The 288358-nt window shown below is 39.4% G+C and overlaps 5 protein-coding genes across 7 annotated transcripts; 3 read left to right on the top strand and 2 right to left on the bottom strand.

The window, feature by feature from the left end:
- Window positions 1-25285: 25285 nt before the first annotated feature.
- On the bottom strand, window positions 25286-52244 carry LOC118854628 (secretory immunoglobulin A-binding protein EsiB-like). Its single transcript, XM_036764954.1, has 5 exons — window positions 52122-52244; window positions 34559-34700; window positions 34356-34401; window positions 27902-27988; window positions 25286-25418 (listed from the first exon to the last, which is right to left on the bottom strand). Exons 1-5 carry the CDS (start codon window positions 52242-52244, stop codon window positions 25286-25288), a joined length of 531 nt encoding a protein of 176 aa, XP_036620849.1.
- A 43026-nt stretch (window positions 52245-95270) lies between these two features.
- On the top strand, window positions 95271-97925 carry LOC118854500 (histone H2A.Z). Of its 2 annotated transcripts, XM_036764867.1 has the most exons (5): window positions 95271-95761; window positions 96303-96380; window positions 96643-96756; window positions 96955-97084; window positions 97483-97925. In XM_036764867.1, the coding sequence occupies exons 1-5, from the start codon at window positions 95759-95761 to the stop codon at window positions 97542-97544; spliced, it is 387 nt and encodes a 128-aa protein (XP_036620762.1). In that variant the 5' UTR covers window positions 95271-95758; the 3' UTR covers window positions 97545-97925. The 2 variants fall into 2 exon arrangements, with proteins under 2 accessions (XP_036620762.1, XP_036620761.1); XM_036764866.1 differs by lacking the exon at window positions 95271-95761 and having other exon boundaries at window positions 96100-96380.
- A 2138-nt stretch (window positions 97926-100063) lies between these two features.
- DNAJB14 (DnaJ heat shock protein family (Hsp40) member B14) lies at window positions 100064-210254 on the top strand. Of its 2 annotated transcripts, XM_036762939.1 has the most exons (8): window positions 100064-100216; window positions 148146-148317; window positions 173311-173456; window positions 191028-191213; window positions 193792-193886; window positions 198848-198957; window positions 199826-199998; window positions 202544-210254. In XM_036762939.1, exons 1-8 carry the CDS (start codon window positions 100084-100086, stop codon window positions 202666-202668), a joined length of 1140 nt encoding a protein of 379 aa, XP_036618834.1. In that variant the 5' UTR covers window positions 100064-100083; the 3' UTR covers window positions 202669-210254. The 2 variants fall into 2 exon arrangements, with proteins under 2 accessions (XP_036618834.1, XP_036618835.1); XM_036762940.1 differs by lacking the exons at window positions 199826-199998; window positions 202544-210254 and adding an exon at window positions 195658-195732 and having other exon boundaries at window positions 100065-100216; window positions 198848-198911.
- A 6901-nt stretch (window positions 210255-217155) lies between these two features.
- LAMTOR3 (late endosomal/lysosomal adaptor, MAPK and MTOR activator 3) lies at window positions 217156-230786 on the top strand. Its single transcript, XM_036763156.1, has 7 exons — window positions 217156-217251; window positions 217363-217408; window positions 219157-219191; window positions 224162-224220; window positions 225469-225602; window positions 226538-226601; window positions 228615-230786. Exons 2-7 carry the CDS (start codon window positions 217400-217402, stop codon window positions 228686-228688), a joined length of 375 nt encoding a protein of 124 aa, XP_036619051.1. The 5' UTR covers window positions 217156-217251; window positions 217363-217399; the 3' UTR covers window positions 228689-230786.
- Window positions 230787-231005: 219 nt separating this feature from the next.
- DAPP1 (dual adaptor of phosphotyrosine and 3-phosphoinositides 1) lies at window positions 231006-284209 on the bottom strand. Its single transcript, XM_036763155.1, has 9 exons — window positions 284013-284209; window positions 261868-261990; window positions 258940-259073; window positions 241715-241845; window positions 240121-240168; window positions 238119-238181; window positions 236198-236283; window positions 234700-234787; window positions 231006-233353 (listed from the first exon to the last, which is right to left on the bottom strand). The coding sequence occupies exons 1-9, from the start codon at window positions 284093-284095 to the stop codon at window positions 233267-233269; spliced, it is 843 nt and encodes a 280-aa protein (XP_036619050.1). The 5' UTR covers window positions 284096-284209; the 3' UTR covers window positions 231006-233266.
- Between the last annotated feature and the right edge of the window lie 4149 nt (window positions 284210-288358).

The raw sequence follows: 288358 nt of genomic DNA, 5'->3' as shown, positions 1-288358 counted from the left end.
ACACTACTTTATTATTCTTTTGTTTGGGGTTTTCTTTTTTTTTTTATTCTGAATACAACAAATACCAAATAAAATGGGATATGCATATATATGTATGAAAGTATATTTATATTTATATACACATGCATATACATACACATAGATACGCATATGTACATAGCATGATAGGATAAGAAGATTGAATATGAAACTACAGGCCTCTACTGTAGGCAGTTTGCGTTCCTTTTAAACACATAAAAACTCAACATGCAACTTTCAAAGCTATCCTAATTGTCTCTGACTATTTCTGGCATTCATTCTGTGCATTTTTTAAAGATGTTTCAATGATTCACTTTTCTTTCTTTTTCTTTTTCTTACCCTGTCTTATTCCCCACCCCTCTCTCCCAACCCACACTCAAATGGAAAAAAAAAGAACAAAACCCTTGTAACATAAGTGAATCGTCAAGCTAACCAAACTCTTATAGTGGCCATGTATGAAAATGGATCTTTTTTTCTACATCTTGGATCTATCACCCCTTAGTTGATAGATAGCTTACGTCAATTAGCAGTCCTCTGAAATTAAAGTTGGTCAGAAATGATCAGCTTTTAGTCGTGGAAAAAAATAGTAGCTACAAAATATAGCTCCACCCACCCTCCATCAACCTGGGGGAAACTCTCCCTCAAATATACCCAACATCCCTGGAAAACATTGGCCCGAACTCTGAATATCCATGTAAGATACTCCCAACTCCTAGTTCCATGTTTATCACTACATAGAGCCATCACATACACCCACCATGGGTATATCATCTCAACTGTGTTGTGCTCCGCTGGGCTCCCAGGGTCAGCTCCTCTCCAGAACACAATTCTCAATTGTGAAAGCTAGCTTTTTCTTGAGTCCACAACTGGCTCCCTTCTCTGTGGCAAAACTCTTACTCCTGGAAGCTGCTTCCTCCTTTGAACTATCACTTCTTTGTACAAAAGAAATATCTCCTACATGTCGAGCACCTCCATTTCAAAATGATAGGACCCACACCATCCAGTGCAGAAATATCCAGGGCTTTCCCTACAAGAGTCTCCCACACAGGTAGATCATAGAGCATGGGCCCAAACCACCAAATTCATCCAAGGCTTAGTTATTTAAAGTCATGCAAAGGAAATTATGTTTGTCCAATGAAGTTGCTCCCCTTAATTCATTCAATGGACCTGTTTCAACCTCATAAGGGTATCATTGTTTATCATATTTTTACTGTAAGTTTAATACCTCAATAACACCTAATGATTACATTATGGACTTGGTGGTTGCTCTCCCTCCCTCATCCCTCCCATCCCTTTATACAATGTCACTTGGGAGCTCACAATTTAAACTTAAATCATTTCTAGCTTCACTTGTCAGTGAAACTTCTAAAATATGAAAATATGTAGACAAGTCACTTTGACTCTGAACTCCACTTTCTTTATCTGTAAAATGATCAGTTCTGACTAGAAGAGATCTAAGTTCCAGGTTAGCTCTGAATCTTAGGATCCTGTTGTCTGAAGTCTATCTAAATTGGAGGGCCAAGATAACCTAATACTCTTAGATGATTTTTTTTTAAAAACCCACATTTTCTTTAAGAATATATTGTGCTCTGACTTTCAAAGAGAAAAATGAAATGGCCACAGGATGGCAGTAAACAGCAACAGATAAGAATGGATTAAGCATTTATTAACCCTTACGAGTGTTTTAAAATATATGAAAATTTTCCATGAGTATATGATGACAGCTTTTTATCATTTTTTTCAAAACAGATATGAAACCAAAGGTCATTCAAAGCCTGGCATTAATTGGGCCACAGTTTGTAGAGGTGAAGTCTTATCGAGTTAAGGATATCAGTAGTGATATACTGGTAAATGTTTAACAACTGGCTCTCCAAAGATTCATGACATACTTGTAAGCTTAATCTGCTTTATTAAATGTTCTCCATTACTTCCTTAAGTCTAGACAATCAACAAAACAATAAATCAAACAGCGATTTATAGCTTGTTTGCTGATTTCCAGAGTGTAAATGCACACATGAAAATTTATCAATCCACTCCAGTGAGCCAGTCTGAGCTGGTTCCAAGCATACCCTTGAATATCAATCTCCTGATGTTGTGCTGTGTTCTGATATCATTGTTGTTAGGTAGATTTTCTTTTCTTTTCATAAAACACTGTGAAAATGCAATACCAACACAACTCAAACCCCATATGTACATTGGGAAAACAGCAATGTTTTGTACCAGAGCTCTATTTCCTTTTACATTTGGATCTCCAAAAATAATTTCAAAGTATTTTGTTAGTCAAAACCATGGGTTTGTTTTTATTAACAAGGCAGAGGACACATTAGCTAAAAGAAAAATTCAAAAAAAATATAACCAAATAGCAGAGCAAATAAATTCCTCAATATACACATTGGATACGACTCTCCCTAAGGCTGCCATACCACTAGAAGAGAAGAACACACAGCAGAGACAACACTTAACCAGGGAACACACATGGAGGTACATTTGAGAAAATATATGTGGTCAAACAGAGCATAAGTGGATTCAGGGTAATTCATACCTCAAATGCCATAGAGTTGTGAATGTCTCTGGTAACCTCATTACCTTTTCCTCTGTTGCTCTCTGATGATCTTCATGTTTCTACTCTCCCTTGCACTTTCTCCTAGTTATATCTACTTATTTCATGGTCACCAAGCCATTCTCTTTTACCATCTGCTGGATTTCAGCTCTTCACCACCCACTATTGTTCTCTTTTCCTGTCTTTTGAAGTACAATGGCTATAAAGCCTCTCCCCGACTAACACAGGTTGACTTTCTTTTACTGCATAGAAGTAAGGCTTTGAGTCGCTATGCCAAACTAAGTAGACATTTAACAAAATTCAGCTGAATACCCCAGACTAAGAATAAATCTTTTTTTTAATCATTCTTTGTCTGGTATTAATTCAAGATCCATGGTCCCAGAGAACTATCTGATCTAAAGTTAGTAAATTCCCTATGTAACTTGTGTTTGTCTGGATTTTTCTTCTTCTTCTTCATTTTCCTGCTATCTATAGGCTCAACAAAAAAAGAGGGAAGTGTGGGGGTGAATATAAGAATACCAGAAGACAACGAAAAGTCCACAAAGGCTTTCCTCTGCATTGGTTGCATGCAGCCCAGCAATAATGTGTTCGCTTCTACCAATTCCTCCCCATACACATGGTGGAGACTAGACAAGATACAAATGCATTTGTTCAACATAAGTGAGCAACACCACTGTAAGATCCCACTCCTAACATCTTTAAACATCAGCAATTACCTTCTACATAAGGTGTGGTATCCACTTCAGCATGAAGAGGAAGAGATCAGTGCCCAGCATCATAACGGTACAAAATAGTATGGGGAAGAAGGTAGAAAGTGGCAGGAATGGATAGAGAAGAGTGTCAAACCTCCGCTGGCTCAAGCCCATTATCTCTAAGGCCTCTGTATAGTCCCCTCATGACCTAAATAGCACTAAGTTTTCAAAAGCAATTAATTAAAATAGAAAGCTGCCATAGGACCCACAGTGATGAACTTCTTACTCCTCACCTCCAAAATGCAGAACTCTTAAAGCATAACCTCCTGCCAGTGTCCAAAAGTTTCCATTTCCTCCACATAAGGCACTTTCCCCCCTCCAAAAAAAAAAAATAGGACACTTTGTTTTACTCTTGCCTCATGGGCAAAAAGTCCTGGAAATGGCTCCAACTCCACATTATATCTTTGGAGAGAACTAATACAGCATTAATTTTTCTTACTTGCCTCAGCCTCCACTTTTTCCCACCGAAAGAATAAAACCCAAAGCTTATCTGTTCTTTAAAGTTTGTTTACCTTTACGGTTAGCTAATTTTAAAGCTAGCTGGCTAAAGAAATGGCTGATCTCAATCATAGGGAATCATGAAAGAATGTAAACCATTGGAAGGCAGATGATAGAAAATAAAAATAAAGAGGTTGGAACCTCCGTTTCTTTAAAATCATCAATATTGTATTTTCGCTGGAGAATCTGGATATAAATGAGAGAGAATCTTACTGACACTGATTTCTTTTACATTTTGTATCAACATCCCAAAAAAGAATACACATTGCAACCCGCTTTGCCATAGGTTTTAACCCTTAAGTCAAAAGCAAGCCAGTTGACATTACTGATGGCAGAAGGCTAGATGCTACTGGGTCACACTGCCTCCTCCTTTGTTTTCTCTCTCTACCCCCAACCCACTCCTGTGCAAAGAAATTTCTTTGTAGGCATGGAGCTGAGGGTTGTGACTGGAGAGTACTTGGTAGGAGGGAAAAGAAGTGTGACTGGAAAGTCTGGTGAGAACAGCATTCCAGGGGTGGAGACAAGTAGTTGGCTTTTCTCTCCCCCTTATACAGCCAACTCTCCTACAAACACCTGACTACTCCGGGACACAGCTCATCCAGGACTGCCCACTTGTACTTAAAGGTAGCTGGGTATTATCTTATCATCTCTTCATCAATCTTGGGTTTGTAGCTGTTGCCAAACATTTCTGTTATAGTCTCCTCAATCAAAAAATTGTTTTCCTTGATAGAAAAAAAGAAATGTAAGAATTCAATAGTTCTGTGTTAATTCTAGTATATCTCTGTCTCAAATTGCCATCTCATCTACACTGAGCAACAGGCCTAGCCTCAGTTTGAGCTTCCTCTTGCTCTCCTTGCTGGCCTTAGCATTCATCTCTCACTTCAGCTCCTTCTGAATTTTTATAGTCCAAACACCAATTTCTTTTTTTTGGAAACAATTGAGGTTAAGTGACTTGCCCAGGGTCATGCAGCTAGTAAGTGTCAAGAGGCTGGATTTAAACTCAGGTCCTCCTGACTCCAGAACAGTGCTCTATCTACTGTACCACCTGGTTGCCCCCCTTAACACTATTCTTACAGGACCATGTCATACTTTTATGTTCATCCTCAATCATCTTCCTTTATTTCCTTTAAATTCAACTTTTTTTTCTTTTCTCGTTTTGGACATTTATTGTTTAGACATTAAATATTGTTAAAGGAACATTTTCTTCTATTGTTTAGATATTGGATACTGTTAGAGATAAATGCTTAAAAAAATCTTTATTATCTTAAATATCCCTACTTATCCTGCTTTTCACCCTTGATTCAGCCTGCCTGAGAACCTACTTCACACCTTTCCCCTTATGAGGTGCCCAGTTACCTTCCTGCTCTTTCCTTCACTCCCCTCCCTCCCAATCCACCCCCATCCCACCATCAAAATCTGCTCTTAGAACTTTTATTTTCATTGGGAAATATATAACTGAAGACAACTTAAAATATTCACCTTCCTTGGCGATTTTTGCATTTTGATAAATATCAGGGCAGAAACCTAGCCTGTATGGACACCATAGTCCAATTGAACAATGTAGTTTTCTTTTGGAATCCTGTTGTCAGTGGACAGTATAGTTTTTATTTCAAATGCATCCATTTCGTCTCAAGGATTTCCAAGGTACATAGCATGTGCCCTTTGTTTTTTCATTTGGGTTAAATGCTACAGCACACCAAGTAATCGTCATGAGGCCAGGTATTTTCCTGTCCCAGGGATCAGTCTTCATGGAGGAGCTAAGAAGCTACAAGATTTGCCTCCAAACTTCACATTCAGCTGGTCAATAATTCTATACTGTCCACCATTATCACCGTTTTAAGAAAAAAAATGTACCGGTGCAAAGGGGAAAAAAAAGCAAATCATTATCTCTCTGTTCCAGGACTTCATCCTGTAGTATGAGCCCATCAATGACTCCCAGCAAAACCACTGGGAGCTCCAGGCCCAGGAGGCCTTTAGGCTCTGATCCTGAGCATTGAAAAGTTCAAGTGGAATAGCTTAGTCACTATGGTTACAGAGTTCTGTGTGTAATTTCCATCCCTCACTAGGAACAGCTAAGTGACTAACAGGGAATCCAAACCTCAGCTCAGTCTCCATTTCTGGGCTGATTATAGTAGGTAGTCTCACATGTGACTTGTGCTATCTTAGACCTGGTATTTCTGCACAAATATCATATCTGGAAGGAAATAGTTACATTTAAGCTGTTGTGTTTTTTAAGGTCTAATTTCTCTGTCTACATACAAATTAGCTAAAATGCAGTGTCAGACTAAGACTAGAATGAAAAGAGTAAGGTAATAGCAAATTGTATGTCATGGGATCAATTCAATTCAGCAAGCATTTTTCTAAATGTTTTCTTTAATGTCTTTTGCTTTTACTTCACATTTCTGGATATATACTTATAGATAGTGTCATAGAAACAACAAACATGAATTTAGACAGACTTCAAGAGGTAGTGGAGGATAGAAGGGCCTGGCATGCTATGGTCCATGGGGTCATGAAGAGTCAGATACAACTGAATGATTGAACAATAATATCTTCTGCCTTCCCCACTTCCATTGAGACTTAAAGAAAGGAAGGGAGGGAGTGAGGAAGGAAGGAAGGAAGGAAGGAAGGAAGGAAGGAAAGGAGGAAAGGAAGAAAGAACAAAAGAAAGAAGGAAAGAAAGAACAGAAGGAAGAAAAGAAGGAAGAAAGAAGGAATGAAGGAACAAAGAAGAAGGAAGGAAAAGAGGGAACAAAGAAAGGAAAGGAAAGAAAGAACAAAAGAAGGAAAGGAAGGAAGAGAGAAAAGAAAAAAGAAATCTTTAAGCAAAGCAATGGTCCCAATGACCATATCTAGTAGTATATGCAATATGTTTTCCCCACAGTCATTAACTCTACCAAAAGGTAGGAGTTACATTTGATCATCTCAGCAGATTTTGATCATTATTTACCTACTATATGCAAATCATTGTACTAGTAGTTGGGAACATAAAAAAAAAAAAACACAGTTCCTGCTTTCAGTGAGCTCATTTTCAACTGAGGGAATGCTACAGGAACACAAATAAGCAAATAGAATGTCATTTGAATAATGAGACTGTACTAAAATCTAAGGAGATCATTAAAAGCTTCCAATGAGATGAAAAACTGGAGGTGATCCTTGAGGGACACTAATGCTCCTACAAGACGAAAAATGCTTCCCAAGGGAAATGATAAGCGTACACCAAAACATGGAAGGAGGAGTTAGATCGACAGGTTTTAGTGATAACAAGTAGGCCAATTTAGCTGGAATGTAGAAGGTATGAAGGGGAGTCATGTGACATAAGGTTGGAAAGGTTAGAGGGAATGAGACTGTGTAGGATTTTAAAAGCCAATGTAAGGAGTTTGAATTTTATCCTAAGAACAACTGAGAGACACTAGAGATTCTTGAATAAAGAAATGAGACTTGTACTTCATACAAGTGTTTTTGGTAAAAATACGGAACATGATTTGGAGAGGGGGAAGACTGGGTTCTGGGAGACCAAATACAAGGCTGGTGCATATTTGAGTGGTTTGGAGCAATGGTGGTACCCTCAAAAGAAATTAAAAATTAAAAAAGAAGTTAAAAAGGGTCCTGATTTTAAGGGAGAAATAATAAGCTAAAAGGGACTTTAGTGATCATAAAGAGACTTTAATGCCAGGATAGGAGTTTAGACTTTATTGGGTAAGCAACAGAATTCCTCCAGGGTTTTCAGATGTGTACATAAGAAGCATGAATATGGTGGCTTTTAGAAGGATGGGGTAAAAGGTGAGGAAAATGGAGGTAGAAAGCCTGGATAAAGGGCTGTTGCAACATCTCCCAAGAAAGACGTGGGGTGTGCTGGCATAGAGTGGTGCCACTTGAAATGAAAAGGAGGGGATGTTTACAAGAGATGGCCCCAGAGGTAGAGATGACTAGGCTTGACAACTGATTGGATAGTCTCCAGCTCTCTTGCCTGCCTAGGGATAAGCCCACTCGAAGATCTGCTCTCTGATTGGTGAGTCACCATTTTTGGAGGAGCTCCAGCCATACTGTTCACTTCACTTCCAGCTCAACTCACTCCTCTGTCTGCTCCAACTTCCCCCACCAGCTGCCTTTCCCTGGCACAGGTGCCATGTCTGCCCTCTTCCTCTCCAGATCCCTTTGTTTTGTCTTCTTCTAGTAGAGTGTTAACTCCAGGAAGGTGGTGGTTGTTTTGTTTTCTTGTATTTGTATCTCCGGCACTTAGCACAGTACCTGTTTCTATCTGTCATCTATCTATCTATCTCTATTATCTATGTCCATCAATCCATCTACCTACCATCTATCAATATATCTATCACCTATCTATCATCCATCTATTGATCATCTATGATCCATCTACCTAGCATCATCCATCTATTAATCAATCTATCATCCATCTTTCTATCTCTTCATCTATCTGTCGTCTATCGTTTAGCTATCTATCCATCATGTAGCTAGCTATCTTCCTCTCTCTCTGTCTGTCTATCCATATGGATGGCAGAGTGAAAAGAGTGCTGGGCCTGGAGTCAGGAAGACTTGAGTTCCAAACACTAGCAGTATCACCTTGGGTAAGTCACTTAATTTGTTTGCTTCAGTTTCCTCATCTATAAAACTGGGATAATAATGGCACCTATCTCCCAGGGCTGTTGTGAGATAGTAATTGTAACACACTTAGCACAGTGCCTGGCACATAGTAAGTATTGTTGTGATTGTGATTTTTATTTTTACTATGGAACAGTGGATAAAGTGCTAGGCCTGGAATCAAGAAGACCTGTATTCAAATTCTGCCTCATACGTTCACTACCGTGTGATGTACAACCTCTCTGCGTTTCAGTTCCTTCATTTGTAAAGTGGGAATGATCATAGCACCCACTAGGCTGTTGTGAGCCAAATGAGACAGCATGTATAAGCACGCTCTGTGAACTCTATGCACTATAGAAATGCTAGCTATTATTGGTACTACCTAGGAGATGTGACTCTGAGTGACGTTTGGCCATTTTCAAAAATCAATTCTACCCTTAAGAAGAAATTTCTGCAACCACTGAGGATGTACAGAATAAAATCTCTGAAGACAGAAAAGAGAGAAAGATGTAACAAGAGAATGGGGGGGGGAGGAAGAGAAAAAGGGAGAGAAGAGAGAGGGGGAAGAGAGATAGAGAGAGACAGAGAGGGACAGACAGATACAGAGAGAGAGACAGACAGACAGACAGACAGACAGACAGACACAGAGACAGAGAGAGAGAGACAAAGACAGAGACAGAGAGACAGAGAAGGAAGGAGAGAGAGACAGAGAGAGGGAGAGGCAGAGGGGAGAGAGAGAGAGAGACAGAGACAGAGAGAAAGAGAAGGAAGAGAGAGGGAGAGAGATCTAAATATGTTTGTAGCAATATCAGAATCTTTGGAATGACCACACTTGGAAACTTTGAATGAGAAAACATTCATTTGGCGTTATCCTTTCTAGAACATTTGATTTTTAAAATCAGTCCTATTACTTCATGGTCATGTTACCACCTCTCATCTGTTTGCTTTTAAACAGGGTCACATTGCTATTCAGCTGTAATAAAGTACATCCCTTAAATCCTTGGTGCTGCCTTTGGCATGGGATGTGCTTATTAGGAGTGAATAAGAAGTCTTTCTATCTGGTCTCCCCCTCATCTCACATAGTCTGAACAAAAGCAGGGACGCAGGAGTGTAGTCCTTTGTGTATGGTCTCTGTTTACAAACCAGGCAAGTCATCACTGCTTTGCATATGGAAGATTCAGATTATAGCTTAGAGTTTGAAAGAGAAAAAAAACCTCAAATCTACTACTATATGCAACTTGTACGATGTAATTAATACCTTCTCATGTAATCAATTCTACCTAAAACTTTAATGAGCTGATCAGCATGGAGGCTATTAATATAAATAACAAACTCTGTATATGTAAGATTATTGGTATAAGCAGTTTGCATCATGAAAGATCAATGTAGTCTGAACCCCATCACCACTACTCCCAAAATCTTCAATAAATTCTTACAATGCTGTTTTAGATCATCTTAGCTTGAGCCAATACTCCATAAACATCCTTTATTGATGTATACACGATCCGTGACCAATCCCTAAATATGGCAGATTAGCCCCCCAAAATTTGACATGACCCCCCCTACTCAAGTTCTGAGGCCTTAGCTACCTACAGATTCACTGTGAGATACCTTACATTACCTACTGCACAAATCACAGCTTGGATTCCCATCTAGCTCAACCCTGTACTTACAGACCATGCAAGAACAGCAAATGAAGTAGCAAAGTAATTAATTAAGTCATAACTAAATGGACATCAGAATAATTCTCAGCAACTCCATACATGGCAGCTCAGTGGATAAAGCACTAGGCCTGGAATCAGAAAGTTCTGAATTCAAATCCAGTCTCAGACACTAGCTACGTGACTCTGGGCAAGTCACTTTATCCCCTGGAGAAAGAAATGGCAAATTACTCTAGTATCTCTGCCAAGAAAACCCCATGGACAATATGGCCCATGGAGTTGTAAAGAGTCAGACACAAATGGATAACAACAACTCCATAAACAAATGGCAGCAGCTTCCTCCACTCTCAGGGAGTAGTGAACTAGTCACTTCCCTGGAACTTGGATTTTGATCTTAGCACAGAAATCTATCTTACTCACTAGGACTGTATTCCTCCAAGTGAAAAAGGGCTCTTTTAGCCTAAAACACAAAGAGTTAAGCTAGATGTCCGTTAGGAAAGCAGGAATCCTTATACATCCAGTCATTCAACTAATGAAAAATTGTAATATGCTCTTGTTCCCCATCAGGAGTCTTTCAGTCTTCTGAACACAGGCTATGAGAGGTTTTTCTCTTCAAAAGGATTATCCTAACCCCAGGCACCAAGACTTTAGAACACAGAACAGCAACCAAAGAATGGCTACAGATAATGTGTCTTTTTTAACCTCAACTTCTGGCTCATCAAAGGCAGTGTCTCTATTCAAAGGCCCTGTCTGACTTTGGCTTTAAAAGTCCCTGTAATTCCTACTTAATGTCCAATTGCCAAACCACAGGCTAAGATGATGCCATTCAGCATTATCTTAAAGCCTGTCCTTCCTTCAAACAACCAAGATATGTCTGGGGCTGAGGCCTCCTTGCTGGTCTCAATCTTAGGGTGTTTTTTTGTTTCCCAAGCAAATGAATGGAATGGGGAAGAAAGACCACCAAAATAAACTGTGGGTGGAGAAATTCTGAGGCACTGTTCTTCCCTCCAATCCTTTGTTTCAAATTCCCAGAGGAGAAAAAGCAGAAGTCAGGAGAACTGATTTCAAATCTTGTCTCTAATGCTTACTGCTCCAGTGATCTTAGACATTTGGCTTAACTGTTTAAGGCCCCAGTGTTTTTTTTTTTCTTTCATCTGTAAAATGAGGAAAATTAGATTATATTATTTCTGAGGTACCATCCAGCTCTAAATCTATGTCCATTTATTAATTGTACCCCTGACTTCTATTGGGAGTTTCAAGCTGAAGTTGTTATCACTAAAGCAAGGTAGCCCTTCTCATTTGGTCACAGAAACCTAGCCACTGAATAGGTTATAGAAGTAGGTGCTACAATTTATACCATAAGAAATGAGGAGAGGGATTGTTTTGGAGTAACCTGAGGTTTATATGAACTGATACAGAGTGAAGTGAGCAGAACCAGCAGAATAGTGTATACAATAACTATGACATAACAAAGAAATACAACTTAGAAAGACTTGAGAACTCTGAGCAATGTTAATGACCAGCCAAAATTCTAGAGTACTAATTACTGACGAAACGTGTGAGAAACTCGGTTTTGGGGATCACTGGACTTCCTAGGCAGGGCCAAAGTCCTGAGGAAGAACCCCGTGATAATCCCTAAGGAAGGCTGTGCAGACCACAGGACTTCCAGAGGAAGGCCAAGTAGTAGCCCTTTCTTAATCTGTGGGGATCACAGGGCTCCTAGGGGTCAGACCCCAAGGAGGACCCAAGTGATGGCCCCTTAGAACGGTTGTGGGGAATCACAGGATTTCCTAGGGTTGGACCCTGAGAAAGAGCCACGTGATGACCCCTAAGGAAGGCTGTGCAGACCACAGGACTCCCAGAGGAAGACCAAGTGGTAGCCCCCCCTTAATCTGTGGGGATCACAGGGCTCCTAGGGGTCAGACCCTAAGGAAGACCCAAGTGATGGCCCCTTAGAACGGCGGTAAGATCACAAGGCTCCCGAGACAGAGCTGGAAGACCCAAGGGATGTCCCTTTAAGAAGGCTGTGCAGACCACAGGGTTCCCCAGGGAAATCCCTAGTGGTAGCCCCCTTAACACTGCAGTGGGGATCACAGGACTCCCCAAGGCAGGGTCAGGAAATTAGCCCAAGACATGTTTCTGCAGCTCATTGCTTTCCTGGTAGCATGACCTTGGGAAGATCCATGTGATTTGCCCATTCTCACCCAAAGAACTCAGGACCAGAATGGGCAGAGGAAGGCATTTATTATGCTCCTCAAGAGAGCAGATGTAGTGTTCATGGGAACACTCACACTGATACAGCTGCAGGAGTAAGGGTAACCATTACCTCCACTCCTGCTAGAGTTATGGTTAGTTTACATTCTTTACTTTTTACATAGTTTTCCTGTTATACAGTTTGTATAGGTAGGATAATAAGGATACAGAAGCAGAAGCGAAGTTAATTAGATCTTCCTTGTTTGAATTTAGGATTAATCTATATTCTTTATTTCCCCTACCTTCCCTCTTTAACATACATAAATTATGCAAATCAGTAGGCCTGGACCCTCGACCAAGACTAGACCTTGGATAAGCTTGAACTGGTTCAACCGGCTTGGCCTCTCTAGTTCCCCTGACTGCCTACATCATGCCCTTCTCAAATGTCTCGTTTAAGCATGCGTACAAGCCTCTGACCTTTCACCTGACCAGCCTGAGGCCTGGTTTCTGCTAAAGCTGGAATGGGAGGGCGGGGAAGTACACCTTCAGTTCTGTGGAAACAAAACTCCTCCTCCCATTTCTTACACATGCTATCCACCTCTTGACAGAGAAGTTATAGATTCAAAACACAAAAGGAAACATACATTTTTGGACATGGCCAATGTGGGAATTTGTTTCATTTGACTATGCACAGTTGTTACAAAGGCCTTGTTTTTATTTTATTTTTATAATGGAGTAAGGAAGTGTAATGGTAAACAGTGTAGGGCTTTTTGCTGTTCTTCTATTAAGTGCCTTTAATGATTCTGGTCTTCGTTTGAATGGGGCAGGTATGGTGGGATCTTTTGCCTTGGAATGTTTCTCAGCACTAAGACAACCAAGAGTCATTGAATTGTATATGATGTGGTGCTGGTAGTTGGAGCTTTCCCACACTCTAAATGGTGAGCCTCAAGTGACCCAGGGCTCTGAGACAGGTACATAAGATCCCAGGTTGGCATTTGACTTTTGGGGGACTCTGGGAAAGCCATTGAACCCACCCCTCCCCGGCTTTGTAACCCAGATAGATGTTGGTGCTTCTCTGGTAACTATGAATTGTGATTTGAATCAGACAAGGTCTGTCTGTTGATGTTTGTAATTTCTATTTGTATTTGCCTTGAAGTTCAGGGGGCTGATCTTTTCCTCCTGAACTAAGTGAATGATATATGTATGTTTGATTAAACTGACATTGTTAACCCCTTAAAGTTGCTTTCCTTAGAAAAGCAGATCAAAGAACCTGTGTTAACAGCCTTCTGTGTGATGGTTGTTGTTGGTCTTACACAGCCACGGTAGCTGCTACCCACATCGTTGCTACAGGAGGGAGAGAAGGAATAGAAAAAAAAATGAAAGATAAAAAATTTTTTAAAGAAATAAAAGTAGGTTGGTGAAGCATCTTTTAAAAATGCGCAGAAGAGAATGGGAAGAAAACAAAAAAAACACAGATAAGTAGGACACTTTTGAAAGATATAGGCTAAATTTATTATATTAAAAAAGAAAGCTGTATATAATAGAAAAAAGAATTATTTTCTGGAAACATCCTTCATCAAAATGACTGGAATACAATTGTCATATAGAATCCACTGTCCAGAACAGCAGGATACATGATAGCATCAATCCTTACTGTCACTGCGGTATGGGCTCTAAGACTCAGGAAATGTTAGTGCAGCAGGGATTAATTAGCTTGAGAGATCATGCAGTAAGGGGAGATAGATACAAGGAGCTTCTTCCTTCTCTGAAGCCACATGGCCCCCAAGAAATTGGCCTTAGTCCTTGGCCTTTTTATTTATTCTTTTTATGTTTTAGGCAAAAGGAGTGGAGTCTCCAACCTTGAGAGCTTCAAAGGCTGCAAGAGGAAGTCATGAGAATCCAGGGGTCAGAATCCAGGTCAGGTTTGCAACCAGTAAATGCAAAAGCAGTGATGTTTTGAAAACCAAGGAGTGACCTTTGCAAATGACCTTCAAGACCTATGCCAGCAAGAGCTAAAATGAACCAAATGGGCCAATGGACCAATTACGTTATATGGCTACATTGGTCCAATAGGACCAATAGTATGTGGGAACTGAGCTAAGTTGTGAGCCTACTCCCCCAGAAACTGACATGACATGAAGAGAGGTTGGGGAAGAGTGAGGAATGGAGGGACAATGTGCATGTTTTTTCTTGCTATCTTTTTAGAATAAATTTGTTGTTGTTCAGTCATTTCAGTCATGTCCAACTCTTTGTGACCTCATTTTTTAATAACATTTTTCCCAATTACATGTAAAAACGCTTTTTATCATTTTCTTGAATTTTGAGTTCCAAATTCTCTCCCTTCCTCTAATCCCTCCCCTCTCCCAGAGATGGTAAGCAATTTGATACAGGTTATACATGTGCAATCACGCAAAACATTTCCATATTAGTCATGTTGTGAACTAAAAAATGAAAAAAAAGAAAAAAGTGAAAAATATTATTCTTTGATCTGCATTCAGATTCCATCAATTCTTTCTCTGGAGGTGGATAGCATTTTTTATCATGAGCCCTTTGGAATTGTCTTAGATCATAATATTAGTCAGAATAGCTCAGTCATTCACAGCTGATCATCATACAATATTTCTATGTATTATGTTCTCCTGGTTCTTCTCACTTCACTTTGCATCAGTTTATGTAAGTCTTTCCAGGATTTTCTGAAATCATCCTGCTTGTCATTCATTATAGCCTAGTAGTTTCCCATCACAATCATATACCACAAGTTGTTCAGCCATTGCCCAATTGATGGACATCCCCTCAATTTCCAATTCTTGCCACCACAAAAAGAGCTGCTATAAATATTTTTGTACAAATAGGTCTCTTTCCCTTTTTAAAAAATCTCTTTGGGATGTGGACCTAGTAGTGATAATGCTGGATCAAAGAGAATGCACAGTTCTATACCCTTTGGACATAGTTTCAAATCGCTCTCCAGAATAGTTGGATAAATTACATTTGGAGTTTTCTTGGCAAAGACATTGAAATGGTTTGCCATTTCCTTCTCCAGCTGATTTTACAGATGAGGAAACTGAGGCAAACAAGGTTAAGTGACTTGCTCAAGGTCGTACAGCTAGTGTCTGAGGCCAGATTTGAACTCATGAAGTGGAGTCTTCCTGACTCCAGGCCTGGCACTCTGTCCACTGCCATCTAGCTGCCTTTTGTAAAATCTAATTGACATTCAGCAATTAAATAAAACTGTAATGCCAGTCATAAACCCCTAACATTACAGTTGATGGTGACTGGAACCAATGGCTCTAGAGAAGAGACACCCACAAACCTCTCAGGGCACCCTGGAATCCTGAGAAGCACCAGACCCAATCCCATTACAATGGAATAAGGCAGATCCAAGTTTATCTCACTTCAACCTCTTTTGCTGAACGTTAGTTTCACTTCCCACTTCTTCAGCAGGAGAATCATTGGCATTGCCAAGATTCTGTCCTTGATCATCCCTCATTGATATGTACACCTCAAGAACTCATCACATATTAATTCACTCCCCACATAGTTGGTCTGGCTTCATCCATCTTGGTCAGAGACAGTGCTTCTTTGACTACCAGTCTGTAGGGGATCCATTCCAAACTTGCCATGAAATCAAGGACCATCTCCCTCTTATGGTGATGGCAAGAGTGTGCTGGTAAATGTTTAACAACCAGGTTTTGACACACTTTCTAGTTTAATCTGCATTGTTTACATTGCATTGTGTACATTATATTTACATGACCTGCATTGTTTTCTCCATACCCTTTTTGGGTCTAGACAACCAACAAAACAATAAATCCAGCCCTGATTTGTAGTATTTGCTAATTGCTGAGGTATAAATGCTCACATTGAAAATTTAACAATCAGCTCTTGAAAGGCAATACAGGCTGGGTCCAGCACCTCACTGCTAATAGGCATTAATGAACTAGATATAGACATCCTCCACACCCTCTGCACCACAAATTATCCATCTAGCTTCTGCAAGAACACAAGTACTGTGATATTAGGTTTTAAAAGACAAGACTAGTCAAAAACCAGTCCCCAGAGACTGCCCATTAGCTATCTCCATGCTCCATGCTTCTCCTACATTAGTTAATGCATTGATTAGGCAGCGAGATGTCACAGTAGATGGAGCCCAGGCCTGGGATCAGGAAGATCTGAGTTCAAATCCAGCCTCAGACCCTTACTAGCTGTATGACCCTGGGCAAGTCACTTAACCCTGTTTACCTCAGTTTCTTCATCTGTAAAATGAGCTGGACAAGGAAATGGTAAACCACTCCAGTATCTTTGCCAAGAAAACCCCCAATGGGCTCATGGAACATCAAACACAACTAAAAGTAATCAACAACAACGACAAATTTTCTGGTCACCAGTTCTGTGTCTCTATCAGTAACTTTACTCTAGCTCAAGGCAGAAGTTACTTATGGCTCTGTGCTTAATTTAACTAGCAAAAGCAATCTGCATTTGAGTTCCCCAATTGGTCAATACATGCTCCCATGCAGATGAGTGGAAGGCAAGATGCAGAAGAATGTTCAGGAGGTAAGGCCTCTGTGAAAAGGGATTTGTTTGGACCTCTATTTTATTCCAATCAATTTTAATCAGTTTGAGATTTTACATAAATCATGTAGGGATAATTATATAAGAAAGGTTCTTATTTATAGTGGGCCTCAAACTTTAATCTAATGTTCACAACTTGTTTACCAATTATGAAGCTCACTTGCACAGCCACAAGAATGCTGATAAAGATACCAGATACCTCCATCCTGTTTTGCTCAAACTCCGTGTCCAAGCCTAGCATGGGTGACATGATACGAAAGTCCCCCAATTTGTTTTTACACTTCCAGACCACCCTCTCTTGTCCAACATGAGCAGGTGACCATTTTATGACAATTTAGTCAGTGGAGATGACCCCTGCCTTGCCCATCTTGTGACCACCCATGCTGGGCATCACTCGACCCTCCTGGAGGGATGAAATCAACCAATGAGATTCTATACTTTACTATGCCTCTTTTGCACATGTGGGTATCAAACCCTATAAAGGTAAGACCCTATGGAGAGGAGGTATCTCAGATCATGAGGAAGATCTGAGGTCTACTTCATTAGAGGGGGCCAAGGACCCTTTAATAAAGTGCTATTGGCTTGGAGCTCTGCCCCAGGGGTTTTTCTTGCAGATTGGACAATTTTGGACCATACACTAACTCTTAGCAAAGACTTTTTAGGCTTGCTCCCTCCCCCTCTCTCTGTCTCTGTCTCTCTCTCTCTCCCTCCCTTTCTCTCTCTCTCTCTCTCTCTCTCTCTCTCTCTCTCTCACAGACACACGCACACACATTATACACTACATATATAGTAAAATATACAGATAACTGCATATAGTAAAATACATAGAATGATATATATAGATATATATATACCCACCTATCATATGCTCATTACTAAATAAAAATAGATGCCTCATAAGTAGGACACAGTGATAAGAATGCAGGGTTTGTTTGGGTTTTTTTTTTCTTTAATTCTTGCATCAATAATCTTCTATCCGAGATAACACCTTTTCCTAAGGATAAAGAAGTCCCCACGCTATCATACAAACCAGAAATGCATAAAGAATAATGAGGAATTATGCTCATTTAGAAAAGAGAAATAGCATACTCCAGAAGGGAGAGGGGGAGAAATGTTAACAGATAACAAAAGGGAAACAAACAAGCTGAAATGGGGGTTGTTCATGGTGTTCCCTGGGTAACAGCAACTATTTCCTACCTTCCTCCTCCTCAACCACCACCAAACAATATGACAAGTCACGAGTACCATGCAGCTTTGAATTGTAACTATGTTCAACATGGATTCATCTAATGCCAGTGTTCCTAAAAGTGATGGTAGTTCTCCAGAAGGTGAAAGAAATCATAATAATAGAGTCAACAAATGGCCCTCCACCAATTATCCCTCGGATAACTTTATAATCAAAGGATGGAAGAAGCAGTGAGGAGAAATTCTATTCTAGAAATGGATTCATACCAACAAATGGGAACTACTTGCTGGTGTAGAAATGATGGGAAACTTTGGAGATGGTGACCACAAGCATCTGGAAGACAAACCATCCCTTTGAACTCTGTGATCGTTTGCCTTCGTAATAGTAGCAAATACCTTTAGCAAACAAATATCTTCCTGTGCTATGCCTTGTTTAATAATAGCAAAAATTAAGTTATGTATATTATTACATCTTTCAAAGAGTCTTTTGTGATTTTGACACTGAGGGGAGAAATCTTGTTGAAGGAGAATTTTAAGCAGGAGTATTTTATTCTTGTAAGTTGTATGTCCAAAGCTTGAATAGGGTTGAGGCAGACCATATATAGATATTAAAGAAAGGAATTTGGCTAGTCAGAAAAAAGATGAGAAACTTAGCCACTGAGCTTATTTTGTTTCGTTGACCTCTCTCTATTCTATTCATTTTGTTGAAGAAAAAAATATTAATACTAGACTGTGTTTTAGGCACAAATCTGTCAAAAAATATTTTTATTAAATTAATGATAATCTAAATCCAAATATTTCTAGTTTAGAGAAAGGACCAAACTTATAAAACCCCTTCACCCCTCACCCAGACCCCAGACCCAGACATTTCTACCACCCAAGACAGTATGAGTTAACATTTATAGGAATCTTGCAAAACATCACAATATGTTACAATCCAGTTTGGGGTTACCATTTTATTCCATCCAATAAAACAATGGTTGGTTAATATCTTTTCAGTTCCTTCCTTGACCACGTAACCCTTCAAGTGTTCTCCTGGAGTAATCCAAGGAGACCTTCCTAGGATCAATACTCCTAAAAGAATAGGAAAGACAATTATCTTAAATAGAGAAGAGATAGTTTTTGTTCTGTTTGGTTACCATCAATCCACTTTCCACATCTCTACTAAAGGCTTTTAGATTTTTGTTCTTTATCTCCTACACATTTTCCTAAAGGGGAAAATTTAGGAAGGATCTTAAGCTGGAGAAATATTTATTTTTTTAATATTAACAACTGAACTAAAAAAAGGAGACTTTTAACATCCTCCCACAATCTGCATGGGAGAACAAAAGTCCTGGGGATGAGAAAACTGGAAGGCTCCTTAGGTATATTAACTCTTTCTCCTGATAATGAGTATATCTATAGGAGAGTGTGCCCCATTTGTTATTGGCATGTTTTATTGTTACTTTTCTTACTATTTAATTTTATTCAATGACTTTGCTTTGAACAAATTTTATTTTCTGACTCCCTAGTAGATTTAAGTGGTTGTGGACTTGACAGAGAGCCTAGAATCCAGGGTAACCACCCAGTATGAAGGACCTACGTGAAAGTTGAAGGACACCTCCAGGTGCTACATTCTCATGAAACAGATGTTTTTATATATCCGATAAACAATGACACAGCGCTATATTGCATTCTCTATACATTTCCATCAACTATATCCTCAACACCTTTCTATGGCTGTATAGATCTGTTTCACTGGAATATTGTTTCTGAAAACTCATCTTCTCAAGCCTTCATCAATGATGTTCTCAGTAAATTTGTAAATTAAACTTTAAAAAATTTCCATGACTAAAGGAAGTATTCTTAATTAAACAAAGAATAGAGATGATCATAAAAGATGAAATAGATAATTTTGATCACATAAAATTGGGGGGAAAAGTAGTTTTTTCGTGAGCAAAATCAATGCAACAATAATTTGAATTGGAGAAAATACTTTCAAAAACTATTTCTGAGAAGTTCTGATATTAAAGATATACAAACATAAGAATAAAAACCATTCCCAAATAAATAAGTGGTCAATGGAAATGCACAGGCAATTTTTAAAAAGAAGAAATTCAAGCTATCAACAACTATATTAGAGATAACTCCAAATCACTAATAAAAAGAGAAATGTAAATTTAAATTCCCCCTGAAGCTTTACCTTGAATCCTACTAGGGACTATACTAGCTCTAGGCCAGTATCTGCTGGCTCATCTCAGAGATGCAAGACATCCCAACATATGGCATATCTAACAAAAACCTAGTGAATGGGCACCTCTTCACTGTATCTAAGGTATCCTTGAGAATATGAGAAATGATTTGGGTAAGTTGAGGTAAATCAGAAATTTAAACTATGAATAGACTTTGGCTCTTTTGTTCTTTGTAGGAACTCGTGACTGCCCGTGTGCAGGAAAATCCCTTGTATGTCCAGCTAAGACAAGCTCTTGCCTCTGATCGCAGTCCCAGAGTCAACCATGGGATACCAGATTCTCTACCCACTTCCTTCTCTCTATCTTTTGCCCCATCAAACAACAACTATACTCAAAAATTCCAAAGCATAGCTCTGAAATTGGCAGATAAGTGGTAACACCTTAAATAATCACCACCCTGGCATTTCCCAAAGGTGAGGGAGTGGGTACTAAGTAAATACTTGGTTACTGTTGAGTACCTGACTCATTGACTAGTAAAGTATGCCTCCTGTCCTTTATCAGAGAGGTGGTAGATGGTAAGGATGAATGAGGGATATGATGTCAGATATGGCCACTGTGATGGCTTATTTTTACTTTATTATTAGCAGAGCTAGGAAGCATGACATAGAGGGCAGGTAATAAATGGACTTGGAATCAGGAAGACCAGGGCTCAAATCCCACCCAGTCACTTACTTTAACCTTTCTGTGCCTCAATTTCCTCATCTGTAAAATGAAAAGGTTAGTCTTGATGGCCTCCTTCCAGCTCTAAATCTATGAACCTATAACCTTATTTGTGACAAGGAATGGTTCTATTAGTAGAAGATGAGATGAATCACTAGGAAGTGACAATGATAAAATAAATACAAAAGGGCTTTTAAAAACTTTTTTTTTAAGTTTTCCTGCCTTTAAAAAGTTTTTCCCCCTTCTGTTATTGTTGCTCCTGTTGTAGCACCCCTTCTGGGTTACTCCACAACTTGCTTACATTTGGGCATTTGGTTCCCCAGAAGGAAGTTCTAGGAATGACTATGTGGGTCTGTGCTACTTACCAGCTTGTGAGCCCCCATCAGTATGTCTCCCACTAATAATCTGTCAGAGAACTTAGTTAACTCTTGTAAGGGAGCTGCTGAGGCATTGGGGCAAGTCTCCAATTTTCACCAGCTGTTGAGTCTGCCATACTCCTAAATCTTTTGGGGTGCCAGGACTCCTAGGAGCTTTTGGCTTCATTCTTAAAAAGTTAGCAAAACTCAATCCACAATATAGCTGCAAAGTTTTGCTCAAGGGCAGGGGTTCTTAACCATACCTGTATCGTAGACCACTTTGGCACAGTTTGGGGAAGTCTATGGATCCTTTCTCAGAACGATGCTTTTAAATGCATGAAATAAAATACATAGGATTATAAAGGAAACATGGACCACCAGTTAAAAGGGGCAGCTAGGTGGCACAGGGGATAGAGTGCAGGGCCTGGAGTCAGGAAGATTCATCTTTGTGAGTTCAAATCTGGCCTGACAACTTATGAGCTATGTGACCCTGAACAAGTCATTTATCCCGGTTGCCTCAATTTCCTCATCTGTAAAATGAGCTGGAGAAGGAAATAGCAAATCATCCCCCAAAAAACCCAAATGGGGTCATGAAAAGTTGGACACAACTGAACCACAACAAGTTAAGAACCCCTGGAAGAGTCTTTATTCAATGATAACTATCAGAGTACCCGCCATTCTATCTCTGATTTCTTTTTTTTTAATTTATTTATTTAATATATTTAGTTTTCAGCATTGATTTTCACAAGAGTTTGAATTACAAATTTTCTCCCCATTTCTACCCTCCCGCCCACTCCAAGACGGCATATATTCTGGTTGCCCTGTTCCCCAGTCAGCCCTCCCTTCTGTCAACCCACTCCCCTGCCATCCCTTTTTCCCTTACTTTCTTGTAAAGAAAGATAAATTTCTATGCCCCATTGCCTGTGTATCTTATTTCCTAGTTGCATGCAAAAGCTTTTTTTTTGAACATCTGTTTTTAAAACTTTGAGTTCCAAATTCTCTCCTCTCTTCCCTCCCCACCCACCCTCCCTAAGAAGGCAAGCAATTCAACATAGGCCACATGCGTATCATTATGTAAAACCCTTCCACAATACTCTCTATCTCTGATTTTGATACCTTCTCATTGGCCTTCCACCAGGACTAAAATGCTCTCTCCTTACTTTTACCTGTCACAATCACTGGCTTCCATCAAGAAATGTCACTGATTGCCATCAAGAAATGTCACCTTCTACATGGGGCTTTTCCTGACTCATTCCAGCTACAACGCCCTCTCCCACAAGTTCATTTTGTATCTGCTTTGCATGTGTTTTGTGTATAACTATATATGTGTATGCTGCCTCCCTCGAGGGAATGCAAGCCTCTGGAAGGCCGAGGCAGTTTTAGTTTTGTCTTTGTATCCCCCTCTCCTAGCCCAGTGCCTGCCCATGGTCAGCACTTTATTATTACTTTTCGATTGATTGATTGATTGATTGGTCAGAGTTGTCCTTAGTTCAACTTATATATCTATCAATAATGACTTCTAAATGATAAAAATAAAATCCTTAACAATAATCCAAAAAATATATAAGGCATACGGTGATTCCTATAAAGAGGATGTCATTGTTTTATCCCTCCTAAGTCCAGCTGGGTCTTCTAAGACTGGACCCATATGGTCCTGAAAGAGAAAAAGAAGGAGGAGGAGGAGGAGGAGGAAGAGAAGGAAGAGAAAGAGAGAGAGAGAGAGAGAGAGAGAGAGAGAGAGAAAGAGAGAGAGAGAGAGAGAGAGAGAGAGAGCAACTGTGACAAAGCTAGGCCATTGCCCCTCAGCTCAGTCCCAAGTCAAAGCAGAAGCAAGTGGACAAGCAAGACCAGGAAGGAAGCATGGACTTCAATTCAGCCACCAGAAGAAGAGGGAAGATAGAGTATCCCCTCTGGAAACTACAAACAGAGAACAAAAGTAAGGCAAAACCATTGACTCTTCCTCCCATAACCGCCCTCCACCAGGAAGAGAGAAGTGTAAGAGGGAGCTTCCAGGTTCCTTCTCCCTTGGTGGCAGGTCCAAAAGAGGAAAAATAGGAAGAAAAACAACAAATAAGTTTCTGTTTCTTTAGGTGACCACCAAGCAAAAAAAAATTTTTTAATTCAAATAAGCCCACACACAAGAAAGGAAAAGTAGAAACCTATCTACCAGATTCCTACTCCTTTCTCACCTAAAAGGCAAGAGGGTAACAAGAGGGAAGCCCAAGGGCCCAAGACCAAACCAGACCCCATGTTTAGTCTCACACCTCCCCTCAGCCACGCCTCCTTGGGAGTGATGCAATGGCTAGTCACACTGACAGATCTGCCGGTAGAAATTGGTTTGGAAGGGAGTCTGATTCCCAGCAAGGGAACAAAAATTCATCTTGTTCCTCAGAATTCACAGTCAGTCAATCAACAAGCATTTATTAAGTGCCTATTATGTGCCAGCAAAAGACAGCCCTTGCTCTCAGAAACTTACAGTCTAAAGGGGGAGATAACATATAAACAGCTATATATGAACAGGATACTAATATATGTGTGTATGTATGCATATATACATGTATATATATATATATATATATAATATGTGTGTACTGAAAGAGATAATCTTAGCATGAATGCACTAAGATTAAGGAGACTAAGGAATGGCTTCTTGTAGGTCAGACTTTAGCTAAAACTTGAAGGAAGTCAGGCATTAAGAGTGCACTGCTCATGTCTAAGATAAGAAGCTGCCCCTCAGTCTATGACCCACTGGGGATATTTCTATCCTAGCAGAAGCCAGGTCGGGGAGGAGCAGGCTGTGCCCCTGCTTGCTCACCATTCAAATGACTGGAAGGTGTTAGGAGTTAACCATGACACTGCAGGGAACAGTGGAGCTAGGGCCAACTCATAACCCTCAGTTGGACCAGATGGCCACAGAAACCACTTCCAACTCTCAGGACCGGGATAAAATCGGTAGCTTTTGTTCTTGTTGCTATCCATCAAAAGCCCATGGAATGAATCCCCAAGAATGGAAATTCTTGAGATAAAATATAAAAGAAGGAGGTGTGAAAAGGTATTTATTTTAAGCAGGATATAACACTGAATTCTGGACCAATAATGAATTTACCTTGTCTAATGTGGGTACAAAAATAACACACAAAAAGGAAAATCATTAGCAGTAGGGCTTTTGCATCCTTAGGGCTGGATCTGTATTCTATTACTATAAAGAATTCCCAGATAAGGAAAGTTCCTCTACCAATTCAGGCTAGCACCTTCTCTGCATCTTATATTCTGAAAGGCTAGGAATACCGAGTTATTAAGTGGTTTGCCCAAGATCACCTAGACCATATGTGTCAGAGGCAGGCTTGATCCCAGGTTTCCCTGACTCTAAAGCTGGCTCTCAATTCACTACATCATGATGTCTCTCCCTCCACCACCACCTCCACTCCATAAAAAGCTCACTATTTTAAGACCTATCCCACCTCTCAGGTCCATGTAGCAATTTAATCCAAATATAGTATTTCTATATCTAGAATGATTAACATTTGGGCTCCAGAAAACTTTGTAGTCTTCAAGTTGGGATGGAGCTTCAAAACATGTAGTTGGGTCTTCTCAGACACAGAGAAGGTGAAGAATCTTACTTGATATCATCGATAAATCAATATTTATTACCAATCAATAAACATTTATTAAGTGCCTACTCTGTGCCAGGCACTATGTTAAGTGCTGAGGATACAAAAAAGAGAAGAAAGACAGTCCTTGCTCTCAAAGAGCTTACAATCTAAGAAAGTAGCTGAGTCTTGATTCAAACACAGGTCACCAGATTCCAAATCCAGGGTTTCCTACTACCCCAATGCTCTGAGATCACTTTTCATGATAGTTTCTAGTCATTTGTGAAAGCCAACAGAGAAGACAGTATCAATGCAACTACAGCTGAAAGACTACTTCTCTTAGACATTTTACATAAATTCACTCTAGGAAAATGAAAGTTTCATCTTTCCAGTTGGAGTATTTAGAACCTAGGCTATGGCCTATGAGAACCCCCAGTGCTCTCTCTGGGTAATAATTTGTTTCTTCTTTGGATAAGGTTCTCCAACAGTTCCTGGGCCTCTGGAAGCCCCTGACCTGCAGCCACACCAAGAAGCATCTCTACTTCCCTAGGAGAGAAAGAAAGTGTCATTTAGATATTCAGAGAAACAGGAAAAAGCCATCTTCCCATCCCCTTCAATTTGAAATAAAAGTGCCAGCATGCACCTCATTAGCGTAATGGAAGACTAGACAATGACCCCAGCCCTTATGAGCAGGAATCAGCATAATCTGCTGGTGCATTTCCCGCAGGTAGAAGAGGTCTCATTCAGCAGCCATGCTGCATTTGGATGTGAAACTGGCAGCACTGATGCTCTGTAGAAACTGCATTAAGCCTGAAACCATTCTCTCCAGGGATGGAAGGGGTGTAGGGTCAAGAACATGCCCTCAAGTGGTTTCAGGAAAATGTACTTCTCTTTTTGCTATGTCTTCGAAGTAAATATTCCTTTGCAAAAACTAATTGATATTTTTTTTAAAGTTAATTGATGTTAAGTGCTGACTGTAACTTGAGCGCTGATACTATTACCACAAAAACAACTGTAATAAATATTTTGGAAGACTGTATACTTCTAGTATAACTGAGCCAGGAGCCATAGCTAACAGCAAAATGGTAGCAATTTTTCATTCGCTGTGAATGCCTGCCCTAGGATTTAAAGGCATAGCCATGTGTCTGAAGGGGTTTGGTTATTAAACAGTCCTGCCCACAAGAAGGAAGGGGGAATGAGTTGTCTGAACATGCTCAAGGAGTCCATTGACTAAGCAGATGACTGATGGCTTGGGCAGTCTTGCTCCCCAATGTCTTCTGGGAATTATATGTAAAACCAGGAAGGGCACCTGGTTGTGGTAGTGGTAATATCCTGACCTAACAAACATCTCTCCTTCATGCAAGTTAGGCTGGTTTTTCCCTAAAAGGTATTGAAACCATCCTCAAGTCTTGGTTGGCTCAGGGACTAAGGACTCACATCACTTCTTCATTGCTGGAGTATAAAGCAGGATAAGCAGCTTAAGTAAGGGAGTTTCACTAAGCTCAATCAACTTGAGGTGTCCTCGATGCCTGTCCTACTATGATGATGTCAATCTCTCTTTGTTACTTTTGAATGACCTACAAGTGCCCCATTTTGTTCCACAACCAAATCTAAACTAAAAGGGGACTGGCCTGAGTCAAGCCCAGCCCAAAATAATACTCCTCCCCCATACTAAAATCTATGATCTTATGAAATATTCTTTTAAAACAGTGATCCTCAAACTTTCTAGCCTCAGGACCTCTTTACACTCAAAGATTATTGGGGACCCTCCCCCAAAGAGTTTTTATTTATGTGCATTTTATATATAATATATATACATACATATACATATATACATAGACATTACTATACTAGAAATTAAAACATATTAACATTATTATAAAAATAGTTTTGACTTTGGAAACCCCCTGAAAGGGTCTCAGGGACTCCTAGGTGTCACAGAACCATATTTTGAGAATGGCTTTAAAACATTCGAAGCCCAACTATTTTGCTATAGAGGGAGTGTTTCCCAGCCAAAATCCTTAGCACAAGGATAAAAGCCCATTCCCCACAATGGTTATGAGTGCACATATATGTTTTTTGTGACCCCCAACTAGAAAGAGACAATTAAAAAAGTCCAACATGTGAAGAGGATAAGAACAATTTGTTTCAATGGCCACGAAGGCCACTGAAGCAGGCACTGTAAAATGCTTAGAGCTTGGTCAGACATTGAAGACACCAAGGCTATCCACTGTATCCTGGGCCATCCACAGCCATCTTGACTTTTGTCCTGCCATTGGCCTTCAACAACTCAGGAACAGAGACTGAGGTTGATGACTTTGAGCAACTCTGCTTCACTTAAATCCAATTCACAAGCAAGTCAAGACTTGATGACATTGGCCCTCTTTGAAAAATGAAGGATGAATAGCAATGAAAGGTCCTCTTTAACATACAGCTACTCTAGTTAGCCACACAAGAAATAGCTAACAAAGAAAAGTTGTAAGCCACAAACCCGCTCAAAAGCCAAGATGGGGATGAATGGCACCATATATTATTTTGAGATAAGTAAGGAACACATCCCCTAAGAGATAGGGACTAAGGAGAGAGGGAAGGACAAAGGAGAATGCTTATTATCCTCTTCTTACCTAGAAAATCCCATCTGTACAAGATTATGTTGAAATGTGGTCTCTTCAGAGAAATTTCCCGCCCAATCCCAACTCCTTACGGAAAAGTTACAAATTTAGGTGAGATGTACAGGATCCTGTTCTACCCTCATCTTTGAGCTCAGGTTCACAGATTCTCACCTCCTCATTCCTCCTTTCATTAACATAAAGTTAGTTTTCAAGAATTGTAGACATTTAAGGATACACCATATATTCAGACATTCATCAGAACTTATCCCAATGGAAAAAAAAAAAGATGGGATAGGGACTGAGTTACATGTTGCCTGTGTATTACCTTACTTCCCAACAGTCATCAATAACAAGTGAGTGCAAGTTCAGAAGAAATGAAATTTCAGTTGGACAGAAAAGGACGAGTAATTTGATTACCCTTCTTCAATTGCCAGAGTTCTGTTTTTTAGCTTCCCAACTGCCAGGTTAAAGGAAGAATGAGGGTGACCCTGCTGGGAGGCTTGTCTGAAAGAGAAAGGAAACAGATAAAGGAGCTAGTAACTAGAAGAAAATAAAGAAGAAAAACCAAACCACCAAAGGAAATAGCCGGGGGAAATCTTTAAAGCAGAATTACTCAAAATATGTACCAATAAGTGATAATATCTTTACTAGAGACATCATTCACAGAAATACACAGGTTATTTTTATCAAAGCCCCAAAGTTGTACATTTTAGTCTTTTAAACTGTTAACCACATACATCCATCAATATTTTAAATGAGTTAGGGAAGGGGGGAATTTAAGAAGTAAGTTTCTTATTGTACTATGTTATAGAAATGCTTGTTTTATTCCATAAATTAAAAATAAAACAATTTTTAATCCTAAAAATTAAAAAAAGAAAGCTTCTAAATCTAGAACAAATATCAACTGAGATAGGAAAAATGTACCTAACTCCTAAAAAAAGCTGTCGATAGTACTTGCCTCCACTTTCTCACTGCCACTTATTTCTCAGCCCCTTATAATCTGGCTTCTCTCTTCACCACTACTCAACTGAAACTGCTCTCTCTCTAAGACTATTAATAATTTTTACTGATAAATCCAATTGACTTTTCTCGATCTTCAGCCTTCTTGACCCTTTGGTACAATCAGCCCCAGTTGGCTACCCTCACCCCTTGGACTCTCATTCCTCTCTACACTGTGTTACTGATTCTTTGGTCCTTTGCAGGTTCATCCTCTCTGTCCTGCCTTCTTTACAGAGCCAAAGGCTCTACTCTTGGCCCTTCTCTCTCTCTCTCTCTCTCTCTCTCTCTCTCTCTCTCTCTCTATCTCCCTCCCTCCTTCTTTACTTGGTGATCTTGGCAGTTTCAATAGGTTTACCTAGTTTACCTCCAGACTTAGAACTTTCATGACTGAAAGGGTGGTGTTATCCTTGGTGGAAATGGAGAAGTTGGGCAGAGGGGTGGGTTTGGAGGAGTACTATATACTACATACTTCTGTAGGTATTTTATGTCTCCATCAATGGAATTTAAGTTCCTTGACAGAAGGATTCTTTCTCCCTCCCTCCTCCTCCTCTCTCTCTCTCTCTCTCCCTCTCTGCCTCTCTCCCCCCCTTTTTTTGTATCTGTATCTCCAGTGCTTAGCACAGGGTCGGGCACATAGGAAGCATTTAATTAATGCTTGGTTGGTTCATTAGAAATGTCCAGTGGTCACAGGTTGTCCAATTTTAGTTTACATTAGATTAGATAAGACTAGAAATGTCCAATGATCCTAGGCTGCATCTCAGGAGAGAGGCTGGGACTAGACAGATAGATCTGGGAGTCATCTATATCAGAGGTATCAAACACAGCCCACAACAATTCAAGCATGGCCTGAATCAGATTAAAACACAACTAGAAAATATTTAACAAAATAAATAATAACGAAATAGAACATAGATAATGTTAATGTACGTGTTTTTTTTTTAAATCAATATGTGACTCATGGGGATCCAGTTACATGAAATAATGGCCCCTGTTGATGCCACTAATCTACACAGAGATGATTATTAGAACCCATGGGAGCTCAATAGGTCACCAGAAGAGAAGCTATGGAGAAAAAAGAAGGGGACCCAGAACAGAGCCTTGGGAGACACCCACAGTGGAAAGGATGATGATGCAGCTAAGGAGAGGGAGGGACCAAGGAAGTAAGTAAATGGCAGCTATTTTCAAAGGAAGGAAGCTGGCTTTAACTTTGATAATACAGCTGTCTTTTGGGTTTGCACCAAGTTTACTGCTGTGCTCATTTCCTACAGTGCAGTCACTGTGTGTTATTGTTCAGAAGACTTAAAAGCAGCTCCTGAGTTCAGGTCTTTCTGCCCTCTAGCCCCCACACCACCCTGCCTCTGGCAGAGCATTCCGTGGTACATAGATACCATTTTTGTTCTGCCACTCCCCAGTTACTGGTCATGCATCTTAATTCTAGAGTCTTTTAATGAGTAATTCATAATGCGGTTCTGACTATTTTTGTACACATAGGTATAATCTGAGGAAGCATATCTCTGAGTCAAAGACTATAAACCACATAGCCTTTCTTGCATACTTAAGAAGTATGCATACCAGAAGAGCTGGATTAATTCATAGCTCTACTATCAGTGAATTCATGTTCTGGTCCATTAGTTGTTTCCCTTTGCATTCAACCCCCCCAAAAAAACCACCTACTTGTTTGTAAAATCAGGAGATTATTATTTAAATCCCAAATCACCAGCTTCTTCAGACAGGAACATAAGTACTTTCTCCTTTGGTGAGGCAGCAAGGTAGCACAGTGGATAGAGTTCTGGGTCTGAAGTCAAGAAGACTTGAGTTCAAATCCAGTCTTGTATACTTATTAGCTCTATGACCCTGGGCAAGTCAATTAACCTCAAATTTCTTTAACTGTAAAATAAGGGAGGTTATTGTACCTACCTTCCAGGGTTGTTATGACGATCATAAAATGATATTTCTAAAGTGCCTGATACATAGTAGGTGCTTAATAGCTTCTTATTCCCTTCCTTCCTTTACAGAACCAAATGATTATAGAATTAGCACTAGATGGGACCGTAAAGGTCACTTAGTTCCACTCCCCCCATTATATATATGCCGTTTTTGCTCAAGGTGATCTTGGGCAATTACCTGAAGGACAGTCCTGTGATTCTGCGTACTCTGTGTGTGTGTGTGAGTTTGTGTGTGTGAGTGTGTGTGCGAGTGTGTGTGCATGTAAGTGAGAGTGTGCGTGTGTATGCGTATGTGAAGGGAGAAGTAATTTATTTTATTCCATAAATTTTTAAATGATTTTTTAGAAAACAGAAATAACTTGAGGGGAACCATACAAGCCCAAAGTGAGGAAGGGATGTTCCATACAAATGAGGAAATTAAAGCACAGGGTTCAAATAATGTGACCCAAGACACACAGGTAGTAAGTAATAAAAGCAAAAATTGAACCCAGATTCTCTTGTCTCCAAAGGCAGCATTCTTTCCACTGTATGATGCTGCCCTTCCATATTGCAAAGCTGCACAGAAAACCATGTAGAATCTGTGGCCATCTGGGCACATGAACTCAGTGATGTTTAAATAGAAAATTAATTCACAGAACCACAAATGTCACATTCTATAATGAACTTGTTCTTCTACCATTTTTCCCTAGGAAACACAACAGAGAATACAATAGGAAAGGAGGTGTAAACCCTATCACAAGAGTCTTCTTCAAGCTTCTAGTCAACTTCTAGCTTCCAAAGTAAAGACAGAAGAGGCCCACTTTACTTCAGGTTGCTGAAAGAAAAGATTCTGGGAAGACGTGAGAGTACCTGGCAGTCTCCGTCATGTCCCAATCCCACAACTTGCTAAGCTAGAGACTGCAGAATTTCACCGTGAGTAAGATCCAGGACCCTCTCCCTTGGTTAAGCTTAATTATCTCAATAATTCCTTTTCAATGTGTTGTCTGGTATGTATTCTCCTGTGCATACCTTCTCTTATTCCTGTTTTGCGATGTTTTGGATAAATGGGTTTCTTTGCTATTTGCTATGTGTGTTCATTTTGGTACTGATATTAGGTGGGAAAAGAGTCAAGCCTTGGCTATAGAGTTTGGAGGTCCCCTTTCCCCCTCAAAAATGACAAAGAGATTAAAGTAAGCTTGAACATGATCATATCCTCTAGACTAATATTGTTCAAGGGAGCAGGCAGATATACTTCTAGTCCTGTGTCTCCCCTCTCTATGGCCTCAGGCCCCAACTTCCTGCTGCCCTCCTATCAGGAATGAAAATCTCCCTTGGAGAAGTTTGGGACAGAAAAGAGGCTAGAAATGTCTATATCTATGATGCCTCCCTTCAAGACACACAAGAACTCACTATACTTGGTTCCCCAGCCACTGGGGGGCTCCCTACACATGGGGCTCATTCTCTCTATCCCTACAGAGGTAACCGTGCAACAGGAATTTTTCACAAGGGACAGCTCCTATCTGTTTTGACATCATCTTCATTTCCTCATATCTCTCCCCCTTTTCCCATAGAACAAGCCAACCCTCATAACAAAGATTTTTTAAATGAAAGGGGACAAAATCAGATTAATAAAACCAACAAACGAGTTAACTTTGCCTGATGGCACATCATACCCATAGACAGTTCACTTCTGCCAAGAAGGGAAGCAGCTACTTTTCTCAATTCTTCTCCAGGGCCCACAACTCCCTTCTTAAAATAGAAGTAGCCATGTTGAAATGGAGGTCCCTTTAACAGGGCAAATGAAAGTCCCATTTCTGCCTGGTTTGCTAAATGCCCCAGATGCATATAAGTGCCTTGATTCCACTTTTCTGCAAGCTAGTGTTCACCTCTCCTTTCTTAAACAGTCAAGCTCCATCAGAAAGGAGCCAGAGTGATCAACCATAATTGACTTAGCTCTTCTCAGCAATACAATGACCCAACAATTCCAAAAGACTCATGATGAAAAATGCTATCCACATTCAGAGAAAGAACTGATGAAGTATGAATAAAGATCAAAGCATACTACTTTCACTTTATTTTTTTCATAAGTTTTTTTTTCCTTTTGTTCTTTCTTCTATCACAACATGACTGATATGGAATTATGTTTTATATGATTGTACATAGACAACCTGTATAGAATTGTTTACTGCCATAGAGACAAAGGAGGGGAAGGAAAGAGGAAGGAAACTGGAAACTCAAAATTTTATTTTAAAGATGAATGTTAAAAATTTTCTTTATATGTGATTAGAAAAAATAAAATAATATTTAAAAGAAAAAGAAAAAAAGAGCCAGAGACCCTCATAGCAAACTGTGCAAAAGCAGAATGATATCATGGAAAAAGCAATGGATTTAAAGTCAGAAGAGTGGAATAATAAGATTTGGGAGTCAATCCTGTCTCTACCATTTATGAATTATGTTACTTTGGGCCAGTCTCCAATTAGAACTCCCAGGAAAATGAGCAGTCAGAACTAGATGATCTCAAAAGTCTTTTTCAGTTCTAAAATCTTATGATCCTATGGTGAAAGAAATTTTAAAATTCCAAGCCTTCAAATAAAAGAATTCACCCTGTAAACTAGAGTTTGGAAATGGGCTTCTTGATTTATTTGGAGTTTTTTTCCCTGATGATTTTTTTTTTCCAGCAAACCACTCACTAAAAATGAGAACATCTGAGTAAGATTAGAGGGCTCCCCCTTCTGAAAAGCCACAGGTGTAAACAGTTTGCTCTAAGTTGCCCAAATTCATTTCAAGATCTAGAAGAATCTGACTCCTTGAAGCTGAGGAATCTTCCATAATCATTGAACGGCGACCCTTAAAACTCAAAGTGATAGAAACATTACAGCATTTGGGACTTCGAGCATCTAGCAAATGTGGACCATTATGCAGCAGATGTCCATTCTCTGTTAAATGGGTCTGGACAGCCCTTAAGCAGTCCTTAAGTATGGCTATTTTTGTTGCGTGCCCACATACCCTAAATTCTATTTGTTCCCCACCACCTGTCTCTATGCTGGCAGTGTGCCTGGCATCTTCAAAGCTACTTTATTTCCATCCACTACCCTCCCAGAGAAGCATGAAAAGGGAGCATCCATGAGCCAGGTATGTGTCTCCAAAGTTATTCTCAGCTTTTTATATATAATGACTCTCCTAAAACAAGCTGTTGTTTTTGTTCAAGAGAACCCCAAAGACCAGGGCTAGACAGCCAAAGCAGAGAGCTGTGTAGAATCAGAATTGTGAAGACAGGTATTTGGTTTATTGGACAATATATATTTGAATCATCAAGAGGCTTCATCTGGGTTTTTCCATTAGAATGAAAATGTACAATTTACAAATAACTGTTCATGGTATTAACAGGTTCAAGTCTGCCGACCCAACAGAACCAGTGTTGCTGAGTTCTTGATTGTTCTGCTGTTTCACTAGAATCATACATGTTATAATAGCCCTGTAATGCTCCAGCCCTTACCATTCAACCCTAAGCAAGTTACTTAACATCCACTGGTCTAAATTTCCTCATCTGCAGAATAGTAACACGATATTTTCAATACTTATTTTGCAGAGCTGTTGTGAGGAAGCTGCTTAATAAATCTTAAGTGGTAGGTAGATATAAGTGTGTTAGGTTTGTTAGCTGTTGTTTGCTTTAATTATCTGAACCTGTCTAGATTTTCTCAAATACAAAGGATAACTAACTACACAGCCCTCTGCTTGCTTTATGTCGCCTATTTTGAAATGGACTTTTTATTTTTCCTCAAGAAGGATAAAAAGGGAAACCAAGACTATAAGAAAAGCAGTAGCCTAGACTCATTCAAGGATGAGGGAGGTCTTACTGCTTCCTAAAATGCCCTCAAGAGAGTTTAATGTTCTTTAAAAAATAATCCCTTGAATTCCAATGTTGTAACAAATGTAGAGTTTCTTACCTAAACCAGTGCATTGCCATCTCTTCATTCTTGACTACGCCGGCTCCTGAAGAAAAAAGCAAAACAAATTACAGAGAGGAAGACAAATTAAATAAATTGCTTGTCACTCAAATCTTCATCCTTAGTTATAGATTTGCAGCCAACTCCTAATCAAGGTGCCCTCCCCCAAACAGACTGTGCTCTAGCTGGGCACAGGGGTTTACCTTTCAGGTATCTCTGTCCTAAGATGTGCTGGGCATTGGGGTACCCCAGACGGGCATACATGTGGACCACCTGGAAATGGAAGTTGTCATGATACTGCCAGATGTAAAGCAGGAAGACCAGGGAGCCCATTACGAACAATACCTACAAAAAAAGAGAAGGAGGAAAGCAATAAAAGAATCAGATGGAGAAGGAAATGGCGAACCACTCCACTAAATCTGCCAAGAAAACCCCAGATGGGGTAACAACGAGTGGGACACAACTGAAACAACTCGACAACAGCAAGAAGAGAATCAGAAATGCTTGGATGTGAAAAATCAGATTTTATATTCTGGAGGACATAAAAAGAACACAGAATCACAGCATCTCAGAGTTGAAAAGGACCTCAGAGGCCATCTAGAACAAATCATCCCTGAGAAAGAAACCCCTTTACAAAATACGCAACTAATAATCATCTAGCCTTTACTTGAAGTCATCCAGGATAGGGGCACCCACTATCTCCTTTAGCAGCTCGTGCCACTTACAGAGAGCTGTAATTGTTAGGAAGTTTTTCTTTATATCAAACCTAAATTTGCCTTCTTACAACACCTTCCTGTTGCTGCGGATTCTGCCCATTGAGGCCAAACAAGTGGAATACTGCTTTCACATCACAGCCCTTCACATTTTTAATATATTTTTTATTTATTTCATTAAATATTGCTCAATTACAGATAAAAAGAATTTTTGACATTCTTTTTTTTTTATTTTGAGTTCCAAATCCTTTCCCTCCTTCTTCCCCCTGCTTCAGAAGGCAAGCAATTTGATATAGATTATACATGTGAAGTCATGCAAAACATATTTCCATGTTAGCCATGCTGCTAAAGAAAACAACCCCCTCCCAAAAAAGAAAAATTTAAAAGTATTCTTCAACTTGCAACTTGATCTGATCAGTTCTTTCTCTGAAGGTAGATAGCATTTTTCTATATAAGTCCTAAATTGTCTTGGATCACTGTATTGATCAGAATAGCTAAGTCATTCACATTTAATCATTGTACAATATTGTAGTTTCTGTGTACAATGTTCTTCTGGTTCTGCTCACTTCATTTTGCATCAGTTCATGTAAGTCTTTGGGGTTTTTCTGAAACCATCCTACTCATCATTTCTTATAGTACAATAGTACTCCATCACAATCATAAACCACACCTTGTTCAGCCATTCCCCAATTGATGGATATTCCCTCAATTTCCAATTCTTTGCCACCACAAAAAGAGCTGCTATAAATATTTTAGTACAAATAGGTCCTTTTCCCCTTTTTGATGTCTTTGAGATTCAAACTTAGTAATGGTATTGCTGGATCAAAGGGTATGTTCGTTTTTATAGCCATTTAGGCGTAGATTCAAATTGCTCTCCAGAATGGTTCACAACTCCACCAAGAGTGATGAGTGTCCCATAAGCTCCCCTTTTGAGAGAGTGAGTCAATGAAAAAATTGTTATTAAGGATTTTACTATGTGCAAAGTACTGTGTTAAGTCACAAGGTATGGTTGAATAAATCTCCAGAGACAAGAGTGGATAGGAAGGAAAGGCTGGTGATAACCCAATGATGCAAGTGACACCACGAGATGGTCTCTTCAGCTCACATTTCTAATTAGAGACAATACATAGTGGGGTTCCACTGCAGTGGAACAAGGCCCCGTGGTCCTTATGGGACAGCAGTAAGACAGATGGTCCTGCATTTTCATTGATAAAACCTTATCCTTTTCCTTTATAATATCCACACTGCCTGCTTTTCATGATTGTTGTGAAGATGAAATATGCTAATATACATAGAAGATTTTATTATCAGTTACAGTTCTATATAAATCATTATTATTTATGCCCATTGGCTTGCAAAATTAATAAAGTACTATATAAATGCCAGCTATTAAGGTTTCCAAGGCATTTGACTTAGTTTACCTTATCTGATCCTTGAAACAACCATGTGAAGTAGATGCTATTATTGTTCCCATTTTTCAGATGAGAAAACTGAGATTAGGTAGCTTACCTCTAGTCATGCAACTGGTGAGTAATAAAAACAGAGCTTGAACCTGTCACCCCATCATAAGCCTAGCACTAGTTTCTTTGCATCATATGACTGCCTCTCTAATGCCCTCTAATGACAAGTTGAAGAAGAAAAAAGAAAAGGCACAAATAATATTCTTTTGAGTGAACACAGTATCTTAGACCGAGAAAAAGGAGGTTTTTATAATGACTTTGTTTTCCTTAATTTTCTTTAGCCTGGAAAATTCCCCACCATCTGAGGGACCAAGAAAAACCCTCTTCTCTCTTGGTTCCACTCCTGACTACTTCAACTTTTCCACCTCCTTCCCTTGCATATGACCCCTTCCTCTTTCCTATTGGCGAGTTCCTCTCCAGAACCTTAATTCAGGAATGCGTCCAGTCCGGCCATGACTTACTTCTCTCCAAGCCCCACTCCAGACTCTCAGAACCTTTCCATCTTACTTCACCACTACAACCTACCTTGGCTTCCTTTTCTACCACCCAACCCTGCTTTTCAGCTCCCTTTTATGTGTATCTTTTCCCTCTTATATTCCCTTTATATTAAAATATAAGATCCTTGAGGGTAGGGACTGTCTTTTTGCTTGTACTTGTATTGCCATTGCCTGTCTTATAGTAAATGCTTAATAAATGTTTATTGATTGACCTACTAAGACTGACAGTCATTAAGCATTTATTAAGCACCTACTATTATTAATTGTTAATTAAACATCTATTAAATTAATGTGCCAAGCACTGTGCTAAGCACAAAGAAAGGCAACCAGTAGCCCCTGTGGTGGTGAGGGGAGCTCACAAGCTAACTGTGCATTAGTGTTTTGTCCAGCTGTAGAGCAGAGGAGTTCATTTATTCTTCGTTTTCAAGATGAGGAAGCGATCAACATTCCCAGTGTCCACCCCTTTCCCTCACACTAGGCTATTTCCATGGTATAGGCCTGTGTTACCTAAAGGAGACTATCGTAATAGTTTCCTACTTAATGTCTCTGCCTTAAGTCTCTCCCCTCTCCACTTCATCCTACCAAACTGATTCTCCTAAGCATATCTCTGACCTTATCACTCCCTTGTCCAAGAAGATCTAGTGAATTCATATTGCCTCTAGGAAAAAATATAAACTTCTCTCTGAAACTGGAAGCCCTTCACCACCTGTCAGCTGGCTACTTTTCCAGGGTTATTATACATCATTTCCCTACATGTACTCTATCTGCGGGCAGACCAAATTGGCTTCCTTGCTGTCCCTCATACAAGACACCAACCTCCACACCTTGATGGAGACTAATCCCCAAGTATGGAACACACTTTCTCCTCGTGCCAGCCTTTTAGTCCCCATTTTCAGACAAAGATTTGAACTCAGGTTCTCCTGATTCGAGGGCTGGTGCTGCCACTGCACCGGGTATGTGTCTCATCAATGGCTACCTCCTACATGAGGCCATTCCTGATCCCCCTCACCCCAGCAACTATTTATTTCCCTTACATTATCTTGTATTTACTTTGTAAAAATTTTTGTGTCATTTGTATGTGTACATATTATCCACTCTCCTCTCTCCTTCCCTCCTTCAACTCAAGTTAAGCTTCTAGAAAGGACGATGGTTTCTTTGTCTTTGTACCCCCCACAATGCCTGACACACAATAAATGCTTCATAAAAGCTCATTGATTGATTAAGCCACCCTTTTGGAGGAGGACAAGCTCCTAAAATAGATCTTGGGCAAGTAAATGGATTGATGTAGTGGTTTCCTTAAAATTCCACACTGAGAATAAACTTTTTATCAAACGTGCTTCTCGTTTTTATTTCAAACCACTCTGAAATGAAGAGGGGAGAACCTTTGGCTTTTCCTGGTTTTAGCTGGAGAAAAATCAATGCCATCTAAAATGAAGCAATGACTACAACAGAAGGGGATAGTGACAGTAAGATATTTTAAAGCTAAGGCTACAGAGTCCCAGAATAATCTTTGTTAAGTTAGGAAACCTTTGTAATACTACAGATTCTCTAGGGATGTATCTTTTTTTTTTTTGGAGGCAATCAAGGTTAAGTGACTTGCCCAGGGTCACACAGCTAGTAAGTGTCTGAGGTCAGATTTGAACTCAGGTTCTCCTGATTCGAGGGCTGGTGCTGCCACTGCACCGGGTATGTGTCTCATCGTCTTGAAATCGGGAAACATATTTTATACATCAATAACACCTTCAATAAAGAGAATAACAATAGATATTTCACCTGTGATGTCAGTGATATGAGGAATTCCCAGATGAAGAAATTCCATCCACCAGTGTGGCTCACCTATCCTGCTAATCTTATATTGCCCCCAGGATAGTGAGAGGTTAGATGATATGTCCAGGGTCACATTGAAGACTTGAAAGCAGACTTTCCTGGGTGGCTCTCTAACCACTACACATACGTGCTGTCTCTCTTCAACAATAATGAGTGTAAATTAATGGTTGTTACTATCAGGAAAAAAATGATAATGACTACCATGTTTATATGGGCTGATATGTTTGGAAAGACAATCAACCAGTCAACCTTAATGACTCAGAATGTCAAAAACTCACTGGCAACTAGAACAGCCAAATTAAAACAGCCAGAGGCTCCAAAGCATCAACTCAAGTTGTCAAAAATCAACCACTCAACATGGAACGTGTATATATTAAGCATGACCTACTTTATCTGTCTTATATCATTAGATTGTGAGCTCCTTGAGGGCAGGGACTGTCTTTTCCCTTTGTACTCCCAGCCCTTAGCACAGTGCCTGGCACATAGTGAGTGTTTAATAAATATTTATTGACTATTTATTAAATGACCTTCCTTGTGCCTAACATAATGGTGATATAAATACCAAAATGATATAGTCCTTGCCTTCAGGAAGCTTATGTTCATTTAATGAAGTAGCTAAAAAAATTGGTTCAAAACTGGAAAGAAATTTGGTTTTCCCCTCTACTTTTGGAAATGCAAACCAGATTCAAAAATCTGGCGGATGAAAACTTATTCTAAGGCTTTTTTTTTTTTGGCAAATTGATGCAAAGATATTGGGATAGGGGAGGGGAAAGGAGATTCCTTCTTTCTTCTAACGCTAGCACTGCCTTGGTACCAGTCAGCATCACCTCACACCTGCTGGTTGGTCTGCCTGCCATCTCCACTCCAGGCTATCCTTCACTCAGCTACCAAGGTGACTTTCTGAAATCTGAGGCCTGAGCCTGTCCCCAACCCCTCCTCCATAAACTCCAGTGGCTCCCTAGCACCTTCAGGATCAAATGTAAATAAATAGAATAAATACAACAAATCAAATAAATACAAACTCCTTTTTGACTTTTAAAGCCCTTCATAAACCAGCCTCTTCCTACCTTTCCAGTTTTCTTACACCTTACTCCCCACCATGTACTCTGCAATCCAGTGACACAGGATTGCCATTCCTCAAATTGGATACCAGCTAGGTAGAGAAGCAGATAGTGCTGGGTCTAGAGTCAGGGAAGACCAGAGTTCAAATCCACTCTCAAGCACTGTGTGACCCTGGACAAGTCACTAAACCTCTGTCAGCCTCGGGTTCCTAAAATATAAAGCAGTGATGATAATAGCACCACAAACCAGAGTTGTTGTAAGGATTAAATGAGATAATATTTGTAAAATGCTTAGCACAGTGCCTGGCACGTAGTAGGTACTATATAATGTTAACTATTATTATTATCAAATGAGATAATATTTATAAGGTGCTTAGCACAGTGCCTGGCACCTAGTAAGTGCTGTATAAATGTTAACAATTATTGTTATCCAATGAGATCATTATAAAGCACTACCTGGCACATAGTAGGTAAGGAATAAATACTTGTTTCCTTTCCCCTTCTCCCACTCCAGGAGTTTTCACTGGCTTTCCCCCATTCCTAGAACCCTCTCCTCCTTATTGCCGCCTCCTGCAATAAACCTTTCCCAGGCCTCCTAAATCTTTAGTGCCTTCCCTCTGAGATTACCCCCAATATATTCTGCATATATCTTGTTTGTACATAGTGGTTTGCCTGTTTTCTCCCTCTTTAAGAGCAGGGGCTGTATTTTACCTTTCTTTGTGTTATCAGCGTTTACCATAGTGCAGGGCACATAGTCTGCACTTACTAAATATTTGTTGATTCGGCTTGACTTTTTTTGCGAATATAATTTTGCTTCTCCCTTCTGTAAGACTCAAACTACTTTGCCAATCCAGAATGCTTTTGATTCAGTCTGTGTGGGTAAGTGACTAGATACTCATAGAACACACACAATTCAGGTGCAGTTAGCACTCAGTAAAATTGGTGTCTCTGCTTCTAAATAATGAGCGGCTCCCTTTCAAAACTCACACAAATAAAGGTTATTTCCTACCTCCATCCCCAATCAAACAAAAGACTTTAGTTTCTAATTGGAATTCCGGATCTTGATGGCTGTCATTAAATGTCTATTGTTCTTGTGGAACTGGGCTGGCTAGCAAGTAGGTGTAACTGCTGGTTGCCAGAGCCTCTTCTCAGAATCCCAGCTATAAACAGACTCCTGAGATATCACTACTGTCTAATTATGGCTCTAAAAACCAAGTTAAACCCCAAGCTTGCAGAAAACATAGAGCCTTCCAAGATCAAGCCAGTCTTGACAAACCAGAACAATGATGACCTGATCTGAACCACTGTCAACTACCAGAATATATCTGTCATTCATATCTATGGATGCTTCTATACAGATGATGCTGTGAATCACAACCGTGGGATGTAAGAGCTATACCTTAGAATTCACAGTTCATTTTATAGATAAGGAAACTGAAGATCAGAGAGGAAATGACTTGATGTGAAGGTCACCCAGAAAGTTAACAGTAGATCTGGGAGTCTCCTGACTTTGGTCTCCATCGCTAAATAAATTCCAGTGGCTTCCTCCAGGTAATTACCTCCAGGATCAAATATAAAATGCTCTGTTTGGCATTCAAAGCCCAAACCTAGCACCCTCCTACCTTTGCAGTCTTCTTACACTTTAGTCCCAGACAGGTACTCTTCGAATCAGTGACACTGGTCTCATGGCTGTTCCACAAACAAAACGCTCCATCCCTCCGCTCCAGGCATTTTCTCTGGCTTTCTCCCTGGAACACCCTCCTCCTCCACTCCAACTACTGACCTCTCTGGCTACCTTTATGTCCCAACTAAAATCCTGTCTTCTACAGGACCTCTCTCAATTCCGATACCTTCCCTCTGTTAATTATTTCCTACTTCTCATATATATAACTTGCTTTGTAAATATTTGTTTGTGCATTGTCTCCCCCATTAGGAGAAGAAAGTGAAACTAGTGACTTTGCATAGCTCTTTCCCTCACTTAAATCCAATTCACTTTCATGTTGTGAGAAACATGGTTTTGGCGATCACTGGACTTTCTAGGCAGGGCCAAAGTCCTGAAGAAGAACCCTGTGATAATCCCTAGGGAAGGCTGTACAGACCACAGGACTCCCAGAGGAAGACCAAGTGGTAGCCATCCCTTAATCTGTGGGGATCACAGGGCCTCCTAGGGGTCAGACCCTAAGGAGGACCCAAGTGATGGCCCCTTAGGATGGCAGTAAGATTACAAGGCTCCCGAGACAGGGCCGGAAGTCCCATGTGACATCCCCTTAAGAAGGCCATGCAGACCACAGGGTTCCCCAAGGGAATCCAGGGTGGTAGCCCTCTTAACACCGCAGTGGGGATCACAGGACACCCCCAGACAAGATCCAGGAGTAAGCCTGGCGAGCTTCCGCTGCCTGTTGCTTCCCTTCACTTGACCTTAGGAAAATCCATGTGATTTGCCCATTCACACCCAAAGAATTCAGGACTAGAGTGGGCAGAGGAAGGCATTTTATTACGCTCCCCGGGAGAGCGGGTGTAGTGCTCGCGGGAACACTCACACAGATACAGCTGCAGGAGCAGGGGTAACCATTCCCTCCACTCCTGCTAGAGTCATGGTTAGTTTACAATCTTTGTTTTTTACATAGTTTTCCTAGGTTATATAGTTTATATAAATAGGGTAATAAGGATACAGAAGCAAAAGTGAAGTTAATTAGATTTTCCTTGTCTTAGTTTAGGATTAAACTATATTCTTTTACTTCCCCTACTTTCCCTCTTTAACATATGCAAATTATGCAAATCAGTAGGCCTGGATTCTTGACCAAGACCAGACCCTAGATAAGCTTGAACTGGTTCAAGTGGGTTTGGCCTCTCTAATTCCCCAGACTGCCTTCTCAAAAAGTATGCACATCCATACAAGCCTCTGACCTCTCACCTGACTGACCTTGAGGCCTGGTCTCTGCTAAAGCTGGGGTGGGGGAGGGTGGGGAAGCACACCTTTAGTTCTGTGGAAACAAAACTCCTTCTCCCATTTCTTACAATGTCAAGGCATCACCTCCCTGATGTCATGGTCATCTTCCAGGAATGAAGGACAAACAACAACAAAAAACAGTTTCTTGAAGACAAGAACTGGGTTTTTGCTTTTTGTTGTTTGCTTGAGGGTTCTTTTGTTGGGTATTTTTTTGGGGGGGAGGGGGAGGTGTTTGGGTTTTTGCCTCTTTTTGTATCCCCAGCAATTAGCACAGTGCCTGGCTCATAGTGGTGTTTATGGATTGATACTCTAATAGAAATAGAATTCCTCCCTTTTTTGATAGAAGCTGAGTCAGGAGGAGACCATAGCAGTCTACTTGCTAATCCAGTACATGAATACGAAAGCAATTTATTTTTTTCCCTGATGGGTACCTTTTAAGCTGTGCTAGAGCATGCAATCCTTATGGGCTCTGTTTATGAGCTCAGGTGGGAGAGAAACCAAAGGACACAAGGTTTAGGTCAAGCCCTTTAGAACCTGTCTGGGTATCAGTTAGAGAAATGGTGAGTCTGTCCCCTTGGGATATGGGGCCCCGGGTCTTAGCCCTCATTCTCTATGCTCTCTAAGAGGAATCTTGGGCAGCAGAGGCAACTGTTAGGGTTTCAGACCCATTTTTCCAGGGTTTATAAGCTATGGTGTCCTGACCAGTGTTAGAGGTCAGGCATGTTAAGGGGAATCCCTGGAAGCTGAAAAAAAAAACAGTTGTCAAAAAATGGGTAAAGCCAGGTTTCTTCAGCATATACTCCCAACCAGAAATAGTTCAGGCAGGGGAAGAGATAGCAAGTGGACAGTCAGCCTCAGCTATAAGTGGCACCAGAGATTTGTCCATATAGAAGAACTTAGCCATCAGGGCTAAAATGGGATCACAGTAGTACCCTTTTTCCCTGAAACTTAGTCAAGGGGGATAGGCATGGCCAGGGCTCAATGCAAAGTCAGCCTCTCAGAGGCTGGGGTACTGGGTACATAGCTTAAAGATGACTGGCTCTGAGTTTTGGTTCTGATTGCTATTTAGTCATCCTGAGGTGGAGGGAGGTAGTGAAAGGCCTAGGCCTATTCGATCACCCCAGAGAGTTAATTACCATATGAAGCAGCCCATTCTAATGATGAACTGTGCTAATTGAAGTCAGTCAACAAGCATTTTTTAAGTGCTTAAGATGTGAGTAGCACTGAGTTAAGAGTGAAAGGTATGAATAAGGAAAAGAAGCGCTTAAGGAGTTTACATTCTAATGGAGGAGAAAAAGAAGTAAAAGGGGAGCTGAAAAGTGAAAGGGGGGATATCTGGACAATCAAGAATGGCTGTTCTGTACTATTGTCCATTAGAAATGATGAGCAGGGAGCAGCTAGGTGGCGCAGTGAGTAGAGCACCGGCCCTGGAGTCAGGAGTACCTGAGTTCAAATCCGACCTCGGACACTTGACACATGTACTAGCTGTGTGACCTTGGGCAAGTCACGTAACCCCAATTGTCCTGCCAACAAACAAAAAAAGAAATGATGAGCAAGCAGATTTCAGAAAAACCTGGAAAGACTTACATGAACTGATGCTGAGTGAAGTGAGCAGAACCAGAACATTGTACCACAGTGACAGCAACATTGTGCAATGACCAACTTTGATAGACTTAGCTTTTTTCGGCAAAACAAAAATCTAAGACAATTCCAAAAGACTCATGATGGAAAATGCTACCCATATGCAGAGAAAGAACTACGGGGTCCGAATGAAGATTAAAGTATATACTATTTTCCCTTTTTTTTTCTTTCTTGTGTGTTTTTTCCCTTTTGTTCTGGTTCTTCCTTCACAACATGACTAATGTGGAAATAACTTTAATACAATTTTACATGTATAGCCTATATCAGATTGCTTGCCATCTTGAGGAGGGGAGGGATGGAAGGAGGAAAAAAAAATAGGAACTCAAAATCTTATAAAAGTGAATGTTGGAAACTATCTTTACATGTAATTGGAAAAAATAAAATACTATTAAGTGGGGGGAGGGAGGAGAGAGGAAGAATGGCTGTTTCGAGGTCTTTTCCAGAATGGAGTTTCTGAGAAGAGCTCACCAACGGGAAACGGGGCCCTCATGAATAGAGCCAGGAGGTAGTTAAGGCATAGAGGCTAAATCTGGTGATACAATGGAAAGAGTTCATCCCTTTCTTACTTTCTCCTCAACTTTATCCCTACTTCTTCTTGTCCTCCTCCACCCCACTGGTGGCTCAGTGGATGGAGGGCCAAGCATGAGTCAGAAAGACTCATCTTTCAGACAATTACTAGTTTTATGACCCTGGGCAAGTCACTTAACCCTGTTTGCTTCAATTTCCCCATCTGTCAAACGAGCTGGAGAAGAAAATGTCAAACCACTCCAGGATCTTTGCTAAGAAAACCCTAAATGTGGTCGCAAAGAGTCGGACAGGACTGAACAAAAAACAAGCAAAAACAAAAACAAAAAAAACCCACTGTCCTCCTAGGAAATCTCTACCCTAAGTCTTGTCTCCTCATTGGTGATTCCCTCCTCAGAACCCCATTTTAGGAAGGACTCCAGAAAGCTTCATCTCACTTTTGACTGTCTCCAGGCTTAATTTTTTCCACTAAACATTCAAGTCAATAATAAAGCTTTCTCCTCAGACCTCACATAACATGTTTGTGTTTGGTGAGATTTCATCTTATTTTTCTTGGGGTGCTAACCCCCATACTACCTCCCTGCTATCTCTTCTCCAAGGTATTGATAGAGTAGCCTGCCTAAGTGGAGTTCTGGTAAATGTTTAATAACTGATTCTCCAAAGGAATTTTTAAAAAAGACTATACCCAGTATTATTAATACTTTCTCTATCACTCGAATAATTATAATAATAATAGCTAAAATTTACATAGTACTTACTAGGTCCTGGACACTATACTAAGCACTTATTTCATTTGATCCTCACAACAACCTTGGGAGATAGGTACCATTATTATCTTCATTTTACAGTTCAGGAAACTGAGGCAGACAGAGGTTAAGGGACCTGCCTAGGGTCACACAGCTAGTAAGTGTCTGTGACCAGATTTGAACTCAGGTCTTCCTGACTCCCTGTGGTACTCTATCCACTGGTCTACCCAGCTGCCCAGTCTAGACAATTAAGAAAACAACCAATTAAGCCCTGATTTGTAGCATTTACTGATTTCTAAAGGGTAAATGCTCACACGGAAAATTTAATTATTGGCTCTTAATAACCACTAGAGCTGGGTCCAACATACCCTGCTCCCCTTCTTTCCAACTACCCTCTTGTGTTGGCTTCCCCTTTTAGAATGTAAGTGCTTTAGGGGCAAAGATTACCTTGCTTGCTTTTATCTGCATCCTTTGTGTGCCTGGCACACAAAAAGTGCTCAATAAATGCTCTATCCTCCTATTTACTATGGAGTCAGAATCTCACTCTCACCAACTGCTGCTTTCTACCTCTGTGATCTGTAATAAGTCTCTTCATGACCCTGAGTTTTGGTTTCCTCATCTGTAAAACAAGAATCCTGAAACATAGAGCCTCTAAGGTCCTGTCCAGATTCTAGATCTATTAAGTATGAAATTTCTTTCTGATATTAACCCCAAATCCGTCTCCTTATAACTCCTACCCATTGGCCCTAATTCTGCCTCCTGTACCAAATGCATAAACGAAACATCATCTGTTTTTAAATATTTGAAGACAGTTTTATTTCTCCCCTTGTCTGCCTCTTCTCTGGGTTAAACGACCTCAATGCCATCAATAATTCCTCACTTTGCATAATTTCTCAATTCTTTTACTATTTTGGATGGACCCCTGCTTATCAGCGTACTTTCCTAGTGGGGATGCTTTCCTGGTAAATTCGAAAATGTTAGCAATTGCCAAGATTATAGCGATGCTGCTTAAACACTCTTGGACCACAAGTGATCTATTATAGCTGAATTATGACTGATAAGGGCTCCGTTGCAGACAAGTTACTCATACACCTTTATCAGTACTTTGCACAGACTGGAAGGTGGGGACCTATCAGCTCAATCTGCTTTTATCCATGTTTTTTCACTTGACTGGACCATTTACTCAAAGTACAAATGAAGCCTTAAATGTGACAATGAAAACAATGAGTCAGGACAATTGCCTTTTACAGAGAAACTTAACCCATAGGAGTCAGCCTTTAAAGTGAAAATACAAGTAGTTTCATTTATTTGTTTTCAACCACAGTTAGCAGAAAGATAATGAGTTCATGGAATATTGCCCATTAAGGAAGAACAGTTTCCTCTGAGTTAGTAATCATTCAAAATCAGTAGTGTCCCAAATACAATCTTGATGCTTCTTTGGTCAAGGTATGGAGAAAGGGAAACTCTGTGTGACCCATGCTAGCTAGGTAGTTCTCAACCATTCAGATGCTTCAGGATTGAATTAAAGGTTACCAGATAATCATCTTGCACCTAAAAGGCATAGCTCAGTCTTAATTAGTTATGTTCTCTCGTTCTTTTGTTTGTTTTTTTTTTTTGGGGGGGGGGCACACACTTTCAAGTTCATTGATGTCTTTTGTTTTCACATTGTATCTATTTACAGATCACTCCCACATTGTGGGCCTCTAGTACCAAAGTTATTACAGTTAAATAAACAACAGTTAAATAAAACCCAGGGACCTCATCTGAAAGTGTATGCAGCATTTGACATCTGTGGCATACACACACACACCCCAAAATCTCTATATTTTTTAATGAACAGAAATCTATTTTCTCTCCTTTTTTACCCTCACCTCATTGTGGAAAATAAAGAAAAGAAAAAGAAAACAAATTTCTTATAACAAATATGCATGCTCAAGGAAAGTAAATTCTCCCAATGGAACTACATACATATACATACATATACATCGATATTGTTCGGTTGTGTCCAACTCTTCATGACCCCATTTGGGGTTTTCTTGGCAAAGATATTGGAGTAGTTTGCTATTTTCTTCTCCAGCTCATTTTACAGATAAAGAAACTGAGGCAAACAGGGTTAAGTGACTTGCCTAGGGTCACATAGCTAGTAAGTTGAGGCTAGATTTGAACTCAGGTCTTCCTGACTCCAGGCCCAGGGTTCTGTCCACTAAATGACCTAACTGATATATATGTGTATATGTATATACATATGTATATATTCTATACATCAATTCATTATTTTCAGGCCTTGAGAACTCTAGGGAAAAGGATAACTATCTTCATTTTTTCTGAGATTTCAAGTAACCCAGAAAAGCAAATCTCACGTTCCCAAGCTTTACTCTAAGAATATCATAGAATCATAATTTGTGTCTAAAGTAAAGAGGGTCTTCTTAGATGTTCTCTGGTCCTAGAAGTGGTAAGCAAAACTAGGATTAGAACCCAGGTCCTCTGACTCCAAATTCAATATTCTTTAAATCAAATCAAGCTTAAAAAAAAGTTTTAAGTGCCCACTATGTGTCCCGTATCTATATAAAATGAGGGTTGGACTAGATATCTCTAAGTTTTCTTCTATCTCTAAAATTGCACATGTGTATATGTGAGAGACAAAGAAGTTAGGAATTTAAATGGTGTCATCAGGAAATGTAAATGTCATCATCAAATATAAATTATATAATTGATATCATTAAAGAATCTGAATCTGAATTTCCCTCTACATGAAATGATTTATTCCTTTCCATCTTTTGATTAATAACACTTCCTTCATTTTGCCCTCAAAAATTAATTCAAGAAGAAATTACTTGGTGTTCTCTATTTGTCTATTTTGGGTGCAGCTAGATGGTGGAGCAGATAGAGCACTAGGCTTAGCATCAGGAAGATTCTCCTCCTCCTTGCGAGTTCAAATCCAGCCTCAGACACTTAACAGCTGTGTAACCCTGGTGAGTCACTTAGCCCTGTCTGCCTCAGCTTCCTCATCTGTAAGATGAGCTGAAGAAAGAAATGGGAAACCAGTCCGATATCTTTTCCAAGGAAATCTCAAATGGAATCAGGAAGAGTTGGACACAACTGAAAACAACTCCACAACATTAATCCATTCAAGTGACCCACCCTATAAAGACCTTTGGTTAGTTGTTTGTTTTTAATCAGACCTGTGCTTTCAATGATATAGGTAATTCCCAGTGAGAAAATTCCCTTTACTAATGCAGATCAGTATCTGCTTCTCTACAATTTAGTCTTATGAGAGTTGCCCAGGCCACTGAATGGTTAAGTGACTTCCCAGGGTCTCACAGCATTTGATGTCAGGGTCTGGACTTGAACCCAGATAGTCCAAACCCTGAGGTTGGCTTTTTGTTCACTGTACCCCATTACCTCAGCAGTTCAAATCTGAGCAAACTTGGACAATTTCTAAACAGCCTTCTGCAAGAAGCCTTTCCTAATTCCCCACCCCCAAATACTAGTGCAACCACTCCCAAAACTACTGACCAACGGATAAAAAGGTCAAGCCAGAGAAAGAGCTGCTATAAGGCAGGTAGGTTGTGCAGTAGATAGATTGCTGTGCCTGCAGTCAGGAAGACTCATCTTTCTGAGTTTGAATCTTGCTTCAGAAACTTACTAGCTGAGTGACCCTGGTTAAGTCACTTAACCCTGTTTGCCTCAGTTTCCTCATCTGTAAAATGAGCTGGAGAAAGACATAGCAAAACATTCCAGTATCTCTGCCCGGGAAACCCCAAATGGGGACATGAAGAGTTAGATATGACTGAACAACAATAACAACGAGAAAGAGCAATAACCCTCAGAGGAACAGGTATATGTCATGTACCGACTCTGAAAGCAGGATTTTAATATCCTGTTCATTAAATGAATATTTAATGAGTGGCTATCATGGACAAAGGCACTGTATGTCCTTCGTATATTCTTCATCTATACAGATATGCATGTTGTCTTCCCCCTTTGGAATACAGCCACATCTCATTTTATTGTGCTTCATTTTAATGCATTTCCCAGATATTGCATTTTTTACGATTTGAAGGTTTGTGGCATCCCTGAGTCTAGCAAGTCTGGTGGCACCATTTTTCCAACAGTTTGTGCTCACATCGTGTCTCTGTGGCACATTTTGGTAATTCTTGCAATATTTCAAACTTTTTCATTACAATTATATCTGTTACAGTGACCTGTGATCAGTGATCTATGCTGTTCCTATAGTAATTATTTGGGGGAACCAGGAACCAGAGACACAACAATATTGAAATTAGGACAATTAATAACCCTACAATGGCCTCTAAGTGTTCAAGTGAAAGAAAGAGTCAATCTATCAGGCAAACTTCATTTTATGTCTTGTCTTATTTTAAGAAATTGTCACTGCCACCCCAGCCTTTAGCAACCACCACACTGATCAGTCAGCAGCCATCAACATTGAGGCAAGACTCACCACCAGCAAAAAGATTAAAACTCACTGAAGGATCAGAAGATGATTAGCTTTTTTTTAATTAATGTATGTACATCATTTTTTAGACATGATGCTGTTGTACACCTAATAGACTACAGTACAGCATAAACATAACTTTTATATTCAGGGAAGCCAAAACATCTGTGACTTGCTTTATTGCAATATTTGCTTTACTGTGGTGGCCTGGAACTGAACCCCGTGATACCTCCAATGTATACCTGTATAACATCTTTGAGGCAAATCACTTTTGCCTTTGAATCTTCAGCTTTATCACAATACCTAGATGGTAGGTGCTTATTAATCGATTGATCATTTTCCTTTACTCACATACAACTCTTCTGATACCTCAGGGATCTGTAATTCTGTCATTTCACTGTTGGACCCTCCCTCTGAGAACAAAAATTATAACCACTCCACAGCTCAGGAAATCATCTTTGAGATTCATCGTGTGGGGTGGGGGGAAATTATCATTATCACCCTAGTGATGAGCCAGCTATTCTCCAAACCTAACTAAGGTGATCTTCAAAAAGGAACACACTGTCCGTCAGTGTACTTGGAGCTTCTCCATCTGGGTAAAACCCACTGGATTATGTGCCTCGCAGGCATAGCCAGTATACATAGGCCTATATGTTATGAACCTCGAATACCAAATATAATATAATGCAAGATGTATTTTCACTAAGTATGATGTCTGTGCTGGAGTTTAACAGCTGAGTTTTGAACACCTCAGGAAGGCTCTGACTACCTAAGTTTCATGCAACCAGCCAAAACGTGGCTTATTTCATCAAAACGGTTTATGTTGGTGCAGACAGAAGAAATGCAATTATTTGACTTATTTGTATCTACTATTTTTTCTGAACCATCAAACCAGTTTGTATGTGTGAACAAAAACCTTAGAAAAGTTGATATTTTGAATACTACATTTTAATGATGATAATAATAAAAATTAGCTTTCATTTACTGTTTTTGCAAAATGTTTCACAAACATCATCTCATTTTATCTTCACAACTCTGGGAGGTGGGTGCTATTATCATTCCCATTTTACAGATGAGCAAATTGGGAAGGAGAGGGAGGGTAAATTGGTAAGTGAGTCCGAGCTGAGATTTGAAGTCAGGTCTTCCTAAATCCACGGCAAAACGCTCTATCTATTGTCAAACCTGGCTGACTGTAAAAATCTAGAATGCTTTCTCCATGCTATGCAGCAACTCTTGCTGCATCTTATTCTATATTCTGGAGCATTATGAGAACATGATGCAGTATACACATTTTTGTCAGTCAACAATGAGCCGGGCATTGTGCTAAGCACTGGAAAGGCCAGCTCTACCACTAAGAAGACCCGTAGTCTTTGTTGAAAACTAAAAATAAATAACTTAAAAAAAAAAGAACCAGATCTAACAATTCTGAAAATAAAAAATAAAGTAAAATGTTATTTTTATTATTAAATATATTATTATATTTTTAATTTAATATTATTAAATATTTTAAAAATAATTAATTTAATAATAATTTTAAAATATTAAAATAAAAAACCATAGTCTTACCCTCAAAAATCATACATTCTAACAAGGAAGACAATATATAAATAATACACAATAAAGATGATTCACAGTTAGACCCCTACCTCTCTGAGGTTCTCAGTCTGCTGAGAATTATAGGCCTATAGAGTACTGGGCCACAAGTCAGGAAGGCCTGAGTTCAAATCCAGCCTCAGACCCTTATCTGTATGATCTTGGGCATCACTTAGCCACTATTGCCTCAGTTTCTTCAACTGTAAAATAAAGATAATGATAGCACCTACCTATCAGGGTATACTGTAATGATATGCTTATAATCCTATATAGTTGTATATATAATTGTAAACTTACCTCGCATTTACTCCTTGGGACAGGAGCCTGTTTCTTGGTCTCCTGTGATATCCATGCTCTGAAGGATTCACTGTTCCTTGCCTGGGACCTTCCTTTTCGTTTCTGAAGTAGGGAGGGCGCCATATTTCTTCCTTACTCGTTTCCTCAGTTCCTTGCCTTTCTGCTAACACACTGACTTTGAATGACTTTTTCTTAGCCTTTCATGACAGGGGTCTGCTTCCCTTCTCCCTCCCCCCTCCATTTCAACCTATTCTCATTTTACCTTTCAGCCTCAGCCAATACCTGGTCACCAAATTTCCTTCCATTAGCATCATTTGGCAAGGTTTTTGTCTTCTGATTTATGACAGAGATTATCCAGCTGCTCTCTTAGATAAGAGGCCCTGGCATGAAGTATCTGACAGTCAGTCTCCTCCTTCTTCCTGGCTCTCATTTCTTTGTAGAATCAAAGAGGAAAAATAGTCTTTCCCCAAAATAGCTCTGACATCAACCTTTTATCAACCCTTAATATGCTGAATTTCCTAAACAATTCCCAAGGCCACCTCTGCTCTTCCCTCTGCTCAGAAACACAAGTATGATAATTATACAGCATTTAGTGAAACTATTTGAAGTTAAGAAAGAAGTATGGTTCCTACCCATGATATAGGAAAGCAATATGAGATGCTTGGCAGCTAGTTGGAGTCATTTATATGCAACAACATGTACAATTGCTATTTCCTGAGTAAGAAGAGTTATGTGGACCAAAAAAAAAAAAATATATATATATATATATGAAAGGTCAAGTCAGAGAAATGAACCACCAGGGAACAGGAAGGTGGTGGTGGAGACTCCAAAAGTAGGATTTTAATATCTTGTTCATTAAATATTTAATGAGCCTCTACTATGGATAAGGTGCTGTGCTCTATATACACTGTGAGGAATGCAGAGAATGTAAGACATAATCTTCACCACCCTCACCTCCCCACACATCTCTATCCCATCCCACCCCCACCCCCCAAGAAACTTGGATGTCAAAGATGTCAGTCAACAAGCATTTATTAAACACTTCCCATGTGCCAGGTGCTTTCCTGAATGTTAGGGATATAAGAGAAGGCAAAAAACAGGCCCTGCCTTCAAGGAGCATACATTCTAATGGGGAAAAATAACAGGTAAATATGTAAATACGCAAAAGATATATACAGAGTTATAAAAGTAATCCAAACAAGAAAGGCATCAGCAGTTGGGGGGACCAGGAAAGGCCTCATGAAAAAGGGAATATTTGAGGTGAGTCTTGAATGAAGCCAGGGAAACCAAAGTTGAGGTAAGGGGGCAGAGCATTCCAGGCCTGGGGAACAGCCAGGGCAAAGGGCCAGAGTTGGCAAAAGGAGCATCTTGTTAAGAAACAAAAGTCAGGTCAGTATAGCTGACTCAGACTTTGTGGTAGAAGATAATTTAAGAAGGAAGTAAAGTGAGAAAGGGGCCAGGTAACAAAGAACTTTCAATGCCAAACAGAGGAGCTTATCTTTCATTCTGGAGGTGAGAGAGTCCCCAGAACTCATTGAGCAGAACACTGATGGTTATATCTACATGTAAGAAAGATAATCTTCACAGCTTAGTGGAAGGTGGATTGGAATTCGGAGATACCGGAGGCAGGGAGATCAGTTAGAAGGCTATTGCAGTAGGATTGGTTGCATGAGCGGAGAGAATAGAATGTATAGGAGAAATGTTATAAAGGTTATATAAAGGTAAGAAGAAGCCCTAGAAAGTGCTGGATATGGAGTCAAAAGACCTGAGGCTGAATTCCATTTCTGCTATTTACTATCTGTGTAACCTAAAACAAGTCACTATAACTTTATGTGCCTGGGAGGGTTGGAATAGATAATCCCTAAGGCCCTCTCTAGCTCTAAAGCTATGATCCCATGAGGAACTGTTACCAGTTTGTTTGTTTGTATTTTGGTCTTTTTTGCCAATTTGCAGGGGAAAAAGTGAAACCTCAGAATTGTCTTAATATGCATTGATCTTATAATTGGTGATTTGGAGCGTGTTTTCAAATGATCGTTAAAGTCTTGCGGTATCTTCATTTGAAAAAAAATTTCTTCTGACTATCTGTTGAGGATTAAGGATATCTTGGACATCAGCAACATAGGATGCAAATATTTTTTCCCTATTGGACAGTTTCATTCTATTTTGACTTGGGACTCATTTTTAATTTCATGCAATTGAACTTGTGCATTTTATCTGCTATCTCCCCCTCTATCCCTCTACCCCTTGTGTGGGTGAATAATAAATAACAATAATAATATTTCTGCAGTGCCTATTTTGTGGCCTGCACCATGCTACGCACTTTACCAATATCATCTCATTTGGTCCTCACAACAACCTTGATAGGTAAGTGCTATTATTAACTCCATTTTATTGTTGAAAAAACTGAGGCAAACAGAGGCTGAGTGATGCTCAAGATCACACAGATAAGAGTCGGAGGCTGGATTTAAACTGAGATCTTCCTGACCCCAGGTCCAATGCTCTATATCCTGCATCCCCTAACTGGATGTGGGGGAGGATCACTACAACCAACCCCACTAACTTAAAAATAATTCAATGTGGTGTCATCTACATTTACGAAGGGTTAGCGGTATCACTGTCACATGTGAACAACATCACATTGTCATTCGAATACAAAATAACACAAAGCACAAACATGATTTAGACCTGCAATGACAAACCTAACTACAAAATGCATACAACACTGTTCCTAATCCATCCTTCCCTTCCTCCCCTACAAGAACTGTTACTGGACTTTTTCCAAAGACAAAGTACATGTTGTTTTCCCCTGCACAGTAAGAAATGTCTTAACACAAAGAGCCAATCTAAAGGAGACTAATCCTTTTCAAGGAAAGTAGCCACTGCCTCTGTATAATTTAATCCTCACTTTCAGCAAGACTCTGGAACCTGAAAAGGGGGGGAAAAAAGGAAGCATTACATTGGTTAAAATAATAAAAAGGAACTATAGTCCCACGTACAGCAACATCTCTAACCTCTGGACAAGAATGCTGTTTTAGAATTCTCAACTCTGGGAAAGTGGCCAAAGATACAGACATTTCCATTATCAATAATATTTTATTATTCTGTTATATTATTATTGATATTTCCCATCAACAAACATTTATTAAGCCCTACACTCCAGCCAAAGTAGGATTTTTCTGTTCCTTGTATAGGACATTCCATCTCCTATCTCCAGATCTTTGAATAGAATAGCCCTCAAGGCTGGAATTCTATCCCTAATCACCTCTACCTCTGGGGAACTCCCCCATCCTCTCTTTAAGCCTCAGTTCAAGGGGAAATCTGTCAAAAGACTTTTCTTAATTCTCCCACTTTCTACTATCTCCCAATTCACTGTATATGTATATACACATGTGTGTATATGTGTGTATATATATATTATGTATGTATACATATATTAATATATTATATATGTATTTATATATAATATATTATATAGAGATGTACATTATTCATAAATATATTTAAATATAAAGTATAGACATATACATGTATACACACATACACCTAGAGATACGTATTATTAACATACACATATTATATCAATATATATGCATATGAGAGATCTTGTAAATGTACAAATGTATAAATGTATAAATGTATAAAATGTATAAAACCCTAGAAAGATTTGGAGTCAAAGGATATGGAATTGAATCCCAGCTCTGCTACTTATTATCTGTGTGACTTGTAGTAAGTCAACCTTTATGGGTCTCAGTTTATACACATATGTATACCATAACAATATGCATACATATTGTTATGGTAATTAGGGTGAGACTTTGTTTTCTCTTTTAGAATGCTAAGGTAATCAAGTACCTTTGATGAGTCTTGCCTTTCAAATGTAATGGCGAGCAAAGTGGACTTTTTGTTGTCTTTTATTTCTTTGATTGAATCAAGTCTTTAACCTGCTTAAGAAACAAGAAAGCCTAGTTCACATAGGTTTGAGTCCCATGGTTGTGAAGCCCTTTGACCCTGAGAAGAGTATATAAGATCTGAGGTTGACGTTTTATTTTGGGGCTCTCACTCACTGGAAGAGTGTCGTGTGATTTGACCAGATAAGACTCTGGATTGCTGTTGTTAAGAGCCCCACTGGCTTTAAAAACCCAGCTGTTAGTGCTTCTCTTTTTGGTAACTATGTATGTCACGTCTTGATCAGGCAAAGCCTGTCTGGTGATCTGTTTGTAGTTTCTGTTTGTATTTGCTCTGAAGTTCAGGGTGCTTACTTTTTCCCCTGAACTGAGTGAATGGTATATGTATGGTTAATTAAACTGAGATTGTTAACCCCTTAAAGTTGCTTTCCTTAGAAAAGCAGATCAAAGAACCTGTGCTAGGAGCCTTCCTGTGTGCTCTTGTTGTTAGTTTTTCACCTCCACAGCAGCTGCTAGCAACATTGTTGTTGCACATATATACACACATACATAAATGTGTGTATGTATGTAAGTATATGTATTTATATATATGTGTGTGTGTATACATATATATACACATATGCATATACGTAGATACACACAGGGGTAAGTTTATTGTGTGAGTATATTGTAAAATAGATATAAAACCTTCATTTGATACATCCATTCTCCTTAACTATTATTCTGTATTTTAACTCTCATTGTGGGGGGGAGGGGCATCTCCAGTCATCCTGATCTGTATCTTGCCACTGGACTCCAATGACTCTAGAGGGGAGAGTGAGGCTAATGACTTTGCCCAGCCCTGCCTCACTTAAATCCAATTCACTTGCAGGTCAAGACATCACCTTCATGATGTCATCAATCCTCTTCCAGTGTGAAGGACAAACAACAATCCCCTTCATTGCTAAACTCCTTGAGAAGCCATCTACAAACCATATCTCTACTTCCTTTCCTCTCCCTTATTAACTTTCCACAGCCTGGCTTCTAACCTCACCATCCAACTGAAATTGCTCTCTCCAAAGCTACCCCTGATATCTTAATTCCCATATTTAATGGCCTTTTCTCCATCCTCCTCCTTCTTGACCTTCCCATAGCTTTTGACACTATTGATAACACTTATCCCTTCCTTTATCTTTCTGTTTTCAAGATATCATTCTTTCCCTGGTTCTTACCTGTTTGTTGGCTCCTTTTCAGTCTCTTTTACTGAATCTTTATTCAGGTCACAACCACTTATTTAAGTCACACACCAACACTCGACATGCAGGAGGGATGGTGAGAGAGCATTGGGAGCAATGGATGACACCTTGGTTGTAAGCTGGGTGACTGGAAGGTGGTGCCAGTGATGGTTGTGGGGAAATTAGGAAGAGGGATGGATTTGGGGAGAAAGATGAGTTCAGTGTTGGACATGATGAATTTGAGGTGCCTATGAGGCATCCAGTTTGGGGTGTCCACTAGGCAGTTGGAGATGTGATACTAGGGGTTAGAAGAGATTTTAGGGGTGTATAAATAGTTTGGAGAATAATCTGCATAGAGATGATAATTAAATCCATGGTAGCTGATGTCACCAAGGGAAATAATATTGTAAGAGAAGAGAAGGACCAAGATAGGGCTATAGGAGACATATAGGGGGCTCAATTATCATTTCTATACAGATGAGTCTCAGAACTATCCAACTCTAACCCTTTCCTGACTTCTAGTCTCAAAAAAGTGTGTGTGTGTGTGTGTGTGTAGACAGATATTTAAGGATATCAGGGGATATTATCACTTTAATTGGGTGGGGTAACTTGATCATTTACTCAATCAATCTCACCCTTACACTTACATAACATCTATCTCATCAGAACCCATACCACTTAACTCATTATTAGTTCAGGCCCTTATCACCTCTTTCCTGGGCTGTGATAATAGCCTCCTAATTGGTTTCTCTGTTCTATGTACCTGCTGCCACTGAGGCATCTCCTGATCATTGAGGTCCTAAATTTCTCACCAAACCAAGTTTAACACATAGAGAAGGTTAGAAAATTTATCCAGGACTAAGCAGTGGTTGACTTACCACAGTTTCCTTGTCTATAATCAGTTCTTTCCTTTTCGGCTGGTATTTTTTAAAAATATGGTGTTGGGGTTTTTTTCTGCCTCTGCTCTCCCACTCACAAATAAAGCAGCAATACTTGGTAGATCCATGTTGTAATCTTGATAAAAGAGCATTCATTTTTCAGTTCCCCACAGATATGCCAAGAATATTATTCATAATGTAATGCTTCTCAAGAGAATTTTCATGTTTAAACATATTTTGATGCCCTCTTGTTAGTCTAAATTAGAAGCTAAAAGTTCAGCTGGATTTTGGGATAGTTTAAAGTCACAAACAATATTATTTAGATACATTCAGGTTTCTAAACAAGCCTCTGAGGATGGAAAATAGGGAATTATTACCTTATTGGTCACCTACCTGGTGACATTTATCTTTATTCTTATAATCTGAATCATTAGGGTCATCTTCTTCACACAAACCCCAATTTTCTGGTGGTTTTGGCATAGGTACTTCTTTACCATGTAAAATAGGTCTTAAACTAGTGGAAGATTTGCACCTTATGTACAATATGTTTAAACATAGAGACCAATTTGTTAGGTGAAAATGTCGATCTGTCAAACAGCCTTTTTGTTCTCTCCAAATCACAGGAACTAAAAAACACATGTGACAAGATCCACCTAGCCAGCCAGCTAGCATCTAATCCAACGATGGATATTTATTAAGCATTTTAGCATAGGTGATAAATGGCACACATGTGGGGGGCCCAAATTTTATCTTGAACACATATTTTACAACCCGAATAGAGTTCATAGGGTTCATAAGCTTTCATCTCTAAGTTTAAACATAGCAAAGAGAAAATTATTCAGATCACTGACACATTTATGAAGCAGACTTAATACAGTACACTAATACCTACATAATACAAAACATGATTAAAAACAATAATGTGTTTACTAAATTATATATGCAGATGATAGGCCGATGCATAACTTACAGGAGATTTCATGCAGGACCGAACATGTGTGAACATATCCTGCTACACAGCTCATAAACTGGGACTTCACATAGCATGCAAGAAAAAGTCAGTTACTGACTTTTTGCTGTCTTTGTGATGGGGGAGGCTTTCCACACTCTTTCCTCCTTTGTTCTAATCCAGACCTAACTAAAGCTAGTATAGTGGTTCAAGCTCAGAGTTGGAAATGAATTAGATACTCATAATGATTGTAGACCATCTATTGCTAGGCAATCACATGGAAAGGATATTCAGGAAGAATATAGCATTAATTCAGTTTCAGTGTAGCTTTTCTGTCTCCACACTTGCCATGGTGGCCCGCTAGTCAGAAGCATGTGTCAAGGCTAAGGGAAAAGTCTCTGATTCTTCCAGAGCTATTTTTTGTACTTAAAGCTATGGAGAAACTATATTAATGACTTGAGACTTTAGACTCCAGACCAGGTAAGGACAGTATCAGTGCCTTAAAAAATAATAATAATAATAAATTTATCCATTTATTTTTACATACACTTACTGCCTCATTTCTCCCTTTACCTTTGAACCAAAAGAAAAATAAAAGAGAGAAATGCTTTAACATAACATGGATGCAAAACAAATTCCCACTTTAAGCATGCTCAAAAATGTATTTCTCCATTTTAAGTTTATTACCTTTTGGGTAGGAGGTAAATGACGTGTTTCACCTTCAGGTTTCTAGATTTAAGATTTATCATTTCATTTATCAGAGTTCTAAAATTTTTCACAATTTCTTCTCTTTATAAAGGTGTTGTCATTGTATAAGTAGTTCTAGGTCTACTCATCTCATTCTGCATCAGCCCATAGTTATCTTCTCAGTTTCCTCTAAAACTGTGCATTCCATGATTTCTTATAGCACAATAATATTCTATTATATTCATGTAGCATAATTTAAATATCCATTCCTCAATAGGAGACACTTTCTTTTTTAAGAGTCCTTTATTAAAATTGTATTATTAAATATAATTCATATTATATTATGGTCAGTAAAAGACATGTTTAGTAGCTCTGCTTTTCTATTTTTTTAGAGAGGTCTTTATGTACCTAACTATGGTCAATTTGTAAAGGTGCCATATTTATTTGAGTAGTATAAAATTCCTTTCTATTGCCACTCATTAATTGCTAGAGACCTATCATCTCTAATTTTTCTAAAGTTCTATTTAGATTCTTAATGTCTTTCTTATTTCTCTTTTGATTAGACTTGTCTAGATCAGAGAGGAGTACATTAAATTCCCCCATGATTATAGTTTTACTATTTCTCTCCTCTCCCCCATTCAATTAACTTTTCCTTTAAGTATTTATATTCTATGCTAACAGGTGAATATATATTGAGTATTGATATTGATTAATTATCTATAGTGCCTTTAGGCATAATGTAATTCACCTGCTTATCTCTTTTTATCATATTTATATTTACTGTAGCTTGATTGATATCCTTGCTTTTTTTAGCTCAGCTTAAGCATAATAGATATTGATCCAGCCCTTCATTGTAATTCTATGTGAATCCTTGTGTTTGAAGTGTGTTTCCTGTAAACAGCACATTATCAAATTCTATTTTATAAACTATTCTACTATTATTTTCCATTTTTGTGGATGTATTCATAACATTTACATTCAGCATTGTAACAGTTAAAGGTGTACTTCTTTTCACCTTGTCCTTTTGTCCTTTTTCCTCTCTTTGCTCTCAAATTCCCCCCTTATGAAAAACAAGGTGATAAAAGAGAGAGTTTGATGATTTATAAATGAAATGGTCTCCTTGCTCTCTGCTGTGGCTCTTCTCTTTTCCTTGCCTCACCCTTGGTCCCAGGTCTTTGTTCTTCTTTCCTTTCTATTTAATTTCCCTTCACTTTACTCTCTTCAGCATTCAGAATTGTTTTTCTTATGACTATTCCCTTACCTCCTGCCTTCTTGCTTAGATTCCTCTCTCTCCCTACCTTGTCCCTGTCTCTTCTTGTTTCTTTTATGAGTATAATGTATTTCTGTGATAAAATCTAGGTGGGAAGAGGAGAGAGGAGAGGGGATTTTGCATAATCTTTCTTTATGTGTTTCAGATGGAAAGAAAATTCATTGGTTGCCTATCCCCCACCCCTCACTCCTTCATCCATGTTTATATCCTTTTTTTAAAAAACATCTGGGACTCCCTATCTCATCCAGGTTGGAAGTACAAAGGCTACTCAGGGGCCTGATCCCACAAATTATTAGTATAGGAGCTTTGACCTCTACAATTTCTCATCGAAGCTAACTCTTCCTCTCTTTAGGCAACCTGGTGATTCCCTAATCCTGGAGGCTCTCCATATTAGTGCTTAAATTAGAGGAGACAACCAATCATCATAACCCACTGCAACTAAGAGTTTCTACACTCGTGAAATACACCAGACTCAGTGTCCCAAGCTGCTGGGATTTCAAGAATTTCTCATCATGCCCAGACACGATTATATACTCTTAATTTTCTGCACTTCTATTATGTGATAGTGACTTCTCCCCCCTTTTCCCTTCTTTCTTCTCTAGTATGGTATTTGTAGTTCCATTTCTAAATATCTGTTTGATTTCTTGACTTTTCATCAAGAATGCTTGAAAATCCTCCATTCCACTAAAGATCCATTTTTGCCTCAAAAAGATTATACTTAGTTTTTTCAGATGGCTTACTCTTGGTTGTAAGCCTTTATTTTTCCCTTAGGAAATATTATATTCCATATTCTCCTTTCCTTTACAGTGGTAGCTGCCAAATTTTCTGTAATCCTTACTGTGGCTCCTTAACACTTGAACTTTTTTGGGGGGTGGGGAGGAAGAGCAAGGGTCTGCTTATATTTTTTTTTTCCTTGATCTGATAGTTCCAGAGTTGGGCTATGATAATCCTGAGGTTTCATTTTGAAGTTTTTCTCAGGACGTAACCAGTGGATTCTTTCTATTTTCACTTTGCCCTCTGGTTCTAAAAGTTCTAGGTAGTTTTCATTTACATTTTCCTGAAATATGCCACCCAGACTTTTATCCATACTCTCGAACATATTATCAAAAAACAGTTATTTCCACTTGATAAGAATGTATGTTTAACCAAGCAGAAGGTATAACAGCCCCTCTTGGAGTTGTGGTCAATGGCCTTGGCACTCATGTAGGTTGGATGCCCAGAGGGGTAACTATTACCATAAGCTTCTAGGGACATCCACACATTTGGCTACTCCTAATATCACTAATAAACCTCAATAACACTAATAAAACCTCCCCTCTCCCCATTGCAAAAATAAAAAACAAAGAACAACCTGTAGTGTACTTTGCTACAAATATAAATAATATCCTTGGGTAGCATAGTACAATGGCAATGAGGCATAAGGGTAGGATACCCAAAAGGCAAAGAGTAACTCACAACTCCTGGTACTGGAAGTCTGTTCTATGTTGAATCTTCCCTCAGATCCCTCTGGATGAAAGTCTCCCTTGGGGAGCCAGATCAGCTAAGCTGCCGAGGTTGGCTCCGTTCTTGACTTCTTGAGGCAGTTGGGTGACTTGCCGAAGAGAGCACCGGAACTGGAGTCAGGAAGACTTGAGTTCAAATCCAGCCTCTGAGAGCACTGCAGGATATAAAATGGATAATTTTGATGACATTAAATTAAAAGGGTTTTGTACAAAATAAAAACCAAGACAGCCAAGATTAGAAGGAAAGCAAAAATTTGGAAAGGGAGGGAATTTATAGTCAGTTTCTTGGATAGAGGCCTCATATCTTAAATATGTGGAGAACTGATTCAAATTGGTGAGAATAAGAATCATTCCCCAATTAATAAACGATCAAAGGATGTGAACAGGCAGTTTTTGGAAGAAGAAATCAAAACTATATATAGTCACTTAAAAATGCTCTAAATCATTATTGATTAGAGAAATGCAAATTAAAACCACTCTGAGGTACCATCTCATACCTATCAAATTGGCTAAAATGATAGAAGTGAAAAATAGAAAATGTTGGCGGGGATGTGGAAAAATTGGAACATTAATATACTCTTGATGTAAAAAAAATTATTTAAAAAGTTATAAAACAGTATATACCCTTTGACCCAGCAATACCACTATAAGGTCTATTTCCCAAAGTGATCAGAGAAAAAGAAAAACAATCTATATGTTCTGAAATATTTATAGCAGCTCTTTTTCTGCTGGCAAAGAACTAGAAGGTTGAGGGGATGCCTATCAATGGAGGAATGGCTAAGTAAGAAAACCAATGTCTTCATAGAACCCCACTATCTTTAAACATTATATAAACATACAATTTTGATGGAATATTTTTGTCCTGTAAGAAATGACAAGCAGGTTGATTTTAGAAAAGCATGGAAAGACTTGCATGAACTAATGCAGAGTGAAAAGAACAGAACCAAGAGAACACTAGATACAGTAGCAGCAATATTATTGAAGAGTAGCTATCAAGTAAGCTATTCTGAGTCATACAATCATTCAAATCAATCACGAAGGACTCATGAATGAAAATCCTATCTACCTCCAGAGAAAGAACTGATATACGGAAGCGTATATTGTATGATTCCATATATATGTCTATATCCAATGTTGGCCTTCTCTAATGCAGGTTTGAGAAGGAAGGAAGGAGGGAGATTACTCAGAATTCAAAGTGTAACCAAAAAATGAATCAAATTAACAAACATGACCATCAACTAGTTGTGTGATCTTGGACAAGTCACTTCACCTTTGCCCCATTTTTTCTCATCTGCAAAATGTATATAATAATAGCACCTACCTCCTGGAATTGTCATGAGGATCAAATGAGATGATATTTGCAGTATTGTTGTTTATTATTATTACTAGCCAGCACACAAGGAGTCATGCTACTTGAAGCTGCCTCCTCCCTTGGGTGACTGTCTCTCCTATCTCTCTCTGTATGCCATGTGTCCAGTCCCTAACTGGATGCGCTGCCTTCTGCTGGTACAGTAGCTCAGACGACATAGTCAGTGGAGGCTGGGGGAAAGGCAAGGTCCCTTCTTGTTCCACAAGGTATATCATGAAGGAAGAATTCACGATTTCAAAGAAAGTCATAATATGCCTGAATGGTTCAGAACCTCAGGATATAGGAATTCTCTAAGTAGAAGGCAGAGGAATTAAAGCATTTATTCAAGCTCCAAAGTAGCAGACCCACAGACCAGTGTCCCCAATTCGATATTCTGGCCAAAGGCTGGCCCAATAAGTCCGCCTCACAAATGTAACCAGGAGGTTACAGAAAAACATTATGACAGTAAGCCAAATCATATTCGTGCTTCCCCCCAATGCTAGGGCCCTCCAGTAAGAAGATTGCCCACTAGCCTCAAGCCCTTGCTCAACGCTCCCCACGAGGGTCAGTCCTGCTCTCAGCTTCTCCTGCTGCTGCTGCTTCTCCCACCTTCACCACGTCTCCATCTCCAAGCTCTGTTCTCTCTTTTTATACAGTCATTAGACATCATCCAATCGACTAGAGCATCATCTGAGCGACCATAACTTAGGTGGCTACTATTGGCTCTGGAGTTAGCACCTCCGCAAAGGACCTTGAGGGCTTCATGCCCACATCGACTTAGCACCTAATAGCTAGGGGTTTTGGGCCTACTTTGGAGCCAAGATATAATCAGACCTCCCTTCTTGGGTCCCACCCGGAGCCCCACCTTAAGCCTATTCAAATGGGGGGGAAAGATCTTCTCATTTACTGATTGCCTTGACGCAAGGGGGTCTGCCTCTATAAAGCATTCCCCTAACCTGGAATCCTATTAACTTCAGAACTGACTACTTGACGTGGTTTGCTGCTTTAACGAACTAGACCAAGAACTAAAACTAATTCTCTCAGCCAATCACACGATTCCTTTCTTAACCCAAGTAGAGAGGGATCAAGGTTTAGACAATCTGATTTACCCATTAAAACCTAATCTTGTATTGTGGTAAGGTGTAGGAAAATTCCATAATGCTTTCTTTTTATACTTTTAAAATTACATCCTGAGCTTCTTGGTTGATTGAATTAACTGAAGATGGTGGGGGATGGAGTGGGGTGGGGCAGGGAACCTTCTCCTTTAAAGATATCTTTAAGCCAGAGTTTCTCCTTTTTGTGTTCTGGGCCCCTTTGGAAATCTAGTGAGGCCTAGGAAACCTTTTAAAAACAATATCTTTAAATGCATAAAATAAAATGCAAAGGATTACAAAGAAAATTAATTATATTAAAATATAGTTATCAAATTTTAAAAACAATTTAAGTTCATAGGCCACCATGGTAAGAAATCCTGCTTTAAGTAGAGCCAAGATATTGTACAAAAGATATCTTAAAGTGGATAACCTGAGGTCCATTTCAGTTCTTTTGTTCACTGATTCAGCTATAGGTAAATGAAAATCTTTTTATTCTTTTAATATGCTGCCATCATGTGGCTGTTCCTTTTTGTCTCATTCAAATCTCCCCAAATTGTTTAACTTTTAAAGTTTTGGGCTATCATTTTATTTAATATTCGATCAAAGCTATTGTTAACATCTTATTTGGAAACACACTGTTCTTGTATACCCTTCCCAGTATTACACTGGACTCATTCATAGCTGTCTCACAGCAAATCAAAAAGCAAAGTTCAAATTCTTTACTCCTAGGTGTATGTTTAATCTACTGTGAAATTTTGAAAGTGCCCCTCCAGTTTCTGTAATTTGGCATGCAATATTTATTATAACCAAAGAAAATGTCAGAAGAAATTACTATGATAAAACTGTATCGGAATCATAGATGTGCAGAGACGTTGCAGCACATCCTATTCTATGATTGCAGAATTCAGTGATCAGTATAATTAAATTATAGAATATAATATAGAAAAAGTCTCTTTTTAGGATAGTTTTAGTACCAAGGTATAATCAGGTGCAGGGAGGGTTCCACCGGATGAGTTCCTACAATGACAAAGCCATGGGCCATAACCAATAGCAAAGAGCCTTCCACAAGTGGCAGAGGGTCAGTGGGGCAGAAAAGAGCCAAGGAACCATGAAAGAATCCTGAGAGCCCACAAGTCCCGAGGGCACATTCCTCCTCCATATTAATACTTCTAATTTCCCCTGAAGGAAGAGAGAAAATGGTGATTAGTAAGGCATAGGGTGAGGAATGTATATATTTTGCCTTTTTTCACCTTAAATGCAGTCACTTTAGTGAACTTTCACTGACTACAAACGTTCATTTCTTTCCTCCTTAACATCATTTGCTCCCCAGAATCTATTAGGCTTAAGAATTCAAACTATGACAACAATGATTTCCAGGTACCACTGATTCTGTTAATACTTATAAAGATAAAACTTTAAAGTAGCAGCTTTCTATTGCAATATATTACCCACGGGATGAATGTCGAAATCTCCAAATTAGTTTTGAAGGGTTTACATAACTTTCCCTTCCTTACCTTCCTTAAATACACACATACAAACACACACACACACACACACACACACACACACACACACACACACACACACACACACACACACACACACCCTTCTCAACATGAACTCTTACTCCTTGCCCACAACAGTTCATCTGAATTCCTGCTTTTGTCCAGTTTTGTTCCCCTCCCCTGGAAGGCCTCCTCCTTCTCTGTCTTCTCTGACTACCAATTCTATTTTTCTGACCTCTTAAAACTGAAAGCATATCTGAATCCTCTGAATTCCCACTGTAGCTACTATTGGTTCCACTCATATTTTAGTGCTTCTCACTACTGGTCTTATTTTTTAATTTATGCATGTATTAGACTGGAAGCTCTTTGGAAGAGAGGTCCACATTCCATACTTTTTATATACTCTCCATAACTTCTAGCTCAAGAATCAGCATACAGTCAATATGCTCAATAAATATACCCTGAATTAAATATTTTTAAAGAATTCTTTCCAAGATGCATTAGAGATTTTTACATCTGTAATCCTGTGTCACAATGAATTTATATTCTGAGCTCAAGGTAGTCTATGAAAATTGAATCTTCTTCCTTCCCTTCTGTACCAACATTTCCCTGTTCTCATCACAGACTCTCCAGAAAAACTACCTTAAGCAGAAATATACCAAAGTATAAATTTGATCCTTCTCCCTGTCCCAGACTCTAACAAATAACTTGTTTGATCTAAAACGTAAAAAGTTGTACATAATGTATTACTAGGATGTGGACAATTTGACAAAAACCACTAGTAGAACAAAAAAAAAAAACAGAAATTAAGTTTAGAGCAACATCTCATACCATATACCAAGAAAAACCCCAAATGGATACATGACTTAATTATAACTGGTCACATCATAAACATATTAGAAGAGAAAAGGAGGAAATAATTTTTGTGACTCTGGATAGGGAGAGTTCCTGACCAAATAGAGAATTGTTATTCAGTCATTATTCAGTCATTTCAGTCACATCTGTTGCTTCATAACCACACTTCTGTTATTCTTGGCAAAATTCCTGGAGTGTTTTGCCATTTCATTCTCCAGCTCATTTTACAGAAGAGGAACTGAGGCAAACAGGCCCAGGGTCACATAGCTAATAAATATATGAGACTGGGTTTGAACTCATGTCTTCCTGGCTCCACTGTACCACCTAGCTTTCCTAAACAGGGAAAAGAGACCACGGAAGATAAACTGACAATTTCTATTAAATAAAATTAAATAGTTTTGCACAAACAAAGCAAATGTAGTTAAAATTAGAAGGGAAGGAGTTAACCAGGAAATAAATCTTTGCAGGAAATTTCTTGGATAAAGGTCACATATCCAATATGTATAGGAACTGAGTCAAAGATATAAGAACAAAAGCCATTCCCCAGTAGATAAATGGTCAAAAAACATGAAGGAAGTGATTGATAACATATGGGGGGAAAATGCCAGAAATCATTAGTAAAGAAATATACATTTAAATACTACTTCAAACCCATCAGCTTGAAAAAGATGACAAAAATGAACACTTTTTGGAAGGGCTATGGGAAAATAGGCCCACCAATACACTTTTGTAATTTGGAAAGCAATTTGGAGCTATGTATTCTGTCTTCCTCCCATCAAACACCTGCCCTGAAAGTCCTCGGCTCTCACCTCATTTGGCACCATTCCATGCTTTCCAGACATTCCCAAGCCACATTACTAGGCTTGTGCTCTCCTATTCCCTTTCTACCCTACTTTTTACCTCTAATCCTCTTTATGTATGGTCTTCTTCTATTATAATATAAGCTCCTTGAGGTTATGGACTGTCTTGTTTTGTTTTGTTTTTGTATCCTCAACATTTTTCACAATGCATGGAACATAAGTGTTTAACAAACTAAGAAATTAATTATTAATGAATTAATGAATATTTAACAAATGAAGCATTAATAAATGCTTTTTCATTCATTTATTCATTCATGCCCCAAAAGTCACTAAACAGTGATCTAGCAATACCACTACTTAATCTGTACTCTCAAGAAATCAAAAAAAGAGGGAGAAGACCTACATGAATGAAAATATTTGTAGCAGCTCTTTTTAAATTACCAAAGAACTGAGAGTTTTGAAGATGCTCGTCAAGTGGGAAATGGCTAAACAAATTATGGCATATGAATATAATGGAATAGTATTTTGATGTAAGAAATTACCATAATGATAATTTCAGAGAAACCTGGGAAGATTTGTACAAACTGATGTAGAGTGAAGTAAACAGAACCAGAACAGCTTTTACCATAAGTTACATTATAAAGAAAAACAACTTTGAAATACTTAATAAAGTCTGACTAAAGGAATAATGTTTCCAAAAGACCAGTGATAAAGTGCACTACCCACCACCTAATGACTGGGAGATGAAGAATAAAATACATGTTTTTAGATCTGGCCAAGGTTTTGCTTGACTATGCTTTCTTTTTTTCCTTTTTTGACACCACATATTTCTTAATAAGGGCAGTTAGATGGCACAGTGGATAGAGTACCAGGCCTAAAGTCAGGAAGATAGGAGTTTAATTCTAGCCTCAGACACTTACTTAGCCATGTGACCTTGGGCAAGTCACTTAACTCTGTTTGCTTCAGTTTCCTCATCTATAAATTGAGCTGTAGTATCTTTGCTAAGAAAGCCCCAATTGGGGTCATGAAGAGTTAGACATAACTGAAAGGTATGAACAGCAATTTTTTTTTAATACAACCTAGAATAGCATTAGCTATCTTTTGACATGTTACACCGTTGTCTCCAATCAAGCTTGTTGTCCACTAAAATTACTTTATCTTTATTCATAAGAACTATCGTCTAGCCACGTCTCCTCCTTATATTTGTGAAGCTGTTTTGTTTTGTCATCCAAGGACATAATTTTACCCTCATCCCTATCAATTTTCATCTTATTCACCTTATTCCAGCTTGCTGTGATCCACTGGGGCCTCCAGACTCTCACTTTTGTCTTTTTATCCCTAGCACAGAGACACACATATAGGAAGGTCTTAGTAAAGGTTTGAATTGCATTAAATTGAGCTCATTATAACTGCATTCCAGTTCCTGTCATCCACACACTCTGATGAGCATGCCATCTGTGTCGAAGTCTCTGAGTCAGTAAAAATGCTAAATAGTACAAGGCCAGGAACAGATCCCTGGGACAATTCAATAGAGACTACTTTCCAAGTTGACATCGTTCTATTAATCACTCCACTTTGGGTCTGGTCATTCATCCCTTTGCCAAATGCACTTACCCCTGTGAACCGCTAGCCTGATAACTCTTGATCTTATACATGGGGATAGTAGGATCATCTCTGTCAAATTACACTGAAGAAACCACAAAATGTCCACCTGTCCTACCCCATTTCCCACAAGTTCCTATTTAACAAGAAAAAAGGTGTTTCTGTGATCACATTTAATGTGCTATAAATACTAATTTTTTTTTCAAATGAAGCAGACTTTCTCTTTGAATGAAGAGGCTAACCACTAGCTCTAAGACATATGCAAAAGGTTGGAAAATTAATGGTCTTGATATTATAAAGACTTCCTTGTTTTGTTTTAATCAGTATATAATTTATTTTGATGGCCCAAAGTCATCATCATTGTACATAAAGTATTAGAAATAAAATCTAGATATCAGCACCAAAGCCAGACAGATTTGTGACCTCTAAATTCATTGTTAGTAATGAGAATAAGTGTACTTTCAAATCACATTATTGAAAAAAACAAGCCATGATGTTTATTTTTTTCTTCATTTATCACATGAAACAGGTTTGACATTGTTGGTTTTATACTTAAAAATAAAACAAGAGTTGACATTGTTAGTTGTATACTTAAAAATGCCACTTCTTTTAGGGAGCAGCTGTTGCTGGGTTATTCACAGTAATATTAATCTCAGTGGGTCAACAAGCAATTTTTGTTTTTTCAACAAGCATTTATGAGTTACCAACTATATGCCAGCCACTGTACTAAGTGTTGGGGATACACAGAAAGCAGAAGACAGTATTTGTCTTCAAGAAGCTCACAGTATAATGGAAGAGACATGAAAACAATTATATATAAAACAAGATATGAAGAGGCTACATGAAGACCAAAGTTTCTAAGATCATCTGAAAATGTTTTCTAAAGATTATTTTTTCAGTCTTCTAAATTTTATTTTGCTTGCCAACAACATGAGAACCTCAGGAGTGGCCGAAACAGAAAAAAGTGGCTGTTTTTATCCAGAACACACCAAAGATGACAAGCTCCTTCCAAAGGCACTAAGCAGTCTCTGCCCCCAGGAAGAGTTGCCAGGCTCAGGAAAAGTTGAACTCATTCCAGTCCACCTTGCCTGTTTTCATGTCAAAGCAACTGATACAGATCCTCTCCTCTGGGATGTGGATGTGCTTGGTCAACACCTCACAGAGCTTTTTGCTGTAGGTCTTGTCTTGTTCTAGCGCCTGATGATCTCACAGATGCTGTGCAGTCTGCGGAGCACCCTCAGGTCCAAGGAAACCCCCTGAGAGCCATTAGCTGCTCTGGGAAGAGGAGCATCTCGATGAGGAGCAGACTTGCTTACGGCCAGTACCAGCGGCTTCGTGGGTTTACCCAGCAGGGATTCAGGGTAGCGCTGTTGTTCTGGACCACAAAGGTGGTTTTCTAAGTGGCAGGAGCTAAACCTGTGTAATATGGGAAGGATTAGGGTAGGCTCTGTCTGACTATCTAAAGATTATCACCTACACCATGTTCTATCCATATTCCCAAAGACATGAGATAACTAAATTTTTAAAAACTATATGTTTCCAAAACAGGTTACACATGTAACAGAGTATACACATAACTACACCATTCTTTTCTCTTTTTCAATAAGGAACATTAATGTAAGTCATGTCAAAACATTTTAATTTACTCATCTGTACACAACAAAAATTTTTATAATTGTTATTTCATTTGATATTTTTTATATATAACCTCATATCTTTTAGATATAACCTTGATGGTTCTTTGTGGTAGGAGCAACATCTACCTGACACAGACTGAACTAAGGTAATTTTCCCCTAAAAGACAATGAAACCATCCTCAAGCGTTAAACATACATATAACTCCATGAGTTGTTGTTGCTGTTCAGTTGTTCAGTCATGTCCAACTCTACATGACCCCACGGACAAAGATGCTGGAGTAGTTTCCTATTTCCTTCTCCACCGTGTCTTCATTTTACAGAGTAAGAACTGATGCAAATAGGGCTTAAGTGACTTGTCCAGGGTCACACAACTAGTAAGTGTCTGAGACTGGATTTGAACTCACATCTTCACTCCAAGCTCAGTGCTCCATCCACTGCACTGCCTAATTGCCCCTAGCCTCAAGAATATTTATTTATAAAAATCCAGGGCATGGGGCAGTGAGGTGGTGCAATGAGTAGAGCACCGGCCCTGGAGTCAGGGGGACCTGAGTTCAAATCTAGCCTCAGACACTTGACATACTAGCTGTGTGACCTTGGGCAAGTCACTTAACCCCAATTGCCCTGCCTTCCCACCTCCAAAAAAAAATCCAGGGCATGATGAGGTAAGAACTCGGAATGGTTGATGGCAATGGTAATGGCAAATGGAGCGGTATAGGCAACTGTGCCCCTGCTATAACCTCAGTTGGGTGGTAAAATGGATAGAGTGCTGGGCCTGAAATTCAAATTCAGCCTCAGACGCCTACTAGCTGTGGAACTGTAATGGCAAGCAAAGTGGGACTTTTTGCTTTTGTTTTTTATTTTAGAGTGCTTCTTAGCACTAAGGCAATCGAGTGCCTTTGAATGAGTCTTGCCTTTGTTTGAATCAAGAGTCTTCGATTAAATCAAGAGTCCATGATCGGAAATAGTATATGCACTCTGAGGTTGGCATTTTGCTTTGGGGGCTTATTCACTGGAAAAGTGTTCGTGTGATTTGGCCAGACGAGACTCTGAGTAGCCGTTTAGGAGCCCCCTGGTTTTGAAAACCCAGATGTTGCTGCTTCTCTCTCTGGTAACTATGTATGTATTGCTATGGTCAGACAGTTAGAAGCCTGTCTGCTGATTTGTGTTATTTGCTCTGTTTATATGATTTCTGCTTGTAATTTCTGTTTGTATTTGCTCTGAAGTTCAGAGTGCTGGCTTTTCCCCTTGAACTAAGTGAATGATATGAGATTGTGAATCCTTAAAGTTGCTTTCCTTAGAAAAGCAGATCAAAGAACCTGTGCTAGCAGCCCTCCTGTGTGCTGGTATTATCAGCCTTAAAAGGCCACAGCAGCTGCAAGTAACATTGTTACAGGGACCCTGGGCAAGTCACTTAACCTCTGTTTGCCTCAGCTTTCTGAACTATAAAATAGGGGTGATAGTAATAGCAACTATCTACTAGGGTCATTGTAAGGATCAAATGAGATGATGATTGTAAAGCGCTTGGCACAGTGCCTTCCTTTTATTTAAAAAACTTATTTAAAACAAAAACTTCCTTTTGTTAAATGTTAAATGATATAAAAGAGTGTCATTATTTTCCAATCTCAAGCCTGAACAACCAGGCTGGCCAAAGTTAGAGCTGATCCAAAACCATTCTTATTTCTGGGACAAACCTTATAGGAAGGTAGTGTGGTGAGATGAAAAGTCAACTAGATTTGGAGCTGAAAGACTGAGTTCAAATTACAGCTCTAGAAGGAGAAATGCTGAATTTTGAGTGAGAAGACCTGGTTTCAAATCCTTGCTCTGCCCCTTACTACCTACGCGACTTTGGGCAAGTCATTCCTCTGGAGTTGTTTTCTCATTTATAAAATGAAGGCATTAAACAAAATGTCCTTTGTGATCCTACTGGCTGTGTCATCTTGATAGTTTCATCTGCTAAATCAGGGTCATAGTAAGAGTTGTATTCACCTCACAGGATTATTGTGAAAATGTAAGTGGGGTATTTTGTTAACATTAATCCCTCTATAAGATATCATGAAGTAAAACTTATTACTGAGTTGTGTGAGGGTACATACAATATACAATATACACAATATATATAATAGAGCTTGAGAATTCCAAACAAGTAATTTTACTAAATCTTGTCCACAATGTTTAACTAACAAAATAATTAGTGCTGTGTTGTGCTGATGATGGATTATTGCATACAGCACAACTAGAGAAGAATAAGCAAGTAGTTTATTTTGTTCAGATTGTATTAAAATTGTCATCATCACAGTAGGATTTGATTTCACATTCAACCTTGATGGCTTTTATTTCTAGTAATGACAGCCTATCATTATATACAATCCCAGCTCTCCCCTATGATTCCAAGAAGCTGTAGCAAGCACAGCAGCCATACTCCAGTAAAACAGAGGGGTGTCTACCCCAAGCATGTGAAGACTTCCCCCATGGAATGGGCAGATGAGAGCAATTTGTTCCAATGTCCATGAAGGCAGCTGAAGCAGGCGTTGTGGAGCACTTAAAGCTTGCTCAAACATCAAAGACCCCAAGGTCATCCACTGCATCCAAACCATGGCCAGTTGTCCTGACTTTTGTCTTGCAACTGGATTTTGTGGACTCTGGAAGAGAGAGTGAGGCTGGTGGCTTTAAATCCAATTCACGTGCAAGTCAAGACATCATTGAATGCTGTCATTGGTCCTCTGGGAAAATGAAGGATGAACGACAATATACGACACTTTTTTTCCATATTCCCTCCCATAGAAATTCTTAATTTTACTTTTGAAAAGATTTTGAAAAACTACTTGTTTACTCTTCTCTAGTTGTGCTATGTGCAATGATCCACCATCAGTACAACACAGCACTAATTATTTTGTTGGTTAAATCCAGGGTCCCAATGTAACATCTTCTCAGTAAAGTTACTGACAAGTTCCAAGTCCCATACTAAACTAAAAATAGCTCCTAGCTCTATAGACCATTTCTTGTTTCCTTGCCAACTGGAAAGAGCATAATAGGGTTTTTAAAAATTATGGTAGGTCACCATGACATTATTCAGATTGGAATACAAATATAATGAGCAACCGATTTCTCTTTAAAATTAAACAGAAATTAGTAAAGAATATTTATAAAAATAGAAGAAATGTTTGTAATAAAGTTGATAAACATCATTTACCTATACTTCCATATATAATTCTGTATATGTTTACTTTTGTGATAAAAGAAAAATTACAATAGCCCTTGTTTTTAGCTGAACGACTGTGCTCTACTGCTGTGTTCAACTAAACAAATAACCTGTACAGTGTAACTAAAAACGCCCAAATACTAATAACCATGTCAGAAATTAAATACTAATAACCATATCAGATATTAAATACTAATAACCAAATACTAATAACCTCATGTTAGATATTAAACACTAATAACCATAATACTTATAGCCAAATGCTAATAACCTTATGTCAGAAAATCAAAGGCAGCAAATGCTACTATGTATAAGGAGGTGAGAGCCTTTCCCATAGAGGCTGATCCTCTCTGGTATTTCTAGCTCCACCTTGAGATAATGGTGAGAGGAGAAGGAGAGGGAAGAGAGGAGGAGGAGGAAGAGGTAAATTCAAAGGGTATATTCACCACCTCGGAACAAAGGCACTGACTGTCCAGGGGACATCTAGTCTGCATCTACGGATTGGAAGAGAGGAATGGAATTCAACCTCCTAACTCAGCCAAGAGTGAGACCTGAAAAAGCTTTCACTGAGAAAGGCAACTCTGAAGTCTTTGAGTTTGCGCCACTGGTCCTCTATTGCATCCCAGACAAGGCAGAACAGTGAAGCTGGTTAATATGCAAACGAGGAATGTGTTGATTACATCAGAGGCGTGTTTACCTGGGTAGTCTCACTCTAACCCAGTGTTGACGCTTTCCCAAAGTGACAGTGACAGGCATAGCAAGGCAAGACAGCCCAGGGTGAAACGCCAGCCCATAGTAACAGAGAGAGAGGTCTACTGGAGAGCAAGGAGAGAGATTCAGCAGACAGCCGTGGCAGCAAGTCAGCCCAGCCAGGAGATGGAAATGGTTCTCCCAGGTGCAATACAAAGCCGACAGCAGCGAGACCAGCCCACCAGAGTACGGCGAACTTTTCTTGCTTCAATGACTGATTTTTCCAGAACTATTTATTCCCCTTCCCCAACAAAATATGAGTCTGGGAGATGAGATCATTTACTGACGCTGCTGCATAATTTGTCCTGCTCTTTACTTTGCCCTTTTATTTTAATTCAATACTTTGATTTATGGTTCTTGATTCATCTGTTAGTAGCGTAGCTCCTGGAGACAGGCTCAGGCTATGTTTCTCCTTGATATTCAACTAGAATAATGTATAATTCCAAAGCTCATACGTATTGGGGAGATCCATTACATATGTGCATATAACTTTACAGGGTTAATTCAATATTTATTGAGCATCTACTATGGGCAAAGTACTTTGCTGTCACAGAATGCAAAAAGTTAATAAATGCCTATCTTTGCACAGCGTTAAAATAGTTTCTATGAAGGAAACAAGATATGGAAGGAAAAAATCCTTGCCCTCCACACGTTTGCAAAGTAGTTGGGGAAACAAAATAAATACTTGCACAGCTTCTAGCTGGTAGGGAGCATTGAATCATAGATATGAGAGCTGGAAGACATTTTTTTAAGAATTGGAAGAGACTTTTAGTCAAGTGTGAGACAGGTTGGCAGTGAAGTAGATGGAGCAGGAGGACTGGAGTTCGAATCCACCCTCAGATACTTACTAGCTGTATAACCCTGAGTAAGTCACTTAACATTGACTCAAAAAAAAAGCCATAAAATCTGATCCCTTCATTTCATAAATGAAAGGAAGTTGAGTGACCTGCCCAGGATCCCTCCGCTAGTAAGTGTCTGAGGTAGGATTTAAACTCGGGTCTTCCTATAATGATGATAGCTAACAATTATGTAGTGCTTATTACATGATAATTCACAATTATGATCTCATTTGATCCTCACAATAACCCTGGGAGGGCGGTGCTATTATTATGCCCATTTTACAGATGAGGAAACTGAGGCAAATAGAAGTTAAATGACTCAGCCAGGGTCACACAGACAGAATGTATCTGAGGTTGGATTTGAACTCAAATCTTAATGACTCCAGACCCAGTACTCTAACCACTGAATCACCTAGCTGCCCGAGGTCTATAAGACTCTAAGTCTGGTTTGGTTTTGTTTTTTTTACCTACTACACCATATTACCAAGGCTCACAAAGCCGGGACTTCTCTTTGTATTCTCTGACTCCAAATCTTGTGCTCTTTCCATTGAATCATGTTTGGAAGTGACTTGCTGATATAAGTAATTTTCCTATAAACAGTTCACATGTGTAAAGCATTTGAAAGCTTACAGACTGTTTTTCTAACAACACCCTTGATGTTGTAAGGAGTGCAGGCATTATTAACCCGAATTTATAGATCAAAAAAAAAATCGAGGCTCAGAGAGGCTTGCCCAAATTCACAGAGCTAGGAAGGGTCTAAGCCAAGGGTAGGGAACCTTGGGTGTTGAGGCCACATGTGGCCCTCTAGGTCCTCAAGTGCAGCCCTCCAAACTTCACAGAATAAATTCCTTTGATAAAAGGATCTGTTCTGTAAAACTTGGACTCAGTCAAAAGGCGGCACCCAAGAACTAGAAGAACACATGTGGACTGGAAGCTACAGGTTCCACGCCCGTGGTCCAAGCTAAGATTTTAAGCTAGGTGTTTCCTGACTGCAAGCTTAGAGTCCTTTTCCCTATCATACTGCCTCCAAAATCGTTAGGATTTGAAAATAATATGGTAGGGGCAGCTGGATGACACAGTGGATAGAACACTAGCCCTGGAGCCAGGACAACCTGAATTCAAATCCACCCTCAGAAACTTACTAGATGTGTGACCCTGGGCAAGGCACTTAATCTTGATTGCCTCAACAAAAAATGAAGGAAGGAAGGAAGGAAGGAAGGAAGGAAGGAAGGAAGGAAGGAAGGAAGGAAGGAAGGAAGGAAGGAAGAGAAATCTTACAGAAATGCTGGAGAACATGAAGCTAAGGAGTGGTCAGTAGTCTGAGGTTAATCAGGAAAGTCTCTTACTCTTAAAATAAATGTCTCGAGCCAGACTTTCATTTTGATGGAGAGGGACTGATAGAGGAAAGATGGGCAATGGGTAAACTAAGCTGGGAGAATGGTGTACAGACAAAAATGGTCAAAAAGAGTGGAGGGCATGAAAAAAAGATTAATCAAGATTGAAAGGAAGGGTGGTGATGGAAATACCAATAGGTGAAATGGATAAATATGGGAGACTCTAGTGTTAGAGCAAGGGTTCTTGACCATTTTTGTGTCATGTACCTCTTCTCAAAATAATGTTTTTAAAATACAAAATAAAACACAAAGGAAATGAATTCTATTGAAATGTAGTTATCAATATATGCTTTAAAACAAGTTTATAAATCTCAGGTTAAGAATCTGTCACAGTAACCTAAGACCAGTACAAAGGATTCCCAATAAAAAATGGTATCCACATCCAGATAAAGAACTGATGGAGTCTGAATGCAGATCGAAGTATACTTTTTCATCCTATTTTGTGTGTGTGTGTTTTTTTTTTTGTCGTGTTTCTTCCTTCACAACTGTGACTAATATAGAAATATGTCTTACATAATTGCAAATATACAACCTATATTAAATTGCCTACCATTTTAGAAAGAGAAGGGGGGAGAGAGAAAAATTTAGAACTCAAAATCTTATAAAAATGAATGCTAAAATTGTGTTGACATATAATTGGGAAAAAATAAAATACTATTAAAAGTGAAAAAATAAAACTAAGTGGAGGCTAGGAATCAACCCACCCAGGAATTTGCTCTTGGGCCTGCTATTCTTGAAGTCCAGCACTCGCTATGTGTAAAAGCTCTAGAGCTAATAGATTATATTTTATTGTCATAGTGTTGGAATAAAGGTGAGATGTAAATATTAAAAAAAAAAATCTCTGTGTTAGGGGCAGCTGGGTGGCGTAGTGGATAGAACATTGGCCCTAGTGTCAGGAGAAGACCTGATCTCAAATTCGGCCCCAGGACACTTACTAGCTGTGTGACCCTGGGCAAGTCACTTAGCCCCAATTGCCTAAAAAGAAAAGATAAAAAAAATCAAGACTCTGTGTTAGAGGGATTTGAATGCTATAATTCCAACCAAAAGATTCATAGCACCTAGGATCATAAGCATCCCAGAGACCATCTACTCTTATTTCCCACCTTTTACAGATAAAGAAACAAGACTCCAGAGGGTTGTTTTATCTAAGGTTGTTGTATTACCTAAGGTCATACAAGTAGTAAAGGTCAGAAGCAGAGTTTGAACTGATGTTCTCTGATGCCAGAGCCAGGGATCCTTCCACTGTACCATGTTGTTTTCTCCCATCCCATTTCAATAAGTTATTAATTATTATCTATTAAGATATTAATTATATCTATTAACATTAATTATTATCATTTTGTTAATATTATCTAGTAATATAGTAATAATTATTAACTATATTATAGTTGTTAATTATATGTTAGTATATTATTTAGTTAAGTCTCATTAATAAGGATTTATTAAGCATGTGCCAGGCACCAAGTGATAGGCTGAGGATACAAAGACAAGAACTTATCAGTTCCTGCCCTCAAGGGGCTTATAGTCTCCTACTCAAAGGCAGCAGGATCATTCTCCCTGCTGCCCAACTGAAAGAGGTAAACTAGTTATGTAATAGAAGTTTCATTTAAAGGTTTATCTTACTACAATCCAATGACTGCAATAAGAAAGAGATGGAATCCTCTTATCAGACTGTTTTTGTCCTTTTACTGTATTCTACATAAGAGGACTAAGTATAAATTTGTCTTGTTAATGTAATATTATATTTTTTAAAGTTCGTGAATGTTACTTGTTTTAATTTAAAATTCTAGCACATGCTGTTAGTCGTCTTTTTCTGTTTGCTAGATTTAAGATATGGCAGGATGGATGACTACTTTCATATTTTTTCTCTCCCTTATATATAAGAGAAATATAAGAATACCTTTTATTTGCATAGGAAGCTCAGATAAGCTCCCATATAGTAAGGATTTAAAGGTCTGTCCATATCACTTTGAAGGTACCCATCAGTCTGCTGCCTCTCTCGTTTACATATTTAATCCCATCCAAAGCTCCAGGAGTAACCCAAGGGTGTGTTTGTATATTTATTCATTAAACCCTGCTATACTTAATCTTTTGCATGATACTCCTCATTATGGTATTTAATATATGAAATTGTTTTTTAAAGTGATGGTATATTATACTCCTTTAAAAACACTTGATATACTAAAGTCTAAACTTATAAAACAGATATATTACATACTTGTCATTTGCATTGAAAAGAATTGGTCGTTCTAATGTGGGGTTCCTTTCAATCACAAGGACTTCTAGAACATTCAAAATAGGATTCACAAAAAATCCAATTTATTAATAACAATTAATTATTAATCATATTTCAGCCTATTTCTCAATTAACTAAACTGAGAGCTCCAACCCTAGTACATCAAATACTATTCAGAGAAACTTTTCCCAATAATAGTTACTCATACCTCTCTCTGTATTAAATCCCTTAATCTCCTAAAATTTAGTGTTAAAGTTACCAAACATACAATTTGTTCACCATGAAATCAGCTGTAAAACAAAGATAAAGAAAACTATTTACGGTATTTTAGCTGTGAGAAAGATGACAAGCAGGTCACCTCAAACCCTGTCACCGCAGGTGATTTCATGTCTGAGAACAGACAACATTTAATTCATTTGTGACAACAAAGTGTTTTTGCAAGACTCTTCTCCATCTTCACAAGACAAGGTTGCAATAACTTCACAAAGAAAGAAGATCTTTCTATCTTCATTCTTTCTGTCCAGCTTATCTTCAGCCTTCCCTCCCTCCCACTCCTCCCCCTCCTTGAAAAGGCAAGCAATTTGGTATCGATTATACATGTTAAGTCAGGCAGAATATTTCCATATTAACCATGTTGCAAAAGGAAAGAGAGAGAAAGGAAAGAAGGAAGAAAGGAAGGAAGATAGCTTGAATCTGCACGGTGCTCATCAGTTCTGTCTCTGGAGGTGGACAATATTCTTCATCATGCATCCTTTGGAATTGTCTTGAATCATTGTCTTGACCAGAGTAGCTAAATCTTTCTGTTGATAACCATCACAATATTGCTACTATTCTGTACAGTGTTCTCCTGGTTCTACTCACTTCACCTTTCATCAGTTCATATAAGTCTTCCCAAGTTTTCTGAAAGCATCCTGCTTGTCATTTCTTATCACATGATAGTATTCCATCACTACCATATATCACAGCTTATTCAGCCATTCCCCAATTGATGGGCATCCCCTTGCTTTCTAGTTCTTGCCAAGGAATAAAGTGTGTTACACTCACGGCTTGTGGAACTCTCACCCTCTTGACTTCCTTGCTATCTTCCTTCCTTCTTGTCTTCCTTCCTTGTTTCAGTGAACTTTAGTAACATCTTTGGTGTCCATTTGTCACCCTACTCTCACATGTGGCTCCAAGAAGCTGTAGCATGCACAGCAGCCAAACCCAAGAAAACCTTCTCGGCATATGGGCTAAACCAGGTTGAAGGGAACTGACAAGCCTCACATCCCTCCATGAGTTAGGGGGATGTCTACCCCAAGTATGTAGAGACTTCCTCTGGTGGAATGGGCAGATGAGAACAATTTGTTCCAATGTCCATGAAGGCAGCTGTGGAGAGATAAGAGCTTGGCCAAACATTGAAGACCCCAAGGTCATCCACTGCATCCAGACCATCTCCAGTGGTCCTGACTTTTGTCTTGCAACTGAACTCTGGAAGAGAGAGTAAGGCTGATGACTTTGTGCAACTCTGCCTCACTTAAATACAATTCATGTTCAAGTTAACACATCACCCTGTGATGTTATTGGTTCTCTTCAAAAATTAAGGTTGAACAACAACTACAACAGTGACAGGAGAATGATTTCTACACTTTCTCAAGTTATCAATCTTAACAGTTTCTTCTCTAGACTCACTTTATGCCCCATAAATTCTCTTTATAACATTTCTTCATAAAGTATCAGTTAAGACAGTTCTCACAAGAAAGAAGTTTCTCTTCATCTTCTTTCTCTAACTTCTCAACAAACTGCTCATAGATCCCCATAGATCAAAATTAAATTCATTGACTATGAAGGTAGTACTTCCGAGAGATACATACATATATATATGTGTATATGTACACACACATATCTGTTAATTCTTATCTTTTGTCCTTCTTAAAGAGACAGCAGTTTCTATTGCCTTCTTTTGGAGAGGCTTTTTAAAACAGGAGTTATGTTTAAATGCCTTAAGCTGTTTGTAAGAATTGATTGGTAGCAAAAAATACCTAATTCTGTAGAAATTTTTTAAACCCAAGATACCTAGCATATTGCATATTATTCTTTATTATGGTACTTAATATATGAAATGGTGTTTGCTTGTTTTTTTAAACACTTGATATACTAAAGTCTAATAGGTATATTATACGTTTGTCATTTACAGGATTGGTAGTTCTTATGCAGAATTTATTTCAATCACAAGAACTTCTACGGCATTTAAAATAGGATTCTATTTACAAAAAAATTCAATTTATAATAAATTATCAGGATTACGTTAATTTAATAAAATGAAATAAGCCTGCATTGTGACTCCTTTTAGAATTCCCACATACCCTGCCTGCATTATAACTGGTCTTCTTTGCCCCTGTTTAGACCTTTACCTTCTATAGCGTTCACCTTGCTGCCCTTGTGAAGCACATGAAATTTCAAAAATTCAATCAAGATATGCTCAGAGCCATAGCCATAAGTTTACTAAATGCGGAGAACAATATTACATTTTTGCTTCCTTTGAGCTTAGACACCTATTATTCCAGGAAAGTGAGAATTTGTAGTTAAGAATATCTTCCTTAACCCGCAAGTGAAAAGAATAGATTGGATTAATGCAACAAAGAGGCAGCTAGGTGATGAAGTGGACAGAGCATGGGCCTGGAGTCAGGAAGACTCAGTCTCATGAGTTCAAATCTGGCCTCAGACACTTACTAGTTGTGTGACCCTGGGCAAGTCGCTTAACCCTGTTTGCCTCATCTAGAGAAGGAAATGGCAAACCACTCCAGTATCTTTGCCAAGAAAATCTCAAATGGGGACACAAAAAGTCGGACGCAACTGAAATGACTGGACAGCAACAAAAATACAATCAAATGGGAATTTATTCCTTTCAAGAAGAGACATTATAGATTCTAGAAGAGATCTCAGTCTATTTAGTCCATCCCATCTCCCTCATTTTACAGAAGAGGAAACTGAAACCCAAGGAAATAAAGTGACTATGAGATGTTGGCTTCTTCAAATCAAAGGACAAGGGTCATAGGGATGCAGTATGAAGAGGACAAAAAGCTCATCCGGACTTTTCATGGGGATTTTTCTTGTTGGCAAAAATTTTTGGAAAGTAGTTCTTTGATGTGAAATGCTTGCCAAAAGACATCTTTAATGTTTGTGCAATATTATGAATTTATCTTTACTGTTTATATGGCATTACTCAAGATTACATTTGTAGGGGTATTGGCCAAGATATAGCACCAAATCCAGAGGGTTTTGCTGCTGACAGATATACAGAACAAAAGCAAAAAATCCTGGCCTGGCCCTGTCTTCTTCACTTACCTTTTGTTCTACCTCAAATTCATTTGCATGCCAAGCCAGAGAGGTTCTTGGGAATTTCTAACCCTAAATCAAATAAATTGTCTGGGATTAAGAACCATAATTCTGTCCTAGACACAAGGAAAAAAAGACTCAATCTTAGCCAGAGGGCACTCTGTCAGAATAGATCAGAATAAATTTGCTTAGTTTTATTGAAGTTCTTTTAAATAAAAAAAAAAAATCACTGTCACCTCCCAATGACTCACTTCCAATCTCTGCCACTCAATAAAATCTTCCCTTTTAACAAACAAGTAAAGTCAAGCAAAACAAATCAAAATATCATCCATGGCAGAGAATGTATTCCTCAAGCAACACTATAGCTCATCACCTCTCTGTGGAGAGATGAGTCTAACTAACTTTTGTTGAAGTAGCTGGGTATGGCAGCTCATAGTTTCTGGGTATGAAAGAACTATCAGTCTGTCTTTATCAGAGAGATTTCTAGTCTTGATACTCTAACACATCAGCACTTAGATGGCCAGCAAGTAAGAAATGAAGCCCAGAAGCAAGAAGCAATACCTAGTTGTAAATCATGCATAGGAGAGAAGACTAGGCAGGGAGAAGCAAGGACTTGACACCCAGGAGGAAAGTAGCAGAGACACTACTTGATAGTCAGCCTAGGACTAGAAGGAACCAGGGCCAAAGAGAGCAACACAATTATTTCACCAGGATTTATAGCAGCCCTGGAGCATCTGAGGAGTGACTTGCTCTTCCCCTACTGTATTCTTGGCCATACATGGTCCCATGCCAATGGATGCCCATTGATAGTGTATTTATGTTCCTTCATATATTAAATGGGGATAATACTCATACCACCTATCTTACAGGTTAGTTTTGAGGAAAGAACTTTGGAAACCTTAAATTATCATATTAATTGGAACTAGGATGATAGAGGGTTTCAGTATACCTGTTGACTACCTAGTCAAAAATAAAGGGAAAAGTACCCAAAAGTCATTGGATAGGGGCAATAAAAAGTGAATCTTTTCTTGATCAGCAAGTATGGTAAAGATCAGCTTAGTATCACAGGACAATTGACTGAAAGTCCATAGGTTCCTTAGGGTTCAACTTCCTCATTTTATTTCACAGATGAGGGAACTGAAGTTAAGAAGTTAGGTGAATTCATAGAGTCATGGATTTTAAATTGGGAGGGATCTTAGAGATTACAACTAGTCTGTTACTTCTCAAAGTGTGATCTGGGATTCCCTCTTCATCCTTGTAGAGGTCCATAAGATCAAAACTATTTTCATAATGATACTAAGACGTTATTTTCCTACTAAAGTATTGTTCCCTTTTCCAACTATATATGGATGTATGAGGTCAGATTTTCTTCATAGACTTCAAAATAATATACTACAACAGACAAAATGCAGAAGCAGATAAGAGAATCCAGCTGTCTTCTGTTAAGCCAAACATTAAAGAAATTTGCAAATGTAACCCATTTCAAAGCCCGTTGATATGGGACTTTCTCCTAATTGGTGGAGAAGAGTGTCCTGGGGAGGGTGAAGGGTGGGGCAGAATTCCTGAGAGCTGGAGACCTCCAGCTTTATTCAGTGTCTACAGAACTTTTCAAGCATCAGTCTTTTGGGGGATGCTTTCAAGCAAAGATGAAAGAGGCCAGGAAGCTGGAGCAAGTGACCACTCTATTCTCTTCAGAGAGAATTTTCTTCACTCCCTTAAGTATTGTTAGTCTAGTCTAGAAGATACCATTGGGTTCAATCTCACTTCTGATCACTTTGTCATCATTTTGGGGCATAAGGGAGACTCCAAGCTCTATATCCAAGGATTGACTCCTTTCCCTCCAAATAGCAGTTCATTATGAACACACAGTTCAAACAGCAAAGAAAATCATTTATCCAAATACCAGTTCCATTATGAACACACATAGTTCAGATAGCAAAGAAAATCTATTTATCCAAATCAGTAGCAAAACAGAAACCAGAGAAGGTATACATAGAAAAACATATACTAAGCAATATTGAGCGAAGGAGTTCTCCCACTGGTGAAGACATAACAGTTCAAGAGAGGGGGAGGAGGGAGAAACAAACACAGAGAGAGAGAGAGACTGAGAGTTCTAATTCTCACCCAAGGGGAAACTCCCCACAACCTTTAATGTAGCAAAGTGGAGATAGGAACGTGATGGAGACTGCCAGCTCACTCAAGTGTCCCAGTCTTTTCCTTCAGCATCCTGAAGTGGGGTTGGCCTCTTCTATTTTGCCTCTTAAAGCTGGAAACTCAACACTTAAAGGGTTCTGGGAAGAAGGCCACTTGAGGAGTCCTAAAGAGGAAAGAAGACTGGAGCTCTCCAGCTCTCACCAACTCTGTCCTGCCCCTCACGAATCAGAGTCCCACATCAAAGGGCTTTGGAACAGGGGTTAAACAAGAACATATATCCAAACAATGGCACCCTTTTCACTAATTTCTAAATAGTTTTTTAAGAGTTATATTACCATGTGATGTGTTTTTATTATTTTGACTTAATAAGCATTTTAAAATTTATTTCTCAATTTCCAATATAGTAAATATTGATAGATATCACTATCACAGGATTTGGGGAAACCTCAATAATTTTTAAAAGTACAAAGGGGACCAAAAAGTTTGAGAACCGCTGAAGATCACCTAAGTAATAAATAGCTAAACTCAAATCAAAATTCAGGTTCTCTAATTTCAAATCTAATGTTTCTTAGGGTTGTTATCCTGTTGCTTCTTATAGGTTTTCATCAACTCTTCCATAACTCTGTGTGACTTAACAAGTGCCACCGGTCATTGCTCTGGCTTTTCCCACAGTTCCACATGGTTGCCAGTAGGCAGGGCCAAGGATAGTTCTCAGACCTCTAATACAGAGTCTTTTGCAAATAGGCAATATGATGTAGTGGACAGAGTGCTGAAAGGGATGTCAAAAAAAAAAAAAACAGGTTCAAATCTCAGGTTCCTGATGCTTGCTGGCTTTGATCAGTAACTCCATTTCTTGACTACTAAAGAAGGGGAAGGAGTGGACTAGCCAGGAGCTAAATTAGATGTTGGCAACATTTTTGGTCACCACACAAATACAAGGAAAGATACAGGGGCTGGCTTCAATCTGGATGCTTCTAGCTTCTCCCCACCTCCTTTTTTTAAAATTGAGATCTCTCACCCCACCCGGTATTTCTGCTGATTAAAATTTGGGTGGAATTCGAAGGCAAAAAGAACTAATGCATGTCTCTGTTATAAAAAATAAATTTGATATATAGTATTTCAAACATAGAATCATAGGATTTTATAGCTGTGGCAGACCTTGCAGGTCATTTAAACTGACTAAGAAAGTAAAATACAAATCCAGTGGACTTTGTTATTTCTCATCCAAAATGCAGGGTGGGGAAGAGTAGGAGAGGGTCCAATTAAGATGGCAGCATGAAAAATCATAAAGGAGACCAACTCTTACATATGCTTTAACAAAAATCTTAAATCTTAAAATCTTAAAAGAGGTAGAATAGTTATCAAGAAATCCAGAGAAATAAGAATATGCTCCTCAAGCTATCCCAGGACTACATTATATAAAAAGAGGGGCTGAATGCTGCAAATATTCAGAGTGGGGTCTTACCAGGGAAGCCAACAGAATCTCAGGTATACAGTTCTGAATGCCTGTAGTGCTCTAAGGAGACTAAAGAAATCTGAAGCTTGCTAGCACATTGAACCCAAACATGCCAGAAGGGGTGGTAGGATCCAGTAGCAGGAGCAGCAGAAATCTTGGAGAGAAGTCAGCAAAGCCCAACCATTCCATCTAAGAGTTTGAGAGGTAGCAAAGCCTGATCCTGGAACAAAATCCAAACTGGAAACTGAGGCTGGAAATATAAATAAATAGAAGAAAATATCCAATGCAATGAAGAAATACTATGGGTTGAGATGCTTAAGAGGAAAAACCAGAAAAAGAGAATAACTCTACAACTCCTAAAAGCAGGACACCACAGGAGAAAAAAAAATGTTGGAAAAATGCTGGCAACAAAGACTTTAAGATTTCTTGGAAGAAATACAGCAAGATTTTTTAAAACATAAAATAAATAAGAGCTCTGGCGAAAAAAAATGGAAGAAAAATAACAAATCAAAGGGTGAAAAACCCTACCCAAGTAACAAATTCTTTAAAACATACAATGGAACAAACAGAACTCAATGACTCCAGGGGACAAGAAATCTTAGGTAAAGTCAAAAGATTGAAAAAATAGAAGAAACTGTAATGTGGAAACAACTAACCTGAAAAATAGGCCAAGAAAATTCCAAGAAACCACAATCAGGATCACATAAGAATTTACAGTACCAAAAGGAAAGAAAGCAATTCTTATGGAGAGGGCCTGGGAAATGAATCTTTAATAGAATAGGTAACTTTCAAGCATGTCTTATCAAAAGACCAAAATTGAGCAGAAATTTTGAAAGGTAAATACAAGAATCAAAAGAAGTCTAAAGAGAGAAATACATTGAAATGGTCAGAAGAGAATAAACATTGTTCAACTGCAGACATTCTAATAGAGGAGAAGAGATTAATATTTCTTCCAAACCCCATTGTCTTCAAAAGGCACAGGGGAGTTAAGGAAGACAGACATGGTCTAGGAGTAGTTTTGTTCTATTGTTATGACTTTAAAAAAGAAAAGAAAAAGGAGGAAACATAAATATACTAGGAAAGAAATGAGGAAGAAGAGAGAACAATATACTATTTCTCATAATTGTAGTGTGATGGAAGAGGAGTATAAAAACATGAAGGATGCAGTGGCAAAAGTAGACATCTCATGAGCCTCACTCTTATCTGGACTAGAAAAAGGAAGGTTGAACTCATATACAGAAAAAGTTCAGAGGCAGAACTACATTAACCTCAACTCAGAAATAGGTGGGGACAGGGATAAGGGGCTACTGGTTTAGGAAAAAGGATAGAGTTGAGAAAAGAGAATAGACACAAGCAAAACAAAGCACAACTTTGGAGGGGAGATATTAAAGGTGGAATTCAAAGACAAAAAAAGAGAGGAGGAGCAGTGGAATTAGAGCAGACCACTTTAATTAATGACTACTAATATTCATCACATTCTCTCTTTCATTCCCTTTTTCTTTTTGCAAAGAAGGAAGCAGGGGTAAAAGAGGAAAAAGTCTAAGAAGAAATGATGGAGGAAAATAAGCAATTAACCATAGTATATGAATGTGAATGTCATGAATTCACTCACAAAATGGAAGAAGGTGGACAGAGTGGATTAGAAATAGAATCTAGCAATTTGTTGTTTATAAGAAGCAGTTGAAACATAAATATTCACATAGTTAAAATGAGGGACTAGAAAATAATTTATCAAGTCCTAAACAAATTTAAAAAAGAACAGAGGTAGCAATTATCTCAGACAAAGCACCAATAAAAATGAATATGGTTAAAACAAGGAAACTACAATATGCTCAAAGGCATGATAAATAATTTCAGCACTTATAACTGTATATATAATATATATACATACACACATATACCCCAAAAGGTAATGCCTCCAAATACTTAAAAGTTGATTGAATTACAGGGAAATATAGACAGCAAAACTATGATAGTGTCCTCGATGTGGCCCTCACCTAACAAAAAATATAAACAAGAAGAAAGTTATGGACCCGAATAAAATTTCAGGAAAGTTAGATATGAAAACCTTTTGATGATTACCAATTGACAATTGAAACAAATATCCACTCAGTTATACATAGCACTATTATAAAAACTGATCATGTGCTAGGAACTAAAAACTTCATAACCAAATCCAGAAAGGCAAAGATATACAATACCTCCTTTATTGTTCATAATGCAACAAAAATTATAATCAATAAATAGCCTTTGAATAAACTACAGAATGAGATATACATTTTCAGACATGGTCTATGTGTGGAGATTGTCCATTCTTATTTGTCCCAAGGGAAACCAAAGTTTGAGATGAGGTGGGATCCCTCCAAAAATAAGAAAAGAATGAAAAGAATATCAGTAAAACTTTTTTTTTAATGTACAGAAGAAAACAGAAGGGGGATACAGAAGAATAGGATGGCTTTGTAGGTGAAATGTTGGATTGGATATATTTTTTAAAACCTATGCTGTACATAATAGAGATTCCTTTTGTTTTCTATTCTTTGTATATGGAAATATCTGTTTGCTGATGTTTGTCAATTACATAAAAACAAAAAATGAAAATTATTTTTGGAGAGAATGCGAGGTCCCTGAGGATAGGGACTGTCTTCGATTTTGTATTTGTAAACTTATCAGTCAGCATAGTTCTTGGCAGGTATAGTAAGTTCTTAACAAATGCTTTGTTTTTCATTCAAAACAAAATGAGACATCTGGACTACACGTTCCTTCTAGATTTAAATCGTATGATCCTATGATCTTCTCCTCTGTATTGTTTGATCTTTTCGGATCAAAGAATCAGATAATTAGAGCTGGAAGGGACTTTAAAAGCCATCTACTCTCTCTCCATTTCATATTACTGATGAGGCTTAAAGAGAATAAGTGACTTGTCCAAGGTCACAGAGCTAGGATGGGGGCAGAGGCAGGATTGCAGTTCAGTCTATGACTGCAAGTTTAACATTTTGTACATTGTACCATCCTGCCTTCTGTGCCGCAATGGTATCCTAATTCTCCTACCTCTGCATATTCAATGATGTGATGATCTCTTTTGCAATCAAGGTCTTGTTACGGCAGATTTTATTCTCTCAGAATTCTTATCTAAAATTGTACTTTCAATAACTGCCTCCATACAAATGCCTCTCAAATCTTTATCCCTAGCCCTGACCTGAGTCTGTAGTGCCATGTCTCCACTTATTTCATGAAAATATCTGCTTTCTCTGCTGTCACCTTAAATGGACATATCTAAGGTGGAATTCGTCTCCTACTTACCCATCAGTTCACCTACTGAGGATGACCCTATTTCTGTTGATAGCAACACCACGACGATCCTAGTCATCTAGTTTTCAAACCTGAGTCATCGTGGACTCCCCTTCTTTCACCCTTCCTTGTCTTCCTATTATCTAATCAGATGCTAAACCCTATTGATTCTTCTTTTCACTTTCTTTTTTTTTCCCTCTGTCACAATCATAGTTGAGGATCCTGTTACTTCATGCTTAGACTATCATAATAATGGTCTTTTGACTGAGCTCTTGTATTGTTACTTCCCACTTGTCATATGTTTTTCTAGTTCTCTAAACTAGCCTTCAGGTAAGTACCTGGAAGATAGAAATGACAAGTTACTTTTTTTTTTCAGATCTGTCTATGTTGTTGAGCCTTCAAATATCTTTGTAATTTTGTTCAACCAGAAGCCTAAAACTGTATCAGACTTGAACAAATCATACATTGAACAAGAATGCTCTCAAGAATTTTCTCAAGACTTGTAGAAAGGCATAAATCATTCTTATCAAATATGACTCTCTCAAAGTAATTTTCCAGTCATGTACAATTCTTCATGACTCTGTTTGGGGTTTTCTTGGCAAAGATACTGGAGTGGTTTGCCATTTCCTTCTCTGGTTCATTTTACAGATGAGGAAACTGAGGCAAATAGGGTTAAGTGGCTTGCCCAGAGTCACACAACTAGTAAGTGTCTGAGGCCATTTTTGAACTCAGGAAGATGAGTCTTACCTGATTCCAGGTCTTGTACGATAACCATTGTACCACTTAGCTGCCCCTATCAAATATGTAGAGATCCTGAAGCTGGAAGAGAGAGGGAACACAGAACTGGGTCCAAAAATATCTGGAAAGGCTAGAATAATGAACCAAAACAAATCAATAAAATTCAGAAGGGCTAAATGTTAAGTCCTGCACTTAAAAAAAAACCAGTTAGGCCCCAACCTAACAAAAAATATAAACAAGGAAAAAGTTAAGTTTTAATAGAAGTATAAACTCCAGAATAAAGAAGGCTATAATGCTATCTCAGACACTTTAGAGCTTGGTGACCCTGGACAGCCTCTCAGTCTCATTTTCCTGATCTACAAAAAGGGATAATAATAGCACCTACCTTGTTGTGAGGATCAAGTGGAATGACAACAATAAGAACAAGCTTTTATTAAATGTCTGTTGGGTGCCAGGCACTGTGCTAAGCACTTTTTACAAACATTATCTTATTTCACCTTCGCAACAACCCTGGGAGGTAGGTGATGTTACTAACTCCATTTTACTGATGAGGAAAACAAAGGCAAGCAGCAGTTAAGATTAGCATAATACACAGAGTGTTTTGCAAACCTTAAAAGTCTCTAAAGGTATTAGCTATGATCATCATAACCCTCAGTGTGTTTAGCCCTGTTCAAACTACATCTGGAGGTTCTAGGCTCCTCATTCGAGGAAGAATATTGACAAGGTGGAGAAGATCCAGAGGAGATTTACCAGGTTGTTTCCCATTTTCTTGGCAAAGATCCTGGAGTGGTTTGCCATTTCCTTCTCTAGCTCATTTTCCCAATGAGAAACTGAAGCAAACAGGATTAAGTGACTTGCCCAGGGTCTCACAGCTAGCGTCTGAGGCCAGATTTGAATAAAGGAAGGTGAGTCTTCCTGACTCTAGCTGGGCCTGGCACTCTAGACTGGCACTTTATGCAAGGGTTGGGCAAATCTGTTTAGTCTAGAGAAGAGAATGCTTTAGATGGATTTGATAGCAATTTCAAGTATTTGAAGAGCTGTCTTGGAAGAGGAGTTAGATGGTCTACCACACCTTGGCTAAGGAGACCTAGGAACGACACAGAACTTGGTGTATTAATGAGGGCAAACTTAGGAATCAGAGAACCTGAAATGATATCCAAGGTCTGACGCTCACTACTTATGCAACTGATCGAGTCACAACCCATCTGGGGCCTTGTGGTGCTCCTCTATGAAATGAATGAGTTAAACTGTGTGGAAAGAATTGTGTTGGCTTTATGTGGATGAGATGTTGGGGAGGAATGAATGATCCTTCCCACCTCTTCTCTTCCCTTCTTTTTCCTCTTCCATGGCCCTTTCCAGCGCTACATACACTAGGCATCTCAAGCAGTTGGTAAAGTAGGATGATCCCTTAAGAGAGGGGTGGGGAGGGTGGGGTTTCTGACCCTTGAAATTTAAAGAGGCTTAGTCCTGAGGGGGAATGGAGTCCTCAATTCTGCAATTGCCTTGGGGAGGGGTAAATTGATGCCTTCTTTGCCGGATGATTGTTGTTTGTGGTGACTACCAAAGGTAATACTTTCTATCCCTTTAACTTTGGAACTGTGCCCTTTTTAAACCCGCCTTAGTAAAGTTGGTTTTAATTTATGTTTTATGTTCCACAGTTATATTTTAAACCTTGAATCTGCTTAAGGCTTGGCCTATAATAGACTAGATTATCTCTAAATTCTCTTTTAGCTCAAAATTATATGATCGTATGTTTCAGAGTAGCAGGCAGATTTCAGCTTGATGGAAGGAAAAGCTTTCTAACAATTAGAACCATTCCAAAGTTAAATGGGCTGCCTGAGAAGTAGTAAGTTCTCCAAGAATTAAAAAAGAAATGTATTTAATGTTTACTACGTTCCAAGCACTAGAGATACAAAAATCCAAACTGTTTCTGCCCTCAGAGAGTTTATATTTTAATGGGAATAGACTACACAAATAGGGAAGTGGTTGCCTGGGACATGTTTTGACCTGGGAAGTCACTGAGACTGTGATTCATCCTTTCTTTGAATCATACTGTTGATTCGATTACTGATGCAAGAGCTAGAAAAGGGAAGAGGATGAGGACAAGTTGTGAAAGCATCAGCACACGGCTAGTGCTGGGTCTGGGTTCTGAGTTATAAATGGAGGGCTTTTGAAAATCCTGGATTCCAAGGTACCAAGTTGGTACCAGGATACCGCATCCTAGAAGCAGAGGCTGGAACAGGATGCATGAAGATGGAAGGAGACAGCCTTCAAGTGGAGGATGGGTGATCACATCAGGAATTCCTGATCTATGACCTCTGAAATCCTTTCCCATTCTGTGTGATTATAGCCTAACTCACTAAATAGCCAGATAAATGAAGTCACCCAACATTTATTAAATGCATACTTCAACATGTTAGATGCTCCCAGGAAAACGAATGAAACAGAAGTTGTGGTCCTTCAGGGAATGCAAAGCAAGTGTTAATAATTTTTAAGTGATAAGAGATACGAAATACATAAATATCACACAATTTAGTTGAGAGTAGTAAGTACGAGAAAGAAAAACAAGGATGAGGGAGCAAATGAAGGACTATATATATATGTATGTATACTATATATATAAACATATATATATACATATTTATATATATAGTGTGTATGTACACTATATATATAAATATGTATATATTCATATATATAGTATACATACATACTATGTATATAAATATATATAATGAAGGACTGAAATGCATGGCATCAATTTTTATTTCTGGGAGACCAAAGCTCCTCTAACTATGGATGTGGGTTAAGCATGGAAAAAATTCCAGTGAAGTACTTTTCATGTATACAAAAATGATACTAGCTAGCCTGTCAACTGAACTCTGAGTTGCTTTTCCAGTAGTGATAATAGGCTTGAGCTGAGCAAATCCACTGATTTGATCTCTCTTGTAATGAAAGGTACGCATTTGTGAGTTGTAAGGCTGGCCAAGGTTAAGAGCGCAATCTGTGACCTTAAAAACAAGTTCTTCTTCACTTTGTGCAAAGCTAACTGGCCTGATTAATTTAAACCCTTGATCTTGATCTCATCAACTCCATCCAAGCTCTCACCTCTGAGCTAATTTCATACTTTCCTCTATCTGCTTCGCAGCCTAAGTGGTTTGGGCATAGGGATAACTCGGTGAAGGGGAAAATTTGTCCCCTGCCAGCCTCTCAATCCTGGGAGGACCAGGCAGAGATAGAGTAGGAGGGTGAGGTAGGGAGTTGAGAGTGATAGGGAATATCTCTTGCAAATATCTCCTTCGAAACTTGTTTTAGGCAAAATTACTTCAGAAGTTTGAAATACCACCTCGTTTAACTCATGTTTGTGTATAAAGCTATTCTTTACTATTATTTCGGTCAACCTAGCTCTTGGTGCGATAGAGTTCTCCCTTTAATTTGGAAACAAGTCACTGAAGTTACCAGGATTTGGGCGTGGTGCTGTCCAAAATGATGTTCTTTGGTATCATCCTGCCTTTACCTTTCCAAATACTACGGTGGCTTCATATTGCCTGCTATTGACGACCTACTTGCTGCGCCTTGACTTTGTTTTCAAGTACTATCAGGTGTGATGTCTGCCTGATGCAATGTATTGGATGGAAAGGAACGGCCAAGAAAAAAAAGTCCCTGTCCAGCACTTGCGGACAAGCCGGCCTCCCTATTCCGGGTTTTCGAAAGCCCAGCAGCCATTGCTATAGAAACAAGGAGCTCACGTCCCACGGTCTGATTCTTAGCTAGCTTCAGTGGGGCCTTTTTACTTCTAATTTACCCTCCCTCTCCCCACCCTCAGAGAGGAGGGGAGTTCTTTCTGCAACTTGTCAAACTAATCAGGAATGAAGCCTAAAGGGCTGGGCGTTGTATTTTATTTCTGGTGTGATGTTTACCGAGTTTCGCCCCATGCTTGCCGATAATAAATGCGCACAAGTCCAGCGGAGTGGGTCGCGCGGTGCATTGATCGCAACAAGATCGAGTAAGTGATGGGCGATGATCCCAGACCGAGCGGACGCCGGCCACGGAGAAGCTCTGCGTATAGAGGCTCCTGCAAACTGTCCCTAACTGTCGGTGAGCGGCTGACATGCATTTGTCACGCAAGCGAGCGTCGAGGGGAGAAAAGCGGCGCACCGACAAGAGAAGGCTTGGGTAGAGCCCCCGCTTTTCGTTTGAACTCCCTCCCCCCTCCTTTGTGGCCGCTTCTTTGGGGCTCGGCGGAGACCCCCCTGCTGCGGCTCGTGCATGCCCGCCGGCCCGCTATTGGCTGCCAAGTGAGGGTAGTTTGCCGCGGACACGCCAGCCTGCCACGGTTAATCGGGACGCGGGGAGTCTCATTTCCAGGCCCCGCCGGCTGGTTGGGTGAGCGGGGGATGCTGGCCTGCTCTGAGAGTCAAGGGCGCGGGGATGGGGAGGTAAAGAGGGAGGGGCGGCGGGGTGGGTACAGACTGGGGTTCGGCAGCCTGGAGCGTTGCACGCCCACCGGGGCCGAAGCTCGCGGTCGCGCGGCGCAGCACGGGCAGTGCATGCCCGGGTGCCCCGGCGGGGAGCCTAGGCGCGCGCCCTTCCTCCGCACCGCCCCCAGTCACGTGACGCCGGCTGGCTGGCTTCTACGCTTGAGCGCCTTAGCTTGCTCCATTTCTCCCCCTCCCTCCCTCTCGCCTTCCCTTTCATTACCCCCCCCACCCCCACCCCGACACCAGTTCTCGCTAGAGCGGCGAGAAGCCCGCCCATACGTCCGCTTGCTTCTCATGCTCATTGGCTGAGGCGCCGAGGACGCGTCTCCAGGGCGAGTGGCAGCCATTGGTGCGGGGGGCGATCCGAGTTCCCGGATGAGGGAACATTCTGCAGTATAAAGGGAGCGGGGAAGGCGGGAGACAGCGCAGTTTGAATCGCGGTGCGCCAGAGCAGTAGCCGGCGGGATCTCTGCCCGAGTGTTTGCTTGGTCCGTTCTCTGCCGTGAGCGTGTGTGCGAGAGAGCTTCACGCACAACTCAAAATGGTAAACTTGGCAGAGGAGCCTGAAGGATTCCGCGGGCTGGTTCCCGGCTGGAGAAGGGGGAGGGGAGAGGGGGAGGGCACCGTTACACACCGGGGACTAGGGAGAGAAGCGGCGGTTGGGGCGCGCGCGCGCGCACCTGGACTAGTCGAGGGAGGAGGAGGAGGAGGAGGAAGCGAAGGAGAGGGGGACGGTTGGGGGGAGGGATGCAGGGAGGGAGCCGCCTCCGGTCTCGTGGCGGCGGCGACGGTTGGTGGCGCGCGTGCGCGGCGCCGCGCGGGCCCGGGGCTGGGCGCGCGCGCGCTCCCGGCGGTCTGCGCGCGGCTGGTCCAGCGCCGCCCGGGCGGGCGGGGAGCCGCCGAGCCCCCCGGGGAGGCGGGGGCGGCCTCCCTTCTTCCTCCCATCCCCCGCCCGCTCGCGCCCGGGGCAATGCTCGGGCTGGGCGTTGGGAGGCCCCGCAGAGGGGGAGGGGTCTCGGTGGCCGAGCTGAGCGCCTTCACCCCCGACCCCTCCTCCCGCCCGCATGGGTGTGTGCCCCCTCCAGGCTGGCGGGAAGGCTGGGAAGGACTCCGGAAAAGCGAAGACAAAGGCGGTTTCCCGCTCGCAGAGGGCTGGCTTGCAGGTCAGTGGGACCCGCCGCCGTGGGCCTGCGCCCGCCTCGGCGGATCGCCCCTCCGGGAGGGGGGGGCGGGCGGCCCCCTTCGCGCGTGGGCTGGGGCGGTAGTGGGGCGGCGGTGGGAACGCGGTCACGTGTGCCCTGAACAGGGTTCCCCCCCTCCACTCCCCCAGCCTGGGTCTAGATTTGGCGGGAGTGTCAGCCGAGCCCGGTCTCGGCCCGGGCAGATCTTTTTTGTGCATTTTTGGGTGTGTGTGTTTTCTCGAAGTTCCCAGTGGGCCGCATTCATCGGCATCTGAAGTCGCGGACAACGAGCCACGGACGCGTGGGAGCTACGGCCGCCGTGTACAGCGCAGCCATCCTGGAATATCTAACTGCAGAGGTAAAGGAGCCCGTGCGGTGCTTGTGGAGCGGCGGGCAGGGGGAGGGGAGGGACTGGGAGGGGGGCGCACCGGAGAGGGCCGCTCTGAGCCTGCTGTCCGGTCTGGGAACTTACATAACGCGCACAGCCTGCTTTCACACTCACCTGGACTGAGCTGAGTTACCGTAGAGAGTGTTGATTTAGGGTTCTTCCTCACAGGTTCTCGAGCTGGCAGGAAATGCATCAAAAGACTTAAAGGTGAAGCGCATTACTCCTCGCCACTTGCAGCTTGCCATTCGTGGGGATGAAGAGTTGGACTCTCTTATTAAGGCAACAATTGCTGGTGGTGGTACGTAGCTGATTATTATCTACAATTGGTGGAGGGAAAAATCTCTAAAGTTTTGATGAAGCTTGCACTTGGTTTTTAGAGTAGAAATTACTAATGATTTTTTTAGAGCTACAATTTTAGTATGTCAGCCTGTAGAAAAGTTACCGTTCCACATTCAGGCAATTTGTATTCTGCAGGTAAGCTTGCTGAAACAAACTGGATTAACAGATATGTAACAAAATATATGGTCCACTTTTGTTGACATGGAAAATTAATGTCCTTTTTTAAAGTTTGACAAATTAGCCTTTTAATTAAGAACTATAAGGTGGGGCAAATAGATTCTATTTTACTGCTCTTAAATAGTTAATTTGCATCATGATTTTAAAAAAGAAACTTCTAATCTTTTAACACTCTTGTAGGTGTGATTCCACACATCCATAAATCTCTGATTGGAAAGAAAGGACAACAGAAGACTGTTTAAAGGATGCCTGGATTCCATGTTATCTCAGGACTCTAAATATTCTTAACAACTGTCCAGTGTTGGTGATTTCCAGTGGACTGTATCTCTGTGAAAACCACAATTTTGCCTTTTTGTAATTCTATTTTGATTAAGTTGGAAGCTTACTTAGCTTTCCAGCCAACCAAATTTCTGCATTGAAGTCTTAACCATATTTAAGTGTTACTGTGGCTTCAAAGAAGCTATTGATTCTGAAGTAGTGGGTTTTGATTGAGTTGACTGTTTTTAAAAATCTGTTTGGATATTAATTGTGATGCAGAAGTTATAGTAACAAACATTTGGTTTTGTACAGACTTTTATTTCCACTCTGGTGGATGAGTTCAATAAAGGTCATATCCAAAACAAGTTTTGTTTCCTGAATTTTTTATGTTTTATAATTGCAGAGACCTAGGTCAGTTTGATCCAAATGCTCTTAACTCAAATGAGCCATTTGAAAATACGCCTGGTAACTTAAACATGGGTTTCTCCTGATCAACTAGAGTAGGAAGTAAGTTCAACTGAGAAACAAAATCAAAAGCATCTGCAGCTCTCAAAAATGGTGCTGCTTTAAAAATTAAAGGTTGTGACAGCTTTTTTCAAAGGTTGAGAAGCTTCTCAACAAGATCTCTTAAGTTTATTTATCTATGCACCTACTAATGTCATTCATAATTTTGCCAAACATCATCTTTAGGAAAAGATTTTACTGTAGCTTACCACCAAAAGGTGAATCAAGACATAAGTCATGTTGAAACATAATCCTTGGATGGAGTAGACCAAACTATAGTATGTTAGGGGCCTTGAAAGAAAAGGCGGTAAGCCTATGAAGGAAAGATGATGGTGCCTAATGTTGAATGAGTCTTGTAAAATGAATGAGTTTTGTAAAAGACTAGTGTTCACGAAACTATTTGTCACAAATTTACTTTTGGTTTCTTTACCAAATGTGTTTTGGGGGTTTTTCAGGTTTTCCCCATGTTTAGTTGTGAATATATTTATTCAGCTCTAGGATTGGAGACATTCATAGTGTTACACTCAGATTCTTAACATCTTGTACTATTTTGTGTCTGTGCATATGTATGTGTGCGTAGGCATACGTACATACTCAAGGAAATACAGGTGCAAATCAGGATTTCACAGCAAAAACCTGGATTTTAATGGCTTGTGCTTCTATGGAAATCCAGATTTAGTTGGGATAAGACACTTCACCAGTAGATCACTGGTTCTTTACTAAATATTTAGAAATGGCTGTCCAAAATTAGCTAAGTTCTATGACGGCTTGTTGCCATTTCAATAGAACTTGACCACTTGTGTTTGAGCGGCTTTCGAAAAGTCAGTTGCCATGGGATAGATACGGTGTGCGGCTGACTAGTGAAAGCTATGTTGACCCCTCAGTAAAATGGGCATAAACTCGACGTGTCCTGCATATTCAGAAGCCTTTCTGTGAAAATAAAATGTGGTTTTACTGACATTTCAATTTACCGCAGATGGCTAATAAAGCAATTTTTGTTAAAAACATCTCGCCAGTTAGTGATACATTTGCATTTTCAGGTTTTGGGGTTTATCAGCTGTTTTAAATCTGGACAAAACGGTGTATTTGGGGGAAGGAAAGCTAAGCTAGAGCCGGGCTTTGGGAGGCTCTCGCCTACATGGCACATGGTGTATGCGCAATGACTGCGGGCCCGCGGGGGGGGGTGGGTCTTCTATTGGCCCCGCCTCCTGCACGCCAGTCTTGGGTTACCATGGAGGCGGTAACTCGAAACCCTCGGCCCGCTGCACTCTGGGGAGGTTCGGCTGGGAAATAAGATTCCTAGCGCCCCCTAGGAAACGACAACCCCGGACGCCTCGGCTAGGGGCAGATGGGGACCTTGGGAAGTGGTCTCCCCAAATCCTAGGCGGCTCACGTTGCAGTCACCCCTTCCTCGCCACATCCCCGGGGCTAGGGCTCTCTCGGCGTGGGGGGGGCGGGGCTGGACGGACATGGAGGACGGGTCTGGAGAGGGGCCGGGGCTCCAGCCCAGCGCAGGGACCAAGTAGTTTGCGCCCTCGGCGCCGCAGTGGTAACGGCCTGCCCCCCCTCTCCGGGGGCTCGGTGGTACCACCCGTCCCCCCCGCCGTCGGGCCCCGGTTGGTAGGCTCTGCCTGGCTCCTGCGCCCTCCCAGCCTCGCTCTGCGGATTCGGATCGGACGTTTCGACATCCCCGCCTCGGCATCCCCTGCACCACCTGTCCCGGGCCCACCTGGGCGCTAGTCCCCGGCCGGGGTCGGGGTCCGGGATGCAGCCTGCCCTAGGCCTAGCCGCCGCCGCCGCCGCAGGGTCGGGAGGCCGCCCGTGAGGAGGCGGAGCCGCCCGTTCTCCGGTTCCAAGGCCCTTTGCTCGCTCGCCCGGCCCCGGCCCGGCCCCTCCCCCGCCCCGGCCCGGCCCGGCCCCCTCCCCCCTCCGGCCCGCCCTCCCGCCTCCGCCTCCGCCGCTCTGGCTTCCGCCCCCTTTTCGCTGCGCTGCCGGAGGAAACGGAAGAAGGAGCGAGCCATGGAGGGGAACCGGGATGAGGCGGAGAAATGCATCGAGATCGCCCGGGAAGCGCTGGAGGCCGGCAACCGCGACCGGGCCCTGCGCTTCCTTCACAAGGCAGAGAAACTCTACCCGTCCCCCACGGCCCGAGGTGAGTGAATTCGCCGGCCGTGCCTCGCCTCGGCCCCCGGGCCCCGCGGGGACAGCTTGGGGGAGGCCTGGCTCGGCCCGACACACCCCCGCGGGGCCTGCAGCCCTGGCCCGGCCTCCCCTCCCCCTCCCCGGCACCGGGCACAGAGGACCCGGGTCAGCTCCGAGCTCCCGAGGCTCTCTCGTTTGCCCCCCCCTGCGCGGGGATTGCTGCCCATATGCCCCAGGGACTCCCTGCTGATCCATGAAAACGGGGGCGAACGGTCGGGGATGGTTCCCCGGCCTGGGGCCGAGAAATCCTTCCTTGAGCAAACAGCCACCTCTTCCCCAGAGAGGGCAGTGCCCCCCGGGAGCCGGGCAGCCAGGAATGACTGCAGACTGGGCCCGAGCCAGGAAGGGTCTGACCCGGGTCTGTCCGAGACTTTGGGGCTGCCTTTGAGTGTCCGAGTTGCCCCGGAGCGAAGGCGGCTTTTTCTTGGTGTCGTCCAGGCCCAGAAGTGATGCTCCTGTTTGTGTCACTCCCTAGCTAGGCCTCTCAAGCGTCCTCCTGCTGTTTCACACGACTCAGGACACTTTAAGAATGGGAAGGAAATTCAGGGCTGATTCAGTAGGTTCTGCTGTATTAATGCCCTCTGCTTCCTCACTCTTTGGGTGGGTGGGTGAGTGAGGTTTTCCGGCTACTTAACTGCACATTAACTCTCTGTTCCGTGAGGGATAGGAAAGTTTAACTTTTTCAACTTAAGCTACTTAAAATCAGCTACTTGTTACTGTTGGAAGTAACTCTTGAGAAATTATCTAGTCCAGCCCCTTAATTTTATAGCCGAGGAAACTGAGGCCCAGAGAGTTTTAATAGACTTATAAGGTTTGGAAGACCTAAGTTAATCAGCAAATATTTGGTAAAGGTCTATTTTGTAAGTGTCTGGTAGGGAATAGGAGAGATACAGATGTCCCTGCCCAGTTATGGAATCATGGGCTTTCATAGTTCGGAGGGACCTCACTGGTCATCTAGTCCAACCCCTACCTAGAAAAAAATCCCTTCTACAACATTGTGAACATTTGGTCTTTCAGCCTTTGCTTAAAAACTTCCAGTGAGGAGGAATTTACTGCCTCCTTCTGAAGACACTTTTAGGCACATTCACCACTTTTGGGTAAATTTACCTATGCAGCTTTGTTCTGTTATTCCTAGACCTGCCCTTTGGGGCCAAACAAAACGAATTCCTCTTGTTTATGCCGGTCTTTCAAGTACTTAAAAAGAACTGTCATGTCAGAGAACTTGAAGGGACAAGTGGAAATCATTTATACCAACTCCTTCATTTTAGAAATGAAAAAAACTGAGGCTTAGAGAGGGTGAAATCCTTGCCCAGGTGACAGGACTCCTACGTCAACTCAGGTCCTCTGACTCCAAATAGAGCCTCTTTCCACTGTACCAGTGTCTTTCCTAAATTTTTTCTTCTGCAGACAAAATCTTCAGGTCCATCATATGATTTGATTTCAAGGTCTTTCATCAGCACCTGGCACATAGTAATCTCTTTAAAAATGTCTGTCACTTGATTAGTTGCCTTCATCTGGACACTTTCTTGATCATCAGTATCAGCGTCCTTCCTAAGATATGGTGGATGGAACTATGGTTGTACAGTGGAACTGTCTCTGTATTCTTGGAGGCTGTGCCTCTCAGTGCAGCCCCAGCACAGTTAATTCATAGTAAATTTACAGTCTGCAAAAATCCCAAGGTTGTTTTTCCCCTTCAAATTTTTGTCTAATCGTGCTTTCTCACATTATATGTGAAGTGTATCTGTAAGACTACATTTATAAGAAGGGCCTGTGATTTCAGAAAGAACCTATGAGAACACCCTCAGCAGTTCTAACCTCTGTAGGGTTGCAAGTTGCAAGACTTAGGGAGCTGTTTGCAACATCTAGAGCTTAAGTGACTTTAAGTGTCTAGAGGTGGGTCCTATTGGCTCCTAACCCAGAACATTTATCCACTCTGCTCTGCTGCCTCAGGAAGACTACATTTTCATTTTAGGTTTCATCTGATTAGATTCAATCTAATGCTCTAACCTATAAAGATCCTAACTGTTGCCCCCTGCTTTGTGAAAGTCTCCATTTCTAATGAGCATGCCAGCTGCCCTATGATTTACACCTTCGATTAGTGTTAGAACAGCACAGCCCTTAGTTTAGATCCTTGTTTTACTCAAGGAAACCCTTGTTTCTGTCTCTACAACATCTCCAACATTGTCCTCTTCACTCTTCTCTCACAACCACCACCCTAGTTCAGCCTCTCATCACTTCTAGTTTGTGCTAGAGTCTCTCCACACAGGCACCAAAGTGGTTTTCCTAAAGTCCACACCTGACTAAGTCAGTTCCTAGTCAATTTTCTCCAAAGGCTCTCTAGTTCCTTGACACCTTGGGCCCTTCCTATCCTAGCATTCTTAGACATTATGCCCTTATACACACTCCAGGGCCCAGCTCTGCTGGCTTTTTTGTTCCTCACACATGACATTCCGTCCCTTGTCTGCCCCTTAGAATCCAGTTTCCTCAAAGACTCAGCCCGAGCCCCACCTTCTGCAGGAAACCTTTCCTGGTCCTGCTACTTTGTATCTGCTGTGTTGTATATATCTTGTAGAAACAGATCTACATGTCTCTGCTGTTAAAATATGTTCCTGGAGAACAATGACTTTCATTTTTTTTTTGTTTTTTTATTCTGGGTGCCTGGTAAATAGTAGGTCCTTAATAAATGCTCGTTGATTGATTCAAGATAAGCATGTGAGTTATCACAAAGCAGTGTCACTGAAGCAGTATGAATGATGAATGAATGAATGGATGATGAAACATTCCAGAAGAAGGAGAGAGCTGTTGTTGGGATGGTTAAGGAAGACTACCTGTGTTAACAACTTTAGCAAAAGTTTTGGTAACAGAGAAATTTTATGTTTGTTTATTAAAATCAGATTTTCTTTTGTCCTGGTATTCTCTTGAACTGTGTGATGCAAAACAACCAATATATATTAAATGTGTACTGTTACGTGACAGTCAGTATTCTATAATGCATATATCATTGGCCTGTGCGCCAGGAAGACCTATAGCCTTGCCCTTGACACACACTGGCTCTATGTCCTTGGGCAAGTTACTTAACCCCTCAGTACCCAGGCAGTGCTCTAAGACTCTTCATTTGGGAGAAGGTGCTAACCTGCATTGGTCCGAGAGATTTACTCATCTGGGAGCTCTCTATATCCTAGCCCCCATCTTTATTCCTGTTCCTGTGTAAGGCACTTTGCTACTCTTAGTTATAAATACAGAGCAATTACTATGAAAATTCTCAGGACTTGGACAGCTGAAAATGACCTTAGTTATCAGCTAGTCCACTGCTTTCCAAACTTTAATTTTTTTTTCTTGGTGGCTATGTTAGGGATTTTCTTAGTGGCACCTGCCCCAAACTGCTGATATAGATACTTGGGGCTGGTTAAGTTATTTGTTCCATGAGGGATGGGAGGGGAAGGTTGGGAGATTGTACCTTATGGCAGAAAGGTGAAGTTGGGGAGTATAATGGGCTGTCATGGGTGAAGGGTAGATGTGGTTGTGTTGGAGACCAGGATGTTGCCCATCTTCTCACCCTTGACCCCTTGGGGTTAAAGCAAGAAAGAACATAGGACTCAAACTCTTCATTTTACAGATGGTAAAACCGAGGCACAGAGAGACAAACTTACCCGCAGTCACACAGCCAAGCCCAGTCATCCAGGAGTAGTAGCCTCTTTGGGGGCCACCACTTTGGAGACCAGTGATCCAACCCCTGAGGGACTTGGCCGCATACAGACAAGAAAACCAGGAAAGTTTCTGAGTCTAAGGTCCCTTTCACCTCTAAAATGCTGATCCTTTTTTTTTTTTCCTATTGAACTAATGATTTGTCCTAGTAGGTAACTTCTGGTGAAGAACTTCTTTTAATGCCTATAAGCACTTCCCTTGCAACACAGTCTGCAGAGAATTGCTTGGGTACACTGAAAGGTTTAGTGAAATTGCCAGGTCACATGACCAGCATGTTTCAAAGGCAGGACTTGAACTCTGTCTACTCACCTAAGTCTTACTTTAAGAACCACATTTACATTTCTAATTAGATTATGGCAGCATCCTGGCATTATTCTAATTAGTGCTGACCCTTATCCTAGGTAGATAATTATTTACTTTAAAGTATAAAACCTTGACTTAAATGATTTTGAATGGAAATTTATTTCTTGAGCCTAAGTAGCAGGTGGCATTGGGAGAAATAAAACCATAATACCCTTAGTGGTGGTCATTGCAAAATTACACCTGTTCTCCATTCTTACTGGTCATTTATACTCTTTTTTTTTTTTTAACAGCTAAAGAAAAACAAAGTTTATTAAAGATTCGCAATACTGGGTAGAGTCTTAAGAAATCCTACCATTTGTGAGGCTTGTATGACAAACGGGCCAGATTCAATCTAAGCTATATTGAATCTGAGCACCTTCATGGAGGCAAGATGGATCTTACATACAGAAAGGTTGTGGGAGGGATCCTAGTTTATACTTTTTTAACAACACTTCATAGTTTTATTCCCATATATGATTTTACACTTATCCCTCTTAATAACTTGACATCCACACTCAGCTTCCTTTCTTTCACTCCATTCTTACCTTAACTTCCCAGTTAGTTTCATTTACCTTTTCTTACACATCTTGCCTTTGTAACTCGCTTCTCTTCCTTGTGTTCTTCTCAGATCCTTCTTAATCCTTTTCTTCCTGTAAACTGATCCCTTCTTTCTTCTCCTTACATAATATAAATTGGTCTCCTTCATTTCTTCTCCTAGTTCTCCCAAATTTCTCCTCCCCAAATTCAGTGTCATTTTTTTTTCATTTTCAAGCCCTGCAGATCCTTCAGTTGTCTCCTCTAAAGAGGCAGCATGATACAGTAAAAAGAACGTTGCCTCTAGAGTCATAGGATCTCTGTTCAAATTCTGCTTCTTGATGCTTCCTACCTTTGTGGCCTTTGGGTCTCTTTTTAATCATCAGGTTTAAGTTGTTGGACAGAATGACCCTGAGGTTCCTTCCTGCTCTGGATCTATGATCTTTGGACCTCATGTCCTTCATTTCCAGCTCCTTCTAGCAGCTTGACTTACTAAATAGAAAACTTAGAATATCTTAAATAATTTTTTCCCCAGATAACATAATGACTATGTATGATGCTATGGTATGTTTGTCAGTGTTGGTTACTAGTGGAGTTGAAATTCTTTTCACAGAACTTTTAGTTTTCATAGCTCCTAGTCACAGTCAGTATTGTGTTCATTGGATGCCAAATTTGGCACCAAGTGTTTCCCATACCTGAAATGGACCTCCTATTTTCTCCCCCACCCCAACCTACCTCATCTCTTTGAAGTCCCTTGAGTCCCAACGCAGATTTTTTCCATAAAGGAAGTGAAGTGATGTCCCCACTCCCCCAGTAGCTCAATCCTTGACTTCAATATTTTTGTGCTTCTTTAACTTTTCCCTTGTATCACAGGGTTCTCCCTCTTCCCCCACTCTCCACCCCAACTTCTCTATATGGTATACCCAGCCCTTATTAAATTAGAATTCTGAAACAGGGTTTGGGTTTATTTGTTTTGTATTTCTAGTGCCTGGCACAGTTAATTGGTTACTTTTTTTTAATAATAATCCCTCCCCCTCCACCACCACCCCCCCGCCTGAGTGTGCAAGCGCGCGCGCGTGTGCATACACACACACGATTTCATTGGGCTTGTCAGTATGGAGATACGCTCTAACTAACCTGTTACCTACGACTAACAGATCAGCTAACAGTTGTTAACTTAGTCTTAGACAGTTATCTAGGGCAGGCACCAAGAAGGCAAGTGATTTGTCCATGGCCACATAGGTAGCGGAAGGAGGGCTTAATTCTGGGTTAACCTGACTCCAGGATTGACCCTCTATCCAGGATACTGTCATTTACACAGTAGGATTTAATAGCTAATAATTCCATTTGTTGAATGAGAGAAGCATTCTTTGAACACCTAGTGGACATTGAAAAATAAAGAATCATTATGAGGCGAGGTATGATTATTTTTCACTGTTGTATTATACTACTATATATGGTTCTCGATAGAAAGTTTTTACTTAGTGGTGCTAATCCATATTCATCTCAATATAGAATATGTGGGTTTTGTTTCTTGTCTCATTCAGATCTGACCTGTATAAAGCCTGGCAGCAACCTATAACCACTTCACTAGTACCACAGACCCAACCTATTCTTCCTTGTTCTTTCCTGCAGAAATAATATCCGAAGCTTCCCCTTTAGAAGTTCCTGCTGTTGATACTAAAAATTAAAGAAGACAGATCCTACAAAATCTTGCATATGGCTCCCAAGTGGATAGGCATCTGAAATTCTTAACTGTGAAGCCCAGTAGTTCCCCCTTTTCCCTCTTCTTCCTTCTTCCCTGTGTCCTCTCCTCCTTTTCCATGTGACTGTCTTGAAAAGCAAGTGGGGTTGGTGGGTGTGTATCCCGAGGATGGCAAAGGCAGAAAGGTCTCATACATAATAAAACATTTGTAGAACCACTTCTCGAGGTGGCAAAAAATAGGAAACAAAGTGGCTGCCCATCAGTTGGGGAAATGGCTGAACAAATTATGGTATACAGATACAGTATATTATGCTATGAAGAATTAAGTGAAACACGGTCAGATTTTATGAACTGATGCAAAATGAAGAACATCTAAGAGAATTATGACTATGGCAATGTAGTGGTCATTGTAATGACCAGTCTTGGTTCCAGAGAACAGATGATGAAACACTTTTGGGTTTAGGGGGCAGATGGTTGTGTGTAACATCAGTGTCTTAGAGGTTGATTTTGCTTAACTGTTATTCTTTAATATAAGGGAGGGATTGAGAGAGAGAGAGAGAGAGAGTGTGTGTGTGTGTGTGTGTGTGTGTGTGTGTGTGTGTGTGTGTGAACTGAGTATGTTTGAGGAAAAAAAACTGACTTAAAAACTAAAATATATCAATGAACTTTAGGTAGAAGGAGGAAGGCAAAGTTTTTGGATCTTTGTCAGTGAAAGTGAGTTGTGTATGGGAAGGCTAAAAATTAAATGAAGGTGACCCATATGTGTTAGTCCTTGACCTGGAAAAAACCAAACCTATCAAATTTCTTGTATTTGAACATTTTTGTGTTTCTAAAACAGAATAGTGGGAAGGAATGGAACAAGCATTATTAAATTCCTGCTCTGTACTAGGCACTGTGCTAAGGACATTTTACAAATATTTCCTTCAATCCTCATGGCAACCCTGTGAGGTAGGTGCTATGATTATCCACATTTTGTAGATAAGGAACCTGAAACTTACTTATCCAAGGTCACACAGCTAGGAAATGCTGAGGCCAGATTTGGGCTCAGCTCTTCCTGACCCCAGGTTTAGTGTTCTGTCCCCTGTAAATTGAACGTTCTTAGCAAGTAATTTTCTTTTCTGCTGCTTCTTTGTTTAAGGGTTTTTGTTGTTCAGTCAAGTCTGACTCTTCATGGTTGTATTTCAGGTTTTCTTGGCAGAGATACTGGAGTGGTTTGCCATTTCCTGTTCCAGCTCATTTTACAGATGAGGAAACTGAGGCAGACAGGGTTCAGTGACTTGCCCAGGTTCTCACAGCTTGCAAGCCTCTGAGGCAGGATTTGAACTCAGGAAGGTCTGTCTTCCTGACTCCCAGGCACTCAGTCCACTTCACCCCCTACCTGTGACCATGTATACTTAACTGTTCATTTTGGTTTTGCCTTAAATCAGCTTTAGAGTCATTTAGCAGACAGTTTTCCAGTGTTTGAGTTCTGCTAGCCAGAGGCAGTTTGGGCAACTAATATAAATAGATGTTTTTTTCCCTTCCAGCAGTATGATACTGTAACATTGTTGGCCTCCTCACTCCAATTGAGATCGTTGCTTATTTTCTGGCATAATGTTAGTAACTCAGGCTTCAATAATCGGTTTTCATTAATTAAATTAAGCAGTTAGGTAGTACAGTGTCTGGCGTTAGACTTCTTCCAGCACAATCTGAGTTGGAATCCTCCCTCAGACATTTACTATTTGAGAGATACTGGGCAAATCATATACTGTCTCTCAGCCTCAGTTTCCTTATCGCAAAATGGGAATAATGACAGCACCTGCCCCAGAGGGCTGTTGTGAGGATCAAATGAGAGAATATATAGAAAGTGTTTTATAAACCTTAAAGTACAGGTGTAAGTGTAAGCCATAAATACATAGTAATAGCTATTTGAAAATGGAATTTGATGCTTCTAGAAGTGGTTTTCCCATCACTGTTCTTCAGGGAGTGGCTGCATGACTACTTCAGGTAGAGAGGTTAGATTATATATATGACCTCTAATCTAAAACCTCTTCCTTCTTCGATTCTGTGCCTTTACAGGTAAAATTTAGTTGTAACCAATTTCTGTACAACACAATTCCAGTATAACAAAAAAAGATTTCCTTGTTCCAAATGATGGAAAACTATGGTTTTAAAAAATGAAAGTACCTTGGAATAGACTTTGACTTGTCTTCATCCACCTATATATTTTGGCCCATAGTATTTGTTCAGAAGTGATGGCAAATAAATGCCAATTTTAATTTTAATTTTAGGATTTGGAGGTGGTGGATGACTACACCCAGATTTTAATTGTAGTCAGTTTTGCTAGAGGCAACATCAGGTCATAAATAGAGTATGTCGAACTCAGTCAACAAATATTTATTGAGTACATACTACGTGCCAAGCACTGTGCTGCTAAGAACCAAGGATATGGAGAAAGAAAGCTAGTGTCTACACCCAAGGAGCTTATAGTCTAATGTGGGAAGACAGCACTACAAAAGGAAGGTACAGCACCTAGCTGGGGACATGATGGAGAAGTCAGAATGCACCATTTCGAGAGATGGAGAGATGGCTGTCTTGAGCCTCTGCCTTAAATGGAGATTTTAGAACTCACTGCCCATCTTCTAGTCAGAGGGGCCAAGGTGATAAGGTTTGAGTACCCAGTTGATTCCATCCTGCAGATGAGTGAGATTTTCCAATGAGGAAGTTCCTGGGGGAATGATTAATCAGTCAGTTAGTCAGCATTTATTAAGCGCTTGCTGGGTGCTAAGTACAATCAGTGTACTAAGGGCTAGGGAGACAAAAAGAGGCAACAGGCTGTCCCTGCTCTCAAGAAAGGCATGACAGTCTGATAAGGGGGTAACATGCCAACAGATATATACAGAGGGAAGGTACTGGAATTCAGAGCAGTTGGGGGAGGCTTGTAGAAGGTGGGATTTTAGCTGGGACTTGAAGGAAGCCAAGGAGACCAGTAGTGAGAGCAGAGGAGGGAGACTGTCCCAGGTGTGGGGGAGGGGCAGAGAGAATGCCCAGAGCTGAGAGATGGAGGGTCTCATGTTATGATGGAGAAGGCAGAGGAGAGCAGAACAGCCTGGACACGAGAAATGAAGAGGAAGATGAATTGTCAGAAGACTTGAATTTGGGTTCTGATTCTGCTACTCAGGTGTTATATAACCATGAGTAAGTCACACCTCTCAGCATATTACTTTCTGCAAAATGATATTGCACTGCCATCTTCATAGGTTGGTTGTGAATACATGTGAAAACATTTTCTATCTGAAGCCATATGTAAATGTAAACTAATATTATCCATATCAAATTTTTCATATTAAATAAGCCTTCTCTTAGTACTGTATTTTTCCTGGGCTAGAATTCATGGTGATAACCTAAATCAAATAGTATTTGGAAGGCAAACACTCATACACACACACGAAATTTGATGACATTTCAGGAACCAGACGTAAAATTAATTTTGTTGTGTACTTGCCATTTCCCAGTTGTAGCTAATAAATTTAACAGTATTGAAAAGTCTCCATTTGTTAGAATTTAGAACTCACATAGGCAAGACATAGAACAATTTTTGTCTTAGAGAAATTGGCTCTTTTGGTAATACCAGAAAAGCATTGGTACCACTAACCTATTGTAGTGAATTTTCTCAGAAATTGGGGCAGCTAGGTGCTGCAGTGAATGGAGCCACCAGCCCCTGGAGTCAGGAAGACCTGAGTTCAAATTTGGCCTCAGATATTTGACACTTACTAGCTGTGTGACCTTGGGCAAGTCACTTAACCCCAATTGTCCTGCCTTCCCCTCTCCTCCCCCCCAAAAAAAGAAACTGAGTCACATTGCTTCCTGCTCCACTCTTAAGCATTTAATTGTGGGAAGGTGGGAGAGGGTAGAGTTTTTAAAATACTAGGAACTGTTGTTCCTAGTATTTTAACAGTTTTTCCCCCTCTTCTAGATAAAATATTGGAACTTCCAGTTAAGGTTAAGAAAAGCCCTGGATTAGCACCAAATAATGGTGTTAACAAGGGAAATATAGAACCTGTTTTAAGGCCAGGCTTCCATAATTGAATTACTCAGTGACCAAACTGCATAAGAACATACTATGTTTCTAGTGTTTTAACCTCTATCTCATGATGCTTAATAAATAGTAGCTTAACTTTCCGGTTAACACCTTGTAGTTTGGTCTCTGAGTAATTAAGTTATGGGAGCCTGCCTTTACAATAGGTGCTAAATTTCCCTATTTAACTCTTTGTTATCTGGTGCCAATCCAGGTCTTCACCTTATTCTAAAATCTTGAGAGTTGCTGTAACAGAGCAGGGATGGAAAACCCTGGCTCCTGTCTTAACTCTGCCAGTGCTCTCTGTGCTGTGTCCCAGAGTGACCCCCTTAGCCTCTTAGTGCTCCAGCCACTGAGACTCCTTAGACCTTAAGACTTAAACAGTTGCTGATCACCGATAGCTAGTTTCCTTACTGGGAGGCCCCTGTACCAATGAAACGACAGATCTCAGCTAAAGAAACATTACCTTAGTAACCATGAACACAAACAATCAGACATCGAACACAAAAGGCCAGACTCTTACCCAGATCCCTCAGCCTTTTAACACAGCAGAACCAAAAGTATTAAGAAATAAGAAACAAATAAGATGCTTTGGGTTTTGTTAAGTGACCAGACCTGTCTGAAGTGGTACCATTTTGGGCTGTGTTGTCCTTTTTTGCTTAATATTGTACTCAGTGTTTATACCATTCAGGGTCTGCTGATTATGTTCTGTATCACCTCAGGGAGGTCTTTCTGTATTGGCTTGTGTGTTTCCGTTATTTTTTGCAACACCATAATATTCCATTACAATAATAAACCACAATTTATTCAGATATTTTCTAATTGTTGGGTGTGTTATGTAGGTTGTTTACAGTTGTTTGCTGTGCACATTTTTATACAGATTGGTTCTTTCTTTGATGTTTTTTGAGATAGTCAACAGTTTTTGAATAGTTGTTTTAGTTGTGTCTGACTCTATGATCCCATTTAGGGTTTTCTCAGCTACCAGAGTAGTATGCCACTTTCTTCTAGCTCATTTTACAGATGACGAAACTGAATCAGTTAAGTGACTTGCCCAAGGTCATGTAACTAGGAAATGGAGGCTGGATTTTAACTGAGACCTTCTTGACTCCAGGCCCGGCACTCTATCCACTATGGCATGCCACCTGCCTGCCCCATAGTGAAAGACAGAATTATGGAATCCCGTGGTGAAAGTTCTGTGATTCTTAGGGCATACTGTTTTCCAATATATTTGTATCTGTGTGCTGTCACACCAACAATGGACTTACCCATTTTTAAGACATTTTTTAATATTTTGATTCCCTTTATGCTTCAGTAAGGCCTCCTTCCAAGCTGCTTCTTGCCTTATACTCTGAAACTCTTACCCAAGGCCCGCATAAATCCTGTTCAGTGGACCATCTTCCATGCTGGGGGTTTTCCTCTACGCCTCTTGACATGTAGGTAGCAGGACAATAGTGGGCTGTCAATCTGTTATCCCTTTTCTTGCTACATGCATTTCCCTCTTTTACTAATTAAAACATCTCTTTGGCATACTTATGTTGAACAATTCCTATGTATAGTTATTTTAGATCTCCCCATTGCTTTTTGGGTGATACAGCCAGTCAACAGGTATTTAATAAGGGGCCTTACAGAGTGCTTACACTGGAGCTACTCTCTGACCTCCAAGAGCTTACATTATATTATGCCAGGAAAGGCAACAGTTACATGTATAAATATGTACAGAATATAAGGTAATTTTGGGGGGGGGATAAGGGAAACACTAGTTGCTGAGGGGATTGAGAAGAGCTTCACATAGAAAGGGGTGCTTGAGATGACCCTTGAAGAATTCTAAGAGGTAGAAGTGAAGAGGGAATACAGTCTACGTGGGCAGCGTCCAGTGGAAAAGTAGGGGCGTTAGAGATAGTGCTCAGTGCTTCGAACATCAAGAAAGCCAGTTTGGATATTCTATAGTGTATGTAAAGGGTAGTAATGTATAAAAATGGTGAAAACATAAGTTGGGGCCACATTGCCAATACCAGACAGACCCAGAAACAGAGTTTCTGAAACAGAGTTCAAATACTGGTTGTTCTATGTTTTGCTTGCTATTTATTTGGAAGATCTTGGGGGAGTGGGGCGGGGCGGGAATTGATTGTTTCATCTATTAAGGAATCTTGTATGATTGTAGCTTTCTTTAAAAAAAACCAGTTGATTATAAATAATAAGCACAGGATCTTGTATTCTCTGATTTTTTTTTTTAGTCAATTATGTGATGATAAAGGTAGGGTCTGCTTTCATTTATCAGAGTTTACTTCTTCTTTTAAAGTATGTCCATGGTACATGTGTACATCATTCTCATAAAGATTTTATAGCAATAAGTTAGTTGGCATATGGGTTAGCAGTACCACACTACTTATTCACATAACACTCTTGAGGTATTGCAAAGCCAATTATACTGACTCAAGGAGAGAACACAGAAATTGCTTTAAAAAAAATGGATCCTGATGTGGACATTTTGTACATGCAATTTGCTCCCCAAAATAGAAAGCCACAAAAATTTTAGTTATACGAGGAATTTAGTTCTGATTAAGTGAAATTTTAGTGTATTTTTATGTCTGGTAATGTCCATTTTATAGGAAAGTATTAAACATGGGACCTCCTCATCCTTTATTTTTTTCCAGTCAGCAAATGTTTATTGAAATTTATTATGTGCAAAATCTTTATTTTAGCTTGGTGAAAGCTTTAGATTTAACTCTGTAAAAGAAAAGCCCTATATTAATTTTATATTTTGTTGTGATTTAATAATTTTACAGTTGCATTATGAATTTATCTGTAGGCTATGATTAAAAACATGTCAAAAAAGGGGGAAAATCTATTATCATTGATGGAGTAAATTGTTATAGAAATACTGACAGACTTTTCTACTTTTAATTTGTTGTCCTAATTTCATTCTCAGATAGATGTTTTTAAAGAATGGTTTGAATTAATGAAGTCCCAAATGAAGATTTTTTTTCAAACTTTTTTCTTTCAGCATTTCTCATCTTTTTATAAGAGTCATAAAATTCCACTGAAACCCTCTGTAAAATTTATATTTTAAACTGGTGTATCTATTGATTCCATTTCACTCCTTATGGCAAAAGGATCACGTATTTGCTGGCTAAGATGGTCTGTCTCTGTGCTGTGCTCATCATTGTAGTGATTGCTTTATGTCAGTTAAATTTCAATAAGGAATGATGATAGTCTTTGTCAATCCATATTTGTTAGTTTATCTATTTCCTATCTTTTGACATCAATAGCTCATTTATATAGATCAAGTTGGACTTGTTTGAATTGTATACCATGTCTTCTCATCTTTGTTATTCTAATTTGAGCTTTGTTTTGATTATTTCTCTAACAAATTATTTATGTACATAAACATCAGTTATATACAGTTGTAGTTCAGAAATGAATACCACATGAGTAATGCTACTTAGCACATTCTTATCCCTAATGTAGTTAAATGACAGTATTAATGTTGTATAATAAGATCATGCCTGTGGCTATCAAATTCTTTTGCCATGGATTTCTTTATGCATTTCTGGGTAATATGAAAGACAATACATCTCTGAAATTATGGTGCCTGTTCATTCAGACTACCTTCAACTTTGGGCTACAGACGTACTTCTGGGTCACATAATTAATAAGATGGAGGACTAGACACTTTCTCTGATCCTCTCAACTTCTCAAACCTCTACAAAATAAGATTTGCAATAGACAGAGTCATTTCAGTTGTCTTTACAAGTCTGAAAAACCAAGAACTCTAATGAGGTAATAGCCTGATAAACTCACAACAGAAAAGGCTGATCCATAATTCCTGTCATGCCCACTCAATAGTCCTTACCCCCAACAGCTACTAACACTTACTACACTCTGGCAGGGCTGCAGATGTAGACCTCTAGGCTTCTAACAGAACTCACCTCTGCTGCTTTTCTACCTATGCCATGGAAAACCAAAAGGCAGAGAAGCTTGTCCTGCGCTGTCCTATAATGGTACTCAGGCAGACAAGTGAAGAACAGACAGAATGTAGGTAGGATGCCAACACATGTGTGAATTCACAAGGCCAGGCACAAAGGGGACTGGTATCCATCTGGGGTCAATTCTGTCCTCTCCCTCCCAGAAGTCAGTCGGGATAGAGACCAAGGCCAGTGAAACATGAATTGCTCTTTTGGGAGGAGGTGAGGTCCAGCCCTTAAGCCCTAAACAGCCACCAAAGGGGAAGGAGTCAGAAGGTGAGCAACAGGGGAACATGAGGAAAAAAAGGCTGAAATTACCGAAGATCTCAGGAGGAAGAAAACTCTGTTTCTTCGAGCTTAGATAAACCAACAGGGGTGTGCGCGCGCGCGTGTGTGTGTGTGTGTGTGTGTGTGTGTGTGTGTGTGTAAAATATTCATCTACATATCTAAACAAATTCTGACAACTACAGGTTTCCTTTGCAAGATGAAGGAAAATAATAAAACACCTGAGGAGCCAGAGAATCCTATGAATTCCCAAGAGAGCATGGGACCATAGCAGGGTGTTCCTGGTCTAAGACAGAAATAAGACAGGTGAAAGCAGAATTTATGACCCACTCTTCATGACCCCATTTGGAGTTTTCTTGGCAGAGATACTGGAGTGGTTCGCCATTTCCTTCTCCCGTCTCATTTTACAGGTGAGGAAACTTAGGCAAACAGGGTTAAATGACTTGCCCAGGGTCACACAGCTAAGTAAGTGTTTGAGACCAGACTTGAGCTCAGGAAGATGAGTCTCCCTGACTCCAGGCCTGGCACTCTGTCTACTGCACCACAGCTGAATGAATTAGCAGAATTAAAAAGTTTGACTTCACAGTGGCAAACATTACCAAAGAAATGAGAGAACAACAAATCAGTAATGCAGATACTCAGAAATGGAGAATCTGGAAGAAAGGGAAGCAAAAAAGTAATAATGTTAAAAGAAAACATGATCACAATTAAAGCCAAACATTGATCTGGAAAACAAGACCAGTTTAAGGATATAACTCCCAGAAGAACACAAGTCAGAAAATCTGAACACTGTAATTCAAGAAAACTGCCACTGCCCAGACCTTCTCAACACAGAAAACAAGGTATCAGTGAAGGAATCCATAGATCACCTTCCAAAGAAAACTACTATGCTGCAAACTTCAAGACAGTTAGTGGTTAAATTTAATCATTCAAATAACAAACAACAAATTCTGTAAGCGACCAGGAAAAAGTCCTTCAAATATAAAGGAGAAACTTCAGGATGCAGGAGGGAGTGTAATAATGTTTGCGTGCGCGTGCATGTGTGTGTGTAATTATTTATTTTTAGTTTTCAACATTCACTTCCATAAGATTTCGATTTTTAATTTTATCCCCTTCTGTCTCCTCCTCCCTCCCCAAGACAGAATGCAATCTGATATAAGCTATACTTAGACATTCATATTAAGCATTTTCACATTAGTCATGATGTAAAGGAGAATTATAACTAATGGGAGGAACCACAAGAAAGAAAAAACAAAAAAAAACAGCAAAAGAAAAGGAGAGCAAATGGTATGCTTCCATCTGCATGGAATAATATTTTCTGAAGAGCAAAAGGAATTCAGGATGCAGCCCAAGGTGACACAAGCTGCAAAGCTCACTTTAACTATTAACAAAAAATGATGGATGTTCAGTAAAAAAGAGGCCATTGAAACATTCCTACAAATAAAAACAGACTTGGACTAATTATTTGCTTTGCAAATATCCTAGACAACAGAAATACAAGACAAATACAGAAACCCAGGAAGGCACAGATGATGAAATAAATTACCTTTGTGGGGGCAGGGGTAACTATTTGGGCATAGATTAAATTTCTGACTGTTGTAGTTTCAAAAAATATATTCATTCACCAAAGTTTTTATCAGCCTACTAATTTATTTTTCCCCTTAAAATTAAAACTTCTTTGTTAGCTTTACTTAAAATTTTTTTTAAAGAATAATTTTATTGGTACCATTTTAAAATTTATTTTCCATGACCAAGCATTTAGTTCCTCTTCTCCCACCCACCTACACACACACGCACGCACGCATGCACGCGCCCTTTTAGCAGATATGTGTAGCCAAGCAAAACAAATCCCCATATGACCCACGTTTAAAAGTGTTAATGTCTCATTCTTCATCTTGAGTTTGTCATGTCTTGTCAGAAGGTGGGTAACATCTTTATCAGTGATATTCTGGATTCGTGGTCAGTCGTATTGGTCAGAGGTCTTACTTCTTTCAAAGTCGTTACTTTTTACAGTGTTGTTATTGTATAAACTGTTCTCCCGGATCTCCTCATTTTGCTTTTGTCAGTGTGTACAGATCTTCCCAAGTTTCTCAGAAATCATTCTATCCATAGTTTGTCTTATTATTCTTTACATTCAGATACCATTACTTGTTCATCTGCTAATTCATGACCATCTCCTTAGTTTCCAATTCTTTTCCACCACAAAAAGAGCTACTATACTTATTTTTATACATAAGAATCCTTGTCCTCATTCTTTAAGCTCTTTGGGATATATACATATTAGAGGTATTGGTGGGGAAAAGGGAATAAGTTTTTATATGTGATAATGAGAGCAACTAGGTTATGCAGTGGATAGAGTAATGGATCAGGAACTCTTATTCCTAGCTGTGTGACCCTGGGCAAGTCACTTAACTCTGCCTTGGTTTCCTCATCCGAAAAATGAGCTGGAGAAGGAAATGACAGGTTGCTCCAGTACCTTTGCCAAGGAGACCCCAGATGGAATTACAAAGAGTTGGACATGACTGAAAAGGACTGAAAAACAACAAATATTGATAATGGTAGCCAACATTATACATATAGCACTTAAACTAGACACTGTGCTAGTTGCTTTATAATTATACCATTTGATCCTCACAACAGTTGCTATTATCCCTATGTTGTAGGTGATGAAACTGAAGCAATCGGTTTGAGTGACTTGCCCAGGGTCACACAATTAATCAGTGTCTGAGGTGGGATTTGAATTCAGATCTTTCCGGACTCTAGGCCCAGTGCCCTATTCACTGCATCATCTAGCTGCCTCAATATATTAAGCTTCCTGTTTTTCCATAGCCTCTCCTTTTGCCATTTTCAAAAAAGTTAACTTTTTTGTTAACTTTGCCAATCCAATGTATATGAGGTAGAAGGTCAGAGTTGCTTTAATTTGCATTTCTTTAATTATTAATGATCTGGAGCATTTTTTTTTGATATGGTTGTTGATAGCTTGGTTTTCTTGAGAACTAACTGCCTATTTATGTTTTGACCATTTATTAATTGGGGAATGAGTACTTTTTTTTTCTTTAACACTGTGGTCATTTACTGATTGATTATATCTGTGCCTAGACACCTTTCTCTCCATTCCCATTTGAGCCCCACTTGTAACAAAAAAAAAATAAGTAAAACTGGCATACAAAGTGGCTACGTCTGGCATTGTATGTAGCATTTTGCTCCTCTTTGTGGAAACGAGGAGGAAAGTGTTTCATCATCTGTTCCCTTGGGTTGGGGATGGATCCTACTACTTCTTTTGTTTATATTGTTGTAGTCATCATCTCTACAGTTCTTCTACTTTCTCTTTCTTTGCTCTGCATCTCTTTACCTCTTCCTATATTTCTCTGATTTTCTTATAAACGATGTCCCAAAAGACATAGAATAGTTTTAAACTATCAAAATTTAATGCTGCCCTAAGGATATACTGCTCTTTTGGGTTATCCCATGTTACCATTTCTCTTGCTGTAATAATATTGCATTAAATACCAATTTATTCAGTCATTCCCAAGTCAATGAGCAGCCATCTTAACGGGTTGTTGTTTTTTTACACCATGAAAAGCATCGCACCAATTTACTTCAGCTCCTCCTTCTGCCCCTTACTATTTGGTGAACTTTCCATGTTTGACTCCATGATTATAACTTAATGAAATCAGATATCATTATATATACTTTCTTTTTTATTAATAGTAAATATTTTTAACTAAATCTTTAGAATGATTAATACCATTGTTTTAGATTATATTCTTGTTTGTGTGAACTTTGATCTTTGAAACTTGGTCTTTCTCTCTTTGGATAACTTTTTGCCACTTTATTCCATGAATGAATGAAAAAGCATTTCTTAAACACTTACTGGGACAGTGGATAGAGTGCTGGGCCTGGAGTCAGGAAGACCTGAGTCAGGAAGACACTTGCTAGCTGTGTGACCCTGGGCAAGTCACTTAAGCCTGTTTGCCTTAGTTTCCTCATCTGTAAAATGAACTGGAGAAGGAAATAGCAAACTACCCTAAAAGGCATCTCGAAGAGTTGGACATGCCTGAAAACAACTAAACAATAAAAATGATTACTGTATGCAAAAAAATCACTGTGCTAAGCACTAGGGATATAAATAGAAAAGCTGGACAGTCTTAAGGAGCTCACATTCCAATTCGAGGAAACAACACTTTTGACAGGTCAGCTGCAGGTCAGATGCCAGGGTCCTTAGGATCCAGTGGCAATGGCAGATCATCCTTAACTTAGAAAGGTTATTAGACTTTGAAGTTATGGCTTCTTGTGCTCTTAGTCTCACTTGTAAGATGTGACCTGAAAATTAGAGAGCACTCATAAAATATCTCTACCATGAAAATGTTTTCTTCTGAGTCTCTCTTAGATAGTAGCTTAAGGAGCTCCGAAATTTGCCAGAACAGCTTGGGGGAAAATGATGATAGGTAAGGTTTTGATAGATAACCTTGTATTTAACCCATTTACTCCGTCTTGCCCAGAGTAACTTTCTAGACATTTTTCACAAACATATTTAATGGGTCCTAGCCCACCATCAGGATTAATAGAAAATTGTATTTTGATGAGTGGTGCACAGTGAAAAAGATTAGCATGAGGCTTATATCTCCAAATTCCCAGTGGTTTATTTACCAGGTTACACAATGAAGAATGTGCGTGCACGTGTGTGTGTGTAAGTCAAATATTTAGCGATGGTTTCATCAGTGTTTGGAATTTACAGTCAAGTGCACCAATACACAGAATGGCAGCTGTTTGTGCAGTTTGTATGTGTGAGAGGTAGGACTTTCCAGGTTATCTTTGCCAAATATGATCCTCTATAGACAATGCTATTCTCTCTGTCTCTCCCTCTGGCTTCGTCGCGCTCTCATCTTTTCCTCACATTTTTCTTCATTGAGTATTCTTGCTTCTTGCTAAGAACTAAGTTTTGAGGCCAAATGTTTGTCACTGTTCTCCTAAGTCTAGACTTGTAGTTGCTGCATCTAGAATGTCAGCAACTGTAATTTAGGGCTTTATCTGTGGGAAGGAGGTGAGACATGATTTTCCAAGGCTCCCTTCACCCTTTTCCTTAACTATTATAATAGGCACCTCCTTGTTCTCCCTGCCTTAAGTCTCTTCCCACTCAACTCTATTCTATATTCAGCTGCCAGTGATTTTCCTAGAGTCCAGGTCTGACCCTAGCATTTTCCTACTCAATAAATTCTATTGGCTCCCTGTTCCCTCTAGGAGTAGGATAAGGAGAAAAGCTGGATTTCCATTATGAAATTGTTCAGTGTTTTTAATGATCCCAAGTTCTTCTCTGAAATGAAAGCCACAGTATTTTGGTGATGCTGTAGGGCTGAAAGTCATGGAGCACCTGTAAAGGATATTATTAGAGGCATATATAACCAGAAATGGAGTTGTTCATGTAGTGACATTGTGAGGGATATAGTATGTGCCCCACTGGTATGCATGCAGTTTTTCAAAAGTGGATTTTTTAGTATTGTTTTCACATTGCCTAAATTTCTCCTTGTATTTCACATTCTTACCTTTCCCCAAGAGCCATTTTTTTATAACAAAGAATTTTTTTTTAAAAAGAGTAAAAAGGGGGAAAACAAAATTGATGAGTACATTGAAAAATCTGACACTATATGCAATGTTCTACACCCACATTACCTCCTCCCCTAACCCCCATTCCTCATGCAAAGGAGTTGGTGGGGGTTGTGTGGTAGGTATCTTTTCTTAGCTTTTCTTTAGGGCCAAACTTTGTTCTTTATAATTTCACCAGATTCATCTTTGATCATTTTGTGGCGGTGGTTCTTTCCGTTTTCATTGTCATTATGTACAGCGTGTTGTTTTTCTGGCAATGTTTATTTTTCTTAATGAGCCTCTATTTATCATGTACCACATATAATTTGTTTATCCATTCTCCAGTTGTTGGGCATCTACTTTGTTTTCAATTTTTTGCTAGCTATTTTGGTATATAAGGAACCTTTCTTTTTGTCAGTGACCTCTTTCAAGTATATACCTAGCTATATCCTTGCAGTTTTAACACATCTGGAAAGCCTGAGCCTATTAAGTGAACACCCTGGAGAAGATTTGCTGGAGGGAATGGAGAAGAATCACATAGGTTAAGAAGGCATGAAACTATTACCATCTTCACCTTTGGTAGGAGTTGCCACATCAGTGACATCATAGGATTATGAAGTGTGGATCCTTAGAGTTAATGGGACAGCCTTTATTATCAGGGGAACTGTTGTTCAATAAACTCAAAAATAATAATAGAGTTCACATTTATGTGTATGTATACAGGTATACACACATTAGTGTATATACATGCACATACATACGTGTGTATGTATGAACATACAGCCTTTTTTTTTTAAGGATTGTACTTTTTTAAGGTAAAAAAAACACTTTATAAAACATTATCTCTGGCAATCCAAGAGATAAATCACAGTAGATAGAGGTGAGGTCATTTTAACCACAGGAACAGCCATATTGATCTCTTAATTCAGCAAGAGATAATTGAACTTATCGGAGACTATTTTTATTTCAGCAGTTTGATGAATTCCTGATCTAATTGATGTAGGCATTTCTTGCAGTAGTGTAAATTGCAGCCTTTGCACACCAATTAGTTTGTAAATGCTTACCCAGTGCAATAGAGGCCTTCCCTTAGTTCTTTTAAAATTTTATTAATACGAGTTCAGTGTATGGACATTTGTTACTCTTTTGCTACGTGTGACCCACTTTTTACACTTTGCTGTATGTATGACTGTACATAGGATATCATTTATACCTCATTGCACACATTTGACACATGATCATCATCATCATTGGTAATCTACTGCAGCATGATAGACCTACCATATAGCTTTCCAAGGTGCTATTTAGATCACCTGCAATTTTTCTTCTCTTGAAATTGTGATAATCTCTTGATGTTCAGCCAAAAAGTATTACCAGGAGAATATGGGTGATTAAAAAGATGGAGGCTTGTAGCAATATGCAGTTTAGTATAACTAAAATACCTAACTATGACTAATACCTTGGTATTGTTTCTCAGATTGTTCCAGCTTAACTTCTTTCTCCTATCCAATCATAGGCCCAGTTCATTGCCTATTTGCAGTACCTGTCATAGACTTGTAATATAAACGGATAGAGATGGGGACAGAATCTGTGATTTCATTCATTCATGTAGAGAACTTCTGGGTGGGGAAAGTTCTTCAACCAATTCAGGTCAGCACTGTCTTAGCAGCTTATGGTTTTAGTCCTAGTTGAGCACGAGAAGTTAAGTGATTTGCAGATTGTGAGGCAGTATGTTTAAGGGGCAGGACTTGAACTTTGGTCTTGCTGGCTTTGAGGCTAGCTTTCTGGTGACCATGCCACACTACCAAGTCAACAAGCATTTGTGGTTTTTTTCTCATTTAATTTATTTTTTTCTTAATTACACATAGAGAAAAATATTATCTCTCTCTCCCCCCCCCACCCTCCTTGAGAAGGCAAGCATTTTAATATAGATAATACATGTGTAGTCATGCAAAACATGCCCATATTAGCTATGTTGTAAAAGAAAATGCAGACAAAAAAAACCCACCACCTAAGAATAATAAAGAAAGTAAAAAAGAAAAAGTATCTTTCAGTCTTTATTCAGACTCCATCAGTTCTTTCTTTGGAGATGGATAGTATTTTTCATAAGTCCTTCAGAATTCTCTTGGATCATTGTATTGCTGAGATTTGACAAATCATTCACATTTGATCATTATACAATATTACTGTTACTGTGTACAAGGTCTCCTGGTTCTGCAACAGTTCATGGTGAGGCTTCCCAGGTTTTTCTGAAAGCATCCTGTTCATCATTTCTTATAGCACAATAGTATTGCTTCACAATCATACACCACAACTAGTTCAGCTATTCCCCAATTGGTAGATTGCTCTTCAATTTCCAATTCTTTGCTACCACAAAAAGAGCTGCTATAAATATTGTTGTACATGAAAATCCTTTTCTTTTTCTTTGGTCTCTTTGAGGTGCAGACCTAGAAGTGATATTGCTGGATTGGGTACGTACAATTTTATAGCCCTTTAAACATAGTTCCAAATTGTTCTCTGGAATGGTTAGATCAGTTCAAAACTACACCCAACAGTGTATGAGAGTCCTAATTTTTTCACATTTCCTCCATCTTTTGTCATTTTCCTTTTCTGTCATATTAGCGATGAGGTGGTAGTTCAGAGTTGTTTCAATTTGCATTTCTCTTATCAATAGTGATTTAGAGCTTTTTTTTATATGACTATAGATAGCTTTGATTTCTTTGTTCATGTCCTTTGATCATTTCTCAATTGGGGAATGATTCATATTCTTATAAATTTGACTCAGTTCCCTATGCATTTGAGAAATGAAGTCTTTTTTTATAATTTCTTTTTTTTTATTTAGTTTTCAGCATTGATTTTCACAAGAGTTTGAATTATAAATTTTCTCCCCATTTCTACCCTCCTCCCCACTCCAAGATGGCATATATTCTGGTTGCCCTGTTCCCCAGTCAGCCCTCCCTTCTGTCATCCCACTCCCCTCCCATCCCCTTTTCCCTTCCTTTCTTGTAGGGCAAGATAAATTTCTATGCCCCATTGCCTGTGTATCCTATTTTCTAGTTGCATGCAAAAACTTTTTTTTTGTTTTTGAACATCTGTTTTTAAAACTTTGAGATCCAAATTCTCTCCCCTCTTCCCTCCCCACCCACCCCTCCCTAAGAAGTCAAGCAATTCAACATAGGCCACATGTGTATCATTATGTATAACCCTTCCACAATACTCTTGTTGTGAAAGACTAACTATATTTTGCTCCTTCCTAAACTATCCCCCTTTATTGAATTTTCTCCCTTGACCCTGTCGCCTTTCGAAAGTGTTTGTTTTTGGTTACCTCCACCCCCATCTGCCCTCCCTTCTATCATCCCCCCTTTTTTTATCTTCTTCCTCCTTTTTTCCTGTGGGGTAAGATACCCAAATGAGTATGTATGGTATTCCCTCCTCAGGTCAAATTTGATGAGAGCAAGATTCACTCATTCCTCCTCACCTGCCTTCTCTTCCCTTCCTACAGAACTGCTTTTTCTTGCCACTTTTATGCGAGATAATTAACCCCATTCTATCTCTTCCTATCTCCCTCTCTCAATATATTCCTCTCTCATCCCTTAATTTGATTTTATTTCTTTTAGATATCTTCCCTTCATCTTCAGCTCACCCTGTGCCCACTCTCACTCACTCTCTCTCTCTCTCTCTCTAATATACACATACATATACATACATACACACTCACATATACATATATATACATAAAGATACATATATAGATATATATATGTATATTCCCTTCAGCTACCCTAATACTGAGGCCTCATGAATCGTACACATCATCTTTCCATGTAGGAATGTAAACAAAACAGTTCAACTTTAGTAAGTCCCTTGCAATTTCTTTTTCTTGTTCTTTTTCTTGATTACCTTTTCATGCTTCTCTTGATTCTTGTGTTTGAAAGTCAAATTTTCTATTCAGCTCTGGTCTTTTCACTGAGAAAGCTTGAAAGTCCTCTATTTTATTAAAAATCCATATTTTGCCTTGGAGCATGATACTCAGTTTTGCTGGGTAGGTGATTCTTGGTTTTAATCCTAGCTCCATTGACCTCTGGAATATCATATTCCAAGCCCTTCTATCTCTTAATGTAGAGGCTGCCAGATCTTGGCTTATTCTGACTGTGTTTCCACAATACTCAAATTGTTTCTTTCTGGCTGCTTGCAGTATTTTCTCCTTGATCTGGGGGCTCTGGAATTTGGCAACAATATTCCTAGGAGATTTTTTTGGGATCTCTTTGAGGAGGCGATTGGTGGATTCTTTCAATTTCTGTTTTGCCCTGTGGCTCTAGAATATCAGGGCAGTTCTTCTTGATAACTTCTTGAAAGATGATATCTAGGCTCTTTTTTTGATCATGGCTTTCAGGTAGTCCAATAATTTTTAAATTATCTCTCCTGGATCTATTTTCCAGGTCAGTGGTTTTTCCAATGAGATATTTTACATTGTCTTCCATTTTTTCATTCCTTTGGTTCTGTTTTATAATATCTTGATTTCTCATCAAGTCACTAGCTTCCACTTGCTCCAATCTAATTTTTAAGGTAGTATTTTCTTCAGTGGTCCATTGGGCCTCCTTTTCCATTTGGCTAATCCTGCCTTGCAAGGCATTTTTCTCCTCATTGGCTTTTTGGAGCTCTTTTGCCATTTGAGTTAGTCTATTTTTTAAGGTGTTGTTTTCTTCAGTGTATTTTTCAGTATTTTTTTGGGTCTCCTTTAGCAAGTCATTGACTTGTTTTTCATGGTTTTCTCGCATCCTTCTCATTTCTCTTCCCAATTTTTCCACTACTTCTCTAACTTGCTTTTCCAAATCCTTTTTGAGCTCTTCCATGGCCTGGGACCAGTTCATGTTTTTCTCGGAGGCTTTTGTTGTAGGCTCTTTGACTTTGTTGACTTCTTCTGGCTGTATGTTTTGGTCTTCTTTGTCACCAAAGAAAGATATCAGAGTCTGAGACTGAATCTGGGTGCGTTTTCGCTGCCTGGCCATGTTCCTAGCCAACTTACTTGACCCTTGAGTTTTTTAGTGGGGTATGACTGCTTATAGAGTTAAGAGAACTATGTTCCAAGCCTGGGGGGATGCGCCAGCTCTGCCACACCAGCACTCCTCCTTCCCCAAGAACCCCCAACCCGGACTGGACTTAGATCTTCAGCAGGCTCTTCACTCCTGCTCTGATCTGCCACTTAATTCCTCCCACCAGGTGGGCCTGGGGCCAGAAGTAACTGCAGCTGTAGTTCTGTAGCTGCCCCACCTCCTCTTCCCTGCCCCGTCCCCCCCTTCTGGGCAGTGCCCAAAAGGTAAACTCCTTTTTGAACTCTGTCCCCAGCAGCTTTTCCCTCTAACCTTCTCTGTTGTCTTTGGTGTTTGTGGGTTGAGAAGTCTGGTAACTGCTATAGCTCACTGATTCAGGGAGCTAGGGCCCACTCCGCCCAGCTCCTGGTCTGGCTGGTCCGTGCCGCCCACGCTGGGCTCTGCTCCGCTCCGCTCACAGCTCCGTTCGGGATAGACCTCACCCAGAGACCATCCAGGCTGTCCTGGGCTGGAGCCCTGCTTCCCTCTGCTATTTTGTGGGTTCTGCAGTTCTGGAATTGGTTCAGAGCCATTTTTTATAGGTTTTTGGAGGGACTTGGTGGGGAGCTCACGCTAGTCCCTGCTTTCCAGCCACCATCTTGGCTCCGCCCCCCTCTTTCGAAATGAAGTCTTTATCAGAGAAACTTGCTATGAAAATTATTTCCCTGTTTTGTGCTTTTCCTTCTAAGCTTGGCTGCATTGGTTTTGTTTGTAAGAAAAACCTTTTAAATTTAATGTCATCAAAATCATCCATTTTGCATTCTGTAATACTTTCTGCCTCTTGTTTGGTTATAAATTCTTCCCTCATTCATAAATGTGACAGGTAGAATATTCTGTACTCATGATTTGCTTGTGATATATCACACTTTATATCTAAATCTTGTGACCATTTTGACTTTATCTTAGCCTATGATGTGTTATTCAACAAGCACTTACTATATGACAGGCACTGTCTCACTTTCATATTAATGTATATGACGACATTATGCAGACATAAAATCCAAGCTTATATATACATATGTATGTAATTGCTATCTCGTTGTATACAAATCATTGTATATGTATAAGTAATCTTCTGATGATGACTTATGTGAGCTGCCCATTCCAGATGCATGTGATAATTTAGGAAATTTGCTTTTTCATCTGCTTAGTTCACAGGATCATAGACCTGGAACTGAAGTCCAAATCCCCTTAATTTATATATGATGAAATTGAGGCCCAGGGAGATTAAGTAAACCAAGGGTCACATGGCATTAAGTAGCAAAGCTAGAATTCCACCTAGAAACTTCACCTGTTCCAGTGCAGATTATGAGAGTGATCTCTTTTGAGTAGCTGTGATCTCATCGAGGAGACCCTTAAGTGTTGGAGAGAACTCATGCTTGTTGCATTCAGCCCTGTATTCTCAAATATAAACATCTTGAGAACCTCATTATACATAGGGAATTTTGGATTTGAACTTAGTGTAGGAAATCCATCATGATTGTAGTGAACACCTTTCATGAGCATATGCCTTTTTGTTTTATGCTTCACCTCATATAAATACCTGGACTGTTATTAAAATTATTTCTTGTTATGTCTGTCAAAGAATTTTGTGTGATTTTGACATGTTATGAGAGATTCCTTGTTGGAAAAAGAGCCTGTAAGGCTAAATTTTGTTCTATCAAAATATGCTTTTGGTTTAAGGGGAGAGTGTTCAGTAAACAGTAAACAGAGAGGGATCTTATCATTTCCTGCATCTTTGTTGATAGTGTGACTTGGAAAATATTACCTGCTATATAGAGCATAATTTTTGAAAGTTTGTCTAATCTTTTTTCAAGTGTTGATCAAGGGTCACACATCTAGGAAGGCTCAAGTATCTGAGGCCGAATTTGAACTCAGGTCCTCCTGACTTCAGAGCTGGCGCTCTGTCCTGTGCCAGGTTGCCTTTTTTTATAGTCATATCGTCTGTATTTTTTCCTACTTGTTCAACATCCTTCCCACTTTTAGATAGCATAAGAATTCTTTTAAATGATTTCAAAATTGTGTCATCTCAAGCATGATTTTTTGGGGGGGGGCATTATTTGATCTGCTCTTTGTCTTTGTTTTGTTGATACATAAAAAAAAAACCTGGAATTTCCTGAATGCCTCCCCCCCCCCCCCCCCCCCCCGCCAAAGACTTGTAACAAACAGAAAGAAACATATTATGTGGTTATTCTTCACTTATAAAGTCTAACACATCTGATTCTTATTCTTCTGCAGTCATAATTGGTCATTTCATTGATTTGAATTCTACTGTTGCTAGGTTAGTTTCTTTTACATTTTTATGGCTCTTTTATATGATATTCTTCTTATTTGGCTTCATTCTGCTTAGGTTCACATAAATCTTCCCAAGTTTCACTAAATGCATATTTGTTGTTTCTTATGGCACAATAATTTTTCAGCACACTCATCACAACTTTTTCAGGCAAACACCCGTCAATGAGCACTTACTTTGTTTTCATTTTTTTTCTACCATAGAGATTTCCAACTGCTTTTCTGTTTTTGTTTAGCACATCTAGAATTGAGATGTTAGAATCCACATTAGATCGTTCCACTATCACTGATAAAGAAAATAATCATATAAATGCTGAAAAATCTGTTTTGTTTTTCATCTCTTTCCAGTATCATCTTTAAATGGGCTTAAACTCATTTTTCTTGTATACTTCCTACTTTTCATGAAATGATTCTACTGCTTTATGATACCTACTGATCATAAGTGATAAATCATTAGTGATACTTAACAATTTAATGAAATGATACTAAAGATCTAGCTACCATCTGTCTCTGAAAAATTTTACAAGTGAAGTTTATATTCCAAACTGGTATTGTCCTTTGCTGCTATGCCTGTCTACTTATGAAGAAAATTAATTTTCTGTTGGCTGAAGTGGTTTTCTTTTTTTTTTGTGCTTCATGTTGATTAATCCCTATTGGTAGATTTTCCTTTTATTTTCCCTTTTTCAGCATCATTAATTTATTTGAGATGTCAAGTTGAAACTTTTGTGATTATATGCTGTATCTTCTCATCTCTTTATCTGGGATTTGATATGAATTTTGTATCTGTGGTCCAACTATATAGACAGCTGATTCAGAAATGATTCTCACATGGGTAAACAGTTGTGCCTATCTGTTAAGATATAGTCAGTTTCATTTATTGTTATATTACTTGGTAATATAACAAGAGATTTCAGTATAGTTTACAAACTTTGTCTCTTCTTCATTTCTTAATCATAAACCATATTTTAGAATTTAATCTTTTCATTGAAGTCATCAAGTATTAAAGTATAAATACTTAAGTTTGAAAGATCTTATGCTTTCTGTAGAATTTCTCTACTTCATTCACCATTTAAAAAATTTGCCATGTAAGTGGCATTTATCTTCATAGCGGTGGTTTTTTTTTTCCCTGTATGTGTTAATCAGAAACACTGCAAAGTGAGATGAGCCATCCTTCCATTCGGTTTCATTTCTAGTGAGAAATATATCAATATTGTCACGGTTCAGTTCTTCCAATAGCATCATGAGGGAGTGGTCATTGGACAAAGATCTCACATTTAGAATACTAGCAATTCTAAGCTGATTTTTTTTCTATTATGTGGTGATTATATCAAGAATCTGTGATTTTTGTCTGATTTGGGAGAGGGAATATAGTATACATCCCAAAAACAAAATCTACTCAATTTCTTAGGAACTTTTCTTTTAAATGAAGCTAAAATCTTCCTTCTCACTCTCATTTATTGCTACAAATCCTGTTCCCAGGGGCCAATCAGAATAATTATTAAATCATATTTCCTTTTGACAGACCTTCAGGTACATAATAACAGCTGTGATGGCTTCTTTAAGTCTTTTTTTCTCCAAACTAAACATCCCTACTTCCTTCAAAGCTCTCCTCAGATGGCACGGTTATAGTTTCCTTCTGGGTAAATTCCACTTTGTGGCATTCTTGTGGCACCCAAAAGTTAACACAATGTTCTATATCTTACTGACCATCCTTTGCATTAACTTATTTGCCTGCCATTTCACAGTCTGTTTATATTGAATGTTGTATAGGCCATACCTCCTACACTTGTGAAGGTCACTTTTGGAACTCAAGAGTAGAATTTTGGTGTGTATATCCCTATCAAACTTGAATTCCATCTAGTGCATTATTTTACTCTGTCAGGATCCTTTGGATCCTGATTGTTGTCCAGCATGTGATCATATTAGTTTAGGCATGTGTAGATGATATGATTTACAGTTTTGACAACATTTGTAAACATGTTAAACAGCAAGAGTCAAGAAAAAGCTTTTGCGGTAGAGGGAAAGAGGGGGGAGGTGAGAGAGTGAGTGAACCTTCCTCTCATCAGAATTGACTCAAAGAGAAAATAACGTACACACTCCATTGGGTCTAGAGATCTATCTTACTTACAGAAAAGTAGGAGGGGAATGGGATAAGAGAAAGGGGGTGATAGAAGGGAGGCAGATTGGGAGAGGGGGTAGTCAGAAGCAAAACATTTTTGAGGAGGGACAGGGTGAAAGGAAAGAGAATAGAATAAAGGGGGCAGGGATAGGATGGAGGGAAATAACAGTTAGCCATAATAACTGTGAAAAAAAATTGAAGAAGTTTCTCTGATTAAGGCCTCATTTCTCAAACGTAGAGAACTGAGTCAAATTTAGAAAATTAAGAGCCACTCCCCAGTTGATAAATGATCAAAACATATGTTTTCAATGAAGTAATTAAAGCTTTCTATAGCCATATGAAAAAATACTCTAATTCACTGTTGATTGGAGAAATGCAGATTAAAACAATTCTAAGGTACTACCTCATACCTATTAGATTGGCTAATAGGAGAGAAAAGATAAATGACAAATATTGGTGGGAACAAGGGAAAAATGAGACTTTAATACACCATTGGTGGAGTTATGAACTGATCCATTCCTTCTGTAGAGCAGTTTGAAACTATGCCCAAAGGGCTATAAAACCATGAATACTCTTTGACCTAGCAATACCACTACCAGGCCTGTATACCAAAAGAGATAAAAAAGCGAAAAGGACCTATATGTACAAAAATATTTATAGCAGCTCTTTTCTGGGGGTAAAGAATTAGAAGTTGAGGGGATGCCCATCAGTTGGGAATGGCTGAACAAGCTGTGGTTTGTGATGATGGAATACTATTGTGCTATAAGAAATGATGAGCAGGATGCACTCAGAAAAACCTGGAAAGACTTGCATGGGCTGATGCAAAGTGAAATGTAGTGGGTACAAAGTAACAGCAATGTTGTAAGATGATCAGCCATGAATGACTTAGCTATTCTCAGCAATACAGCGATCTAAGACAACTCTGAAGGACTTAACAATGAAAAATGCTGTTCATCCCCAGAGAAAGAACTGATGGTGTCAGAATACAGATAGAAGCATTTTTTTACTTTATTTTTCTTGAGTTTTTGTTTCCTGTCTGTTTTCTTTCACAACATGACTATTATGAATATGTTTTGCATGACTACACATGTATGACCTATACATGCTTGCCTTCTCAATGAAGGAGGATGGGGGAAGGAGGAAGGGAAAGAATTTGGAACTCAAAGTTTAAAAAATGAATGTTAAAATGGTTTTTGCATATAACTGGTAAAAAATAAAATACTAAATAAAGCTTAAAAAAACCTGTTAAACAGCATAGGACCGAGACCTCTTAATGACTAGGTCTGATGACTTGCTATCCTCTAGCCCACTGCTCTCTGTCAGGGCCACAGACATAGCTAGCACAAGAGAGTTTTATAGAATACAAACTCCATTTTCGTTTTTGTCATTTCCTCAGAACCTTGCAAGTAACAGGCACTGATTAAATGTTCAGTTCAATTCAACAAAACTTTAGTGAGTGCCTCGGTTGGGCAAAGGGACTGGGCTGGAGGTGGAGGTGGGAGGGAGGAATTAGAGTATGTACAAAGAGAACACTTTGTGTTTACTGTGTGTCTGGTATATTTCATTTCCGGATGGCAAGTGGAAGCATTGACAGTCGAGGGGATCAGGAAAGGGTTTGGGAGATGGTGCCTGAGTTGAGCCTTACAGTGAACTTAGAATTCCACAAGAGAAATAAGGAGAGAGATTATTCCAGCTATGGGAGACAACCGTGCAGAGGTTGTTGTTGTTCATCCTTCATTTTCGAAGGTACCAAGATGAGAGATGTACTGTCCTGGGTGGGGAACAGCAAGGGTTATTTGGCTGGAAGGATGAAGAGGAGTAATGCGATCTGTCTGGAAAGGTATAGACTAGGTCTCACAAAAGGAACTTGTATTTTGTCCTAGAGGCAATAGGGAACCATTCAATTATCAAATGCTTTATCTAATATTATGCTCATTGGATTTCCTTTATTTGTCAGTCTAGCTAGAACCCCTGTAAACATAGGAATGACCTTAGTTTGGCAAGGATTGTACCTGAAGAAGCCACACTGAGATCATTTTTGCTCTTCCTAACTGATCATAAACTACCTTTTCATTTAATAACTTCCAGATAGTGTAGGCCAAACATCAGCTGAATTCTTTAATTTTTCACCATTTTCAACATGGTTTCTTGCTGATAGCAATTTGAACAGCCATTAAATTTTTGGTTTTTACTTTTCATTTGTTGTTTGTCTTTCATTTTGAAAAAGGACCAGTGATATCTTGGGTTGATGACTTAACTGGTACATGAACTGGATTTAAACAAGGCAGAGTTGCACAGAGTTGTTCGCCTCACTCTCTTCCAGAGTCATCAAAGTCCAGTGGCAAGATAAAAGTCAAGAACACTGTCGATGGCCCAAGATGCAGTTTCCTTGGTTTCTTTGCTGTCTGACCTAGCTGTCAGCACTCCACAGTGCCTGCTTCAGCCATCTTTATGGCTGCTGGAACAAATTGTTCTCATCTACCCATTCCACTAGGGGATGTCTTCACATGCTTGGGGTAGACATCCCCCTAACTCAGTGAGGAGTTAGAGGCCCTGTTGGTTACTCTCAATCTGGTTTTGCATGTCTACCAAGATGTTTTTTTTTTGGGATATGGTTATAGCTTGTTGGAGCCACAAGTGACAGGTAACAGGTAGACACCAAAAAGGTGGTTGAGCAGCTCTAAAACAGGGCTTGGCAAGCCCTCAGAAATGCTAGTCCTTCTTGAACATTTCATACACCTCATTTTTCATCTAATAAACACTTGAATAGTATCTCCTTGCCGTTTCAAGATATTTCCATTTGAAAAAAATAGGTTTTATTTCTAATTCCAAAACATTTTGTCCTTTACACGTTCCAAGAAGACTTTGTTGTCTTGATACTTTGGTTAGTTTGAAACAGAACCTCTCAACAAACAAAACCCTACAGTGAACAAACACTGCCCTTTGATGCAAACCAACTAAGGATCCTAATTCTAAAATGATCCAGAGAATGACTTGAAATAAAACCCACTGTTATCTTGTCTTTTTTATTTGCGTTGTCATGCTTAGACCAATTTTAAGTATTGTGTTTGCTAAGATTTTTTTTGAGCAAAATCAAGCAATGTCTCTTGTGTTTTTCCTTCTTTTGAATTACTCATATGTGTGAAATATTTATACTGATAGAAAAATATAGTGACTAAATCTTTAAACACAGGACTGAAATATTAACTGTGACACTACTAAAAAAATGAACATCTTTCACCACCTGTTGGCTGGTGACTCATTGTAAACAAATGTAAGTGAGGACTTCGGTGCTTTTCTGTGGATGTGGCAAGGGACTCTTCTCATCCCAATTTGAGAACTGGGGCCTTTTAATGGTTTTTTTTTTAATTTACTAATCCCTTTTATATGTGTTTTTAAAAATATCACTGATAGTTGTGTGGAATCCACCCCCCCTCCATAAATGAATGCATGAAAAAGCATTTATTAAGCACTTTCAGCGTGCCAAGCATTTTGCTAAGTACTGGGAGTACAAATAGAAAAAGCAAAGACTGTCCTTGTTTTAAATGAGAATCTCCCTCTAATTGGGGTAGGCAGCATGCAAAGGAAAGCTGAGTAGTAGGGTAGATAGAAAGGCCTTGAAGTCCTAAGGCTTCAGAGGTGGGGAAGATGGCAAAACCCAGGGGTCTTTATTTATGTTACATAAGTAGGTCAGATAGCAGAGGTGGGGGTTATAGGCCAGAGGTAGGGCAGGTAGTGAGGCCTGATGGTTCTCTCTCTCTCAGTGGAAGCTATGGAGATGCTCATTGGATAGAGTGCTGGCCTGGAGTCATCAAAACCCGAGTTCAAATGTGACCTCAGACACTAGCTGTGTGCCCCTGGGCAAACTTCTGTTTGCCTCAGTTTCCCTATGTTGTAAAATGGGAGTAATAATAATACCTACCTCACAGGGTTGTTGTGAGGATCAGATGTGACAATATCTGTAAAGTATTTAGCACGATGTCTGGCATATACTAGGTCCTCAATGAATAAGAACTTGTTTCCTTCCTTCCCTCTTCCTTCCTCTAAGTCCTATAAACAGTCAGGCAAACCAGGCAAAGGGAGAAAGTAAGGGGGCAGAATGCCCCTAGCAGTGGGAAGTTTTCCTGCCTCCTGCTGGTTGTGTATTCATTGCTTTTTTTTTATTTATTTCTTGGGAATGGTACTGGTATCAGTGGCTCTTTTAACTGAGTGGGTATCATGGAGCCCTTTGTCGGTCTGATGAAATCTAAGGATACCTCAGAATAATAATAATACTAGTATTTATACAGCAATACTTAAGGTTTCCAAAGCACTTTACAGATTCCTCATTTGATCCTCACGTTAACCCTAGGCCATAAGTGCTGTAATAATTCTCATTTTATAGATGAGGAAAATGAGCCAAAGACTAAGGGACTTGCCCCGCTGGTGTGTGTCCCAGGCTTCCTGACTCCAAGTCCATTGTTCTGATCCCTGGGTCACTTAACTGCCTCAAGCGAAGGAAATGCTGTTTCCCATTAGCAGTGAAAGTAAAGATGCACATTTTCATATACAAATTCCTGGACCCCCTGAAATCTATTTACAGATCCTCAAAGGGTTAAACCCTGGTCTTTTGTCTTTGTGCTATTTCCAGAGGGAGCAGACTTTTATAAGGGGGAGAAAAAATATTTGATAGATTTTTTTTTCACAGTTGACTTTCTCTTCGGCTGCCTTTTATCCATGTAAAAGCTTTACATTTTATGTAAAGAAAACGGTCTGTTTTAGCTTTTATAGTCATTTCTTGTCTTGTTTGTCTAAGAACCAACAGTCTGAAAGCTTATGCTTTGTGTGTAAGTCTAGTAGTACTATCGATACAAAGAGTGTGCACAGATTAGTGATTCGAGAGTATAGTTCAAAACTGCTTTCCCAAACAGTTTTGCCAACAGTGTATTAATGTAATTGTTCTCCCATTGTCGTCCCCCCTCCCCAACAATTGACATTTTCCTCGTTATCTTTATCAATTTGATGTTGTGAACTGGAACCTCAAAGTTGTTTTAATTTGATTTTGTCTTATTAATGGTTTAGAGCATTTTTTTCATATGGTTTTTGACAGTTTGGATTTCTTCCTGTGAAAGCTGTTCTTCATATTCTTTAATCATTTATCTATTGGAGGAATGTCTCTTGTTCTTATATGTTAGAGTTAGTTCCCCACATATCTTAGATATGGGACTCTTATCCCATTAATTTGGCGCAAATATTTATTTCCCTGTTAATTATACCCTTCAGTCAAAATTATCTACTTTATCTTCTGTGATTCCTCTCTAAACCTTGTTTGTTCTAGAGTTCTTCTCCTAGACATAGTTGTTAATGGTATCTCCTTCCTTGCTTCTCTAATGAACTTTATATATATATCTCATGCATCTTTTGAAGTTTACTCTGATATATGGTATGTGACACTGGTCTAATCTTGATTTTCTGCTAGACTGCTTTCCAGTTTTCCCAACAGTTTTTGTCAGATAGTGAGTTTTTATCCCAGTAATTGGAATCTGGGTTTATCAAACATTATGTTACAGTGTGTGTTTGTTTATATATCTTATATGTATCATCTCTGCCAGTAATAAATTTTTTTCTTTTTTTTTAACCTGTACCAAATAGTTTTGATAATTACTGCTTTGGCAATGCAGTTTGAGGTATGGTACTGTTAAGACATTCTCCTTTCCATTTAAAAATATTTCCTTTGATATTTGTGGCTTTTTGTTCTTCCAAATGAGTTTTGTTACTATTTTGTCTAGCTCTGTAAAGTAATCCTTTGCCTACTTTCCTATTTAAAGATGAGACAGTGGAGACATAGAAATTTTTTAAGTGTTTAATGTGGGAAAGCCTGAACTAGAATTTTTAACAGGTCAGTGTGCTTTCTGTCCTACCATATGACCTCTATCTCTGATGTTACTTGAGGTCCTATTCTAGAGAAACCATGCTTAAGGAATAAAATAGGGGAAAGGTATCATTATTTAATAGCAGTTGTGTGTTTGCACCCTTAAAACCTATCACCTAATAGAGAGCTTTCACAAGATGCATAAACAACTATATTAGAAAGTAGCATGTGATAAGTGCCAAGACTGATAGATAGAAAGCACTGTAGGAATTAGAGATGAATTGTGCAGAGGGGAAAGTTGAGGGATTTTTTATTTTGAGTAGAGGTTGATGCGGGGATGTTTTTAGAAAAGCACTTTGCAAGTGAGTCTTATTAGAGTTAGGGTTAGACGAATGGGTAGGATTTACTTGGATCCAGAGAAGGGATATTTTAATTGGGGTAAGTGACTGGGGAAGATGTCTTGGAGTGATGACAGCAAAACAACTGTAATTTGGCCAGTTTGACCAGAGATAGGATATGCAGGGAGGCAGTGAGGGATAGATTAAATGTAAGGGGGCCTTGAACGCTGAGGTAAGGAGGGTTTTTTCTCCTCATTGGAAGAGTAAACCAACAGTCATCATAGAAAACTTACTAAATGAACATTATAGTCCTCACCAGATTTACTTGTAAAACAAAAACTTATAAAAGAAATACAGTAGAAAACTGCTATACAAAAGCTTAGAATTTTTACAAGGGCTAAGTGTTAGTTTGGTAGAACTTTTAAAAAATAAGTTTTATTTTATTTTTTTACATCACAGTCATTAATAGATATTACCACTTCAATATCTCTCCTTTTCCCTCAACATCCTACGCAGTCCATATCCTTACTAAAAGTAGGGAAATAACAATTCCTTTGTTCTCCATCCATTGCATTCTTTATCCAGTGGATGAGGATGATGATGATGGTGACGATGATAAAGATAAATAGCTAGGATTTACATAGTAAAATGTACTACTTACTGTGCTGAGTGCTTTACAGTTATCTCATTTGATCCTCAAAACAATGCTGTGAGGTAGGTGCTCTTACAGCCCACATTTTACAGATGAGGAAACTGAGACAAACAGGTCAGTGCTTTGTCACACAAAGAAAACAACTTAAAATTAAGGAAATAATAAGCAATGCTACAAAATTCACTAGTAAATGTCTGAGGCTGTATTTGAACTCAAGTTTTCTTGACTTCAGGCCTGGCGCTCTGTCCACTGCGCCACTTTGTCTCCTGGTGGAATTGATGAACACCTTAGTGACTTTCCTTCATAATTCTGTGTACTGTATCTAGAGTTGTTGAACAACAGTCTATAAGTGTACCTGTCTTTTATAGTTCACAGACTGAATTTAAAGAACAAGGCAATAGGCAGTATCTTCTAAGAAATACATTTTCTGGAACTGTATTTTGCTTGCTATATTAGTAATACTTTGACTTATTTTGAGTATTAATGCTGTCTAATCCAAAGAGGGTTTTTTTAAATGTTTTTGAAAACTAACATATTATAATCCTGAATGTGGCATAAACAAATCTTTCTATTTTATGTCCTAGAGGATCTCTTAAATCAGTGAAAGGCAATCTTGATCACTGAGTGAAAAGTTAGGTAGTGCAACTATCAGAAAAAATGTGTCATCGGGTTTATGTTTTTTTAAGGTAACAATAGTATTTTCAAAGCTTGCTCAAATACGCATTCACTTACAAGATAAACTTTGCTGTAGCCATTTGTATTGTAATTTTGGAAATTAAAAAATGTAGCTTAATTGTTATTTTTTTTAGTTGCTAGGTGAATTTTGTAGCATTGCTTATTATTTCCTTAATTTTAAGTTGTTTTCTTTGTGTGACACTGAATTTGAACTTAGGTCTTTCTGACTTCAAGACCAGGGGGAAAAGCGTCCAAGGTCTTCCACCAGAAAATAACTTTCTTTGTCTGGGCAAGTCACTTAATTTCTGTTTGCCTTAGTTTACTCAACTGTAAAACAGGAAAACTAATAGCACCTAAGTCCCAGGGTTGTTGTGAGGATCAGATGAGATAGTGTTTGTAAAGTGCTTAGCACAGTGCCTAGCCCCTAGTAAATACTTCCTTTGCCCCTCCCCATTTCTCTCATGCCATCCTCTGGTCAGGAAGTACAGTAGCCACTCCTAAGTCTGATCCTGCTTCTAGTCTTCAGGAAGCTTTGACCTGCTCTGTGTCTTCAACGAGGCCTCACAGTTCTTTTTTCCTAGAGGCTCACCCTATTTGTGCTGGACTTCGTGTGATCACCCATTTGGCTTTAGTCCTACTGGAGCTCAGAATTCTGAGTTCAGGTGATCCACCAGCCTCAGCCTTCCCAGCAGCTGGGAAGTCCCGGGCCACCACACCAGCTAGGACACTTTCCCTAGAATTCCCATTTTCAAGTACTGGAGTCTATGAGTTGCTAGGGTCTTTTAGGTTCCTAGTTAAATCTGCATCCGAATAGGAACCCCCTTTGTAACTTTTCTGAAAAGTGCCATCTTTTGTAATCTCTTGGGCTAGGGGATGGAGGTCTTGGTAGAACCCCTTCCTGGAGTAATAAAAATGGAGAAGTAGGAGTTGGGGAAGCCAAGGGAAGGGTTCAGAAATAGGAGCATGAGTTTGTTCTTTCTTCCTTCCTCAGACCTAACACAATCAAATTTTCTTTTTTCTGAAGTCACTTATAGCTAGGTGTTGTTCTAATTAAAGCAAATGACAAGTGAAAGTTAACTCTCCTAGGGAATATTTATATTCCCCAAAGAGAAGCTTGTTAAATCAAGGGGCCTTAGTGTGAGAGAGAGTTCTTTCGATGCCCCTGCTTCTCCTAATCTAGCCAGTAAGTAAATCATTGGTTAATGTCATATGGAAAAATACCCTTTCTCATATCTGCTGCATTTATCTTTGAATCCCAGAGGGAGTGATGTATTGGGGCAATTTTGTTGGACCATATTGATCAGCACATATTTGAACCCCTGTGAGAAATACCTCCTTGTTAAGAGTTATCTTCCAATAAAACTTCAGATCCTATTAGATTACAGTTCATTGTACTGTTTGCTCTAACTATGTCACTCCTGAATATGGGGTACATCACCAAAATAAATTTTGAAAAAATATAGATTTGCACTTAAAAAATACATCAGATTAAAAATACACAATTACCATCAAAGCTTTTTTTTTTTAAACTTGATTTCTCTTTTCTGTATTTGTTCATTTTAGTTTATTCTCTTAAGAGAATCACGAGTGTGGTCTTAGATGCAGTCAGTTTTTTGAAAAGCCCATTTTAGGAGGGAGGAAGGGAAGCCAATATTTGTACATTTTGGCTGGGTTTAAGTTTACCTTTATACTTTATATGTACAATAAAAAGGTTTATTAGCAAGTTAAGCAGAGCAGATTATGGGAGGAATAATAATTATTTAAAAAGAGCCCATTTACATTAGAATGTATATATTAATTATAGCTTATTATATATTTAACTTTGATTTACTCATGTAAGTAGAACCACATTTTAATTTTTTTAAATTGTAATTCAGAGAGTTCCCTTAATTTGTGATTGTTCTATGATATGAGAAAATCATGCGGTCTAGGAATAAGGAACTAGAAGGAACCTTAAAGTTCATTTAGTCTAACACCCCCAAACCCATTTTATAGATGCAGAAACATACCAGAGAGCTGTGTTGTTTGACCACAATCACTTTGGCAGCAATCCCAAATGAACCCTGTTTCAAGAACCCAGGTTTCCTGCCACTTCTTTCTAGTGCACACTTCCACCCAAAAGCCAAGATGGCCACAGTAGTGCTCATTATCTTCTCCTCAAACCATATCCCTCATTCACATTTCTTTGTTTCTTTTGAGGCATCACCATCTTTCCATCCATACGAGTTCGCTATTTTGGAGGCATCCTTAATTTTCCTCTCACCTTGACTCCTAATAATTTGCTGAGTCTTCTCAGTTCTGTTTCTGTAACATATCTTGCATGTCCTTTCTATGCACTTGACATGACCCATACCCATGACCCATACAAGTACAGCTGTGCTCACCAGACACATCCCACAGGGAGAAAGATCATTTGGGGGACAGTGTGGCTGGGGGCCTTACCTGTGACTTAGAAGTGGAGAGAAGAGCCCAAGGTTACTCCCCAGATAGACCTCAGAAAATAGCAGTAAGAAGGACCTGAGGGTTGGGGCCTCCTTTCCCCATACCTTCAGACTACAATCTGATGACACCAATTAACAAGTGCTAAAAACAAAATAAAACAAAAAAATAAAAATGAGTAAGCAAAGGATAAAGAACCCAACGATAGCTAGTGTGAGGATAGAGAAGATCTGGGTTCATATTCAGAGGAAGACAATGGGACTAAAGAAGTCATTCCTTTATTCGTTTATTTATTTTTAGTTTTCTATATCCACTTGCATAAGTTTTAAATTTTCTCCTCCTTTCCCTCCTCCTTCCCCAAGATGGTATGCAATCTGATATAGGTTCTACAAATACATTCCTATTAAACATATTTTCACATTAGTCATCTTATATAGAATAATTACAACATGTGAGGAACCATGAGAGAGAAAAACAAAACAAAACAAACAACAAAAAAAGAGAAAATAGTCTGCTTTGCTCTGCATTCAGACTCCATAGTTCTTTCTCTGGATATGGATAAGTCATTCCTTTTTCAGCGAGAAACGTCAAATGGTCCCAAGCACAAAAAGAGTTCTTGGAAGAACTTAAAAAGGACTTTACAAATCAAATAAGAGAGATCAAGGGAAAAATAGAAAAAATAGAGAATCAAAAACTTAAGGAAGAAAATAACTCCTTGAAAACTAGAATTGGGTAAGGGGAAGCTTGGTGTCCTAAGACACCAAGAAATCATAAAATAAAATCAAAAGAATGAAAAAATTAAAGAGAAAGTGAAATACCTCATAAGAAGGAGAAATAATATAAGAATAGTTGGACTACCTGAAAATTATGATTAAAAAAAAAAGAATCTTCATACAATAGTGCAAGAAATTATCAAAGAAAATTGCCCTGAAGTTCTAGAACAAGAAGACAAAGTAGAAATAGAAAAAATCCACCAATCACCACCTGAACGAGATCCCAGGAGGAAAACTTACAGGAATATCATAGCCAAGTTTCAGGCTCCCAGGTTAAGCAGCAAATATTGGAAGCAACAGGAAAAAAAAAACAATTTAAATATCATGAAAGTCCAATAAGGATTGCATAAGACCTAGTAGCTTCTATGTTGAAGGAGTATAGGCCTTGGAATACTATATGCCATAGAGCAGAAGAGCTGGCATTACGACCAAGAGTAGCCTACCTAGCAAAGTTAAGTATAATTCTGAATGGAAAAAAAAAAGGGCGTTTAACGAACTCAAAGTCTTTGAGGTTTTTGTGACAAAAATCCCAGAACTTAAGGGAAAATTTGACATAACATCCAGGAGAAATATGAGGTGAACATTAAAGACCAAAGATAAGACACTCAATAAGGTCAAATTGTTTACTTTATATATGTGAAAATATTAGTAGTACTCTTATGATTGCCCTAATTATTTGGGTAGTTTGAAAGAAAGGCATGTGCTGAGCTGAGTATGATGGGGTGAGTCTAAAAAAATTAAACTGTTTAGGGAGAGAGAAAAAGGAGTAATTATCTCATACAAATGAGGCATAAAAAGAAAAATGGATACAGAAGAAGCTAGTAGGGGCAAGGGTGGGTATTGGAACCTTTCTCATCAGGAATGGGTTAAAGAGGGAACAGCATATATCTAGAAGGGTATAAAAATGTTTTAAATTCAGAAAGAAATAAGAGGGCAAGGGGATAGTGTGGGGAGAGGATCAGGGAAGGACTCTTAGAGGGGTGGGTAGGTTAAAGAACAGGAGGTCAAGGTAGCAGGTAGAAGTAAAGCAGAGAAGTGAAGAGGGACAGAGTAAATAGAGTGAGAAAGATAGTGAGGAAAAATAGAAAGGAGGAAACACAAGTAATGGTAGCTGGTAATGTAAAACTAAAATAAGATTAAAAATTTGAATTCAACAGTACATTGCTTTCAGGAAGGATAAAAATGAAAGATGAACACAAAGATAAAATAAAGGGCAAGAATAGAATTTGGTATGTAAAAAAAAAGCAGGGGTAGTGTATCAGTAAGGCAAGAATAACAGTGTAGATGATAATTGTCAAAATGCCTATGTAGTTCTGTATCGCAAAGTATACGAGACTCTCCACATAGAAGGCAGAAGAAGTAAACCATTTATTCAGACACCATATCCTACAAGCCATTTATCCAATCTTATCAGAGCAGTAAAACATTCAACACACAATATCACAACATGGAGCCTCACCATCCCAGAACCTCTCTGACCCCCTGCTGGGGTCTTGTCAAAAACAAACTCACAGTACAACTAGGTCAGCCTGTTCAGCTCTAAGCATCACAGTGGCGGCTGTTAGCAGCCATAACTGGTCTCTCTCCCTCTCTCTCTGCATTTCCTGGGACATAACTGCCTTTTCCTGTCAGGAAGCTCCTCCCACCACATGTGACTTTAGGTTTCCTGTGAGTAAGCAGGTCACATGGCCTATTAATGGGGGGAAAGATCTTCAAATCTAAATTGCTATTACAGGTAGTAATCGTGACCTTAGACAAACTTAAAATTAAAATAGATTTAATCAAAAGTGAAAAATAGAGAAACTATACTGTGTCAGCGATATTATTCAGTATTGTTTTAGACCATTTAAAATAATCATCCTAGACAGTATAAAGTACCTGAGTGCATACCCACCAAAACAGACACAGGAACTACATGAGCATAAACATAAAACACTTTTTATACAAATAATCTCAGATCTAAGTAATTGAAGTAATATTTATTGTTCACAGGTAGGTAAAGACAATATAATTTTTAAAGTGACAGTTTTATCTAACTGTTCTATTTATTCAATGTCATCACAATTAAATTACTAAAAAAATATTTTACTGAGTTAGAAAAAATAATAACAAAGTTCATTTGGAAGAACAAAAGGTCAGGAACTTCAAAGAAACCAGGGGAAAAAGATGTAAAGGAAGTTGATTCAGCAGTATCAGACCTTAAACTATATTATTATAAGGTGAGAGCATTGCTGAATTGTAGAAAGGACAATTTCAATTTTAAATTAAAATTTTCTTGTATAAATAAAACCTATGTAGCCAAGAATAGAAGGAATACAGAAAAATTTGGAAAAAAAAACTTTTCATGGACAGTATCTCAGATATGATGTGATTGGGTTAGAATATTATTGTGATATAGGAAATGATTAGCTGATTGATTTATAAAAACATGGAAAGACTTGGATTCACGAAGGAAGATGCAATCCACCTTCATAGATACAGATGATAAGAGGAAATAAGAATACTGTGGTCATACACATATGAGTAGGTAGTGTATAGATGTGTTTGTTTATAGATATATTTGTGTGTGTGTGTGTGTGTGTATGTGTGTGTGTAATATATATATATATATACATATATATATATGTCCACGCTTAATTGTAGCCTTCTTTAGGGTATGGGGGAAGGAGGGGAAAAATTTAAGTAAATAGTTTACAGCAGAGAACAAATGAAAACCAACAAGAAAGCAAAGAAAAGCTGGGCAGTTTTGAAAACAGTGTATGGTATTTATTATGTAGGTTTTTTGAAATGAAAAGTTATTATGTTCTGTTGTGTACATGGCAGTATTTTTTTCTTTTCTAATTTTGTATTCAAGTTTAAAATTTAAAAAATTTGCAAAAAAAAAAAGCTGACATTCTGTCTGAACAGTACCAAAGAAAACAGAAGAAAATGATAAAAAAAAACACTCAGAATATTTTAAAAATATCTATGTAATAGCAATCTGGGGTCATTTAGTGTAGGCAAAATACTCCTACATTCCTCAGAAATCTGTCATAAGATATATATCCATAATGATAACCTGTTATGTTCTTCAGGCTTAAGATGATAGGGAGTATAAATGTGTTTTTAAAAAATGATTAAAAGTGAATGCTTAATATGATAAAATTTGATTTATCTGGAAAATTCATTTGATACAGAACACCTCCCCAACAATACCAGTGCATGTGGCATTACTATACTAACAAACTACAGGTAGTATGTTTTTTAAAGCTGAAGTACTAAAATATAAAAACTATTTTTGATTAGTTTTAATTACAACCTTTCTCTACTTTTAGACAGGTACAATTAAGATGAAATTTTTAAGCTAGGAGGAATTCACAAATCAGACTCAAAGGTTAATTTGGGAACTTGGTGAGTTTTGCTTCTTTTATGATCAGGTACTTTGTACAAATGGTTTCTGTACCAGAGGAAAGCACAGGTGTGCTTTGTTTTTGTGCTTTTGGGGAGAAATTATGGCCTAACGGCTACCTAGTTCACCATTTCACATTATTTCATGCAAATTTCATACCCACAATATATGAGAGACTCAGTAGAAACTAGATATAAAAGATATATTTCTCTGTTCTTAATATTAATTTTATCATTTTTTAGAATTTTTGGTTGGATAAATCCTGTTCTCTCTTTCATTGAATCATAAATTCTTAGAGTTGGAAGGGATCTGAGTGGTCATGTAGCCCAACTTAAATCTTAAATCTCAGCATGAAAATCTCTTCAACATTCCTGGCATCCATCTCCTTTTGGAGGTAGGTAGCCTGTTAAATTGTTGGATGGTTCTATTACATAATTCTAATTAGAACATCCTTACATTGACTCTGAGGGTTTTCCTCTGTGATGTCTGCTCACTGATTTTTATTACATCCCTTTTGAGCTACACAAAATAAGTATACTCCTACAGCCTTGAGATAGTTGATGGCAGGCATCACCTCCCTTCCCCCCCCACTCCCCCCCCCAAGTCTTCTACAGTATAAAAATCCTACCTGAGGTTTCTTTGATTATTTATCATATGTTGTGGTTTCCATAGCCTTCATTATCTCATTTTCTGTCCTCTAAGTTGCTGATGTCCAGTTAAAATGTCACTCTTGATTACCCAAAGTGGAATCTGACTAACAAAGTATAGTAGAACTTTTATCTTTATTGATCAGAATACTCTGCTTTTAGTAATATAGCCTTCTTAAATTGCTGTCATATGATATCATACTTGCTTTCGATGCCATATTTATCTTATCGTCAATAAAAACTCCTAAATAGTTTTCTTTAAAAGAAAAAGACATCATTTATTTTTATATCACCCATATTTCCCGTTATTGCCTTCTTTTTTCCTCTTCTTTCCGGGGGGGCCATCCCTTATAACAAAGAATTACAAAGAAAAAAAAGAGTGGGGCACAGGGGTGTGCAACAAAACTAATCACCTCATCAAACAAGTCTAATGTTACATTCCATGTGCTACACCTATAATTGCCCTCTTCTGCAAAGAAGGGAAGGAGATGTATTCTCACATCTCTTCCTTGGGATCAAGCTCAGTCATTATAATTTCCATAGCTCTTAGTTTAGATTTTTATTTATATTCCCATTCATGTTGTTGTCTTTGTGCTTGCAGTTTTCTTGGTTCTTCTGGTTTTAACTTCTCTATGGGCTTCTATATTCATCATTTCTTACAATGCAGTTATATTCTGTTATATTCATATATAGTTTGAACATTCTCTAAACAATGGACATTTACTAACGCACCCCTACCCCCCAATTGTTACTACAGAAAATGCTCTTCTCTACATATTTTAATGTATTTGGGACCTTTCCTTTTATCATTGACCTTTTTGGGTTTTTTGCTTGAAGTACTTTCAAGTCTGATTTATGTACTTCAATGATTTTTTTAAAAAGACCTTCATTCTATTAAATTTTGACTCACTTTTTGGCCCCTTGTTGAAACATATAAGGTATTTTTAAACTATGATTCTGTGTCATCTCATTGTAGCATAGCTAACCCTCCCAGCTTTGTGTCATCTGCAGATTTGATAAGCAAGCCTTCTTTGTCTTCTTCAAAATTGATTCTACAAAAATGTTGACCAAAACAAGGACAAGACTAGAGCGCTACTGTATACCACTTGAAACATATCTATTAAGTTGACACTGATCCATAATTTAGAATTCTGAGACAGTCATCTATATTTCTGCCTAATTGAAGTATTAAACCAATCCATATTTCTCCATCTTTTCTACAAGGACCTATCCCGTAAGAGAATCTCAGCCTTCCTAAAATCAGGGACAGCACATCTATAATATTCCTCCTACTCTGCTGGTCTGTTAATCCCATAAAAAAAATAAGCTTGTTTTGTCAATAGTGGTTTTTAAAGAACCCAGGCCTTCTCTTAGCAGTCATTCATTGTACCTACAAAACATCTCTTGAATACTGCATTTCTGAATTTTTCCTGGGCTTGAGATGAAATCATAGAATCTTCCATCCAGATGAGACCTTAGAGATCACTTTGTCCAATCCTCTTATTTTACAGATGAGTCACAGAGAGGTCATTTGCATAGCAAGGTAGTGGCAACAACAGGATGAGCGAGAACCTGAGTCTTCTAGCTTGTCATAAAATACAAGTATAGAATTTTATTATTTCATGTTGCCTCCCATCAACCTCATTATTCTGTACTTTCTAAAACTACCTTTTAACATATTTTTAAAAATGAGGCCATTTGTCTCCAGGGTTCTAATAACCTTTTTATTTTATTCCAATTTATTCAAAGATTACTGGTGGTAGTTCTGTATTCACATCTGTTAAGTTATAATGTTTTTTAACCATCCAATTTCGTAACTATAATGAAACCCCTCTTGGAGTTTCTTTAGGCTTGGATAATATAGTACAAACGACTGAGGGTAAAACAAAGTAAGGGAAACTCTTAACTAGCTGCAAGAATTGTGCTCTTTGTGCCTTCAAAGGTCACGTGGACACCTTGATCCCTACAGACTTTTCTGGAGCGAATGGGAGAATGGGAGGATGAGGGGCCGGGCCCCAGGGAGTACTGCCACCCTTCATTTTTCTCTAGCTTTGCTGTCTCATGAGTTCTCTCTCTTGCTTCTTGACTTGAGAAGATCAGTTTCTGGAGACAGATCTCATGTCATTCAGACCAAGTTTCTCTGAAGCTACAGTTTACCTTACAGATGGGGAAGCAGAGACGCTGGGAGATGAAGTGACTTGCTTAAGGCCACACAGGTGGTGGCCACAAAGTCTGAGCCTGGTCTCTCTGCTCCACCTCCAGTGTCATTTCTACCACTTCATCCTGTCAGCATCTGCCCCAACTCTCATGGACGTGCCTCTGGAGGGGCCTCCCTGCCTCTCATCTCTGGGTCTCCAGGCTGTCTCCCATGGCTGCAAAGAGCATTTTCCTAATGCACGGGCATCTGCCTGTTGCCTGTAAGATTAATGATGACAATGATGATGATAGCCAACATTTTATGTGGTTCTTTTAGGTTTACAGGTGGACTAGATGCCTTCTAAGGTAATTTTCAATTGAGTTTCTGTAATTCAGGCTCCAACCTGTTAGTTTGTTCCAAGTAGGATTTGGAACTGTCTAGGGCATAATTTATATAGTGTGGACTCCAGATACCTTGGGATCTAGATTCTAAGGAATGTAAGGGGGAAGGGAGCCTAGGAGGGGAAAAAGAAAAGCTGAAGAACAGGAGTGTATAGACAGAGGGCATTGCTGCTAAGTTACTTCTAGGGTTACCTTGGAGATGGGAGAGAGGCTGTAGTCTTGCTGATTATAGGAATCAGAATTGTCAGGCCTATTCTAGCACCAGCTCACAGCGCCACTCTGTTCTCCTGTGTTCTTGAATAATTTTTCAGCTGTTGTCACCTGATACCTGGGCATCCTAGAGTGATTACCCTGACTTTTTCCTATCATGAGGCACATTGCCTTCTGAGGAAGAAGATGTAGTAGCATTGGAAAAAGATGATAAGTTTCTGGGGTAATATGAACAGCTATAGGAAAGATTGAAATTACAGGAAATTCTGTTGGGGCCTTAATAGATTAAGACAACAGAAAATTTTACAAGATTGAAGAAAGGTAGAAGTCATGGGAAACTATAAATTATTCTACTCCAAATCTTATATTTTACTAGATTTATTAGCCTTTTTCAGATAGGTGAAAAGTATGAGATATTTGATGATTGATCATCGATCTTCAGTTGTTAGTAGTTCCTAACACTTTCATTTAAAATTTCTTAGTCTTTCTGGGAACTGGGGAGTTCTCAGTTTAAGGAGGTCCTGTGCTTTATCTTTTTATTTAAAAAAATTTGTTTAAAATTTTTAAATTTAAATTTTTTATTTAAAAAACTATCTCAAGTTGTTAGCTATGCAGATTGCTTAAAGTGTATCATACATAACATATAACTTTCTTTAATGAAATTACAATATGTACTTTCTTTGTCTTTGTATAGTGCTTCTGGAAGCAATTATGAAAAATGGAAGCACAGCTGCAAATGGCCCCCATTCCCGAAAACCAACCAGTGGTGGGGATCACAACCGGCCCAATAACACGAAGGATGGTGGCTCTGCTGGTGGGGAAAGTGGAAAAGCCTATACCAAAGATCAAGTAGATGGAGTCCTGAGGTATGGAGTTTATGAAACATCTTTTATATTTTGATTTTGATAACCACTTAAAAAACATGATGTTAGTCACAGAAACTTCTGCAGTCTTGTTGTAGATAGCAAAGCACATGTGGAAGAGCCAGCTGTTTACTTGTGTGCTCTGATTGTTTTTCCTTATAAAAGCACATTTTGAGCATAATGTGAGATAGTGCGAGGACAGCCTCACAAGGCTATTAGGAGGTTCAAATGAGATAAAGGATGGGAAGCATTTTACACACTTCAAGGGCCTATATATAAATGATCACTATTATGATTACTTATGATTACTGCTTTTCTGCAATGATTTAATATTTTTTTCCCCAATTACATGTAAAAAATTTTTTTAGCTTTCATTTTTCTGGAATTTTGAGTTCCAAATTCCCTCCCACTCTCCCTCATTGAGAAGGCAAGCAATTTGATATAGGTTATACATGTGCAGTCGTGCAAAACATATTTCTGCATTAGTCATGTGAAAGAAAACAGACAAAAAAAAAACCTAAACAAAACAAGGAAAGTAAAGAAATAAAGAAAAAGTGCACTTTGATCTGCATTCATGCTCCATATGATTTCTCTTTTTAATTCCAGCGAAAGTTAGCATGGTTAGTTGGCTTTGGAGTTAAGAACTGGGTTCAAGTGCTGTCTCTGTGTGACTCTGGGCACATCATGTAACCTGTTAGTGCCCCTCCAGGCAGCTCCCTAAGATGGTATGCTTTGTAACACTTGCATTGGCAGAGGGCATTTTCGCACAGACATTCCTTTCATCATTGAAATCACAGATCTAGACCAAAAAAAAAATTAGTTCCCATAGTTATTTATATAACAATACAAGTTACAGGTACACAATTGTATAATGAAAACCTCTCAGAACAAGAGTTCAAAGACTGTATGATATTTAGAAAGCAAGAGGATCCATAGGTGGGGGAGCCAAGGAGTGGTGGCTGGTGTGGGTATATCTTTTCTAATCATGCAAACCTGGTCCTTTTCTCTTCAGAGGAATGTTCAGTGCCTGATGGTGGCACTTCCTCCCAGCCCCTCAGAATCTACTTTTACCTCCACTGCCACTGCTCTGTCAAACATCAGTGACCGCTGACTTAATTTGGCCAAATACTCAGGGGTCTTTTTCAGTCCTCGTTCTCCTTTAACCTTTCGGTACTTTCTGTACACAGCTGATTACAGTTTGCTCCTGGATAGTCTGTCATGTCCTTACATCAGACAGCCTCTCCTGGGACACCTACCCCAGCACACCGTTTTCTTTCTCCAGTGTGGTCTTCTGTGTTTTCTTCCATTCTTGAATCAGTCTGTACCATCACCCTCTCTTCTCTCACTCTCTCCTTTGGCATTCTCATTCATTCCCTGATTCCAGTGAACGCATCTAGGCAAAGGACACCATTCTGTACATCACTGTTGAAATCACCTCCCGTACACAGATCATTGTTCACATCAGCTGCCTCAGGCCTCTGGAACAAAACTCCAACTCCCTCACCTGGTGTCCAAGACTTTGCATGATGTCTCCACCCTGCTTTTCTAGCTTTTCTTCATGTTGTTCCATATATTCTATGCTCAGCCAGTCCGGGCTGTTTTCTGTTCCCCTCAGGACTCCATGCTTTTGATCCTGCTATACCTTATGGCGAGAATGCCCTCCCCCATTTGTTTTGCTTTGGAGATCTACTTTCCAGCAAAGAAAAACTCAAATACTGCTGTGAGCTTTTGCCCCATGTCCCATTGCCTGTAAGCTCCTTGAGGCCAAATACCGCGTCCTTGTCTGTGCTTTAAATCTGCCTTGTCCGCCACAACCACTCACTCCCCCCCATCCCCTGATTCTCCGTGATCACATTTCCTTCCTCCTCATGGTATCAGGCATTAAAAAGCGTGTGTAGATTTGATTTCCAGTGTTTGCTTTCATTGTGTTACTTTAGTTATAAACTATATGTTTTGTGGACTTAAAATAAACACTTTAGCGATGGATTTTTTTTTTTGTTTTTTCTTTCACACGTTCACAAGGGATTCTTCTGAATAAAGAATTGTTATCCTGTTGGTTGGCTGATTGTTACATGATTATGCAAGCCAATCGCTCAGGGAGAAGCAACGCAATACTTTTCCATTAGTTGCATAAGTAATGTACCATGAACAGTGCAGCTATAAGAAAGCTCTAATTCTCTGAAGTGAAGCACTTTTCGCCACCTTTGAGTTGAATGGCATCTGAAATGAAACTTAATAAGAATGAGATTTTAAAACTTTTACGAAGTTTTCCTACTTTCCTATTTTAAAATGCACTACATGTGAACATAATTTAAATGGCCAATATGAAATCTTTTAAGTAGGACACTATCATACCCATTTAAGCATCATTTTCAGAAATGCTAATTGCTATATTATTTAATAAGTTAGGAATTTAGATTTTCTTTGAAACTTTTAGCATTGCAAATAAAAATTTAACCCATATGTTGTTCAGTGGAAAAAGAAATTAATCAGAGCTTTCCAGGAATAAGAAAGCATTTCACCACCTATGTTACACATTTCATAAAGTTTGAGTATAAATTTAGTAGTCATTGGTTTTAAATAAAAATGTTATTTTAAGATTTAAAGACATAATAATGAGCTTTAAGTATCTTAAAATTGCACTAAGACCTTTGAGACATCCTGTATTACTGTTATTTTAGCTAATTCTTGTTCATCATCCACATAAGAAAACTTTTTCAGGGATTTTTTTTTGTGCTTAGATAGTACACCCAACATTGCACTAAAGTTTTGCAGAGTGCAAGTATTATTTTCCATATTTTGCAAGTAAGGACATTGGGCCTCTAAAAAGACTTGCCCACGGTCACAAAGCTAGTACCCATTTGTAATTAGAATCAAACACAAGTCTCTTGGCTCCAGACCTAGCATGATAGTACATTCCCTAGTATTGAAGGAGAACATAATTTTTCTTGTATTAAATATGAAAATTAGTATATTTGAACAAGATATCCAGAATGTAGCTTAAAATCTGTGCTTTCCAGCTTGTTTCAGGTAAATATATATATATGTGTATATATATGCACATATATATATGTATATATACACACATATATATGTATATTATATACACACACACACACACACACACATATACACATACACATACACACATATTTTTTGTTAGTATTGAGGCAAGAATTGAGTACTTTAGGCAAGAGTTTGAGGACATTAGTTGTATGCACTCCTTTCCCTAAACTCTGACTTCTAATTTACGGCCAGATGCTCAGGACAGAGAAGATGTGGGAGAGTTGGACCCCACTAGAAATGAGCAAAATGCCTTTCTTTCCTTTGCTCATTGTGGTCTCCTGTGACTACAGCTTTTAGTTTTAACATCATTGTGTACAGACAACTCTGGAGTTTTTCTGCTTGGATTTTCAGCTTTATGGTATCTCTGGATAACGTGAGCTTCCTGAGTGACCTCTTTTTGTTCAGTCTCTGTAAGCTTAGGAAATGGAGACTGATTTTTTTTTCTATCAACAGGAAAACATAAATACAGAATTATATATTTAGAAGTGGATGTAACCTCGGAAGTCACTGAGTCCATCTGCAACTCCCTCACTTTTAGGGTCAGATTCAAACCTAGGTCTTCTGCCATGTTGCCTCTAAAGCATAACATCAGGGAGAAATCTGGGAATTAAAAACTACGTAAACGGCATTCTAAAGCTGAATAGGAAAAAGCTTGAGAATTGCTTAGCATTTGGATTATTAAAGCTGCTCATCTTCTTTGTCGTGGATAAGTAAGAGGCTACTGTAGGTGTTTTTGAGAATTAAATTCTTCATATTTTTAACATTTGAAAATTGTTTCTTGGTAATTACAAAAGAAAGCAGGACTTTGTGCAAAGTTTTTGTCTGTTTTTAAAAGGTCAGAGAAGGGCCCTGGAAGCCTTCAGGAATCCCCACTGTGACTGATAGTGCATGTGGCCTCTAACCACTCCCTGTCTGAAGAGCCCCAAGGAGGAGCAAGGCTGTGGCCTCTAGAGGCAGCCACTCCATGGGGACAGCCCTAACCTGGAGGTTCTCTTCCCCTCAGCTCTAGGCCTCTGCAGCTTCGCACATTGCTCTGGCTTCTCCTCCATGGAGCCATAGGGAACAAGTCTATGCCCTTCCCCACAGGACAGCCCTTCAGATGCCTGGGGACCAGCAACTGTCACGGCAGTTGTGGCTGCCCTCCGTCTTCTCTTCTCCATGCTAAACATTTCCAGCTCCTTAAATCAATCCTTATATGACAAGCTCATTCATATGACATGTAGGGAAGATTACACATAATAAAGTATTATTTAAATGCTTTAAAATACAGGCCTAGCTGTATACCTTCAAGCGTTAGAATGTTGTAAAGATAGGGCCAGTGACTTTTCTTTAAAAAAAAAAAAGGCTTTATTGATGCTTTTCACATTAGAGCCATTTTCAGACATGTGACACCTTCCCAGCCCTCCCACCACACTCCTCCTCCTTTTACCTTTTCCTGTAACCAAGAAAAATGACTGAGCAAACCCAGCAGACAGGTGACTTTTTTGCCCCTTCCTACCTCTTTAGTACCCACCTCAACCCAGAGGAGGAACAGTAATTTCCTCATCTCTTCTCTAGACCCCAGATTGTCCATAGCTCCTTCATCATTGTGTTCTTTCTATTCACATTGTAATAGTGTTAGCTGTCTCCTTTTTCTCATTGTTTCATTCTGCGTCTTTTCCTAAAAATCTCCTGATTTTCTCAATTACTCTTTTTCTTTTTTCTTATAGCATAATAATATTCGATTACATTAATATACCATAATTTGTTCAGATGTTCCCCATTTGAAAGCTACTCACTTTTTGATATTATTTTGCTACATTATAAAATAATGTTAGAAATGTTTTGTTATATATGGACCTTTTCTATCTATGACTTCTTAGGATGGGATTTCTGTGTGGAAGAATATGAGTGTTTAGTCTTTCATAATTTGTCTTCCGTAATTCCAAATTATTTTCCAGAATTTTTTGACCAGGTCACAGTTCTATCAGTGGTTGTATGTGCCTCACTTGTAGAAGTTCCTCCATGTTGATTGATGAGGGATAAAACCTCAGACCTGTTTTAAATTGCATTCATTTTATTGTTAGTTATTTTTAAAAATGTTATTATATTTTGCTTTTATATCATCGTGATTATCATTATTATAACTAGCATTTATATAGCACCAGTTATGTGCCAGATGCTGTGCTAAGCACTGCATGGATGTCTCATTTGATCCTTACAACAACCCTGGGAGATAGATGATTTTATTAACCATTTTACAGTTGAAGAAATGGAGGCAAACAGGTTAATTAACTTGCCCAAAGTCACATAGCTAGTAAGTGTCTCAGGGCACTCAGATCTTCTTGCTTCCAGGCTGAGCACTCTATCCACTGCGCCACCTAGCTGCCAAATGGATCACCTACATTTCCCAAAGGATCCTCTAGAAGGGTCCCTTATAAGAAATAATAAAAAAGGAAGAGAAAAAAGTTTAGCTAAACTTAGTAGCACATCTAAAAAGTCTGGTATTATTCATAGGCTTCCCCAGCCACAGTTCCCTGCCTCTGCAAAGAAGGGAGGGAGGGGAGCCCTTTCACTTATCTTCTTTACAGCCAAACTTGGTCATTATAATTTCATAGCATTTAGTTTCTCTTCTTGTTCTTTCTATATTGTTTTAATTTTTGTATATATTGTTTTCCTGATTCTGTTTATTTGATTTTGTATCCATGCATGTACTCTCCCCATGTTTCTCTGCACTGAGAGATGTAGTCATCCATCATATTCACTGTTTCTTATAGCACAGTAATATTCTATTCCATTCACGGACCACAGTTGGTTTGGCCATTCCCCAAACAGTGGGCATCTCCTTTGTTCCTTGCTACCATAAAAAGTGGAGATACAAATATTTGGTGTGTATGAAGCCTTTATTATCATTGAAGTATATACCTAGCATGGAATCTCAGGGTTAAAGGATATGAACATCTTAGTATACATCATTCCAAATTGCTTTCCAGAATGATTGGACCAATTTGTACCTTCGTTAACAGTGCAGTAGTATTTGTGTCTTTCTGCCATCCCTACAACATTGAATATTTCCATCTTTTGTCATCTTTGCCAAATTTCTGGGTGTAAGGTAAAAAAAAAAACTTGATAGTGGTTTTGATTTCCTTTCTCCTATTATTAGTGATTCAGAGCATTCTATGTTTTTAATAGTTTTCAGTACTTTTAGGAACTGTTTGTTCATATCCTTTGACCATTTATCTGTTGGGGAATGGCTTTTGGTCTTACATACTTGTTGGTTGAATAGGAGACCTTAGCAAAGATATTTGATAAAAAGATTCCCTTACCCCTTAACAGGTTTCCTTTTCCTTAGCTGTATGGATTTTATTCAGCTTTTTTAACTTTAATTAGTCAAAATTGTCTATTTTCTCATTTTTTGATCCTCTTTATCTATTTTTTTGTTTAAGAGCTTCCCCTTATCCAGAAGTATGAAAGAAACCACCCTCCATTCTCTTTGGTTTTTAAATGGTATGGCATTTTCTATTTATGTACTGTATTCATTTGGAATTTATTGTTGTTTTTGATATAGGAGGCTACTGTAAGCTTGTTTTCTCCCTAGATGTTTTCAAGTTTTCACAGCAATACTTTATCACATAGTTCCGGAACTCTTCCCCCTAGTAGTTTGTTCTTCTATTCTAAACACTGGTCTACTGATTTTTGCTTATATGTCTGTCCCACTGGAATAGTTTTCTATTTTAGCTCATCTTAAATAGTTTCAATAATTACTTTTCATGATAAAGTTTTAGGTGTCCTTCCCATCCAATTTTTTTTTACTCTTTCTCTTGAGACTCTAGACCATTCTGGTTTTCAAATGATTTTTGCTTTCATTTTTTTTCTAGTTTTAGCCCTCTGTAGTTTGGTATAGCACTAAATCAGTGAAGTTATTTAGACCATTTTAAACAAATTGGCATAGCTCATCCATGTGTAATTAATTTCCCTCCAGTAATTATTTATCTTCTTTAATTTATGTGACGTGTTTTGTAATTTATACTTAACACCCAGGCTGTCACTGCTTCACTTTCTTCCCTTCTCAGTCTTGACCCTGTTGTCAACCAGTTTCAACATTATACTGCCTTCTCTTCTTGAATTTCTTCTCCGCCCCCCCGTCTTACTAGGACTCATTCTTTACCAGATGCTAACCTTGGATTCCTCCCCATCTCAGCTCTTCCAGTGCTACAGAATGCTTCTGGTTACAAAACTGTGATGATGGGGACCACTACAAATTTATGTTATCTAATTCCAGCTGATCCTTCTTGTAGCAAGTCAGTCCTTTTACTCCCTTCCTATGGATTCTCCATTTCATACCCTATGACAGATATTCCAAATCTTTCTTCTCAGATGTTCCCATTCCAACTCCATCTCTACTTTCTCAGCAGATTTCACCTCAAAATTTACTGAGAAAATAAGAACCATCCCCCTTGAACCACCTTGTTTCTCCTTGTCTATGTCTCAAATCCTTTGACATAATTTTCCAGTCCCTCCCCCATCCCCACAAATTGCCTCAGTCTCTGAGGTAGAGATAGTCCTTCTTCTTGCTGAGGCCAGATCCTTTCTTTGAACCCTTGACCTCATCCCCTCCTGTCTTGCCTCTCTAATTGCCCAAACAGTCATATCTCTAGTCTTCAGTCTCTTCCAGCTTGTGGTTTATTCCTTAATACCTACAAATATACAGAATCCCTATCTGTTTAAAAAAAATCTTTACCCAATCCTGCCATTGCTTATGCTATCATCTTATATCATTCTTCCCTTTCAGTGCCAAATTCCTAGAAAATGCTGACTACCTGTGTGAGCGCCACTTCACCCTCCTTTCACTCATTTCTAAGCCTGTCCAATCTGGTTCTGTCCTCCTCACTTATGTGTACCTGCTGTCTCAGGGTTATCACTGATCTCTTAGGGTTATCACTTATCTCTTAATTGCCTTGTCCCAGTCTTTGTCTTTGGTCACTTCGTGGCAGTCTTTGACCCTGCTGACCGCCTTATCCTCCTAGATAGTCCCTCTTTTGGTTTTCATGATGTGGCTCTTTCTTGGCTCTTCTCCTGCCTGACTTCTCATTGCCTTTCACTCTCCCTTGCAGAATCCTCCTTCATATTGTACCCTTAGACTATGGTTAGACCCTCAAGGCTTTGTCCTAAGTCTTCCACTCTCTCTCTGTATTCCATATTGCCTCATGACCTTATCAGTTCCCATGGGTTCAGTTACCATTTTTATGTAAATGACTTACAGTCCTATATATCTAGTCCTAGTCTCTCTCTCTTGAGTGCCAGTCCTGTATCACCAATTGCTTATTAGACATTTCAGTCTGGTTATGCCATAATAGGGGCAGCTAGGTGTTGCAGTAGCTAGAGTACCAGGCTTGAAGTCAGGAAGACTCATCAGGTACTTACTAGCTCTGTGACCCTGGTTAGGTCACTTAACCCTGTTTGCCTCACTTTCTTCTGCAAAATGAGCTGAAGAAAGAAATTGCCAACCATTCTAGTGTATCTTTACCAAGAAAACCCCAAATGGGGTCACAAAGAGACATGACTGAAACAACTGAACAACCACATGCCGTAGTTATCTCAAACTCAACTTACCCTGCACAGAGCTCATTTTTTCTCTGAAGTTGATCCCTGTTTCATACTTCTATCTTTTAAGGGCAACACCATCCTTCAGGTCTCCTAGGTTTGTAACCTCCACCTCTCTTGCACCTGTCTTCTCTCTATTCTCATGGTCACTGGCGTACTTCAGGCCATCACCTCTCCTCTGTGCAGTAACCCCCTAACTGCTGTCCCTGACTCAAGTCTGCCCCCCTTTCTAATCCTCTGCAAACTGCTAAAGTAATAGTAAAGCACAGAGACCACCTCACCCCTCTGCTTAATAAGTTCCAATGGCACCCTGTGAGTTGTAGGATCAAATTCAAACTCCTTTGTTAGCCTCTCGCAGTGTGACTTCAGTCATGTAAATTTTTTTTGTTTCTATTTTTTTTTTGTCTCATTTCCTTCTGATTTCTGTTATTGTTATATAGAACCGTTGGTGATTTTTATGGATTTATTTTCTGTCTTGCCACTTAACTGGAGCCATTAGTCATTTTAATTAGTTCCTTTGCTATTCCTCAGGGGTTTTCTAAGTAAAAAATGTTTTTTGTCTCCATCCTAGTCACTTCTCAGTCCATGAAATCTGATTTCTGACTCTACCATGAATACGATGCTGTACCCAGAATACGAATGATTTCCTAACTGTGCTCCACTGTGTTTTTCTTACCTGACTCTCTCTCTCTCTCTCACTCATTTATTGGTTTCTGTGACACTCTCTTTTATGGGATCATCGTTTAGAGCAAGCATTTATCAAATACCTATCATGTCCCAGGAGAGTGGCAGCCTGGCACAGTGAATGACTGAATGGAAATGCCATGTGCATAGCATTGTAATGTCAGTTTAGATTTGAAGATCTTTCCCACCCACTAATAGGTCATGTGACCTGCTTACATCACAGGAAGCCTAACTCACGTGGTGGGAGGAGCTTGCTGAGAGGAAAAGGAAAGTGTGTCACAGGAAATGTGGAGAGAGCAGTTAGGACTGAGGGAGAGAGCACATGTGTCCTAGCTGTGCTGTGAGTGATTGTTGGTGGCAAGGCCCCAGGTTATGGGATGGAGTGGTTCTCTGCTGTGATACTGTGTATTGAATTCTTTGCTGCTGTGGTGGATTGGGCTTATTGGTTTGGTGACCTGGGTCTCTGGTGTCTAAATAAAATGGTTTACTTCTTCTCTGTTCTATGTGGAGAATCTCTCCTATTTTGCGATACAGAACCACGTAGGCATGTTGACAGTTGCCGTCTATATTGTGATTATTGCCTTGCTGATACAAGCACTGCTGTGACCCAAAAGCAGAGACAGTGCCAGGGTTGCGGAGCTTGCTTTCTAATGGCAGAGGTGACATAGCATCATATGGAAAGGCCTCCTGGTCCTTAGTGAGCAGTACCAAATCTTACTTGATTTTATTCCTCTTTAAGATTCCTTCCGCTGATAAAGCCGTGTCTGTTTCAGATGCTCAGCCATTTGACAGTGCCGAGGACTCTTGGGCTACAGCACCTGACTCTCGGTGGCATGTGGTCAGTTGTTGGAGGTTGGTGGTCAAGGTGATGGTTTGACCTACCCGGCAGGTACTGCTTCCTGACTTTCCCTCAGAGTGCTTTGCTGCTTCAGTTGCATGGGCTTGCCTGCCCTGTAAGTTGCAGTTTGGTGCAGATAGCTAGCCCCTTTTCTACAAAGGATTGAGCAACCATTCTGATGATGTCTGCAGGGGCAGTGGTTGGAGGTGGGGTGTGTAACTGTAGTAAATAGAGAGCTATACTTGCAACCAGGAAGACTTGGGTTCAAGCCCCATCTCTGACACATACTGGCTATACGATCTTGGGCATGACCATGTCCTTGGGGACTCCCTACAGAGATGAAATTACCAAAAAACATGTCCTGAGCTAAAAGACAGCCCCTGCCTTCAAGGAGCTTACATTCTACTGGAAGATACAGCATATTCACAAATAAATACAAATTCAAGATGATTTTCTGGTGGGGGATTGTGTATTAACTACTGGGAGAGAACGGGGACTGGCCTCTTGCAAGAGTTGGGACTTGAGCTAAGCCTTGAAGTGAGTAGAAGGTCCCAGAGGCAGAGGTGAGGAGAAAGAGCATTCCAGGCACAAGAGATAGCCCTGGGAAATGGGATGTCATGTATGGGGATCACCAAGTAGCTCAATTTGGCTGTGAGAGAGGGAGGAATATATAATAAGCTCAGAAAAATGGGCTGGAGCTAGATTGTGACGGGCTTTAAAAATCCCAAAATGAAGAGCTTGTTTTCTGTCCTAGATTCCATGGAAATGTCTTGAGCAGTGGTGTTGTGTGGATAAAGCTGTGCTTTAGGAATACCAGTTTGGTAGCTGTGTGGAAAATGGATTAGAGAGAGCAGAGATTGAGTGTAGGGAAACCAATTAGATCATTGCAATAATTCAGATGAGGTGATGCCAGGTCCTGAACGGAGTGGGTAGCAGTAGGAACAGAAAAAAGGAAACAGATGCAAGAACCATTGTTGAGGTAGAAGCCCCAAGATTGGGCATTTTGCTGTACCTGTGAAATAAGAGGAAGAGAAGGAGCTAAGAACAACAGAATCAAGGATATGAGGACAGGCTGGTTTTCAGGGGGAAAATAATGTTGCTTTGAGCATGCTGAAGTTGAGATGCCTGTGGTGCCTCCAGATGGGGGCTGAAGTTCAGAAGAGGCCAGCCTGCCTGGGTAGGTTTGAGAGACGGTGAGGTGGTAGATGGATATTGGAGAGGCTGAATAGGGCAGTCAGTAGGCCTCTGACCTGGAGTGATGGACACCTGGCTGCCAGTTACAACCGTGTGACTCAGGCAAGTTATTTAACCTCTTTGGGTCTTAGTTTACCCTTCTAGCTTTAAATCTATAATCCCCTAATTTCATGAATCCATGGAAGGAGATGATATCCCTAAGAAAGAGTGAATAGGGAGAAGAGGAGAAGGCTGAACATGGAGCTCTAGGGTACACCCATAGTAAAGGGAAGGGACATGGAAGAGGATCCACAGAACAATGATTTGAAGAGGACTTGTCAGACATGTGGGAAGAGAACTATGGCAAAGCATTGTCACAAAAACTCCAGAAGCAAGGGTGGGCCTCAAGGGTCACATGTTCAGAGGTCAGCAAGGAAGAGTACTGAGAAAACACCTGTGGATTCAACAATGAAGAGGCCTTTGATGGCCTTGGAGAGAGCTGTTTCAGTCAAAGTGATGGGGTAGTCGGGTCCAGTGAAGATTGTTAAAGGATCTCTTGTTCTCAGATTTGGAATGAACACAACTATCAGCAAATTTTTCCTATAAGGGATCCTTTTAAGTACAACTTTACTTGATGCTAAACAACCTACTTTTGAAGCTTTTAATGGTTCACTGAAGGAACTATAAGCCACTGTAGGGAATTCTTACAAGTTAATAAAGAATGTTCAAATCACAGGCTTTCAAGGTTGAAGGTAACAAATTTTAACCAGTGGAGGAATGTCTTCTGGATGAAAACAACCTGCTGATCCCCATACTGTTGGTGGAGCCTTTGCTGGACTAGTCTTCATTGTTTGAATTGCTTATCATAATGGAAGCAAGAGAAGTCTTGCTGAATATCTGACAGCTTAATGATTGCAGTTATTTATCTGCTACTGTAGATCAGTACTGGTTGCAGGAAGCCTATGGTTCATTTCCATGAGCTTAAATTGATATTCAAAGGGAGGCATACTATTTTGCAAACTCCAGTCCCTTCTACACTTCCCTCTCTCCCTCCAAAATCTGCTTTATCAAATGTGAGGTCCATCTTGCAGCGTTTGCTGTGCACAAAAGAGCATCATCTGAAATGATGGTATTAATTTTGCTAATGTGGTTAAATATTTTGCTAGCTGGTTAAAGGTTAATATTTAAGTAGACATGTAAGCTTAAGCAGATGTTAAAGAGTACTTTTCTAAAATGGCACTGACCATTATTTTGATTTATGGAATAAAACAAGCATTTCTAGAACATAGTACAGTAGAGAAGTTATTGTACATGAAACTGCAAATTTAGAGATGGCTACCATTAGACACAAAATTAGTATATGCATATGTCTATTTAACAGTTTTTCTCTGGATTCAGATAATATCTTTTTTCATATGTCATTTATAGTTAATTTGAGTATTTATAATAGATGAAATAACTTACACAAAGTCATTCTTAAAACAATATTACTATTACTGTATACAGTATTCTCTTGATTCTGCTCATTTTGCTCTTAATATCCTCTTTTTAAGTAAAATATGAGGTGAGGTCCTCATGAGCAAAGTTTTTGAAAAGGCGATTGAGAAGATGTTGAGAAATATAATATAGTTGATCCAGGAAGAGTAAAAGGATTGTTGTACAGCCACAGGAGGCTAATTGAAATTCTGTAACATAAATTTGTAGTGGACTCAGTCAGGGTAATCTTGTTATTTTCTCAAGTGGGGTCTGTAGCAAGTAAGGAGTAGCAGAAAAGGTGGGTGGAGAGAAGAGTAATCCAGGGTTGGGGTTTGGAAAGGGATAAAGAGCAACAGAACAATGGAGGCAAAGGATTCATTCAAGGGCAGAGGGTAATTTAAAGTTTAAAAGGCCAAGATTTTGAAGGGAAGAATGGAAGGCCAGAGCAGGGGTGATGGCTTAGGAAAGCAGAGAGAGGTCACATGACTAGACATGTGATAAGGATGGATGAGAGCAGCTAGAGAGACAAAAAGTCATGAAGAACTTCAAAATGACAGATTTTGGAGGTGAAACATTTATGTTTGATGATAAGGTCAAGGCTATGTCTTCCTTTGTGGCTGAAGAGGAATGAAGATGCTAGAGATTTAAATCTTAGGAAGCAAAGCTATTTGAAGGGACATCAACATGTTATTTGAATTACCCAAGTAAAAAAGCAGGGATGGGTGTGGAGAAGAAGACTGTGAGTCTGGTACTGAACGCCTAGAAAGAAGGGGAAATTGTCTAGAGGCCAATAGAGAGCCATCAAGATCTGAACAGATGGATAAGCCTAGAGATAGAAATTTAAGCCAGCAAGACAGTAACTGTGCTCAAGCATTCTGATGGGTGAAGAAAAGAAAGGAAAAGGGCATATAAGTGGTGGACTGGTCTGGAAGCCTGGGTCCTCGTAAAAAGGTAAAGCTTACCCATCAGAGCCCAGGATAGTTCCTGCAGCAGAACCCAGGTTTCTGGTGCGAAAGAAATGGGGAGTGAAGGCCACAAAGATGGTGGGAGAGTAAGGTGAAAGCCTGCATCTGGGCAAAGGTTTTTCCATGTCAGTTTCTTCAACTGGGAATCATCATCCAGTCTTCTCTGCCAATTCAACATGGATCCTCATCGGGGCTCTTTCTAGAATCACAGAATCCAAAATAGATCACAGAGGTTCTCTAGTCCAAGGCATAGTAGAAAAAAAATTCCTTCTCCTGCAGCCCTGACAAGTTGTCATGCAGTTTTATTTTAAGATCTTAGTGAGGAGGAACCTGCTGTTGTAGGAGCCAGTTCATTCTACTTTGGAAAGCTCTCATTTGTTAGGAAGATATTCCTAACCTCAAACCTAAACTTCCCTCTTTGCAACCTAAAATCATTGTTCCTGGATATACCCTCTGTGTTCAAGCGGAACAAGACTAATCCTTCCATTTGATAGCTTTTAAAATCTTTTTTCTGTCTTACTCTTTACTTTCCCTGTTGTCTAAGTTGTTGAGATATTTTTGAATCCCTACTTCTCTCTCTCTATACTCTTTCTTGGTGATCGCTAGCCTAATCAGTTTCCATTCTGATCTCTATATAAATGACTCCCAAATCGACAAATCCAGCCCCAGTGTCTCTCTAGTTACCAATTTTCTGTTGAATTTCTCCAACTGAATGTCTCATAGACATCTCAAATTGCTAAAAATGGACCTTTTTCTTCCTCTCTAAACCTACCACTACTCCAAACCTTCCTTACTTCTATCAAGTGCCGCATCATCTTTCTGCCTTGATTCCCTCTTCCTTACTCCCCTCATGTTCCGCCAGGTGGAAAGCCTTGTTAATTCTACCTCCAATCATCTCTTACCACCTGTCCCCTTCTTTCCATTCTCAGACTACTATCCTTTGTCACCTTGTACCTGAATTAACTGCAACAATCTACCAGCTGTCCTCCCTTCCAGTGTCTTCCCCTTTCTGGTTAATCTTCCACATAGTTTGTCACATAAATGTTCCAAAGGCCCCAAGTCTGCCCACTTCCCTTCTCTGTTCAGGTTTCTTCAGTGACTCCCTGTCGCCACTAGGAGCAAATATGATCTCTTCAGACTTGCATTTAAAATCCTGCACAGTCTGGTTCTCACCCATCTTTCCAGACTCATTTCATATTTCCTAAGAGCGCCAAGCAAAGTTCTGTAGGCTTGCGTCTGCATTCTGCACAGCTTGTCCCCCCTGCACAGAAATGCATTCTTTTCTCATTACCACCTCTTAGAATCTCAGTGTTCTTTTGATGCTGTGTGGGATACAAGATTGTTTGTGAAAGCTTCCCATGAATAAATCAAGCAAGGTAATACTCAGATAGTACAAATTTAGTTAGGATGTAGACCTCACTAGGCCTAAGTTTCGTTTTCCTGTAAATCATATGATTTCGGGGAAATCAGGTGGTCTCCCCCTCTCCCCCTCCCCTAGCCTACTCGCATGCCGTCATCTTAACATTGAGATTTCCCTATAAGGTAATTCTGTAGTTTCTGTGCTAGTATTGGATAAACTTACTCTGGGATAGATTGTGAGGCCACCTGTCCCAGCAAATAGGGACAGGGTTCCAGCCTCTAGGGGTGGAATTTCTTAGAATTGTTTGTACAAGGTTATATATCCCCTTGCTTGCCTTCTCCCCCTTGCCTCTCTGCACTACCATCCCACCCTGGTAGTGGGAGATGCCCAATTCTCGCGAGACTTGATCAAATAAAGCTTCTGTTTTGTTTCTACCTTGAGAAAACCGAGACACCTCTGTTTTTGTTTATTTTGAGCCTGTGGTTTGTCCCACACAGTTGGGGGCTCGTCCGGGATCCCCTCGATTGGGGGGGGTTCTCCTCACCAGGGAGCAGGATCCAGCGCGCACCACAAAGATTTATTGGGGGTTCCTGGTCCTGGTGTGGGGCTCCACCCAGTTGGGGGAAAATCCCAAAGAGAGGGACTCGGAGGAACAGAAGCTGTGGTAGGTTCCGACATTCCAAAAAGTAAGAGATAAGAGAAAAGTCCGGCCGGCCGGTGTGGTGTGTGTTGAAGTCATAACCAAGTACGCATACTCTCTGAAGGTAAGCACTCAGAGGTCTGGGGGTGAGTCTGTTGAGTCTCTGACTCGGGGAGTGCGGCGATGGCTCCCGACCAAATTAGGGTGGGATATGACCCCAATGCAAGGACGCTCTCGAGAACGCTTCGCGGGGGACTTCGGGGGAGTAGCTGCCCCCTGGGGAGTTGAGGCATGTGTGCCCTCCCCGTTCAGCTAAGTTCTGTTGAGTCTCGGACTCGGGGAATGCGGCGACGGCTCCCAACCAAATTATGGGGAAAACCAATCTAAGTCTGTGCAGTCGGAGCACAAATGTGAGGTACCTCTAGGCAATCGATTGCAAAATTGGAATGAACAACAAAAGTAGAAAGGAAAATGGCCATAGACAAGAGCTCTTAAAATATTTGACCTAGGTGGGTGGGATGGATTTTTCCTGGTGTTTTGAGGAAAGCTCTCCCAGGGAAAACGAAAAACAAAAAGCTTTTGGATTTCTGTATCTTTGTGTCTGTGTCTGTCTGTATCTGTGCTTCTGTGTGTGTGTAATCTGACACCCTGTAATGTCCACTATCTGGCTTTCTCTCCCTCCCTGACTCCTCCTGGCATGCAGAGGAGCGGGAGAGCGAGGGAGAGAGAAAGAGAGAGAAAAATGTTTTCTTGTTTAAGTTATGTGATGGAAAAGGCAAGGTAAAGAGGAGTGTCAGGTCAGAATTAGAAAGAAATAAGGTATGTGCAGTTTTACAGGGCTTTCATCAAAGTCCACCAGAAAGGAAAGGCAAGAAAGTTTAACCATGTAGGGAAGAGACATGTGAAGGAAGTTTAAAAAAGGCATAATCTATTTGCACAAATAGTGTGAATAGAGGTTTTGAGAGTGCAAGGTGGAAACTTTTGGGAAGTTGTTTTCAAAAAAAATGATATATATATGCTCTTTCTGTCTCCCTCCATCCCAGATCTGGCCAATTTGGAATGTGGAGAGATAAGAAAGAAAGCGGGAACTTTTCCCTTAAATTTAAGTGAAATGTGTTACTTCTAATTTGATGCTCAGAATTTATTATGCTATTTGGTACTAAGGCAAATTCGGAAAATGCATAGATATGAAAAAGAGACACTTTGAGCTCCCTAGTATGAGGAGAAAAGGAAAAATCTAGAATGTGTACTACGATGCATTGTAATTATGGTTTCCCAGTTTTCAGACTTACGAACTTTAAGTAATGATCCTACAAATAGAACTGGAAAATATTTAATAACGTAAAGGTATTAAATAAATCTATAGAGTTAGTAAGTACTTTTTTTACATACAACTGCAGAGATCCTTATGTGCAATTTAGTGACCCTTGTTCCTATTTGAATTTAAAAATGGCTTAAAGCTTCCAAAATAGAGAAATATGACCAGAGAATGACAGCCAATCTGAACATATTTTACCCAAAAGACTGTTGCTTATTGCATTCCTGAGAAACAAATACTTCCTAGAATAGGAATTAGCTCAATAGATATAGATATTTCTAACTTGCTGTGATTTTCCTAAGTTTGTTACTTGAAAAGTTTAAAAAGCGATTCGGCTGCGAATATACAATAGAGAGTTGGCTCCTTTTCAAAAATAATTACCCCACTGACAACAGCCCTGGAGCCCACACTTCTAGGCAATTGCCGCCCCCCACCACTGGAACCTGGAATTTTTGCTCCTAGTCTTCCAAACCCGACAACCCCTGTTAGAGAGTAAAGATCTCTCAGAGACCCTCCTAAATGACTCCTTAGACCTTTAATTCAGGTGCTGGACTCCGCAGCTTCCCAGCACCTTCCCCCCCATTTGCCCCCCACTTCAGTCCACAGCTAGGCTCTGCAACTATGAGGAGAGAAGAAAAGCCTCTATGCTTGGTAAGCCTAAAATATGCAATGACTTGGGAATGCAATTAATGCCATCTGAAAATCTTTCTATTTGTACTATTAGTGTGCTTCTAAATTGTAGTAAAATGTCCTATATTGCAAAACCTAAGTAACCGAAGATAGTGTTAGACAAAGCAATTATTAATCTGAATTTTGTTGCAGAAAAGAAGACAAAAAAATGATATGAAAACAATTGTGTAAAACTGGTTAAGTTACTTCCTCAGCCTTAATTGCCGTTTAGAAGACCAGGTATTTTCTACTTTACCTGTAGTTAATGGAAGGTCACAGCTAAAACAATTCAGCCAGCACTTACTCGTAAGATTGTTAACTAGGTTATTTGGGATTGCTGTCTTAATGTTAAAGACCAAGAAAGTTCTGAAGAGATAAAAGAAATTATGTCCATCCATCTTTTGGGCTAGATTTGTGGGTGGGTTCTATTAAATCTTATATGGATATTAATTAGGGTAAAGATATTGATTGTTGTGAGTTATTATTGTTGCTGTTCAATTAATTATCAACCCCCCTCCGCCTGGAAGGGAGGCTGACTATACCTTGTTGACAACGATTCAAATTTCTTAGGCTTCCTTTTTACCTGGGGCAGAAAGAAGTAGTTACTGGCCCAGCACATTTTAAACTGATCTAATTATAACAGGTGATTGCAAACTATTTGTAATGTGAATGGAACTTAGAAATGCATATTTGAATAATTTTCTAGGAAAAGTGCATATTGTTGTTTGGCATTGAGAAATTTATTAACTATATAGCCCCAAGAAAATTCTATTTACTGTAGTTCACTGTTCAATAAGGGGATGGTGGTGGAATCCATTCCCAGGGGTATTACAAAGATCGCATGATTGTAAAGGTGCTTGGCACAATGCTTGGTGTAGAATAAATGCTATTTGAATGTACACTGTTTCAAGTTAAAAATAATTGCTTCATATTTATTAACCTTATGTGGATTTTCTTCACTGGAAAGTTTTGGTGATGAGATGAATGATTCTCTGTATCAGGCAGTTCGGGGCCATATCTGACTGAGGTAAAGCCACCACAATGGAAACTAATTGGTTTTGGTTTTCAAGTTTAAATAGATGATAATTGTTTATGATATTGTTATATGTCTAAAATTTTTCTTATTGCATAACTTGGTAAGCAGCTGTATCATCTGTGTTGTTAGAGAAGCAATTTCTTTTACAATCTAAATGTTATTAGGTTAAGAATTGTAATTTAAGAAATCTTCAATTACCAAATTTTGTCTTTGTTTTGCTATCATTTAGGAAATTTGTGAGATCATTAATTAAGCTGTTGATGTTATTGCTTAGAGATAGTATTTACCAGAGTACGTTTAGTTTTGGTTTTTATTCTCAATTATGTGGAAAAGGTTTGGTGATCAAAATTTGGGAATTGTTTAGCACTTAGGAATTAATAATATCAGGATAAATTATGAGCTGTTTCTGAGAAGGAGAGATTAAAAAAAAGGGGGGGGGTTTGTAAAATCCATTGTATGATTTTTAGAAAGCCTCGACCTTGAATAAGTGTGCTCAGAGAAACAGCAAAAGATAGCAAACAGACCCAAGGTTTTTCTATTTAACCCCTTCTTGGGGTCCATGTTACTTCTCCTTATTTTGTAAAATTGCCAAGGCACCTGGAAAACTATCTGCATGGGCAAGGTCATCAGCCCCAGACAAAGAACTTCTTTGAGTTATGTAGGTCCTAAACACTGAACTTAGCTTGCTGAGAAATTAAAAGTTTATGTACAATAGATAGAAAGGATTCTAATATTTGGCTTTTACACCACGACAAATTTAAAGTGGAGAACGAGAATATTTAATTAAATCCCTTATGTATGTGAGTCCTGGTAAATCTTTGCTGCTTATTGCAGCTCCGTATCTGACTCTAAGCTGTGACTGCTGGGACTTGCTGTTTAAGGTTAAAAGGCACTTGGGACTATAACTACTTTTGTTTTGAGTTTGAATCTGGGTATAGTTGTCTACATTACATCAGTATCTGAGAGAAATGCCACAAGCTACTCAGAAAGAATGTGATCCATACTGTTAACGGTGGAGATCTGCATTTGGGACAAAAGCCGGGGGGACAATCTTAGCCTCAGTCTAGGATGGGATCCTCCTGGCCTCAGTTTCCCCCTGTGTTCCTTTGAAAAGGAAGTTTCCCACCTATTTCGGAGTGTAGCAATGTGGTGGCAGAGATACTACATAACTGAGGAATCAAAACTATATCTGGATTATAAACAAGAGCCAAGGATGTTTTATCCTGTAATATTTGACATATCACATGTCCCTGCCTTTTTTTTCCTTCTATAGCAAATTTCTGTGATCAGAGCAAGTAGTCAGTAAAAGATATGAGCTCTTTTTGTGTTATCTTACTGGGCAATCTAATATTATTTTATCTAGAACTAGGGCAGGTACAGAAATTTAAACAAACTGCTTAAGGCTCACTTTAAGATGTTCCCTTTGTCTAAAAGGAATCTAAGAGCAGTAGTATTTTCCTATGATCACTCTCTTACTGCTGTCAATGTGAGATTCTATTACAACACCTCTTTGACTAAGAAACTTTGTAATATTTAGGAATTCTGCTATAACTAGAAACTTTGTTATGATGCTTTGAAATTAGTGTTACTTATGGACTTTTGCGCCAACTTAGTAAAGCTTTATGAAGAAGAGTAGAAATGCATACAAGCCACTTAGAACTCACTTTGTAGATGTTCCTTAAGCAATGTGAGAATGTTATTTTGTTATTTGATTAATATCATGCATGCTTAAAATTTTTGGAAAATATGGGAGGAAAGGGGGGATGATAAATAATAAAGGATGAGACCTGGCCCACATCGCCTTGGTCTCTCAAGTGTTAGAAAACTTATTATTACCAAAAAATATATCAATAATCCATGTGAATAGTCATCAATCCAGACAATCCTTTGAGGTTAGAGGTAACCGCCTGGCAGATGAGGAAGCACAGAAAATAGGAGCTATAGAATCTGAACTACCCGAACATTTGCTGGTACTAATTCCCTCTTTTCCTCCGAGTCTTCCTTCCCCAACCTTTACTACAGAAGAACAGAAGGAGGTGTCATCTTTAGGGGCCGAGAAGCGGGAAGGCCGATGGTATCTCCCAGATGGAAGAGAGGTACTGACCAAGTCAGGTATGAGGCAGGTCCTTCACCATTTATACCAGGGCAGTCCCTGGGATGTCCAGAGCCTGTGCGATGCTGTTCTCATGCGGTATGTGTCAACCGGCCTTTACACCCTAGCAAGACAGTTGGTACAGGGCTGCCTTGTTTGTTGAAGGGCGAACGGGACTGCTTTGTGCCGAACCCCGGATCGGTGGAAGGCCACCAGGTCTTCGGCCGTTTCAAAGCATACAGGTGGACTTTACTGAGCTGCCCCCCCATAGGCCGTCTCAAATACCTGCTGGTCGTAGTGGACCATCTGGCATCTTGGGTGGAGGCTTTTCCCTTGCCCCGGGCTACTGCCCCTATGGTATGTAAGATTTTGCTGGAACAAATAATCCCATGGTATGGGATGGTGGAACGAATTGACTCGGACCAGGGGACTCATTTTGCGGGTAAGATCCAGCAGCTCCTTATGCAAGCCTTGGGTATTACATGGGAGTTTCATACTCCTTGGCATCCTCCCTCATCAGGCAAGGTAGAAAGGATGAATCGGGAGACCAAGAGACAGCTTATGAAGTTGATGTTAGAAACGCAGTTACCTTGGACTAAGTGTCTCCCCCTGGCCCTACTCAGAATACGTACTAAACCTCGAAGGGACGTGGGGTTGTTTCCTTATGAACCCCTATTTGGTCACCCTTATCGAGGAAGAGGAGAAACTTGGGATCCTATATATGAACAGGAAGATAGGTTTTTTAAGGGAATATGTATCTGCCTTGGCAAAACACCTCCGTATTTTACAGACTAAGGGGTTGATTGCTCAGACCCCACCTTTAGGCTTTCCGTTGCATAAGTACCAACTAGAAGACTGGATCCTGATCCAGATGTGGAAGGAGGAAAAGCTTGCCCCGACCTGGGAGGGGCCTTTCCAAGTCCTGTTGACATCGGACACCGCGGTGTGGACCACAGAGCGAGGCTGGACCCATCACTCCCGAGTGAAGACATCTACTAAGCCGCCCGGCGAATGGACTGTTGAACCCTCGTCCCAGGGGGACCCATTAAAAATACATCTGGGGCATAAACCTCCCACTGACTGAACGCATGAACCCTGAACCCCTACTTGATCCATAAGATTGCTAATAGCTATAAGTGGAGCTGTGCTCCTTCCAATTTGCCTCCTGTGTATGCTGCAATTGATTACCAGAATGATAATAAGGACTCTATCAAAGATGATTAAGTTAGAAGGTACAGCCAGTGGATCTATCAGACTGATGTTCCTTAAAGGGGGGAATGGGAACCAGTTGAGCAGGAGGACCCGCTAGAGCAGAGCAACGAGTTGGATCGTGCAGTTGAAGCAGTGTATATGAATTGGCGTGGGAAGCTTTCAACTATGGAATAAGAGGGGGGATTTTGTGTGGGATACAAGATTGTTTGTGAAAGCTTCCCATGAATAAATCAAGCAAGGTAATACTCAGATAGTACAAATTTAGTTAGGATGTAGACCTCACTAGGCCTAAGTTTCGTTTTCCTGTAAATCATATGATTTCGGGGAAATCAGGTGGTCTCCCCCTCTCCCCCTCCCCTAGCCTACTCGCATGCCATCATCTTAACATTGAGATTTCCCTATAAGGTAATTCTGTAGTTTCTGTGCTAGTATTGGATAAACTTACTCTGGGATAGATTGTGAGGCCACCTGTCCCAGCAAATAGGGACAGGGTTCCAGCCTCTAGGGGTGGAATTTCTTAGAATTGTTTGTACAAGGTTATATATCCCCTTGCTTGCCTTCTCCCCCTTGCCTCTCTGCACTACCATCCCACCCTGGTAGTGGGAGATGCCCAATTCTCGCGAGACTTGATCAAATAAAGCTTCTGTTTTGTTTCTACCTTGAGAAAACCGAGACACCTCTGTTTTTGTTTATTTTGAGCCTGTGGTTTGTCCCACACAATGCTTAGCTGAGTTGCCACCTCTAATACCTCACCTTTCTTCTTTTCTCCCCAACTCCTCTCCTTCCTTCCCCCTCTCCGCCAGTTTGTAATACTTTCATCCTCTGTGATTGATGTTTACATACTTCTGTACGTGTACTCTCCCATGGTAAAATATATACTTCCTTGAGGGCAAGGACTTTTTTTTAGTCTTGTCTTTTTATTCACATTGTTTAGTATAGTACTTTGTACTTAATAAGTGTTTAGTGAATTGAAATCAATCTGTTTTATTTCCAAGTATAATAAAATACAACCGTGGCTTTTAGCTATATGCTTGTCAGAAAAGCAAATTGGTATGACTTAATTGAAACCATGTAGGTTACCACTTCTTTTCTCATAAACTGCCTCTTTGATGATTTTTCCAGGAATTTTATCAGGAATCAATATCGGGCTCTTGAATCTATAGTTTGAAGAACTTTAATAATTTAAAGGATTATTGAGGCCATTATCCTTCTCTCTCAAATGTAGAACACAGCTCATCCATGATTTTTCATCTTGAGTAATTCTTTGTCCGTATCTTCCCATGAGTTCTCAATGGAACATCCACTTAACATGCTGGACATTTTCCTCAAGGATTTTATTTGGACTGTCTTTGCTCTTGCTGTATGGATGGTCCTCCCCTGAACATACACTATCCTGGATCCTGAAAGAAATTGTGATGCTGATTGCTTAATCATGTCTAATCTTTAAGGAGAATCAGTGGTGATTGAGAGTTAGGAAATATCCAATTAAAAAAAGGGGAGGAGAGAAGATTCTTTTAACCATCCTTTCCTCTTAGTATATTTTGAATCATCTACCATTTTTTCCTCTTGGAACATGGAGACATTTATCTGTCTCCATTCCCTTAATAGCTCATATATTCTCCAAAGATCGCTAATAGAAATTCAGAAATTAAATTTGCCACCAGTTTTTTACGTTTGCCCGTCATTTGTGTTTGTCTGAGTGACTTGAACTCACTTTGGACTTCTGAGTGTTCTGTTAGCATATCCTCACCCACCATAAGTTTCGGGTTCCTTTTAACCATTCTTGCCCTTTTTCCAATCATAAGATTCCATCTACTTCAGTAGATCAATTCTCTCATCCAGGGGTGGGGAACCTGCAAACTCGAGGCTACATGTGGCCTTCTAGATCCTTGGGTGCAGCCTTTTGACCGAGTCCAAGTTTTACAGAACAAATCCTTTTATTAAAGGGATTTGTTCTGTGAAGTTTGGATTCAGTCAGAGGGCCACAAATGGCCTTGAGGCCTCAGGTTGTCCACTCCTGGAAGCAGTTTCTCAATCATTGTATCAATCCTATGCCATTTTTCCCTGGCTAATTCATAAATCCTCACTAGAAAATTTGCCTTGTAGTTGTGAGGGAGGGACAGTTTTCCTCCAAGTCTTTTAATGTTTTGTTTTGTTCTGTTTTGTTCTTGGTACTACTAGGGATGTTCTTTCATTTTCATGACTTACCTTCACCACAAAGTTAGGCCCATCTCTCCCTTTTTTTTTTTTAAATCTGCTATAACAAATTTGGAAATACCCTAAAATTCATTTCAGTAGGAATTTTACCTACATAAAGAAACTTCCCTCCCTTCCTGCCAGCCCTCTACTCCACTTGGTGTTAAACCATATGAAAATTCAAATTTTTTATATTTGTTTATGTTACATCTTGAATTTTTCCTATGTTGCTCATTCTTAGCTAAAAATTTACAATAAAACAAAAGTTGTAAGGCATTTAGAAATTTTTCCTCTGTAATTATTTTAGTTTCAAATTATTCTTATTCCCAAATATTTCATTGTGGTATCAACTATCTTTGATGTAGTATCACTTATCTTTCAAATGTGATGAACTTTGAGTTGCCTGTCTTAAAAATTCTGCTTGTACTGAATGTTTATTCTTGCTCAGTTCTTCTGCCTACATTTCCAAAGTAACTGAACAGAATTTGAGGTATAGAGTGTGGTCTTGGAACACAATGGAGCAAATTGAGAAATATGTGCATCTAATCCATAACCTAGGTCTTAATGTGTTTGGTAAGCAAGGGAGCAAAAATAGTTATTTATACTTTTCTGCTGAGTTAAAAGTTCATGTAAGTTGCATAAAGTTTTCTTCTGACATTTATTTTATATAACATTTTCTTGTTCACAGCATAAACAAGTGTAAAAATTACTATGAAGTACTGGGAGTTACAAAAGATGCCGGTGACGAGGATTTGAAGAAAGCTTACAGAAAGCTTGCTTTGAAGTTTCATCCAGATAAAAACCATGCACCTGGAGCAACAGATGCTTTTAAAAGTAAAGTAAACCTTTTCAAGCATTGTTCATAAGTACGCTGATAATAGTGAGTTAGTAGCCAGTTCAGTGCATTCATTTTAGAAGGTTTCTGAATATCAGATTGTTTTTAGAAAAGTTCATTAAGATGTTCATATCAAGTTCTTTAGAGAAGCATGGAAGCCAAAGAGAAGCATAACTTGGTATTTGACAAAGGCATTGTGTTCATTTTGATGTAGATCCAAGTAAATTGAGTAGGCTAAACACCTAAAGATATTTCTAGGCTAATCAAGCCTACTAAACATGAATATTTAAATGCTTATACATGAATTGTTGGCAGGCTGTCGTCAGTTCTGTGTTGATAAAAAGCAAGGTAAGAGGTTTGGTATTTAAAAATATATTTTAATATTTTAATGGCTATTATGTACTATGGTATAGAGTCACCTGCTCACATCCACTTCCCCATTTTCCCAGTAAGAGTGTAGTTAGTATTGTGATCATCATCCATTAGGGACTGGGAAGTTTGAAGCATTATTTGGTGTTTACTGTTACATTGTTGGTTTCTTGGAGCTACGTGAATTGGCCCCCACAACTGTAAAATGTTCTGAAGAGAGTGGAAGAGTTAGTCCTATGGAATGACTATATCTGTTTTAAAAAATGTTTTCCAAAAAAGAGTTTTATTTCTTGGAAGTTTTTGCTAAGAAAAGACATTAAGGACATTTGGAGGTTGCAAACACACATAGGTAATATTTGACTGCTGAAGTGGTACTAGTGATATAAATATATTTCAATGTCAGCTTATTTTGACTAGCTTTCTTTTCCCTTAAGTTAAAGTAATCAATTTTATGGAGAAAAAACTGTTATTCCAAAGCAATCAAATTTTAGCTGACATTTCAGTTGGTTCATATTACCAGGCTGCATATAGCTATCTTGAATCATAAAAAACCAGAACTAGAAAGCCATTCAGCTTTGCTAACTTAATTACTGGCAACTTTCTGCTAATGAAATATTTTTTCTTTTTTTTTATTTAATTTATTTAATATTTTTAGTTTTCAGCATTGATTTTCACAAGAGTTTGAGTAACACATTTTTTCCCTATTTCTACCCTCCCCCCACTCCAAGATGGCATATATTCTGGTTGCCCCGTTCCCCAGTCAGCCCTCCCTTCTGTCACATCACTCCCTCCCATCCCCTTTTCCCTTACTTTCTTGTGGGGCAAGATAGCTTTCTATGCCCCATTGCCTGTATATCTTATTTTGTAGTTGCATGCAAAAACTTTTTTTTTTTCACCATCTGTTTTTAAAACTTTGAGTTCCAAATTCTCTCCCCTCTTCTCTCCCCACCCACCCTCCCTAAGAAGGCAAACAATTCAACATAGGCCACATGAGTGTCATTATGTAAAACCCTTCCACAATACTCATGTTGTGAAAGACTAACTATATTTTGCTCCTTCCTATCCTATTCCCCTTTATTCAGTTTTCTCCCTTGACCCTGTCCCTTTTCGAAAGTGTTTGTTTTTGATTACCTCCTCCTCCTGTCTACCCTCCTTTCTATTGTCCCCCCTTTTTAATCTCCTTCGTCTTTGTTTCCTGTGGGGTAAGATACCCAATTGAGTGTGTGTGTTATTCCCTCCTCAGGTCAAATGCAATGAGAGCAAGATTCACTCATTCCCCCTCACCTGCCCCCTCTTCCCTTCCTACAGAACTGCTTTTTCTTGCCACTTTTATGTGAGATAATTTACCCCACTTTCTGTCTCCCTTTCTCCCTCTCTCAATATATTCCTCTTTCACCCCTTAATTTAATTTAATTTTTTTGATGTCATCCCTTCATATTCAACTCACCCTGTGCCCTCTGTCTCTCTGTGTTTGTGTATTCCCTTCAGCTACCCTAATACTGAGGTCTCATGAATTATACACATTATCTTTCCATGTAGGAATGTAAACAAAACAGTTCAACTTTAGTAAGTCCCTTATGATTTCTCTGTCTTGTTTACCTTTTCATGCTTCTCCTGATTCTTGTGTTTGAAAGTCAAATTTTCTATCCAGCTCTGGTCTTTTCACTGAGAAAGCTCGAAATTCCTCTGTTTTATTGAAAGTCTGTATTTTGCCTTGGAGCATGATACTCAGTTTTGCTGGGTAGGTGATTCTTGGTTTTAATCCTAGCTCCATTGCCCTCTGGAATATCATATTCCAAGCCCTTTGATCCCTTAATGTAGAAGCTGCTAGATCTTGTGTTATCCTGATTGTGTTTCCACAATACTCAAATTATTTCTTTCTGGCTGCTTGCAGTATTTTCTCCTTGATCTGGGAGCTCTGGAATTTGGCAACAATATTCCTAGGAGTTTTCTTTTTGGGATCTTTTTGAGGAGGCAATCAGTAGATTCTTTCAATTTCTATTTTACCCTCTGGCTCTAGAATATCGGGGCAGTTCTCCTTGATAATTTTTTGAAAGATGATATCTAGGCTCCTCCTTTGATCCTGGCTTTCAGGTAGTCCAATAATTTTTTGGATCTATTTTCCAGGTCAGTGGTTTTTCCAATGAGATATTTCACATTGTCTTCCATTTTTTTTTCATTTCTTTGGTTCTGTTTGATAATATCTTGATTTCTCATCAAGTCACTAGCTTCCACTTGCTCCAGTCTAATTTTTAAGGTAGTATTTTTTTCAGTGGTCTTTTGGACCTCCTTTTCCATTTGGCTAATTCTGCCTTTCAAGGCATTTTTCTCCTCATTGGCTTTTTGGAGCTCTTTTGCCATTTGAGTTAGTCTATTTTTTAAGGTGTTATTTTCTTCAGTATTTTTTTGGGTCTCCTTTAGCCAGACATTGACCTGTTTTTCATGGTTTTCTCGCATCACTCTCATTTCTCTTCCCAATTTTTCCTCTACTTCTCTTACTTGCTTTTCCAAATGCCTTTTGAGCTCTTCCATGGCCTGAGACCAGTTCATGTTTTTCTTGGAGGCTTTTGATGTAGGCTCTTTGACTTTGTTGACTTCTTTAGGCTGTATGTTTTGGTCTTCTTTGTCACCAAAGAAAGATTCCAAAGTCTGAGTCTGAATCTGTGACTGTTTTCGCTGCCTGGCCATGTTCCCAGCCAACTTACTTGACCCTTGAGTTTTCCGTGGGGGTATGACTGCTTGTAGAGTATAGAGTACTTTGTCCCAAGCTTGAGGGGCTGCGCTGTTGTTTTCAGAGCTATTTCTACACAGCAAGCTCTGCCACACCAGCACTACTCCTCCCCCGAGAACCGCCGAACCGGACTCAGATTTATGCTGGCTGTGCACTCCTGCTCACATCTGCCACTTAATTCCTCCCACCAGATGGGCCTGGGGCCAGAAGCAGCTGCAGCCTCAGAGCTACACCTCCTCCACTGCACCGCCACCCCCACCCCAGGCGGTGGCTCAACCCCGAACTCCTTTCACTCTGTCCCAGCAGTTTTTCCCACTAACCTTCTCTGTTGTCTTTGGTGTTTGGGGGTTGAGAAGGCTGGTAACTGCCACAGCTCACTGATTCAGTGTGCTAAGGCTTGTCCCACCCAGCTCCTGGTCTGGTTGGTCCGGGCACGGCTCACGATGGGCTCTGCTCCCAGCTCCGTGGGATAGACCTTACCCAGCGACCATCCAGGCTGTATTGGGCTGGAGCCCTTCTTCCCTCTGCTATTTCATGGGTTCTGCCTAATGAAATATTTTTTAAAAAGTATGATTTCTGATTCAATATAGAGTTTTAAAATTTTTTAAAATTTGCTTAGTTACTGAAGGCCACTCATCTTACATAAGAAAATTAAGTTTCATTTTTCCTTAAATACAAATCAAGTAATAAGTGGTTCATAATGGTGTTCAAGTATAGCCTTGAAAAAATTATCTTTATTATTCTTTTTTCTATTTGAGAATTTCCCAAATGTGAGAAGTTAAAAATATTCTGATAGCTATGTTTTTTTTTTCTTTTTTTTTTGATTTAATTTATTTATTTAACATATTTAGTTTTCAGCATTGGTTTTCACAAGAGTTTGAATTACAAATTTTCTCCCCATTTCTACCCTCCCCCTCCACTCCAGGATGGCGTATATTCTGGTTGCCCTGTTCCCCAGTCAACCCTCCCTTCTGTCACCCCATTCCCCTCCCATCCCCTTTTCCCTTCCCCTCTTATAGGGCAGGCTAAATTTCTACTCCCCATTGCCTGTGTATGTTATTTTCTAGTTGCATGCAAAAATTTTTTTTTCTTTGTTTTTGAACGTCTGTTTTTAAAAACTTTGAGTTCCAAATTCTTCCCTCTTCTCCCTTCCCACCCACCCTCCCCAAGAAGTCAAGCAATTCAACATAGGCCACATGTGTATCATTATGTATAACCCTTCCACAATACTCATGTTGTGAAAGACTAACTATATTTTGCTCCTTCCCAATCCATCCCCCTTTATTGAATTTTCTCCCTTGACCTGTCCCCTTTCCAAAGTGTTTGTTTTTGATTACCTCCATCCCCATCTGCCCTCCCTTCCATCATCCCCCCCCCTTTTTTTTTTTAATCTTCTTCCCTCTTCTTTCCTGTGGGGTAAGATACCCAATTGGGTATGTATGGTGTTCTCTCCTCAGGCCCCATCTGATGAGAGCAAGATTCACTCATTCCCCCCTCACCTGCCCTCTCCCCTCTTCCCACAGAACTGCTTCCTCTTGCCAACTTTATGTGAGATAATCCACCCCATTCTGTCTCTCCCTATCTCCCTGTCTCAATATGTTCCTCTCTCATCCCTTAATTTGATTTTATTTCTTTTAGATATCTTCCCTTCATCTTCAGCTCACCCTGTGTCCTCTCTCTCTCTCTCTCTCTCTCTCTCTCTCTCTCTCTCTCTCTCTGTTTCTCTCTCTCTCTCTCTTTCTCTGTATGTGTGTATATATATAGATATATATACACACATAGATATATACATACATACACATTCATTTATATATATATATATGTATATGTATATATATATATATATATATATATATATATATATATATATATATACACATAAACATATGCATATATATGCATATTCCCTTCAGCTACCCTAATACTGAGGTCTCCTGAATCATACACATCATCTTTCCATGTAGGAATGTAAACAAAACAGTTCAACTTTAGTAAGTCCCTTGCAATTTCTTTTGCTTGTTCTGTTTCTTGATTACCTTTTCATGCTTCTCTTGATTCTTGTGTTTGAAAGTCAAATTTTCTATTCAGTTCTGGTCTTTTTACTGAGAAAGCTTGAAAGTCCTCTATTTTATTAAAAGTCCATATTTTGCCTTGGAGCATGATACTCAGTTTTGCTGGGTAGGTGATTCTTGGTTTTAATCCTAGCTCCATTGACCTCCAGAATATCGTATTCCAAGCTCTTCGATCTCTTAATGTAGAGGCTGCCAGATCTTGGGTTATTCTGATTGGGTTTCCACAATACTCAAATTGTTTCTTTCTGGCTGCTTGCAGTATTTTCTTCTTGTTCTGGGAGCTCTGGAATTTGGCGACAATATTCCTAGGAGTTTTCTTTTTGGGATCTATTTGAGGAGGCGATCGATGGATTCTTTCAAGTTCTATTTTGCCCTATGGCTCTAGAATATCAGGGCAGTTCTCCTTGATAATTTCTTGAAAGATGATATCTAGGCTCTTTTTTTGATCATGGCTTTCAGGTAGACCAATAATTTTAAAATTATCTCTCCTGGATCTATTTTCCAGGTCAGTGGTTTTTCCAATGAGATATTTCACATTGTCTTCCATTTTTTCATTCCTTTGGTTCTGTTTTATAATATCTTGATTTCTCATAAAGTCACTAGCTTCCACTTGCTCCAATCTAATTTTTAAAGTAGTATTTTCTTCAATGGTCTTTTGTACCTCCTTTTCCATTTGGCTAATTCTGCCTTTCAAGGCATTCTTCTCCTCATTGGCTTTTTGGAGCTCTTTTGCCATTTGAGTTAGTCTATTTTTTAAGGTGTTGTTTTCTTCAGTGTATTTTTCAGTATTTTTTTGGGTCTCCCTTAGCAAGTCATTGACTTGTTTTTCATGGTTTTCTTGCATCCTTCTCATTTCTCTTCCCAATTTTTCCTCTACTTCTCTAACTTGCTTTTCCAAATCCTTTTTGAGCTCTTCCATGGCCTGGGGCCAGTTCATGTTTTTCTTGGAGGCTTTGGTTGTAGGCTCTATGACTTTGTTGACTTCTTCTGGCTGTATGTTTTGGTCTTCTTTGTAACCAAAGAAAGAATCCAAAGTTTGAGACTGAATCTGGGTGTGTTTTCGCTGTCTGGCCATATTCCCAACCAACTAACCTGACCCTTGAGTTTTCCGTGGGGGTATGACTGCTTGTAGACTAAAGAGTTCTATGTTTCACATTTGGGGGCATGTGCCAGCTCTGCCACACCAGCTCCTTCCCCAAGAATCCCCAGCCCGGACTGAGCTTAGATCTTCAGCAGGCTGTGCACTCCTGCTCTGATCCACCACTTAATTCCTCCCACCAGGTGGGCCTGGGGTCGGAAGCAACAACAGCTGTAGCTGCCCCACCTCAGCTGCTCCTGGGGCTGGTAGCCAAACCTCGAACTCCTTCCACTCTCGCAGCTTTTCCCACTAACCTTCTCTGTTGTCTTTGGTGTTTGTGGGTTGAGAAGTCTGGTAACTGCCGCAGCTCACTGATTCAGGGCGCTAGGGCACTTTCCGCCCAGCTTCTGGTCTGGTTGGTCCTCGCAGCTCACGCTGGGCTCGGCTCTCCACGGTTCCCCTCTGCTCCGAGCTCTGTGTGGGATAGACCTCACCTAGAGACCATCAAGGCTGTCCTGGGCTGGAGCCCTGCGTCTCTCTGCTGTTTTGTGGGTTCTGCCGTTCTAGAATTGGTTCAGAGCCATTTTTTATAGGTTTTTGGAGGGACTCGGCAGGGAGGTCACGCTAGTCCCTGCTTTCCAGCCGCCATCTTGGCTCTGCCCCTGATAACTGTGTTTTTTTAAAAAAAAATTATTTGGAAACAACTGTTGTAGTAGCAGTTTTTGATTATCCAAGGAAAATTAATATTAAAATCCCTAAGGAAATAAGGTTTTTCCTTCAGTCTCTTCCGTGAAGTAATATTAGCAAAGCGCTAGCTAGTTCTACCCTAATAACTAATGTAAATGCCTATGTAATTATTGTAGTTTATTGTCATCTAAAATTTTTAAAAGCAGTTTTAATAAGCTCCTTTATTGCAGATGTAGTTTTTGTTCAGAATATTTATATCCCCAAAAAATGGAACCCAAAAGGATAATGTGTTAAATCATGAGAGTTTTAAGTTACCTATATGGTGTGACTTCTTTATGATGTTTTGTTAAATCTATTTGCTTTCAAAGAATAGAATTTAATAGACTCATAGAGCTGGATAAGACCCTAGAGATAATCTGGTCCAGCCCCCTCATTTGACAGATAAAGAAATTGAAGTAAGACAAAATGTGGTCAAAGTCACCAGCACCTAAATCAGGCCTTCTGACTACCAGGCCAGGGCTTATTCAGTTATATACCACTGAGGAGATATGAACTAAATAACTTTTCTAGATTACTTGTAACTCTTTGATTGTGAATATAAGTGTACCTGGTTTTAGGCAATACATATGTTCCTTAAAAGTAATGTATAAACTAAATTTTTATTGTGAATATAAGTGTACCTGGTTTTAGGCAATACATATGTTCCTTAAAAGTAATGTATAAACTAAATTTTTATAAATCAAGTCATTTAAAATCATGAGTTTTCCTTGTGTGTTTAAAGGAATTAGATGGTAAATTCTTTTGTAAAGAAAATGATCACATAACCCCTCCCTAATTTCTTTCTTTTTGAAAACCCAGATTTTCTTATAATGGGTTTGCCTAAATCGAGTTGCACCTATAAACAGGGATGTTGGCAGCCTACAGCAGGTGACAGAGGAAATAATGGCATCTGGGGCACTTGTTGCCATCAGGGTCCTAGGAGGAATTCCAAAGTAGGTGAAGTTTGTTTTCCCTGCCCTCCCACCTCCCTTTTTACAACCTTTTCTCACCACCATCTTGCATCCTCTCTCCTCCACCCACTTCTCCCAGCTGCCTAGAGACCTCCTGTTGTTGATCTCTTTATCTGGTTTTCCACTTTTACTAGCTTTGCATCCTCCAAAGTATCCCACTCCCCCCCCCCCACCCCACCATCCCCAACTAATTGAATTTCCTCAAAGTATCCTGTTTCAGCTCTGTGTTGGGAGGAAGACACTTTGATTATGTGTTTGAGATGATTTACACTAAGGAGTAAGTGGGTAACAGATTTAATTCTTCTTAAAATATATTCTAAAATGTGTGTATTTTTTTAAACTAAAAATGAATTTATTATGTCAAATGAATGCCCATTTGGCCTACTCTGGGCCATATTGTTTCATTCAATTTGAGGCAGAATGGTTAGTGGAAAGAGCCCTGGTTCTAGAATCAGGATATGGGTTCAAATCCTTGCTCTAATGTTTACTGTCTGTGTGACCTTGGACAAGTAACTTTGCCCCCTGGGCCTCTGTGTCCTCAACTGAAAAACGAGCGGGTTGAACAAGATGATGTATCTCTAAGGTCCTTTCCAGCTGTAAATCTATTGACATTCAAGGCTCTTCACAATTTAACTCCAAACTAATGCCAGCAAATGCTAATTATCATTTAGTTTTAGTAGATTTTTTTTCGAAGAATGAAAAATTTTTAATCATTTTAGTGCTAAAATGAAATATGAAAAGCAAGTGTGGTGTAGTGGCTAGCAGGCCTTGGAACCTGGTTTCAGATACCACTTCTGATGCATGCTGGCTGTGTCATGTTAGCCAAGTCATTTACCTTCACACTGCTTTAGACAATTCTGTAAATTGTAAAGGTGGTGCTAATCTACACTGGGAAAAGGGAGTTTCCTCATCGGTGAATTCCTTATAGCAATGAAATCATAGGGCCAGGCCAAATTTTTAAAAAATAAAATTTAAAAGTTTTCCCAGGCAAAAGAAAAACATTTCTCCATGTCTCTTTTTCTGATAAGTTATTTTTTGTTTTCTTACATCATAAATAGAAAAAACTTCACATGAACCCCATTTACTTACATGTAAGGATTGAGTCTTGTCCACATTTTTTTAAATAACGCAGGATTTATAACCAATTAGGAGGGAAGTTAAAAAAAGCCATTGTTAACAGTGGAAAAAACACAATGACTATAGGGCCAGACAATCCAAATTCCATTTGGGATGTTTACTACATGTATGACACTGGACAGGCCACTTCACTTCCCTGGGCCTCAGTGTTCTCTTCCATAAAAAGAAAGGGGTGAACTAGATGGCCTTTGACCTCCCTTCCAGCTCTAGATCCTGTGATGAATGCTTAGCCACGCCCGGTCTGGATGTCATCCCTTGCACAATCCTCTGCACAGAGTAGCTGTTCATTAGTGATTATTTAGTGAAAGAATCTAAGATGCCAGTTTTAGATCCTATTTGTGTGAGACAACTCAAGTAATATTCAGAGACGTCTCATAGAAGCCAAAAGGAGAAAAAGGAGTCTTTATTTATGATCTCGCGCAACTGATAGACAATCTGTAGGGAGAGGCAGGCCCAGAAAGCAGAACTTGTATACCTTAACGAAAACAACCCCCACCCGCCACTGACTTTTACTCCCATTGGTGGAGTTCAGGCTCACCATCTAAAACGCTGGAATCTACCCCAGGAACAAGGAAATATTAGTTTATCCAGTACAAACTCCTACAAAACATCTTTACTCTTATTTGGTGAGGACGCAGTTCAGGTGATTTTTAGTAACATGAAACTTAGGTCTGGCTGTCAATCAGAAGCCCAGAGCCATACCAAAAAGCCCTCACCTCCATTTTATCCCACTCAATTCAGAGAAAGGCTGAGACCCAGATTCCATGAGAGGTCTTCACCATCCCACTCACTATCATGCCCTTATATGAAATCTCCACTGCTGCCTATTTTTATTCTTACATGTTAGCGGGTCAAACACATTCTTCCTTCTAAGCCATATCCCAATTAAATTGTGCCTCCCCTTTTTTGTTCTCCCTGCCCCCATCTTTCATGACCCAGCTAGGTCTCACTTCCTTCATGAAGCTGTCCCTGATCATTCAAGCCGAAATGTGTCTGTCTCCTTCATTTGACTTTTTAAAACACTTACTACCTTCAGTTGGAACTTAATTGTGGACTACTCTGTACCATTTCTTAAATGGTTGTCAAATTTTGTTGTCATTCAACTTTTCATCTGTGTATACTTTGTCTCTCCCAACTAGAGAGTCCGGGACTGAAAATGCTATGCAAAGAATAGGCATTCAGATGTTTGTTGAATGAAACAGTCTCTAACCTTCCCTGCTTCTGAAATTATTCCAGAAATTATTTCAAGAAGACTTAACTAGAGGAGATCTTCGTTTTAAAGGCCTTTAAACATTTTTTGGTGCTGCTTAAACTAGCTGGACTCATTAAGAGTACAGAAATGAAATAAGCATATGCCATAGATTAACTCTTTGATCATTTAATGTGGCAGTAGACTGGAGCAGAAGCTTGCCCATGAGTGCTCTAGGGTCTGAAGATACCCTGCAATGATCATATCCTTAGTACAGAAGACTCATTTGAGATGTAATTCAGTTTGGCCAGTTTAATGCCCATGTGCTCAGTGCCATTGGGAAAGAAAACAAAAGAAATGGGAGATTTGGCCCTGCCCTCAAGGAGCTTTCAATCTAATTGAAGAGATGAGCCTGATTTACAAGAAGCCTTGAGAGAACAATAGGAAAGAATAAATTTGCTAACATGTATACCACAGACAAGCCTAGTGGGAAATTAAGAACAGGAAATCATTGTGGTTCATAGTTCTCAAGGAAGATTTTGTCTTCCATTTTTTCATTCCTCTGGTTCTGTTTTATAATATCCTGATTTCTCATAAAGTCACTAGCTTCCACTTGTTCCAATCTAATTTTTAAAGTAGTATTTTCTTCAGTGGTCTTTTGGACCTCCTTTTCCATTTGGCTAATTCTGCCTTTCAAGGCATTCTTCTCCTCATTGGCTTTTTGGAGCTCTTTTGCCATTTGAGTTAGTCTGTTTTTTAAGGTGTTGTTTTCTTCAGTGTATTTTTCAGTATTTTTTTGGGTCTCCTTTAGCAAGTCATTGACTTGTTTTTCATGGTTTTCTCGCATCCTTCTCATTTCTCTTCCCAATTTTTCCTCTACTTCTCTAACTTGCTTTTCCAAATCCTTTTTGAGTTCTTCTATGGCCTGGGGCCAGTTCATGTTTTTCTTGGAGGCTTTGGTTGTAGGCTCTATGACTTTGTTGTCTTCTTTAGGCTGTATGTTTTGGTCTTCTTTGTCACCAAAGAAAGAATCCAAAGTCTGAGACTGAATCTGGGCGCGTTTTCGCTGCCTGGCCATATTCCCAACCAACTAACTTGACCCTTGAGTTTTTCAGTGGGGTATGACTGCTTGTAGACTAACGAGTTCTATGTTCTACGTTTGGGGGGGAGGTGCCAGCTCTGTCAGAGCCGCACTCCTCCTTCCCCAAGGACCCCCAGTCCAGACTGGACTTAGATCTTCAGCAGGCTGTTGCACTCCTGCTCTGATCCGCCACTTAATTCCTCCCACCAGGTGGGCCTGGAGCCGGAAGTAACAACAGCTGTAGCTGCCCCACCTCCGCTGCCCCCGGGGCTGGAAGCCGAACCGCGAACTCCTTCCACTCCCGCAGCTTTTCCCACTAACCTTCTCCGCAGTCTTTGGTGTTTGTGGGTCGAGGGGTCTGGTAACTGCCGCAGCTCACATATTCAGGGCGCTAGGGCCCCCTCCACCAGGCTTCTGGTCTGGATCGTCCACGCCGCTCAGGCTGGGCTCTGCTCCACTCCGTTCCCAGCTCCCAGCTCCGTGTGGAATAGACCTCACCCAGAGACCATCCAGGCTGTCCTGGGCTGGAGCCCTGCTTCCCTCTGCTGTTCTGTGGGTTCTGCCGTTCTAGAATTGGTTCAGAGCCATTTTTATAGGTTTTTGGAGGGACTCGGGTACGGAGCTCACTCTAGTCCGTGCTTACCAGCCGCCATCTTGGCTCCGCCCCCCTCAAGGAAGATTTTGAAGGCTGTCTGGGTAGAGAGGAGTCAGAGGAAGTGTGCAGTTAGGGGACAGTAGTTTGAGAAAAGGCTTGGAGAGGTGACTGCAGCCTGATTGGACAGGCAAGGTGAGGCAATATCAGAGAGGACTTCAAATGAGACTGCTGAAGCATGGACTAGATTTTATAGTAGTAGGAAGCAATAATAAGTTCTCGAATAGGGGAATAATATGAAAGATGTGAAAAGCACTGCCTCTCAAATGAATTTTCTAAAAATTACGCACTTTCAGTGTGATGGTAATATTCCAGGTATTTTATAAAATGCCATAACAAAACATCTCAAGAACACGCATTTAAGTTTGAAAAATATTTAGATGGAAACTCTAGTAAGATTGAGGCTATTTCTGTTTATGTCACCAATTAAAGAAGAAAGCTTTCAGCTCATAAGAATCAAGTCCAATTGAAGTCTGGCTTTGGAGCTTGGTTTTGTCCTAAAACTAATATAATGTCTTCATGAGAGATACAGCAGTAGATTTTGGTCCCTGGATAGAATAGCATTGATAGAGATTAATAGGTAGTCTGGAACATAGCAAAAGTTCATTTGTAAGTTAGTTAGTTTGGAGTTTAGACTGCTTTCCTGTGTAAATGGTGCTGCTTAGTGGGGGAATGGTGATTAGTTTCCCAAGTCAGGCCAAAAAAGCCTATTTGACTCATAGTATCCAGAGTGACCACTTTTTTTCACGGGAAAATACACTTAAGCTGGAGCTTTGCTACCAATCATTTGCTCTAAATTGTAAAGCAGAAAATACCCTTGTGTGTTTGCATAAGAAACGTACCTCCTAGGTCAGTCATTTTACCTGTTATTCTGAATTGGGGGGAGTCAACTGGCAGCTGACTCCATGAAGAGAGAGGAGGCAAAGGTGGGCATGGCCTTTTCGTCTCTGCCCATCAGAGACTTCCTGTATTTCATGAAATATTTAAAATGCAAGTTGTTTAATGCTTAAAAATATAACCCCCTCCTTTATCTGGAAAACACTGCTACATAGACTATGACCACTAATTGACCCTGAAGTTTTTGTTGTAATTTCTCTTCCATTCACCTATAAAAATATTACATAAGACAAAACAATGCCACCCACTAAAATTGTGCTGAAACTAAACAAATTAAAATTGAACTTCCTGTTAAGATGATGCCTTTAAGAACACAGGCTGCCCAGCGTGAGAAGTACAGTAATATGTGGAAAATACTTTGGAAACCTTAAGCATTACATAAATTGTCAGTTGTATTAACAATACATTTAGTGCTGGTGCTGTTTCAGTGAACAAATGAACCCAGGGTTTACCTTAATGCTATTTGGAACCCTGGGGAAATGGATCTTTCTGAGTAGTTGAAAAATTCTTAACACTTGCAATCATTCATGATGAAAATATTTCTAAAGTATTTTATATACTTCTTAGTCTCTTTCTGAAGGACGTATTGAATATGATATAACCTTTTCTTGATAACTCAGGATCATCAGCTGATAAACTGTGGTACGCATAGGGAGGGGTTTATTGATGTGTATGGTACTATGTCACTCGTAAATGAAGTGTCCAGAGTGCTCCTTTTTGAAATCTGGAATCTGTTTTTCCTCATTTTTAAGACTATTGCTTTGCTATTGACTGTCATTTTTTGTAATATGTTTTAATAGGGCATGAAAAGCACATTTCACTTTGAATAAAGTATCTGTATTTTTTTGCATAAATTTTACATCTACATGACTGCTCAGAGGTCTTTTTTCCCCATCCTATTTCTCATGTTCAAAATAGGATGGATTTCGGAAACTGCGTTCTAGATAGAATGAGATTATGTATTTTACGAATAAAAATGAGACAGGTAGGTAGTGCCTCCCTGCTCCATATAGGTAGAAACTTGGAGTCAGGAAGACTGTTCAAATCTTGCCTAAGATGCTTCCTAGTTGTAAGACCCTGGGAAAGTCACTTAGCCTCTCGTCCTGTTTTGTCTTCTTTAAAACGAGGATATGAGTTGCACTTCCTCCACAGGGTTGTTGTGAGGATCTCTTATTAGATATTAAGGCTCTTTACAAATCTTAAAATGGTATATAAATTTTAAAAAGAATAAAAACAAGCTTTCTAGGTATTTTTAAATTTTGACACTCAGGTTTTTTCAGATTTTATCCAAAATAAATGTATATTAAGGGCATCTAGATAGTTCAGTGGATAGAACACTGGGCCTTGAGTCAGGAAGACCTGATTTCAAATCCAGCCTCAAACACTGTAACCCTGGGCAAGTCACTTAACTTATGTTTTCCTTAATCCACTGGAGAAGGAGGTGATGAACTACTCCACTATCTTTGCCAAGAAAACCCCGTGGATATCGTAGTCTGCGGGACCATAAAGAGTTAGCCATGACTGAACAACAACAAAACGTATGTTAGAGGATCTGTATATGCCCACTTGAAGGTATCTTAGTGAGTCTGAACTCTCCACATTTGTTTCCTATTCTCTTTTCCAAGCAAGGAAGGAAATTCTTTAACCTAAACCCCTATTTTTAACCCACTCTTTATTCCTTCAGAAGATGAGGGAGAAATCGTAGTAGTTGACATTGAGGAAGATGTCCTGAGGGATGATAGACCCTCCACAGTTGGCCATTTTCCTTATTGGATAACTTGGCCTTCAGAAGATGAGTTTTATGAATCCAGCTAAAACTATTCTCCAACAGTGTAATCACAAAATGAGAGCAGAGCTCACAGCTTTAATTGTGACCTTATCCCAGAATAATTCTATAGTCATTTACTTGCAGATGAGAACATCATGTAGACAAAGTTTCAAAATTGAACAGTTCAGAAAGTTGAGCTTGTTGAAGCAAATTACTCTAATTGTGCACTTAAAGAATTTTCTTGGTTATGATTTTGTCTCAGGTGCTGCTGATACAACAGGGAAGGAGAGCCTGAAGCAAACTACTCTATAATTTCAATTTCCAGTGACAACAGCAATGTTTAAAGATGAAAATAAATGTAATGATGGTAGGGCTGAACTTAGACAGTTAAATCCACCAATAAAGTAGCCTGCAGTGTTCTCAGGCTAGGGTGGCAGTAACTGTGAGTCTATGACCCACTGCGAGCTGGTGTTACATCCTTCTAAAGGGACTTAGCTTCTTAAGCATAGTCATGGACTTGTGGAGGGTGTTGTATGGGTGGTTCTCAGACTTCATAGCTTACTGTTTTTTCCTTACATCTCTTAGTCATTCACTTCTTAATGTTCTTTTCTTCTTTAATGTTCTTAGTAGTTCTGTCATGCTTTCTGGTACTTGACATCAAGAGACTGAATTATGTTGAACAGCAAGGTACTCAAATCTTTGTCAGATATTTAAAGCTTTTGTACCCACTACCTTGGCCTAGCATTTCTCAAACTAATTTAACCAGAGAACATTTTGGAGCTTGAGATATGTTGATGCAACCCATAACTACTAGACAGAGAGTATAGGTTACCATTTGGGGGAAAACATAACTAAACCTATTTTCATAATAAATTGCCACATAGAGTATTTTTGATGAAATAGTTTAATATTTTATTGCTTAGCAAGAAGATCACTAGCATTAGTATTCATATCATGTGGGAACAACAAGGTTTACAAAGGACAGTTTGGGAAATGCTACCTTAGGCTTTAACATGATGGCATTGTCCTGTAGTTCTCAGCATCACAGTCGGATCCTTTACAAAATATATATTAGAAATTTTATATAATAAATTTTTTCTTACTCTCTAGCTGGTGGTTCACTTATTTTATTTTTTGTTTTATTAGAGCTTTTTGTTTTTTATACCACTGTTACTTCCTAATCTTATATCCACTTTTTATCCCCAAAAGACTTTCTTATAGCAAGAAAAAGTTAAAGCAAACTTACTATATGTGCTTCTTTGCTGAGAGGAAGTTTGTGTCATCATCAGGTCTCTGGAACCAAGATTTGACATTGTGTATAATTTAAATTCTAGTGTTTTGGGTACTGTTTTCATTTACATTATTATTTTACAGTACAATTATTATAGTCATTTAATATCTTGTTCCATTGGTTTTGCTTTCTTTGCCTCTCTTTAGTTCATGTCTTCCTATATTTGTCTGACTTCCTTTTAGTCATCATTTACACTGTAACAGTGTTTTAGTTTGTATTTCACTTGTATTTCACAATTTTATTCAACTATGATTCAAATGATGTAGGCCTCTTAATTTTAAGCAATATTCAACAAAACAATTTCAATACCACTAGAGAATTTGGGTAACCCATGGGACTTACTGTGAAGACGAATTGATATATATTTCCTTCCTGATTGATGCAGTTGAAAACTTAGCCCCTGTGTGACCATGGGCAAGTCATTTAACCCTTCTGAGCCTTAGGCCCCCAATTTGTAAAATAAAGGGGAAAGAACAAATATCTTTAAGGTCTCTTCTAGCGCTAAAAATTTTGTGATTAGCACATAAAATCAGGTTATCTTAGATTCTCTTTTGAACAGACTTTCTAGCTGGATGGAAAATTCTAATAACAAATTCCATTAATTTTAGGTCTTGCAATGTGGCTTTAGAATTTTTTTAAAAAAATTAGAGTTTCTGAATAGATCTGTGGTTCATTCATTAAAAACAAGAATTTGAGTGTTCCCATATGTCTAACCACTGTGGGAGATAACATGAACTTTTAAGTCCAGAAAAAGTAGGATTAGAAGCATGAACTTTAGTTAAGAAAATTAGACATACTAATATACTTCAGTGGATTTATGATCCCATTAATTTGGATACTGCCCCACTTATGTAGACTACAGTCTAGCCCTACCTTTTTATTCTTTGTGACCTTCTCCATTTCCTCCCATGACTCCTTCATTGAGAATCTGCCTAATGTTCTAGAAGGCTTCTTTTTAGGTCTTATAATATTGTGAAATATTTAAAGAAGAGTCATTTACTATTATTATAAAATACCACAATTGGAATATAGACAGGACTAGCTTTTAAACTTCGTGTGTTTCTGCTTAAGGATGTAGCTGACCACAAGATGGAATCATAAGCATGTATGTCCTGGTAACTTTGTCCTGACATTGGTGAAAACTGGTGGATAAGCAATGAAAAGTGAAACAGGTCCTTCAGGTACCATCAAGTGAGCAGAGGAATGAAATACCAAACTACAGAAAGTCAAGGTCGCCTATCTAGAAAAGCTGAGAGGAGGGAGAGCTGTCATATTCTCTCAGAGTAAGGAGAGGGCCTTGGCAGAGAGGACACTTGAGCCAAACATTTATGAATGGAGTCCCAGAGGAGGAAGGGCTGGTATGGATAGAAGAGTAACAGCAGCTAGGACAGAAATGAGAGTCGGTATTTAGTGGGTTAATGTTGTTGAGTACCTGGAGATTGTTACCTATGCAATTACAGAAATAATGTAAACTTGTCTTTGAAGGATAACCATTTTTACTGTCCTCTTGATTGATAGGCAGCATCTTCTTGATTTAAGTTAGATATATGTAGCTTAATATATCTGTTGTAATGTGGTTTACTTACTTTTGTTCACTAAATATTTCAGAGATTGGAAATGCCTATGCTGTTTTAAGCAATCCTGAAAAAAGAAAGCAGTATGACCTCACAGGCAATGAAGACCAAGCGTGTAATCACCAAAACAATGGTAGATTTAATTTCCACAGAGGCTGTGAAGCTGATATAACTCCAGAAGATTTGTTTAATATATTCTTTGGTGGTGGATTTCCATCAGGTACTGTAATAGCTATTCATATAAAGCTTATTTATTGAAGTTAGAGATTTTCAATTAAGTCTTTTGACTTATCACTCCTCTCTTTGCCAAAGATGCAGAGTTATGAGCAAAAAGTCCAGGAGGCGGAAATGGGTATCTGTTACTGCCTTTAATGTCATCTGTGTTCTGAGGGCAGTGAAGCTCATGGCTCTTCTCTACAAAAAAAGCTATGGAGGGAAGCAGCAGAAAATTAGAGAATCAGTGAAACCTTAAGGACTTATGGTTGGAGCTCTGAGGGCTACTAAGCAACATCTAGAAAGCACTTTACAGACCTTCAAGCTCCATACAACTGTGGGCTACTGTTATTGCTAGAAGATGAAAATACTTTGGATTTAAGCCCTTTGACTGTACAGGAACTACTTCATTTGCACAGGTTTCCTGTTCTTACAGCAAAATATCATGAATGGTAATCTGTTAGTGAAAAGGTTGGACCAGGTATTTTTCTAAACACAATTTTATTCCATTAAGTACGTAGAGTAACTGGATTGAAGCTGTTAAGTTGGTGCCTAATAGAGGCTACAAATAACCATCAGATTAACATATGGCCAGGCTTTGTGGAATAGTGGACAAGAGAACCAGCCTGTGGGTCAGGAAGGCCTGCCCGGCTTCCAGTGCTGCCTCGGACACACCCAGGGGGTGTGTCCCAGTGACCCAGGTCACTGAACCAGACAGCTCTTGTAGGCTAGGGGATGTAGAACAACTGCAGATCCACGTTGGGAAAGGAAGTTTCCTCAGCTGCAGTTTGCCTTTGCCGGTGAAATCCCCTTATCTAGTTGTATATTCGCTAATTGGATAGCCTCATCAATTAATGATTGGCATTGCCGCAGCTTTCATCTGGTAGATAAGATCTAGAAGATTTTGTCTGTTCAGCAAAAAATAGAACCATTATTTATTAAGTGTCTGCTATATGCAAGAAACTGCGCTTGGTACTGGGCTCTACTGAGGGAGCAGGGTAGCGCACAAATAACTATGACACAAGATTAAATGAGAAGTACACAGACAAGATCCGGAGTGCAGTGAAAAGTTTGAGAACGTCAAAGATCGGTTTCACCTGGGCAAGTCATTCTAGGTTTCATGAAGGAATTGACATCAGAATTGGACCTGTAATAGAGAGGATTGGGGTGGGGAGGTGCATAACAGATGAGTTGAGGGTGAGGGTCTATTCCAGGCATGAAGAACAAAGATGCAGGAAAGGAAAAAATGATGAGTAATGAAGAGCAGTCCAGTTTAGCTGCACTATAGACTACCTAAAGGGGAATGTGCTGAAACAAGGCTGGAAAAATAGGTTGGAGCTGGATCTGAGAAGGCCTTTATATGTCTTATACCAAGCAGTAGAAAATGATTACAGTTTTTTGAGAAGAGAAGTGAAAGAACATTGCAGTGTTTTAAAAGGATTACTCAAGCTTTGGTGTAAAGTATATGGCACTCGAGGAGGAAGAGAGTTAAGAGGTTATTTATTACAGCAGTCTGGATGAAGAAAGATGACGGTCTCAACCAGGGTGGTTGCAGTAAGTGGAGAAGAGCAGCCTTAATCAAAAGATATTTCAGGGACAGTTTGAACTGCTATAAATTAGTAGTAATTTATTAGTAAAATTAGTGGATTCCTGATTAATGAGACAGAAGATCTTTGCCTCCTCTCCTTTTCTGAATGATACTGATAATGATTTTGGTCAGTTGTGTAACTTTTAAAAAAAAACTATTTTGCCCTTCAGAGCAAAGGTACTATGAGAATGCAGAATCATAACTATGTTTCTTATCTAAATTGTGAAGTATTAAAATAATAAAATAATAAATATTTTTGAATTAATAAAATTATTTTAGTTTAATCTTGGGCATTGGTGCCATTAATAAGGAAGAGAATCACCTTTTATGCCAAAGATAACTAATTTGGTTTGGGGAAATACTGAGTTTGGCGTAATGGTAAAACACTAATTTCTTATGAAAGGGGTGCCATGGGAGTGAGATCTAGAAGTATCTACAGGGTCTTTATAAAATCCTTATGCAAGTTGTTAAGCTTTAAAACTCAAATAACCTAGGATGTAGGCATCATACAATCAGTAATCTTTATGATAATAACTTAGAAATTTTGTTTTCATAGCTGATATGAACCTCAGTTCTGCTAGCCATAGAGCACAGTTTACCATCTTATCCATGGTACCCATTTTTCTTTGATGCGCCATCTGAATGAATACAATGTAATCCATTCTGTTATGTGGCTGCCTTAAATTTTGCTGTTAAATACCATATATTTATTGTTTCTGTCGCACCTAAAACTTAAGTTATTTAAATTTAAAAGTAGCCTGAAACTTTTTAAAGAATCTTTATAATTGATATATATGGTTTGCTTAAACTGCCCCCCCCCCCCGCCAAAAAAAACCCTTTGTATTTGACCTGCAGGTGTCACTTAAACAGTGATTGATTGTGAATTTTCTGAATGATAATAATTTGATTATAGTTCCTGAGTTTTGGATTGATTTTTTTTTTTAGCTTTTCAGTCATTACTGCTATTTTTGACTTAACATTGCCTTTAACTCTTCAGGTAGCGTACATTCATTTTCTAATGGACGAGCAGGATATAGTCATCACCACCAGCATCGGCATAGTGGACATGAGAGAGAAGAAGAAAGAGGCGATGTATGTTTTCAAATATAATTTCTTGTATTTACCTTGTTCCCAGAAATTAACTGAAGTGGTATGAGTTGTAGAGAGGGCTATATAAAAAATAAACTTATAAACAGTATTTATAATGAAACTATCTGCACAATCCACAAATAAGAAGGCAAATCTGCATATACATCTGATCACTTCTGGTCCCACCATCAAAGGGAATATGGATTTTTCTTCTCCTCACATCTCTGAATCACAGCCTGCTACACCTTTGTCCTCCTGCCCCCCAGTCCTTTCCCATAGTCCTGTCCTAAGTAGATCAGAAACACCTTTCAAAGCCATTTGTATTCGATATTGCTTCAGGATAGTGTGAGAAATCTTGGGAGTACAAAGTTCCTATTTTGTAAAATAATAAAGTTAATTACAAGTATAAAACTTCATTACTTAATAAAATTTAATATAACATGAAAGGTCTTGTTTTTACAGGTTCAACCTATTTCCAGAGTTGTGCAGCTATTTTAAATCCCATCCTTTGGGAAAACACATTCTTTCCTTGCTCTGGGCTTCAGGCCCAGCCCTTTGGTTTCATGTCAGGGCCTCCTCTACAACCACCTGAACCTTGAATTTGGATTCCATCCAGCAGTGCCTTACCAAGTCTCTCCCTAGGGCTTTTCTGCGTGGGGAAAAGGCCCCTCCAAGGCTGCTCCCCACAAGGATGCTTTTTTCTTAACTGCTCTCTCTGGGTAGTTGCTACCTTCACATTTAAAATAGATCAGTCATTCTTTTTTTTTTTTCTTCTCATTCTCCTTTCTCTTAAAAGGTTCTTTGTTTCACTTTTACTCCAGCCCATCCATAGGCAGGTTCTCCTGTCAGAGACTTAAAACTTTATATCATGTTTAGATAACTATCCACCACTTCCTGGCTAATGGATAAACCTTCATTTAGATATTCACAAGTACCAGTTTAAAACATGCCTAAGGTAACTTTTTTTTCTGTGATGGAAATGAGGAATACAGGTTGCAGGTATTTCCCCACAGTATTTGCTAGTCTTCCATAGCAACAAATTATATAAATATCTGTTCCCTGATTACCATCTCTTCACTTTCCATATTTAAAATTTTTTTTCATTGAACCTAATCCAGTTTGTGCCACTTTAGAGTTATGCAGTTACCTAAAAATTTTCACTGGAATCTTAGCTCAGGAGAGCCCAAACATAGAGTTATCCAGGCCTACTACCTTTTCCTCAAATATTTGTTACTTCTCTTCTCCTGGAAGGCAAAAATGGGTTTATGAGGAATTATCTGGTCTGTGCTCTCAGTGAATATAAAGGGTAAAAACGTGGTATCCTGACAAGGTCATTGAAGTAGAAGGCTAGAGATTTGTGTTTTATTCTTCCACTAACTACCTATATGAACTTTTCCTCATCTGTAAAATGGATACTGCAGTAAATTATCTCTAAGGCCCTTTCCAGGTCTAAAATTCTGTTTTCAAGCTAGCTATTTGTCAAGTACCAGTATATTGAAAGCTTCCTATTTGATCAGAAACTTCCATTTGCCAGGTTAGGTTTTAAAAGTACAAATAACTTTTTATTTAATAGGGTATATTTAGTAAGATAAACACTACTAAGATTAGTAATTATAAATCTTACATATTTCCTAGAATTTGAAACTAGTTTTCCACACGCATGGCACATCAAACTTGAGTGACCTAACACTACCTGGCCTTCCTCATGCTTGCCTGCAGGGCTCCCAGATGCCCTGGGACACAACACATCAGGCTCTATTGTTTCCCTCCCTAGGTTGGATTTCTGGATGCCCCCAAGACACAGTAACACTTCCTACATTGAGGCTAGGCATGTGAGGGGCTGAACGTGGTGAGTAGGGGAGAGGGAAATGGAAACCATGAATCTTGTGGTCACCTACCTTTATCAGCAGCCCTCCCATCTACTGATGCTCTTCTAGTACCCACTCCCCAGTGGTTGGCATACTCCTCTCTATTCTTCCCATCCATGTGACAGTGAACCTCTGATGACTGAAGAACAAACTCACCTCCCAACCCCAGCCTGCCCCCCTTACATCCCACTATACATCTGCTGCCCCTCCCTCCTTTTCAGTAGGCCTTCTGGAACTCTACATTTAATACACTTTCTTTCAGTAGAGGTCTCTTCCTCGATCTTTTCACCTTTTGATATTCACTGAGTTCTCCCCTCCAGAGGATCCTGTATCGCTGGCCACCCTTTCCTGCACTAGCGCACCTTCCTTCATACCCAACGTGTCTGAATTTTCCTTGTTCCCCGTTGCCACTTTCAAACTCTCCCTCCACTGCCTCTTTTTTGAGGTTCAGTGCGACCAAATTTGTCCCCCAGATCCTGATGACTGTTACCTACTGACTTTCAAGACATTGTTCTTCATTTCTCAATGAGTTTAGTCCTTCACTAGCAATCATTTCACCCCAACCAACACCCTCATGCTAGGGGATTTTTTAATATGTATTAAAAATATGGGGGGAGGGGTACGTGTGTGTGTGCACATGCCCACAGTTTCTCAAATATCCAGTTCTTAATTCTTTTCTACTTGGATGATCTACTTCTCTGTTTCATACAGTGATGGTCACACTCCCAATCCTGCCTTCTCCTGTAAGCACTCTTTTCCATGTCAGAGAGCACCAGCATTCCCCTGTCTGATCGTACTCTTTTATCATTCTGTCTCTCCCTACGCCTTTCTCCTTCTCCATCCATACTATCATTTCCAGTACTTTCGCAGTCTGTTGGCCCTGCTCAGGCTGTAGTCTCCTCCCCAGTTCCTTGGGGAACAGCTCAGCTCCGTGCTATACTTCATCTAATCTCACGCTCCCTTGTTTAATTGCCATGTATATCTCACCAAGCCCCAACTTTAAATTATTGTGCATCTTTTGCTCCTCCTCATGTGCTACTGAATGGCACAGGTGGAAATCATAGGCCAAGTTCATTACAGATTTGGTCAGCTGTCACATCTTGTTATTTCTCTCCCTGTAGCATCTCTCTTTCTCATGTAACCCCCTACCCTGGTTCAAGCCTCTATAACCTCTCTGCTAATCTACAGCAGTAGCCTACTGCTTTGTCTCCCTGTCTCAAGTCTTTCCTCATTCCAGTCCATATTTTGTGTAGGCGCCAAAGTGATTTTCCTAAAAACCCAGATCTTGATCATATTACACTATCTAAGCTCCAGTGACTCCCTATTAGCTTTAGAATAAAATATAAACCCCTGTTTGGCATTTGAAAATTCTTACAAATTGACCCATTTCTGTCTTCTTACACATTATTCCCCTTAACATCCTCTCTTCCAGCCATATCTCACATCCCATGCTTTTCTGGTCGTTGTCCTCTTTTACAGAGCATTTCCCCTACTCACCGCCACCTCTTAGAATTCCTGGGTTCCTTCAAGACTTGGAACAGTGAGCACCTCTTTGGGAGGCCTTATCTCTCTCCCCACTTTGGATTGACTTACCCTTTATACTGTATGTACCTATTTATCCCCCATCACCATGTAAGCTATTTCAGGGTTCTGGGCAGGGACTGCATTTTCTTTGTATCCCTAGTTGATAGCAGAGTGCCTGGCACATAGGAAGTGCTTAATAAATGCTTATTGATGGACTGAATACAATGGATTACAATCCTTGCCTACTATTTTGTGAGAATCAGATTAAGTTATATGTGGAAAGTGCTTTAAAAATCTGGAAAACATCATACAAATGTGTATGGCAATGCTATTTCTATTAATATGATGCTCTAGATTGGATAGTTAAGCCCTATTGAATTAATTTTTACCAGTTTCTGTTCTGGGGACGCTTACACACTTTTCTTCATAGTAAATTCTGTACTTCCAGATCTGTTTTTCCTTCAACTGTATTTTTATGTAGTGAGATGAAACACCACACTGTCTCCTACTTAGTTTCAAGACTATATGGTTTCTCAAGGTTTCATAAAGTTTCCTAGGACTGTCTTCCTGCAGTTGCAATTTTGACTTGTAATACAATATTGTTTGGCTTGCACTGGTAGGAGTTTCCTCATTAGGAGTTACTCTCAGTGATAAAGTCAAAAGTCTGGACCAAAACAATTTTTTGATTTAGGCTTAGGCCTACATTACCCTCTCTCTAGTATTTCATGTAGGAGACCTTAATCAGTTGATTTTACAAACCAGTTCACAGGCTTATTCAACCTCCCTTGCACCCTCCCACCCACTGTTTTCTTGCTTATGATTTTCTTGTCATCTGTAACTTCTGACTCTGACTTGGTCAGATCCTTATTATAAAGAAAAATCTACTTGTAAGGTTCCAACTTCTAGCAAACTTAATATACATGGAAAATCCCACATTTTTCTGCAAATAAATTAGAGTATTTGAGGAGAGGGGTAATAGTCCACATTTAAAAACTTTTTTTTTAACATTCACCAGCATATATTTAAATTATTCTTCATTAATTGATAAGACTGGGTAGGAGGAGGAGTAGAAAAATACTTTGTTACAAGATGTTAGAAACCATGACTACTTTAATCAGAAGGGAACATAGTTGTAAGTCAATGAGGAAATAATCCAATTTTCAGAAATTTGGCACAAAATTTTTCAGAACTGGAGCTATTGTCAAATATGAGAAAGTATAAAACAGTCTTCCTCTCACACAACCCAAGATTGCTGTCAGTCTATTTAATATGAACTTTTAATTATAATTGAATTTCTGTTCAGAAGCTGATACAAGACAGCATGGTGTCTCCTAGAAAGAGCATTGGATTAGGAGTGTGAAAGTTCCTGTCCTAGTTCTGACACTAAGTGCTGTCTAACCCTGGACAGTTGTTTGTCTCTGAGCTGCATGTTACTTCTCTGGAAAATGCACAAGTTGGATTAAATATTTTTTGAAGACCTTTTCAATTCTGAGATTCCTGGATTTTGTGTAAATTTTCATTTGAGAAAACGTGTAGGTTCTAATTTGTTGGTTTTTTTTTTCTATTTTGTAGGGGGGTTTCTCTGTGTTTATACAGCTGATGCCCATTGTAGTGTTGATCCTCGTGTCCCTGTTAAGCCAGTTGATGGTCTCTAATCCTCCTTACTCCTTATATCCCAGATCGTAAGTAGTTAATGATTTTATAATGAATTGGTTTCCTTAGCAGTCTTAACACCGCTTGAATTACCAAAATAAATTCTAGTTTTTTCCTGGGTTTTATCAAATGAATAACTGTGAAATGAATAAGGAAAGAAGTGCTGTGATTAAATTTCATAACTATTTAATAGTATGAAAAAATGATATATTGACATAGTACTTTTCTACTTTCGAGGCAAAATTAAGATGATTATTTTCTTCCTTTCTATAGATATAAGGAAGTGAGGAAACAGACTCATTTTCCTGTATATCTTAGTATATGTGACTATAGTGTATGGAATAAAGAGAAGGTGATATTACTCTTTGTTTACGTGAAGCCCACCTTCTCACAGAATCTGAAATGGATCTTGGATTGTACTATTAAATTCTATATCTTTAAGGCAGATTAATCCGGGATTCCAGACAAAGTTAATTTTGTCAATATCAAGCTTGTTGATTGTTGATTGTTGAAAATCAGTGCACATTTATTTTGGCTTCATTGAACAGAGATTTTAAAAGATGGTAGTGCATTCACACAATTGTCATTAAATTTACCTGCTTGAAATAAGACCCATCACTGCTTAATTAGGATTTCAGAGGAGTGATGTAGTTTTGTTTGCTTTTAAAATCCAAAATAAAACTTATTGTATTAAAATTATTTCATTTTAGAGAATGCTCAGAATAGCTTTTTGAAAATTCAGGATAATATAATTTTAAAACTAAGGTGAATTATTATCAACTTCATATTTTTACTGTTACTTTGATAACTTGAATTTTTCTAATTTAGTTTTAGTTCATAAAATTTTAGTTTTAATTTTAGTTCATAAAAGCTAATAAACATTTATCTGTTTTGCAGTGGTTCAGGACAAACCATTAAAATGCAGACAGAAAACTTGGGTGTTGTTTATTATGTCAACAAGGATTTTAAGAATGAATATAAAGGAATGTTATTACAAAAGGTAGAAAAAAGTGTAGAAGAAGATTATGTGACTAATATTCGAAATAATTGCTGGAAGGAAAGACAACAAAGTAAGTTGAACAAATAATTAAACATTTTAAGATTTTTCAAGAGCAAATTTACTACAGTTTTCCTAAGTTGCTCTTTGTACCATGTTTCCCTTGCGACCCTCATTTATCTTCTCCACCTGCTCCCTCCCTCTCCCCTTCCTCCTCTCCCCTTGCTCTCTCCTTTCCTTAGTGGCTCTCCCTCTCAGTCTGTGCCTCTCTCTTCTTTTTTTTTTGGTCAGCATCAGTGTAATATTTGTGTAACTTCATGTAAAGTTTAGATATTGATCCAGATGCCAATAAAATTTATCCTGATGTATAGATGGTTCACTAAGAAAGTCACGTAAGTTGTAGAAGACATACATATGGATTGTCATCTTTCTGTTATAGATGGGTAGCTGCATTATTACTTCTTATCTGCTGCTAAATACTCAGTATTTCCAGATAGCACTGAATCAAGAGCCCTGGGTCTGAGAGCTAATTGAACTTAACTAGCTGTGACTATGGGCAGGTCTCTTAGCTTCCTCATCTGTAAAATGGAGGAAGTTCATGCTTAAATAAACTACCTGCATGAACTTCAGATCTCAGGGTGTTATGATCAGAGATCCACTACATGAAACTAACAATGTGCTTTGGTCAGATCATTTCACCATGATGAGCCTTAATTTTTCACTTGCTCAACGAGGAGATTCTGTATCCTGTAGTGCCCTCAAGTGATGTTTTTAAAAAAAGAATTGTTTTATAAAATAGTTTGGTATAATGGAAAGAACATGGAAGGCTAGCTCCATGGCCTTAAGTAGGATCACAGATTTAGAACTGGAAGTTTACAGTATTAAAACAAATGTCTGACTTTGGGTAGTCTTCATTTTCTCAACCTCAGGAGGTCTTCTGATAAGGATAGAAATGTCCAGGAGATAGATTAGTAAGAGGAGTTAGATACTGAGGAGTTAGCTAAATGAATGGTTAAATAATCAGCCATGGAATAACATTTCATTTTTAGTCATTCATTTTATTAATAACCATTTCAGAGAAGCCTCAAAAGTAATGTGTTCATTTGCTGATAAAAAAGGCCCCCTCCAGTAGCCTTCACAAATTTTTGCCTCGTGTTATAAATTAGAAAATGTGCTCAAAGTATGATTTAATATTTAGTAGTTTACAATAAAATATTCCTAAGGTCACAGTGAGCTCATGTAGTGTCAGTAGCTATTAACCTTAATTGTTAACTCAGTATCTAAAGATGAAGGTCAATGTGAAATTTCTTGAAATGATTGTAGAATTCAGGGGCAGCCAAGTGGTACAGTAGATAAAGAAGGGGCCCTGGAGTCAGGAGGACCTGAGTTCAAATATAGCTCAGGCACTTACCAGCTATGTGACCTTGGGCAAGTCACTTAACCCCAATTGCCTCCTCCTCACCCCCCAAAAAAGAAAAAGAAATGGTTACAGAATTCTAAAGGGAAAGGGACATCAGGATTTCTGTCAAAAAGCATTATCAAATTTTTTAAAAGTCATAAAATTTAGGGCCAGCAAGAATCTTAGAGATCATCAATTCCAAGCCCCTTGTTTTGTAGATGAGGAAGCTAAGACCCAGAACATGTAGAAGCCTGTGTTCTAATAGTCGTAGTCATCATGGCAGAATCTTGAAATAAGGACCATCTCTTTCTGAGTCCCTTGAGCACAGATTTAAACATCTGTTATGTATCATATAAGTGTTCATTATACATGTTGGTTATGATGGATAGCATTCTCACCCTCCCTCATTTCTATACTATGAGAAAAAATCAAATTTTTGCCTTGTGCAGGTTTTTTCTTTTTTTTTCCCCTAAGGCTACATATATGTCATATTTTTGACATTTTAATTTACTAGACACCAATGGCATTGCGTCAGCTGGCCAGCTCTTTCTCTGATGTAGATGTCAGTGGAATGTGGCAGCAAGTTCAGCAAACATCTGGCTCCTACTTGCTGAACTTGCTTGTTTGTAAGAATAGAGAATCCTTTTAGGGAACAGTCTAACTGTCTTCATGTATTTAAAAGATTGTTACATGAAAGAAGCTCATTCTTCATGGGCCCTGAGGAAGGAGTTAGGAAAACTGGCTACAGGTTGTAGAGAGAGAGAGAGAGAGAGATTGAGGCTTCTTATAAGGACAGATTTCTAAACAGTTAGAGCTGGCTGTCCCAGCGGGGAATGAGGTGTCTTGAGAAATGGAGGGGGCTCCCCATGGTGGGGGGCAGGGGGAGGGTGACTTCAGGCAGAGGGGGGTGATATGTAGAGGAGTCTCCTGTTTAGCTTTAGAGGAGACCAGCTCATCTCTGAGAGCCTTTGATTTGCCCACGATGATTCAAGTAGAGGTCAGTAGCGAAACTACAATCCAAACCCGACTCCGGATCCAGTGCTTGGTGCTTCAGCAGGCAAATGCTCAAAAATGGTTATAGATTGATTTTCCCCAGAGTAACAGTATTCTGGGCAGGGGGGTTTCAGTCAGCAGATTTTTATTGAGTGACTGTAAATGGCGCTGTATTTTTAAAACATGATTATTTCTTAAATTTTAAAAAATGTTTTTGTGTTTAAAGAAACAGATATGCAGTATGCAGCAAAAGTGTACCGGGATGATCGACTACGGAAAAAGGCAGAGTCACTAAGCATGGACAACTGTAAAGAATTAGAGCGGCTCACTAGTATCTATAGAGGAGGATGAACTGGGATTTTCATTGACATCTTTTAGCACACTTTTTTTTTCTGTACAAGAAGAAATTTAGTTTCATTGTAAAATCTCAAAAAAGAGTTGGATATTAAAAACTAAACTGAGTAGTTACTCCCTGAAATCTTACGTGATAGGACTCAAAACAGTTAATGGATTCTTTACCTAGTAAGAAATGAAAACTAGAATTCATGATTTAGTTATGCATCTCGTCATTGTTATTCAGTTTTACTTCCAATGCTTACCTAATTCTTTAATTACAGATTACTCAGAAAAGGATTATCACACCTCTAGCAGTTTTCCAGTTATAGTGATTCCCTTCTTCCCTTGTCATGTAAATATTTATGAAAAAAACATTTTTGTGTATATACAAGTTATTGACTTTATATTTAAAAATCTCAGAAGTTTAGCTCCATGAAACACTTCAGCTCACTGATGGAATAACTATATGACAATGTTACTTTTCCTTGTCAGGCGTCCAGTGTGTGGAGTTTAAACAATGACACTTTTTTTTTAAAGGCAATTTAACTTTGTGTAAAAAAATCTTCTAGCTTTATCTGCTTAGAAGAATTTAATATTTTTAAATGTATATTCCTGAATATATGTTGAGATGAATTGAACTGGTGTAGATTATCAGTTTGCCATTTAGTTTTATGAATTGCTAAGCAATGTGAGGAAATGAAAAGCTATCCTGATTAATTTAAAAATAAATACAATAAAAATGATATACAGATGCTTAATGTTGACATTTCTTGAGAAGTAAATGTCAGTTTTGAAATTCTGAAAGTAAATATATCCCTTTACCCCCACCCCCAGCCAATTTATGTTCATTTAAAAGCTTCTAAAATTTATGAAGGAAAAGACCTCCTCCCCATTTCCCTACAGAAATTTGCATTTTCTTAGTGCTCATTTCATGCTTGGTCTCAAAAGTAAATTATTTTATAAGCAAGTGGTAAGAAAAGTTACTACTAAAATTAAGCCTTATGCCTTTAACACTATTGCCAACTACTGAACTTTTATATAGGTAACTTGCAAAATTATTTGATCTGTTTGGCTGTGTGCAAAGATGAGCAGAAATATGGTGGCTGTTGAATAATCATTTACAGGAAGTCTCTGTAAATGTCTCTGTAGCGCCACTCTGAGCTTAAAATTGATTCACCATTTAAAGTAGTCAAATTTAATCTTAATAGAAAATAGACATTTTTGTAATGAAATCCATTAGTATAAATTGGAAAGAAATGTAAGCAGTTGGATATTGGTTTTTGTGCCTGTAAATTGAGTATGAGAGTACTTTATTTAAGATTTTCTATGTTGAACAGTTGTCATATTTTAATCATTTTGCTTCATACTCATTTAATGGAACAAGAACAAGTCTTTGACAGTTTTTCTACTTGATGAGAATGCTAGAAATTTGGTAATAGTAGCAGTGCTCATTGTGTTTAGAAATTATTCCCGAATTTAGCTAATTTATTGTCAGTCTAATAAATTCCTGCTAAAATGACCATTCTCCTTAAAATTGTCCTGTTGTATCTGTTTTTCCAAGTGACTCACCAGAATTGCTTGGTTGCATCATAAATTATATAACAGCATAGTAATTAAGGAATAGTAGAAAACCCAATCAAGATTTACTTAATTTTTAGAGAAGTGGCCTTTAGAATAAATAGCATACTTAAAAGGGGATTACAATTTGAAGTATTTCCTTCAGCCTGTGCAGTGGGCCATTAGATAAAGGATGTAAATTATTTTGAAACTATTAGAGTCATTAGAAAACATACAAATTTGGATTAGAATTACAATATTTTCATCCATTTCTTTTTACAGTTTTCACAGGAATGGTGGGCATAAATGGGGGTAGTTTCTTTGAATTCAACCCTCCTGTTTAATAATTCTTTTTCTTTTAATTTGGAGTTTGAGGGTGTCAACAACATTGGTAAAGTTAAGTGAAGTGTATCATGCTAACTTATACATGGTTCTAGACAGTGTTATATTTTTATTGTATTGGCGTGTTCCATTGAATTTTATAAAATATTAAGGCAAAATGTGCTTGGAGAAAAAACACTCTAAAATTGATTGTAATCACTAATAATGGCTGAGCAAATTTTAGGGTGCCCTGCTGACCAAGCCTCAGGAACTTCTGCTGCTTTGTACTTTGGGGGTGAGAATACTGCCTGCATGCTGGTTTAAAAAAAAAAAGGCCCATGTCTTTTAGTATTTTAAGGTGTGCACGGCAAGACCTTGAGGTGGGAAATTTTCACATTTGACATTCATTTCAAAGAAAAATTTTTTGCCTGTGAAATATTATTTTTTATAAAAGGAAGGTATGTGTTCATCTTAGATTCCAAACTAAAGCTTTTCATCACTGCCCAAAGGTTCCCAATCATGGAGTAAAGCTGTACTGTACTGTAGATATTTTATGCTATCTTATTCAGTTGGCATCAAAGAAATTTTTCATACTGTGTTCTTAAATTCCTCACGTTAGTAACAGATCAAAGCTTCTACAGTCATACAAAATATTTTAATGTCTTCGTGAGTGAATTCAGACAAAATAGAATCACACTACTTGACTTTGTCACTTTTGTTCTCCCTTGCCCTATAGTTTACAGATGGATTGGTGCTAGTTGCCACCTTGGCTGAGTTTTAGAATTGTTGAGGATTTCACTCTCAACATTATATAGTAGTTTCAGATTAGTTCTTTAAAAGTGAAAATAAATCATTTCAGAACTAATTGGATTTGGATGCATCTGTAACTATTTGTTTCATACCCTTAACATTAAATATGAATAATAATATGCAAATACTCTGGAAGAAGTAGTGAAGCCCTTATATGTGAGCATCATTATGCTGATTCGTTAGACTAATCTGCTTGTACTACCTCTACTTTGATTGGTTTTCTGCTTTTCTCCCCCTCAAGATACCCTACCCCCAACCCCTTCATATCCAGCCCCACATCTAACAACTAAAAGGCCTAGATGCTGCAGTTAGATTGATTTAAAATAGTCTCCTCTTGGTCTTCAGTATTTTAAAATATACATGTCGTCTGACAACATAACACTACCTGATAAAACATGATTTGATTTTTTGCAAAATTATATGAGTTGAACCTCCCACTGATGTTAAGGCAGTAACAAAAATTCTTGGTTGTTTGCCTGAGTTCTAATGAAGGCAGTTTTCCTGTTAAGCAAGTATTATGTGAAAGAATCAAAAGGTTCATTGAAAAACTTATTTAGTGTCCCTGTGGGAGATTTGGATCCAGTTAAGTAATCTTATAACTCCTTAGCCTCACACTGAATAAGGCAGAAAGGAGAGCTATGTGAAACTTTCCCTCCCCGTATGGACAGGAAAGCAACAGTGAACTGGCTCGTTTGCTACTTTACAAACTATGTAACTAAATGGATGAGTGCAAAAATAATCTGGCAAATACATTTGTCACTGAAAATTTTAGTGCCAGCAGATCCCTTCATATATTTTTAAAAGAAAATAAGTAAAATGAGGATCCCCTTAAGGAATTTTACATATCTTTGATCTGATGGGAAACATGGTAGTAGAATTCAGGCTTCCTTTTTAGTTTAATTACTGTTAAAATACATATTTCATGTGAATGGAAGCAGCTTTCTTTTGAATAACATTACTTTAAAACACTCCTTATATTAAGGATTGTGTAGCCTTTTTTTTTTAAATAAATTCCCTTTGCATGTATAACTTTTCCCTGATCAAGATAAGATTTTTCTTTTCATTTAATGCCAACATTTGCTGGTCTTGGGGCCATTAGATTTGTGAATACTCTGTGTATTGTGTGTGTGTATAGTTGTATATATTTTTTTCAGCTAATACCTCAAACTTGTGATTGTTTAATTAATACCACAATATGTTTGCACAGAGCAGGGCTTCCATTAGCAGAAGGATTAATCTTCTAATTCTAGGCATTCAGTTCAGAATCTTGTTAAATATGAATTCCAAGCCTTTTCATTAATCCTTTTTTCCCTAAGAGTATAGCCATTCCTATTCTAAGTTTCATTGTTCAAAATAGCCTGTACCTGTTTCTCTTCAAAGCAATCTGAAAGTATGCTAGGTAAGAAGCATTTCTTAAAGTTGTCTCCATCAGTTCATTACAATTATTATTTGAGACTGTAACTCACCAAGACTGTTATACTTAGAAGATAATTAACATCTGACCCCAGACATGCTTCACGAAAGGGTCACAAGTGGAAAACATTTAAGAAGCCCTGGAAATAATTCCATTTCACAGAAGATAGTATGCCTTATTAAAACATTACCAGTTTGATAAGCCTATTCCACTTTCACAAATTGAAGTAATGGAACTTTCACTTGGGTAACATTCAGCTACATGTGGCTTGGGTTTTGATAATGAAGAGTTCGGTTCTTGTTCTGGCTAGTCATAATGACAAGAAACAAAACCAACAAAAAGACTAACGCAGATGATGATTTATTGATATTGAGAAATGCTTCTTGCCTTTTTTCACCTTCTATCCTTCAGTATACCTCCTGCTAGCCCAAAATTTAGTTTGTATGCTTCTGAAAGCCACAGATCATTTTCCCAGTATGTGTAGGAATTTTAATGGAAGCCTTGTAAAGAAAATTTAATGAAGTGAAGCTAGCATCTTATATAGGAGATCTTATTTTGTCTATATAGTGCATTCGAGATTACAAAATGAACTGTCTGATTTGTAACATATTTACTGTAATATCAGACTTATATCAAAATAAAATTATTTTCAGTGTGAGAACTGTGTTAAAGAAATGGCACTTGATTTTACTTTTGTACACTTGTAAATTCTGTTGAATGCTTTGTGATAAATTTGTTTTTCAGTTCCTAGTTTTCATGTCTGTATAAAGTGGGAACAAATTGAATTATATTATTTTCCCTGCAAAAGATTACAATACTAGTTCACTTAAAAGGCTTGTTGGGTTTTATGATTCCTGGCCTTGCTGCAGTCCCTGCACCATCACTGCAGAAGTAGAAGAGAGCTGCATATAACTAATGGTCATTTTGCATTTTTCTTTGTTTCATAGGTTACCACAGGCAAAAAATTTATCACCCACCACCTACCTCCCAGGTAGCTGTGAGGAAAGTACTTTGCAACCTTTTAAAGTACTACTTAATAATTTCATCCTCCTGGTAGTTAGGCTGGACCTGGGAAAGCAGATAGTCAGGTATGGTCCCTTTGAAAAGGACTGCATTTGAAACCTTTCCAACCTGCCTGAAATCTTGTGAAATGAATTCTAAGTCTTTTCATTAATGCTTTTTTTTTTACAAAGAAAAAAGAGTCACTGTAGTAAGACTTTGTGGAGAGGATGCTAAAAATCAGGTTTTATATTTTGTGCCATTTATAATAGCATAGTAATGGGTCAGATACAAAACTGCAGTCATACATAAGTGCAATACCTTATACATAGTAAATATGCATTCATGCTTAGATACATTTTTGTCATTTGACCACCTTGAGGAAAAAAGAAACAAAAAAAATATCCTAATTATAGCTGCACAATCAGGGATTAAACCCCGTTGCTTCAGCTAGGTTACAGACCTCAATTATATTTCTCTCAATCCCTAGCTGTTTGGGGCCCAGAAGTTATTCTCATTCTTTGTTTGCTTTTGTTTTTCATGTTTTTGTTTTCAGAAGGCCATTTCTAAAAATATCCTAATTTTTAGCATTGGCCTGGAGAGCCACATAGTTTTATTGGCTATCCAAAACTGAAATGAGGTTTTGCTTTAGACAGTTGACAGGTTAACCATTGCTGAAAATGCCAGGTATATCTCAAGTCTGACTATGATTGTGACACATACATATGTTTGTATATGTACACAAATAAACGGGCATCTGTGATTCTAACATTGATGAGGCATTATGATGAATTGTTCTTTTAGCTTCTCCTAAAATCCTCCACATAGCTGCCAGAACAATTTTTCTAAAGCACAGGTCTGATCATATCCCACTCCGACTGACCTCCTCCCAGTGTCACCCTCTAGCTCTAGTCTAAACTATCTTTCTAGACTTATTTCATGTTACTACCTGTTACCTACACAGTGTTAACCAAATAGACCTACTTGTGGTCTTAAGATCGGATCCGCTAACAGGAGGAACCTTAGCACACCTAATTAAAGGAAATTGTTTATCAGGCAGATTTGAACCAAGGGACTTGGAATCCTCTGGAAAGAGCCAGTGTTCTTCCCCTGTGCCACATTGTCTCCCCAGTTTCACCAGGCCTAGAATGATCTCCCTTCTTATCATTAGGTCTTTGAACCCTTAGCATCCTTCAAGCTTTAGTTGATGTATTATCTCCTACAGGAACCATCTCCTGATCCCCTTCATTACCAGTCTTCTTGTCTTCTAGTTTTCTTGTATTAACTGCTTAGACAGTGAGCTCCTTGAGAACAGGGATTGTTTTTTGCCTGTCTTGTATCCCCAACACTTGGTCCAGGGCTTAGCAGATAGTAGGTACTTAAATGCTTGTTAACTTGTTTATGTAATTTGTCCACCAGTATGGATCAGTCCACAAGCATTTATTAAATGCCTGCTGTGTGCTTGTCATTGGTCATACAAAGAATAGGAAATTGTCCTGACCTCAAGGATATTCTTTCTTAGAACTATCCTTTGCATGTTTGTGTATAAAATATGTACCTGGAGGGAAGGGGGGAGGTCACACTTGAGCTGAGCTTTGGAGGAAACTAAGGTATCTAAGAGATGGAGAAGAGGAAGGACTGCTTCCCAGGCATGGGGAGGCATCCTATGCAAAAGGTATAAAGGGTGGACGTGGAGTATCATGGGTGAAGAGGAGCAACAGGGCCCATTTGGCTGGATCATAGAATGCATTCTATCATCATCCCAGAAAGCAGATCAGAACCAGGGTGCAGTACATTGCCAGTAGTGCCACTGGGCCTTTTGTGACTTAGGATCCATCCCTGTGCTTTAGGAATATCAAGCGGCAGCTGTTTGGAGGCTGGTTTGGAGAAGGGAGAAGCTGAAACATGGAGATCTGTGTTGCTGCTGTAGTAGTTCAGATGAGAGGGTGAGGTTCTGAATTTGAGTGATATGGCACAAGAAAGGGCCTGATAGGACTGATGGGGAATTGGAAGCACTGTGTGGAGCTGATGGGGTGAGGGAGAGAGTCTGATGACTCAAAGGTTTGTGGACTTAGGTGACTAGAAGGATGCTGCTATGCCCTGAAAGAGATAGGATCGGAATGCACAACAGATTGGAAACCACCATATTCCAAATGTAAACAGATCATAGCCTACTTGAGAAACTAATTTCTCAAAGGGTCAAAACAAAAGAAACTTGCCTCTCTCCTAAATGTAGTGGATTATCAAGTGGGAGCTCAGCCATTTTCTTTCTTTACTTCAGTTCTATTCAGAAAGGTCTATTGTATGTAATGTTCTGTCCTTTATTTGTCAATCATCTGGGTGCTCAAAACACCTTGATCCAGAGTGAACGTGAAACATAATTTCTGTGATCACTTCTTTCTCTGTTACCATATGAGATGGTCTCTGGACTTCTCTGTGTGACTAATAGCAAAACATTCTTTTGTACCCATGAAACTGTGAATAAAATTACTTGGCACAATCAGTAGTAATGGTCTTACTGAAAAAGATAAGGCTTGAGGTTTCAGGATTCTCCCACTATTCCCTTATAATATGATCCCTAGAGGGGCAAAAGCAATCACCAGCAAGAATTTCCCAGTCCACAGCATCAAAAAGATAAATGCATCAGATTTCAGGGAGCTTCAGACAACTTGGGTATTAGTACATTGGCTCATTTTTAAAAAGCTGTACCAAAAATTTATTTGCCCACGACAGATTTGCTTTACCTTTTGTCTGACCTAATACAGATGGACTATTGCTTCATATTTTATTCTACAGAAATATTAGCAGAGTTCCAGTACTCAGCAGTACTGTGCCAGGTGCTTTTGAATATTCAGCAAGATTTAGGAAAACTACTGCCCTCTTGGAGCTTATAATCTAATTGAGATACAGCATAAACATATACACACACACACATATATACATACATATATATATATATATATACACATACACATATATGCATATTCATATCACCCACAAATGCTATGTAAATGGTACTGGTAGAGGCATTTGAACAAGTTCAGTAAACTTATTGAGAATCTATGTGTATGGGGCAGCTAGGTGGTGCAGTGAGTAGCACCAGCCCTGAGTCGGGAGGACCTGAGTTCAAATGCGGCTTCAAGACACTTGACACATACTAGCTGTGTGACCTTTAGCAAGTCACTTAACCCCAATTGCCCTGCCTTCCTCCCTGCAAAAAAAAAAATTTAAAAAAAGAATATTTGTATGTGGAGCATTGTTAGGGACTGTGGAAAATAAAGTTTAATAAAGATAAACCCTGTGCCTTGGGAGTTTCCAGTCCAGTAGATGAATATCATGAAAACAACTCTATTGGAAAGTAGTACATGGCACATGTTCTAGGATGGGGCAAACTCTGTGAACTCCATTGGGAAGGAATGATGGGAATATCAGCAAGACTTTCCTATAGAGAGCAGTCTTTGAGTCAGGCTTTGAAGTAGAAGTAAGGTAGGATTGCAGCTGCCGGCAGAGGAGGCCTACATCACAGAAATAGATCTCAGTGTGAGCAGAAACAGCAAATTTCCCATTATAGCTGCACTGTAGACAATGCTATAGGTCATCTTGTATTTAGTGGGGACCGTAATGCCTCAAGCCGTGGGCGTACTGAGTTCTAGATATTGGTGGGACATCATTGTAGTCATTTCCTGTGAGCAGAGATGTGGGTCAGCAACTCACCAAGAGGCCGGGACTGGAGCTGTGCATTTTGGTGTCATGTATAGAGGTGGTAGTTCAGAAGAGTGAATGAGATTGCCCAGGGAGATACTGTAGAGAAGAGGCCCCAGACACAGCATTGGAGAACAATCCCACTAGTCATCCAAGAAGGTTTCATAAAGCAGCTAGGATTTATACTGGATCTTGACAAATAACCAGGGACTTCCATTTCAGAACCATTCAAGATATGTTGCAATGATATACTGACCAGAAACATATAGATGATTCAAGATGGATCCATTTAACAGTCTATAGTGGAATGTTAGTGCTGGCTGACTTCTTTCAATCAGACTTGTTAAACCTATTCATTAGATTTGCTTATTGGATACAGGAATGTACAGACAATTCCCAATTGTTCCTACACCCTAGGATTCAGACTAAACCATAAAGAATATTTAGATGCAATAGGCATTTACTAAACACCTACTTTATGCCGGGTACTGTCAGGCATGTGGAGTTTGGTTGGTTCCATTGATATTGGGAGCTCTCAGGTAAAGAAATTCCCTTTCCCAACTCAGATAAGCAACCATTTTTGCAACTTTACAGCCTTAAGGGAGTTGTTCAGGCAAACACTGAGAGGTTAGATGGTAACTATAAGCAGGGCTTGAACTTAGGTCATCCTGAATGCCTACTGGCAGTTAGGGATAAAAAGATAAAGAACAAATCAGTCCCTGCTCTCAAGTAACTTACTTTTTTTTTTCTTGTGCAATTCACACCCTAAAAGGAATTTCCACTTTCACCTTGGTTGGTTGGTTGTTGTCCTTCCTTCTCAAATAGGACCAAAATGATATCACTATGCTAGTCAAGTTTCAGTGTGTCCAGCTGTGGCTGATGAGACCAGTATGAGCTCAGAATGTTCTACCACAGGTTGGGCACAAATAGTCCATGTGAACATTTTGGGTGGTTTCTCTAAATTTGCATATCTTACATTTTTGGTTGTTGGTTTTTTGATATTTTGAACTATTTCGATTCTGCTTTGGTCATAGAGCACAGCACCTTCCCGGATGTGGGCATGCCATGCCCAGCAGTCCTGTGCCAGTGTCTCCCATGTCACACAATCAATTTTAAAGTTCTCAAGAGACATTAAAAGTGTCCTTGTATCGCTTCTGACCACCATGTGAATGCTTGCCCCATCTGAGTTCTCCATAAAACAGACTTTTTGGCAAGAGTATGTTTTGCATTGGAACCATGTTGGAGTTAAGCTCTCTGAAGCAGAGTTTGAACGCTTGGAAGTTTAGTTCAAGTAAGGACCTCAGTGTCTGGTACTTTATCTTGCCAGGTGATCTTCAGAATCTTCCTAAGACAATTTACATGGAAGTGATTCAGTTTCCTGGCATTGAGCCGGTAGACTGTTCAGGTTTCACAGGCATACAACAATGAGGTCAGCACAATGGCTCTGTAGGCCTTCGCTTGGTTAGTCTCATACCTCTTCTCTCCCATACTTTCCTTCGGAGCCACCCAGACACTGAGCTAGCTCTGGCAATGTGTGTGTCAACCTCATTATCAATGTGTACATCCCTGGAAATTACACTACCAAGGTAAGTGAACTTATCCACAGCATTCAAAACTTCTCCATTTGCTATAACTGATGGTTCCACGTATGGATGGTGTGCTGGTGGCTAATGGAACACCTTTGTTTTCTTGGTGTTAATTGTTAGGCCAAAATTAGCATAAGCAGCAGAGAACTGATCCATACTTTGCTGCATCTCAGCTTCAGAGGCAGCATTGAGTACATAGTCATCTGCAAACCGAAAATCATACACCAACACTCCCTCCATTTTGGTCTTGGTTTGTAGCCTTTCCAAGTTTAAGACTTCGAATGACAGGAACCTTTATTCAACTTTCTAGTTGAATTTCAAGCTTTCTAGTTCCACCTCTGGGGCCAAACAGAACAAATTTAATCCCTCTTCCAGATGAGTAGATAAAAAATAAACGGAACACCAAGTACAGTATCTCATAATTTGTTATTCAACAAGGAAAACACTGACAGACAGACAGTTAAGGCTTCTCTCTTGTAGGAGGTGGCATTTTGAGCTTAGCAGTGAAACATAGACTGGAGAACGGTAAACTCAAAATTGGCCTCTGCATGATCTACCTTTGCATGTAAACATGTTATGTATAATTGTCTTAGGGATCAGGGAGTAGGACAGCTATAGTGTAGATGTATAGGCAGGTAGGTTGCACAGTGGATAGAGTACAGGGGCTGGAATCGGGAAAATTCTTCCTGACTTCAAATATGGACAAGTCACTTAACCCTGTTTGCCTCAGTGTCCTCGTCTGTCAAATGAGCTGGAGAAGGAAATGGTAAACCACTTTAGTATCTCTGCCAAGAAAACCCCAAATGGGATTACAGAGTTACAGAGTTGGACACAACAGAACAAAACAGCCATGGTAGCAGATCCAGAAAAGGCCATGAACTCCTCAACTATGTGGAAAGGCTTTATGAAAAAGAATAGTAGAAACTTATTATTTATTGAGAAGAAAATGAAGCAATTATTTATTGAGAAGAAAACTTAGGAGAGGTAGAGGACATTTTAGGTATGTGGGATAGTACCCATCATTTAAGAAAAGCTATTAAAGCTTCAAAAATTAGGCCATGAAGGAAACCTGAATCCAACCCACAAAGCTATTTCATAGTAGGTCAAAACAAAGAAGCAGCATCATTGCAATGATTAGAGCACTGGGTTTGGAGTCACACTGCAGAGTTTTTAAGTCCTGGTTTTGCCACTTACTACATGACCTTGGACAAGTCACAACCTCTCTGGACCTCAGTGTCCTCATCTATAAAATGAGAAGGTTGGATCAGATGGTCTCTAAGATCCTTTCCAATTCTAAATCTGTCAAGCCTGTGATCCTACAAGGGAGAAGCAAGGATGAGAAATAAATGTTCCTGATCTTCATAGAGTGTACAGTCTATTGTGGAGATGAAACATTTACAAGTTAGAAAATGATGGTGAATTGGGAAAGTTAAAGATGTGATCTGACATAATCAGTGAAGGAGAGAGGCTTTCCAAGGGAGGGATCATGGAGGATGTCGTAGGATTTTAAGAAGATTGGTGGAGAAGCACCACCAGAACGTGGTGGTGTGGAAAGGACATTGAATTTGGAGTCAGAGACACAAATTCCACTGGCTATTCCCTACCTATGTGACAACAGACATTTCACACTGTGGCACCTTGGAAAAAGGGATGTATTTTAAGTCTGAGAAGCAGGTTTGGAATCTCAGTACTGCCACTTAATGCTTATGTGAGCTTGTGTGGAACAAAGCACTGTTTGAAATCAAAGTTAGGGCACTAATTAGCAATGGGTATTAATAAGACTTTTTGTAGAGAGTGGTTTTTGAATTTGGTGTTAAAGGATAATTAAGAAATCAACAGTGACAATGTATAGGCAAAGTCTAAGACACAGTCAGAGATTCAAGGAGGGAGAGGGGCCTTCCATGAGAGGCCAGAAAGGAAGGGACCATGGAGGATGCCTAATATGTCAACTCTGGTTACAGAGAGCACTGTAACCTCCTTGGTTCTCAGTTTCCAGCTATAAAATGAGAGCTGGACTAAGTGGTCTGTAAGGAAGGTCTCTTCTGTCTCTAAGGCCATGGTTTATCTTTTCTCCAGAGCTCCTGAACCAGATTTTCAGCTCCCTATAGACAATGTTTACCCAAATGTCCCAAGAGTATCCCAAATTCAGCATGTCCACAAGTGAAGTCATTATGATCCCACTAAAACTGTGTATGACCTACTGGACAGGAGTACCATGACATAAGGCAAAAGAAAGTAAAGACTGGGGTCAAATTGTAAAACGTCTTGAATGTCAGATTAAGAGTTTCTGTGTAACTCAACACCAGTTGTTGTTTATTATAGAGAAGATGTTTGAATAGGGAGTGACCTGGTCAGATCTATAATTTAGGCACCTGTCAGACCGTGTAGAGCCGGGAGAGAATAGAGGCAGGGAAATTAATTAGGAGGCCGAAAGATCTGGAAGACGGGAATTTTGCTTTATGGTATAGCAGAAAGAAACGTACTTACTGTGCCACTAGCGCCTCCTACAAAAAGGCTGTTACTGATGCCCTCTTCCTGAGGAAATATCATGAGTCTCATAGGTTCAAGGTCTTTTCCTTAAAAGAAAAAAGAACCACACCAGGCATTTGTGAACCATAAAACCCAATTCAAACTGCTTTAATAATTGAAGAGCAAAAGCATATAATATGTGAATAAGAAAGGATATAAAAGACAACTCCCCTTCCGAAGTCACTAAATCAGGAAAGGAAGAAAGCCACCAACAGGCAGTCTGACCTCTAGAAAGGCATTAATAACAACCTTCCCTTCTTTCCCCTCCCAGCCGGGAAGGTGGGGCAGGAAAGAGAACCAGCTGTGGCCACAACAGGAACCCATCCGAGCTCTTATTACATACTTTAAAAATATATTTGAAATCTATTTTTGAGTCTCCCTCATAGAACATAAGGCCCTTGAGGTCAGGCAGTTTCTTTTTCTTTCCTTTCCTTTTTTTTTTAAATATGTGAAGTTCAAGCACCTACTTAAAGTACCAGAAATAGTCAACTTATTAGCTGACTGCTTGATTGTGTGACCTTGGGCAAGTCACTGAATCCCTCTGGGCCTCACTTTGGTCATCTATAAAATAAGACAGCTGGGCTCCATGGCCCTAGAGGTTCTTTTCTTGCTCTAATCTAGGGTTCTTAATCTGAAGTCCCTGAATTAAAAAAATATTTTGATAACTGACTGTCAACATTTAATTCAAAAAACATTTATCAAGCACGTATTATGTGACAGGCACTGGAGACACAAAAAGAAGCAAAAGACAGTATCTGCCCTCAAGGAGCTTACAGTCTAATGGAGGAGATAGTATGCAAAGAAATACAAAGTAACCAATTCAATTCAATGAACATATATTAATCACTGTTATGTGTCAGGAACTGAGCTACCAAAAATGGGCAAAAGACAGTCTGTGCCCAAGAGAAACTTACAATCGAATGGAGACACTGTTCAGGCAAACATATATATGTATATGTATAGTTATTGTCATATATTTTGTATATATAACATTATATATGTGTCTATATCAAGCTCTATACAGAATAAATAAGAAATAATTAAAAGAGAGAAAGTATTCCCTAGTCATCACATGAATATTTTATGCATTAAAAACATGACTCTGAACAGGGGTCCAAAGCGTTCCCAAGACGGTACATGATGCAAAAAAAGTGATGAAGTTCGAGGATGCTTCCAATTCTATATCTAAGGGGTGGTTTTCCTTTGCATCCAGCCAGAGACTGGAACATCCCAGCAAATGCAGCCTTCCTCGGATGAGTAGGACCCGAGACAGGCGCATGCGCAGCATTCTACAGGGAGCTGGGGTAGTAGGAAGATGAAGGGACGAAGGTAGCGCATGCACAGGGCTCCGGGGCGGGGTGAGGCGTGAAAGAGGCGGATCTGGCGCATGCGCAGCACTTCGCCTGCGGAGGAGGGGAAGAAGGAGAAGGGGGCAGGTCCTCTTCCGTGGCGGCTCCCACCCCCACCCCACCCCCGGAGAGCGAGGCCAAGGAGGCCGCTTCCGGTGTCCTTACCCCTTTCCCCGGAAGCAGTGTGTCATGGGGCCAGTGCTCTGACTGGGCTTCCGGAGAGAGCGGGAGGGGTCGGCAATCATGTGACGGCGGGTTCAGGAGGAAGTGGCTGAAGGAGTCGGAGGTACCTGCGGCAGAGGACAGCGGCGACCTCGGCAGTCCGAGCCAGGTAGGTCTCGGGGCCTGACGGCGGGGAGGGGCGGCCGCCCTGGGATGGGGGCGGGGAGGCGGCCCCGGCCCCACCCCGGGGCTCCACCTTCAGCGGGTGTTTGTCTTGCAGGTGTGGGGAACGTCCCCGCGGGAGGAAGGGGCTCATCATGGCGGATGTGAGTGAGACCACCGCCCCCAGCCGGGGGAGGGCCGCGAGGGGGAGGGGAAGGGAGGAGGGTGATGGAGCCCTTGAGCTGCCCCCCACCTCAGGGCCGGGGGGACCCCGGGGATGTCCCAAGGTCAGACGCTCCCTGCACAACGCCCCTTGTATTTACCCATTTTGCGCGGGGGTGTCTTTGACGTCCTAAGGCCGTGCGCGCCGCCGCCCCCTCCCCAATTCAGCGACTCCCCGTGGTCTCCAGGGTCACCTGTAAGCAGCGTCTTCACAGGCCGCCCCTTCCTTTCCTGTTTTCTTACCCTCCCCCACCCCGTGGTCCAGTGACTGACCCCCTGCCCTTTCTCCCTCCTCATCCCCACCTCCTTCCATAAACTCCCCTTCCAGCCTTCCCTCCCTCTGCCCTCTTTGCCCCGGCTGTGCCATGTTTATGCGCAACTGTTTGCATTTGGTCTCATAGATTGCAAGCTCCTTGAGCGCACTCAGCCTGGCACATATTAGGTGATAATAAGTGCTTGCTATTGTGTTTTTGTATACCCTGTGCATAGCGAGTGCTTTAAAAATGTTTATTGGCTGATTAACCCGGTGTTCTTCGCACTACAGCTCCCTCCATCCTTCCATTCCCCTTTCCCCCGCTGCGTCCTGGCACCAAGGCAGTTAGCGTGTGATGGCTGTGAAAACGACGGCTATAGGAAGGAGCCCTACAGAAAGCCACAACTGCCCCAAATCATCAAGACCTTTGTTTATTTAGCACCTAGTTATTAGTCAGAAAGGTGCTGGAGATGGAAAAACAAAAAGCAAACAGCCCCTAGTAGTGCAGAGTTTACTCTGCTGGAATTAGAACTTGAGTTTTTGCTGGATGATTCATCAGAGCAACACCTTTGAGTTAGATTCAGGTTTGTCCTTGGAAAGGTGCTAGAAGAATACCTTAAGCCTAGGGCAGCTAGGTGAAGTAGATAGAATGCTGGGCCTGGGGTCAAGAAGACTCATCTGCCTGAGTTCAAATCTGGCCCCAGACACTTACCAGATGTGTGACCCTGGGCGAGTCACATAATGTTGTCTGCCTGAGCTCTTCAACTGTAAAATGAGCAGAAGAAAATGCAAACCATTCCAGGATCTCTGCCAAGAAAACCTCAAATGGGGTTAGAAGAGTCAGACACAAGTGAACATCAGTGCACCTTTGGCCCTCGCTTTTACTAGCTCTGTGACTCAACAAGTTTCCTAACGTCTTTGTATTTCAGTTTCATCAAAAAGTGGCAGTAATTATAACTTCCAACACATAGGTTGGTTGTAAAGGAGAGCTTTCTTGATATTTGACCTGAAAGGTCCTGTCAGCCCAAAAGCTATGAATGGTCTGTATAAATGTGAGCTCTGTGAGTCGGAGCTATGGGTCCTTAACTCGAGAGCAACCCAGTTGTAAACTTGAAGGTGGGGACCTTGTATCTGCTGCAGTGTTTTGCTTTTATGAGATGTTTAATGATGATGTATGGCAGAGTCTCACCCAAGATGTGGTGCTTTAGCACAAAGCTCCCATGAATTGGGATCAGGAATTGTTCAGGCCTGTGGGAGGGGTAAGAATGGGGTTTGAACTGAAACTGGCTTTGGAAAGTTTTGTAGGGACTCTGGTGAGGGAAGCTTATGCAATAGATGCTATTCACTCAGATTTGAGGAACTTTTCCTAAGTGTCTGAAGCTTTATTTCCCCCTTGTGACATCTTGTTACAACATGCCTTTATATCTCCTTTTCTAGGATTTGAAGAGATTCCTCTACAAAAAGTTACCAAGGTAAAGGATCAGTAGTATCACCCTGAATTCTGAATCATAAAGGCTCACTTTGTTGCTGCCTTAGAATAAAAATAACCACCATATTTGTTTCACTTTTAGACTTACTCTAAGGTAAAGCTTTTCTACAGTGCTTAGAAAGTAAATTAAGCTGACACATAGAAAAGAGAGGAAAAGTATGAGTCTGCTCACAGATGTGCATGTTTTTCACTTGCATCATGGCCTTTGCTTCATATTTATGACATTTCTTGTGCTATGCCAGCTTATTTCTCTCATGGTATTAGATGTAGTATTTATCATCTGACCCTTTCTGCTTTTGCTAGCAAAGTTTATATGAGGTGTTCCACTAATGAAAAGGATTTGGATTTCTATTACACTTTCTATTTAAACACAGTTTCCCTATGCACACATTTTTAAAAATAGGAAATAGAGACTGGACCTGTTATGTGACACACGGAATTCCCAGGTGAGGAAGCTCCCTTTACTGATGCTGGTCCCAACCTCTGTACCTTTGTAATGGTAGGGCAGGATTTTTTAGTTCCTGAGAGGATGAGTGGCTTGCCTGGTGTCACACAGCTAGTACATATGACAGGTGGAACTTGAACCAGGTCTTCTGAGCTCTGGAACCAGCTCACTACACAAAGCCATCATTCCTTTATTAAAAATAACTTGAAAAAATTCCCAAGAGTTAAGACTGATCTATCTGGTAACTAGATCTTATCTAGTAGCTGTCTGTCAGAGCTACTGGTTCCTGAGAGATAAGGAGGTAGAAAATGCCATGAGACATCACCTAACCCATTATGTGAAAATATGTATAATTAAATTCTGACTTCATTCTTATACCAGGCATTATGGAAACATTTTCTAAGTTGAAAAGATTTAAATGACCAAAAGGATCACAAGGACATGTCGTAGGACAGCTAGGTGGTGCAGTAGCCTAGGGTCAGGAAGACTCATCTTCCTGAATTCATATCAGGCCTCAGACGCTTACTAGCTGTGTGACCCTGGGCGAGTCACTTCACCCTGTTTGTGTCAGTTTCCTCACCTGTAAGACAAACTGGAGAAGGAAATGGCAAACCACTCCAGTATCTTTGCCAAGAAAACCCCAAAGGGGGTCACAAAGAGTTGGACAGGACTGAACAGCAACAACGGGGATATCAGCATTCGAAACAAGTATTTTTGCATGTTTCCAGGAAAGAGCACTGAGTCATCAATAAGGAGACTGAGTTTTCATTCCATCCGCCCTATGCAACTTTGTCTAAGCCTCTTTCTCATATAGAAAATAATAGTGTTTCTTAAACTAGGTATACCCACTGTGTATGGATATAAGCTTCTAAGTTGTTGATTGTTACTGGACTGTAGTTAGGGGTTTTCTGTTGAAACGTCTTTAATTAAAATTCATAATTAAAACCTTTCTAAAGATTTGATATTCCTGCCCCATTCCCCACCCTACCCCCAATCTCATTTGTATGTGTGTGTGTGTTCGTGTGTTCGTTCTTATATTCTGAAAGGCAGTTAGGTTGCACTATGAATAGAATGCTGGGCCTGAGGTCAGGAAGACCCGAATTCAAATGTGACCTCAGACACTTGACCCTGAGCAAGTCACTAAACCTATCTCAGCTTTAGTTTCCTCTACTTTAAAAAGGGCTTAATAATAGTACACACATATATTCCCCTCTCCCCGCTCCTGACCCCCTGCCCCGCCCCCCCCAGATATTTGCAAAACACTTAGCACAGTGCCCAGCACTTAATAGGTCAGTTAAATAAATAAATGTTTGTTCCCTCCCCTGTTAACCTATAGGTAAGGCTTGTACTTTGAATTGTAGCCATAGTGGTGATGAGTTTATGCTGTCTAACCAGTGTGGTTCTCTCCTAGCCTGCCTTGTGACTGGTCCAATTTAAGACTGTATTTTAATACAACAAGACATAGTTGTGACAACAGGATCACTAAAAAGTAAACCTAGGACATGATAATATTAAAATTGAGTTAACTAGTCACAAACATCACTAGAATGATGCAATTTGAATTATTTATACAATTTCAAAATATAAATAACTGGTGGTTTCTATATTTTAAAATTCTCTTGAACAATTGATCACCAACTTAGGTTTAATTCTAAATCTGTCATGGTGGCCTTCTCTAGTTTGGGGTGGGGAGGGAGGGAGACAGCTCAGTACTCAGAATGTAACAAACAAAATAAGTAAAATGTAAAAAAGAAAAAGCTCTTTGACCTTTTAAAAAACACTTAGAAAATGGAGAATAAGGACCTTTTAGAGCACTTTATCCACATGAAGCCCATCCAGCTGGAAGGTATCATTTCACTCCTTTTAAAAAATCGTATACTCCTATCTGTAGTACAAATAATTTCAGGTATTGGTGAAATCTGTTTCATTTCCCTGTGATAGTCCCCAGTAGGGTTCATTTATCTTGAATGTCAACACAAGGCCTATTATATTTGTCAACTGTTTTCCTTCAGACTCTACTTAAAATATTCTAAGAAGCTTTTGTCCTCATTCTCTAGGACTTTCTTCTGTTTGATATCCATTAAGAAGAAAACGCTTTTTATTTTTGTCTCCTCTTTGGAACATCAGTTGACCCTCTAATTAGAATATTAGAGAATTTAAAAGGAAAAGAAACTCATTACTGAATCCATTTTTTTCTGATAATTTTAAAATACTTTTATTTACTAAAGATTTCAGACAAAATGTATATATTTTCAATTGATAGAAGACTTGTAAGATTAAAGGATATTCACTGGGAAGTAGCATCACATTGTATGTATACAGTGATTTCGTGTGTTTTATAAGAGAAATGGAAGAGATTTCTAACATGATGGATTCTAATTTTTCCCACAAAGTGAAGATCTCTTTTAAATGAGTTTAGCAAGGACAATTCCAAAGATATAATTCCTTTTTCCCTCATTTTTAACAGATAAAATGGTTTAAATTAAAGCTACTAAAACCTAAATTAATAAGTACATGTCATTGGGAGTAGAAATTCTGATTTCTAATGTAATGAATTCTAAAAGTTTCTGGTTTTATATGGATTTTATATAAATTAGGATTTGTAGAGGTTTACATACATGTAAATATCAAATGTTGGCAAACTTTTTCATTATGACATTTAATGCCACATAAGTTTTCAAAGTTTGTTTCTTCCCTGAAAGTTTTTCAGGGATTCCCTCTGCCTAAAGTATAACATCCTTAAACTGTAGGTCTGTATTGTTTTATTCCATATGTTCCTATATGATTCTGGCATGATTCAAGGTTTTGAAAACCCCAAGCGCATATAGGTTCAAAGTTTCATATTTGACCAGCATCTTTCCCCCACAAATAGGAAAATTGGCCTTTTGCTTGTGGCCATTTTCAGTATTTTAAAATTATAATCAGAGTGAGTTGCCTGGGTCACCAAGAGGTGAATTGACTTGCCTGTGATCACATGGTTTGTATCAGCAGCAGGACCTGACTCAGAGCTTTCAGTCCCACCCACCATGCTGCCCCTCACATCACGTCAAATTTTAACTTTATTTTTTTTGGTTTGTTTGTTTTTTTTTTTTTTTTTGGAGGCGGGAAGGCAGGATAATTGGGGTCAAGTGACTTGCCCAAGGTCACACAGCTAGTAAGTGTGTCAAGTGTCTGAGGTCAGATTTGAACTCAGGTCCTCCTGACTCCAGGGCTGGTGCTCTACTCGCAGTGCCACCTAGCTGCCCCTTACTTTATTTTTAAAAATGGTCCATAGACCAGCAATTAGGAAACATCAGGGGAGTGAGAGTGGGTAATCTCTAAGGCATCTTCTAGATCTAGATGACATCCTTGGTTTTGTCTTTCTTTGGTGGATTGGAGGCATAGAGATCCTAGGTTCCTAGAGAAGGAGATGGTACCAGGTCAAGGAGGAAGAGGCTGGAAGACATAATGCCTGCACAATGGGTCTTTTGTTTTGTTTTGGTCTATGGTTAGCTCTGTTGACCCAAGAAGAAGAGTTGTATAGCAGAATGAGGGGATTGGGAAAACCATCATCTGACAGCCACATATCCTCTTAAGCATGGGGCCACTAAAAGAGTGATAGATTTGGACTGAGAATCCGGGGGTAATGCCAAGCTCCACAACCTAGCACTCGGTTGTCCACCTCTGTGCTTTTATGTTATTTATTTTGTTAAAATGGTTTACAATTATTTACTTGAGCATTCCTGCTAACATAGTACATACAGCTCTTTATTCCCTACATGTGTCCTGCCTCCTGTAACTAACAGAACAATCATAACACTTTATGGTGTTCAGTGAAATTGAATATGTAATAATTTTAGATCTCCACCAATGAACCTATTTTCTCATTTAAAATTAAATATTAGCTCATAGTCAACACATGGATTTGGGTGACTTTAAGAGTTTAGTTGTATTTGCCATAGCTGTTAGTTTAAGGTACCCAGAGTTTTGTTAGGTATTATGTAGGACTAGAACATACTGGTGTCTGGCTGTAAGTTTTAGAATGCTCCAATATCTGAAGTGTTAAAAATGAGTGTTGAGCAGTCAGGTACTGGATAGCTGTAAGGTAGATGTGAGAAGGCGGCAATGTATAATACATAAGTTTGAGAAAGAAAGAGTGAAGGATGTCATCAGAAAAATGCATGCCCAGAAGTTGTGAGTGCGGGAGCTATCAAGGGGACAGACAGCCCATGGGCCCTGCTGGTAACTTGATTATAACAGAAGTAAGTACAGACAGCCACCCCCTGCTTAATGTGAACTCGTCAGAGCTCCGGGATAGGAGTCAGACAGGCAAGTGTGGGCCAGGATCCATGTGGAAAGCAGTGTCTGACTCCATGAGATAATGAGTCTGATCCATAAGGACATGAGAGAGGCAGTATATGTGTATATGCTCACATATGTGTGCATATGTATGTATTGCTAACTTCAAGCTCACATTTTGAGAACATTTAGTGTAATTTGTTGTAACTAAACTTATTTTCTCTCTCTAGTGTTGAAGGTCTTCATGCCATTGTAGTCTCAGACAGGGATGGAGTGCCTGTTATCAAAGGTAACATTTAAGTGGAAATTAAGCATTTAAATGGAAATTTTGTTTTCTACCTTGACTAAAAAATTAACAAGCTTTACCCAGTGGGGGTCGTGAAGGGAAAATCAAGAAGCTATTTCAGTAAGTGGAAGAAGCTTGTTCTTGGGCTTTGAGAAGACATTCGTTTTTAGAATTTATTAAAACTAGCTGTTGGGGCCTGTAGTTTATCATTTGTTTGAACACAGGCTTTTCAAAGGTCAGGTTTCCCCACTAAAGGCAGTTATTGGTATATGATTTGCTATCAGTAAATCTAAATTATAAGAGCCAAGTATACAATTTAATACTTAAAACTATTAATAAGTTGACAAAGAAAGATAGCCTTCAAAGGCAAAGTGCCTTTGTTTAACATTCCTTTCATGTAGTAGGCATTTAATAAATGTTTGTTGAATTGAAACTTAGTAGGTTTATACTCCCGTTTCATGCCCCGAAGAAAAAGTTAACTTTTAAAATTAATTTCTTCCCTTTTCTGCCTCTTTCTGCGAATTATATATACTTAGAATTTTTTAATACAGTGAAACTTGAGTTAACCAGAACCCAAGCAACAAGAATTCTTAACCAAAATTTTATTTTTGCATTCCACTTTCAGGAGAAAAGGCAAATCACAAGAAAACAAGCTTATAGCAGAGATTTATATAAAAAGAAACTTCTAGGGTCAGTATTTATTCAGCCCAATTACCTAGTTACTTATGCTGTTTACAATTTATAATACTGTATGTTGAAAATTGATGTTAAGAATGATGACCCAGAGACACTGCTAGTCATCAGAGACAACTTAGTTTTCATTATGTTACTACATATGAAAATGTTCTTTTACACAATCTCTTTTTTACTTTATTCTTAACTGCAACATATTCCTTGAGCATTTTAATTTTTTTAAATCTTACTATGTATAATTAGAATATACAGGTACTTAATGAATGTTTTACTGTGATGAAGGCATTCAAGGGAAAATTCAGCCATTCCTTCCTCAGTTATTTATGGGCTTTGAGCATGTGGTTAAGTAGGCCTCTCTCTCCCATCTAGCTGATGAAACCACTGAAATGCTTTTGAATATATGCAGTGTTGTCTTTGCATTTAAGACAGAACATGAGAGGGAGTGTTTTTGGGTTTGTGAAGTGCAAGGCATTGTTTGTGTTTCTCCATTTGCTTTTAACCTGATTTTTCCTGTGGGCTCTTCACAGCCTTTATTAAAAGCTTGCTGTCTTTTTCCAGTGGCAAATGATAATGCTCCAGAGCATGCATTAAGGCCTGGTTTCCTGTCTACTTTTGCACTTGCAACAGACCAGGGCAGCAAACTTGGACTTTCAAAAAACAAAAGTATCATTTGCTACTACAACACATACCAAGTAAGTGCTTCACTATTGAAACAGATTTGATTGCAACTGTCAATACATATCCTTTTTTAAAAATTAAAAAGGCTCCATTTATTACAGTAATTCTTTATCTACGTAGCCTTTAACTCAGTTACGTTTCACAGTGAAGATCGAGTGTTAAGGAAAAGCACTTGCAAGATTTGATGTCTACCTAGAAGAAGGTCAGTTCAGGTCACTTACCTCCAGCAGATGGTGCCTTTAGCTAACCAGCTGAGAGGCACCCAAAGAATCTTTCCATTTATGTCTTTATTGTTTACAGCTAAAAACTTGGTCTTGAAAACCTCATGGTAGCTGTTATGGAAATTTGAATTATTGCATTATTTGAGTTTTGTCAAAATAAAAATTTAGGGACTTTTATACTAACCCTTCTCTGAACAGTCAATAACACACTGTTTCTTTTCAGTTATAAAAGCAATTTAATATCAGTCATTAACTTTTTGGTTTTTAAGTCTGACATGAATACATATTTATAAGTTACAGCTCAGCATCATCAGTTTTTTCTAATGCCATCTCATTGTACATTGAAATGGGAGTTATTTCCACAGAAGTGGATAAATACTCAAAATACACACAGGTATATGGTTACAAAGAATAAACCGGTGTGGGGGGGAATCTGGAAATCAGAATCATGTGGAACTGAATCTTGTAAACTAAAAATTAAAAAATCTTAATTAAAAAAAAAGAGTAACCCATTCTGGACTGTCTAACTTTTGTTATTAGGGAAACAAATTAACATCAATTACAGTTATTCATAGAATCATGTTAGACTTGTTGCTCATTTTAAAATTAGAGGGTAAGTAGAACATATATCAAGACATTTCATTTTTGTTTTAGAACATAAGATGTTATACTCTATTTCTGTAAAGCAATACTTATTTAAATCCATCTCCCTCCCTTTTTTTTTAAAGGTAGTCCAATTCAATCGGTTACCATTGGTGGTGAGTTTCATAGCAAGCAGCAGCGCAAATACTGGTATGTTTTCATAATTTCAAATGTAGTTTTAAATTATTAAGATATTGTACTTGGTGTTCTATTTCTACCTAGCATTTCAAATAGTCCTATGTATTGGATGTGCAACATCCTTGTCTTTATGTTTTGTTTGTCTCTTGTTAAACAAAATAAATTTTATACAGGGCACTTCGATATTCTCCTAGGAAGAGAAAGGAGTTTTTTTGTTTGTTTTTTTTTTCCCTAGTTTTACATGTGATACCTTTGGAAGCAGAGATATGTTCCAAAACACTAATATGTTCCAAAACATGTTAGATCTTCCAACTTCCAATCTGGTGCTTTATCCACTTTTTTTGTTAATCAGTTAATTACATATATTCTAAAAATTAATTTTCACAATTTATTTACGGTTATAGCTTGTTACAGGCCCACTATTGTGCAAGGTCCAGCCAAGCTAAGTTTGGAGAAGCTTATTTATTACCAGGATGGCCACAAGGTGATGGATTTTTCAGCTACAACAATTATAGAGGAATTGTGATTATAATAATTACAGAAATCATAATAGTCAACATTAGTATAGTGCTTTAAAGTTTGAAAAGCACTTTACTTAACTCATTTGATTCTCACAATTCAGCAAGTCCACATTTCGTAGATGAGGAAACCAAGGCTGAGACAGGTTCCATGACTTGCCTGGGGTCACATAGCTAGTAGATATTTAGGGCAGGATTTGAACCTGGATCATCTTGGCTCAAGTACAGTGCTCTATCTGCTATATCACCCAGGTTCCTGGAATCATCATCATCAACATTTGTGTTGTGTGTCAGAGATAGTATCTTGTTCTGTCCTCACCACAGTCCTGTAAGATAGGCAAGAAACTGAGGCTGACCGAGGTTGCGTGACTTGACTAGGGTCACACAGCAATAAGGGTGTGAGGCAGGCCTTAAACTTGGCTCTGACTCCCAAGTGTGTAGTACGTCCATGATGTCCCCAGATACCTTGATGAAAGTTACAGGTCTTTGAAGTATTTCTGTCACTGATCCAACTTGATTGAAGCTGGTCGTAGGAGGTCATGGCCAGTCTGTGATGTTGCCCTTCCTTGGCTTCCCCCCCCAAATTCCATGTGAAGGATCTGGAGGAGAGTTTGGGGATGCCAGGGAGATACAGTTGGCATAGGGAAGTCAGAAGATACTTTAGAGATTTATTATTAATGAGAAAAGCAGCTGGCAGTCTTCAGACTCTGAACTTGTCCAGAATAGTGGGGGTGGGGGTGTTTTTAGTCCTAGGCTTAGTTAGGATCCTCATATATCCATATGTGCTGTATGAAGCAAAATATCGGAATACTCTTAAACACTCTACTTGGGGAACATAACATGACCTCATTAATTTAGAATAATAACAAGTATTCCCAACAATTTTTTTTCAGATAATTAAAAAAATTAAATTTTTACCTTCAAACATAATATATATGAATGAAATATAAACAGATACTGACAAAAAGGTCACTTAATGAAAAAATTACAATGAGAGACTTCACTGCTTCGGAAGAGCCTCGATTTTTCCCTGGTGTTAGATATTCTCTGTACTGACTCAATTTTAACCCTCCTACATCACAGGTAGCTGTCATGAATTGCTATAATCTCTCTTCCTCCTTCCTTCCCTCAATAAAAACTGACCTAGTAACCAGCCTTTCCAGGGTGAGCGATTGAGCGTAGCTAAACTCAGTCTATCACCAGGTCTCTCCTGGACAGTTTCATAGCAACTCACAAGAGCTGTGCCTTACTAGCATTAGTTTGGGGAGGGCAGGGTCATCCGGGTACAGTGGCTACAGTGAGGCATTAGAGATTAGGCCTGTAAGATGAAAGTAGCCTTATTCTGGTGCTTTTTATCTGAATAATGCTATGACTTTTTAAAAAAAATTTTTTTTTAAATCTTTGTACTGTAACAGTAGAAAATGGAAATGGATTTCAGCATTTTTTTGTTTTTTCGTCTTGGCTGAATTGCAACTTTCTGAAAATAACCTTTTTTTCTTTGACGTAGGACTGATTGTCAGCCTAGAAAAGGAACTTGCTCCATTATTTGAAGAATTGAGACAGGTTGTGGAAGGTTCTTAACCTGACTGTGGCCTGACCCTGGCCATGTTGTGATCCCAGTGAGTCCAGTCCAGCAACCTTGACTATATCAAGTAATGTGACTCCACACACTCAGAAAAGACAACTTTTCCCAACTTAGACTGAAGAAGAAGATTGTATTTATTATTTCTAAATGGATGGACTGTTGTATTGGGTTTTAGGCTCAATTCTTCTGTAGTATGATTTCTGGGGAGACCACTAAAAATGGTTCAGTATCTATCACAGCTCCCATGGAGTTTAGCTCAGCCACCAATGAGGGATGAGATTCTCATCCAGTGGATCAGAATCCAAATGAGCCACCTAAAGCTCCCCTGTTGTGTACAGTACATATAGGCTTGCAGTAGGCAGGCCCTGCTCTGTATATGCTAGTGCTTTATTGTGAATAATAGAGAACTTATTTTTGTGTGTGCCATGTCGTATGTCTGCCCTGAGTGAGAGGAAGATAGCCTCTAACAGCAGTAATAAACCAGTACAATCACTAACTACCCCTGTTTATATCATTGTGAGGTAGAGTTTTAAGAAAGCGTTACTAATTAGTATTTCTCTTTAAGGTGTTGTATGTCTAAAAAGAAATCTCTTGCTTTGGATTTAGTTTTACATTCAGCTATCAATAACCAATCAGTATTTTGATGTTTTTCTCTTTGTACAATTTAAATGTGAAAATCAATATCAAAGCTTTGGTTTGTGATGTGTATATGAATACCATAATACAGCAGTTTTTTCCTTTTCCTAAATAAGGGTCTAAATAAAATAGTATTTTGTAAAATTATAGCTTGACTACTTAGTCATACAGTACTGGGGGAAGGGGCAGGAGGTGAGCAAGGCCCACTTCTAAGGATAAGAAGATCGAAAGGAGTTTCTCCTGGTGGGACAGTGGCTGAGCCATGAATCTTACTGGCCTAGACAAGAGGTGACAAGGACCCGAGGTAGGGTGGCTATGGAGTGACTAGAAAAAAAGGGGATACTGATAGCTGAATCCATGGGACTTCAGGAGATTCTGGATGGCCCTGGGTTATACCCAGACATAGAAGGTCAGACTGGGGTTAGAGAGGCTGAGAGGGATTGTTCAGATATAGGAAGAGAGCTGGCAGAGAGAGCAGTGTCAAAAAACTGAGGTAGGCCAAGTATCCAAACAACACTTAGACTAAGGGGTGTTTTGGGCAGAGAGCTGGTTCCAAACCCACAGGACTCCCCACAAGTGATGCTGCAGTGCAAATGAGTGCAGCATAAAGGACCAGACAGTGTACTCTTAGGTCAGAGAAGGCTTCATATTTGTAATCTGAGTTGGAGAAAGGGAAGGACATCAAAATAAGAGACCAGAGGTGAGAAGAAAGGAAGTCTATTCCAAACATGGGGAGAGTGTAAGAGAGGCATGGAGACAGGGAAAGAACAGAAGTGGGGGACAGAGAGTAGCGTTCCTCTGTCCTAACTTTAAGGGGCTGGGATCACTTAATGCTGCAATGAGAGGTCAGAACTGGTCTTTATAAACTACTTAGAGTTACCAGCGTTGATTTGGGGAGATGGTTTGTATACCTGAATTGCTATAATTACCTTTTGTGCCATGATGGAGTTCTTTCTTTTGGATACTCGTAGAAAAGTACATACAACCTTTAATCTTTGTTATCTTTGATTCTGCATAATGGGAAGATGCTCCCTTTCATGTTTTTAAATAGGATGCATGTAATTATATATGTGTATACATACATAATTTATATATACATATAGTCAATGTAGTTTGGGCTTTAGTAAGCTTAAATTGCTAAGATTTTTGAGATGTCCTGTAAATAGACATACATACATTTACAAACAACTAACAAGCACGGCATCTAATGAATGCCAATTATTGTGGAGGAGCTGTGTGGTGTAGAGTTAAAATCAGGAGGACCTGGGTTCAAATCCTGGCTCTGACATTTAAATTTTGATCCTGGGAAAACCACTTAACTTCTCTAAGACTCAGTTTCCAGTCAAATGGAAATAATGATAATACCAATAGTATTTCCCAGGTTGTTGTGACAATCAGATGATGTGTGTAAAGTGCTTTGCAAGCTTTGAAGCGCTAAATAAATACCAGTTATTCTTATTATGTGGCATAGTTTGAGTATTTATGCATTCGTTATCTGGAAATTGCTGTCCATGTAAATTTGTAGATTTTTTAAAAAAAAAATTTAAAGTACCTTAATTAAAATGTGGTATGTTCTCCTCCTGGTGAGTTCCCTCATCTGTAAAATGGGGAGAATAGCATTTGGAGTCCCTACCTCACGAAGTTATTGTTAGAAAAAGATTTGTAAACTTAAAGTCTCATAAGATGTAAATTGTCATCAGTTATATTTTTAATCACTAAATACTAAAAACAAAGTCAGCACACGTTGGAAAATATTTCTATTTTTAATAAGCCAAGTAAAAGTATATAAATAAATACATAACATCCTATAAAAACAGCAAACAGTTAATTCTAAAATACTATGGCCCACATAAAAATCATCCCTTTTTGACCTGATCAACTAGATGTTTAAAAAAAAAAAGGCTAACTTCTCTGTGAATATACATCCATGCTTGCTCGATTTCTTGTACTTTGTAGTCTCACCCAATTGAGTACATCTTGAACATCTGCTTTATCTCGTAGCATCCGCTGTAGTACAACAAAACCTCATTGGAACTTTGCTTTACTGTGCAGAATCCAACATTCCCTACAGGCTGGGTCCTCATGTGTCCCTCTCAGGGTGTTAATAGTAGGAGGTAACAACGACCTTCAAATACAACCTGGCCTCCCTCACAGCGGGTTTCAGTGGTACAGGCTGAGCAAGACTCCCCTGGACTAAAATCTTTTCATTCCAGAATTCACCTTGAGATTGGTACCTAGATAAAGGAAAGTGTCACACTGAATACAAAGGGCTAGAGTCTTAACCTATGAGCTTTGTTTCAATAGAACTTTAAGAATCATAGAATATGAGAATTTGAAATCTGGGTCAACACCTTCACTTTATAGAGGACGACATGGAGGCCCCTCCTTTACAAAGGGTGAGGTGAATGCCCAGGACTATAAATCCGACATTTTCTCTCTCTATTCCCTCCTCACTCAGTTCGTTCTGCTTTTTCTTAGCTCTAAAGCATTCTGTGTGCCTGTTTTTATTGTAAATCTCTTGATATTGCAAGTACCGTCAATGGTACAGCAAATTGGGTTTGAGCTCTTTGTAGTCAGGTGCATTGTGGACAAATTCCTGTGCCACAAGGCTGTAAATGCTTAGGAATTCTATTCCAGTGTCTTTGGGTTAATACCAAAACTAAGGTTGTAGGGTCTTTAGAGTTCAAAAGGACCTCACCTGGCCAATCTCACTTTACAGAGGAGGAAACAGGCCCAGAGAGATAAGTCCCTTGCCCAAGACTACGTAGACATTAACCAGGATTTGAACCCAGATCCAGATTCCTGAACTAATGCACTTTCCACCATGCCACACTGAAGAGGGAACTCTAAATAATAAGAAATCCTTGAGATTTCTGTTGGCCTGAGTCAAGGAGTGTCTACCATGATGTTTTTGACATAGTCAAGTTCCAGCAACATGCTACTTAATTTATTAATTTCCAACACTATACTTTCCCACTGTATAGACAACCCATAGAAAAGCACAAAAAAGTGTTTCTTTTGCTTTGTTTTGCTTTACCATACTTACAAAAAAACAATGCAGTAGCACTCAAAGCTATAAACTTACTTGTGTTATCTTTTGGGATATAATTTTTGAAAATGTTTGTGTTTTTTATCAAAAGAATATTTTTTATATCTATTCCAGTTCCCATTACAGTTCTCAGAACACAGTAGGTGCTCAATGGATGTTTATTGTACTGAAAGGAAATGGCAAATCGATCCAGTGTCTTTGTCAAGAAAACCCCAAATTGGGTCATGAAGAGTTGGACGCAGCTGACCAACAACTTCACTGAAAGGAAAAAACTTATGTTCCCCAAAGTAGCATATTCCCAGATAAGAGGTAGTAGATGAACTGCCTACAAAAACACGTTGACTATAATTCTTCAGGCTTGGCAATTATAACTAGAAAGAAAAGAACTCGACTGGAGAAATTTTTGTCGTGACAAATCACTATAGGCATCCAAAGTTTTAAGGCAACGAACGTTGTGTAGCATAAGTTCAAATTCTGCCTCAGACAAATGACTGAATGAATCTGGGCAAGTCACATAACTTCTCAGAGCCTCAATTTTCTCATCTGAAAAATGGGGAGGTTGGTAGCACCTACTTCACAGGAGTGTTACAAGAATGAAATGAGAGATGTGTTGAGCGCTTTGCAAAACTTTAAGCGCTGTATCAAAGTGAGCTATTTTTATTATTATCAAATGCATGTTTCCACCAAAACGATGATTGGGTGTGCCAACTCCAGGAGATAGCAGTATCTGAACAGGACAGCCACTTCCATCCCTCAGCCGATGTGTCTGTCATACTGTCAAAGAACCCAACCAGGCATCCGTTCTTTGTCCTTGGAGTTAGATTTCCTTGTAAGTCCATCCAGCATTTACAACATTGTGGAACAGCCTGCCTCTAGGGAAGAACAGGCATCACTTGCCAGGAAGGGGCTGCTTAAAAAAGAAGGACTGAGACCTCATGGTGCCACCATCCTGCCCCAGCTGCTTCCTTATTTGGGACTGAAAAGCAAAGCCAGAAAAAAGAAAGCACATGCACATTTGTGAAATTTGTTTTTCCTTGCATAACTCCAGTTATAACATTAACGTACATAGCACAGTTGGGCAATTACAGATTTATATCTATGCATGCACACCAATCCTATTGAGTTACATATGTAGGAAAATATTTTGAAGCTGTTTCAGTAATCTGTATTCCCCCCACCTGCCACCCTACACACACACACACACACACACTCATACACTCATACACACATATACCTTTCCAAACGTATCTCCTGCTACTCCTATGTAATCTGCACTTCAGAGAAATTAGCTATCTCCCTGTCTCCCAAACATGACCTGGGATTCATCTTCAGGAAGAGCATTCCCAATAATCACTAAATCTCAAATGTAGTTGGGAAACAAGTATGAATGCCATAGGCATTTAGATCATGCATTGAAGAAAAATTTTAAAAAGAAAATTCCTGTGTATAGGAAACAGTATTCAGCAAGGCTTTCAGGTTCTTGAGGGTAATGCCCTTTTGCAGGCATCAAGGAATTCTTGATGAGGATGAGAGATACTTGAACTAAATACTAATGGATATTCCATTAAAATATAGACGCATATATACATGTATACATACATGCCACACGTGTGTATGTGCACATCTATATGCATATACACATGTGTATGTGTGTGTGTGTGTACTACGTCTCTAGGAACTAGGACTTGGCCAACAATTTGCAAAAAAAAATATGCAAACAAAGCAGATATAAAAACAACACAAAGACTTGGAAAATTTTCTATTATCTCTCTACCTTCTTTCTGGGAAATATCTACTAAGTACAGGATATGAAGTAAGCTTTTTTTCCTCAACCAGCACAACTGGTTGCTAGCTGTGGTCATTTTTACTGGTCATTTTTCAGGCTGCCCCTATAAGTGTCTTTACCTATCATTAGAAATGTGTGTCCTTATGTGGAGATATGTGCCAAACTTCCATCATTCAATTCCCCAATCCCCACTGTTCTCCACCTGCAGACTGGGATTGATTACCTCTATAAATCAAACTGGTCTGGCTTCAAGAGACAGCAGATCAGCATTAGTCCAGCCTTCCCTCAGAAGAGGGAATAAATTACAAAATTGTTCCCACAAACCTACCTACATTGGAAAAGGGAATGCCCTTACCTCAGAATTCCCTGAAATGAATTAAATCACATGTCCAATTCTCTATCCCCTACCCCACAGGTCAGACTGCAAGTGATCAATTTCCTTCTAAGTTAGTTTGAAAAAAAAATGCAGTTGGAATTTGAAAGAAATAAAACATTTTAAAAGAGCTTAGCGCAATTAACAGGTCTTGATAAATTACCATTTTCCATCGTAGTATCTTAATCCACTCATCCGCTTCTACTCCTGTTTTTGCACATAAGTAAAAAGTCCTGTATGGAAATACTAAGCTGTGGGGGAAAGAAAAGAGGAATAATTTAGATATTGTCTTTCCTCCCCTGTTCTTCCATCTCCTATTCCCATTTTTCTTGGAGGAAAAGAACTTGGTAGAAGGTTCAGTTAGGGTTTTGTAAGGACTGGGATCTAGGAAGCAATTCCTTGAGCATACTAGATGCCAGGCAGGGCTATCAAAATTCCTGTAATTGTGACAGGCCATGTTCTTGTCTGATAATTCAAAGATGAGAAAGATAAGGTCTAGGCTGCTTCTAGAAACCTTTCCATTAATGTTCTCACGAGTCCTTTCATGGGGTGGGTGTAAGGTCATAAGGTCCTCTTCATCCATCTCATCCATCAGAAGATTTCTGGTCTGAACTGTTACTTGATTTGAAAAATAAACCAAAACAGAGACGGACATTGCCTGTTGCTTGCCAAGACTACCAAGGTCAGCATTTCCCCATAGAAGCCTGTAAACTGTATTTGTGTTCATCTGGTATAAGAAAGGGTTGTCCTTCATATATGAAGGCAGCAAATCCCCTTTCAACGTTCATTTCAGCTTGGCAAGAAAATTAACCAGCTCACTTGATCTATTTAAAGAACAGGCAGTTCACTTGTCTATCTCCTTGGTTACAAAGTCAAAGTAATTTGCTTTACAAACCTGGCTCTGGCTTTTATTTCTTCTCTTGCTACTGTCTCAATAATTGTTGCAAACAAGCAAGGAAGCGATCAACAAACATTTATTAAGTGCCTATCTGCAAGGCACATGGGAATGCAAAGATAAAAATGAAAGGTTATATTCCCCTGGGAGCAGGGATAACATCCACATTTAAATAAATGTAAAATATATTGAAAGTTATTACAAAGTGTTTGAGGGTTGAGGATAGTATCTGTGGAGGGTCAGAAAAGACTTTATGGTGGAACTAAACTTTGAAGACAGCTGAGGTTTCTAAAGGATGGAGGTGAGAAAGTCATTTATCGCAGGCACAGAGAGATAGTACTGGAAGACATGGAGATGGGATTGTTGTGCACCAGAAGGAGCAAGATCAATTTCACTGTATGGTTGAATGTGTAACAAGCCTAGAGAAGCAGGCTGGAGCCTGAATGGGAAGGGCTTTGAATGCCCCCCAGAGGAGGTTAATTGTGTCTTAGAGGCAATGGGATGCCAATAGGGTTTGTTCAGTGTGTTAGGAGGGGAAATGTTGGATGTGTAGTTAAAATGAGAAAACTAGAATGCCCTTCCTAGATGTTTTCATAGGCTCTCCTGGTCTTCTAAACATTGCAGGTTGGGGACTCTTCATATGCCCACTGAATCCAAGGTCACAAACCTTTCAACACATTGAGATGACGATGCATAAGCTATGGTCTTTTATTCTCTTGCAGGAAAGAGGGATGAGCAAGAATTTTCTCTTTATATCGCAACTTACCAGAAACAGTTGACTCTTTCCTGTGTGTAATCAAATTGCACAGCCGAGCATTCTGTTAGATCTAGTGTCCTAATTGGCTCTGGTGTCTGGAAAATAAGATAGAGTATCATGTTTGAATATGAAGACTCCTGGAGCCTGTCCATTGCTCATATGCCCCAGTAAGCCCTTCCCAAGATGACTATGGCAGCTTTTACTTCCACCAAGGAGCACTGAAGTAAGAAAATAAATTTTTTTTGGAGGAATCACATACTAAAGGTTATTAAAGGCTCAAGACTCTGAGCATCAAAGAGAGATGGATTGGATTTCCCACTTCAATTTCACATGGAAGGATGTCAACACAGTAGAGAGTATTTTCCTCCCAGCTTTTGACTCAGGCACAGTGTGAGTAATGGAAGGAGAGTGGGAATCAGGAGACCTCAGTTCTAGGTCTACTAACTATAACCTGGAGCGTTTGCATGTCTTAGCATCTCATTTCCTGATCCAATCCAAGTCTGTGAATCCATTTGGGTCTCAATTTCCTTATCCAATCCAATCCAGCCCAAGTCTGTAAATCCATTGGGTCTCAGTTTCCTCATACTACCCGACCCAGCCCAAGTCTGTGAATCTATTTGGGCTGCCTTCCATTTCTTCATCTAACTGAACCCAAACCAACCCAACCAAAGTCTGTGAACCCTGGCACCGGATATACAAAAACAAAAGGAAGAAAAGCAGTCCCTGCCTTCAAAGAACTTCTGAATATATGGGAGCGGTAGTAATATAACATTTAATCAGATTATCATATACATGACAATTTGAAGAGGGAAACAGCAACGCAACTAGGGGTATCAGAAAAGGTTTGCTGTAGGAAATGGCTCATCAGCAAAATGAGCAGGAGGGGCTCTGGAATCTCTTCCAGCTGTAACATTCTAGGATTCTACCTCCTTGGAGAAGAAGGGAGAAATGAAGTAGTAATAGGTGTATGAGCTGGACAAATGATAACTCAATGCTTTGCATTTGTTTAATGCTTCACAATCTAGCACCTTACGGTTTTTATGTTAGTTCTCATTTGCTCTTCCCAGTAATCCTATGAAGTAGGTATAGGAGCTGTTGTTATCTTCATTATAGATGAAGAAATGGGAGCTTAGATATCGTAAGATCTAGGCAGGAAGGGATCTCAGAGGTTGTCTAGCCCAACTCCTTCATTTTACAGATTAAGAAACTGAGGCCCAGGGATGTAAAGCTTCTCACTCAAGAAAAAAACATACAACTAGTTAGTGGCAGGGCTGGAGAGTACAATTTTTGGACACTCTGAGGAAAGAGCTTCATAATTGCTTGTTGTTGACTTGGATTTGAGCTCAGATTTTCAACCCTGGCTTCTGTTTCCTGTTTGACCTTGGGCAAGTCACGTAACCCCATTTGCCTCAGTTTCCTCATCTGTAAAATGAGGTAGAGAAGGAAATGGCAAACCCCTCCAATATCTTTGCCAAGAAAGCACCAAAAGGGGTCGGGAAGAATTGGTCACGACTGAAGACGACTGACCGATAACAAAGTGGGGAGGCGAAGACAGAAGAAAGCAAACATTTACTGAATATCTGCTATGTTTCAGGCACTGTGCTAAATACTTAACACATGTTATCTCACACTGTCATACTGTGTTACCTGTAAAATGAGGGAGCTGGATTTGATGTCAGATTAGACTAACATGCTCTCTGTTTATAATTCCCATGATGCTTCATTCTGTGTAGTCCCTAGATAATGGGCTAAAAACATAGTGTTTTTTGTTGATCAGCTCTGCTCAATAGAATCGGACCACCAATTATGCCCTGGGCATTTCAGGTAGAATAATAAGAATTTAAGAGATTTAAGGGATTTCAGAGATCCTGTTTTCCTCGAGAGCCTTTTTTTTTTCCAAATGATACTACACTGCATTCGATCTACTCACCATTTGGTCTTTGAAATATTTCAGTTCATTCCTGTGCAAAGTGAACCACCTGGTTTTCCAAGTCTAGGGCAAGTGGGGAGGAAGAAGGACAAAGAAAATATGTAGGTTTTAAATAAAAAGAAAAATCATATTTGAACTAAAGTATTTTCTTTGTTTAAAATCCTCTAGATTATATATAACTATATGATATATATCAACACGGGACTGAAGAATATTCTTATAAGAATCACTTCAGAGAAAAGTAATTGAGAGTATCTTCAGATAGGAAATATTGCATAACACTGTGTCCTGCCCCATGTGCAGACTGGATTTCCACAAACAAGGTCACGCCTAGTTCAAGGAACTCAAAACTGTAGCTCATGAACCCCCACTAATGTACTTGCTTTTAGAAGGACACAATAAATGCAAATCAAAGGCATATAAGAAAAAAAAAAACAACAACAAAACATTTCCTTTCATAAACCCTAGGTGTATTCCCACAATAGATGCACCATCGGTGGGAAGAGTAGACACTACGTAATGAATTATTTTTGTGCATTAGTAACCCATGGTAGAAACTACTGAGATTATGATCTGTTACTCATGGATAGGAAACCCATACCGCTGAATCACTGATTCTCCCAGCCTGTAATTAACAACCAACCATATAGTAAATCTGTGATGGTGAACATGCCAAAAAAAAGTCTATATGCAAATTTACAAATAGCTTGCTCAGATCAAATGCAGAAAGGTGATTCAGAGTTGAATAAACATTGAAATTACTTTTCAAAAATAAATTGTAGAATTTAAAAACATGAACTAAAACAAAGCTTATAAAATGCTATTGTCAATTGTCAATAGATATATTTTAATCAAGTTTCCTTGACTCAAGTGATGGAGGCATTTTATGTTGTATTAAGTAGGAAGTGGTATTGAAATACTGCATAAAAATCAGAAGCATTATTCCCACCCACCTCTTTTCTAAGAAGATCACAGGAAGAAGATCAAATCGTGGGAGGTGGGGTAGAATCTAGGCTTGGTTCTGCCTTTTACTTTGTACTGTCTCTTTATTCTGTAAGCTGTTCATGGCTAGATAGCCCCATGGAAGAAAAATCTTTTCAATTTCACACAGAACAGTTCTTAGGAAGTAATTCATGTCCCTCACCTTAAAATTGTGCAAAATGAATTAATTACTTGTCCATAGATATTTTCTTGGTACATCAAGGTGAAAGGACAAGCCCATAAAATGGGGACAAATACCCTAGTCCAGTATTATATTAATTCTGTTTTCTGGTATTTCTTAGACAAGCTATCATGGGCTTGTAAGCCCACTGGAATTTTTAGGAACTGGAATTTGAAAGGAACTGAACTGGTACCAACTGAATTTTTATAATAAGATGTCAAAAATTAGGCAGAGGGAGCTTTCGAGAATAAATTTGCTACTCTCCCTCTCAATGAGCTTATTATGAAGCACCTTGGTCATAAATCACAAACCTCTTTGTAGGTATTTGCCTTGGAACTCTGAAGTCACTTTCCTAGTTTTGAATAATTAGCTATCACAATGCACTGGTGAGGTAGCTCCATTAGTCAATCAATTAAAGAATTAATTTTAGGCCAGACCTATGATTCCACTGGTATAGGGAACTCCCAGTTGAGAAACTCCTTCTAGCAATGCTATTCACCACCTGCTCTGAGACATTAAGTGACTTGTACAGGTATATATATATATGTGTTTAAATATATATTATATAGCTACATATAATCCATTATGTGTTGTATAATGCATAACATTATATATTATGATATATTGTATTTATGCATATATAGGTAAGCATAATTTATCATCCAGAAAAGAATAATAATTCTTTCCTTTGAATCCTTTCCGTTGAAAATGAAAAGCAACATGGTCCATTGAACACATCCAAGAACAGTCACTAATGTCAAATTCAGGAGTCCGTGTATACTCTAGGCCATCTGCTTACTTCCCATCTCTGTGGACATCACTTACAAAACCAGCTCTTACCTTCACTAGTCCTCCTTGTTTTGTTAAGTATCCTTCTTTGGTGCCCAGCTAGGAAAGAAGCAAGAAGTTAGTGAAACCAGGAGCTCCACGCTGCATAACATTTACCCTTTCACCTCTTTTCTATTCTTGAGGATCTTTGGATTTTTCTTTAGGTCTTTAAAGTCCTCTCCTCAAGCCTCAGAAGTTACCTATAGGTCATGAGATGCCATGACCACTTTGGATCACAGTCTCTTGACCTTGAAATGTCCCTCATGCACATTTTGAATCTTGCCTTTTCCTTCAGGGGATTCTCAGACTGAATTCTGTATCACCTCTTGGGCACCCTACATTTTTTTCAGAGATCAAAAAACGCTTTAGCAATCGTATCTACCAGTTGTTTCAATGCTCTTCACAATAAGACTAGGATTCTGGAGTGAGGGAGAGAGAATGGGGATTGCCAAGGTGGGTTGGACAGAAGGCCAGGCCGCCTGGTGAGCACTAGCTCCTGCTTCATAATGAATAGGAATTTAATGGACACTTGCTGAATTGGCTAGAAGTGCAATGAATCCAGTTAAGCAGAACAATGATTTAGGGTTTTGCTTTTGCCCTTCTCATGTGTACAAATATCTTGTTTGGTTAAGTTATTTCATATTTCAATAAAACAGGAGAATAAGAGTGTGTAATATCATGTGGCTTTATGTCTATCACATACAACAGACCCACAGGCCATACATTCCACCAAGTATCTATCATTCTACCAACTCCACCATAAAGATGGTGTCCTGCTCAAATTTAAAAGTCCTTCATAAAAAGTTTAAAGGATGCCTGTAAGCAGTCTATATTTGTTCAGTACATTCCATGGCTCAGATGAAATGGAACAAGGGGTCAGAATGGATCCTTGTGGGTTACATCTCTCACCTACTACAGTTACCACAGTCATGAGTTGGAATATTATCCATGTGTAAAAGAATGCTTGCCAACCAAGTTTGCTTTGTTTAGACCATGAGTTCCTTGAGAGTAAGGATTGTCTTTTGACTTTATTGTGTCCCCAGCACTTAGCATAGAGCCCAGCACCTAGTAGGTAGTTAATAAATGCTAGTTGTCTGACTGACTGATCAGTACCTGTGATTCCATTAAGATAGGGAAATTTTCTCTATCAAAGCAAATTGGCATCTGCTTTGCAACTTAGAATCTTAGAGGCATCCCTAGGGCATTGAGAGAGAACTCAAGTGGTTTGTCCAGGGTCACACAATCAATTTGTATCAGAGGCAGGTCTTCCTGATTCAGAGACTTGTCTTCCATCCACCGTATCTTACATCCTCTCAGTTCAAGAAACCCAGAAGTGTGCTTTTAGGTTAAGTGTTTCTCTCTCTCTCTCTCTCTCTCTCTCTCTCTCTCTCTCTCTCTCTCTCTCTCTCTCTCTCTCCCTCTCTCTCCTTTCTCTCTCTTCTCTCTCTTCCTATCTGTCTGTCCCTCTCCGTCTCCCTTCTTCCCTCCCTCTTCCTCCCTCCCTCCCTCTGTCTCCCCTCCTCTCTCTCTCTCTCTCTCTCTCTCTCTCTCTCTCTCTCTCTCTGTCTCTCTCTCTAGGCTGGCTTCTGATCAGCATAATACTTACTGAAGGAGCTGTGGGTACCAGGTCACTCTCTGTCCTTCCAGTCTGCATTGCTGTGTGAACCCTGACCGATTCGTAGATGGATGGTTCTTCCACTTGGCGTGGATAGGGATGTTTCAGAACAATCAAGGTGCCTGAATTGGAGGGAAAACACAGGTTCATATAACTTTGCCAGAAGGACAAGGTCAAGGGCTAACTAGAAGGCTGTGCTCGGGCTTTTTTCAGGACTTTGCTAAAACTAAAGAGAATACCAATATGTATTTCAGAAGTATTTACTGCACTACTCTGACTTCATTTCAATTTTATAGTAAGGTCTTTAATACATTATGTATTAATCTTTGATCAGTTAAATCATACATCAATGCCCCCTTCCCTTGACTCCCCTCCCATCTCTTAACTAAATACGTTTGCTTTGATCAAGCGAACATGAAATGAGTATGGATATTACATATATCCAATTCTTCTCTACTTTTGCTTGCAGGAAAATTCCATCTTTCTAGGCAACTAGATGGTGCATTAGCTAGAGTGCTAGAGGCCAAATCCTTTATCAGACACTTGCTAGCCCAGGCAAGTTACTTAATCTCTGCCTCATTTTCCTCATCTGTAAAACGGGGATAATAATAGCTCCTGCCTCCCAGGATGGTTATCAGGATATTTGTAAAGCCCTTTGTACATCTTCAAGCATTGTATAAATGCTATGATCATTATGATCCTCATTATTATCATCCCCCTAAATGTCACCCATTCCATTCAAGAGATGCGGCTGCTTACGGCCCCTCACAGATGATGTGATGCTTGAACTAAACTTTGAAGGAAGACAAGGATTCTGAGACACAGAAATGGGGATATTGCACTCTAAGTTTTGGGGAACAGTGGGATAAGAGATGGGGTGTTGGGTTCTGGAAAGTCTAGCTTGTTTGGAATGTAGAGTAAGTGAAGGGCAGAACACTGTTAGAAATGTAGGGGGGCAGGGTGGGGCAGCTAGGTGGTGCAGTGAGTAGAGCATCGGCCCTGGAGCCAGGAGGACCTGAGTTCAAATTCGGCCTCAGATGCTTGACACACTTACTAGCTGTGTGACCTTGGACAAGTTGCTTAACTCCAATTGCCCTGCCTTCCCCGCCTCCAAAAAAATGTAGAGGGGAATCAGATTGTGGATGGTTGAGAGGGGGTCTTAAATACTTAGCTAAGGAGTTTGTATTCCTTCATTCCTTCAAGCCTCTGTTCAAATGCTACCTTCTTCAAGAGCCTTTTCTCAGTTCTTATCTCCCCCCATCCCCCACTGCTAGTGCCTTCTCTCTTTGATCACCTTTGGTTTACTTGAATATATCTTCTATATACGTACTTGTTTGTATGTGATCTCCTCATTAGACTATGAACTCCTTGAGGACAGGAACTCTTTTTTTGGGGGGGGGGAATCTATTTTTCTCTCTATTTATAGCACAGTGCTTGGCACTTGATAAGTATTAATAAAAACTGATTGACTGCCTGACTAGACTAGACTAGACTAGGGGGATCCCCTGAAGGTTTTGGGCACATAAGTGTCATGTTCAAGCCTGTGCCATAGGAAGATTACTTTAGCCTCTGTGAGAAGTCAGGATAGGATCAGGGAAAATCTACTGGAGCCCAAAGTAGTAATCCAAGTGAAGAAAATGCTAATGGTGTGTTTCATTTGAAAAAAGGAAGAATGGTATACAGTACAAAATACTGAGAAGAAACCCTTAAAGGGGGGTAATTAATTCTGGCTCTTCTTTTAACTTTTAAAAATAATATCTATGTAATGTGGAAATATGTTTAATGTGACTGTACGTGTATAACCTATATTAGATTGCTTGCCATCTTGGGGGGGATGAGGGAGGGAGGGAGGAAAAAATTGAAACTCAAAATCTTATAAAAGCAAGTGTTGAAAACTAATAATAATAATAATAACAAATAAAAATAATATCTATGGACGCAGGCCCCAATCAACCAATGAGCTTCATTCTGAGGCATCCAGAAGTTTCACCAGACTGTCGAAAAAGGTAAAGAATCCTCTGGCTTAGAGGTTCAACTAAAAGCTAATTAAAGCAATTAATAATTCCAGGACACATAATAATAATAATATTAGAACACATAGTAAACTTTAAAAAATAATCAGCCTTTCTGTATATTACCAACAAAATCCAAGAAGAGATATAAAAAGAAATTCCATTAGAAATAACTACAGAATCCATAAAATATTGGAAAGGCAGATATTAGGCAAGTAGGTAGTGTAGGACAGAGTCCTGAGCTTAGAGTCAGGAAGACTTGAGTTTAAATCTGGCCCCAGAGACTTATTAGTTGTGCGACCTTGGGCAAGTCACTCAACTCCTGTTTGCCTCAGTTTCCTCAGCTGTAAAATGGAGATAATATCATCTCCCTCGTGAGGCTCAAATGAGACTATTTTCATAAAGTACTTAGCACAGTGCAGGCATTATATAAACATTATATAAACATTGTTATTGCTATGAATGTCCACCAACTGAAGATATATACAGAAAAGGAACATGACTACAAAACACTGTTGCTTAGATAAAGATTTAAATAATAGGATAATTATTGATTGATCATGATTAGACCAGGCCAACCTAATAAAAATGAGAATATTGTCTAAATTAATTCATGGAGTCGGTGCTACACCAACTGACATACCAGAGAGTTACTTTATAGAACTAGACAAATTCAAAACAAAATTGTTCTTAAGGAGCAACAGGTCAAGAATTTCAAGGCTAATAATGGAAAAAAAGTGAGATCTAGCATCTCAAACTATGTAAGTAAGCAGTACAAACCAAAATTATCTAGTATTGACCAAAAATTAGGAAAGGTGGTCAATGGGACAAATTATATACATAAGACCCAAAAGCAATGCAGTGTAGTAGTGCAGTGTTCACTAACTGCCAGGGTAAGGACTCATATCTAATAAAAACCGATGAAAACCTAGAAAATAGTCTGGCAAAAATTAGATTTAGACCATGCTCTCACAACACACACCCCTGTAAAATCCAAATGGATACAAAGCCTAGATGTAAAATGTCACATCATAAACAAATTAGAAAAGAAAGAATGAAGATACCATTCACAACTACAGATGGGGAAGAGTTCTGGATGAAATGAGGGACTGGACATAAATCATAAGAGATAAAATGGAAAATATTGATTCCGTAAGATTGAAAAGGTTTTGCTCAAGCAAAATCAGTGCTAACTTAGATTCTTAGAAGAATTAGAACTTTCCCTAGAAGTTAACTGGGGAAAAAACTATTCAGCAAATTTCTCTGATAAGCAATCTGAAATACAAGACATATAAAAAGTGATAAAAATAAAGAAGAATAGGGAGCATTCCCCCAATAGATCAAAAGACTCAAAAGAAGTACTACTCAAAAAAGTGTAAGCTATCAACGACTATATGAAAAATGCTCCAGATTATGAATGATAAAAGAAATTAAAATAATTCAGAAGTTCCCCCTTATATCCACCAGATTGATAAATATCTCAGAAAACAAAAATGACATTTGTTGGAGGGCCTCTGGGAAAAGAGGCACATTAATCTACTGTGCTGAAACTATGAATTGGTCCTACCATTCTAGAGAGCAAATTGGAGCTATACCTCCAAAGCCACTAAACAGTGTATACAGCCATTGACCCAGTGATACTACTATTAGGTCTATAATCCCAAAGAGGTCAAAGAAAAAAAAGAAAACACACATATATGCAAAATAAATAATTATAGCACTTTTTATTGTTTTAAAGACTTAGAAACTAAAAAGATGCTCATCAGTTGAGGAAAGACTGACAAAATTATGGTATAAGAATACAATAGAATATTATTGATCCATAAGAAACAATAGAAGGGATGGTTTTAGAGAAACTTGGGAAGATTTATTTAAAGTGATGCAGAGTAAATGACGTGAACAGAACCAGGACGGGGAGGAGAGATTTATTTATAGGAAAGTGCAGAGGGTATAGTGATAGTGATAATGTAAAGAAAAACTATAATACTGTTATTTTAACATTGTAAAGAAATGTCAAAAGACTTAAGAATCTTGATAAAAGCAGTGACTCATCATTAATTCAAAAAAACTGATGATGAATCATGCCTCTACATATTGGAGGCCACCTTGGGCTACACATTAAATTATTAGGATGATTATTTAGTTTAGGGTCCTGGATGAGAAATCCCAATTCTGAAACAATACTTTATGTGGTTAGGCCTTTGGTAAGGAGGAGAAAAGATCTATTTTCTTTCCATATCTGTGAGTTCAGGGAAGAACCATATTCTCCCTTTTGATATGATATCTCCATATTGGTTTGGGGCAATGATCTGACTAAGGAAAGGAAGAAGTCTTTGATTACTTCATTTAATGGAAATATCTCTTGAGTTTGCCTTTTTAAGATAGAACAGAATATCCCTGGAGAGAGACTGAGAAGGAATTGAATGGTTTTAGCAGTATGATGCTTCATGGGTGTGCCAAAAGTAATCTAACTTGTAAACTTCGAAACTCTGCTTAATCTTTACTGTAAAATTTTGTCTATTTTCTGGGAATGCTGTGAATTTTAACTCCAGAATGGGTTTGTGTTAGATTTTCAGTGGCATAGGTAACTTTACCCTTTTTTTGGATCTCTTCCCTTCTGAGCAGAAATGATTACAATTAGTTTAATCAAAATTTTAATAAATATTGTTTCTGGCAAGCTTGTGCCTAAAATACAGAATGTAGAATCTTCTATACTTTTTACCTCTTAGCAGAGAGGAAAAGAGATACAGAATGAGATGAACATGTCAATAGACATTTATTAAATGCCTACCATGTACTATGCACTATGCTAAACATTGGGTATATAAAGAAAAGCAAACGACAGTAGCTGTCCTCAATGAATTCACAATCTGATGGCAGAAGATGACACAAAAAAAGTAGAAAAGACGGTTGAGCAGGTTTGGGGAGAGGGTACCAGGTGTAAAGGTGTGATGAAGTATTGCAGTGGGGGTGGGAGATGATAAAGTGACTGCCCTGAACATCCTCCTTAAAGAGTGGAGATCTGGGAGGAGCTCTGTTATCCACCCTGCACTCTCTCCAATCAGAAGGAGGGAGGGAGGGATTGCAAGGGTAGGGAGGTCTGAGTTTCAGATGTTATCTTACAAGATGCTGAGTTTCTGGAGATTGTGAAGTCTAGGAGAACAGCATGTTGGGAAATGACGTGCAATTAATTTTTTTTTTTGCTTGTCTGTACCTGCTGATTCCAATCATGGGCTTTTTAGGGGGAGGACAGATTTATTTATAGGAAAGTGTAGAGGGTATAATGATAGAAAAAAAGAAAAAATCATTAATGAAACATTTAAAACCACACAAGAGCAAAGAAGGAAGCTCAAAAGGGGATACAGAGAAGTAGGACTTGGTTGGTACTAATGCATTAAATTTAATATGCACTTTAAAAAAAGTTGTATGTAATAGAGATTCCCAATTTCATATACCATCCTCTTTCTCTCTTCTTTGAGTTGGAAACATTCATGTTTGTTAATATTTTTCAAGTTCATAATGTAGAAAATTTAATTTAAAAATTAAATCACAGATTAAGGAAGTTGTATTTTATTCTAGTGGCAGTGGGAAACAATTGAAGTTTCTTGAGTAGGGGAATGATACACCCAGAGGTGCTTTGAGAAGATGAATTTGGTTATTATTTGGAGGATGGATTGGAGAGAAGTGACACTGATGCAAAGAGATCAATTAGGAAGCCAGAACAATAGTCCGGACAAGAGGTGGCAAAGTCTTAAATTAAGGGTGATAGCCATATAAGTATAGAGAAGGAGATAGATTCAAGAAATGTTGTGGAGGTAAAATCAGGAAGACTTGGCCGCTGATTGTACCTGGCGTTCAGGGGAGCTGAGGGGATGTGAAGAGGAATGAACAGCAAAAATATTTCCAAGATTATGAACTTGAGTGACTGGTATGGTACCAATGGCCTTTAAAAAAGAAATAGCAGTAAAGGTACAAGCCAGGTAGCAGTAAAGGTACAAGTTCCTGGGCCAGACTTATGGCCATGGTGGTAGCACCAATTGGTACCATAAGGCTGTGGGCCATAGCTGATGACCCCTCTATCCCCAAAACATGTTGAGATTTGAGAGGCTTCGTGTAAATAGGATTATGTCCTACTCGGTTATAAAGGGTAGGGATGGTGTCTTATACACTGTTGTAATGCCTAGTGTCTTGGATAGAGTAGGAGCTGAATAAGTGTTCACTGAATGAGTGAATTTAATGAATGCCTTTGTGGGATGAGGTTTAAATTTGGAAAGGTCTTTGGCTGACCTCCCTGTGTTCATAGCACTGACCGCCTAGGACCAGAACAGCCCCAGATATCCCAAATTCCTCCAGGATCTCAGCTTTGCTCTTCCTCACCTCTAGAGTGGATTCTAAAACTTTACTCCTAAAACATTCATAATTTAACTCAATAGAGGAAGTATGAATGGCTTCCCTGCTTCTGGGAAGTGAATTATAAACTGAGAACAAAGTACTGGTGCCGATCTCCTTCTTCTAGTTTACGTGGCTGGGGTTGGATTTAGACTGAAATGATAGACGAGGCGAGGAGCCAACTCATCCTACAACTTCTCTTTTCTGTGACCCCAGAGGAGAAGTTTTCTTAATCTGACTGTGAAACCCACTGGAAGGAACACTACTAATTCAGTGAGGTCTTTCAAAGAGGAGTTAGAGCCTTAGACCAATGGACAAGAAAACTGCAACATACAAGATAGTCTGACCAAGACAGCTGTAGGGCTTGGCTGCAACCCTCAGATAAAGGGCAAGGGTTGTCTTGGGCTGGGAGAAGGGATGAAAAGGCTACAAAGGGAATTAGGGACCAGGAGCTTAGCAAATATGGCTACGGGTTTTACTTCATTTTCTGCCCTGCTTCTAGAAGCTGGTTTGTTCCTGCCTCTGAAATTAAATTTAGTTTCAGAATTGCTCAATAGAGGTACATTTTTTAGAGTGGAGTTTCTTAACTCTGTGTGTGTGTGTGTGTGTGTGTGTGTGTGTGTGTGTGTGTGTGTGTGTTTGTGTGTGTGAGAGAGAGACAGACAGACAGAGATAAAGAGACAGACAGACAGAGACAGAGATAGAGGTGGGGGAAAGAGACAGAGAGAGACAGACAGACAGACAGAAACAGACAGAGACAGAAACAGAGAGGGGGGAGAGACAGACAGACAGAGATAGAGACAGACAGAGGAGGAGAGACAGAGAGAAAGAGAGAGACAGAGAGAGAGAGACAAAAACAGAGACAGAGAGTCAGAGACAGAGACAGAGAGCCTTTTGGCAGTCTAGTGTTGCCCATGGATCCCTTCTCAGAATAATATTGTTACCTACATCTAGATGTGTTCTAGAGCCAGTTTGTATAAGGAGCAACAGTTGACTGGGGCTGGGAGAAGGGGTGAAAAGGCTACAAGGGGAATCAGGGACCAGGAGCTTAGCAAATATGGCTACGGGTTTTACTTCATTTTCTGCCCTGCTTCTAGAAGTTGGTTTGTTCCCGCCTCTGAAGTTAAATTTGGTTTCAGAATTGCTCAATAGAGGTACAATAGGGAGAGACAATTTTTAAATTTTCAGTGTGAACACTTACATCCTGGAAATAAGCAAAGATGACAAAATAATTCGTTAAGGTTTTTTCTTTTCTTTTAAATATTGTCTAGACTTGGGGCAGCTAGGAGTACAGTGGATAGAGCACCGGTCCTGGAGTCTGGTGGACCTGAGTACAAATCCAGCCTCAGACACTGCTGTGAGACATTGGGGAAGTTACCTAACCCCAATTGCCTCACACAAAAAAGGAAAATGTCCAGACCTCAGAAAGTGTTGGAGAAAATGTTAATAATGAAGATTAAACTTAAACATGTAGGTGTAAATTGTTTTTTATGAGAGCCAGTTAAACATTTACCATCACACCCCTACCTGCATCATTCATAATGAAAGGAGACGCTCAATTTCAAATAGAGGTTAGTTCCCATGTAAGTTCCAGGATTGCCTAAAATCTTGCTATAGACTCCTTGGGGGTCTATAGACCAGAGACTATGAACTTAGATATTTACTGAACTGAACAACTGAGTTGCCTGGTGGAATACTGGGCATGAGAGCTGGTGCTGTATAGCAGAGTTGTGGACAATGGGCTGTATATTATTGCTGTAACACTAAAACCAGATTAAAACTGAATTGAGAAATATTCAACAAAATAAATAAAAATATAATAAAACATAGATAACATTAACATGTAGTTTTCCAAGTCAATATATAGCTCACAGGGATCTGCATGTATACTTTAATGACCCCCCCCCCCTTTCTTTTTGAGTTTGGTACCACCGTTGTAAAGCACAAATACGTGCAGATGATCACTTCTTTTTTTGGTGGCAATTGGAGTTCAGTGACTCGTCCAGGGTCACACAGCTAATGTCTGAGGCCAGATTTGAACTCAGGTCCTACTGACTCCAGGGCCGATTTTCTATCTACTGGGCCACCTTGTTGTCCCTAGACCATTACTTCTAAAAAAAATTGATGCCCATTTCATTGCTGTCCTTGGATTCAAAGAGTAAGTCCCAATAATACATCAGTGATGGCCATCCTGTCAGTTCCTCCATTAGGCTGTTCTGTTAGTATTTCTTTCCACAGTTCTATATGGATGGAAAGGCAGAATGGTGTGGTGGAAAGGGAAGTGGATTGGGAGTCAAGAGATCTGGATTCGATGGCTGTTTCTGCCACTAACTTGTTCTGTGACCTTGGGTAAGTCATTTCACCAAATCTGGGACTCCGTTTCTTCATTTGTGAAATGAAAGGCTTGGACCAGAAGATCTCCAAGTTTGCCTCCAAGCCTAACATTCAATGACTCTATGAATATGGAGTTTCATTAGACTCAATACTGTGAGGTGTCGAGGCTTAGTGAATTGATCGATGCTGAGCCTGGAAGTCTATCCACTGTGCCACCTAGCTGCTCAAAAAGCAACGACTACACATGCTAATAACGATCTGATTGAGTTTCAGTTCTGCCTGACTTATACTGGCTATGTGCCCCTGGGCAAGTCACTTAATCTATCAATGCCCCTGGCAACTTTAAGACTATAAGTAGCAGAAAAGGTATGATCTACATTCATTCCCCTAAAACCTCTACTCACTGAGTTAAAGCGAATGTTAAAGACATTCCTTTGCCATCATAAGGAAGATTCGATGTCCCAAATCATATTGATGGGAATAATCATTTCATCTGTTTTGTGTCTTGCTCTCATACGCTCCAATATAGCAATCAATCAGTCAAGAAGCATGTATTGTATGCATTACTATATACCAGGCACTATTCGAGGCATTGAGGAAAAAAAGACAAAAAGGAAATGATCCATGACCCTAAAGAGCTGACCTGTCAGGATAGGTTATAACATCCTCAGTAACCTGGCTCCTTACAGGTAGATGGAAAGTACCTTCATTTTCATAGTGGGGAAAATAGGAACCCAGAGGAGTAGGTTGTTTGGATTACCCGGAAAGTCTTGTCAAGTAGGATATTTGGAATTCCATTGTGAAACCCAGCTCATAGCTCTAATGGTTCAAATAATGGTGGTGGGTGTTTTCAAACACCACAAAGGGAGAAGCAACTCACAGTCTTTGGTTAGGAGAGAGAGCCTATCAAGTACCCATTACCAATGAGGTCATTATTAGCATGTGTAGTCACTACTTTTTGGGCAGCTAGGCGGCACAGTGGATGGAGAACTGGGTTTGGAATTAGGAAGACTAATCTTTGAGTTCAAATCTGGCCTCAGACATTTCTGAGTTGTGTGATCCTAGGCAAGTCATCGATCAAATGAGCTGGAGATGGAAATGACAAACCTCTACAGTATCTCTGCCAAGAAAACCCCTAACGGGGTCACAGAGTTTCAACACAACTGAACAACATGTAATCACCGCACTTTACCCATTCATCTTTTTTTTTTTTTTTGAGGCAGTTAAGGTTAAGTGACTTGCCCAGGGTTGCACTGCTAAGTAAGTATCTGAGGCTAGATTTGAAATCATTTGAACTGACTGCAGGGCTGGTGCTCTATCCACTGAGTCAGCTAGCTGCCCTACACTCATCTTATTTTGAAAGGGCTTTTAAGAGACACAAGTTCTGTATTCCACTGAACCCTGTGTGATAATTCATGGGCTAGGCAGATCACCAGTACGGAGAGCTTGTGAGAGTCAGCTCATAGAATCTAGCTCAGTGTGCTTGTCAACACTAATGCTCTGCTGTGTAAAATTCAGACCATTCTCCAGTGATACCAAGTCCATTCTCTCAGAACCATGACATCAGGGAGGTGATGACATGACTTGCAATGGACTTGGATTTGAGTGAGGGAGGGCTGTGCAAGGTCACCAGCCTCACTTTCTCCTCCATAGCCATCTGGATCCAGTGGCCAGATATTGATCAGAATGACTGGAGATGGCCCAGGATGCAATGGGAGACCTTGGCCCTTTGGGGCCAAAGTCTTTTCAAGTGTTCACTTTGAGTGAGGAAACGCCCATTCTCTTCTCCTCTCTTTTCCGATTTTTGTCCTTGATCAAACTAGTGTACAGGTTGGACCATGTCATGCCCCTGATTAAAAACCTTCATTGCTCCTTATTGCCTCTAAAACAAAATCAAAACCCCTTTAAAAGACCTTCCTCAGTTTTACTCCAACCTAGCTTTCCGGTCATTTACCAGGAACTTCGTGCAGTCAAGCCAAACTGGATTATTCACCAGCTGTTGCCCAATCTCATCCTGCCCTTTGTTTTGGGCATCCAGGTAGGTGAGGTAGCCATGCCTGGAAGGTCCTCCCTCCACGTCTCTGCCTGCTGAAATCCTTCACCTCATCAAAGCTAGTTCTAGTCAATTTCCTCCAGCAGCATCAAGCCCAAACCTCCTCCTCCTCTTCCTCTCCTCCCACCATTGGGAATAAGTTCTTCTTCTTCCAATTTATTCTAGCACCTTTTCTGGATCTCACCTTTGTCCTTAGAGTATTCTACTTTATACTGTTTCACCCTTACTTGTGCATGTGTTTTATCTTCCAGCTGCGGGCTGTTTCTCAACTTGGTTTTTCCCCTTGACTCTAGAAAAGTGGCCTGGCAAGTCCTAAGAAATGCCATTTGCCTAGTGATCCGAGGTTCACCCAGTACTTCTCATATGTGAGTTACATAGCATAAATATTGCGTGTCCTCATTTTCTGATGAGGAAACTGAAACTTAGATTAAATGATGTGTCCACTCAGCCTTACAGCAGCTAAGAGGCAGAGTCTGACTCAATTTTCTTGGCTCCAGATCAAGCCTTCCTTCTACTATACACATGGCACACAGCAGATGAGGCAACCTGGATTCAACATGAGTTGTGTGGCCCTGGGTAAGTCACTTAATCTCTCTAAGTTTCAGTTTTCTTATCTATAAAATGGGGATAATAGCATCTAAGCTTCAAGTTTTCATATCTGTAAAATGGGGATCTACCTCAGAATTGTTATCAGGATTAAATAAACTTAGAAACCTTAAAGTCAATTCAAGTCAATAAGCATTTATTAAGTACCTACTGTGTGCCAAACATTATGCTAAGTATAGGGAATACAAAGAAACTAACCAACCAAACAAAAAAAGACTCCCCCACCCCCAAAAAGGAGCTTACAGTCTAAAGGGGGGGGGAGTAGACTCAATTATATAACTTGTTAAAAAAAGCTATGGATGAACAAGATATATACAAGGTAAATTGTTGATAATCTCAGAGGGGAAGCACTTAGATTAAGGAGGACCGGAAAAGGCTTCTTGTAGAAAGTAGGACTTTAACTGAGGCTTGAAAGAATTCAGGGAAGCCAGAAAGTAGAGACAAGGAGGGGGAGCATTGTAGACTCGGGAGACAGCTAGTGAAAATGCCCAGATTTAGGAGGAGTGCCCTATGTTTGAGGAATGGCCGGGAAAGAGTGTCACTGGATCGTAGAATACAGGGAAAAGATTCAGGTGTAAGAAGGCTGGAAAAGTAGAAAGGGTCCATGGGTTGAAGGTCTTAAAAAGCCAAACACAGTCTTTTATATTTGATCATAGGGGCAATAGGGAGCCGCCATTACTGAATAGGGAGTCACTATTACTGAATAAACCTGTGCTTTAGGGCTAGATAAATGTTAGCTATTATTATTAAATGGCCAGCTAGGGGGTACAATAGATAGAGTACCGGGCCAGGAGTCAGAGAGACTCATCTTCTTGAGCTCAAATCTGGCTTTAGTGTGACCCTGGGCAAGTCGCTTAACCCTGTTTGCCTCAGTTTCCTCATCTATAAAATGAGCTGGAGGAGGAAATGGCAAACCACTCCAGTATCTTTGCCAAAAAAAAAAACCCATAGGGGGCCAAGAAGAGTCAGACATGACTGAAAGGACCAAACAACAACGGAACCATGAGAATGAAGGGACATCTAAGCCCAATAATAACAGTTCAATTGGTTTAAAGAGCACTTTCCTCACAACTTAGCACACTCCATTGGCTTCTACTGGGATCAAATACAGGGTGTCCCAAAAGTCTCGGTGCAGTCTTAAGGTCTGCCAATTTGAAGAACCGGAAACAAGGTAAATTTTTCTTCTGTTCCTCTTCTATTTTCATGTGTTGCCAAGAGCTTTAATAGCTCTAAACCTTCACCCTGTATAAACTCGTTTGTTTTTGAGCTCTAAGGATTCTCCCCACTCTATATCTATGACTTACCAATCTGCTTTGCAAATAGCATCTCACTCTTTATACAAAGCACATTAAATATCTTCTGAGTTTTCAGAAAAGGATGCTATAAGTCAATGTATTTTATTGTGTGCGTCACTTCCCCCCCCCCCGAAGAATTTGAGCCAATTAGTTATTTAGGTGGCTATTAAAAATGCTTTTCATCTATTTTGGGCAGGGGGCTGGAGGGGTTATTCTTTGCCATGGAAAATCTCAAAGTCTCTGATCACCTCGAGAGGTTTTATAAGTCTTGAAATAAAATTGATTTTCAATAATTTTAGCTCTTATATTAAATATGTGTCACAGAGACCTTTGAGGAGGTAGGGCCTAACTTTATAAGGAAATTACGATAAAACCATATAAAGTAACTGATAGTGTAGTAACTTCCTTCAGCCAACGATCAGAATCTTAAGATTAACAGAAGTTCAGCATAAAAAAAAGCCAAATGGATTTTTCTTGGCTTAGAAGTACTTGTGAAAAGAGGGAAGTCCAGATCTGTGCAATAGTTGACTTGAACTCTTATTTCGTAATGCTGACTGGGTGATTAAAGAGGCAAGAGACTGACTGTAGATCTCCGGTATGAGCATTTCCAAGTACACTCCACATACTTCTCATCATTGCCCTTTGGTTCACGCTCATATTTGAGTCTTTGGTGATTTGGGCACTTTGTATGAACAAAGAAGAGCTTAAATTAAACATCAGTTAACAAGTTAAAAACTTGATCACAGTCCGTACAAAATACTAAAGCATTAGTAATGAGAAAAACCCTACTGGTTCTATGTGTTTAAGTTATTGATGAGAATTGGTTTTGTAGTTATTGCTTACTTTAAAAAGAAGTTTTATACTTTAAAATGAAGTTTCAAGTTTGAAGAACTCTATGTGTAAAAGTACGTATGAAATTAGTCAATAGCAACTACTTATGACAATTTAGAATGATCTAATACAGTCCATAGTTAAGAAAAGGAGGGATTAGGATATAGATTGTCACAACTGAGAGAGACTCTGTAGAGCATTTATCCTCTCCACCCCCATTTTGCAGATTTTTTCTTTTTTTTTCCCTTTTATTCCCCCCTCCCCCCCAAGACCTGTGACCTCACTGGTACAAGGAACTACCAATGGAGAAACTTCCTCAGTCAATGCAGTTACATACCTGTTCCGCAACTTTGTGTCTGGAGTTGCCACGGCCCTGAGATATAAGTGATTTACTCAGATTCACAGAGTCAATATAATACAGAGATTGTGCTGATGTCAGCTCCTCTATCTCTATCCACTAAGTTCATCTTTTTAAAACTTTTATTTTAAAGATTTTTTTAAAAAGGTGTAGAATGAGAAGCAAAGCATCTTGAACTGTGTTCTGAATTAATTTTTCTTCATTAAAAATTTTTTAGTTAGAATGTTTTCTAAAGACCCAGAATCAGGTAGGGGTGTGTGTGTGTGTGTGTGTGTGTGTGTGTGTGAGAGAGAGAGAGAGAGAGAGAGAGAGAGAGAGAGAGAGAGAGAGATTATTCAGGCAGGTAGATTAGTTAATCCATGTAAATTTTAGAGATTTTTTTTTCACTGAGTACTTCTTTAACTGCATTCCAGAAATTTTGCATGTTGTCTCATTATTAGCAATCTTTCACACAGCTATTGATTGTTTCTATGATTTCTTCTTTGAACCTCATTATTCAGGATGTCATTATTGTTTCTATTTACATCTGTATCTTTTGCTTCTGCTCCCTATATTAATTACCATTTTTATTTTTATGTTCTATAAAGAATGTGTATGGTATTCATGCTTTTTAAACATTTATTTGTAACTTCTTTATGCCCCAGCACATGGCCTATTTTTGCAAATATGATGTTGAGAAATGTGCATATTATTTAATGTCTCCATTCAAAGTATGCTGTGAGTCTTTTAGATCTCACTTCTTCAGTAGTTTGTTCAATTCCCCATTTTCCTTTTTTTCTACCTTTCTGTTGGATTAATCTAACTCTAAGAGAGGAAAATTAAAGTCTCCTATAATTGTGTTAACTTCTATGTCTTTTTGTGGTTCAGTTAGTTTTTCCTCTGTTACTTTAGATACTATGTCATTTCATGCATATACATTTAGTACTGATATTATTTCATTGTCTGTGGTTCATTTAAGCATACTATATTTTTTCTCTTGATGCTGAGAAATTTCAGTTTTGCTTTGTCTGATATCATGGTTGCAATTCCTGCTCTTTTGGAATCAGCTGATATATAATATATTTTAATTAAGTCTCTTCATTTTATTCCAGATGTATCTTTGTTTTTAGATTTTTTTTGGTTGAAATTGTTGGGTGTCATTTTATTCGATTTCTTTGGTCTATTCACTTTTAAAGTTATTATGATTAGGCTTGTATTTACCCTCACTTATTTCTTTGGTATTGATTTTTACACCCTTTGTCTTTAAAATCTATCCTTAGTCTCTGTAATTAATTTTCCTTATACTATTTTGATGCTAAACCCACAGGTTCTTCGCTTCCCCCTTTCCCACTATCTGTGCTGTCACAAATTTTTTGAATTTACTTACATCCCTTCCCTTCCCTTCCCTTCCCTTCCCTTCCCTTCCCTTCCCTTCCCTTCCCTTCCCTTCCCTTCCCTTCCCTTCCCTTCCCTTCCCTTCCCTTCCCTTCCCTTCCCTTCCCTTCCCTTCCCTTCCCTTCCCTTCCCTTCCCTTCCCTTCCCTTCCCTTCCCTTCCCTTTCCTTCCCTTCCCTTCCCTTCCCTTCCCTTCCCTTCCCTTCCTTTCCCTTCCCTTCCCTTCCCTTCCCTTCCCTTCCCTTTCATCCTTCCTCTCCCATTCATGGAAATGTTAGTTAGGGGTAATCTTTCTTCTCTCCTCTTAGAAAGAGACTTAACCTTCTAGTATCCATGTTCCAGTTCCTCCTCTCCGTTGCTCTTATCTTATTTCCCTATAGCTCCTAGTCTTGTTAAGAGACTAAAGAACATACTCTCCCTTCAACATTCCCTTGTGGATTTGGTGGGGGGGGGGGGTGATGGGTGCATCTCCAGTTTCCCTCTTTCTTTTACTTCTATTCTTTCCATTCATGGCCATATTTTATTAAAGGTCCATTTGTTACCATCAAGATTGGGCTCAGATTTATAGGATATGTTCTGGGTTGCAATTGCAGCTCCTTTGCATTTTGGAACAACTTACTACATTCCCTGCTTTGAATCTCATGAAGAGTGACCCTGAAGGATCTCAGTGACAATGTATCTCAGGGCTACCAAGAATTCTTAAATGGATATTAGTGAGCAGCTCCCCCATAGCTGAAAAGCTCTTGTTTCAATTACTGATCAGTGAAGATACAGAATTGTGAAAAGCCCCCAAATCTGTCTTGTCACTGGTTTTTCTTTGTTTCTTGTTGATATCCCCTTATTGATAAAAATGAATACACCTTCATTAACAAGGGGTTTTTCTGTGCTATTGATTCATCAAATCCACAAATATTTGTTGAGTGTGTGCTCAGTGCAGGGTGCTGAGGTGGGGTTGAAGAGAGGTATCTTAGGTATCTCAGGTTGGCTTTATCTTATGATTTTTGTTGTTTTATTGTTCTTTCCTTTTTCAGTCATATGCAACTCTTTGTGACACCATTTGGGGTTTTTTTTTGGCAAAGCTATTGGAGTGGTTTGCCATTTCTTCCTCCAGCTCATTTTACAGATGAAGAAACTGAGGCAAGCAGGGTTAAGTGACTTGCCCGGGATCGCACAGCTAGTAAATATCTAAGTTCCAATCTCATCTCTGACACATACAAGCTGTATGACTACATTAGTCAGTCGCTTAACCTTCCAGATGACTCCCAGGGACTTTAAGGTTCTGTACTGGAAAGCTATCTCTCTGTATTTCTGGAGGGAGTTCCCATACTGTATCCCCCAATACCTGGTATCTTTTTCTCACTTAAGCCTATCTAAAGAAAAAAGCTTTTGACAACAACATCCCTTCTGTTCTAAAGTTCTAAGCTTGACTTCTTTTCTTTTTACCCTATTATTTTTGTGGTGCAAGGAATTCCCTGATGAGAAATCATTTCACTAGTGCAGATCTGAACTTGCTCTTCAGCTGTCTTAGAGTTAACTGAAGGGGGAATGGGAAAGGAATAAGTATTTGTATAGTTCCTACTATGTGCCAGGCATTGTGTCAAGCACTTTTTCCCCTTTTACAAATATTATCTCATTTGATCTTCAAAATAACCCTAGGAGGTAGATTCTAAGTTCTATTATTATTCCCATTTTATGGTTGAGGAAGCTAAGACAAACAGAGGTTAAGTGACTTGGCCAGGGTCACATAGTAGGTGTCAGATTTGAAATCAAGTTTTTCTGATTCAAAGCTACTAACAAGATAATAGCACATTGACTCTAAAGAAGATGAGCTCAAATTTCACAAGCTGAAAGACCAGCGTAGGTGACAAATTATTATAGTTACAGAATTTTTGGTTCCCATGTTCCCTCTTCTTTCTGCATCTCCCAAACAACCTCTTACAAGGCTCCTATTTACATGCAGCTTACCTGTTTCACTCCCAATCAAAGGCTGGTTGGCAAAATGATTGACAAACTCCTTCAAACTTGAGAACTCATTAAAGCCAAACTTGAACGAATAGCCTGTGTATTCTACGTGGAAGTGTTTGACAGACTCTTTGGCTCTGAAAGGGAAAAAAACATTTATCATCCATATGTATCTATTCATTATTTATGTGAAATTCATCATTTTTAGAAAGAACTACACAATCCTGATATTATTCCAGTCATTACTGTCCGAGAACTAAGACATTTGATGCAGTGGTTGAATTTTCTCAGGGTAAGGTCCATTCTCCAGAGGACCAGACAAATTCTACTTTTCAAAGTACATGCAAAACCTAATTTCCCTCTTGGGTGGAATGCAGGAGAGCAATCTCCCTTGTGTGTTCGTTGCCCAACTTCTCTGAAGGGCCCTTACATATTCAGTTCTAAAAAAGGTGTAGGGTAAGACAGAAAAGGAATAGGGCATACCTAGAAAACACACACACACACACACACACACACACACACACACCCCTATATGATAAGTCTCCTATATGAGTGTCTGTCTGTGTTGACATATTACAGTGTTTATGCATTGAGAACCTTAGTGGTGACCTGTATATTCATTCAGATTGTAAGCTCCTTGAGGGCAAGAATTGCCTTTTGCCTCTTTTTGATCCCCCACACTTAGCACAGTGTCTGGCACATAATAGCTGCTTCATAAATATTTGTTGATTGATTGATTGAGAGAGGCAGAGAGATTTGATGCAAAGGGCACTGGACTTGGAGAAAGGAGATGGGGTCCAGGTGCTAGCTCTGAAACATCCAGGTTGTATGTGCATGGGCAGTACTCTGAACCTCTCAGTTTCTTTATCTATGAAGTAAGAATAATAACACTTGGAATGCCTTTCTTAAAGAGTTGTTATGAGGAAAGTTCTTTGGAAACCTTAATGCCAGTAAATTATTATTTAAAAAAAATGTTGACCATGTTCAAGTTTATTCCCATATCAACTTATCTCTAGTGGTGGCTCTAAAGATTTAAAAACTGGATTCCAAACAGTTTCCCATTTGAATTCTAGGAAGAGGTAAGATAGTGATGTAGCAACTTCTCGCTCCTTGATGCTCAGGGAACTGAATAGGATTATACGTTAAAGGTACCAGCTAGTCCAAATGTCTCATTTTACAGGTGAGGAAACTGAAGCCAAGGGTAATTGGGTAATTGGTTCACCCAAGGTCATGAAGGAGGTGACAGAGACAGATTTGAAACCTGGTCCCCTGCCTCTAGAGATGGTGCTTGCTCTACTGTACCACACTGCCTTCAAAAGAAAGATCATTTTTCTAGGTCTCATCATCAAAGACAATAAAACACTTCCACCCTAATGCAGCTCCTGCCATCTTTGGTTAGAATATTTATACTACATATAGAATAAAGCAAATGCTGACATCATCATGTACTATCATTCAGATTAAATATGCATCCTTATATCTCATTGACATCCTAATAAATAAATCTTTGAGTGGAAAAAATTCTATGTTGCTTAATTCCTTAGAAAGTATTGGACAGACATAATCCTTCAAAAATGTAGTGTTTGTCACTGGTATAATTCTAATTGTGAGTGAGCAAGGATAGTTTGGCTGTTTTGCTATTCGGGTTTGGGAGATCTTTGACCAGACTCTCCAAAAATAGCAATGCAGATTTGGGATTCAGTGGTATAAATGTGGGGGTAAAGGAGATCTAAGTGTAAGGTGGGGGAGGGTGTCAATTGAATCAATTATTCCATCCTCCTCAAAGTGACTACATTAACCAGGTAAGAAGATACTTGGCAAATCAATCAATAGAGGGAATTAGATTAGGTCTGAGAAGTTTTTGATCAATTTGGAAGGAAGGAAAGCCATTAGAGGAAAGGATTGCTGCTGCTTGCTGTTTATCCTTCCTTCTCAGAGAGGACCATGACATCAGGAGGATGATGCCATGACATGCATTTGAATTGCAAAGTCACCAGCCTCACTTTCTCCTCCAGAGCCATCTAGGTCCAGTGGCCAAATATGGATCAGAACAACTGGAGATGGCCCAGGGGTCATTGGCCTTTCCAAACTAAGGTCTTAAGGAAGTAACAATACAAAAAGGGTGTGTTGGGATGGGCTGAAAAGTCTCAGTCATACAAAGTTATACAAAGGATCCTAGTTTTCCAATGAAAGAGAGAATAGTTCTAGCCAAATTCCTGGGAGAGCATCACTTTGGGGGTAGGAAAGAAGAGTCTTTGACTCTCCCACCTTGGCCAGAAGATGACCTTCTGGACTTCAAAAAGTCAGAGGACTTGGAATTCTCATTAGTGTTCTAACAACATCTGTAGAAGGGCTGATGGGAGTATATACATCAGGAGCTGAGGATCAGCTAGACACACTAAGTAAAGGCAGCTTCAGGACTCTACAAGGTGTTCAGTAGAAAGACACACCATGCCTAAAAGAACTTCATGGAGGGGTCAGGTTATGAAGGGGAGAAAAGAACTTCTAGTGGAAGGACTTCTGTAAGCAATGACTTGCTCCTTTTGCTTCATGTTCTCTAAGATTAAGCCCACTTTTCCCTGGATTCTGCACATAGTTGTTGTGAGTGGGTCCTAGGTTTGGAGGGGAGTTAGTACCAACTGTTATTGTATTACTTTAGTAAATATCTTTTTTTCTAAAAGCTATTTAAGTCTGGGTAATTAATTTATATAAAAGGATAATCAATAAGGGGCACACACTGATGGGGGCTCATGAGTCTTTACTGCTAGAAAATTTTCCTCTACTCTAGAATCCTGAGGGAAAAAGTAATAGTTGAGCTCTGGTTGGGTCTGTAATAGAGGGTGCTGGGAGAATGAGCCCAGAGTTTGAGTTACATCGATATAATTGCCAAGTGCTGTTGTGTTGTTCTCATTTCTTGATTGGATAACATACCTCACTGAAAGAGAGTATAGACCGGTCTTCTCATTACTATCCCTTAAGAGGTAACTTCCATCACTTCCATTTGAGAGAAGAAGTGCTTCTGCTGCATGGCGAGTGAGATTACCATGATACCATCTAAATGGAAAAAAAAAATCAAGATTACGTTCAAAGAAGATGTAGCAATCTCTTGTTTGCTGAGTTTGTGACCACAAATGAGTTCAATAATTTCCCTTCCAGTATGGGGTGTTTAGAGACACATGTGTTAAACTGCTACGAGGAGAGGGTAGAACTCACTCACCGAGCCAAAAACTAGAAGAACCAACACTTCAGGGAGCCTGTGACATACCTCTTGTTTTCTGGCCACAAGAATAGGAACTAAAGTTTTTAAGGTCAGAGATGCTAGTTTGGAATGGCAACAAATTTCCCATTTGATTCCATGCTCCATGAATGAGCTACGAACTAGATACTTCAGAAGCAGGTGGACATCCCTGACAGTGACAGGACAGTGAATGGAATAAGATCAGCTACAGAAGCTTCAGTCTGCATTGGGGGTGGGGAAGGGATCTCTTAAGTCCATGTGCTGTGCTGTGAGGAGCTGAGACCCAGACCCAGAGATCCTAGGTCTCTTATCTAATGACTGGCCATGGTGGATTCCATGAACAAGGCATTGGCTGGGGGTTGTGCTATATTTCCTATACAAAGATTTCTTGAAAGAGACCTGGCCTTATTTGGGTGGCGGAGGGGAGGTGCTAAACAACATGAACTATGTCTTTCTTGGAACTCCTAGCTCTGGGCTTTCTCTATATGATTATTAGGAGAGACCTGTGTCTAGGAAAATCTCTGAGAATGCAATCCCAACTAAGTCTCCCAAACCACTTGATGAAATCACAAAATGTAAAGGGAAGGAAACAGAGACAATGTTTATTGATTGAATGATTCATCTCTATTGAATTTCATTTTCTTAGACCCAGCCCAAATACTCTAGTCTGTTAAGAGCCATTTGGATCTTGATGCTGTCCTCCGGAATGTAAGCTATCCTTCCCAGCTTGTTGTCAGCTGAGAACTTGAAGATCATACCATCTGTGCCCTTATCCAAATCATTAATAAAATTGTTAAACAGCAGAGGGGCTAACACAGATCCCCGAGGTACTCCACTGAAGACCCGGCATGTTGACATTGCACCATTAATTACTTTGAGCCTGTTAATCCAATCAGTTCTGAATGTTTCTCCATCTTTTCCACTAGGAGATATTTTTATCAACAGCTTTGCTAAAACTGAGGAAAAACAATACCCACGGCATTGCCCTCAACTGTTAGTTTAGTAATTCTGTCAAAAAAAGGAGAGGAGGTTAGTATGGCAAGACCTGTACTTGATGAAGTCATGCTAGCTCTTCAAAATCTCACTTCCCTACTTAGACCTTGGATGATACATCTAGAACATTTGTTCTAGAATTTCCCAAGACATTGGAGTCTAGCTCACTAGCCTTTAAATTTGAAGATTTCTCTTTCTTTTCCCTTTTTTTTTTTAAATTGGGACATGGGAAGAAGAAGAGGAGAGGTAAAGACCTTCATTTGAAAATAAAATAAAAATTTTAATTTTGAAGAGGAGAAGAAAAGATTGAGATATTTGCCTTTCTCCAATCTACGGTACCTCTCCCCTTATCCATGATATTTCAATATTTTTTTTCAAATCAATTCAATAAACACTTTATTAAATATTTACATTGGGCAAGTCATAAGGTGGGAGGGGCAAGAGAAGGGTCTGCATTATTTTTACCTTAAACAAATTATGTGAATAATAAAAGTCTAAACTTTAAGAACTTCTTCTAAGTATCGCTTCTGATTGATTCGACATTTTAAAAAAACACTATACCCAACAGTATAGTATGATCTTTCCCACAGCATGATCTTTCAAATATTTCTGACATTGGCTCAATAACTACTTCTGCCAGCTCTTTCAGAACCAGAGGCTGAGTTCATCTGGGCTGGGCCACCTGAATTCACTAAAGGGAAGTAGGTGCTCTCTTCCCCTCCAACTTTTTTTGTTTGAATTCTTTACCCACCCCCACCCCACCCCAGCCACTACCCCTTATATACTAGCAAGTGGAGGCCTGGGCTATTAGAATTTTCTGCATAAACATCTGATCCGTAATGGTGTAGCAGCAATCTTGTCATAGGGCGCTGTGGGCTAACTCCCACTGAAGATCCATCACTCTGAATTCTTTGGAAAATACTTAAGAAATGGATAGGATATGATTCTTATAAGTCCTTCAAGTTCATTACTATTTAGGGAAGCTGGAATCCAAATTTATTCCTTAGCATAAGGGAAAGGAGTACTCTTTGCACTAGTATTCAACTACCTGCTTTTCCTAGTTGGTCTAATCATGGGGAAAAGAACAGTTTAGATCCTCAGATGCTGTGGCTTCTGAACCAATAGGACCTCACCCACAATCCATGTCTATCCCTCTTGTCTGACTGGTCTTTCTCAAGTCTCCTTTTCTGGATCAACATCTGTGTCCTGCCCCCTATACCTGGGTGTGTCCCAGGGCTTGGTTGTGGACTGCTTTTTTTTTTCTATTAAACATTCCCTCTCTCTCAGTGATCTCATTAGTTTCCTTGGGTTCCAGTTATCATCTTATGCAGATGAGTCTCAAATCCACATAACCAGCCTCATTGGGCCTGCAGAGTTCCAGGTCTTCATCGCCAGCTTCCTTTGGGATATCACCACATGGATGTCCCACACATATCTCAAACTCAACTCCTCCATGATGGGATTCATTATCTTTTCTCCAGACCCATCCTTCTTTCTAGCTTCTCTGTTACGCATATTTCCAGTCACTGAGGCTCTTAACCCATCCCCCCTCCCCAATTAATTTTACCCACATTAGTTGAATATAAGATGTATCAGAGATTCATTAAGGTAGGGAATGGACTAGACGACTTGGAAGGTCTCTTCTGATATTTTATATATTTCAAAGGAAACACTGGGTAAGGGTGGGAGAGGGAACAAAATTTGTCAGTGGAGTTATATTGTAGTTGTGAGAACCAAAACAAGTTTGAACCAACCCTACCAACATGAAGAATACTCTCTCTTTTCTTCTCTGCTCCTCCTGTTTTCCTGATCTCTGTTTCTCACCTAGCTTCTGCCTTCAGCAAGAGAAAAGAATCATTATTGCTTTATAATACCCTTAAGCTTAAGTATCAATCAAACAGGTAGAAAAAGAAACTTGGGCATGATAAGAAAAGAAACCCTGGGCTTAGACTACTTATATTTTAGCATCAACAACATCCCAAGTGTCTCAAGCATGGAGGAGACCTGGGGGCCAAACCCATCTATTCATGTGAATGAAATTTATCATAATTTTCTAATCCACAAAGAAAACGGATTTTATCTTCCCCATGAGGTTTTATTCTGTGGGCCATTGTGCAAAACTAGAAGCCTTCCTCACAGGAGTCATGTTTAACCTAGATGGCTTTTAAAAAGAAAGTGTTTGAATGTTAGTGGAAGGAAGTTCCTTCATAGGTTTCAAAGTTATCTGTTTTCTAAAACTGTGTTTCCTGGTATTTATTTCTTTAGTACATTTCCTCTTTCAGGCAAAGATGTCATCACTCTATTTTTCATGTTGGTTTAAAGCTGTAACTTTAAAAAAAAAGGAAGTATCTTTGAAAGAAAACATACCTGCTCATCAGCCTCAGCCTTTCATTAACTCAGCTCAGTTCCTAATCTCAGACCAGATCCTGAGATGAGCTCACAGCTGCTAAAAGTGCTCAAAGGCTCATGGGAGAAGTGGGCAATGGATCTGTCAGCTCCTTCAGGCATTTCCAAAGTGAGAGTTCTATTTTTCTTCAGCCAATGAATCCTCAACAACCCTTTTATGTATTTCTTTTTAATCTATTGATCCTTTTAAGACAAAAATATCAGCATGACAAAGGCCTGAGACAGTTATTTGAACCTCACTTTTTGCAGCAATAACTGATTCTGCAAAATTCTAATCCAACAAAATAACATGGATATTCCCCTGATTTTGTTGTTTCAGGATTTGACCCCATGTTGCTTGAAACATATCTAGGAGTCTCTTTATTTGTTAATAATACTAATAATAGAAAACAAAACAAACAAACAAAAAACCCAAGTCTCTCTTTAGATTCTTAAGTTAGATAGAAGGTAAACTGTAATTTGGTACAGGATCTATATTCCACAGACATTCTACAAATATGGGTTGGCCACATTGTTTGAATGCCAAATGTGTATTTGCCTAAAGACTGTTTTACGGAGAATTCATGCAAGGCAGGTGCTAACATGGTGGTCAGAAGAAGCAATTCAGGGATGCTTTCAAAGTCTCTGAAGAACTTTGGAATCAACTATAAGACACGGGGAAATTCTAACAAAGGACCATCCATCATCAAAGAAGGCACTGTACTCTATGAGCAAAACAGAATTGCAGTAGCTCAAAAGAAACATGAGACATCTCCACTGCAAATGTTCATGTGGACTATTTGTACCTGACCTGTGGTAGAACCTACTGGGCCCCTACAGGTCTGATCAGCCGCAGGCGAACACTATGCCTTGACTCCAACATACTGATGCCATTTTGGTCCTCTTTTAGAACAAAGGACAACAACCAACCTAGCTCCAGCAACTGGACCTGTGATGTCATTGGTATAGGGATCCCCCAATGGTGAATTTCCTCTACCAATTCAGGTAGATACTTGCTTTGCTATTTAAATTTTTTTTGTTGTTTTTTCAGCTGTGTCCAACTCTATGACCCCATTTGGGGTTTTCTTGGCAGAGAAACTGGAGTGGTTTGGCATTTTCTTCTCCAGCTCATTTTTACAGATGAGGAAACCGAGGCAAACAGGGTTAAATGACTTGCCTAGGGTCACATAGCTAGTAAGTGTCTGAGGCCAGATTTGAACTCAGGAAGATGAATCTTCCTAACTTCAGGCCTGGCACTCTATCTGCTGCCACCTAGATGCCCTTTAAAAAATCTATACATTATAGATTTTTATTTATATATTACTTATATATTTGTATCTCTATATCTACGTATATACATATATATGAGAATTTGCATGCCAAATTTGCTCCATGGCCATGCTAATCTACTCTATGTTTTTCCAGTTTTAGTCAATGTGCTACTGAAGTGACCACTCTGCCATTTTTTGTAGCCCATACAGTCTTAGAGAGTTGCCTGGTGGACACTGTGAGATTATATAACTTGCCCAGGGTCACAAACAAAGTTTGTATGAGAAATGGAACTTCATCCCCAGTGTTTCTGGCTCCAGGTTTGGTGTTTATCTGCTAGGTGATGCTGCCTCTCATTTATTAATAAAGATAAAGCATCACAGAAATCCTCTTATTTAAAAAATGCTAATAGATACCTAATCTTTATAGGAAAAACCTAACCCCTAAATATCTGCCCCTCTGAAGCCTGAGTTTCTATGTAAACCCTCATTTTTTTATGATAAACTCTTCTCTTACCTTATCACATACTGTTAGGTATATTTTATGTCAATAGTCTATCTAACCAGACTAGAATGGGAACATTACAAGAGTAGAGACCAATTGTTAAATAATTTTCAACCTTAGGCCAGCACCCAGCACAATGCTATTTTTGCACATGGTAATCTCAATAAATGTTCATTGATAATGATTGAAAACTTTCAATCATTGTCTGTTCCCTACAGGATGCATTCCAAACTGCAGAGTCTCCTAGTCAAGGTGCTACACAATATGATTTCTCTTTAAGGAAATCTCTGGTGTGGATGCTACTACTGATACACATTGTATTCCTTCCCTAATTTAGTGGATGGCCTTCCAGAACTGCTGGAAGAACTTCTATCACCCTATAGTCCTGGAAGGGAATCTGAGAGCCTGTCAATGCTGGACTTGGAAAATAGTCAATACAGCTTGTACTCGAGAGGAGATTCGAAACTTTTCCAGCTTACTAGGACCTGAATTGTCAGACCTTGAAGGCTGACAGCCTTCAAGAACCCCCACATCATGACAAAGGAGAGAAGAATTGACTTCTTAATAGTAATTCTTTTAAGGATGATTTCAGATCCTTCTCAACTATGAAATTCTGGAATTTCCTTTGGAGCTTGGGATTCCAGTTAAGGGAGGAGGTGAAAATTTAGTACTTATTGCCTGAGATAGGGTAGGGATTGTCCTGTGATTTCATTCACTTGGGAAACTCCTCAGTGAGGAAACTCTCTCTCTCTCTATTTCTCTCTCTCTCTCTCTCTCTCTCTCTCTCTGTCTCTCTCTCTCTCCCTCTCTCTCATGCCTAATACAGCCACCTGCTCAGCAATGTCTGGTCTTAGAGTGCTGTCAGGGCACTGTGTGGTTAGGTATCACACAGTCAGTAGGTGTCAGAAGTAGGACTTGGTTAAGAGCCTGGCTTTCCATATGCTACGCCACACTGCCTCTATTGACTGATGGAATAGTAGTTAACAAAAGAATATTTTCCCTTACTTTTAATCCCAGAATCACACTACCTCCAGTTGGAAGGAAGCTCAGCAACCATCCAGTTCAAACTGTACCCCCGGAAAAAAATTGTTGCTACAACATTGACACGTGGTCATCCAGCCTTGAAGACCAATGAAGTGTAACCTACTACGTCCTAGGACAACCCAATAGCTCTGGTTATTAAGAAGTTTTTTCTTGACATCAGCCTAGATTTGTCCCTTTCTATTGCTACTTGTCCTATTCTTTAGAGCCAAACAGAATCTAATCTCTTTTCCACATGATTGTCCTTCAAATATTAGAAGACAGTTGTCATATTCCCATTGAACCTTTTCTTTTCTAGAGTAAACGTTCTCAGTTCTTAGGCTGAGAGAATCACTGACCATCTAGTCTAATCCATAACTAAATAAATTGTCCCTTGTACAACATGCCTGGCAAGTGGTCATTAGCCTCCGTTTGAAGTCCTCTGATGAGGAGGAACTCACTATCCCCCAGAGCACCCAATTCCATCTAATTATTAGGAAGTTTCTCATGATACAAAGCCTCTATTTGCCTATATTTCAATGTCCAACCATTATTCCTGCTTCTTAAAATGAAATAATAATTGTAAAGCACTTTGTGCAGGTCCTGGAATATAGTAAGCACTTGATAAATGGTGATTCCCTTTGCCCTTTCCCTTCTGCCCTTCCCCCAAGCCCCCAAACCAAGTTTAGTCCCTGGTCCACATGTCAGTCCTTTAAATATTTAAAGATACCCTCTTTCCTTTTGACCTTCCCCATTCCCTTCCCCTCTCACCCCCAGCCTTAACCTCTTCTCCAAGGAAGACATCCTTACTTCCTTCAGGCATTACTTAGATGGCATAGTCTATCATTTTGGATGGTGAAAATACCCTATTTTAAGTATGACTCCATATACCACTCCACTATGAAATTCTGTAATTCTGGGACTATTGGATATTGGAATTTCTTTGTGAGCTTGGGGTTCCACTAAAGGAAGAGACCAAATATACTAGTTACATTGGTCTATTGCCTGAGACAGTAGGGGCTGAATCCCACTTACTAGAGCCTAAGATGACATTAGGGGTTCTTGGGGGGGTATGCTGCCATATCACACTGTTAAGTTTGCAGTGCACTATATCCCCCACCTCGTTTTATTGTTGTCATTTTGTCCTTTCCAGTCCAAAAGTCATTCTCCTTGACTGTGAAAATAGAAGTGAAATAACAACTAATCAGCTCTGCCTTTACTCTGTGGTCATACATCATCCCATCACTTCAAGCCCTTCATCCAGTCTCATCTTTCTTCTAATATAGCTATCGAAAAGCTCTAACTCCTTGACAATGCTATCTCTCTCCCCTGATTCTTCTTACAGCTCATCCTGAACTTTAGTCCTCCAGACATTATCTTTACAGGACTGGGCCACCCTTTTGAACCCATCTATTCTTGCTTTCATCTTCTGTACATACCTTTTTAAAAACCAAGCTGGCTGGTGAATTCTCTATGCATTGACATTGGTCTTCTCAGACAACTCCTATTTTTCCTCTCAGCAGAATTGTTTTCCTCTGTGCCCTCAGAATTTAATTCTTGAGAATTCCCCATCCATCCTGAGGTGATTTGCTCTATAGAATTTTAGTTCATTGGCAGCTACTATACTTTAAACTCTTTGAAAATGACTTTCTCCAAATCTAGGATGCATGTCAGACTGTCTGAATTTCCTGTCCCTTTATTACAAACTCTTAGAGGGAGTGGTCACTTCCCCTCCAAGGTTCCCATCATTTCTCACCCCAGCAACGAGTTCCTCCTTGCTGGTGAGAATCAAACATAGAGCATGATTTCCTTTTATTGATTGTTTTACCTTTTGAAGGAACAAATTATTATTAAGTCAAGTCAAGAAGTTTATCAGCAACTCCTCCAGAGAGAGAGGGAGAGAGAGAGAGAGAGAGAGAGAGAGAGAGAGAGAGAGAGAGAGAGAGAGAGAGAGAGAGACAGACAGAGAGAGAGAAACACAGGGACAGAGAGATGAAAGAGACAGAGACAGAAACAGATTGAGAATCAGAGACAAAGAAAAAGAGATAGAGGCAGACAACTCTTGCAGATATCCAGATAACTGAAATCCCTCACCACTAATGAATTATTTCTCCATACTAGACTTGTTATTTGAGTCTGAAATTCTTCATCTATTGCCTCTTTTTTGATCAGGTAGTCTGCAATATACTCCAATGACAAAACTGCTTCTGTTTCTCTTTCTGTTGATCTTCACCCAAATGCTATTTACCATGCTTCTCCCTTCTAGTTCCTGAATCTCTTCACATGAGAATAACTTCTTAATACAGCCTGCTATCCTACTCCCACCTCTTTTATTTATCTTGTTTCTTTTACATAAGGCATACCCATAAGAACCCAGTAATAGATTTTTATCTCACCATACCTCTAAGACAGCTATGAGGACAAAACTGTTTCTTTGCATGAGGATTGCTAATTCACTTTATATATTGCCTAAGTATTGGGCATTTATGTGTAAACAGTTGAGTCCATGGCTTTTGCCACTGGCTTCTCTTTTGGATTTGGTTTCCTATGAATTTGTGGATGTCCCTATCACTATTCTTTTTCTTCAAATCATCCTCTTGTGGCACAGTCTCAAAGTCCTTGAATGTTATGGTTGCCCTCCTCTGGACACTTGCCAATTTATCAATGTCCTCCCTAAACTCTACTTCCCAGAACTAAACTGGTTCCCCAGATGTTGTCTGACCAGGGCAGAATACAGTAGGGCGCTATCAACCACCTAATCCTAGGCACCTTGCCCCTCTTAATGTGGCTCAAGATTTCAATAGCTTTTTTGACTGCCATATCATATTGGTAAATTATCATACTGAGTTTGTAGCCCACTAAAAACCCAAGATCTTTTTCTGAGAAAATGCTCTTTAATCATGTCTTCCTCATCTTGTATTCAGAAAAGTGATTTCTTAAATCTAAGACTTTAGAATTAGATAAGACTTTAGCTTTAGATAAGATTTTATATTTTTTTCCTATTAAATTTCATCTTATTAGACTCAGGTCAACATTTTTGGGGGGAGGGGGAATCCTGACTCTTGCCACCCTTTTTGTCCACTATCTCTCCTCACTATGTGTTATCTACAAGTTTGATAAGCATGCCCTTTACGCTTTTATCTAAATCATTGACAAAAATGTGGATCAGCACAGGAAGGCATTCCACTGGAGTCCTCTTTCCAAGATGGCATCAAACCAATATATTTCAAGTCAACCAGTTCTGAATCGTTTTAATTACACTGCCTTCTAGCTCACACCTATCGTTCACACAAGAATAACATAAAATGTTTGGTCTAATGATTTGCTAAAATTGAAGCAAAATATACCTACTGAATTTCCCTGTCTACCAGTTTAGTAAGCCAATTTGGTTAGTTTGGTATGGCCCTAATGCTCCTCTGTAATTGCCACTTTTAGATGGTCTAGAACTATCTCTTTAATAATGAAATCTAGAATTTTTTCAGGAATTCAAGCCAAGCTCACTGATTCTAATCTCTTCTCTCTTTCAAAAACTGGAATGACATGTGCCCTTCTTCAATTCTGTGGCACTACCTCCGTTGTCCACAATCTTTAAAATTTGCTGCTAGTGACTCCTCCATCACATTTGCCAATACTTTCAAGATCTGAGGCTCTAAGTTACTTGAATTCTCCAAGAGCAGGTGGGGCTCTCATACTGTGTCCTTACTAATTTTGTAACCATGCTACCTAATAGCCATTTTTCTTATGTCTTTTCCAGTCTAAACATCATTCTTCTTGACAGAGAAAACCCAAGTAGAAAAAGAATCAAACAACCATGGTTTCTCTGTATTGTCAGTTATCTTTGTCCCATCTACCCCAAACAAGGATTCTATCCCTTTTTTGATACTCCTTTCTCCCATTTCATAAATATCTCACCCAAGACCCTAATTTTTGTTTTCCTTACCAGTCTTAGCTCTTAGCACCTCTGATACTATTCTTAAAGGACTATGGCACATTTTTATCTTCCTCCAGCTCTGCCTTCTTGAGGCATGTAGGTGGTGTAGTGGGTAGAGTGCCATGGAGAGTCAGGAAGACTTGAGTTCAAATCCAGCCTTAAGGGAAATCAGGCCAAAATATATAGCAGTCTCAAGAATGCAGTTCTGAAGGCATAAAGGAAAATAATTCCACTGAGAAGGAAAAACCAATTTCTATAGAGACTGATATAGCACAGAGAACTCATCAGCCAGCTTAGATTTTTTTAAAATATATGTACGGAAGATTGAGGGTCAGGACAGGTAATCAAAGATGAATTCAATTGACCTCGTCAAACCTCATTGGGAGGTCACACGGTTTTAGTTCTGCAGTTTAAGAAGGAAATTGATAACCTGGGGAATGTTCAGAGGAGTGCAAGCAGGATGGATGGCGAGACCACGTCACGTGGGGATCTGTTGAAAGAACTGGAGATGTTTAGCTTGGACAAGATAAGACTCAGGGGGAACATGAGAGATGTCCTAAACTACCTGAAAGATAGTAATGAGAAGGAAGGATTAAATTTGCTTTTTTTTGTTTCCTTAGACTTCTTTATCTCAGAAGGCAGAAGTAGAAGGTGGGGTCCTACAAGGAGGCAAATTTGAGCTCAATGCCAGAAAAATAACGAAACAACAACAAAGCTTCTCAACAATTGGTACTGTCCAAAAGTAGAACGGATCACCTTGAGAGGTGATGGGTCCCCCCTTCTTTATAACTCAAATTTTGGGAAAACAGGATTAATACCACCCTTCCGACCAGTTCTGGAGCCATCTGATTGTATTGTTGTCCAATCCCACACCTCTCCACCTTCTCCACAAGAATCCTATGAGGTACTTTTTCAAAAGCTCTACTAAAATCTACACCAAACAGATGTTGGAGGACCATTTGCTAGGGATGTTATAGTAGACAGCACTTTTGTGTTGGACTCAGGAGTCAGCAAACTACTCATCTCAACACCTGTTTTTATAGGCCCTTGAGCTAAGAATGGTTACTACATTTAAAAATAAGCTTTAATTGTACTTAAAATGTAATCACTATTCTTAAAGAGCAGATATCCAAAAAACAGGTGGAAAAAAGACCTTAGTGTCCTGTACCTTATCTTGCCAGGTGATCTTCAGAATCTTCCTAAGACCATTCAAATGGGAGCCATTCAGTTTCCTGGCATTGCGCTGGCAGACTGTCCGTGTTTCACAGGCATTCAACAACAATGAGGTCAGCACAATGGCCCTGTGGTAGTCAGTCTAATACCTCTTCTCTCCCACACTTTGCTTCATAGCCTCCCAAACACTGAGCTAGCTCTGGCAATGTGTGCAATGACCTCATCATCTATGTGCACACCCCTGGAAAGCATACTGCCAAGGTAAGTGAACTTATCCAGCATTCAAAATCTCTCCATTTGCTGTAACTGATGATTCCACATATGGGTGGTATGGTGCTGGCTATTGGTTTCCTACCTGTGTTTCTTGATGCTAATTGTTAGGCCAAAATTAGCACAAGCGGCAGAGAATTGATCCATACTTGGCTGCACTTCAGCTTCAGAGGCTGCATCGAGTGCACAATCATTAGCAAACAAAAAAATCTTCATCCACTTCAGTCTTGGCTTGTAGCCTTTTCAAGCTCTAAGGAGTTTCAGTTTGTTTGACATGCAATAGAGAACCTTTACAAACACCTCATCTGATAAGAAGGGATAGTATAATAAAGGTTTGTTTTGGAGTTTTTTAGAGCAGGTTGGTGGTGCAGTGGATAGAGCACCAGGCCTGGAGTCAGGAAGACTCATCTTCCTGAGTTCAAATCTGGCCTCAGACACTTATTAGCTGTGTGTCCTTGGACAAGTCACTTAACCCTGTTTGCCTCAGGTTCCTCATCTGTAAAATGAGCTGCAGAAGGAAATGGAAAACTACTCTAGTATTTTTGCCAAGAAAACCCCGAATAAGGTCACAAAGAGTTGGACACAATTGAAATGACTGAACAGCAACAAATAATAAAGGTTGAAGTGCCTTGAGAAACAGGACTGTACCATTCTTCTTTGTGGCTTATGTAATATGTAGCACAATGCTGGTCACATAATACTCAATAAAACACCTGTTGATTGATGGCTTTGTACTGGGTGTTATAACTTTTCTCCATTCTTTCTGCTGTTTGAGTAAACTGGAGACAATAAAGAGAGGTCATTGGAAGGAATGTAGGACAATGATAGGGCTGGAAGACAGAGTCAAAGGAAAAAGAAACACCTGATGACTGGAAGTTCCACTCTCAACTTGTATGGTGAGTGTCTCAAAAAAATTGGGCAACACTCAAAAATGATTTTCAATCTCCCTGAGAAACTAGCAGATCAGATGTCGGTGCTAGGGAACTGGGTATGTGGTATAGATTGCCAAGTTGGAAAGACATTAAAAATGGCATCCCATTTCTTTGATAGGCAGGTAGTACTGAGTAAGGTACTTGGGGGTGGCTGGTTGGTTGGTTGTCGTTCTTTGTTCTCAAAGAGGAGATCACTATGTTGGAGTCAAGGTAAAGAGAGCAGTAACTTCCAGGGATAGCCAGGCAGTGATGAAGCAAGGGAAGGGACGAAGTAGAAAGGGGATAAACTTACCAGGTCCTAGTGCTGGCAACAGTCAGGAAAACCACAACATGCTGTTCAGGCAGATCACTCCTTAAGGAAGTCAGGGAGCTAGACAAAGATCCACCTACTCATAATGATATTCAGTTTGGGGCAGCACTGCTCTACACTTGCAATGTCGCCCTCATGGACTCAAAAATTCCCAGGCTTTCCACGTTCCTTGGTATCCACCTCCCATGATCCTCTAGTACCTGTAGAAGGTACTAGCATGGAAAGTCCATTTGGGAAAAGTTACATTTCCATCGGCTCCCTCGAATGGCTATACTAGCAGAGACAAAACCATCCTTGGATCACTACAAAGCATATATGGCCCTGAAGAAGAGCCACAAACCTGTTCTTGAAACAGAAGTTATCTTCCTTCCTTTTCTTTCTTTCTTTCTTTTTTGGGGGGGTTTGGTAATTTTCTTTTTATTTTACACTTAAATACAAAATGAGAAAAGAAAAAAAATTGCCATGTGCACAGCAGATAAGAGAAGATTCAATATAAAACAATAAATTTCCCTTTCCAGAAAACCTATATAATAAATACTACACATTGTGTTCAGAGCTTCCCAGCTTTTCTTTGCTTACTTGTTGGTTCTCTTTTGTTCTCTGCTGTGCACTTTTACTTTATTTTCCCCCCTCCCCCCACCCTAAAGAAGGCTACAATTAAGCAGGGATATATGTATATGTATGTGTGTATATATATATATACACACATATATACCTACACATAGGTATCTATAAACATGCACACATATGCACATATACACTCATACATACATATGTAAGACTGTACTATGCTTATTTCCTCCTATCATCTGTTCCTCTGAAGGTAGATAGTATCTTTGTCCACAAGTCCAAGTCTTCTCATGTTTTTTTTCTTAAATCAACCAACTCATCCTTTCCTATACTGTTGCAATTTTCCTTTCTGGATTCAATAGCATCTTCCTTCATATGACCTTTGAGTTTAATTTGGGTATTTATAATAGTCAGAATGACTTGGTTGCTCAAAGTTGTTCTTAAAACAATACTGCTGCTACTTTACACAATGTTCTCTTGGTTCTGCTCATTTCACTCTCCATTATTTCATGGAGATCTGTCCATGTTTTTCTAAAATCATTGAGATCATCATTTTTTATAGCAGAATGATATTCCACTTTCCTCCCTTTTCACAATTATGAGTACTATTTGAATAGTCCTGAAGTGCCTCGGAGGCCTCTGGGTAATTAGTTGCTTGAATGATCCAGCCCTGAGCTTTTGGGGTAGTGGCACACAGACTCCCTTTCTCTGATTCCCTTTATGCCCACCAACTTTATTTTACCAAGTGCCTCAGTTATATAAAAGGTTGTGGCTGGCTGCCCCCTCCCACGCATTCAGAAAGAGGCCAGAGGAGTCTAAGGAGAAGCTACTGCAAGTTGACAGATTTTTCCGATTGTTAACAAGATAGTTTTCCTGGTTCTCTTTCTGGGACATACACCATATCAAATGAATACTGCAATTGCTATTGGAAAAGTTGGTTCAATCTAATGCCCTGTGGCTTCATTTACTATCCTTGTAACTTTACAAACCAAAATACTCTGCCGTGGTCAACTCTCTCTTAAATCTCCTACATCCGCCATCTTTCTTCCTCCTCTCCCCACTTAGAATGGAAGCTTTTTGAGGCAGGAATTATCTTTGGTTTTGTATTTGTGTTAGCACATAGCAAGCATGTACTAGGACAGCTAGGTGGTGCCATGGTGCATAGAGTGCTGGGTCTGGAGTCGGGAAGACTCTTCCTGAGTTCAAATCTGACCTCAGACACTAACTGTGTGACCCTGGGCAAGTCACTTCACCTTGTTTGCCTTAGTTTCTTCATCTGCCAAATGAGCTGGAGAAGGAAATAGCAAACCATTCCAGTATCTTAGCCAAGAAAACCCCAAATGGGTCATAGAAGATTGAGACATGATTGTAACAATTGAATAACAATAAAACATTTAATAAATGCTATTTCATTCATAATTCAGCTTAAACACTGAGACCTTTCCTGATCCTTCCAGTAGTTAGTGCCTCCCCCCTACTCCCAAGTTATTTTTTATTTATGCATTTATTATAAATATATATATATGAACACTTTTCCTCCAGAGAGAAATTATTATTTCTGTCTTGTATTAATAACTAACTATTGAATCAGGACCAAGGTTTTCCCCCTTTTCTGCTTCCTCATCCAGAAATCAACCAGCGTGGGAAATCTTTCTTGAAGACTTACCCAGGCTAAGATCTAATCAGACAGAAAAGGAATTCTAAGTTTAGGTTAATAGGCAGATTTTTGTCCATTGCATTTACTCAGACAGGATTATTTTTTTTTGTCAAACAGGTGATATGGAAATTGATAAGTCTCTTTTTCTGAGACTTAGCTAAGTCTTGTACCTCCAAGACCCTCATTAGAATGAGCCCACATCTCATTGTAATATTCATTTTCTCATTAATGGTTAACCAATCAGAGTTGATTGCCACCCTCAGGAATACCCACTCTTCCAAGGGCGTATAAACTGTGAATCCACCTGTATGAGGGGTCTTTGGCATTCAAGAGTGCCTCTCTTTTACTAATAACATCGTTAGTTATTAACAACCTCTTTTATTAATAACATGCTAGCCTTATTAATAAAATTATTAAATTGCCCAGAAATCATGTCTCTCGAACTCTCTAACTATGTTCTCGAACATAGAATGTAAGCTTCTTATTGTCAGACTTCCTTTTGAAACCCTCATGTCCAGCAAGGTGCCTGGCAGGTAGTAGGCACTTAATTAGGGAGCAATTCATTGGCTCGTTGATCAATTTGAAACACACAAAAGCAACAGAACTCATTCCCATGTAATTAGTTGTCCCGTGAGTATAATTGTCTGCCTTGGCTATAAATCCATTTATATGTTTTCCTACCAAGGCTCCTGCCTCCCATCTCTTCTGACTCCAGTCCATACAACATACTGCATACTATAGATGAATTAATCCTTTTAGAGCGCTGCTATGGAGGGCTTTAAGAAGCATCTCTCCCCTTCCACTGAAGCCTGCTTCCTATTGCCTACTCAAGGCCATGCCCTTAGCCTGGCATCCAAGGGATTCCCAAGCTCTCCTTTCCAGTCTTACCTTCCATAGCTATCCAACACAGCCCCAGGGTTGCAGCCAATTTGAACTTCTCACTGTTGCCCAACCACCTATTTGCTTTCTAATATACAGATTTGCTTTTGCAATTCCCTTCATTTCTCTACCTGGAACGATTTCCCTCTACCTTCACCCGTCAAAATCTTCCCCTGCATTAAAATTCAAAGTTTAACACCGAAGCTACCTTTCTCCTCCGAACCACTGTCATGCTTTGTCTACACTACTGACCATATAATTCTTTGTTCTGTAGTCAGCTGTGTCCAGGTTTTATCTGCTCTACAAAAGTATAAGTTCCTTTTTTTCTTTTTGGAGGCAACCTGGGTTAAGTGACTTACCCAGGGTCACACAACTAGTATGTGTCTGAGGGCGGATTTGAATTGAGGTCCTCCTCACTTCAGGGCTGGTGCTCTATCTACTGTACCACATAGCTGCCCCGGCTTATGTTTCTTAAGGTGGGGATCATGTTCTACACATTTCTGTATTCCGTCCTAGGCTTAGTACGTTGCTCTGGCCTTAGGTGGTGGTGTTCAGTCATTTTAGTTGTTTCTGACTCTTTGTGACCACATTTAGGGTTTTCTTGGCAAAGATACTGGAGTGATTTGTCATTTCCTCCTCTAGATCATTTTACAGATGGGGAAACTGAGGTAAACAAGGTGAAGTGACTTGCCCAGGGTCATACAGCTAGCAAGTGTCTGAGGCCAGATTTGACCTCAGGAAGATGAGTCTTCCTGACTCTAGGCCCAGCCCTCTATCCACTATGCCATCTACCTGCCCCTCTGACTTTAGAAGGTTCTCAATAAGTGCTGAATAAATTAATGACAGGAGGCATCTTGGTGACGATAATGCTTCTTTTCATTACTTTGTTAACAAAATGATTTATTCTGAATAAATGCTGAACAATAATATTGACTGATCAGAAATATTTTCCCACACTTGCATAGCACTAGATGGGGTAGATTTCTACATCAGGCTGCCTGCCTGCAGGAGAAATGTGTTGTGCGGCTGAGGAGAAAGCTCACTGGAGAGATAGGATCAAAGGACTGATAGCTGAAGGGGATTCTAAAAATACTCCCACCCTAAGCATTTGGTCCAATGATGATGCAGTGTAATGAATGCCAAACGAGGGAAGACTTGGGTTTACATCTTGCTTCTGACATTTAGTATTTTGTGGCTCATGGACAGTCCTCCTCCCTCCTCCTCCTCCTTTTTTATCTATCTATCTATCTATCTATCTATCTATCTATCTATCTATCTATCTATCTGTCTATCTATCTATCCATCTATCTATCCATCTACCCATCCATCCATCCACCCATCCATCCGTCTATCCGTCAGTCTATCTATCTATCTATCTATCTATCTATCTATCTATCTGTCTGTCTGTCTGTCTATCTATCCATCTATCTATCTATCTATCTATCCATTAGGTCTTCTTATGTCACTCAGGCTGGAAGTACAGCAGCCACTCACACAGTGGGATGCTCATAAATGTTTAACAATCCGCTCTTCAAAAAAAAATGTACATAACACACTTTTAAACTTAATATGCATTATTACCATTTTCTCCATCACTTTCTTAGGTCTAGACAATCAACAAAACAATACATCAAGTCCAGACTTGTAACATCTGCTAATTTCTGAGATGTGAATACTCATGCTGAAAATTAACAATGGGCTTTGCCAGGAATTCCTTTGCCCTGGCTCCAGGACAAACATTAACTGGCCTGTCACATTACTGATTTACAAGTAAACTCTAACCTGCTCCATTTCTGGAGACTCTTCCTTGGTACCCTAACACCTTTCATGGTTTCAGTGTCGAACTTAGTATGAACACACAGTAAGTTTAGTCCACTGAAGTTTAGAACCCCTGAGCTCAAGAGATCCACCAGTCTCAGAGTCCTCAGTAACAGAGATTATAGGTATGTACTACCATGTCTGGCCAATTCATCTCTTTGAGACTCAGTTTCTTTAGATGCATAATGGGATAATAAAACATTTATTACATACCTCACAATGCATCTTAAAGCAGTAAATGTCAACTATTTTTAAGTGCCTTCATTTTATAGATGAGTCTCAGAGAGGCTAAATGAGTTACCCAAAGTCACACAGGTACTAAGAAGATAAAAAATAAAAATAAGAAGAATAAATGTTTGTTGAATCAATGAATTAATGTATAAAAAAACAATTCATGTTCTAGTAATATACTGTCTAAGAATGCTATACTGCCATAGTAAACTCTACTGTGTTCATGTTTAGGCATACAAAACTGTGTACATAGGGAAAATAAGGTTTCTCTAATGGTCATAGTTCTCTTCTAATAATTTCTTTATTAACCTGGGTCAGGGGAGGTGCTAGATTTCAAGGGGATTCTTGAATGTGTATTAGAAAAAAATTGCATCTTTATCTCAATATAATTTATTTCCTTGGTAGTCCTGTGAATTTTAGTTTATGCAAGGGGTTCATAGGCTTCCCCTGACTGCTAACAGGTACAATGACACAGGAGAGATGAATGATCCCAGAGGCTATCCCTTAAAGACTTAACCCTTTTAGCTCTGGAACTCCTACCTCTTCCCCTTCCCGGTCCAACCACCCCCAAAGTTTCAAATCATCCAATATAGAATGAACACAATGCCTCCGGTTTAGGCCGGTTTAGTCAGAATATTCTTTTGCCTCCTCTTCACCAGGGCTGTAGTATTTTTCAGCAGCAGAGAAAGGGCTTTTCCCCTTCCACACACCAGGTATGTATGTGGAAGGTATCCATGAGGGCTTTTGAACTGGACATTTAGTTATAGAGTCGGGCAGGAAGGGGACCAGTGCTGGAGAGTTCTGTACCATTTTTTTTCTCCCTTTCTTCCCTCCAAAAAGAAAAAAAATCAGAGTAGAAGAAAAACTTCATTTTTACTATTTTGAAAAATGTTACATTGAGCCCGAACATTCTCATGTTACTTTTTCATCTAAAATTTGCATGGCGATACACTCCCCTCAAGGTATCCCTCATTTTTTCCAGGAGAAGTTAAAGAAAAATTGGTCCAAGTGCTTTATTTTCTTAGTAACTCACCCTTTATTCAGTGCCTAGTTTCTTTAAAATTCTAGACTTGGAGCAACATAAAAATGAGATTTGATCTATTTCTCCCTAAGAGAATCTGACTACAATTTTATTATTTTACTTTGCAATATTCTAAAATACTTCTGATTGGAGGTAACCATTTGACATCTCTGCAGTTACAGTTTTCAGAATTCTTGGGACTTTTGCGATTTCAACAAAACCAGTTTTATTTTCTATCTACTCACCAGTTCCCTGCTGCTGAATTACCAAGGTGATGCTTGTAGTTTTTCTTCCTTGTTTTGTTTCCCTCATCTCCTCTCCTTTTTCTAAGTCAACAACTAAACCAGAAAAATACCCTTTCCCCTGCTTCACCACTAGTATGTTCCATCCAAAAAATCCCTCGCCTTTAATCTACCCTCTGAAATTGTGAGGCAAAGAAAAGCAGTTTTAGGTAAATAAATGCTGCTTTTAGCCACTTATAATTGAAGATACGTGATACATCAATTGAAACTTTGGGGAAATATATGTCATCAGAGCTCATTGTATATGTATGGACACAAAGGTAGATAGATTAGAAAGATCAGACAGAGAGGGAGACAGACAGACACAGAGATAGAGAGACAGAGACACAGAGACAAAGACACGGAGAGACAGAGACAGAGACGTAGAGAGACAGAGAGACAGAGACACAGAGAGACAGAGAGACAGAGACACAGAGACAAAGACACGGAGAGACAGAGACAGAGACATAGAGAGACAGAGAGACAGAGACACAGAGAGACAGAGACAGAGAGAGACAGAGACAGAGAGAGACAGTCACAGAGACACAGAAACAGAGAGACAGACACACACAGAGACACATCTGAGCTATTTAACATACCTCTTTTGATCTTCCCTGGGTTGGTATGAAGATCAAAAGGGATATTTGCATAGCACTTAGTGCAGTCTGGCACATAGTAAGTGCTTAATAAATGCTTGTTAATTTAATCTTGTTTTTTTTTAATTGTCCTCTCAATCCCTTCCATGACTCTACCAAGCAAATTACATTTCATTGTTCCAATCCAATCCTAGAAAACAGAATAATCAAAAGGCAGAATCCCAAGACCCTAGGTATCATCATTAGTCTTCAAAGAAGTTACCATGTCTTTTAGAGGTGCATGCCAAAATAATGAGACAATATTCCAGGTGGTTTTTTTTTAAGTTTCTTTTGCCTGGAATAGGCTTTATACAATTTTCACATTTCTCCTCAAAATACTACAATGTGTGATTTGGGGATTAGAGCAATATCTCACACATAATCCTTTATCCAAAAGTTGTCACAAACCCAGAATGAGGTGTTGCACATTAGTGAATTTTTCAGATAATCCATTGAAGTTCAAAATTTTGCTGCCTTTAGATATTTTGGTATGAAAGCTTTCTAAAATGTATTCAGTGTGGTTTCTTAAAATAGCGAATGCTCAACACATCCTATATGGCTCAGGGTCATCCACTTCTTATTCTGAGCTGTCCTTTACAGCCCAGTTTTACATCTGCTTTTGAATTGTGTCTTTCACCTTTCTGTCAACTGTCGACTATCACGTCTTACTACTGGCATGGCGCCTCTCTCTACTAGCTTTCTTCCCATTTTGCTCTATTTGATTTACTATGGGCTTAGCAATTAGGTAACCAGGCTTGCTTAGGTGGGAAAAGTGTAGAGTAAAAGTCATTAGGTTTTGAGTGTTTGACAAGTGACCTAAAGATCTGACTTTAGCGTAGAGGCTGTGTGACAGTTATTTTGGGGACCAGGAGATCTTTTTTCATCCACTTCTGGTTTGGGGCTGTGTTCCAGCAGGGTTGAGGTTCCTGGAAGTGTGTCCTTAAACTTGCAGTTGTAAAACACAAGTGGCCCAGTAATAGAATTCTCTGCTCTAAAATCCCACCTCTAAAAATTAGAGAGAGGAAGGATTGAGGTCTGTTACGGTAAAGCCTGTGAAAATATCCTAATAGCTGCATTTTCAGACAGCTTCAGCTCTTTTCCTCACCTTATTTTCCATGATGCTACTCAGTGGAGATATCCATTATTTTTCCTCTCCTGATTAATTAAGTTCCAAGTCTAGATTAACAAGGACGATCCAGCAACTCTGAGTCAAAGCCTCAAGCCACTCTGGGAGGTACCATTCACTGCCCTAAACAAGGGGTCACATTTTAAAACTTTTTTTTAAAATCAAGACACAGCTGACTCCTCTAGCCTGTCAGAAGCACAATGTACTCAATTTTAAAGAAATTTACTAGTTTCCTCCCTTATTAGCATTTGTAGGAATAAAAGACCTCTGCACATTATCACCATTCAACAAATGCAGACCAGGAGAATAAAAACAAAACAAAAACTAAACACATAAAGATTATTGCTGATACTTCCTCATTCTTACTCTTAAAATTAAAAAAAAAAAACCCAACAATGAACAAGCTCAAACCCCAGTCCACTTATTTCTTATGGGATAAGCTTTATGGCTGACCATATCAACAATACATCCCTCTAACTTCCAGGAGATCAGGAATACCCTTGAACATCACATACTTGACTTTTAGCATGAGGTTTTTACACATACAAAGTCTATCTGTATTTCTGTACCCCCTGTTCCCCTGTGCCTTTTAGAGTATCATGCCTTCTTCTGGGGTTTTACAACAGGAAAAAAATAGTTTGTTAAATGTTTTGTTTCAAAAGCTAGAATAAATGAAACCACCCATCAACTGGAAGATGCCTGGCCTCTTCCAAAGTGGAAAGACGAGGGCAGAGAGGAAGAGAATGGGGAATTGATTAAAGCAAGCAGGAAGGTCTGAGTCAAGTCCAACAGTGCTTACTGAAAGCCCTCTGGGACGCGGCTCAGCCCCTTACCCCAAGTGCTGGAGATGCTCAGCTTCTCCCTCGGAGGAGTCCAGGTGGCTCATATTTCTTTCTCTAGCTTCGACTCTGCCCATTCGAGCTGCCTCTCCACTACCAGGTGGATGGGTTGGAGATGAAGGGAGCGAGCAAGACAAGATCTCCCTGCTGCTCACTTGGTCATTTGCCACCAGGAAAAATGCAGCCCGGCCGGCAGTGCGCGCTCCTGCTGTGGGTGTGAGCCCCAACCAGTGAGGAAGTGAAACTCCCAGCAGCGCTGAGCTGCCATCCACCCAGCCCAGCCAGACCCTGAGGCAAGAGAGAGGCGAGGACAGTCAGGGAAGAAGTATGCAAAGACTACCAGGCAGCAGCTCCAAGCGCACCTGGGACCTCAGGTCCTTTGTGCCCAAGGGACTCAGTGAAGGTAGCGGCCCCCAGACAAGTCTCAGGCTTGAACCATATATCAAGACTTCCGAGGGGAACAAGCTGCAACTCCACCTGCAGGTTATAATTCTCATGCAGTGGGGAGAGGACCCCTCCTCCCCCGTGACTCACATAGAACTATTTCTATTCTATTTATGAATGATTATGCGATAATTACAATTTCAGGGAGAGTTGGGAAAGTGGGAAAGAGTAGTCTGTGGCTCTTCTGTCCTCCCTAGTCTAAGTTTTGGAATTCCCTGAAAGAGGAGACCTCAAAGACCATTTAACCCAACCCCCTCGTTTTACAGATGAGGAAATTGAGGCCCTGGGATGTACCGTGCCTTGCTCAAGCTTACATGAATCACTAGTGTCAAAGGTGGACCTGGGGAGGTCCTCTCACTCCAGAGCTAATGCTCTGCCCACTGTATCTCATTCCCTGACATTAATGGCATCAGTGAATTCTATATGAGGAAAGAGAGCTAGGCAAATGTTGGCTATTAGAGCCCGGAACATGCAGACTTGATGCTAGCTTGAGTGTCGGTAGATTCCCAGCCCTCGGCTTACTTCACCAAGAGCTGTGAATGTTGTGGCAGGCTGGAAAGAAGCCAGGCATAGAATGAGAAGACCTGGGTTTGAAACATGGCCTTACCACTCACTGGCTGTGGAACCTGGGACCAATCCTTTTAACTTTCTGGGCTTCAGCTTTCTTATATGTACAATGGGTTAACACTTGCATTACCAGGCTCCCAGGATGGAGCAAAAGATACAACCTGTGCAAAATTATATCTATGCTTATACACACATGTATATACACATGCACATGTATATATTGTATGTACACGTATGTCTGCACGTATAGGTATATATTGGGTATACACGTATGTCTGCGTGTATAGGTGTATATATTATGTATACATGTATGTCTGCATGTATAGGTATATATTGTGTATACATGTATGTCTGCACGTATAGGTGTATATATTGTGTATACATGCATGTCTGCACGTATAGGTATATATTGTGTATACATGTATGTCTCTGTGTACAGCTATATATTATACATACATGTGTGTCTGCATGTATATGTATATATTGTTTATCCATGCATGTCTGTGTGTATAGGTATATATATATTGTGTATACATGTATGTGTGCATCTGATTCTGTGTATATATTGTATATATATGTGCGTTTGTGTGTATCTGTGTATGTACGTGTAGGTATGCACACATATAATTCCCTGCTCTCAAGGAGTTAGATTCTCGGAGGGGCAGCTAGGTGCCACAGTGGATAAAGTGCCGAGTCTGGAGTCAGGAAGAACTGAGTTCAAATCCAGCCTCGACCCTTACAAGTTGTGTGACGCTGGGCAAGTCACCCAACCTCTGTCTACTGTAGTTTCCTCACCTGGGAAAAAAGGATAATAACAACACTTATTCTCTAGGATGTTGTATCAAATGAGAAAATACTTGTAAAGTGCTGAGCTCAGTGTCTGGCACATAGTAGGTGCTTAATCAATGTTTGTTCCCTTTTTTCTTCCTCCTCTCCTCCTCTCCTCTCCTTCCTTCCTTTCTTCCTTCCTTCCTTCCTTCCTTCCTTCCTTCCTTCCTTCCTTCCTTCCTTCCTTCCTTCCTTCCTTCCTCCTTTCCTCTTTCTTTCCCTCCTTCCCTCCCTCCTTCCTTCCTTCCTTCCTTTCTTCCTTCCTACCTTCCTCTTTCCTTCCCTCCTTCCCTCCCTCCCTCCCTTCCTTCCTTCCTCCCTTCCTTCCTTCCTTCCTTCCTTCCTTCCTTCCTTTTCAGAGGAGACAACACACCAATCAACAAACATTGACATGTTGCAACTCTTGATTTTCTGGAGTCACTTGATTATCAGTCATTCCCCCCCCCCCCCCAATCCCCTGAGTTTTATTTTGTGTATGTCTTTGTTTTTTAAATATTTTTCTTTTAAGCAGCAGATTGTAGGTTTTTGTTTTCTTATCCAATCTGTCATTCTTTTTCATTTTATTGGATTGTTTAGTACATTCACATTTAATGTTGTAAGAGGCTTATATTTTTCTCCATTGGTCTTTAATATTGTTTTTTTCAAGTTATAAATTTCCCCCCCTTCTCCTGTAAACACAATACTGTGTCTCTTTAGTTATTTTAGCTTACTCTTTTTAAAGGTGGTCCTCTTCCTCTCACCTCTGATCTCCCTTCCCATTTGTTAAATTTTGAAGTTTTGCTTATTAATTCCTTTTCCTTTCCTGTTTTTATCTTATTGTTTAATTCTTCCCCTCTTTTTTCCCTCTCAGTCAAGTAGATTGCCCCTTCTTCTCCTTCCCTTCAACTAGTCACATTCAATAGTTTTTTAAATTTCATTTTCTTGTTCCTCTTTTCAGAAAGAATTTCTCTCAGTCTCTTAATTATTCATGTTATGTTTCTGTCTACTCCACACTCCCATTCTCTGGTTCGTGTAATTATTTAGTCTTTCTCTATTCTCTGCATTCCTCATGGAATCAAAACTCATGAGGTATCATTTCTGTCACTGCCTTGTAGAGATTCCCCTTTTCCATTGTACCTCATTCCCACAACAGTTCCTTTATATGACAGTGAGGACACTGCCTTATGATAGGAGCCCCTCCCCACCACATCCTTAATTATGCAGCCCACTACTGATCTCTAACCTCTCCCTTTCTCCATGTGCTTCAAATACCCTCCTACTCCCTCCTACATGCCCTCCTACTCCACATGGTACCAGTTCCCCTAGGAATCCAACTCACTCCCTCTCATGGATTTTTTCAAGCACAAATCCACCAGATGACACAAGCACAAAGTCCCTGTATCTCTTCACAGAGCATCTCTCTTCAACCATTGGGAGCATTCATCCATGGAACTCCTCTCCACCACCAGATCAAGGCCTCTCTCCTCTTGTCCCCTTTACAATCCTTCCTTCTTCCTCCTCCTCCTCCTCCTCTCTCACTTCCCTGAAGAGTCTCCTCTTCCAGAGAAACCACAAGGGTCACCTTCCCCTCATTATTAGCCCTTGATTTAACTCAACGACATCATGCTCTCCCCTCTATCTTCCATCTTCTCTCCCCTTTCATGTACCCTCTCATTTTGTAATGTGAAAACAAAAACAAAAACAAATTGTGTTTTTTGCAGTCTTGGTTATTTTTTCTTCTCTTCTTCTGGAGGTAATCTATGAACTCTTTCAATTGATATTTCATTTTCCATGTTCAGAAGTTCTGGGTATTTTTCTTTTATTATTTCTTGCATTATGGGATTGGAGTTTTTTGACTTGTTCTGTTCTTTTGAGAGATCCATGATCCTTAGGTTGTTTCTACACATCCTGCCTTCTAGATCAGTATGTTTCACTTGAATAGAGAACAGATTTTCTTTTAATGTTATTGTTTTGTTTTGCTTCTCTTCTACTAGATCATCCTTTACTTCTAGATATTTGCATTCCCAATCGATTATTCTCCCTTTTACTTCTTTGGTGATACCTGCTATTACATATTCCAGTTTTTTGGTTTTCTGTTCATTATTTGTGTTTCACAGTCCATAAATTCTATTTGCATAGTTCTCATTTCTCTTTTAAACCACTCTGGAACAGTATTGTGGTTCTATGTTCCATAAAGTCCTCTGTCTCATCAAGTGCTATTTTCATTTGTTTTGCAGTATTTATTCATGGATGCCTGAACACATATACAAGTTCTGAAGGCTATATTTCCTTACGATTGTTAATTTATCTGCTTATGTTCAAAGTCCTTGAGTTTTTTCTTACTGAAATTTTTGTAACTTCTGTCTTTCCCCCCCTTATTCCTGCCCGCAGGGGTCACATCTGACTCTCTGGGGGTTGGATCTCAAAGTGTCTCTTTCTCATCCCACACTGAACAATTTACAGGTCACCAGCTTAGGTCTCTACCTCGTATGATTTTGGAGCAGACAGAATTGATTCCAGCA

This window comes from Trichosurus vulpecula, chromosome 6 (genome assembly GCF_011100635.1).
Source record: "Trichosurus vulpecula isolate mTriVul1 chromosome 6, mTriVul1.pri, whole genome shotgun sequence".
Lineage (NCBI taxonomy): Eukaryota > Metazoa > Chordata > Mammalia > Diprotodontia > Phalangeridae > Trichosurus > Trichosurus vulpecula.
This window is presented reverse-complemented; position numbering and strand designations above follow the sequence as displayed.

Excerpts from the sequence above, each read along its gene's own strand:
- LOC118854628 (XM_036764954.1), bottom strand. The coding sequence starts at position 52,244 with ATGGCGCCCTCCCTACTTCAGAAACGAAAAGGAAGGTCCCAGGCAAGG. Across the intron at positions 34,701-52,121 it reads TCCCAAGGAGTAAATGCGAG|GTATTGTTCGTAATGGGCTC; the intron begins GTAAGTTTACAA and ends CTTTTTTTGTAG. Across the intron at positions 27,989-34,355 it reads ATGGCAATGCACTGGTTTAG|ACAAGCCTCCCAGCAGGGTC; the intron begins GTAAGAAACTCT and ends TTTCTCTTTCAG.
- LOC118854500 (XM_036764866.1), top strand. The coding sequence starts at position 96,282 with ATGGGTGTGTGCCCCCTCCAGGCTGGCGGGAAGGCTGGGAAGGACTCC. Across the intron at positions 96,757-96,954 it reads TGGAATATCTAACTGCAGAG|GTTCTCGAGCTGGCAGGAAA; the intron begins GTAAAGGAGCCC and ends TCTTCCTCACAG. Across the intron at positions 97,085-97,482 it reads GGCAACAATTGCTGGTGGTG|GTGTGATTCCACACATCCAT; the intron begins GTACGTAGCTGA and ends ACACTCTTGTAG.
- DNAJB14 (XM_036762939.1), top strand. The coding sequence starts at position 100,084 with ATGGAGGGGAACCGGGATGAGGCGGAGAAATGCATCGAGATCGCCCGG. Across the intron at positions 173,457-191,027 it reads AGCAACAGATGCTTTTAAAA|AGATTGGAAATGCCTATGCT; the intron begins GTAAAGTAAACC and ends TAAATATTTCAG. Across the intron at positions 193,887-198,847 it reads GAGAAGAAGAAAGAGGCGAT|GGGGGTTTCTCTGTGTTTAT; the intron begins GTATGTTTTCAA and ends TCTATTTTGTAG.
- LAMTOR3 (XM_036763156.1), top strand. Across the intron at positions 219,192-224,161 it reads CTCTACAAAAAGTTACCAAG|TGTTGAAGGTCTTCATGCCA; the intron begins GTAAAGGATCAG and ends TTCTCTCTCTAG. Across the intron at positions 226,602-228,614 it reads AAGCAGCAGCGCAAATACTG|GACTGATTGTCAGCCTAGAA; the intron begins GTATGTTTTCAT and ends TCTTTGACGTAG.
- DAPP1 (XM_036763155.1), bottom strand. The coding sequence starts at position 284,095 with ATGGGCAGAGTCGAAGCTAGAGAAAGAAATATGAGCCACCTGGACTCC. Across the intron at positions 240,169-241,714 it reads TGGTACCCACAGCTCCTTCA|CTGGGCACCAAAGAAGGATA; the intron begins GTAAGTATTATG and ends CTTCTTTCCTAG. Across the intron at positions 238,182-240,120 it reads AACAAGGAGGACTAGTGAAG|ACTTGGAAAACCAGGTGGTT; the intron begins GTAAGAGCTGGT and ends CACTTGCCCTAG.